Source organism: Hakea prostrata, chromosome 1 (assembly GCF_041222555.1).
Source record: "Hakea prostrata isolate BN-2017 chromosome 1, UWA_Hpros_2, whole genome shotgun sequence".
NCBI lineage: Eukaryota > Viridiplantae > Streptophyta > Magnoliopsida > Proteales > Proteaceae > Hakea > Hakea prostrata.
Window position 1 is genome coordinate 53395907 of NC_142600.1, and position 288358 is coordinate 53684264.

General features: G+C 40.9%; 1 protein-coding gene and 1 non-coding gene across 5 annotated transcripts; one reads left to right on the top strand and one right to left on the bottom strand.

Moving 5' to 3' along the window:
* Window positions 1–49494: 49494 nt before the first annotated feature.
* LOC149029137 (MraZ) lies at window positions 49495–172329 on the top strand. 4 transcript variants are annotated; one of them, XM_089140534.1, is made up of 24 exons: window positions 49495–49905; window positions 53952–54009; window positions 54108–55001; window positions 72775–72890; window positions 98175–98383; window positions 123868–123987; window positions 125545–125673; window positions 125771–125896; window positions 128209–128264; window positions 128388–128487; window positions 132376–132493; window positions 132715–132924; window positions 133177–133501; window positions 144490–144583; window positions 144685–144793; window positions 144881–145149; window positions 145284–145411; window positions 145859–146093; window positions 146421–146609; window positions 146704–146990; window positions 152880–153087; window positions 153182–153421; window positions 156927–157012; window positions 170854–172328. In XM_089140534.1, the coding sequence occupies exons 3-24, from the start codon at window positions 54154–54156 to the stop codon at window positions 171011–171013; spliced, it is 4362 nt and encodes a 1453-aa protein (XP_088996660.1). In that variant the 5' UTR covers window positions 49495–49905; window positions 53952–54009; window positions 54108–54153; the 3' UTR covers window positions 171014–172328. The 4 variants fall into 4 exon arrangements, with proteins under 4 accessions (XP_088996660.1, XP_088996669.1, XP_088996677.1 ...); XM_089140543.1 differs by adding an exon at window positions 165105–165133 and having other exon boundaries at window positions 53952–55001; window positions 170854–170924; XM_089140551.1 differs by lacking the exon at window positions 170854–172328 and having other exon boundaries at window positions 53952–55001; window positions 153352–153421.
* A 110086-nt stretch (window positions 172330–282415) lies between these two features.
* LOC149029138 (small nucleolar RNA R71) lies at window positions 282416–282522 on the bottom strand. The gene has a single exon (XR_016171342.1). It is a non-coding gene; the product is annotated as a small nucleolar RNA R71 (small nucleolar RNA).
* Between the last annotated feature and the right edge of the window lie 5836 nt (window positions 282523–288358).

Here is a 288358-nt window from a genome sequence, read left to right on the forward strand (position 1 = left end):
TCACTCATTTCAACATCTGAGAACGTGGGAAAGCTCCTCTAAGCCTCCTCCTTGGCTTGGGTGATGATCTTCTACAAGAATCATTGTTTCTCTTCTCTAATCTCTTCTCCAAGGTATGTAATCTCTCACTCTCTCTCTAATCTACTTCTACCTCATCTTGTTCTTGCTACTGAGTTCGTGGAGAAGGTGCTGCAACCTTGCAACCACCTCTTCTACAAGCTCTCTTGGGTTGATTAAACCTCTCTTCATTCTTTCCATGCTATGATTCTCATACATGATGTTCTTGCTTTCTTATTTTGATTTTCCTCTTCTTTACAACATGAATCATCTCTTAATCTGATTTTCTCTTTCAGACTTGAAAAAATCTCTTATGTGATTAATGAAATTCAGTTTGTTTCACTTGTGTTATTGTACATTATGCATTTCTTTTGTTGCATTAGAAGTTGTAAATGTTTAGTTATGACTTATAACTCATGACAACTACTCACGACCATTACTCCCAATGACAACACCCGACTCAGACTCATACGACAACACACGGCTCAAACTCATATGACGACAACCCGACTCACAACTGAGACTCACTGGCAAGGATGACTCACGACGACAACTTTCAACTCAAGACTCGACTCACAACTTAACACACCTACACGACTGACAACTTAAGTCTAACCATGACTACAACCCAAGTATAAGTCATAAACTTTGATTATTGTGTATTATTCAAGCAAGATGTATTATGCTTCATTTATTCAAGTTTCTAATCCAAGTTTTCTATTATTCACTTCTAAGAAAGTTTGAGTCACTTCTGGATCTATGACTCAAAGATGCTTTCATTACTGTGTTCTATAGTTATGATCGTCCGAAAACTAGGGCTCTGATACCATCTGTCACATCCCGCCCTAAATCCACCCAGGGGGTACCCTATCTGGGTTACTCGGGAGTGATCCACAGCCCAACAGATCCAGTTTAGGAACGATCATATCCACTTATCACAATAATATAATCAAAAGCAATAACAATTCATAGTATTCAAGTAATCTAATAATAAAAGTTAAGAAATGATCACAGAAGGATCACAACGAACATCAGAGTGCGGAATAATAAGTACCAAATCAAAAGACAACTGTGCGGAAGGTAGATCGAAATAAGGTAAAGGTTACAACCAAATCTCCAAAGAAGGAAAATAAAAAGGTAAGCAACTAAGTTACAGTTTCTTCTAACTTATACAATGTCTCCTCAATAACATAATCATAAGAAACTAAGCCAGGCCAGATCTACTCCTGACAAATATGAGTCTTGAACCGATAGCCTTCACCGATGTAGTCACCGTAGCCAAAGTGGTATGAGTCACCAACTTAGTCCTCAAAGTGTTGACCGTCACAGTCAACAGTAGGAGTACCTGCAGAAAAGTCTAATAAAATATGTTGCAAAAAGGAGTGAGTTCAAAAGAACTCAGCGTTATTCCATAATACATAAGCCATATGATATCAATCATGAAATGATGCAGATGATATGAGACATAAGATGCAAATATGATTCTAACTCTAAGTATGCTGGTCTCTGTGGTAGACATGCTTTAAGTCATAGCACCATACTTCTTTAGGTAGTCTCGGTCCACATCACCGGGGGAAGTTGGGTCCTGCATCCCTCTCGGACAAATCCATGGTTGGGGGTTTCGGTCACCACTCTCTCACATCACCATTTGGTCTAAGTATTGGCGCATGTCAAAGTAAAGCCTAGCCCAATGCAAGTCATCTACTTAGTCATATCATGTCAGTTCCAGATACGTCCATTCCTCCCCTCTTGGGATCCTTTCCGGTATCCTTCACACTAGAGTCACGGATATTACTCACCGGACTCATCAACCCTATTGGTCATCCACAAATGGTAAACGGGAAGCTCTCACGTCCCCTCACGGATCATTTCACCGGTCTTGAGTGCCCGTGAGCCCAAGTCTAGCCATTTGCAACCCTACCAATAAATGGCCCCTTCCGGGTATCCGCAATGCAATTTATGTCCTCTCACGGAGTGGTTACCGGTCTTGAGCGCCCACAAATCCACACTACTACCACGGGTCGTTCGGTCTCAATGCCCTTCCGATTCTTGTCTGATATGACAGGGGCATCCTAGCCATACATCTAGACAAGTCCTATGTATGTCATCCAATGATCCAGGAAAATGTCGATGGGCATCTTCGGAGAACATCCCATACTATTCCCTCCGATGTCCAAGGACAGATGTACCAGTAGGGCACTCCCCAATCCCAAATCATACCTAAGCAATCACATGCTTATTTCCATCCATTACATATCAACAATACATTATCATATTGAAAACATGTCATAACATCTCATAATACAAGTATATAAATAAATGACAAGAATAAGTAAACATGATAAATCAAGTAATTAAGCATGGTGTTACTTGTCATAAGGTAACTACAGTAGTCATATGATGTCTAAAATCAATTAATAAGTTAAGTCTACTAAGTTACCAACAGCAGTGTAAAAGTCATACAGTCTATGTTATATGGCAATAACCATCCTTACCTCAAATTGTGAAGAATATGATCCGAAGTCACAAGAGAATGGTCCAACTATAGTCTTAAAACCCTAAACAAACATATATGAAGGATTAGAGAAGAAATCAAAACAATCGGAGATCGAACGGATCAAAAAGCTGGGCAAAAGTTTTCGATGACAACCTTGTTGGTTGATACATTGGGTTGATGGTATCGACCAATAGTATCGACCAACGAGTCTTGGACAGCAAAATGGGATTTTTGGGTTTTGGCTCAAAATGGGTCTTCCGGGTCTCGGATCGATATGAAACTTGGAAGGATGCTTAAGAACAGTAGCCGGAGACTACGTAGAAAGAATTAACATGATCCAATGGTCGGATTGAAAACCCCCAATTTGAGGTCCTAGGTTCAAACTTGCAAGACCCATGTTCTTCAATGAAAACCATTACAATTGCAAGAGAACTTAGGAATTTAATCAATAGAATGATGAGCAGCAGAATATAGAAAATTACTAACATATAATCAGACCTAATTGAAAGAGAAAATCAGATTAAGAGATGAATTCATGTTGTAAAGAAGAGGAAAATCAAAATAAGAAAGCAAGAACATCATGTATGAGAATCATAGCATGGAAAGAATGAAGAGAGGTTTAATCAACCCAAGAGAGCTTGTAGAAGAGGTGGTTGCAAGGTTGCAGCACCTTCTCCACGAACTCAGTAGCAAGAACAAGATGAGGTAGAAGTAGATTAGAGAGAGAGTGAGAGATTACATACCTTGGAGAAGAGATTAGAGAAGAGAAACAATGATTCTTGTAGAAGATCATCACCCAAGCCAAGGAGGAGGCTTAGAGGAGCTTTCCCACGTTCTCAGATGTTGAAATGAGTGAAATAATGATTTAGGTTCGAGGTTTCACTTAAAAGGACAAAGGAATATCCAAACAGCATCTTTTTCACGATTCTGGGCTTGTTTTGGTCGATACCTTTGGTTGATAGTATCGACCAATAGTATCGACCAACAGCAGTTTCAACTGAATTCTCAAGAATAGTTCAGCAACTTCGAACAGGGATTCGGAAGGCTATACAAGGTCAAATTGAGTGAGGTTTTCTCCTACAAGTCAATAAAGAAGTCTAGTTTCCAGAAATACCTTTGGATCAAGCATGGGAGTTTATTATGTGTACTTACTAAGCTCACCTTCTTCGATGCGCAAGCAGGATTTGCCAGACATAGTTCAGCAACTTCGGACAGGGATTTGGAGGGCTATATGGGGTCAAATTGGGTGGGGTTTTCTCCTAAAAGTCCATCAAGAAGTCTAGTTTCGGGAAATATTTTTGGATTGTGCACAGGTGTTCATTAGGTCTACCAACTAATTCACCCCTCTTCGGTGCGCAGATTCAAAACTAACACTGACAATGCTCTCAAGTGAGGGGCATCATCGTCAATGTCCATGGGCTTGGGCTCCGACACCAAATCATCAACCAAAAGGGTACACAAGGACTTTTCCCACCACTTTGGGTCATTGGATCAACAGACAATACAAATTCCGGGCCGGGTCAGGGTAAGGATAAGGCCGGATATGGCCTCCTAAGGCTTTCAAGGATAACAACATTGAAATCAAGGTCCAACTTCAAGGTCTAACATTAAACAAGTCTTTCTTTATCCCAAAACAAATAGGGTATCCCGGGCTAGGTTTGGGCTTGGTGTCACAATGATGATGATCATAGATCTCAAAGAAACGAAGGAGATCACGAAGGGATGGTTGCAAGGATGCACCGTCTACTTCCTGATCTCAATCAAGAACAAGATCGAAGAAAAGAAATTCGCAATGTTGAAGCGATTACTAACCTTGAATTGTAAGAACAGCGATGAGAGGCTTCAGATCTACAGAGGAGTCTTCGAAATCACCAGAGAGAGTTTCGGAGAGGTGTTCTCACCTTCACAAAGTGTTTAGGAGGCAGCCGTAACAAAGAAATACGAAGTAGGGTTTAAATAAAAGTGAAAAACCCTAAAAATACAAATTCTCAGATTTCACACCCCTTTGGTCGAGTGCTTGGTCGAGTGGCCCACTCGACCAAGGCAGACAGTAAGGAATAATCAAGGATTTGGAGGATCAAATGGGCTTTAAACCTTATGGGTTTTTGCATACACATCAAGTGACATGTCAAGTGTAAGGAAATAGCTCCAAACCAAGTCAGATAATACTCCAAGTCCTTCAACTAATCTCATCTTTAGACAGCTGCAGCTTCCTTTCCAAATCTACACTGACATCCAAGTATGGAACTCCATCAACAACATCTATGGGTTCAGAGTCAAACACCATGTCTTCTACTGAGATGGCCCATAGTTGGCTTCTTCCTTTACTCCGGGTCTTCGGACCTAAAAACAACCGGGTTACTGGGTCAAGGTCATCGAATGTTGAGAAGGTAGGCAAACGGAAGTTGCGGGGAAACGATATCCCGCAATTGGCTCAGCAAAAGGAGTCTTCCGAATGACTGAGTAAATATCCTCAGTTATTCTTCCCTTAGCCAATTGCCCTAATTTCTCATTGATGTTGGCCAATTCTTGACCAATCTGGGTCGGGTGATCTTCAGCAATATGATCACGACCTCGATTAACACGATCATCCCTTGCTACTCGATCATCACGAACAGCCCGTCCTTCCCGAGCATTCCTTTCGTCACGAACTGCTCGATCATCACGAACGGTTCTTCTGACAGTGGGTGAGTGAGTTCTTACCCCTGTATCCAACCTTGTGTTTGAATCAGTTGTACTCTCTTGCGGTCTGTCGAACCGATCGTCTCGCCTCGGTTGATCATCGATCCTCCGAAGTCCTCGGTCTCCTTCACGGAAATTCTGATCAACATTCCAGTCTTCAGCCATTCTCTGGTCACGTGGCAATGCACGTCTCCCCGAATCGCGTTGATCAGGCTCTTGTGGTAAAACCACTCATCTGGTGAGCATGCGGAGTGCTTGGCTCACCTCCAAGAGTTGAATCTTTACCCGATCCAATTGATCTTGGATTGTATCAGGAGGAGGATTACGTCCTCCCTGGCCATCATCCACTTCGATAGGATTTTGGCTTTCCTGGGGAATATCTGGATTATTCACCCCAGGTATCTGAACACCGGAATTGCGTTGTACAGCGGCTGCTGATCTAGTCACCATGGCTTTTCAAGTCGTTCCCACAGACGGCGCCAAATGATGCGTCCAAAATCTGCTCAGCCCTTGGATCTCCACGTGATGTCCTGCAAAACGAAAGCGTCAGATGTGGCCCGACCGCTGGGGTCGGGAGTCCACCTCCGAAGGCTAAGTCAATTGATGAACTTAATCACAAACGGCTCTGCTAGAAGCGCAGAGCTAAGGAATGAAGAACTGGGAAAGGTGATCTAGATAGCAGATCGCAGATAGTTTAGGTCTATCAGTATGTATCTGAACCTGAGTCTCAGATAGTATTCTTCTTGATCGATTGATCCGTCCCTCACCTTGTATGGTAGTGAGGTTTATATAGAGTGTACCTTCGAATCTCCTTCGTTGGATGCACTTGAGCCTTCTTCGGGTAGTCGTTGGATCTTATCAGTTAGATCCGTTGAGCGATAGACTTCTACTAGTTTGGGCTAGTAGAGGACTCCTGAGATAACCTTTAGGTTATGCGATAGTTATCCCTTCGATAATGATTATCCGCAGCAGTCAGTTTGAGTCTGCCATCATCAGGTTGATTACCCTAATCCATAAGTAAGATTAGGGCACGCTTGTAGCCGAATAAGCTTTCTTCTTCAGCAAGCCATCTTCCGGATCCGGTTCGCTCGGGAGCGATTCGGTTTTCTCCTTCCCGACCGGGGTCGAGGGTCGGACCAGGTATGAACCCGGTCGGATCATAAACTCTCCATATCACGAGCCCCCCAGACCAAGCGTTCGGTCGATCCCGAGGGCTTGGTTTTTAACTAGGTTCGTCGTCAGGTGATGATCTCTGCGTGCTTCATTAAATGTCATATCACATTTAATGCGGTGGTCACTTTTCCTCGAGCGTTGTGAGTGTAAGGCCACATATCTCGTTGCAGTTGATCTGTCGTGGCTCATGTCATCCAAGCGGCGGTTTCCGAACGCCTATTTCGGATTCGTGAGTTCAAACTTTCAAAACGTCTTCCAATCTTGGTCGTTGATTTTGAATCAATCTCGATCTTTCAGATTCCCGAACACTCATGCGGGAGTTTTAAAAGCGGTTCGTTGTCTTCGTAGGTTTCATTCTTCCTGTCTGGAATTTGAACCTTTGTTGTCTGCTTCGCGCCTTCCTGCCCTCAAGCTTCCGTCTCCATTGAATCAGTAAGTTTCTTGGTCTTTTTCCTTTTGTAGTTTCATGAAACGAGTAATGGCGGACGATAGGGCTTCTTTAGTACCCCATGTTGGTGATAGCGATGATGCTTTTGCTTCTCCTGCTCCCGAACGATCGGATAGTGATAACAAAACCCTAACCGTCCTCTCGGCGGGAGTTCGCTGAAGTTTCTCAAAAAGGTTTTGAAAGAAAAACCGAAACTTCTCCTGTCCTTCTCGAGTCTGGATCTTCCAAGATTGTCGAGTCTTCTAGGTAGCCTCAAACCTCCGGGTCCAATGGTGGACCTGGCTCTGTTCCCTGCATTTACAATGAGGAAACCCTTCTTTCAGCTGTCCAAGATTTTAATCTTCCTTCCTCATATCAGGTTAGGGCTCCCCACCCTGATGAGAGGGTTGATTCATCCCTGTCGGGTGAATTTTCTCTGTATATAGATGCACTGGAAAGCGGGGTTCGCTTTCCCTTTTTTAATCCTTTGTTCTCCGCAGTTTTGAATCACTGGAACATTTGTCCCGGAATGCTCCTCCCCAATAGCTAGCGTCTCATCGTCGGCTTCTTGGGTTTGTGTTTTGAGCTTGGCATTACGCCATCTCTTTCTCTTTTTGTACATTTTCATGTTCTTTCTATCTCCCATCCTCCCGAATGGGTCTTTCTTTCCAAACGCAATAAGGCTGATCTTGATTGGAGGGGCAGCATCCTTGTCAAAGGAACTTGCCCTTCTAACCACAAAAGATGGCGCGAACGATACTTTTTCTGTCGAGCGCCTCCATCAGATCTTAACTTCCCAACCGACTGGAGGAGGTTTACTTTTTCGTCCGAGAGTAACCGGGGCCTTCCCTTATCCAGAGAAGACGAGGCGGCCATCAGGAAGATCAAATCCATTCTGTGGTATCAAGAGATACATTGATATGAAGTGGAGTATAACTCCATCCTTCAGTATTGGGGCTTGGCTCATTGTGAGCTTCTAACCATCATCCTTTGATTTGACTGAAGTGATATGTTTTGAATTCTGACTCTTGTCCTTCTTCCTTGCAGTGCCTCCCAGAATGAACCCTGAAAGCCTGCGGGTGAAGGCCGCTAGGGCCGTTGTGACAGCCGAATAACGATCGCCCAGGGTCTTGACCGTAGATCAAGAGGCTTCTCTTCCCTCTCCCGACTCCTCTTATAGGGGTATTAGGAATATCAGGCCTGTAGCTGATGCTTCGGGTAAAGGGAAGAAACCAATGGTGGAGAGGGCTAATGTCTCTTCCTCCGCCCGAACCAAGAGGAGGCATGACACAATTGATGCTCCCTCCAATAAAAAATCCAAAGCTTCGACGGATGGTGAGGAGGTCTTCATCCCCCAGTGGACCCTGAAGATGACCGACAGGGTTACTCGGGATCCCGAGAAAGCTGCAGAATGGAGCTCCCTCAGTCTTGCTCCTTCTGATCGCCAGGAGTTTGAAGCCCTGGATGACACCTCCCTTGTTAGTCAATCTACAAGGTACCGGTCTTCTTGATTACTTATGTTTTCATAATTTCTTATGACTTCTTCTCGATATCTTCCGTCTTCCCGGGGAATGCTTGTGTTGAGCTTTTATCAACACATGGAAGCATTGAGCCGGGTTGGTCGCACCAGCTCCTTGCTGCAAACTTGTGAAGAGAAATTGGCCAAAGCCAATTCTGAAATAGACCAGCTGACTGCAGCTACCGTGGAGCTGCAGAAAAAGCATGAGGAAGAAGTGATCTCCCTCAAGGAAGCGCTCGAAGCTTCAAAAATTCGTGTCGCTGCTGCCGAGCGTGAGGCCAGGAAGCAAAAGGCAGCTGCCACGTTGTTTGGTGACAGCCTTGAAATCAAAAGTAGGGAGCTCGAAGAACATCTGAAGTTGGCGATCCCTAGCAAGCCTGAGCATATAAAGCCAGAGTTTCGGAAGGAGTGCATTCGGAAATACCTGAACAGCGTACCTTTCTCCGAGTTGCTAGGTCTCTACAACATTCAAGCTTATCGCATGGGTCAGAACGACGTTTGGGAGCAAATCCTTGGAACGATCCCTGACTTCGACACTGCTCCTTTTCGTGAGGTATGCCACCAAGAGGTCTTCGGGAAAGTTGGTATGGATCTCCCGGACTGAGCTCAGGAAGAAGATGATCCTTTTCCAGCTGACCCTCAATATGAGGCATACCTGAATGACTAGCCGGCTCTTCCAGAGGAGAAATCACAAGCTGAGTCTCAAGTTGTTGCTGTAGAGGACTCAGCCGATGCCACTCTTGAGGAAGGCTCTTCTCATGGTCCTGAGAAAAGTCCTCCCGACCAGGGTCCCTCGGGCAACAATGAAGAAAAGGCTTAGGGAGTTGTCCTTTTGTAAAGATTTACCCTCAATTTAATGAATAGACATTTCTTTTTTCATGTTGGCCTCTAAATTTCCCCGTCTCCTGCCGAAATCTTGCCTTGAATATCAAAGTATTAATGATAAAACTTATCACTTAACTTTTCATTCCTCGCCGAATAATAATCTTGTAGAAATATTGTGAAGATGCGTTTCGGGAAGATGCATTAATCTTCCCCACTACTTCATTTATTGCAAAGTCCGCACGTTTCCCTTCTGCGAAGTTCAAACGTTTTCCTGCTTTTGTATACCATTCTTGTTTCCAATGAATTGGAAATACATCCGTTATTTTAATGGCGGTGCGACGATTGGAGGTATCTCTGCATCAGGTGCTTGCTTCCACATGTTTCCATGTGGCATCCCTTCGACCGTTGATCTTGCTTTTTGCGGATTTCGAAGCGTCATTTCGATCTGGGTCGTCGGTTGTCCTCAGCCTTCAACCGTCGTCTTATACCTGAGGCTATTTAAAGCCTTCGTGGGTACTCTCCATCCATCCTGACTTCTGCAAGTTAGATTTGCTAAAGTGCCAAAGCGACCTTTCGTCCTTCGGCCTGCCTCCGTATTCCTCGTACTCCAACAACGGCTCTATCCACTTCGAACAAGTGAGTTTTTTTATTACTCATCTCTTTCCCCACTTCCCCCCGAGTAAAGCTGCACAGTAGTTATACTTGGGGTTTAGTTTGTTGGTTTGTCGAAGCTGTAGAAAACTAGGGTTTCCCCCTTTGTTGTCTTGTCGTTTATTTCGTCTCGATACGGCTGGTTTTTTTTTTTTTTTTTTTTTTTTTTTTGCATAGTGGCTCCCAAGATCAACCCGAACTTTATCAGAGCCAAATCGTGCAAGAAAATCGTTCCGTCGGTGGTGGTTGGGGCCAGTGCGGTGGTTTCAGCTAGTGAATCCTCCAAGCGTAAGGCGACTGCTGGTGGTGAATCTTCAAGTCGATTCCCGCAGTTTCTATTGATGCCGTCCCTGCGCCTCCTTTGCCCGAAGTGATCGCTCGTCTTTCCCGGGAAGATCTTGATCACTCCGTTGCCGATGGTGCTGCCGGCGCTCCCGCTAGTGAGCTTTGTTGGTGAGCTGTTGGTGCACCCCGAAGGAGACTCTTCGGGCATCCGAGGCAACTATGTTGACGTCGATGAAGGTGTGGTCCCAGCAGGTGTGGTCCCAGCAGGTGCTGCTCCTATTTCTAACTCTAGTGCCTGTTTGGCATCCTCCTCCTCTCCTTCTGAGTTGGAGGATTTTTCCACTAGGAAGCGCCGTCGGGTGACAAGTGATGAAGCTCATCCTTGTCTTGGTGTAGTTCATCCTTCTCATCCATCGCTTGAATTAGTGTCAAACGAGTTTTGACGAGCGTTGGAATGGTGTCTGCTCTTGCTCGAATGACTTCGAGAGCGCAGTTCTTTCCAAACTTCCAGATGAAGTCATTACGAAGTCACTTGGTGATGTAAGTCTTTCTTCATTATCCTCTGATTTTGAAAAATTACTTTTCTGCTCCTTGCTAACTCGGAAGTTGTTTGCAGGAGTCTTGCTGGTAACTTCCACAACCAAGTGGAAGCAATTACTAGACTCAGTAGGTTGAGCAATGAAGTTTCTAGGCTTCGGGAAATCTCTGAAGCTAAAGATGTTGAGATTGCTCGCCTTCGGAATCTAGCTTGGGAGGTGGCGGAGAGAAAAAATTTGATGATTGGTCGTCTTCGGTCGGACTTGGATGATGCCAGGGAGAAGATCCGGCGATCGGAGCGAACAGTTGGAAAGTCGGGAGCCAAAGGATCCGAAACGTTACCCGAAAGGCAAGCTGTTGTTCCTTTGCCCGAATCCCTTCCAACTGATGTTCGCAGAGCCTGCGTCTTCAAATATTTACACAGTAAGCCCTTTGTTGATATGCTGAATGCTTATAACTTGCAGGCGTACCGGGATGGTGAGAACAAAGTATGGGAATCAATATTAAGGAAGGATCCTCATTTTGATACGACTCCCTACAGTGTTGTTTGCCATCCTGAAGTATTTACCGACCTGGGTATTCCTCCTCCCGACTGGACCAAGGATAAGATTGATCCTCCACCTTCCGATCCAGATATTATGCAATATCTGGAAGATTCTCCTGTTTATTCTCCGCTAGAAGAAGTCAATTATGACGAATGCGAATTTGGTCGAGGACCATTCTTCTCCTGGACAAGCTGGACAAAGAGTATGAAATTGCGGAGGATTTTATGCATACCGAAATATTTTTGTAATCCTCGTTTCTTCTCTTCTTTTCCTTGTATCCCCACCAATGGTTGACTCATATGTTTGTTCTAGCAAAGTCGCATCGATCTTGTATAACTTGTTAACAGTCACCTGTAATGACTTTCTTCTTTGATCAGAGATTGTATCCAGCTCTTGTAATTGTTTTGATACTGGCCTCTTTGGATCTTTTGAAGAAATAAGAAATTACTTTATCTTGAACTTTGCTAGCCACTTGAATCACCGTTGTATTAGGTCTTAGTTGTCTGAAACAATGCCTTTACTTAAGGATTTCCGGCGAAATACAATAAGTCTGAGAAGGAACTCACTCGGGTTTTAAACTGATGCCTTTACTTAAGGATTTCCGGAGAAATACAATAAGTCTAAGAAGGAACTCACTCGGGTTTTAAACCGATGCCTTTACTTAAGGATTTCCGGAGAAATACAATAAGTCTGAGAAGGAACTCACTCGGGTTTTAAACCGATGCCTTTACTTAAGGATAATTCAAAAATTCAATAAGTCTCGAAGGAACTCACTTGGGTTTCAAACCGACGCCTTGCAAAAGGAACTCACTCGGATTTTCATCCGATGCCCCGACTTAAGAAAGTTCGAAACTTTCCATAAGTGTTGAAGTGTTGAAGGACCTATACGAATTTTCATCCGATGCCTTATAGTTGGATCTTGTTCCTGAATGTGGTGTATGATGCCCCCCAATCAAAAGATAGTTTGTTGAAAGCCAAAAATTGCATTGATTGAGTTGAAAATGATTACATCGCGAACAAAATTGAAATCATCCTCAAAAATAAAACTTTTTGAGATGCCTAGCATTCCACGAACGATCCAACTCTTTCTGGGACTCGATGTTCTTCACCCTGTAAGCTCCTGAACCGACCGGTTTCACAACCATATAAGGTCCTTCCCAGGAAAGGTCCAACTTTCTCTGGTGACGCGGGTCGGAAGCTAGGGTGTTTCTCAACACCAGATCTCCGGCTAAGTACTGACGATTCTTCACTCGAGTATTATAATGAGACGCTATCCTTCTTTGATAATGTTGAGTTCGTGCTATTGCCTTTGCCTGAACTTCGTCCAACAAATCAAGACTATCAAGCAGTCCTTGTTCATTTGCTTTTTCCTCGAACTCACGATCCCGTAACGTCCCCGCCATTATCTCCACAGGTGCCAATGCTTCGGATCCATATGCCAACCTGAATGGAGTTTCTCCTGTGGGTGTTCGAACCGTAGTTCTATAAGCCCACAGTACATTATGTAGTTCTTCGACCCAAGAAGCTTTGTCAGCTTCGAGTCTTCTCTTTATTCCTTCCAGTAGCGTTCTGTCACATCCTCCCAGCCGGTACCCTATCTGGCATACCCGAGAGTGTGATCCACAGCCCGAAGATCAGGTATCGAGTAATCAACCTCCCACATAAACAATAACATAATCATGAACAATAATAATAAAAGTGCGGAAGATAAATCATAGATCCAATAAGGAAAGAATGAATCATATATAAATCAGAGTACTAGATATAATCAGAGTATCAAAAACAGATAAATAAAGTGAGGCAAAATCCCACTCTACAACCAGCGGAAAAGTAGTTCTAAAAGAGAATAAGCTAGACAAAATCTAATCCCAGTAGCAAGTACAATGGGTAACTAAATTATTCTCCACTTTATAGACAACATCCCTATAAGTGTAAATCTCATAAACAGCACAAGGGCGCTTCCACTCAATGGTCGGACTAAGCATCGTACGGAGCATAACCACTCGCGGGATCTTCAGTGTAATTGTTGTAACCACAATCACCTTCCTGGAGATATGCCTCTTCGCCTTGCGCTTCTTCATAGGGACCGTCATAGTATTCAGTACCTGCAGAATAATCTAACAAACATTGTACAATAAAGGAATGAGTTTCAAAGAAACTCAGTAAGGCAGTTAAATCCATAATAACATAAATGGTAGGATTTCAGAACAAACATAAATGCAATATGGTATGAGACAAGCAATGAATGAATGATTCTAACTCTACATATGCTGGTCTCTATTGGCAGACATGCTTTAAGTCATAGCACCGTACTTCTTTAGGAAGGTCTCAATCACTCATCATCAGTTGGTAATGGGTCCGGCATCCCTCGGGACATTCCATGGCTGGGGGTTAAGTCACCACTCTCTCACATCACCATTGGTCTAAGTACCGGCGCATGTCAGGGTTAAGCCTAGCCAAATGCAAGTCTTCTACTTAGTTACATCAAGTCAGATCCAGATACGTCCATTCCTCGTCCCTGGCGATCCTTTCCGGTATCCTTCACACTAGAGTCCTCATAGTCCCTGACTACGGACTCATCAACCCTATTGATCATCCACATATGGTAAACGGGAAGCTCTCACGTCCTCTCACGGGTTGGTTACCGGTCTTGAGCGCCCGTGAGCCCAAGTCTAACCATATGCAACCCTACCAATAAATGGCCCCCACAATGTGATTCCTGTCCTCTCACGGGTTGGTTACCGGTCTTGAGCGCCCATGAATCCCCATTGCTACCACGGGTCGTTCGGTCTCAATACCCCTCCGATTAGGGTCTGACATAACAGGACATTCTAGCCAAACACTACTAGACAATCCTAGAAATGTCATCCAACAGTTTAGGAAGGTGTCCATAGGGCATCTCCGGAAACATCCCATAATATTCCCGTAGTAGTCCAAGGACAGAAGTGTCAAAAGGACACCTCTCCTTTCCAAACCATACTTAAGCATACACATGCATCAATTCATATCATCACATATATGGTAACTTCATATATGGAAAGAAATCAATAATTACAATCACTTTGTATATAATTGGTAAGTAAATCATACATGAGTCAATTCAATATGAATAAGTAATGCTACTGTAATCAAAGTTATGCAACAGTAGTATATCATTGTAAGAATCTGATTTAGGAAACAACTCAATGATATTCAAATATAGAAACTAGATTCATGCTATCTATGTAATTAAGGAAATAACCATCCTTACCTTTTATAACTCGCAAAGGAATCCTAAGAAATCAAGTAAGATCTTGGCAAACTTGAGAAGAAGGTCCTAAACAAGTGTATACAACATATTAGGAAAGATCCCTACCAGAAAAGATACCAAAACATCCAAAACAGACCAATTCTGGAGTTGCTGTACTCATTGGTCGAGTGGATTGGTCGACTGGTCCAGTCGACCAATCAGTCGACCAATGCAGACAGTAGCCTAAAAAAAACAGAGTTTTAAGATATAAAATCCGAATTTGGTGGTTCAAAAGGGTACTAATCAAGGGGTAAACTACATCAGTAGTATCCTAACATATAGGGGACCTCAAAACACTAATCCAATCAAGCCATCAAGATCCAAATTAGGAAACAAAAAGTTACCATAATTAGATCAACCATGGATCTTGAAGAATTCAAGATAGAAATCAAAGACAAGAACAATAGGAGGATGGATCATTGCTTCAGGTAAAGGTATCATGAAAAGCATACTTAGATCTTCAAGGAAATAGGCTTAAAAGCATAAATCTAAATAAGGAAACAAAACCTACCATATATGTAACCATCATGATTCATGAAGAGAACATGGTATGGTAGAAGAGAAACAACTAGAGATTGATAGATCATGGATCATGAAAAGAAAACACAGCAATTGGCTACTAACATGATCAATATAGAAGATCCAAGGAGATCAGAATTCAAATCAGAGGTTAAACAAAGACTAAATCATGGTTTGATCATGATTCCTTCAAAAGCTTGCAATGATCATGGTTAAGATCATTGTTCTAGCCATTAATCCTTAGGATGATCATGAGAGACAAGTCCAGAGATGTTTGCAACAGAGAATGCAGCATCTCCTCTACTGTCTTAACTCAAAAAGGAAAGAAAACAGAGATGGAGAAGAAGAAGAGAGTGTAGACATACCTTTTGATGCAAAACGAAGAGTTTCGACGAAGATCCGTCAAGAAAATCACCAAGGATGCAAGGGAGATGACTTGCAGAGGTCTTTGGTTTGTTCCAAACAGTTTGGAGGCAGCAAATACGAAGTAGACTCGAGATTGGACTTAAATAGAGCAAGCAAGACCTAATTGCCAAAGACAGCACTCATTGGTCGAGTGGATTGGTCGACTGGTCGATCGACCAATCAGTCGACCAATGCTGACAGCAATTCCAAAACAGGGAATTGAAGACCCAGATCAAATCCAATCCTAAAGGGGTTTTGCACACATAACAAGTGACTTACCTAATAGGTAGAAATGCCTTTAAACCATGATAGAGAGCACTCCAAGTCCATCAACTAATCCGATTTTCATCAAGATTCAGTTTCCATAAATAGAACTTCATCATCAACTCTCATGGATTCAAAGCCAGACACCAAGTCCTCCACTGGGATGGCCCAAAGCTGACTTCTTACTTTACTTCGGGTCACTGGACCTACAAATAACAAGGTTTCCGGGTCAAGGTTAGGGTTGGGTTTTACACGTTCGGTTAGTAACCTCTACCTGGCCATTGCTTTGGGGGTATGCCACTGAGGACATATGATGCTCGATCATATATGTTCCACAGAATTGCTCAAATTGTGGACAGTCGAACTGAGTACCATGGTCAGTGACAATAATCTTTGGAATCCCAAAGCGATATATGATTGATTCAAGCACAAATTTCTCCACTTTTTTCTCAGTAATTGTCGCCAGTGCACTGGATTCTACCCATTTTGTGAAGTAATCAATTGCTACTATCGAGATATTCCCGTCCGCTTTGATGCCTTGGTGAATTTGCCCATGATATCAATTCCCCACATTGCAAAGGGAATGGGATTTAGAATTGAAGTCATAGTTTCCGCCGGGCGCTTTGATACTTGTAGCATGAATTTGTGAGTTACTACATCGACGAACGTAGTCCATAGCAGCCTCTTGGATCTTAGGCCAATATAACCCAAGTCTTAGAATTTTGTGGGCCAGGGCTCGGCCACCCATGTGAGCTCCACAAATTCCTTCATGAACTTCAGCCAAAGCTGATTTTGCTCCTTCGGGGCCTATACATCTCATAAGGGGTCCAGCATAAGATCTTTTGTATAGTCTCCCATTCTGAATGACAAATCTAGCTGATCGAATCTTGATCATCCTTGCCTCCACTGGATCTTCGGGTAATTTGTCATCCCTTAGATATTCGATTATCGGATCCATCTAGCAACGTTCTGCTTCAATATAAGAAATTTCTTTCTCATGATAACTTGGAAAAGTTATCTCTTCAATGTAGACCGAAGGGTCTAGATTCTTTTCCTTGGCATTGGCTAGTCGGGATAGCTCATCTGCCACTGAATTTTCATTCCTTGAAATCTGAGATATCTTCAAATCCCGAAATTGGTTTTGAAATGCCTGCACTATCTCCCGATTATTTTTCAAGCGTGGTTCTTTAATGTCATACTCCCCCTGGACTTGGTTGACTATAAGCTGAGAGTCACTATAAATAGTAACATCTGTAATAGCTAATGCTTTTGACAACCGAAGTCCTGCTATCAGGGCCTCATATTCTGCTTCGTTATTACTTGCATCAAATGCGAATCTCAAAGCATATCGAATAATAAATCCTGCTGGACTTTTTAATAGAATTCCAGCGCCTGCTCCATCTTTATTACTCGAACCATCCACATATACCTCCCAAGTGGTTGGTATAATGGGATCTTCAATGGTGGGCTCCACTGGTGCAGTAGTTTCTACTACAAAGTCGGCTAATGCCTGAGCCTTGATTGCAGTTCTGGGCTTAAAGCTCTCTTGGAACTCGCTGAGCTCAACCGACCAGGACACCATCCTTCCAAGCAAATCAGGTTTGTTAAGAACTTTACTAAGAGGAAAAGTTGTAAATACCTCAATTGGATGAGCCTGAAAATATGGCCTTAGCTTCCTGGCGGCCATCATGACAGCCAGAGCTTGCTTCTCAATCTGCGAATATCGCATCTCCGCATCTAGCAACACGTGGCTTACATAGTAAATCGGCCACTGTTTTTTATCTTCCTCCCGAACAAGTACTGCACTGACCGCCGAAAGGGACGTCGCTAGATATAGCTGTAATATTTCCCCCTTCTCTGGCCTAGACAGGATCGGTGGTTTTCCAAGTGCTTCTTTTAATTCCTCGAAAGCTTTCGGCACTCCTCGGTCCACTTTGCTTCCTTATCGCCCTTCGGGTCTTTAAGTGCCTTGAAGAAAGGCAAACATTTTTCTCCGGACTTGAAGATAAATCGATTTAAAGCAAGCAACTCTCCCTGTCAAACATTGTACATCCCGAACGGTTTTGGGAGCCTCCATATCAATCAGAGCTTGTATTTTGGCAGGATTAACCTCAATTCCCCTTTGTGATACCATGAAACCCAAAAATTTGCCCGAGGAGACTCCAAATGCACATTTTTCTGGGTTTAACTTCATTTGATGTTTCCGCAGTACTGAGAAAACCTCAGTCAAATCTGCAATATGATTTGCTTTTGTAAAGCTTTTCACTAGCATGTTGTCAACATAAGCTTCAACATTCTTTCCAATCAGCTCTTTGAAAATCTTATTGACGGCCCTCTGATATGTTGCTCCTGCATTCTTCAGGCCAAAAGGCATGACCTTGTAATAATAGCTCTCACGATCAGTCATGAAAGCCGTATACTTCTCATCCTCCTTATTCATAAGGATCTGATTATACCCTGAGTAGGCATCCATGAAACTTAAAGTTTCATATCCTGCAGTCGCATCTATTAAGAGGTCAATCCGAGGCAACGGGTAGCAATCTTTCGGGCAAGCTTTGTTTAGATCTGTGTAGTCTGTACACATCCTCCACTTCCCATTCGCCTTTTTCACCATCACCACATTGGCCAACCAAGTTGGGCACTCGATTGGTTCTATGAAACCAGAATTCTTAAGTTTTTCAACTTCGCTTCGAACGGCTTCATATTTTTCAATAGAGAAATTTCTTCTTTTCTGTATCACTGGTTTCGCCTTAGGGTCTATCCAAAGTTTGTGCTTTGCAATGGCCCGATCGATCCCAGGCATGTCCTCAGCAAACCATGCGAATACATCCTTATTCCGTTGAAGAAATAACTTCAACTCATCTTTAAACTCTTCCAGCTGTTCAGACCCGATATAAGTAATCTTTTTCTCATCTTCGGTACACAGCTGGATTTGCTCCAGTTTCTCCACTGGTTCGGGCCTTTGCATCTCTGTCTCTTCCCGATCATCTCGAACTTCTATGGGGAGGGCAGTAACCTTCCTCGGACCCTCCTTTTCTTTTAAATAGGCAACATAACACTGCCGAGAGATCTTCTGGTCAGAGGAGACTTGACCAATTCCCATGTCAGTCGGGAATTTTATCTTCAGGTGTTTTGTCGAAACAATAGCACCTATCTTGGATAAAGATGGTCGCCCGAGAATCATATTATAGGCTGGTAGTTCTCGAACCACCAAAAAATTGATTCGGACAGTTGTTTCCTTAGGAAAACTTCCAATGGATAAATCCAACTGAACCGATCCTTCCGCTACTGCAGATGACCCTGCAAAGCCATATAGGTGTGTAGATGAAGGTTTCATCAAGTCCTAATCAACCTTCAATTTTTGATACACTTCGTAGGAAATTAGGTCAGCTGCAGACCCTGTATCAATCAATACACTATGCACTTCCCGCCGTGCAATCTCTACCTTGATGACTATAGCATCATCATGAGGTAAACATACATCTCTTTCATCTTCCTCGCTAAAGGTGACAGAATCTTCACCATTCAGCTTCTTCCGCTTCTGCGCCTCTCCGGCTCCAACAAATTTGGATTTTGTTTTCAGACTCCGAAATGATTCGGGCTCTGGTCCCCCAAAGATGGTAAGGATCGGTGACCGAGTAGCAGCTTCAATCACCTCCTTGCCTTTTTTAGACTTCGGGGCCTCCCTTGATCGTTCTGAACTAACCGAACGATCCCTCTTTGGAGCAGCCGCACGTGGCCCACGTGGCTCCTCCCTTCTCCGGCTAACAAAACTGGACAGATGTCCCTGAGATATCAATCTCTCAATATCTGCCTTCAGATGACGACAATCATTAGTGTAATGACCATAGTCCTTGTGGAATCGGCAATACTTTTCCCGATCCTGCTGCTCTCCGGGTTTCAAAAGAAGTTTAGGCGGCCACTTTAAAATATTTTTTCTTTTGAGGATATTCAAAATATCAGCCCGAGGAGCATTCAATGGAGTGTACTCACTTTTATCGGGGGATCTTTGACACCAAGGCTGGGATTTTCCAACCCGATCGCAAACATTTTTCTTTGGCTTCTGCTTCTGCTCAGGAGCCTTTTGTTCCCTATTAGAGACTTTATTATCTCCTTGGCACGCATCTAGAATCTCCATGACTTCAGCCTGCTTCTGGCATCTCTGTACCAACTCAGCATAAGTCGTAGGTATATCCTGTAGTAATAACTCCAGGAGTTTCCGATTAGTGAGTCCTGTGAATAGAGCGGTTCTGGCTACTTGTTCATCCAAGTTTTCTATCTCCATCGTCACTTTGTTAAATCTTTTCGTAAACTCTCCGATCGATTCGCTCTTTCCTTGTTTGACAAGAAACAAGGTTTCTTCCGTTTTCTTGACTCGTATCCCACTCTGGAATCGCCCTATGAATTGGAGCGCCAATTCGTCAAAGTTTACGATCCTTCCAGAGGGGAGGTTCGAAAACCACTTTTGTGCTGCTCCAGTTAAAGATGAACCAAAAACCCTGCATAAAATTTCATCAGAATTACTTGAAACTGCCATGATCTGTTGGTAATAGCCGATGTGAGCTGTTGGATCTCCGGAGCCATCGAATGTTTAGAAGGTAGGCAAACGGAAGTTATGGGGAAACCGATATCCCGCAATTGGCTCAGCAAAAGGAGTCTTCCGAATGACTGAGTAAATATCCTCAATTATTCTTCCCTTAGCCAACTGCCCTAATTTCTCATTGATGTTGGCCAATTCTTGACCAATCTGGGTCGGGTGATCTTCAGCAATATGATCACGACCTCGATTAACACGATCATCCCGTGCTACTCGATCATCACGAACAGCCCGTCCTTCCCGAGCATTCCTTTCGTCACGAACTGCTCGATCATCACGAACGGTTCTTCGACGGTGGGTGAGTGAGTTCTTACCCCTGTATCCAACCTTGTGTTTGAATCAGTTGTACTCTCTTGCGGTCTGTCGAACCGATAGTCTCGCCTCGGTTGATCATCAATCCTCCGAAGTCCTCGGTCTCCTTCACGGAAATTCTGATCAACATTTCGGTCTTCAGCCATTCTCCGGTCACGTGGCAATGCACGTCTCCCTGAATCGCGTTGATCGGGCTCTTGTGGTAAAACCACTCGTCCGGTGAGCATGCGGAGTGCTTGGCTCACCTCCAAGAGTTGAATCTTTACCCGATCCAATTGATCTTGGATTGTATCGGGGAGGAGGATTACGTCCTCCCGGCCATCATCCACTTCGATAGGATTTTGGCTTTCCTGGGGAATATCTGAATTATTCACCCCAGGTATCTGAACACCGGAATTGCGTTGTGCAACGGCTGCTGATCTAGTCACCATGGCTTTTCAAGTCGTTCCCACAGACGGCGCCAAATGATGCGTCCAAAATCTGCTCAGCCCTTGGATCTCCACGTGATGTCTCTCAAAACGAAAGCGTCGAGATGTGGCCCGACCGCCGGGGTCGGGAGTCCACCTCCGAAGGCTAAGTCAGTTGATGAACTTAATCACAAACGGCTCTGCTAGAAGCGCAGAGCTAAGGAATGAAGAACTGGGAAAGGTGATCTAGATAGCAGATCGCAGATAGTTTAGGTCTATCAGTATGTATCTGAACCTGAGTCTCAGATAGTATTCTTCTTGATCGATTGATCCGTCCCTCACCTTGTATGGTAGTGAGGTTTATATAGAGTGTACCTTCGAATCTCCTTCGTTGGATGCACTTGAGCCTTCTTCGGGTAGTCGTTGGATCTTATCAGTTAGATCCGTTGAGCGATAGACTTCTACTAGTTTGGGCTAGTAGAGGACTCCTGAGATAACCTTTAGGTTATGCGATAGTTATCCCTTCGATAATGATTATCCGCAGCCGTCAGTTTGAGTCTGCCATCATCAGGGTGATTACCCTAATCCATAAGTAAGATTAGGGCACGCTTGTAGCCGAATAAGCTTTCTTCTTCAGCAAGCCATCTTCCGGATCCGGTTCGCTCGGGAGCGATTCGGTTTTCTCCGTCCCGACCGGGGTCGAGGGTCGGACCAGGTATGAACCCGGTCGGATCATAAACTCTCCATATCACCCTAAAATTACAAATTCTCAGATTTCACACCCCTTTGGTCGAGTGCTTGGTCGAGTGGCCCACTCGACCAAGGCAGACAATAAGGAATAATCAGGGATGTGGAGGATCAAATGGGCTTTAAACCTTATGGGCTTTTGCATACACATCAAGTGACATGTCAAGTGTAAGGAAATACCTCCAAACCAAGTCAGATAATACTCCAAGTCCTTCAACTAATCTCATCTTCAGACAGCTGCAGCTTCCTTTCCAAATCTACGCAGATATCCAAGTATGGAACTCCATCAACAACATCCATGAGTTCAGAGTCAAACACCATGTTTTCTACTGAGATGGCCCATAGTTGGCTTCTTCCTTTACTCCAGGTCTTCGGACCTAAAAACAACCAGGTTACCGGGTCAAGGTCAGGGTCAGGTTAGGGATGGGTTTCACAATTAGATTATGATAATACTTGCTAGATAGTCTTCTTATATGGTTTCTAACAATCCCTCCAAGTTTTGGATCGATCCGAGCCCCGGAAGCTAGGATTCGGACAAAAAATCACTATTCAGTCCGTCACTGTTCATCTTTATCGACTGCTTGGTCGAATGAGTCAGTTGCCCAGTCAGTCGACCAGCTGAGAACAGAAATCTTGTGTTTGCTCAATTTGCTCTGTATTAACTCTGATTTGATTGTTTCCTTCTCTAATGCTACTCATATGTTGTCTAGGGTACAAGCACTGATTTGGGGACTATTCTAAGTGATACTTGGTATTATTTTCAATTCAATTAAAGTAAAGACGGTTATTGTCATAATTACATGATTTATGTGAATCTAGCCGCTATGTTAGAATTGTGGTAGATTTACATTCTTTGAAATATTTTAGACATCTTGTGACTGTTGTATACATTTCATAACAGTAGTACCATGTTATATATCATTTTGGATTACCATGCTTACTTATTTTGATAATGACATATGTGATCAATCGTGTTACATTGTATCTTTTTTTGTATGATGAAATGTCAATCATATATGATATGATGGAATTGAGCATGTGATTGATTAAGTATGATTTGGGATTGGGGAATGTCCTTCTGACATTTCTGTCCTTGGACATTTGAGGGAATAGTATGGGATGTTCTCCGAAGGTGCCCGTTGACACTTTCCTGAATTATTGGATGACATACATAGGACTTGTCTAGATGTGTTGGCTAGGATGTCCTTGTCGTATCAGACCCGAATCGGAAGGGTATTGAAACCGAACGACCCGTGGTAGTAGTGTGATTTGATGGGCGCTCAAGACCGGTAACCAACCCATGAGAGGACATAAATCATACTACGGATACCTGAAAGGGGCCATTTATTGGTAGGGTTGCAAATAGCTAGACTTGGGCTCACGGGCGCTCGAGACCGGTGAGTCATATCCGTGAGAGGACGTGAGAGCTTCCCGTCTACTATTTGTGGATGACCAATAGGGTTGATGTCTCCGGTGAGTAATATCCGTGACTCTAGTGTGAAGGATACCCAAAAGGATCCTGGGATGGAAGGAATGGACGAATCTAGATCTGACATGATATGACTGAGTAGATGACTTGCATTGAGCTAGGATTTACCATGATATGCGCCAATACTTAGACCAAATGGAGGTGTGAAAGTGTGGTGACTTAAACCCCATCCATGGATTTGTCCCGAGGGATGCAGGACCCAATTCCCACCAGCTTGAGTGATTGAGACCTACCCAAAAAAGTATGGTGCTATGACTTAAAGCATGTCTACCATAGAGACTAGCATATGTAGAGTTAGAATCATATTTGCATCATCTGTCTCATATCATTTCGCATCATGTCATGTTTTGTATTATGTGACTTGTATATTATGGAATAACTGCCTTGCTGAGTTCCTTTGAACTCACTCCTTTCTGTGCAATTGTTTTGTTAGATTTCTCTGCAGGTACCGAAGAAGCTGATGGCTCATACCTCGAGACAGACCAGGATCCCGCATACTACTATGAAGGTTACGTTGAAGATACTGAAGGTGGTTACATACCAAGATTAGCCCAACCTTAGATTGGGAAAGGCCATGCTTAGTTTCCTTTGTGTACACCTATAAGGATATATTGTATAAAACCGAGGAGACCTTAGCTTAGGCCTTTATACTGTTATTTTGGAACTTGGATCTGTAACTTTAACTTTCACTGATATACTCCTTCGAATTTTTGGATTTGTAACTTAACTTTGATTGACTACTTTCCGCTGACATTGAGGGAGTGACTTCCGCTCACTCTCTCTCTTTTTGGATTATATATACATTTGGTATCTTTTATTCCGCGCTCTGATTATCTTGCTTTTATCCTATTCATGATTATTTTATTATATGCTTTTTACCTTGATTATTATTGTTCATGATTGTGTTATCGCGTATGTGGGAGACATGGTTGCTCGATACTTGATCCTTGGGACTGTGGATCACATACCTGGGTATGCCTGGTAGGGTACCAGCTAGGTGGATGTGACAAGTATGGTGCTATGACTTAAAGCATGTCTACCATAGAGACTAGCATGTATAGAGTTAGAATCATATTATTATCATCTATTTCATATAATCTTGTATTATGTTATGATTTGTATCATGTGACTTATGTATTATGGAATAACTGCCTTGTTGAGTTCTCTCGAACTCATTCCTTTATGTGCAATTGTTTTGTTAGATTACTCTACAAGTGTTGAACAATCTGATGGCTCCTTCATCAAGACGGACCCCGATGCCACATACTACTCTCAAGGTCTTGGCTACTATAAAGATCACATTGAAGATCCCGAGGGTGGTTACACTCCATACCAGGATTAGCTCGACCTTTGTGTGGGAGAGGCCGTGTTTGGTTTCCTATGTTTATATATATGAGGACATTTTGTATAAGATGGAGGAGACCTTAGTTTAGACTTTTATACTATTATCTCTTTGAAACTTGGATCTGTAATCATATCTTTAATTGATCTACCTTCCGCTACTGCTGAGGGAGTGATTTCCGCTCACTCTCTCTCTTTTTGAATTATATGTATATGTTGGTATCTTTTATTCCACAGTCTGATTATCTTGTTCTTATCTTTATTCATGATTTTATTTTATTATAGGCTTTGACCTTGATTATTATTGTTCATGATTGTGTTATCGTATATGTGGGAGGCATGGTTTCTCGATACTTGATCTTCAGGGTTGTGGATCACATACCCGGGTATGCCAGGTAGGGTACTGGCTGGGTGGATGTGATAGACACTCTCGGGGAACTCCCTTTTGAGGAACTCCCTCTTCAGCAGTGGCGAAACTCTGCTGAGCCAACGATCTAATAGTGTTACGATTGAACTTGGGAGGCACTGCAAGATCAATAGAAGACCAGAGTTATCACAAGCGCAATAAAGAAATACGCAACAAAGAAAATTAAAGCTTCGGGCGCTCACCATGGCTCAGGCCCCAATAGCGGAGGATTGCTTCGTACTCCATGCCATACCCATGGATTTCCGAATGCCAAGAAATGGATTTGATGGCCTGAACCGCTTCTTTTTCACGATCGGAAAGAAAAGAAGGACGATTGATCTGAGTGAAGGAGTCCGGGGTGCTCCATTTCATCGGGAATTTCAGATTTGATTCGGGAACCCTACAGAAAACAAATTTGTCCCGCCATCCTTTATTATTGCAAGGGCGAAGATTCCTCCCTACCATTTTAAATCCGTTTTTGGGCGCTTGGAAAAGAATACCCCCCGGGAGGATTCGACTTGTTCAAAGTATAGAAATGATAAAAAAAACACCTAAGGAGGGGGTTAACTTGAGTTCATGACAGAGCCCCAGGTTACCAATGATATGCCTCCAACTGTTTGGGAGGAGCATACCAGGGCAAATATCCCAGTGGTCGAGAATTTCAGTAATAACAGGAGAGTAGAAAGGAAGTCGAACCCCACTCTCGAAGGAATTGAGGTAAATGGAAAACTCCCCTGGAGGATTGGAGTTGACCCTCTCATCTGAATCCGGGGCACGAAGGACTTAAGAACGTGGAATTGAATAATTAAAATAAAGACCCTTGAGGTCTACCGGGACGAACCTCGAAACATAGTCTGAGGGGCTAGTGGAAGGTCTTTTCGACGGTCGGAAACTCTCCGCCATCAGTTTCTTTGGAGCTTTCCTCTTCTTTGAGGAAGTCCTTCGGATTTCGGGGGCATTGCCAGGTGGATCTCTAGGGCTAGCAGGGGCAGATTGTAACCAGTGTTCGGTCACCCTATGGTCCCGATCACCGGAAAGTTCAACAAAAGCCGTAGGAGTTCTTGATTCGGTAGATTCCTCACCCTCAATCATACGATCGATAGAATCGTCCTCCGAAGTCCTACCACCACGACACCACCCATTTTCAGAGAGAAAGTAATGGACAGAGGGGGTTTGAAGCAGAAGATGAAAAAGACTAGCAGAGGCAGAGCAGATGGTTCAAATGCAAAAGAGAAAACAAGAAAGAAGATGTAACAAAAGAAAGGAGAGAAAACTTACTTGTGATCTCGGAAAAACTAGAAGAACGAAGCTTGAGTCGCACAGGCCGAAACTGGAAACTTGAAGAAATTGAAAGCAAGAGTGTTTTCTGAAACAGAAGTGCAAAGAAGTGAAACGAAGAAATGAAGCAAGAAGAGCCTTTTATAGATTCAAAATTCTAATGAACATACAAGATTGAATTTGATTAAAGGGCGAGATTGTGTGTCAATTTGAGTAAAATGAACAAACGACTCAAATAAAAGATCATCAACGGTCCTTAATAAGACGGTTCAAAAATCTTAGCCATGATGATAAAAGTCTGAGACACGACGGTTCAAACAACAAGACGCGATGTCCACACCTCCCCGATTGCCACGTGGAGCACTATGCACAAGGAGCGAGGCGTTAGAACAGCTCGACGGCACCTTGCTGGAAATAGATGTCAGGAGCATTACATGCGAAGATATCTTAACATGAAAATACTTCTCGTCTTCACTCACGTTCGGTAAAAAAGGCAAAACTAGACTAAGCATTCCACGGCATTGCTCAAACGCTCAGTCTGCAGGGCAAATGATACAAGGAAAATTGCACCGAACCCTTTGGACCAGGTTCACTTCCTTGACCCTATTTGAACCACGATCGGGACCCACCTTAACCTAATCGAAACAATCGAGAGGGCGCCGCACTCTAGCTATCCATCATGAACGACCTCTCAAATCTTACACCCCCGAATATCTAGGGTAAAACCCTATGATCGGACGGTCTTAAAGAGATCAAGAATCTACTCAACGGTCGAGAATCGAAGGTAAAATCTATATAAACAGGTGATCTAATCACCCCAAAGGTATCTGAATGGTTTCCCTACAATTTATATTCAGTTTAGACTCTGCATTTAGCCAAAACATGGTGATCAGTTCAGCGATTGACTTAAGCTTTAGAGGTGGCCTCCCGACCCCAGCGGTCGGACCACGTGTAACCTTGTTTTGCAGATTATCCTGACAGATCCAGAGGCTTAACATTTTCTAGACGCATCACCGGCATACGAGCCAGTCCGCATCTAACCTTTCTTGCATCGTCTCGATCTTGGGAAGGGGCTTTTAGTCAGAACCAGAACTATAACTGAGACACATCAATAAGTACTGCTTTAACCATATTCCAACAATTGATAATTAGTAGGACGATTGCTTGGTCAAATTCTGATCCCCATCCTTACTTCTCTTCTACTAATTGACGAACAATACGAGTCTTTCACATTCTCAATAAATTCAAACCTCAACCAAAAGGAGGAAAAACACAGTTGTTATAGGAGCTTAATTTTCATTGTTCTTTATTTAAGGTAGCATCTGGGGCAATATCGCTCCAGATTTGCTCTGGACCCCATTAAATCTGGGCGGCAGACTGTTCCCAAGCAAATACATTTGAGTAACTGAGAGTAATGTGTTTTTACATGTTCACTTCATGAAAATAATGTAAGTATTTTAAGACAAAACTAAGTTTACTTTCTTCATCCACCAGTGTTTAAAGTTGAAACAAGCCTTTCCAGCCATCCACCCCCAAGTTAGATTCAGAAGAATCTGAACTAGCAGAGAGAGAGAGATGAATACATGTTTGAGAAGAGCCAAACTATAAAACTGTGGCTGATGAAAGAAACTACTTGCGGGGACGGGTATCCTCAGGGTTGGCTACGCCGACGGTGACTTTGGCAACATCGACAGCGGTTGCATCGCGCTTCTTCTTGATGTACAAGGTAATATAAGCGATGCTTGTAAAGATAAGGAATCCGGCGACGGCCATCTTTGCAGGAGAATAAGGTATGCGGCGTTGCTGGTGCAGTACGTCTTTTGGACCTTCCCCAGGCGGCCTCTTCGACGCTGCCTCCTTCACGTCCTCGGGCCTCATCTTGTTATTGTCCACCGTCCCCTGTCCTGTCATGACTCTTTCACTGTCTCTATTACGCTTGTATTAAAGCAACCGGAGAAAGATTTAACAGGGAAAAAATCAGAGGAAGGAGAGAAGGTGTCATTGCCACGTTGAAGCCATGCAAGAGGCTGGGTACGTGGAAGTATTTAGGAGTTTATATGCGAGACAAGTGTCTTGTACGGGTTGGATTTACTTTAGGCCGGGTTGTGCCGATTTCAATCTATAAGATTTGAGTCGAGAAGCTCACCAATCTTTCGTTTTTCGTTTTTCGTTTTTCGTGTTGTTTGTAGAGGTACCGATCATTTTTGACCAAATAATCCTTAGATTGTGGCTCACTAATTGCTCTATATTAGATTATATAGTAAATATTACTGGCAACTCAAAATTGAGGTCTTAACTTTATGTTTAAAAAGCATAGAGACCTCAAAATTAAATTTTCATTGAATATATTTGTAAAATTTATACTGAAAACAGTTAAATCACTATTTATTTTAAAAAAAATATCTTTATAATAAATAGTGTCTGAAAGTTTTAAGTGACAAATTGGACAAATATATCCAATGAAAATCCAATTTTTGGGTTTCTATGCTTTATAAACATAAAGTAGGGTTTAGTATTTAGAAGCCTCCATTTTGGGGTGCCAGTGCAATTTGCTCTAGATTATAAGTCATGTGAATAAATTAGACCTACCAAGGTTGAGAGGATCAATCGAGCATAGGCTGGTTCGACCATGCAGTGATCGGATCATGAACAGACTAAGAAATAGACGTTTTGATTCCCAAGAAGTTAGGAGGTAGCATCCTGATCAAACTACTCCTAGAGTTTTGGTTGAATTTAACTATCCTTGTATGAATGAAATACATATTCCTTGTTAGGGATAAGGTTCGATCATAGAATCCAGGTCCAATTCAAGTACCGCATCACCAAGGTAATTTCAACTATAAATACTTATGTTCTAGCTAGGCAAGGGGTAAGTATTTTCTGTGAGAGGAATCACTTCAACTATTTGCTCACCGCTTGCTTTCTTCAATTGACTTGATCATCGGAGACATACCTCGACCAAGCCAGGTCGAGAATGTTTTTTGTTGCAGGTGCACTCTAGTGAATAGTCAAGCAAGGTTTTTGCAAGTTTACCAAAAAAAAAAAAACCCAAGGTTTTTGCAACAACAATGAGGTTCCTGCTCTTACCTAAAAAGAAAAGATTACAAGATTTTTTTTTTTTTTTTGGAAAAAGGTGCTTTGAATTAGAAACAGGAAAGAAAAGAGAGATTACATCCTCTGATAACGCTTCCCACGAGTGTCCTCTAAAACTAGTTTGAACAAGCCACGTGGGAGGTTACAGGGGTCCAAGACGGTTTCCGAAGAAATCATAGCAAAAGCAAGAAAATCAGCACACATGTTAGATTCACGGACATGATGGATGAACACAACCCTATGAAATCTCTGTTTGATCTCCTGAATATCATAAAAAATATCCTGCACCACCCAAGGAGTGCTTAGCGATTCCATAACGATACGAATGGCTATTTGGGAGTCCGATTGAATCTACAGCTTTGACACACCATGAAGATCAGCTTGAGTAAGGCCACAAAGAATTGCTTTTAATTCCATCTTCAGAACATTAGCTTCATCAGATCCACCTGCAGCAACAAATATTACCTGGCCAATTGAGCTTCTTCCAATCGCTCCATACCCACCTCGATTACCCCTTACAGAGCCGTCACAATTTACTGCTATCCAGTCATCAGGAGGCTTTACCCAATGATATAGAGTGCTTTGTTTATGTTCCATCTTCACTCTGATTCCCCATTTTTCAAAGAAACTCCGATTATTATAGTTGTCTTCGATAAATTCTTGAGAGTTAGCGAATCGTTGACAAGTGTCCGCGACGATGTGCGCAAGAACAGCCACTGCCGTAGAGTTATTTCCCTTGTGGATACGATTGTTTCTAGCATGCCAAATGCGATAAATAGTTGTTGTGCATGCAAAGCATTTCACCTTACTTTTGAGATTGGCTCCTGGCCAGTGAGGAGATCCAATTTAATTCATCAGTCCATGTGTTCAATGGAGAACGATGGTATCCACAGAGTGCAAGCACCTCTTGCCAAATAAACTTGGTAAAGGAACAATTGAAGTACAAATGATCCATGGATTCAGCTGCTTGATGACAAAAAACACATGTTGGATCGACTTGGATTCCCCATGACAACATGATGTCTTTAGTGGTCAGGCGTTTATGGCATGCAAGCCAAGAGATGACCATGATTCCAAACTAGCTTTGACCATGAGACTTCATCGTTGTGACGACGAAAGGCATTCCAGGCGAACTTAATAGTAAATTCACCATTCGCCACAGGGGTCCAAATGACCTTGTCTACTGCAAGACGGGGATGAAACCGAATAGGTGAGATTTGGTTCCAATAATTAAAAACAGCAATGTCGGTGATGTTTTCTCTCCAAATCCCAGGGCTTGAACATAATGATGCCACCTTGTCCGCAGGATCTTGACCCAGGGCTTCTACAATGAGCGTGTCATTCCGGTGAATAGCGTTGTCCTGTATCCAAGGATCATCCCACAAAAATGTGGAGGTCCCATCTTTCAACAAAATTTTAGAGTTGGGCAATACCTCTTTTCGAGCTTTAATAATGCATCGCAAAGTGTATGAGCATTGATTTAGTTGTTATAGGCCCCAAATCGATTGATTTGCCAACCATCTATGATGAATATAAGAGGTCCAACACCGGGTATGGTTAGTTGCTAAACTCCAAAAATGCTTCATGAGAAACGCATGGCTCCATTCACACAAATTTTTAAGACCAAGGCCCCCTCCTTTTTTGATCTACACACCATCTCCCAAGCAACTTTATAGCTACTAGATTCAGAGGCACCTTTCCACAAAATTTTAGCTAGGATGCCGTCCAGTTTTTGGATTATGCTAATTGGAATGTAAAAAGCATTAGCCCAGAAAGAAAAGTCCCCCATTAAGACAAACCATATCAGCGCCAATCTGCTCGCATAGGATAGTGCACAATTTCTCCGAGCATTGATGTGATTGTTCACCTTTTGAATGAGCAGATCATAATTCATATTGTTGGGCTTTGTTGCTATAATTGACACGCTTAGATACTTGAATGGGAAGGTACCAGTTGGAATATGCAAGGTATTTCAAAGGTCTCTAGAGTGGTGAGAGAGCAATTTCCATAGAGAATAGATGACTTCTCATGGTTAATGTAGAGACCAGTCTGAAGAGCAAGACCTTGGAGGGCATTACGGAGGTAATCTGCATTTTTGCAATTGGCAGCACCTAATACAAAAAGATCATCCGCAAAAGCTACTGTCGTGATTTGAGGGGCCTTGCAGTGAGGGTGATAATCAAAGTTACCCATGGTAGCAGCATAAGTGATATCATCAGTGAACACCTGAAGGATTATATTGAAAAGTAGCGGTGACAAGGGACATCCTTGACAAAGACCTCTATTAGCCGTGAATTTTGGCGAATCGGCACCATTGCAAAGGCCACATACCCTGGGTTAATGGTGCATTGATAATACCCAATTTATAAAAAGAGGTGGGAAATTAAGCTTACCCAGCAACTTGAAGAGGAAATTCCACTGGACTGAATCATAGGCCTTTCTAATATCGAGTTTGGCCATGAATCTGGGTGTACCCATATTATTCTGATATCCATAGAGAAGTTCTTGAACTAGAAGAATATTATCAAAGATTTGTCTTCCTTCGATAAATGCGCTTTGACTTAATGCCCACAAGTTTAGTGACCACCTTCTTTAGTCTGTTAGCTATGATTTTTGCAATAAACCGGTAGAGAAGAGGGGAGACTGCAATAGGTCTATATTTTGCAAATGAATTCTGTACACTAACCTTGGGAACTAGAGTGAGGCGAGAGAGATTTACTTGGTCAAGCAGCCAGGGTCTTCGAAAAAAATTCCCTAATCACAAAACAGAGATCCTTGCTAATAATGTCCCAACTGCTTTTATAAAAACCTGTGCCGAATCCATCAGGACCTGGAGCACTGTTGTCATCCATGCCAAAAATTACAGATATGATTTCTGAATCAGTAACAGGCTAAATTAACAAGGCTACTTCATCCGGTGGGAGTGACTGATCAATAGATATATTAAGATTTTCACAAATTATGGGGGGAGTGCCAGAGTAACAAGACTCAAAATACTTTCCAGCTTCACAACGAATGAGGTTAGGATCGGTTAGAATATTACCATGCGAGTTTGAGATGGAAGAGATCACATTTCGTCGCCGCCGATCCTGTATTGCTCTATGAAAGAACCCTGTATTATCGTCTCCTTCGGTCAGCTATTGAACTCTAGCATGCTGGCGGTACTCTGACTCCTTAGCAAAGTATAGGGATTTGAGAGCTTCAATCTCGAGTTTGTCCTTCTGAATGTCAGCAGAAGTAAATTGATTAAGAGCAATGTGATTATGAATTTTCTTTACTTCCTCCTGTCTCTCAATAATTTGTTGATCTAAGTTTGAAAATGTTCATCTGCTCCAAGATTTAAGACTCTTCTTAACCTCCTTGCACCTTAGAAGAAAAGCACATATTGGAGAGCCAGGCTGGTCATGGCTCCAAGCTTCCACAACCAATGGGAGGAAGTCAGGATGGGAAGCCCAGTGGTTGTAAAAGGAGAAGTGCTTTCTATGTGGGTTAGGCAGGAACCCAGTGTCAAGCACCATATGCAAGTGGTCGGAGACACCAGGGTTAGAGAATCTAACTGACAAGTAGGGGAAAATATGCTGCCAGACTGAGTTTGTTACCACACGGTCCAATTTGGAATCAATTCGTTGTTGCCCTTGATGTTTATTACTCCAAGTCTTTGAGTACCCTGTCCACCTTAGATCCTGAAGGTCACAATCAAACATGCATTGCCAAAGGGGTTGTATCTCCTAGCAAGAAAGGGTAAGACCACCCTGCTTGTCCCCAACATACATATATGCATTATAATCGTCAAGAGCACCCCATGGTTTGGTGATAGGGTTCACTTGACACAGGGATGACCATAATGCTTCATGATTCTCAGAGGTGTTATCTCCATATATAAAAGGTGCAAAGAAGCTTTGATTAGACTACTTCATGGAGACTTTGGTGTGTATAAGTTGTGGGGTGGAGATAATTACTTCCATATCAATGATAGACTCATCCTAGAGAACCCATATACGCCCATTAATGAGATCGTTGTGATTAGATATTACTTTCCACCTATTCTCAAACATACGAACACATGAATTGTAATTGCATGCTCTTACTCTTGTTTCAATGAAACTAAATATTGCCAAGTTCTGAGATTGTACCCAATTATATGTTGCTCTACGTTTACCTGGATTAGTTATCCCGCGAACGTTCCAAGCTCCTAGCTTCATTATAAACACTTGTCAGAGGGGTTGAGGCGTTGCCTAGGATTGCCCCTATCTGGACTGCGATCACAAATGCGACTATCTCCATTTGGTATAAGTATTGGCACATGTCATGGTAAAGCCTAGCCCAATACAAGTCATCTACTTAGTCGTATCAAGTCAGATCCAGATACTTCCCCTATTCCTACAACCAACTTGGTTCAAGATCCTTCACACTAGAGCCAGGTATCCTATGGCTACAACCAACTCGGACTACGGACTCATCAACCCTATTGGTCATCCATAAATAATAAACGGGAAGCTTTCACGTCCTCTCACGGATCATTTCTCCAGTCTCGAGCACCCGTGAGCCCAAGTCTAGCTATTTGTAACCCTACCAATAAATGGCCTTTAACAAGTATCCGCAATGTGAACTATGTCCCCTCACGGATTGGTTACCGGTCTTGAGCACCCATAAATCTACATTATCCATGGGTCGTTCGGTCTCAATACCCTTTCGATTCGGGTCTGATACATTAAGGACATCCTAGCCAACACCACTAGATAAGTCCTATGTATGACATCCAATAATCCGAGAAAGCGTCAATGGGCATCATCGGAAATATCCCATACTATTCCTCCGATGTCCAAGGACAAAAATGTCAAAAGGATATTCCCCGATCCCAAATCATACTTATCTGATCACATTCTCAATTCCATCATATCATATAGAAAGATATATTACCACATGATCAATCACATATGTAATTAACAAGAATGAATAATCATGATAATAAAAGAGTATATAAACATGGTACTACTGTCTTGAAGTACATACAACAGTCATATGGTGTTTAGAATACATCAAATGATGTAAATCTACTAAGTTTCCAACATAGCGGCAAGATTCACATAATCTATGTAATTATGATAATAACCGTCCTTACCTTAAATCGAATTGAAGATAATCCAAAGATCAACTAGAATGGTCCCAAGTTTAGTACTTGCACCCTAGACAATCATAGATGCAATATTAGAAGAAGAATCAAGCAAATTGGAGGTCAAACTGATCAAATTGGGCAAATGCAGCAAAGCTGTGTTCAGCTGGTCAACTGGCTAATTGACTAACTCAGTCGACCAAGCAATCAACCAAGTAAACAGTGTCGGGGCTGAATTGAGGTTTTTGGTCCGAAACCTATCTTCCAGGACTCGGATCACTCCGAAATTTGGGGGGAATGTTAGGAACAGTAAATGAAGACTATCTAGCAAAGATTTAGCATCAGTCAATGGTCTAATTAAGAATCCCCAATTTGAAACCCTAATTCTAAATGCTAACATCATGTTCTTCAATGAAATTAATTGCAAGTGCAAGGAACATTAGGGAATCAATTAAGGGAATGATAAGCAATAGATTAGAATCAATTACTACCATGAAATCAGACTTAGCATACTTTAGAAATCAGTTTAGGAGATGAAATCATGTTTCTATGAAGAGAATCAAGAGAATGCAAGGTTAAGAATCAAAATAGGGAGCATATAATTTATAGGATGAGAGGGGTTTATACAAATGCAAGGAGAGAACACATGAAGAGGTGTTTGTAAGGTTGCAACACCATCTTCATACTCTAAACAGCAAGAAAGAGAAGAGGTGAGAGTAAATTAGAGAGAGAGTGAGAGAGAATACATACCTTGGAGAAGAGATTAAAGTAGAGAGACAATGGTTATTGTAAGAATACTCCACCACTACCAAGGAGAGGTCTTAGGAGGCTCTTTCCACGTTCTCAGGAGGTCTCAGCAATAGAATAGGGTTCTAACTATGAGGTTCCTTTAAGTAGGCTTAAAATAATCAAGAAAATTAGCATTTTCGTATTTAATAATCTGCTGGTTGACTAGCCCACTCGACCATGCAAGGACAACAACTTAGATCAAGGAAATGGAAGGCCATATCAACTCAAATTCAATTGGGCTTTCTCCTACAACTCAATCAACTAGTCTAAGTCCGGAAGTGCATTAGGTACATCAACTAATCTCCCCCTCTTCCAGGTGCAGCTTCTTATCAAACACTAACAATGCATCCAAGTAAGGAGCACCATCGTCAATGTCCATGGGTTCGGAATCAAACACCATGTCTTCAACCGAGAGGGCCCACAGATCTCTCATTCCTCCACTTCGGGTCTTCAGACCTACAAACATCAAGGATTCTGGGTCCGGGTTAGGGTTATGCTAGCGCTGGATTTCACATTCTCCCCCCTTAAAGGAATTTTGTCCTCGAAATTGAAAGCGTACCTGGGCTTCCAAAAAGATGAGAAAACTTCTCCTTCATGTCTTCTTCCTTCTCCCATGAGGCTTTTTCAAGGGTGTGATTCTTCCACTGAATCTTTACCAAAGGAATGGTACGATTCCACAACTGTTTGTCGTTCTTGTCTAGGATTTCAGCTGGCTCTTCATCATAGGAGTGATCAGCACTAAGTCCTTCAGGTGCTTGTTGTAGTATGTGTTCCGGGATCTCTATGTACTTTTGAAGCATTGACACATGAAACACATTATGAACTCTAGCAAGAGATGGGGGTAAGGCCAAACGATATGCGATGGGTCCAACCTTCTCAAGAATCTTGAAAAGTCCAATGGAGCAAGGGCTAAGCTTTCATTTCACATTGAATCTCATCACACTCTTCATAGGTGATACCTTTAGGAAAACCTTATCTCCAATTTGAAATTCCAAATCGGTCCTTCTCTTATCTGCATAGGATTTCTGTCTAGACTAAGCAGACTTAATCCTTTCTCTAATCATATCAACCATCGCACTTGTAGCTTCAATCATTTCCAGACCCAAGACTTTTCTTTCACCGGTCTCAGTCCAATACAAAGTTGTCCTACAAGTGTTACCATACAAAGCCTTGAATGGAGCCATGCCTATTGTCGCTTGATAACTGTTGTTATAGGCAAACTCAATTAAAGCTAAGTGTTTATCCCAATTGCCACCCATATCCACAACACAAGATCTAAGCATGTCTTCCAAAATTTGAATTGTCCGCTCAGATTGTCCATCAGATTGTGGATGATGAGCTGTACTCAGATCCAACTGGGTTCCCAAGGCTTTTTGCAAACTATTCCAAAACCTTGAGGTGAACCTAGGATCATGATCAGAAACAATACTTACTGGCACTCTGTGCAGACGCACCACATTGTCCACATAAAGCCTAGTTAGCTTATCCAAAGTATGAGTGATCTTCATAGGAATGAAATGGGCTGATTTGATCAACCTATCAACGATTACCCATACAGTATCATTGCCTTTACTTGTCCGGGGCAAGCTAGTCACGAAGTCCATAGAAATGTCTTCCCACTTCCAAGAAGGAACATGAAGGGGCTGAAGTAATCTAGACGGAGGTTGACGAACGGCTTTCACACGCTGAAAAGTCTCACACTTGGCCACAAAATCTTCCACATCAACCTTCAAACCAATCCAAAAAAAATGTTCTTTTAAGTCCTTGTACATCTTGGTACTTCTTGGGTGTATGTGAAGATTGACTGGTGTGCTTCCTTCAATATTTCCTTCTTAATTTCTTCAACAGCCGGCACACAAAGTCTAACTCTAAACAATAAGGCACCATCCATAGACATACCAAAATTAGGGTCCAGCTCAGGATTCGAAAAAATCTTCTCAATCTTCTTCTTCAATTCCTGATCAGAACCTTACAGGGCAACAATTCTGTCTAAAGGTGGATCTTGCTGTCATGGTAGAGAGAACAAAATCTGAACCTTCAAGAACAACTTCTAAACCAAGACCTGCAATCGAATACAACAAAGGTTGACTCAAGTCATTCAAGTCCAACACTTTCTTCTGACTTTTCCTGCTAAGAGCATCGGCAACCACATTCGCCTTACTAGGGTGATACTGAATGTCAGTCATAATTACAGACCAATTCTCACCATCTTCTTTGTCTCATATTCAACTCCTTTTGGGTAAAGAAGTATTTCAAAGTTTTATGATCTGTGAAAATAGCGATTTTCTCACCATACAGGTAATGTCTCCAAATCTTCAAAGCAAAGACAACAGCGACGGCAAGTTCTAAATCATGAGTGGGGTAGTTCCGCTCATAATTCTTCAATTGCCAAAAAGCATAGCCCACCACCTTACCATGTTGCATCAACACACAACCCAAACCAATTTTTGAAGCACCAGTGTAGACTATCAAACCACCGGAGCTATCAGGTATAGTCAAAACTGGGGCACTTGTCAATCTAACTTTCAGCTCTTGGAAATTCTTCTCACATGCTTCGGTCCACACAAACTTCTCTTCCTTTCTAGTTAGCTTAGTCATAGGAGCAGTGAACCTAGAAAAGTTCTCAATAAACCTTCTGTAGTATCCCGCCAATCCTAGGAAATTTCTTATTTCCATCACTGTCTTCGGTCTTTCCCAATCGGCAACTGCTTGCACCTTTTCAAGATCAACACGAATACCTTCGGCTAAAACCACATGGCCAAGAAATACTACCCTTGAGAGCAAAAAGTCTCACTTGCTAAAGTTAGCATAGAGCTTCTTTTCTCTCAACCTTTGCAACATGAAATTTAGATGTTTCACATGCTCTTCTTCATTCTTCGAATAGATCAAGATGTCATCAATGAAGACGATCACAAACTTGTCAAGCACATCATGAAATACTCAGTTGATGAGATCCATGAACACAGCTGGAGCATTAGTTAACCCAAAAGGCATAACTCTAAACTCATAATGTTCATATCTTGTTCTAAACGATGTTTTGAAGATATCACTTGACTTCAAGTTCAATTGATGATATCCAAACCTTAAATCAATCTTCGAGAACACTGATGCACCTTTCAACTGATCGAAAAGATCATCAATCTGGGGCAGCGGATATCAATTCTTGACGGTCAACTTATTCAACTCCCGATAATCAATGCATAGACGCATACTACCGTCCTTCTTCTTCACAAACAAAACTGGAGCTCCCCAAGGTGATACACTAGGCTGTATAAAACCTCTAACTAAGAGCTCATTCAGCTGTGCTTGCAACTCTTCCAACTCGGTAGGTGACATTCTATACGGAGATTTAGATACCGGAGCAGCTACTGGAATCAAATCAATTGAAAACTCAACCTTTCTATCAGGGGGCAGTCCTGACAGATCATCGGGGAAAATATCCTCAAAGTCACTAACAACCTTGACTTCTTCAAGCTTCTTCCCTTCCTTGACCTTGCTTCCAGGTGATGCACTTTCCACCAATGCATGGACTTGCATCAATGTGGTCAAAGTCTTCTTACTAATTCTTCCATTTTCACCTTGGAATTCAAAAACTGAATTCCCACACATCTGGAACTGAATTATCTTCGAAGAAAAAAAATTACAGCATTGTGGGATGTCAGACAATCAATTCCCAGAATCACATCAAAATCTTTCATGTCAAAAAGCACTAAATTCGCCTTCAGATTCTTCTCACAAACCAAAACAAGAAAATCTTCTAACACTCTATCTAGTTTTACAAAAGATCCAATAGGAGTACTAATCATCAAACAAATGCAAATGAAATGAATGAATGAGATGCACCCATATCAAATAGAACAAATGTAGGTATGGAAGCGACTAACAATGTACCTGTTACTACATCATGATTCACATCCTGCTCAGCACTAGACATATTGAACACTCTTCCGAAAAGAGGGGCAGGGGCACTCTTTGCTGCAGGGGCAAACGGCTGAGCCAGTCTCTTAGGGCAATTGCGAGCAAAGTGACTAGTCTGCTTACAGTAGAAACAAGCAGGGTCTCTTGATCCAACCAGAGTCGCTACAGCAGGAGGTCTTTGATACAAGGGTGTAGGATTTACAATCCCAGACCGAGAAGGTTACACAACTCCTGCAGTTCTAACTCCACTAGACTGACTATGTTGGCCCACATGAGCAAAATCGGAACTTTGACCAACACTCCTTGGCTGAAAGGCAGGAGCAGGATAGGGTGTAGGTCTGACAAAACGACACTCAGTGCGGTCAACAAAGGCAGGGTTCCTCGGCTGCCAAGGCCTTTGAACACAGGCACTCTCTTTCTCGGTCTCCTCAAGCTTCTTCGAATTCTGCACAACCTGGGCATAGCTCTCAGGAGGGAGAACAGTGAGATAGATATGCCTTGATCGCAGGCCTCAGACCTTTAAATAACTTCTTCACCTTAGCATTATCAGGCTTGATAGAATCAGGGGCGAAGAAAAAGAGCTCTCTTCCAACTTCTGCTGGTAGTCTAGCACAGACATCGAACCTTGCACAAGTGCCATGAACTTAGCTTCCTTGGCGTCCTTCACTGCCTCGGGGAAATAGTTATTACAAAAGGCCTCCTTGAACAAATCCCATGAGACAACACCGTCATCCAGATCCTCAAGAATAGGCCGGGTGGAAGTCCACCATGCATCAACTTCGTGATGAAGCTTCTGCCTGGCAAATAGAACTTTTTTAGCATCCGAACATTGCAAATTCTTGAAGGCTTTCTCTAATTCCCGCAGCCATTTGTTGGGAAAAAGAGTATCCTTTGTGACACCAGTGAACGAAGGCACTTGCAACTTCAAGAAGCTTTCCATCAACCAAGTATGTGGAGTCTCAGTAAACCTATCCGCATATAGGGCTGCGGCATTAGGGTTCCCATGCGCGCCAGTGCGATTCTCATTATGGAGTGTCATGAAGCCAAACATCATTTGGTTAAACTGATTGGCCTGCTACTGCATCTTACTCATGACGTTGGCAATGTTTCGAAGCTTCTAATATTCTGGAGCACCAGGAATGTCATTGGTGGTATGACTATTCTCCTGAGTCTGCTGGTCAGAACCACTAGCAGGCACTTCTTCGTTGCCGGTGTTTTCGAAACTAACGAGACAATTTCTTACGACAACCATTTTGCAAAACCAAAAGATAACAACACTGAGATTCGAAGATTTGTCAACAACCGCTTGACCATAGGATTAGAATGCTTAAATCATACTTAGAATCATCAATATAGTAAGCAAACAATCAAACATTGGTCAAAAATCCAAAAATTCCACAAAAAACCAGCATTCTAGCTTCAATGTTCAGCTGGTTGACTAGTCAGTCGACCAAGCAACACAGCATACGAAGAATCAGCTTTTAACCTCAAATCCCACTTCATTTCTCATTTCTAACTCATTTCTCTTGAGAGAGGGCTCTGGAGAACAATCTTGCAAGGGTTTTCAAAGAGATTCCAAGTGGTTTAAAGCTTCAACAACATCAATACAACATACATTGAACATCAAAGCAAGGTAAATACTATTCATTTTCTTCTCAAGTTGGGTTCTTCATTTAGATTTCTTAAAATAACATGTTATACTTGTTGTTCTAGGTTAGAAACATGTTTTTGCATGCTTTGCAACATATTCCCATAGTTTCCTTGCAAAAACGAACCTTAAACATCAAGTGTAAACACCAACACATTTTTGCTTTCGCTAACGCAACTGAAAATCCCCAATTTAGTAAAAATTCGATACTCTCAAACCGCTAGGAATTTTAACACCAAATCAGTTGCTACATGATAGAAATGATATGCTAGATGTACTCATGCAATTTGTTTCAATCAATTCCAATATTTTCAAAAATCCAATTTTTGACCTAAATGCAAAAATCCCCCTTTCTAGCTTGCTGAATTTTTGGCTTTAGTCCGCAATTTCAATGGGTTTTCTTCAAATAAACATCATAAGCATGATATTCCAAGTATTATGCACATGCTAATATGTTTAAATCGAAATTCCGCCAAAATAAAAAATTTCCAAAAAATTACGAAATGCCCTTCTTGCTGAATTTGTTTGGTAATTCTCTAACATTTGACTTCTTTCATCTTCTCTACAGATATAGACACTATGCAGGGACGAGGATGAGGTTGGGGATGAGGTCGCCTAATAGGTGCTAGGAGAGATAGAGGTCAGGTTCCAGTGCAGCCACGAGCAGAGGTTATAGATCGACACCGCTTTGTTACACCACTGGCAGAGTTTCTTTATGAGGTATACTTTGGACATTACCGTATTGAGTACGGGCAGTTACTACAGTTACGAGAGTTGAGGACATTCAGGATTAGACAGAGATTTGACACGATGCGATGGACACTTATTTACAGAGGATCTACCAATGTATCTAGAGTTAGTACGACAATTCTACAGCAATCTGACATCGTTCGAGGAGGGTCTGGAAGGAGGTCAACTTCAGTTGGTGGTAGAGAGTTAGATTAGAGGGACACAGATCAGATTCACTACACGCACACTTGCGGAGATCTTCGGGGTACCTAATTACCCGCATGCATGTGTATGGATACCCGTAGGTGAGGGGTTAGGCAGACATCTACTTCCTTTTGAGCTTCGAGAGATTTGTGCTACACTTAGGAATGATGATCGTTGCTATCGTCCATGGATCAGTGGTGAAATGACTCCTTCGGCTAGGGTTATCGGCCGAATCGTGGGTAGGAACATTATACCGAGGGCAGGAAATCATCATAAGGTGTCAGTGATGGATGCCTTGGTCATTTATCGGATTTATATGGGATTCGAGATAGATTTGGCCTACATTATACAGAATGTCATGATCGAGATCGTCAAGCATCCAAGTACTAGGAATCTTTGCTTTGGGCAGCTACTGACACTCATCTTCAGGTACTTCGGGGTGAGACTGAATGACGAGGAGATGATGACTAGAGACATGGGGTATCCTATTGGCACGAGGACCATTGGACTGATGCAGCTAGATCGTGCTGAGAGATCACCAGGTCCAAAGTATGAGTCAGAGTCAAAGTACGAGGATGAGGCTGTCCCAGTGGATGAGGGGCAGGCTGATCCAGATACAAATGATCATGCTGAGGATGACACAGAGATGCGGGATGCTGGTCCGGATGATCATGGGATTCCTACACCACACTTCAAGGTCGGAGGTCCATCACATGCAGCTCCTGAGACACCAGAATTGTATGCTCAGATGCTTTCCATGACTTCCATGCTGGAGAGGATGGAGGTTAGGCAAGAGCAGATGTTCGGTATGCATGAGAGGATGGAGTTAAGACAGGTATAGATGCAGTCGAGACAGACTCATATTTCAAATGATGTCAGCGCACTTAGATATTAGAGACGATCTCCTAGATAGATAGATTGTACTAGGATTTCATTTTATGCTTTTCAGATGTAACTCGTTGTAAAACTTTCTTAACTTAATGAAGTTCACTTTGTTTCACTTTATTATTGTGTATTATGCACTTTCCTTTTATTGCATTAAGTGATGTTTGTTAAATCATAATTATGGTGTATTATCCAACAAACAACTTATGCTTCATTAATTAAGTTTCTAGTCTGAGTTATACATTATTCACATCTAAGAATACTTGAGTCACTTTTGGATATCTCTGATACCACTCTATCACATCCACCCAGTCGGTACCTTACCAGGCATACCCGGGTATGTGATCCACAGCCCCAAAGATCGAGTATCGAGGAACCATGCCTCCCACATACATGATAACATAATCATGAACAAATATAATCAATGTAATGTCATATAAACAATGAGATTAAAATAAGGATAAAAAGACAATATAATCAGAGTGCGAAAGTAAATGATACCCAATCATAAAAATAATCAGAGTGTAGAGACTGAGTGTAAATCACTCCCTGAATCGCAGCGGAAAGTAGTTCGAATCACAATTAAGGGGTTATAATCCAAGTCTCCTAAAGGGATAAATATCTAAACTAATGTTTCCTCAGTCTTATACAAAATATCCTCAAAGACATAAGCAAGAGACACTAGACATAGCTGAATCCGCTCCCGAGAAGATCTAGTCCTGGTATGAAGCATAATCCAATGAGGGATCTTCACCGTAGTCTTCGTGGTTGCCAGCACCTTGATGGTAGTGTGACTCATCAAAGGGCGCTTCATAGAATTGGCCATCCAGTTCTTCGGTGCCTATGCAATAGTCTAACAAAACATTTGCACAAAAATGAGTGAGCTCAAAAGAACTCAACAAGGCAAGTTATTCCACAATAACATAGATACATGATACAAAACATAACATGATGCAAGATGATATGAAACAGACGATGCATGTATGAATCTAACTCTATGTATGCTAGTCTCTATGGTAAACATGCTTTAAGTCATAGCACCATACTTTCTTGGGTAGGTCCAGTCACTAAACTCTGATTGGTAATGGGTCCTACATCCCTCGGGACAATCCATGACTGGGGTTTAAGTCACCGCTCTCTCACATCACCATTTGGTTAAGTAATGGCGCATGTCACGGTAAAGCCTAGCCCAATGCAAGTCATCTACTCAATCATATCAAGTCGATCACAGATACTTCCCCTATGGCTACAACCATCTCAGTTTTGTATCCTTCACAGTAGAGTCACGTATCCTATGGCTACAACCAACTCGGACTACGGACTCATCAACCCTATTGGTCATTCACAAATAATAGGCGGGAAGCTCTCACGTCCTCTCACGAATCATTTCACCGGTCTCAAGCACCCATGTGCCCAAGTCTAGCTATTTGCAACCCTACCAATAAATGGCCTCCAATGAGTATCTGCAATGTGATCTATGTCCCCTCACAGATTGGTTACTAGTCTTGAGCGCCCGCAAATCCGCATTACTACCACGGTTCGTTAGATCTCAATACCCTTCCGATTCGGGTCTGACACAACATGGACATTCTAGCCCAACACCACTAGACAAATCCTATGTATGAAATCCAATAATCCGAGAAAGCGTCAATGGGCATCATCAGAAACATCCCATACTATTCCCTCCGATGTCCAAGGTAAGAAATGTCAAAATGACATTCCCCAATTCCAAATCATACTTAAATGATATTTCATCATATAGAAAGATATATCACATATGTAATTAACAAGAATGAATAATCATGATAGCAAAAGAATATATAAACATGGTACTACTATCTTGAAGTACATGCAACAGTCATATGATGTTTAGAATACAACAAAAGATGTAAATCTACTAAGTTTTCAACATAGCGGCAAGATTCACATAATCTATGTAATTATGATAATAGCCGTCCTTACTTTAAATCGAATTGAAGATAATCCAAAGATCAATTAGAATGGTCCCAAGTTTAGTACTTGCACCCTAGACAATCATAGATGCAATATTAGAAGAAGAATCAAGCAAATCGGAGGTCAAACAGATCAAATTGGGCAAATGCAGCAAAATTGTGTTCAGCTGGTCGACTGGCTGCAAGTGAACAGTGTCGGGGCTGAATTGAGGTTTTTGGTTCGAAACCTATCTTCTGGGACTCGGATCACTCCGAAATTTGGAGGGAATGTTAGGAACAGTAAATGAAGACTATCGAGCAAAGATTTAGCATCAATCAATGGTCTAATTAAGAATCCCCAATTTGAAACCCTTATTCTAAATGCTAAACATCATGTTCTTCAATGAAATTAATTGCAATTGCAAGGTTCATTAGGGAATTAATTAAGGGAATGATAAGCAATAGATTAGAATCAATTACTAACATGAAATTAGACTTAGCATACTGTAGAAATCAGTTTAGGAGATGAAATCATGTTTCTATGAAGAGAATCAAGAGAATGTAAGGTTGAGAATCAAAATAGGGAGCATAGCATTGATAGGATGAGAGGGGTTTATACAAATGCAAGGAGAGAACACATAAAGGGGTGGTTGCAAGGTTGCAGCACCATTTTCATACTCTCAACAGCAAGAAAGAGAATAGGTGAGAGTAGATTAGAAAGAGAGTGAGAGAATACATACCTTGGAGAAGAGATTATAAGAGAGAGACAATGATTATTGCAAGAATACTTCACCACTACCAAGGAGAGGTCTTAGGAGGCTCTTTCCACGTTCTTAGGAAGTCTCAGCAATAGAATAGGGTTCTAATTACGAGGTTCCTGTAAGTAGGCATAGAATAATCAAGAAAATCAATATTTTCGTATTTAATAATTTGCTGGTCGACTGGCCTAGTCGACCAAGCAAGGATAGCAACTTAGATAAGGGAAATGGAAGGCCAGATCAACTGAAATTCAATTGGGCTTTCTCCTACAAATTAATCAACTAGTCTAAGTCAGAGAATTACCTTTGAACCATGTCCAGAAGTGCATTAGGTACGTCAACTAATCTCTCCCTCTTCCAGGTGCAGCTTCTTATCAAACACTGACAATGCATCCAAGTAAGGGGTAGCATCGTCAACGTCCATGGATTCAGAATCAAAAACCATGCCTTCAACCGAGAGGGTCCACAGATCTCTCCTTCCTCCACTTCGGGTCTTCGGACCTACAAACATCAAGGATTCCGGGTCCAGGTTAGGGTTAGGCTAGGGCTGGATTTCACATATGGTCTCCAGGGTTAGATCCAACACTTGGGCCAAAAACCGACTTAGGGAAAGGTTTGAATTGACTTTTTAGGGCCTTCTAAACCTATCCACACTGAAGTCTGGGTCCCACTTATAGGTCTAATATCCACAAGTCACTTCTTTATCCTAAAACAGACAAGGTGTCCAGGCTAGGTTTAGGGCTGGACTTCACATGTTTGTTAGACCCTGTTGCAGGTACAAATGACTTTGAAACCCAAGACTACAAAGCCATGGTGAGTGACCGGTATTGTGTGCAATGTGTTGGTGGTTACGAAGATAACGGTGAAGATTCCCTGTGTGACGATGGTGCATATCAGGATCAGTCATATTCTGGAGTTGGAGCGTCCGCATTTGGATATTGAAGTCTTTGAGTTCCATCATACTTTATTAGATTTTAAGGAGATTTGTGGTTAGGCATTTGATTCTTAGACTTCTTCATTTCTTTAGTTTATTCGGTTGTAATATATTAGATCTAATCTACCTTCCGCATTGATCTGTAAAGTTATTTTTCGCTATACTCTACAATTATTTCTTTGATTGGTATCATTTTATTCCGCACTCTGATATTATTTGAGAATTATTCTGAGAATATTCTTGCTTTATTTCATTAATAATAGTTAAACAGTGATTGTTCTTTGCTTTTGATTATATTATTGTGCTATATGGGTATATGATCGCCTTGAACTTGTCTTTAGGACTGTGGATCACACCTCTGGGTATCGCGGTTAGGGTACTGGCTGGAGGGATGTGACAATTCCCTCACCCCCCCCCCCACACTTAAGTAATGCAATGTCCTCAATGCATGCATGAAAAGAGAAAGAAAGAAAAAAAAAATGATGCAAAGGAGGGGTATACCTTTTAGTCAGGATGTGCTTATCATGAGAAGCTTTAGTCTTTTCTTTAGAAATCTTTTATATCAATGTAAGATGGGGAAGGCACTTTAAATAAGAAAAACCATGAATAGAAAAATCATCTCTAAAGACTTCAAAAAAAAAAAAAAAAAAAAAAAAAAAACCTTCACCATGTAAGAGAAAAATCCTCATCATACGATGAGGTTCTCTAGAAGGTTTAGCATCCTTCATAATATGAATATGATGTTGTACAATGTGTAATGAAACCTTTGTGAGACCTGGGAGTAATTTCTGTTTTGCGAGAACCTTCAACCCTTGCTCTGACATGTGGGTCAATTTTCGATGCCACACTTTTGTCATCTCTTCTGCAATACCGGTTGATGCAATTGATGCTTCTACCTCCAGACACGTTTCTCCCATTAGTTTGTACAAATTTGCAGCGCTTCTTTTAGCCTTCATTACAATTAGCGCTCCTTTTGACGATCCTCATCATTCCATTTTGGATGCGTGTCTTACACCTAATTTCATCTAATTGTCCCAAAGACACTATATTCTTCTTTAAGCCCTTCACATGTCGCACATTTTGAATAGTGTGTATCATACCATCGTTCATCTTCAACTTGATGGTGCCAACTCCAGCAATCTCCAAGGCATGATCATTTCTCATGTACACAGACCCTGTAGAGATAGGTTCCTGAGTGTGAAACCAATTTCTGAGAGAGGTCTTGTGCCATGTTGCTCCAGAATCCAAGATCCAAGCATTAGTGAGCACCAATCTATCCTTGGATACCGTTGCTGCTTCGCTGTAAAGAATCTCTCCTTCAGTAATGCACCCTTGAGATGTTTCTGCCTTATCTACACCCTTTTTGAATCAACACTCATTTTTGAAGTGTCTCCTTCTGCCATAAATATAGCACTTGAAATTCTTCTTACCCCTGGATTTTGACCTCCCTTGATTGTGACTCCCACTGGAATCACGTTCCGTTGACCTTCCTCAAGTCATAGACAGAGCTTCTGCTTGTTGTGAGCTTGCTTGTCTATCTTCCCTGCCTTTTCGTCTACTTTCTTCTTCAAGAATCGTAGCAGCGACATCATCAAATACTAGATAATCATAGAGGATATTACTGGTTAAATTGATAATGACTGGGTCATATGAATTTGGAAGACTTTGGAGTAGAATTTCAGCACGTTCCTGTGGTGAAACATTATGTCCCAACGTTGAAAGTTGAGAACATAATGAAATCAGAGTATGTAAGTGCTCTGTAACTGATGTAGATTCTGCCATCCGTAAGATATACAACTTTCTCTTCAAGAAGATTTTGTTGTGAAGTGATTTGGCTTCATACAATTTGATGATGTGATCCCAAACCTCCTTAGCAGTTTTCTTCTCTTCTATTCCTGCTAAAATATCATCAGATAATGCTAGATTCAAATTGGAAATGGCCATCTCATCTATTCTGTTCCACTTTTCGTTATCTGGTGAACTCGTCGGCTGAACGCTGATGGCTTCCAGGCAATTATCTTTTATCAATAATGCCTTCATCTTCATTTTCCATAATGAGAATTTCGTGCCGTCAAACTTGCCGATGTCGATCTTTGCTGCCATTGCTTTTATCACGAACTGTTTTTGACTACAGAATAACTCCCACTATTTCACGTGAAAAGTATCTCCTCAGGTTACCTCCAACTGGTATATTGTTGAACCAAAGTACACTAGGAAAATTTACAGGAAAGACTGGAGGGACACAACATGTCCGCTTAAATATCAGACTCCTTAGACAGAATTTTCCTACACATGCACTTAATCACCCAATATACCTTTCTAGGATACCAAAAAAGAAAATAAATACATGAATAGCGACTTCAAAAAATTTCTGCAGCACCTCTGTAGGATGAAAACAAAACCTTGCTCTGATACCACTATTGGGTTACGAAAAACCCACCGAATAGAACAATCAACAAATAAGAGAAAAGAAGAACACAAGAATTTACGTGGAAAACCCTTAAAAGGAAAAAACCACGGGCAAGAGAGAAAACTCCACTATAGATAAATAAATATACAAGAGGGAAGATTTTGTGATGAATTACATGTGGAGGGAGAGGCATCCTTTTATAGTCTCTCCCAATCCTATCTTCTCCCACATCTACTCGAACTGGGACTAAAATTCTCAACAAACTCACACTTCTTTTCGATGTGGGATAACAACTCCCACGTCTACTAGATGTGAGACTAAGACTATACAACATGAAGCACTTCCAAAACCCCTTGCCATCGTCGGAGACGAAGGAAAACTGCGTCAGGGTTTGTGAAAATGGTGGGTCATAAACTGGATGGGTTATTCACTCAAAAGAATAAACTAAATGGGTCTTAAAGTGGGTTTTTTCCATTTGAAATTGCCCTCTTAATCTCAGCCGTCCGCTTCCACGTGTCACAACGTAAGTGTGCACGACGATTTTTCCCCAAGAATAACATACTCCTGATGTTTTTAAACTACACAGTAAGAGGGGGTTCACATAAATCTATCGAATTTTCTCTAATTTTTTTTAATATTTAAGAGTGATTCACCACTATTGTGAGGTCGGAAATCGTTTAAAGGAAGCACATTGTTGTAACCCGACGGTGACATCTTCTTTTCTTCATTTTATATTTTCATATATATATTTTTTAATCATATCACTTCAATAAATATGCTAATCCTCAGCGGTCGAACGTTAATCTCATTTTTAGTTTTAAGATCGATCATTAACCACTAAATCAGTATATTGCAGAGATGATGTAATCATCACCGTAGGAAGTATATCAAGAGAAAAGCATTTTGGAGCGCCGGAGCAGAGACCAGCGAAGCAGTAGTTGGACTTATCGACACTTTCCGCATGAATGAAGGAAAACTAAAAGGCAAAAGCAGATCTAGAGAGAGAAGAGAAAGAGTGTGTGTGCGTAAGAGTGAAAGGGTTCAAACAGAAAGAACGAATATATGATAATAATAATATAAGAAAAGGAGAAAGGTGACTGTGTTGGGTGTTTTCGTCAGTTTGGACTGAAGAAGTGGAAGAATCATAATTAATAACAAAGGAAAAGAGGGTGATCGACAAAGAGCTTATCAGATTCAGGTGGACAATCTAAGCGGATTCCTGGAGATCTCGAAATTGAATTGTATGTTTTCTTCTTTTGTCCTATTTACTTTTCCGGTTTTTAATTTGAATTTCGTTGCGTTTCGTTGCATTTCGTCTTCAGATTTCTTGTCTGTAGCTTTTCTTGGAGACTTTATGAGTTTGATTATTTATCTTTGTGTTCCGATCCTGCGATGTTTGATTCTTGCTTTAAAAAGAACGTAAACTTGGAAGTGGATCTTGGGCTGTTCTTGTTGGGGAAAAAATGTGGATTTAATTGCATTCTTTTATTTTCGTGGTTGTTGGATGCATGCAAGTGTCGCATTTTTTTGAAACTTTTTAAATTTTAATACGTAAGAACTTGTATCGAAAATTTAAAATAATAAGGCTTTGCTGGATATAGGTAGTGTAGTCTCTTATTCTCATTGTTTAACTGCTGAGCCAAAAAGCTTAGAAGGAGCAGAGTCCAGTTGGTTACAACTTGCGGTGTTGCAATGAATGAATTATGGATTTATGGATAGCCAACAGCATTTAGGATTGGAGGAGGTCTATCTGTTTTATTTGGTATCCAACAATTGAGTTAGAGAGGCAGAAAATGTAGAGGTCCTAAAATACCATATGGTATAAACATCCTCTCTGAACTGTGCATGGTAGTCAACCTTGGATTCTTAAATTATAGATTCCCAGTTTACTTTGCACTTTTCTCTGTTCTAGGCTGCCTCAAGTTGGGCCATGGGATGATGTCCAAGACTATACGCATACAAAGTTGTCTAAAATCCTGGTTTAATGTATGCATTTTTCTCATCTTGTTCAACTGGAATACCTCTGTGAAACCCTAGTCTCTAAGATTAGAGGGGGGGGGGGGTGTTGAAGAGGCCTATATTTTCTCTGATGAAGAAGACAAGGTAGTTTCACTATATTGACTTCCAGACATAGTTTAAAGTGGTTTAGTTCTCAGATAGTTTGATCTTTTTGTGAACAATGATAATTCTAATTATAACCGATCAGATAGTAAAGTGTGTAAAAATTTAGGTGAGGTTCCTGGTTAAGAAACAGATCATATCAATGGTTTCAGCATCTGCTCAAGCTGTGGAGGGAGTTTTGTTTGCAGATTTGCTATCATGTGCATTATATCTGATTAGTAACTCACTAACTTCCTCTTCTTAGGTTCTTTCAAATATTTACAAGTTAACAAGCCACCCCAAATAAATAGGTCTTCTTTGAAGGTGTTTTGGACTATGTGCACTTAGAAGCTCTTAAGGCTACATTTGTTTGCAGGGTTAAAGTGGGGTGGGATTAAAGGGGTGGGAAAGTTGTACTGGATTACCACAAAATTCCAAAAATTTACCTGTTTGGTTGCCTGGGGTGGGAAACTCAGGCGACAACTTTGGCCACCGTGGAATCCCTGTCGGGACACATTTTTCCCACCCCAGGCCCTCTCAAAACCCCACGATTTTGATGGGGTTTTGAGGGAAAAATGAGGGAGAGTTGTGCAGACTGGCGGGGAGATCGCAACTTTGGCGGGAGCTTCGGTGAAGATAGAAGATGGTGGAGGAAGTGGCCGGCGGCAGAGACAGAGGCTGAGCAGAGAGAGAGGGAACGCAGAGCAGAGAGAAAGAGAGCGTAGAGGAGAGAGAGAAAGAGAGCGCAGAGCAGAGAGAGGAAGAGAGAAAGCGCAGAGGAGAGAGAGAAAGAGAGCGCATAGCAGAGAGAGGAAAGAGAGCGCATAGCAGAGAGAGGAAAGAGAGCGCATAGCAGAGAGAGGAAGAGAGAAAGCGCAGAGGAGAGAGAGAAACAGAGAGCGCAGAGCAGAGCAGAGAGAGAAATCGCAGAGGAGAGAGAGAGAGCGCGCAGAGGAGAAAGAGAGACCTTCACCTCTGGATATTCCGGTAGTCGCCGCCCCTTGCTCTTCCTTGAAACGTACCACAGTGACCTTCACCTTGATGCTCCGCCATCCTTCCTCCCAACTCCAGGGCTTCGTGGTCGTCGGGCACACCGAAGATCATGTTTATTGGAAGAAAAAAAAAAAAAAATAATGATAAATTACTTTTACAATCCCACCCCATCCAACCAAACAAGTATTGAAAATGGAAAAGTCCTCACCCCATCCAACCAAACAAGTATTGAAATTGGAAAAGTGTATTTATCCATTACTTTTCCACACTTTACTATCCTGTTTCCCACCCCACTAACATATGGGACCCACAAGTACAACTTTCCCACCCCTTTTTTTCCAGCAAACAAACGCAGCCTAACTGTTAAAGCTCCTAGGAGATTTGGGTTTTGTCACAAGTGACCCACCTGTGACTTACAAAAGAAAAAAGCACATTGGAAACTTCAGTCTCCACACTTCTCAATATTTGTCTTGCCAAATCCTCACCAGACACCTCAGTAGACTCATTCACTATTATGACTTGTGTGTCACTAACTTGCTCTCCTCAGGTTCTTTCAAATATTTACAAGTTAACAATCCACCCCAAATAAATAGGTCTTCTTTGAAGGTGTTTTGGACTATGTACACTTAGAAGCTCTTAACTGTTAAAGCTCCTAGGAGATTTGGGTTTTGTCAAAGTGATCCACCTGTGACTTACAAAAGAAAAAAGCACATTGGAAACTTCAGTCTTGATCGTGTCACTAACCAATCAAAAATAAAATCCTATATTAATCTAGCTAGCAGAAAGTATGGGGTCGAACTATGGGGAACTAAAATGCTAAGTTACTAAGATTGAATTCAACAAAACTAAATTTAAATTAAATCTATTAATTAATGCAAAAACTTTAACTATGAATACGTGAAGATCTTTGGGATTTCGAATCCCCAATGCTTTTCCCTAACCGATATAACTTTACACTTCAAAGCAAATTAAGGATGGTCTTCCTAGATATGCCCTATCTTCGCAAGACTATCGTCCTTCGCTGAAGCTTGGCACGCTTAGTTTGCTGAGCTATAGAACATCTTTGGCCAAACTCAAACACAATCAACTAGAAGATATAGACAATCAAATTAATGAAATAAGCATGGTTTATTTACATCCCAAAGAAATTGAACTAGCTACTCATTATCACAAAGTTCATAAAACAAATAAAGATGAAACATAGAGAGAGAGATGTGGTATTCTTCTTGAGCAATGAGAGAGATAAGAGCCAAGATCCGTGTTCGCCGTCTTCTCCTCTTCTCTGTGGCTGGCTTTTCTTTTATGTCTCCTGCACACAATGAATCCCCTCTCTTTACTCATCGATTTTCCACCTTTATTCGTCCGGATTTTGGAAAAACTCAAAACTAGAAAGTTGTAGATATTTTCGATATCGTTCCATAGCATCTTGAATCACAGCAATCCGAGCTTATACGAGAAAGATATGCCCAAAATACTGAAGGTGGGTCTGTTTACATGATTTTCAGATTTATGACCAATTTTGTTCCTTAGACCTCCACCTGTTTCCAATTTGGCTAAGATCTCACTTTTCATGATATCTTGGGCAGCAAGATTGAATGCCATGATTTAAAATCCACCAATATCTAATATATTTGCCAACTTTGATCCATATTATCTCTAACAACCAAAATCACATTTTCCCTAAAAAATACACAAAATAATCAATTAGCTCTTTTTTAATTAAATAAATATGGAAAATTAAATCAAATAAATAATGATAAATGCATGCTTATCAAGTCTCCACACTTCTCAATATTTGTCTTGCCAAATCCTCACCAGACACCTCAGTATACTCATTCACTTTCATGACTTGTTTGAAACATTTCCCCTCTTCATGCCTTGAATTAGCTGGTAGATACAACCCTTTGTCTGAGTACTATAAGAATGTTTTCTTTTTTCCATTTGTACATCAGGTTTTCATGGCTGGCTGATGTAAGGCCTCCTCTTGTTGTTTCCTTGATGAATAGTGTGGTTTGTCCAGTAATACCAAAAAATTGTGCATTAACTTTATTCTCACGTTTCGATGGTACAATAATTCACATGCCTTAGTGATCCCTTAGTTTTGCTGTTGCAGGTTTGGTACTTTGATCACATCATTTTTTTCCATTCCCTCTTGTTATTTTGTTATCAGCTCAAGTTGTGCTTTTGTATACAGACATTGTGGGAGAGGCAATGATTAGCAGAGCATCAAAGAGATTCTAGGAAGGAGGATGGTTTGAAGCTACTTAACTGTGTGGTATATACATGCTTGATACATAATTATCAAGTCACTGTGGCTTCTAATATCAGTATGTGTTCTATATGACTGCAGAAGAAATAGTTTGCTTTCTGGTATTTTGATGTTCCTTTGAACGGTGATGCATCGGACGCTGAACAATGGGTGCTTCTGTCAGTGCATTCTGTTGGCATTCTTTTTCATGTCATTTCTTTTTCTAAGTTCCAGGCATTGTTTGAGCAAGATTCTTGAATCAGGAACACAGTTCCAGAATCATTATGGGTCATTTCCATGGAATGAAGATGAAAGTAGCCGCTCTGGCTTGCTTATACCAGGAGATTCTCCTGCCTCATGGAATAATTTGGTATCCTGTAAGGACCTGAAAGGCATTGGCTCATTGAGAACTACATGCCTGTTAAATTCAGACTTGCATTTAGATGGTGATCTTAATGTAACTGGGACAGGAAATTTGGAAGTACTCCCTCATGTTTCAATTGTATGTCCTACCGAAGGCTGTTCAATCAGTTTCAATGTAAGTGGCTATATTAAAATTGGTCAGCATGCAGCTGTTATTGCTGGTTCTGTAATTGTATCTGCCACCAATTTGAGTCTTCATCACTGTTCGTCCATAAACACGACATCCTTGGGTGGACCACCACCTTCTCAAACTAGTGGTACACCAATTGGCCTTGATGGAGCTGGTGGAGGGCATGGGGGCCGAGGTGCTTCCTGCCTGAAAAATAATAAGAAAAATATTTGGGGTGGTGATGTTTATGGTTGGTCTTCTTTGTCTGAGCCATGGTATTATGGGAGTAAGGGTGGAAGTAAATCTGCTGAAGTACAATTTGGTGGGAATGGCGGAGGAAGAGTCATGCTTCAAGCAAAGGATGTACTTGATCTTAATGGATATGTGATTGCAGAAGGAGGTGAAGGAGGACTACAAGGGGGAGGTGGATCAGGTGGAAGTATCATGGTCTATGCTCCAAAGCTGTGAGTATGCCACTATCTGCATGGAGATGTGCTGTTTCCCTTATTTTCTCTGTTAATATTATCCATTTCTTGGTTATTCTGCTACATATTAAATAATGCAAATGCTCTAGCCTTTTTGCAGTTCTCTGGGTTCCCCCCTAAGCATGCGCATACCTGTGTAATGGAGAAAGGATATCAGGATTCTCTGCTTTTAGTTGCTGGATTAAGCTGATATATATATCTTTTTTGGTTGCTTTAATTAGGCAATTGATTTCTGTTATTGTAAGAGAGTTGTATAGCTCAGGTAAGAGGAGTAAATGTATAGGTAAAAAAAAGGAAAGCATCAACAGTCATAGACCCCACAATCCCCAACCAGTTAGAAACTGAGAGATTGAACTATCGGCAAAGAGCTTGAAGAAGAAGATGAAGAGAGCAGAGGATAGAAGAGAAGCTGTCTAGTTGGAGAGAAAATCATGAATCGACTGAGTGCCTCATTTACTTATTTAATTCAACTTAGAAATCTTAGAATTACATAAGGCTTCCTTGGGGAGTGATCAGCAAACAGGTTCCCAACAAAAGCTGCAAGAGGGCCCAGCGGACCTAGGGGTATTTTTGTACTTGTCTTCTAGTTTTATTTGTTTATTTCTTTAGTTGGATTCTTAATTTAAGAATCCTGATTGCGCTTTAATTTCAGTTAGTTGGTGTAGAGACTAATTAGGAGTCCAAGAATAACCCATAGATTTGGGTCTCCTAGATTGAGTCTTATTTGGAGTTTTTATGTAATGGCTATAAATTCAAAGCTCACTGCTGTAACAAGTCAGCTTTGATCAATATAAATATCCGAGAATTTTTACAGCTAATGAGGTATTGAATAGGTTCCTTTTGAGGGGGAACCCTGTGGTTGTCCAAGAAGCTCTTTCTTGAAGCTTACATTCTGTCCTGTGATTCCAGCAAGTGATCCCAGCTTTCTTTCACAGCAAGAACCAGTGGACAAGTAGGTTAAACCCCTCTCCAAGCCCCAGCTCTAATCCTTCTTCCTTCGCCTCATCTCCATCCACCCTGCAGCACTCTCTCTTTTCAATTTCTGTGCAAGAAACCTCCAAGAATCCTGCTGTCCCAATCCGCAGTCCAAGGATACAGCTTCTAGACCTCTTTTAAGTTACTTAGACCCTTCGGCCAATAGTTCCAGCCCCCTTCCCTCTTCGAAATTCAAGAAACAGCCACCTCCCATCTTGCACAACCAAGAGAAGAAAGAAAGAAAGAAAACAGAGAAAAGAATAAAGACAGGAAATCAAGAAAGTGAGCAAGATTGATCAAGAACCTCATCTCCCTCTAGCTGCAAGTTTTCCACAGCCCAAATCCCCAAAATTTGAACCTTTTCCCAGTCCTAATCCATTTTTGTTAAAACCTTAACTTTATTTCCTTCTCAATGCATCTAGGTTTTTGTTAACCCAAACTTCCCCTAAACCATAGACATCCCAAAACTAGCCCATTTGCTGCGGGTGAAAGAATTGTTAAAGCCCTAGAATTATTGCTGTGGGTAAAAGAATGAACCATGAGCTATTCCATCCTCCTTGGTTACATCAGGGAGGTAAAAGAAAAGAACAATGAAAATAAATTACAACTTAGCATCACTCTAATACAGACATGTCACTAAAATTGATGTGAACAAGGAGCCACCCGTGGGCCGAAGGCCACTCCAAGGTGGTGCACCTAGGGCTGGCCAAAGCCCTAAAAGGGGCATAATGTTCATTTTTAGCCCTAATTACCTGCTGAATCTTAATTTCAGAATTTTAGTTATAGTTTTCAAAGTCTTGTTTTGTTTTAAAGTCTTAGTTTGAACTAATAGTTGAGTTGTTGTGTCTTAAGGAGTCTTTCTTTTATGTAAGACTCTTTAGAGATAATTAGATCTTTTATTTGAAGAAGAGTTTTTTTATTCTATGTGGTTGTTACTTAGTCGTAAAGGGTATCCTAACATATGAAGGAAACCTTGGTCGAGTTATTTTCTTAAGTCCCTACTCCCTAGCTGAGTCTTAGTCTAGTTCCCAGTTTGGGTCAAGTTCTTTCTTGATGTTAGGCTATAAGTAGGCCATTCTTTCATTGTAAAGGTGGATTGAGTTGAATGAATTGAAGCTGATTTTAGTAAAAGGTTGGATCCTGGCCTTGTGAGAGGGCCACAAAGGTTGTCAAGGTTTCTAGCTTTCAAGAATTCAATCGAGACTTCAACTTCTGGCATCTTCTTCCAATCTCCAGCATTCTTTCACTAATACAGCAGCAATGAACCCTAAACAAGTGAGTACAGAAATCAAGAACCCCTCTCCATCTTCCCTCCTTGCGCAAGCCTCACTAGCCCCTTCTGAACCCTGCAGCCGCATCCCTTGCTGCCTCCCACCCCCTACGATCCCTCCTGGACCCCTCCCCTACCCCTGCGATAGCACCCAACCCTCCCCTAACCCTTGCAGCACCCCTTCCCCCCTTCTTTTCTCCCTCGGCCCCCTTTCATTCCCTTTCTAAGTCTTGCGGCAGATCTGAAAAGAAATAAAAGAAAAGAAAAGAAAGAAGAAGAAAGAAAAGAAAAGAAAAGAAAAGAAAGAAGAAGATAGAAAAGTGAAGAAAGAAAAGAAAAGAGAAGAAAGAAAAGTGAAGAAAGAAAAGAAAAGAAAAGAAAATAAAATAAAAGAAAAGAAAAGAAAAGAAAAGAAAAGAAAAGAAAAGAAAAGAGAAGAAAGAAGAAAGAAAGAAAAGAAAGAAAATGAAAGAAAGAGAAAGACCAAGAAAGATTGCCCAAGAACTTACCAAGAAACTATCCCTGCCCCTTATTCATCCCTTTCTCATCAGCCCTAAACCCTCCCATACCCAACTATAGGCTTCCTAGTAATCCTTAACACATCCTATATTTCTCTGTTACAACCCATACTGATTTTGGGTTTCTCAAGATCATCCCACGAGGATATGTTAAAACCCTAATCCTTTCCATACCAACCTTTTTAGTTTTGTTGAACCAAATCTTTTCCAGAACCCTAAGATCTCGTTTATCATTGTTTCATCCAAGAATTACCCCAACCCATGTGATTTGCGATAATTTAGCTTTTCATATTAATTTTAGATCGATCCTTTTCACCCCATATTAATTTGAAATAATTCTTACCCTACCATGATGATCCAAAGTATCCCATGGGAATTTAGTATAACCCTAACCTTTTTCCAATCTTCCCATAATCTTGCCCCTGGGTTTCCAAGTTACCTTAAAATCATCTAGTAGTCTTTGGATCTTACTTGCTGGTTTGGTTGAAAGATTCTGGGCAAACCCTCAATTTTAGTGAATTCATCCAAGAAACCCTAACCCTAAGATCGGGTTACATCAAAAGTACCCTTGATACATAACAGCTAACACTTCTAACACTCCCCTACAAAATGGGGGGAGTGTTGAACTGACTTGGCAGGAGACCTTTGGGAAGTTATTTGCTACTTGATCACCCATCTTCAGAATTAGAGTGTGAATGTCAATACAGTTCAACTCCTCTTTAATAAAATGTCTAGCACTTCAATATGCTTTGTTTGATCATTTTGGATTAGGTTGTGAGGAATACTGATGGCAGCCTTGTTGTCACAATAAAGTCTTATAGCCACCTCAATATCAAATCCTGACTCTTGTGCAAGTCTCTCTAACCACAGCGGTTCACTTCATGTGCCTTGGCCTGAAACTCAGCTTCAGCACAAGATCTAGCCACCTCAATTTGTTCCTTACTCCTTCAAGTATGCCCCAAATGTACAGTAGCTTGATTTAGATTCTGTCTGAAACTGGACCAGCCAAGCCTGCATCTTTATACCCTTTTCTCCTCAAATGATTGTGTCATGTAGGAGAACTTTTCCTGAAAAAAAAAATCAAGTATTTAATGATTCGGTATACAAAATCAAGATCATGTCCATACTTGGGGGCACACATAAATGGGTTCACTCTCTCAACTGTGTGGGTAATGTCTGGCTGAATTTAAAAAAGGTAGATCAGTTTATCAACCAGTTTCGATATTTCCTTGTTCTATAAGGGAGTCCTACAGACTTCACTAAGCTTGTGATTTAGATCAATTGGTGAACTTGCAAGTTTGCATCCTCCTGTTTCTTTCAACAGGTCAAGTACAAACTTTATTTGGCATACACTGTTCCCTTTTTAGGATCTTGATACCTCAATTCCGAGGAAATACTTCAAAAGTCCCAAGGTATTTAATTCCAAAATGTTGGGCCAAGTATGATTTTAGCAGAGTTAATATTTATTTGTGGGTATGACCTATTTATGAATAATCTACAATAATTGTTTGATTACTACTGGACATAACATATATATAATAAAAAGTAGTTTTGGTATGATTTAGTGAATAGTATATTATGTATTATCAGTTTGGCTTTGGGTTGGTTTCAGTTTATCATATAAATATTTTTTGAAGCATGAAGATCACTATTTTATGTTCTTTTCAAGGTTTTAGTACTTTGCTGGTTTAGGTTTGGTTTTGACTTTTGATTACAATATCTCTATCTGAAACATGATCCAAAAAGTTCATATTGGTTTGGTTTTGATGTTTTACCCCATTTTGGCTGGTTCACATCAGTTTTTGGTCGATTTGGTTTGATTTTATTGGTTCTGACTAACTTGATACCTCTTAAGTATGAGATAAAAGAAGAGTCTGGAGAATGGTGGAGGTCGTAAGAGAGAAAAGTAAACCTATGTTCCAATTTTTGTTAATTTTATTTTTACCATTTTACCCCTACTTGAGTATCAATTTTGCATATGTTCATCAATGGTACCCACATAAACCAAAAAGTGATAATTTATGGTGATAAATCATAATGAACCCTTGAGCTATTTATGGATTTATGCTTAGATCAGTTTAATGAGAAATAGGAGTCATAAATCATACCAAACACATCTATTTCCAAGGTGGCACACCTAGGGCTGGTCAAACCCCCTAGAGGGGTAGTTTGGTCCATCCCAGCCCTAATTAGTTACTGATTTTATACTCCAGAATTCTCTTTTTATTTTTCAGAGTAGTCTTGATCAGTTAGGACTTGGGAGTCTTGTTTGAGTTGCAAATAAGTTCTTGAGTCTTTGGGATTCTTCTTTAAAGATAGTCTCTTATCAGTTTATTTTCAAGAAGAGTTCCTTTAGTATTTGAGTCTTAGGGGGAATCTAGTTTCAAGGAGATTCCATTAGGTCTTTAATTATTTATTTAAATGGTTGAGATTAAGTGTAAGGGGATCTTAATCTATAAATGAAACCTACTTTTTACCAAAAAAAAAAAAAAAAAATGAAACCTACTTAGGTTTAGGGTCTTTTCGTAGGCTATAAATATGCCTTTTCTTTGTTTTAAGTTTCTTAAGTATGATTATTTGAACAAGGTTAATTGAGTTGAGGACTGTGGTTCTTGGTGAGGGGGCCACGGCAGATTTTAGGTCAAGTTTCTTTTTCAAAGATCAGCAACAACGATCTGTCTAGCACTCTTCTTCGAGGAATTCTAGCAAGGTTCCAAGTAAGTAAACAAGCCCCCACCCCATTCCCCTGTCTCCCCTACCATCACAGACCTCTCCCACCCCTTCCCCTTCAATTGCAGCAACCCCTAACCCCCTTCACCAACCTTCCCCAACCATGCAAGCCCCTCCCCTGCCCTCCCCTGTTCTGTGCGGCTCTAAAACCCCTTGCCTACTCTGCCGCACCTTGGCAGCAGCTCCCATAGGATCTCATGACACCCTAACCCCCCCCCCACCCCTACCCCTACCCCTACCCCTACCCCCACCCCTACCCCTACCCCCACCACTACCCCTACCCCTACCCCCACCCCTACCCCTACCCCTTATAACTCCCTTTAGGCCCTCCCCACCCTTCCCCTTTTCTACGACACCCCTCCCTCTAATCCTCTCGGCCCCTGTCTCTTTCTCTTCTTCTTGGCGGCAAACCAGAAAAAAGAAGAAAGGAAAGAAAAGAAAAATAAAGAGAAGAAGAAAAGAAAGAAAGAAAAGAAAGAAAGAAAAGAAAGAAAGCGTTCTAGAAAGATTTGCCCAAAGATCCATTCTCAATCCAATTCTATTTTGAAACCCTAAATTTCCCGACAAAACTTTTGATTTTCTGCTACCCAAATCCCACAACCCATTGCCATCCCAAACTCATCGTAGACCTTTCGATACCCAACCCTAGGATTCCTAGGCATCTTTGGTACATCCCATATTTCTATGTTGAACCAAATTCTTCAACCCAAATTTAAGCATACTGTCCATTTGATTGCTGGAAGATTTTGGGCAAACCCTCAATTTTAGGGAATCATATCAAGAAACCCTAACCCTAAAATTGGGTTTTATATCATCGTAATGACTACATTGTCATCAACATGACAATGAGAGCAGTTAAAGTTGCATTGTGATAAGAACCCATGAATCGAATGCAAAACTGATTTTATTTAATTGATAAAATAACGATGAACAATGATAAACTGGTTACAATGGTGCCAGTCACCCCCACAACACATTGCTGCCCCTCAGCCTACGGCTGCCCAAACACTCACATAAATAATCCTTTTTTTTTTGGTTTGCCAACCCCGATTTCCAAGGCTTTGCCCTGACTAATCTGGTGTTCGACCCGGGTCGCACACCTGGCTATGGTGGGTGAGTCTCCCAGGAGGGATTTTTTGCATCCACAAGGTTTCGATACTGGAACCTTGCTTAAGCGGACCAAGCTACTTACCACTTGGACCAACCCCCGTTGGTAATAATCCTTTTCTACTACTCACATCTTACCCCTATTTATAACCCTTAATCAACCTTAATCTCCCCAAATCTCTCTCATTCAGTAATAAATATTATGCAATATTCTGCCTGTCCCCAAATCTCTTTTATTCAGTAATAAATATTCTACAATATTCTGCAAATCATTCTTTATTCAGCAACCTCCTTCTTAGGACCAGATCTGATTTCTTTCTCTAACTGTTGTTCACCAGATATTTAACAAATCATTCCTCTCCCAATATAGCATAATATTGTGATCCCAAGGCTCTATCACTACTGGCCCCTCGAAAATCACCTTGTCCTCAAGGTGATGGAAAATTGGAAGCTTGGTCTTTACATGTTTGCCACACAACCATGCTAGTTCAACATTCTGCACAACATACCTCCTTGAGAACCAATAACCACATAACTCCAAGCAACCCAAATGAAGAAAAACGTTGGAAATTTCAGCTGAATTAAAGAGTAAACTAGGAATAGCCATTGGAACCGACTTCAGCTGAACAACAATAACATATGGATCCATATAAAGCACAACTCCTACTCCCTTGAGTTTCATGTCAATATATGAATTAAGGACTTGTAGCAGATTAGCAGCACTGGTTGCCATATCATCATTTGCAGCAATTTCCCCTTTGGCCTCTTTTTCACCCTCTTTTAAAATCTCTACCAATGCTTCATCGCCATGGTTACTAATTGCAATACCGTCACCCTTTGTCTGGATGGCTCAGAAATTTTTCAAAGCATTCTCTGTGAAATTAGCCTTTGCTGCTTTTAATTTGTTCCTTTATTGATGGTTCATACAATGTGATGCCATTAACTTGCTCAAACTGGTATTTTCTGCTTCTCCCGCTCCTTCGGTTGCTTGCTCAACACTGAAATCCAATTTCAGGGCTTCCTTGAAGGTTGACCAACTGAAGTTCGACCAATTCTTCTGGTAAAGCCATGCTAATGCCTCTCCTTTTAAATGTTGCAGTGCCACTCCTAATTTATGTTCATCATCGATTTGGTGTTCCCAACAAAATAACAAAACTTCAAGAAGCCAATCCTGCACATCCCCTTCCCCGTAAAACATGGGTAATTCAGTTTCCATTGCTTCTCGCGGATCAATACGTGCTCTGATACCAATTTGATAAGAACCCACGAATCGAATGCAAAATTGATATTATTTAATTGATAAAATAACGATGAACAATGATAAACTGGTTACAATGGTGCCAGTCACCCCCACGACACATTGCTGCCCCTCAGCCTATAGCTGCTCAAACACTCACATAAATAATCCTTTTCTACTACTCACATCTTACCCCTATTTATAACCCTAATCAACCTTAATCTCCCCAAATCTCTCTTATTCAGTAGTAAATATTCTGCAATATTCGGCTTGTCCCCAAATCTCTCTTATTCAGTAGTAAATATTCTGCAAATCATTCACAGTATTTTGCCTGTCCCCAAATCTCTTTTATTCAGTAATAAATATTCTGCAATATTCTGCAAATCATTCTTTATTCAGCAACCTCCTTCTTAGGACCAGATTTGATTTCTTTCCCTAACTGTTGTTCGCCAGATATTCAGCAAATCATTCCTCTCCCAATAGAGCATAATACTGTGATCCTAGGGCTCTATCACATTCCCTCTCTTGATGAACAAAATATGGTCAACTTGACTTTGGTAGTATCCATTCTTCAGAACGGCTTGTCTAAACCTTTTTAACCAAGTTCTTAGAGATTGTTTCAGGCCATATAAGGCCTCATTGAGAAAGCAAACCTTCCTTAGCTAGAAAGGGGCTGCTTACACACTTCTTCCTCAAGGTCAACTTGGAGGGATGCATTCTTCACATCTTGTTGATACAAGGGTCAGTCCTTGTTGGCTTCTATTGATAGAAGCACTCTAATCAAATTATGTTTGCGCACAGTTGCAAAGGTCTCTTGGTAACCATTGCCATACACTTGGCTGTTCCCCTTGGTTACCAATTGAGACTCATACCTTCCCACAAAACCTTCATTGGTACTTAATTATATAAACCTACTTGTATCCCACTAAAACTATACTCCTGAGAAGGTCAACCAAACTCCCAAGTCCCAAATCCCCCTTTTTTCAAGTGTCATAATTTCCTTAGCTATACTTGTTTTCACTTCCGGCTAAACATTACTTAAGAGAGAATTTTGGGAATGGAAGCTGAGAGACAACAACAATAAGGCAACACCTATAGGGGAGAGAACAACATAGGTGACAAACTCAAAGACGGGTTACACAGGCTCTCTTTCCTGCTAGACATCAATGGGAAGGCTTAACTTTGACAAAAAGAATTAGTTCTATTACCTGATAGAAGGGTAGGAAGTTCAGAATGTGGAAATGAAGCTGGCTTTTTCTTGTTAAAAGGGTGTTTGGGAAGAAGGCTTCCCTCTTGAGACTAGCGCTAGCGCTGGATTTTAAGAGGGAGTTTTCCTCTCCCATTTCACTCAGGATTCAATGGTTTGAGTTGGTTTTGGTTGGTACAGGAAGTCATATTCAGTTTAGACTGTTTTTCCTTTTTATTTTCAAACTTGTATTTCTTTTCCTACTCAGAGTAGGTTACCCATTGATTACAACAACAACAAAAAGAAGCCTTGTCCCAACTAAATGGGGTCCGCTACATGGGTTCTTGCCTTTCAATCAGCTCTGTTTGAGGCCATGCTAGATACAAGGCCCAAGCTATGCATATCCTTTCTCACCCATTCTCTTAAGGTTACCTTAGGTCTGCCCCCTAGCTCTTTTAATTCCTTCAATCTAGATTATAGCACTTCTCCATACCATGGCATTTTACAGCCTCTGCTGAATGTGGCTGTGTAAACTCAAACGACTTCCTCCTATCTTGTCACTTGTCAGAGCTACTCTTATACTAGCTCTAATATGGTCATTCCTTATCTTATCCTTCATAGTTTTGCCACTCATCCATCTTAGCATCCTCATTTCTACTACATTGAGTTTATCTATGTGATGCTTTCTAATAGAGGAACGACGCTCCTATAGAATTTAAAGGAATATGTCGATCACACAAGACTTTGGACGCACTTCTCCACTGCATCCACCATATTTTAATTATTTGGGAAACATCATCCTCTATATCACTTTTTTTTATTTATGATTGAACCAACGTACCTGAAACAATCGCTTTAGGTTACTCACTGATTATAAAGTATAAATACTCCATGGGGGCTGTGGATAAAGCACAATTTTCTGTGAGTAATAGTTCTTCAGCTTACAACATCTTCAAGCCCTAATTGCAGGCTAGTCCCTTTAAACTTTGCAGCTGCCTGGTTCTTCTCAAATTGTGTTGAAGATTGGAACAATTCACAAAGTATGTTGCTGTCTTTTTTTCAGCAAAACCCCTAGCCGCAGCCTTGTTTCACCCTATTGAGGCAGCATTAAGGGAATTCGATGGGCCAAACTGCTGCCCTCCCTCTTCCTCTCTCTTGAACTAAAAAGATAGAAAAATCCAAAGTCGGATTCTACCCTGAACATGTTCTCCTTTTGTACCTGAAGATTTTCGTTAAACAATCTTCTTCTTCGGAGACCTATCCTTGTGGCGGGTCTGGGCCTTTTCTTCTTGCTGTATATTTAGCAGTTATACCCCTTTACAATCAATTTTTAGTGCTGTAGTTAGTAACAGTTCAAAATTTTTTGATTGTAATTTTCCTTTTCTTCCCCCCCCCCCCCCAAAAAAAAAACCGTTTTGGGGCTGTATTCTGAATTGCTATTAGTAACAGTTCAATTTTTTGAAGGTTGTAATTTTCCTCCTCTTTTGCCCTGGTTGTACCCAAAAACTGGTTGTAATTTTTGCCCTAGTTACCCACATACCACTGGTCTGTAACCTTAAATCTGGTCTTGTAAATTTTGATCAAAGAGGAGATGACTACATCAGAATCTACTGCAACAGCTGAACCTCCCACTACAGCTGAAAATCCTGACAAACATGACTACCTGGCTGTTGGTTCTCCACCTACAATCTTGGATGGGTCAAACTACGAAATGTGGTGAGGATTTGCCTGCATTACTATTACTGTCTTGAGGACTTGACTGGCACTACTGTGAAATCGAGAAAGCTTATAGTGGCATAGGATCAATGGCTTGTACATGACTCTTTGGCATGGTAAAAACTCTCAGTTTCGAGGCTGGTCTCAACCAGCCAAAAATCAAGATCTGGCTCAGATCTCGTGGAGATCGGTCAAAACTAGGGAATTTCCCCCATCCATTTTGACATGTGGTTACGACACCTAATTCATGGTTTTTCATTTGAATTTTGGCATACACACCATTTGAAGGCTTCTATGGATGAGCTATTTTCTTAAAAAATCATTGCAGATGATTGATATGATTCTTGACTCAAGTCACCATTATTTGCTGGAATTTAGACTACTAGTTACCAATTTAGAAACATACAATGCCAAATACAAGGAGTTCTTATGTACTTCAATACGACAGTATCAGAAGATGGTTACAGTTACCTTTCTTATTTGGTGGTCTAGTCTTCCTCCAAACTAGTTTATTTGAGATAATGATTCATTAAAAGTAGAAGAAATCCTTGGTTTTTGGAAAAACATCAATTAAAATCATCAAAATGGGCAGGTGTATTTTGAAACCATATTTCAATTTCTGGTCAAGAAGAGCGATTCTAAGTCACGCTATACCAGGTCTTGTTTCCACCATGTTTTGTCTCAGTTTCTTAGAGAACTGAGTTTATCAAGTTCTCGGTCAATTTTGACTGAAATTTGAACCATGCTCTCTGGTGATAGCCTTCTTAATTCAGTCTATGAAACCAGAACTACATCAAACTTTTTTTTTTTTTTTTTGGTAAACTACATCAAACTTCTTTACCATTGGACATTGTTGCTAATATTCTGACTATTGCTCAGAAGATATGGTAGTTGGAAACAGGGCTCAAGTCTATGAACTCCACAAGCAAGTTCATGCAAAAAAATAGGAGATATCACTCTCAATACTAGAACATTATTAGTGCATGGCAGAGGATTGATCACTACACCACCTTTCAGCCAAACAATGCTGATGAGATTGCAGCCTACAATCATCCTTGGTGTATGATTTCTTAGCTGGACTTAATTACGAATATGATCCCATTTGACTTCAAATTCTCAGCTGAGATCCTCGTCTCCCTTTAGAGGAAACATATGCCTTTGTACCCACAGAAGATTGTCATTGTTAGAACTTAGAATACAAGCTTTAAATAATAATAACAGCAGCTGATCTTGAACAGAGGAAAGAGAAAAGAAGAAGAAGAGAAGAGAGATTAAGAAGCAACAGAAGAGGCCTACGATTCTAGCTAAAGAGTCTAGAATCGCAGAGCCCTTTTATTTATAGCTTCTAATGAATCTAATACAACTTGAGAGACAAGTAACTACCCTCTATAAAAAAAGATACAAAAAATTACAGCTTTAGTAACTTTCTAGCTCCTACAATGTAAAGTTCTGAAAATAAAACTATCACCAAAATAGAAACTATGATTTCTAGAGTCCCAAAACTTATGTAGTAAGACTCCTACGTTAGAAATAGAAAGTAGAGTAGAATCACTAGAAAATACTGTTCATGTGAACAAGTAAAACAGCCTTTACTGTTCACATGAACAGTAACAGCCCAAACTTGCATATACTTCAACACACCCCCTTAAGTTGAAGCATACAAATCTCCTATGCCTAGCTTGCAACAGATAGACTGAAAACTTGGTATGAACAGAGCTTTGGTGACAAATCAGCTAGTTGGTCAGTAGAGTTCACAAAAGGAGTCATTATAAGCTTTTTCTTGATTGCATCATGCACAAAGTGACAGTCTACCCCTATATGCTTCATCCTCTCATGGAACACTAGATTACTAGCAATGTAAGTGGCTACCTGATTATCACAAAATATTTTCATAGGGGTAGAAACGGGAAATCCCATTTCCTCTAACAATGAAAGAAGCCACATCAATTCAGTAGTGGTGTGGGCCATGGCCCTATACTTAGCTTTAACACAAGATCAGACAATGGTGACTGTTTCTTACTCTTCTAAGTTATGAGATTTCCACCAAGAAAAGTACAATAACCTATAGTTGACTGGCGATCAACGACGGATCTGGCCCAATCTGCATTAGAAAAAGAAACTTCTTCATAAAGATCACCATATAAGAATGCATTTTTGATGTCAAGTTGAAAAAGAGGCCAATTATAATTCACAGCTAAAAAGATCAAAACATGAACATAATTAAGTCTAGACAGGAGAAAAAGTCCCAAAATAATCCACACCATACATTTGTGTATAGCTTTTAGCCACCAAGTGGGCCTTGAGCCTTTCAACCGTACCATTAGAGTGGTACTTAACAGTATACACCCACCAACAGCGAACAACATTTTTCTTAGGAGGTTCTAGTTAGGAATTTTAAGAGCCTCAATATGATGGGTTGGAATATGAATGGCAAACATAGACAAAGCAAGGCAACAAAAGTTAGGAGGGAGAGGAGAGACAGTGACAAAATTGGAAACATGAAAAACAATGTTAGAGCGTAAAGTACAAGTACGAGTACCTTTCCTCAAAGCAATTGGTAAGTCATCTGAAGGCGGAGTGGGATCTCCACTAAAAGAATTTGCTGGTGGAGAGGATGAAAAAGGAACATCCGTAGGGCTAGCTTCAGGCTCCACTAAAGGGGAGCTGCTAGTGTTCTTAAGAGGAACTGTACTATCCACAATATGTTCTGCCAACTTATGTCTTCGCTGATAAACCTGTAGAGGAACACTGCTAGTGGAAGGAACTAAAGAGGGAATAGGAGGAGTATCATCCAAAATACAGTTTTTAATAGACACAGATTGACTGGGATAATAAGGAGGGTCTTCAAAAAAGGTCACATCCACATTTATAAATTGTTTGTGAAGAACTGGATCATAACAGCGAAAACCTTTTTGAGTACGTGAGTACCCAAGAAAAATACACTTACAGAATAAGGGGAAAAGTTTATCCAAAGGATGTGGAATGTGAACAAAACACACAAATCCAAAAATTTTGGGTGGAACTAAAAATGGTTCTTTATTGGGAAAAATAACCGAAAAAGGAGATTTTCCAGAAAGCAAAGTCATAGGCATTCGGTTAATTAAATGACTTGAAATCAAAACCGCATTACACTAGTAACTCTTGGGAACATTCATCTAAATCAAAATAGCGCGTGCAATCTCCTAGAGGTGACGATTTTTGCGTTCAGCCACTCCATTTTGTTGGGGAGTGAATGAACAATTGGTTTGATGAATCATTCCAAGAGAATCACAAATGTTAGATATATCATGTTGCACATATTCTAAAGCATTATTAGATCGAAAAATTTTAATAGGAAGAGAAAATTGAGTTAGAATTTCATGAATAAAACTTTTATGTAGTTAAGAATTTGTTCGATCCTTTAAAAGATATGCCTATTACTAATTTTGCAAGGACCCCAAATATCGAAATGAACAAGAGAAAACAAGGACTCACTACGAGGGATGAAGCGTGGAGGATAAGTGGCACGATGATGCTTCCCTAACTCACACGCTTCACAATTTAATCTAAACACTGACTTAAAAGAAGGAAATACAAATTTTAATCTGGGTAAAAATAAATGGCCTAAATGACTGTGCCATTGAAGAGTATCTACACCATTAGAGAGAGCCGTAATTGGGGCAGCATAGTCCAAATAGTAGAGTCCGTTCCTTTCACCCTCCACCAATCGTCTTCCTTTTGTGAAGGTCTTGGAAAACACAAGAAGTGGGAGTAAAAGTCACAGAGCAGTTTAGTGCTATAGTTAACTGACTAACAAATAATAAGTTAAAAGGAAAGTTAGCAACACGAAGTACAGATGACGAAGTAAGAGAAGGTGTAGGAGTAACACTTCTAGAGCTTAGAGTAGGTATGGAAGTCCCATTAGCTATGACAACATAATTTTTAGTGGTAGATTTAAAAAAAGAACTAAAAAGTTATTACTTACTAGTCATGTGCGAAGAGGCCCCTGAATCGATGATCCAAGGGGTGGGAGTAGAAGTGAGAAGTGCTGTATTACCTGCATGAGAAAGTGTGGCAGCAGAAGTGTTGGGAAATGCCATGTCAACATTGCCACATAAGCCTCCATTAGTTTTAATGATAACAAACATGAATTACTAATGGCTATACTGAGTTGTGTTTGTCTAGTTTAATATGAGAGCGAGTGGACCAAATCTAACTTAATGCTAAATGCCTAAGCCCAAGTTAATGCCAAGACCAAACCAAGATGGACATGAAGTCTAAGTCAAGATGAGCATGAAGAATGGATTACAAGAATACTTAAAGAACATCAATGATCATCAACTCAAGCTCAAGCAAGAAGACTTAGCAAATTATGACTTAAGTCACTTCATGTACACTTATATGTAATTGCACTCAATTATACACATCATGTCATTAGACTGACCTAAGACATGTTAGAAGAGTGTATGAGGCTTAGGATTGGCTAGAAATCCCTAAAACCCCTTAAGTCCATGTATTTCCCTATAGTAGGCTTTTTGTGTGTCAGACGGAGCTCCGTCTATAATAGTCCATGTGTTTCTGCCTGTGGTTGGCTATTTGTGGATTTTTCTGCTTTGTGGCTACCCTTTGTGTTTAACTGGTTATTATTATTGGAACCCTTTTCATTTTGCTGTGATTGCCCTAATCCACCTCAAGGTCCTTATTACATTTTACTTGCTGGTGTATGGTGTAACACGTTGCTTATCCTGTCAGGGAACACCTTATTTTAACAATTGTAATATTGCAAAATCCAAGTAAAAGGGTAGGTTAATATTTTCCCTCCGCCTTTCTGGTGATGGCTGCCAACTTGTCGCACGGACCCTTGTTTTTTATCCGTGCTTGGAATAGGTAGCAAACACTTACAGAGTTGTACTATCTATTTAATAATGTATTTAATTTCAATATGAGGGATAGGAAGAGTAGAGATCTTGAACATGTTAGATGTATTAAAAATGGAGATGGTAAAGTTTTAGTTTGTGAGGAGGACATTAAGAAAAGATGGAAAACCTATTTCTCTAGTTTACTAAATGAGCATTCTTCAAGCACTTATGTTTTGGACGATTACACCTTTCACCAAGGCACCAATGTCCGAACTTATATACGTAGAATTTCGATGTCCGAACTTATATACGTAGAATTTCGATGTCCGAACTTATATACGTAGAATTTCGATGTCCGAAGTAAAAGAAGCTTTGAGGAGGGTGAAACTCGGCAAGACACAAGGACCTGATGAAATCCCAATTGAAGTATGGAAGAGCTTAGGAACCCATGGACTAGTTTGGTTGACTAAGTTGTTTAATAAGATTATGAGCACAGGGAAAATGCCAGATGAATGGAGGAGAAGTGTCGTGGTTCCAATTTACAAAAATAAAGGAGATATTCAAAGTTGTAATAACTATAGGGGCAATAAATTGATGAGCCATACGATGAAATTATGGGAGAGAATAATTGAAACCCGTTTGAGACACTTAACTACAGTTACGAAGAATCAATTTGGGTTTATGCCGGGAAGATCTACAACGTAGGCTATTTACCTAATTAGGAGACTTATGGAAAGGTATAGAGAATGTAGTAAATACCTTCATATGGTATTTATTGACCTAGAAAAAGCTTATGATAGAGTCCTTAGAGCGTTAATTTGGCAAGTATTAGAGAAAAGAAGTGTTGCAAGTAAATATGTAGATATAGTTAAGGATATGTATGATGGTTCGGTGACTAGTGTTAGAATAGTGGGGGGACAAAGTAATGAATTCCCGACAACAGTTGGGCTACATCAAGGGTCAACTTTAAACCCATATCTATTTGCACTAGTAATGGATGAATTAACCAAAGACATTCAAGATGAGGTCCCCTGGTGTATGCTTTTTGCGGATGATATTGTGTTGATTGATGAGACCCAAGTGGGGATTAATACCAAATTAGAATCATGGAGAGTAGCTTTGGAATAAAAAAGCTTTAAACTTAGTAGACCGAAGACAAAATATCTAGTTTGTAACTTTAGCCATGATCGGGCAGATGATGAGGTGGTGATACTTGACGATAAAGAGATTCCTGAGAGTGATTGTTTTAGGTACCTAGGTTCAATTATAAGTAAAAGAGGTGATTTAGAGGATGAGGTTTCCCAGAGAATTAAAATAGGGTGGATGAAGTGGAGAGGTGCGTCCGGGGTCTTATGTGATCGGCGTATTCCATTAAAGCTTAAAGAAAAATTTTATAGGACTGTTGTTCGGCCAACTATGATGTACTGTGCAGAGTGTTGGGCTGTTAAAAAGAATCATATAGATAAACTTAGTGTAGCAGAAATGAGGATGCTAAGATGGATGAGTGGCAAAACTAGGATGGATAAGATAAGAAATGATCATATTATAGTTGGTCTGGGAGTTGCTCCCATAAGTGATAAGCTTCGAGAAAGTCGTTTGAGGTGGCACGACAACGTTCAACGGAGACCTATAAATGCCCATGTACAGAGAAGTGATATAATCCATATTGAAGGAACTAGAAGAGCTAGGGGTAGACCTAAGATAACCTTAGGAGAAGTGGTGAGAAAGGATATGTATAGCTTAGGCCTTGTATCTAGCATGGCCTTGAACAGAACTGATTGGAGGGCAAGAATACATGTAGCCAACCCCATTTAGTTTGGACAAGGCTTATTGTTGTTGTTGTATTTAATTTCAATCTGCTTCTGCCATGTTCCATCTGTTGCCATGTTCCTCTTCCTGATAGCTGCTTGTGTTCAGAACTTCAGTCCATTCATTTTTTTCCCGCTCTCCATCTATCTTTGATAATGAAATCTGTTGACCCCAGAAAAACAATGTATTTACGCTGTTCTACTTTGCCTACTTTGGAGCAGTGAAACTTTGAACTGAACTTTTTCTGTTATTAGGCAACTATGTACGTTGATTATTTGAATGTATTGACCCAATAGCTGTCTAACAAGTATACTTGAATCCTGCTTATTGATCATATCTAACTTTGGCGTCATTTCAAATGGTTAGGAAAGGAAACGGTACCATAAGTGCATCAGGAGGGAGAGGATGGGGTGGAGGTGGAGGTGGAAGAATATCTCTGGACTGTTACAGCATTCAAGAAGATATAAAAATTTTTGTGCATGGTTTGTACTTCTGTATTATTATTATTATTTTGAACTTCTTGTTAGAAGCTGCAATATCTTAGTGATGAAACTCAACCCCTCCCTTTTCCTGATATGCCTTTAAGCTCAACATGAAATTACAAAATAAGCAGTAAATGAAAGACTAGATACATGCATTTTTTTTGGGGTTAAGACTAGATACATGTATGATCCCTTAGATAACTGAAATCTCTCGTATTTGGCATATAAAATTTGCTCATGAGTCATGACAAATGACAATATTAAACACAAACATACTATGCCTATGGCCTATGTAACCCACTGGACATTCAAATCAAGCATAGTAGTCCATTCTTCATCCAGTTTGATAACCTGTTTTGCTGCTGGCTCTTTCTTTTTGGGTGAATTTTACTTCATCTTAAATTTCAAATTTTTTTTGGGGGGGGGGGGGGGGGGGGCTTTGATTTATTGTTTTGAGCCTTTGAATTTTTGTCTGGACATATGTTGATCTCATCTTTGTTAATTGGTTCTGTTTGGTTTTTAGCGGTTTGGGAGTACATATGCTAAGGAGGAAGAATCAGCACCAATGGAGTTTGTAGTTGTTATTGGTGGATTTTCTGTTTTTTTTGGGGGGGGGGGGGGTTGAAAGAGGCATTTGTGAGAAAAGTTGAGGTGCACTTCTTGCTCATCAATTGAGCTGAGTTAGGAGAGTGTCAATAGCAAGGTTCAATATCCTAGTTTCAACCACCTAGAAACTAAGATATGGCTGAGATGGGTTGAAAATTGGTTGAAACCAGGGAATTTTTTCTCCCAGTCATCTCAAATGGCAGTTTGGAGGCCTAAGTGTTGTTTTTTTCCATCTGATTATTGGGGGACATGCCATTTTTACCTTTACACACAGTAAGTGACTTTCTTTAGAAAATTTTACATTAGGGTCTCTTTAGTACAACCGGGGATTGGATTAGACAAATGGACAGGTACTTTGATTTTTATAATATGTCGGAAGAGGTTCGCTTTAGGTTTGCTAAGATTAAGCTTACCGGGCTGCCCAAGGATTTTGGACAGAATTAGAGTACCAAGAGAACAATCTAGGACTTGAGCCAGTGACCACTTGGGTTGAGATGCAAGAAAGGCTTAAAAGGGAGTTCTTACCTATCACTTATAGGCTGAACTTGTTGAATGAAATGAACACCCTAAAGCAAGGGAAATTAACTGTGACTGAGTACATGGCCAAATTCAATGAACTTAAGATTAGAAGCCGTACTCGTGAGGATGTTGAGCAGACACTTTCTAGATTTATTACTGGACTTAACTCTGATATCCGGTCATGACTTGCACCCCACTTAGTGCGAGATGTCCCTCAAGCCTTTAGGATTGCTCTAGAACTTGAGATGTCCATGAAGACTTTTCCTCAAAAGAATAGCTATCAGCCCAGAGAATCTAGTTTTTGAAGATCTACCCCTAACACTACCAATTTCCAAAGACCCCCTGTTAATCCACAACACCCAATTGATAACAAGGGTAAAGGCATTTTGGGAACTCCCCCCATGAAAGCTGGCCAGCTCTAGTGTTTCAAATGCCAAGGATTTGGACACGTTGCTAGGGAATGCCCCAATAGAAACCTTTATGTTGGAGGGCAAGACCATGTGGATTTAGATTAGGATGACGATCAGAAGCCTGAGTATGATGACCATAGACTAGATGAGGACATATCTGATGAGGATCTTGATATGGTATATGGGTCTAAGCTTGGAGTTGTGCGTTGTATGGTATCACAACCCAAAGATATTGATGATTGGCGATGGACTAATATTTTTATTACCTACACTTGCCATCAAGGTAAGAACTGTTGAGTCGCCATAGATAGTGGTAGTTGCATGAATGTAATTGCTCAAAGTGTTGTTTCCAGAATGGGGCTCAAACCAGAGGCTCACCCCAAATCGTACAAGGTTGTGTGGGTCGATCAGTCTACTATCCCTATAACCCTTAGGTGTTTAGTTTCCCTACATTTTGCTGGTTATGAGGATAGAGTGTGGTGTGATGTCCTAGAGATGGATGTTGCTCACTTCATTCTAGGGAGACCATGGTTATATGATAGGGATGTCACTACCTATGGGAAATCTAACATATGTATCTTTGAATATAAAGGGAAAAAGATCCGATTGACCCCTAGCGCCCCAAAAGAGCTTAAAGTTGTGGAGCATAAAGGCAGCACCATAAAACAAACTTGCTCTAAAACACTTGGCATACTAAATCAACAAGAATTTGAAGTTGAATGTAAATAGTCAGGAGTTGTTTATGCTCTAGTTGCCTCGCAAAGTAATCCAGATACACTTCACACATCAGACAAATTTGTTAATAGAAGTCTAGGGAACTTGTTGCGTTGTCTTATAGGAGCGTACCTTACCAGTTGGGACCAGGTCCTTACCCAAGCCGAGTTTGCCTATAATAACTCTAAGAATCGAACCACTGATCTGTCACCTTTTGAGGTTTGTCTAGGATACCAGTCCAAGGCTCCTATAGACCTTATTCTAGCTGTGTCTACCTCTAGGACTTCCCCATCAGCCGAGTCTTTTGCACAGCACATATCTGATTTACATGCAAGTATAAGACAACGAATAACACTGAGTAATGATCAATATAAGTCCAAAGCTGATGTGCATCGACGACTGCAAGAGTTTCAAGAAGGAGATATGGTGATGGTTAGGATCAGACCGCAGCGTTTCACTAAAGGTAAAGCGAGCAAGCTACATGCTTGTAGTGCAAGACCATTCGAGATTCTGAAGAAAAAAGGAGCTAATGCCTATGTTCTTAATCTGCCAACTAACATGGGAATCAACAATATTTTCAATGTGAAGGACCTTGTCCCCTTCCATGGCACTCCGACTACTACATCTTTCTATCTAGATGACCTTGACACCCTTCCCTTTGTTTTTGATGACCCTGTTGGTAAGACCCTTTCACTGCCTACTACTTCAGTACCACCTATGCCTAAATTTCACAATAGAGTTGAGACAGTTGAAGAGATCCTTGATGAGAGAGTTACAATTACAAAAGAGGGAGGTTACAAAGAATTTTTAGTTAAGTGGCGGGGACATCCTGAGATCAATAGCACTTGGATCACGATGGTGGAGCTACAACGACTTGACCCAGACATGCTAGAGTACTACTAGAGCCTTCATTCACCGGAGGTGAATTCTTCAAAGTCGGGGAGAGTTGATGAGGACATCAGTGAGTAGTTCCGAGTTTACCGGCGACGCCGACGTAGAGATCATCCCACGACAGCATCTATGTGGATGGATGATGAGTTCGGAGGTTATCAGATTTCTAGGATCCTATGGTTCGACGAGAAACACTGCTTATAGGCAGTTTGTCATGTTATTTTCCTTAGTCTTAGTGGGTTGGGTATTAGTTTACTATTGAAATATTTTAATTTCATGTTTGAGTCTCTATGGGCTGGGCCTAGAGTATATTTTGGCCCAATTATGATTATTTTGAGTTTGGTTATATTTACAACTTAAGTTGGGGTTATTTTGGGAATTAAACATGTAGGGTTGTGAGGAATCAAACTTTTTTATTTAAAGCTTGTATTGAATTCGTTTTTGGAAATTAATGAATGAAAGAAAAGAATTAGAAAAAACTCACGCTGCTCTCTCTCTCTCTCTCTCTCTCTCTCCTGGCGGTACTGGTTCTTTCCCCTCTCTCCAGGTAAGCTCTCTCTCCTCCTTTCACCCTTGTTTCCCACTAGAAAACTTCCCCTTGCTCTCCTCTACAAAGATCTACTCTTTTTTTTCTCAAAAAATACCTAGTTTCTTTCCTGGAAATCTTCTTCTTCTTCCCAAACCCCATGGTTCTGTTTTTTTTGCAGAAAAAAAAAACCTTCTTTTCTTTTCTTCCCTCTTTGTTAGTCTAGTTGTCTTTGGTTAGTCTCCCTTCCTTTCTCTTTGTTTCTTTTCTTTCTCTCCCTCTCTCTTATCACCTATTCTCTTTCCTAGGATACACCATTACTTCAAAATATTATTTTCTCCTTTCCTAGGATTCCCCACTACTTCAAAATATTTTCTCTCTCTTATTTCTGTTCCTAGATGCTTTCTAACCCCTATTTTGCAGCCAGGATCAGCAGGTAACATTTTCTCTCCCAAAATATTTCTCATTTATTCTTTGGCAGTGGTTTTGTTTAAAACAAAAACTTCCCAAGACTCCCTTTACATGTTAGATGTTGAATTCCTTGTTAGAAATCTGATATTGACTAGGACAGCTCTATTTTTCTTTAAGTTTCTTAATACCCTTGCATTCAATTTAGTGTTATGGTGCCAAGATCCCCATCCCCTTGTTTCCCTATTGATTCTTGTTTAGTTGTGCTTACCAGTAAGACTTATTGTGTTTATTTCTCTACTTTAGCTGTCTTACATGCATGATTAATCAGATTTCAAGTGCTGCAAATTCCTTTCTTTACTATCTGTCAAGAATAGGTGTTTAATTCTAAGAGTCTAGTAGCCCACTTTGTAGGTCCCCTAGTTTCTAGGGTTTCTCCTACATCACTTGTCCTAACTAAATGGGGTTGGCTACATAGATTCTTGCCCTCCAATTAGTTCTGTTCGAGGCCATGCTAGATACAAGGCCTAAGCTATACATATTCTTTCTCACCACTTCTCCTAAGGTTATCTTAGGTCTACCCCTAGCTCTTCTAGTTCCTACAATATGGATTATATCACTTCTCCGTACATGGGCATTTATAGGTTTCCGTTGAACGTGGCCGTGCCACCTCAAACGACTTTCTCGAAGCTTATCACTTATGGGAGCAACTCCCAGACCAACTCTAATATGATCATTTCTTATCTTATTCATCCTAGTTTTGCCACTCATCCATCTTAGCATCCTCATTTCTGCTACACTGAGTTTATCTATATGATTCTTGTTGAAGTATACATAAATTAAGAATTTTACTGTTCACGTTACTGTTCACGTAAACAGTGTTTTTACTATTCACGTGAACAGTATTTTGCTGTTGTTTTGATTATATTTTTTATTTCTAATGTGGGAATCTTGCTACATAAGTTTTGGGAGTTTTTTAGAAAGCATATTTTCTATTTTGGTGGTAGTTTCTATTTTCAGAACTTTCTATTTAGAAGTTAGGAAGTTACTAAAGCTGTAATATTTTGTTTCCTTCTTCTAGAGGACAATTACTTGTCTCTCAAGTTGTATTAGATTCATTAGAAGCTATAAATAAAAGTGCTCTGTGATTCTAGACTCTTTAGCTAAAAATCACAGGTCTTTTCTACTAATTCTTCATCTCTCTTCTCTTCTTCTTCTTCTCTCTTTTCTCTGTTCAAGTTCAACTGCTATTTTGATTGTTTAAAGCTTGTTTTTTAACATGGCATCAGAGCTTTTTTGAATTAAAATAGTGTTGTTCTCAATATTCTCTTCTGAAATTCTTTTTTTTCTTCTTCTGTTTCCTTGGTGTGCAGCCACCTAATGCTGTATATTATGGACTGTTAGATCGGATATTCATGTGAACTGATCTTCTCTACCTATTACTTTACTCTTACACGTTTCAGAACTTGAATACCTTTGTTACCTCTTTTTTTTCTCCTATTCTGTCCTAACGTTGCAGAATTTTTTTTTTTGTGTTCTTTCTACTTCAAGTTTTGGAAAACTTATTTGAGTGATATCTACCTCAGTTTAATGTCTTCACTTACATGTGACTCAATCATGAGTACGGCTGAATCAAAAGGATCTCAAGGAGATCATGTAAACGTTCAAATTACATCTATCAAGCTCAAAGGTAGTTCTAATTACTTGTTGTGGTCACAAGCGGTTTGGGTGTACATACTTGCAAAAGGTAAGCTTAAGTTCATTGAGGATGAACCTCCTGCTGAGACTGACAAATCTTATTTTAGTTGGATCCAAGATGATGCAATCATCAAAATTTGGATGTGGAATAGTATGGAACCGGATATTGCAGCGAATGTTATGTTCCATAAAACAGCAAAGGGAATATGGGATGATTTGCAAGAGACTTATTCCCAAGCTAAAAATATGACTCGGATTTTTAGTATTTATAAAAAGCTATTTCAATTTCAGCAAGCTGACAAGTCTCTGCAGAATTATTACAACTCCTTTAAAGGCATGATGGAGGAGTTGAATGTCTTTCAACCTCTCACCACTGATATAGAGAAGCTTAAGGCCCAACGGAATGAATTTTTTGTGTCTAAGTTTCTTGCAGGATTGAACCCTGAACTGAAATTTGTCAAAGGACATCTTCTTGCTGGTGAGCATGTCCCTAATCTTAGTGAAGCATATTCTAGACTTCAACGTATTGCCTTGCCTGAAGGGAGTTCTCCAAAAAAAAGTTCTAAAGGAGAAAATTCAGCCTTCACTACCTCTTATGGAAGGGGACGTGGTCGTGGTCGTGGTTGGGGGAGTTAGTAGGTCTTCCCGGAGGTCGTGGTGTTCAACTGTCTGATAAGACATCTTGACTTTGTACTCATTGCGGCAAAACAGGGCACTTAGTGGAAGCTTGTTGGGCCAAACATGGAAAACCAGAGTGGGCCAAGCACCTTGCTAATCATGCCGTTTCTGATGGTGGTACTAATACTGTAGCAAACAACGATAGTGGTTCTGGATCTTCTTCAGGGGACTTGTCTAAGACTCTAAAAGATGATGTAAGCCAAATCCTTCGCCGATTGCAAAATATTGAAACTGGCGCTTCCACATCCACTAGTACTTCTGCTGCCACACTTTCTCATGCAGGTAACACAGCACTTCTCACTTCTACTCCCACCCCTTGAATCATCGATTCAGGGGCCTCTTCCCATATGACTGGTAAGTCATCAATTTTTAGCTCTTTTTCTAAAGCTACCACTAAAAATTCTGTTGTCATAGCTAATGGGACTTACACACCTATTCTAGGCTCTGGAAGTGTTTCTCCTACACCTTTTCTTACTTTATCATCCGTACTTCATGTTGCTAACTTTCCTTTTAACTTATTATCTGTTAGTCAATTAACTAAAGCACTAAACTGCTCTGTGACTTTTACTCCCACTTAATGTGTTTTCCAGGACCTTCACACGAGGAAGACGATTGGTGGAGGGTGTGAAAGGAACGGACTCTACTATCTGGACTATGCTACACCTATTGCGGCTCTTTGTGATGATTGTGTAGATGCTTTTCAGTGGCACTGTCATTTAGGCCATCTGTCTTTACCTAGATTAAAAATTTTATTTCCTTCTTTTAAATCAGTGTCTAGATTAAATTGTGAAGCGTGTGAGTTAGGGAAGCATCATCGTGCCACCTATCCTCCATGCTCTATCTCTCGTAGTGAGTCATTATTTTCTTTTGTTCATTCCGATATTTGGGGCCCTTGTAGAATTAGTAATAGGCATGGTTTTCGATATTTTGTTACTTTTGTGGACGATTTCTCCCGTCTTACATGGTTGTATCTTTTAAAGGATCGGACAGAGTTCTTAACTACATTTAAAAGTTTTATTCATGAAAGTCGGACTCAATTTTCTCTTCCTATTAAAATTTTTCAGTCTGATAATGCTTTAGAATATGTGCAACATGATATATCTAACTTGTGTGATTCTCTTGGAATGATTCATCAAACCAGTTGTTCATTCACTCCCCAACAAAATGGAGTGGCTCAACGCAAAAATCGTCACCTCTTGGAGGTTGCATGTGCTATTTTGATTCAAATGAATGTTCCAAAGAGTTACTGGTGTGATGCAATTTTGACTGCTGGTCATTTAATTACCGCATGCCTATGCCTTTGCTTTCTGAAAAATCTCCTTTTTCAATTGTTTTTCCTAATAGAGAACCGTTTTCAGTTCCACCCAAAATTTTTGGTTGTGTGTGTTTTGTTCATATACCACATCCTTTGGATAAACTTTCCCCCCGTTCTATTAAGTGTATTTTTCTTAGGTACTCACGCACTCAAAAAGGTTTTCGCTGTTATGATCCGGTTCTTCGCAAACAATTTACAAGTGCGGATGTGACCTTTTTTGAAGACACTCCTTATTATCTAAGTCAATCGTGTTCCGTTGAAAATGTTTTGGATGATACTCCTCCTATTCCCTCTTTAGTTCCTTCCATTAGCAATGTTCCTCTACAGGTTTATCAGCGAAGACATAAGTTGCTAGAACATATTGTGGATAGTAGAGTTCCTCCTAACAATATTAGCGGCTCTCCTTTAGGGGAGCCTGAAGCTGGCCCTACGGATGTTCCTTCTTCATCCTCTCCACCGGCGGATTCTTCTAGTGGAGATCCCACTCTGCCTTCAGATGACTTACCAATTGTTTTAAGGAAAGGTACTCGTACTTGCACTTTACACTCTAACATTGTTTATCCTGTTTCCAATTTTGTTTCTACCTCTCATCTCCCTCCTAGCTTTCGTTGCCTTGCTTTGTCTATGTCTGCCGTTCATATTCCAACCCATTATACCAAAGCTCTTAAAATTCCTGGCTGGAAAGCCGCTATGGATGTGGAAATGGATGCTTTACATTCTTGTCATACATGGTCTTTAGTCAACTTGCCTCCTGGGAAAGATGTGGTCCGCTGTCGGTGGGTGTATACAATTAAGTACCATTCTGACGGTACGGTTGAAAGGCTTAAGGCCCGCTTGGTGGCTAAGGGCTATACACAAACATATGGTGTAGATTATTTTGAGACTTTTTCTCTTGTGGCAAGACTTAATTCTGTCCGTGTCTTGATATCTTTGGCTGTGAATTATGATTGGACTCTTTTTCAACTTGACATAAAAAATGCAGTCTTATATGGTGATCTTTATGAAGAAGTTTACATGGAGCAACCTCTAGGGTATGTTGCTCAGGGGGAGGACAGTGTTCATGTTTGCAGGCTTCATAAAGCGATTTATGGACTCAAACAGTCTCCACGGGCTTGGTTTGAGAAATTTAGCAAGACTGTGGAGTCTTTTGGTTTTGTACAGTGTTCTGATCACTCTATGTTTGTTAGACGGCATGGTGATTGTGTTGTCATTATGGCAGTTTATGTTGATGATATTGTCCTTTTAGGCAATGATGTTGATGCAATCCATACAGTTAAGGCACACTTACAAAAATCTTTCCAAACCAAAGATTTAGGTGATCTACAATATTTCTTGGGAATTGAAGTGATCCGCAGTAAAAAAGGAGTAAGTTTGTCACAAAGAAAGTATGTGTTAGATCTTTTGACTGAGACTGGCATGCTTGCTTCTAAACCTAGCGACATTCCCATGGATCCTCAGTTGAAGTTAGGACGTGATGATGGTGACTTGTTGGATGATGTCCATCGTTATAGGAGTCTTATTGGGAAACTTATTTATCTTACTGTTACTCGTCCTGATATTTCTTATTCTGTTGGTGTGTTAAGTCAGTTTATGCAGTCTCCTAGGAAGGCTCATTGGGATGCAGCGATGAGAGTGCTTCGGTACCTCAAGAGTGCACCTGGAAAAGGGCTCATCTATCGACCAAATCGGAGTATGGACTTGGTTGCCTTTTCTGATGCAGATTGGGCTGGATCCGTCATTGATCGCCGGTCAACCACAGTTTATTGTACTTTTCTTGGTGGAAATCTTGTGACTTAGAAGAGTAAGAAACAGTCCACCATTGCTCGATCTAGTGCTGAAGCTGAGTATAGGGCTATGGCCCACACCGCTGCTGAATTGACGTGGCTTCGTTCATTGTTAGAGGAAATAGGATTTCCAGTTTCTGCCCCTATGAAAATTTTTTGTGATAATCAGGCAGCCACTTACATTGTTAGTAATCCAGTGTTCCATGAGAGAACGAAGCATATAGAGGTAGATTGTCACTTTGTGCGTGATGCAGTGAAGAAGAAGCTTATAACAACTCCTTTTGTGAGCTCTACTGACCAACTAGCTGATTTGTTCACCAAAGCTCTGTTCAGACCAAGTTTTCAGTCTATTTGTTGCAAGCTTGGCATGGGAGATTTGTATGCTCCAGCTTGAGGGGGAGTGTTGAAGTATACATAAATTAAGAATTTTACTGTTCACGTGAACAGTGTTTTTACTGTTCACGTGAACAGTATTTTGCTGTTGTTTTGATTATATTTTCTATTTCTAATGTGGGAATCTTGCTACATAAGTTTTGGGAGTTTTTTAGAAAGCATAGTTTCTATTTTGGTGGTAGTTTCTATTTTTAGAACTTTCTATTTAGAAGTTAGGAAGTTACTAAAGTTGTAATATTTTGTTTCCTTCTTCTAGAGGACAATTACTTGTTTCTCAAGTTGTATTAGATTCATTAGAAGCTATAAATAATAGTGCTCTGTGATTCTAGACTCTTTAGCTCTGTTCAAGTTCAACTGCTATTTTGATTGTTTAAAGCTTGTTTTTTAACAGCCCAACACTCTGCACCATACATCATAGTTGGTCGGACAACGGTCCTATAAAATTTTTCAATAAGCTTTAATGGAATACGCCGATCACATAAAATCCGGACGCACCTCTCCACTTCATCCACCCTATTTTAATTCTTTGGGAAACCTCATCCTCTAAATCACCTCTTTTACTTATGATTGAACCTAGGTACCTAAAACAATCACTCTCAGGAATCTCTTTATCGTCAAGTATCACCACCTCATTATCTGCCCGATCATGACTAAAGTTACAAACTAGATATTCTGTCTTCGATCTACTAAGTTTAAAGCTTTTTCATTCCAAAGCAACTCTCTATGATTCTAATTTGGTATTAATCCCCACTTGGGTCTTATCAATCAACACAATATAATCTGCAAAAAGCATACACCAGGGGACCTCATCTTGAATGTCTTTGGTTAATTCATCCATTATCAATGCAAATAGATATGGGCTTAAAGTTGACCCTTGATGTAGCCCAATTGTTATTGGGAATTCATTACTTTGTCCCCCCATTGTTCTAACACTAGTCACCAAACCATCATAGATATCCTTAACTATATCTACATATTTACTTGCAACACTTCTTTTCTCTAGTACTTTTCAAATTAACGCTCTAGGGACTCTATCATAAGTTTTTTCTAGGTCAATAAATACCATATGAAGGTCTTTCCTACATTCTCTATACCTTTCCATAAGTCTCCTAATTAATAAATAGCCTCCGTTGTAGATCTTCCCGGCATAAACCCAAATTGATTCTCCGTAACTGTAGTTAAGTGTCTCAACCGGGTTTCAATTATTCTCTCCCATAATTTCATCGTATGGCTTATCAATTTAATGCCCCTATAGTTATTTCAACTTTGAATATCTCCTTTATTTTTGAAAATTGGAACCACGATGCTTCTCCTCCATTCATCTGGCATTTTTCCTGTGCTCATAATCTTATTAAACAACTTAGTCAACCAAACTAGTCCATGGGTTCCTAAGCTCTTCCATACTTCAATTGGGATTTCATCAGGACCTTGTGTCTTGCCGAGTTTCATCTTCCTTAAAGCTTCTTTTACTTCGGACATCGAAATTCTACGTATATAAGTTCGAACATTGGTGCCTTGGTGAAAGGTGTAATTGTCCAAGACTCCGAGTCATAAGTGGTTGAAGAATAGAGATTATAGTTATAGAGTTAGAGTCTTAGAGAGTCAGAGACAACATGTAATGTAATTATGTAAAGATATCAAGTAATTCAAGACTTCAAGTTAATGAGTTATCATTTGTCAACCATCAAGTATCAAATACAAATATACAAATACAATAACATTACACATCAAGTATTCAAGTCAACAAGTGATCAAAGTTCAAACTTCAAACTATCAAAGATTCAAAGTAATAAATTGTTAAATGTCTTCAAAATTCTACAACCATAAGAATTAAGAAGATTACAACTTACAACTTACAACTTACAAGACTAAGAGTATCACTCAACATTCCGCATCAATTGATTTTGAACGGTGGCCACATATGACTCCCAAGTCAATTGATCACTAAAGTATGTCACATATCGGTTTATATGATCATTATATGTTTGCATGTCAGAATATTGGAGGAATAGCAGTCTGGGATAACCGTCAATCGTGGGTGGGTGAAAAAGAGCCATTGTTGTTGTTGTTGTTCATATAGTTTTTGAGTATTTGGGTACGGGTTTCTAAACCACTCATTTAACAACCCACCTTCACTCCCATATGTGTACTCTTCAGGTGAAGGGTCTTGAGGAATAGTATGACCTCCATAAGAAGAACCCACTGTAATCTGACCCGGTGTTGTGATCCCCGTATTGGTACCTCGATGACAGGCTCTGCTGTTGTGAATCACTCTGATCTAGGCTCATGCTTCCCATGTTCAATTCAAGATCATGCATGCTCGCATCATCATTCAATTGCCCCTGCCCCTGCTTTGATCTGCTCTTCCTACTCCTACTATAAATCCGAGAGATAGGGGAACTGTGGCTCACATGTGTCGGATGACTCGGACCTGGTGGAGGTGAGTCAGGTGACTCCTTTTGTTGACGCTGACTTCCACTAGAAACACGACCAGCCTGACTGCCTCCATGACTCGAACTCGATGTCTGACTTGGGCCACTTGGCCGTCTGGTATCATCGGCATCATCTGAATCCCCACTACTAATTGTCACCTTAGTTGTTTCAAGTTGACCAGGTGGCTCCACAAATGGTACAATTGATCCTTCTGATGCTGCTACAGCAGCCTGACCCTCATCAGAAGATAGGTGCTCAGCCACAACATCTGGGCCCATAGCAGCAGGAATGGTAGGATCAGGCTGCCCTTCTGGCCCATCTAGCACTGGGCCACCTCGATCCCTAACCCACTGATATATGACATCATCTTCCTCATCTTCTGCGGGGGGCTTGTGGAATATATCAATTAACTCAATCGGTTCACGATTGTTGTCATCTATATTATCTTGTATGTGCCCTACTTTCAATCTCATGTTGTAATGCACATACACTAAGTCCTCGAGCCTCTTACTCCCCAATCTGTTCCGTACCTTACTATGGATGAGCGAGAAGGTGCTCCAGTTCCTCTCGCAACTAGGGGATGAGCAAGTCTGTGAGAGTACTTTAATTGCTATGTCCCTGAGATTTGGCGCACTAGTTCTATATAGAAATCACCAGTTAGCTGCATAACCAAAAATAAGAATGCATTAGGCAAGTAAATCTTTATATTTATATAACTTATCAGTCATCATTTATAGAGTTAAAGTCTATAGACTTATAGACTTATAGACTTAATGACTTATAAAGTAGTGAATATTTACTAGGATCAGTTTTTTTCCTAATTGCAACTGCAGAAGGCTTTCCAAAACTCTCAGAGGCATCCTTGAACTCCATGATCTGTACACCAATTCTTCAATTATTATATTATGTATATGCTTAATGCACTAATGCAAGAAGTTGAAGAAACAATTGAATAAGTTCTCACCTCTCCATTAATTGTCCCTTGCATGACGGGATTTGACACAAGCTTCTCCACCACCTCTTGCACCGCAGTCATCAACTTTACATCAAGCCCTAGATCATTCTTGTAATGGTACTTTGGGTTGAGGTAGTAAGCTTGCATTGTGGAAATAAAAAATTTGGTTAGTGACTTAGTGATTTGGTTGTTTACTTGTTTATAAATTATAAGTTATAAGTTATAACAATTAAAGAATGTAAATTAAAGTATACAACAAAAACTTAAAGACTTAAAAGTGACTCACCAGCCAAGTGTAAAGGATGCATCAAGTGCATCTCCCATTTATTAGCGATGATCCTTCTAGCCCTCTCAACCACAGTATTGATTGACTTTCTTTTCCCCAAGTCCTTCAACATAAAATCAATCGAATGAGCAGCACATGGTGTCCAAAAGAGGTGGATCCTGCTGCTCTTCTTCCTCATCAACATTTCACCAGCTTTTTTGAAGTTAGCACCATTATCTGTGACAATTTGGACAACATTCTTTGGCCCTACCTCGAGGACCACCTCCCTAAGAAGCTTGTAAAGGTAGTCAGCATCTTTGATCTTATCTGAGGCATTCACTGACTTTAGGAAGGATGTCTTTCCATTGCAGCTCACCATGAAATTAATGATGGACTGTCTAGTAGGACCAGTCCATCCATCAGCCATCACAGTAACACCATATGTACTCCATTTTTCCTTTAATGAACCAATGTATTCATCCACCTTCTGCTTTACCTTGGGTAAATATTTATTCATTACTTCCCAAGCTGTTGGGCCTTTAACCCCTACACCTGCCCTAGCAACTGCATTGATCATCCCCTGATAGTATGGTGTCTTGGCTACATTGGGTGCAATGTTGTTATAGAGCATAAATTTGCTGATTGATAACCTAGCTTCCTCCTCCCTACTGCCTTCTTTACCTCCAGCAAACGTATAGGGAATGCTTCTTTGATAGATGTCTTGTTGGTTGAAGAGGGAGGGGTCTTGGTCAAATGTGGAATCATAATGTCTAGTTTTCCTCCTCCTCCTTTCAGTCCTCTCAGTCTCAGTTCCCTGAAAACTATGTCTAGGTGGCATGGATGCCCCTGACCCGAACAACCTGCTCCCCTTGTTTGTTCATATTGCCTCACACTCTCAGCATGTAAGGACTGTTTGCTAGCTTCCATTGCAGCCTTCATCTGTCTCCATTCGGCTCGTGATTCAACACCCATAACCCTCCTCCTCTCTTCATCATCGCTTGACTCCTTATCAACATCAAGAGTAGGTCTAGATAGCACTGTATCCTCAAATTCCCTTTGCTTTTGTGCCATCTCTTCCTTTTTTTGTTTCCCTCCCCTTAAAGTTGTTGCAATTGCTTTTTGCCCTTCAAAAGGAACCCTGGGACACTTGGCAACATCTTTATAACCACCAGCCAAATGTTGCTTTAATTTGGTTGAACCACTAGAATTCAAAATCTTGAGGCAATACTTGCATCGGGATTTCTTCTTGTCAGCAGTCAGTGGATCCCCATGTTGCCAAGCAATGTCCTGAGTCCCACTACCAGTGCCGCCACTCCCACTAGTTGCATTTAAGATTCAAGTGTACAACATTGAAAGTTTGAAATACATACATGAATCATGAATATTCCCAAATAATCATTAGAAGAATTTTTAGATACATAAAAACATGTAAAAACAATTTATAAAACAACAAAACACACACTTTGTTCTAAGATAACATATATACACTGCTCAAACAAACATGTTAGTATTTTTAAAATAAACTACATAATACGAGCATCATTTAAAAAAAAAAACAGATAAATTTTTAATAACATATTATTTTTTATAATTATTTTATGTAAAAATAACTTATAAACAACAAAACACACACTTTGTTTTAAGATAACATATATACAATGCTCAATAAGACATGTTTTTATTTTTAAAATAAATTACATAATATAAGCATCATTAAAAAAAAAAGAATTTTTTAAAAAATATTATTTTTCATAATTATTTTATTTAATTATTTAAATAAAAAAATAAAAAAATACAGCAAGCATGATAATCAAAATATTAATCCATGAGATTGTAGCCCTTTAAATGTAGTTTAACATAAATAATAATCTCATTCATATCATAAGTATTTATTTATAATCTTTAATTTTAATTTTTTAGATAATATATATTTTAAATACAAAAATTCAAAAAAAAAATTAATAACAGAAAATTAAATTTTTTCCCATGAAAGTGTAGATTAAAACTTGACCGTCAACATATATTTATATCACACTCATACAATCATTGTAGAACCTTGTATTTGAAAAAAATCAAATTTGGGGGAAAATCTTACATTTCTTGAAGATCCCTTGAAATAGGCTTGAATCACTACAAATATGCTTGAATTTGTTGTTGTAAATGAGTTGCTGATTGCTATGTTGAATCCCCAACAAATTCTGGCCAAATTCTGGCCAAAAATGGAGTTTTGCGGCCAATTTTGGTGATCCAGCGAGATAGAGGAGAGAGAGAGGCGAGATATGCCTCTCTCGAGTGAGACAGGGGCTTTAAAAAGCCCTTAAAGCAGCCAAAATAGTCCCGTTAGCAAGATCTCGCTGAGATATTGGCGAGATCTCGCGAGATGGGCAAGATCTGCCAGAGATCTCGTCTCGCCTCTCTAAAAAGGCGAGATCTCGCGAGATCTCCCATCATGTTTATAATAAATAGATCAAAAGCAGTAGCAAAATCTAAAATTGAAATTCCCTCCTCATTCCTTTCTCCAAAACCATATCCTCCATGTACACTCTCATATCCTCTTTGATCTTTTTCAATATGTCCATTTAAATCACCTCTTATGATAATCTTTTCTCCTTGACGAATTCCTTGCACTAATCCATCCATATTTTCCCAAAATTCTAGCTTTAGACTTTCATCTAATCCTACTTTAGGTGCATATGCACAAATTATATTTACGAACTCTTTCTCCATTATAAGCTTGATAGCAATTATCCTATCACCCAATCTTTTAACATCCACCACATCATTTTTTAAATCTTTATCCACTATTATACCCACTCCATTTTTATTTGTTTTATCCCCATTATACCAAAGTTTAAAGTCATCCAACTTTTTGGCTTTTTTACCCTTCCATCTAGTCTCTTGAATGCAAGCTACATTAATCCTTCTTCTCCTCATAACATCTATCAATTCTAAGCTCTTACCAGTTAAAGATCGTATGTTCTAAGATGCCAATCTAATCCTACGTTTATGGACTAGCTTCTTTACCCGCACTCGTCCATGGCGCTGGAACCCTTGCCTACTTATCATCGCATCTGGGCGCCGATGCGACGCATCGCTTAGGGGATGCCCTTTAGTGGGAAAACTTATCTCTGGGTCTAGAGGTTCTTAACATCGTTTAAGAGGTACTAACTTTATTCCTGAGATAACCAAAATACCCCCACCCCCATCCTGCCACACCTAGTCACCCTGCTAGAAATCACCACCCCTGGCCCCACCCTGACAAAAATCATACATCACCGGTCCTAGAGCTTTTAGTCCTCTCGATCAGTTCCTTCTCTTTGGTAGGGTAAACATCGATATTGATTTCAATGAATTTAAATCTTTTCCCTCTGAAGAACGATTGAATTGCTGTACTCGATCTGGAAAAGAAGCTAATTTTACCTTTGATTTCTTTGTTCTCATCATTTTTCATTTGGACAACCAGCTTCACCCTGTAAGATGGATTTCAGTCAAAAGGGAATTGTTGTAACTAGCTTTTCATATTTTTGTATCTGTTGTGAATATATCACCCTAGACCTGGTTCGTACTGGACCAACCGGTCTTAACTAATGGTTTGAACCAGATTTGGGGTAAACCCGAAACCCTTACAAAGATCTAATCCTTACCATCAATTCTAAAGCACTCAATCAATGGCTAAGAGAGGATCGAGTAAAACAGAAGAATCATAAATAGAGTTGAAGCGTATACAGAAGGTAAGACACTCTGATTCACTCAAGGACTACCTGCACTTTCCCGCCTTAAAGCATTCAAATATTTCCTGAGCTTTGAGAAGCTCTGCAACTTTAGTCCTTTAACACTCATTGACTTAACTGTCGGAGACGGAGCACCGATCCAGCTGATCGGCTCCGTTTCTAACAATTCTTCTTCAACCTTGCAGGTAAGAGTGAATTCAAGTCCAGATCGAACCAGATCTGAGGAGTTTGGTGTGATTCGTGGTTCATAAACCTTGGCGAATTCTGCACCAACAGTATCCTGGAAGAAGGATTTCAGTCATAGAGGAATTGTTCAATTTCTTAAAGCCGCATTGGTCCTTACCTTTCGTTACTTTTCTCAAACCCGAGTTTATTTAAGTTTAGAGGACTAATTATGCCACAATTTCTTATTATTTGCAGATCATTGTGATTTATAGCAGAGCCACCCTTTTTGTGGGATTACCATTCTTTTTTCTTTACTCTTCATGTTTGATTAATGTAGCTGAGCTTTTGTAAATTTCAGATTGTGGAATCATCTTTGTCATCACTATAGGAATTTGGTTGATGAACTCGTGGGAAGCTTGTTATACAACAACAATGCTGGGTGCTTTACCAATTTTACCTCTTTCTGCACGTCCATTTGATAAGAATCTCGGCACCTTACCCCCTTCTCAAGTGCCCGAGAAGCCATCAGACTACCTTGGTGGCCACTCACAAAATAACTATTGGAATCATACACCATGGTTGTCAAGGCGACAAGGCAATAAAGGGCGATGAAAACCAAGGCGACACCAAGCAAGACGAGTAGGCATTGGCTAGGTGACAAGGTGACACTAGGTTGCCTTGACCCCAAAATGGGCCTAGGCACCTAGGCGGACACTTTGACAACCATGTCATACACCTACCTCCTGATATCCGAACGATCGTGGACAAAACTGCACAATTTGTGGCCAAGAATGGGCTTGATTTCAAGGATTGGTGTTGAACGGCGCGGGGTTTTCTTGAGTGAATTTATGGTTTATCAGATTGGGGCAGTGGTGGGTGATTGTCGGCGGTGAAGGTGGGTTAGTGCTGGTCGTTCCTTTTATTTTATTTTTACTTTTTTATTTTGTGGTGGGTGATTTCCGATAGGGAGGGGCCGGTGGTGGATCATTTTCGGCAAGGTGGTTGGGTGTGTTGGGGGGTATTTTGGTCATCTCAGGAAGAAAGTTAACACCTCTCAAACAGTGTTAAAAACTTCTGGACCCAGATGTAAGCTTTTCCGCTAAAGGGACCCGGTTTTAGTCTTCACTAAAGTGACCCTAACATAAAATGTTCTTTTCTTTAAAGAACCACTTAGAATAGTAGTTTTGAATTCATCTAGGGGTAAAACACTGTTTTGGTGTGGGCTGTGAGAGCAGTATCAAATCGAGGCAAACTTTAAATACTGGATATGAGCCCCCAAAAAGAAGGCGTCAAGGTCGGTCAGTGAGATGATGTGTGATAAGCTTCACCGTTGAGAGGGAAACAGCCCGGATCACCATGGCCCTCTAATTTTTACTAGAATTTTGGATACATGGTGATATAACCAGATGGACCCCTGAAGTGAGCCCTTTTCTTGTGGTCCCTCCAAGAAGGCTGAATCTATCTGGGGCAAATTGGTCATTTTGCCTTCCATTTTTGGAGTCTTAGTGAGTCTTGTTAGGTTCAGCATAATTTTAGGAGTCTAAATCTATTTTTACTTTGTTATTTTAGTCCTTCTTTGCTTAGTTATGACCAACGTTCGAAATCTCAATTTTGAAACTGGCCTCGAAACCAAGATATAGTCGAAACTACCGAAATTCTGGCTGAAACCTAGGACTTTTCCTAGTTAGTTTTGACAGTAGGTTTCGACCATTTTGTATGGTTTTCTCATCTGATTTCTTGCCTACTACCCATTTAAAGCATAATAAACACATGTAACTAGTATTTTGCTAAAAAAGCCATTGCAAAGTTTTCATTCAAGTATACTAAATTACTAACACAAGAGAGGTTCTGAGAAATACAAACTTTGTAATATACTAAATTACTAACATATGAGAGGTTCTGAGAAATACAAACTTTGTAAAATTGAACAGATTGTATTTTATACATGAATTATTTGATACAAAAGTACATATAGAAAAAAAAAATACAATAACCAAAAACGAACTCCCAGGCTCTAGTATGCCTTTCTACAAGTGGGATCATCAACAAATGTAGATAACCCCTTCTTGGGCAATGTGTCATAAGGGTAGTTAGTCTCATAACCTGCTCTTGGATCTGGGTGTGATGGTACTGATGTAACTCCGAGGATGGAGTCCACAAATGAAAATGATCCACTTGCATCACCAGACATACTGTTGCCATCATCAGTAGAATAAGTAGATGACCACCCAATTCCACCATTTGCTCTTCCATATCCATGTCCATTGCAATAAGCCCCATATGTTGCATATCCGACACTCTCCATGCCACTATCCTTGGTCTAGGAATTAGTGAATGGTGATGGTATCCAGCATCGAGATCCTCTAGGCTCATCCAACCTCATGGGTCACATAGAGCCTGCCAAGCTGGCCATATCCATTTGAGAATTGTCATCCTGATGCCCACGGTTATGTTTGCCATGGCTACATGTATGTGCATCATGTTGTAAATCCTGTGTTGCATGCTCACACTAAGTCTCCCCTGTGGACCTTGGTGTCGGTGGTGGTACCTCCTCACGCTGAGAACTCCCTTCATGGCTGGACTCATCTGGTACTTGGCCACCACTATGACCATCATCATCATCATCAGATCCCTGGGCCTCGGTAGGTGGCTGAGTGGCATCATAGTTGGTGTGAGAAAACTGTATGTCATCTTTAGTGTTCGTTGATGCACTGGGGGATGGCATGAATGGATGGGCGGGCTATGTATGCACTCTCCCCTTTGTAGCCAATAAGTCATCCACATCAGCCCCTATCTCCTGTGCAGTATGCTTACTGGGATGACCTCCTTCATCCATTAGACCCACTTAAATAAGGGGTTCTCATCATCATCTTCCACCTGAAATATGTCGGCCAACTCGATTAGGGCAATATCACAATTCATCCCCTGTCAATATGATCCTCTCTTAGTCTCATATTGTAGTGCACATAGACAAGGTCTTCTAGCAGCTTTGCACCCAATTGGTTGTGCCTTTTTGAGTGAATGAGGTTGAATTGCTCCAGTTTTGCTCACATTTAGTGATAGAGCATGTTTATGAGAGCACTTTATATGCAATCAATGACATATTGGGTGAGTTGGTCCATATTACAGCCACCACTTAGATGCAACAAACATATGGAATTTCAATTACTAAGGTCGTACATAAAAGTAATAAGTATGGGAAAAAAAAAACTAAAAGATAGGATATACAAAGATTTGGACCATACCCCAATGGTGATTTCATGTGCTGATATTGTTACAGAGAGACCCAATGGCATCCCTGAAGGACTTTGTCTAAAATTAACAGTAACTGGGTCAGTATGCAACTAAATAATAACCTAAGTCACTAACTACTAGTGTTCTCATAATCTCACCTCCAAGTTGATGATTGCTTGTCAAAGAGGATTTGGTTCCATCCTCTCCAGTACAATGTGGACTAAACTTATCAAATGATTCAAATCTTGTCTCGTCCTAAGTATAAACTTATAATGGTACTTGGGATTTAATATACTAACAAGGATTAAGAACAAATAGTGAGAAACATAACAACATAATAATAATAATTAAAAATTAAATGTACTGACTATTAAGTATAAACTTAGTAGCCTTATCTGGTGGATGCCACAACTGGCCCCCCATCTATCTTGGATGATGTCAAGGTACGTTCGTTGCCTCTTGGGTAGACTAACTGAACCTATTGCTTTATCATGTCAACTGCAACCCATATGCGTGGTAGAGTCGGTTTTCTTTGTTGAGTTACCAACTTTTGTACGGTCACAATAGGTCCAAGGATCTTTATTACAATCTTTAGACTATCCCATAAGCCCTCACTAGAAAATGGTGGTTTATGCTAGCCTCCCTTTTGGGGTTGAAGAACTCAGTCTTCTAATGTGAACATGGACCTCAAGCCAGTCTTCTTGCTCTTAAACCTTTGTAAGCAATCCAATTGGTTGTAGAACTAGTAATCCCTGGCCTCACCAAGTCGCCCGCACACTGCTCCCTCATCAATTATAGTGTAAACGCATGGCTATAGAGGAAGGTGTTGACTTGTCGTGCTCAGTGCACCTCTTGTTTCACAATCTTCACTTGACCTATGTCCTTTAGGACCAGGTCAATGTAGTGTGCAGCACAAGGAGTCCAGAAGAGCTTGCCGTAGGATTCTTGTTGCTTGTGTATAAAAATGCTATGCAAGTGCACATGTTGCAATCAAGTAGTAAAAATTAAGTAGAGTATCGATCCCACGGAGAATATTATCATTGAATCTCAATGTAAAAGAGATACTAATCTAAACATGATTGACAAAATTACTTTGATTAATTAACTAATTAAATGAAGGACAAATGAATTAAATAAGAGATCCTAATTTGGAAAGCACTCAATGGAAAGAACTATAATAAGTGGTATGAATGTTGGGAATCAATTTGCCTCCCTTGAATTGGGTTGTGAATGCTACAGCAAAGCTGCAGCACAAGGGATATCGGAGAACCTGGAATGAAATCGCACACGAGTATCTTCTAATCCACATATGGATTAACATCCTACTATAAAACCATCATATTCCTGTGAGGAATTGAACTGAGGATGCGAATTATGCCTGAGGTCCAATGGCAATTATGTGAGGTAGGTGAGTATCCCTACCGTACCCACTAATTAGCTAAACCCACATAAGGATCAAGCTAACTCACGTTATTCAACATTGATCTAGGTCCAATTAACTAAAACCAGAACATTCACTAAAGGATGGTCAATTGATAAATGAAATTACTCAAAAACATGCATGTTGAACACACCAATAATAAAGTGTGCTACAACAAAGTTATAGAAAACTAAATAATCATAGCTCAAATCACAGATTAGATACTCTTATCATCCTAACAAAATAAGAAACTAGCTCATATTAAGGTTCAAATACAGAGAAATAAATGCAGCCATTAAAAGAGTTCAACTAGAATATAAAGAAGTAGAAAATTTAAAACCTAATAGAGAACTAGGAAAATGCTTTAGAATGCTCTAGCTCCCGATCTCCAGCGGCTCTTCCTCTTGCCCGAACTCCTTTCTCTCCATATCCGGTTCTTCCTCCTTTCTTTTGGTGGCTCCTTTGCCTCTCTATTACACCCAAACTTTCTCAAGGTGATAGGGTAAAAATGGATTGTAGGATTATAACTTTCTCTTATGAGATCAATGGCTAAGATCCCTCATGTGGTGACAAGAAGAATATCTAATCAGCTAGCCCTTTTTAGTGATTTCACTAGATAATGCCACGTATGTTCAATTTGGAAAAATCATGTTACCACAATGCTGCAGCATCTCTACAGCAAACTGAGTAGACTTGTTTTTTGTTCCTCTTCTATGCCTCATATCATTTCTTCATTCATTATAAGTCTTCTCTTATAATGCCAAGAAAAAGAGGACTGATCAATTCCATATTTAATTAAAGGAAAATTTATGCATAAATGACATAAAAGACCTTTACAAGATTTAAAACACTAAGATTCACTAAACCACAATTTATTGAGTATTAACACTAAAACAAAGAGAAATCACTCTTAAATCAAGCTATCTCAAGTATAAAATCACTAGAATTAACTCTATTTCATAGAGTTATCAATTCTCCATCATCTTCATCCTAGCTTTTTGGAAGTTAGACCCATTATGTGTGATAATTTGGACCACATGATCCATCACATCCTTTAACAAAATATAAATATACTTTGCATCCTTCTTCTCCTGACTTGAGGAACACCGTCTTGCCATCACAGTTCAACATGAAGTTGATGATGGATTGTATAGTGGGAGCATTCCAACCATCACACATAAATGTAACCCCATAATGAGCCCACATAGATTCAAACCCTTGAGGTATGTCTTTAGATCTTCCTTATGCTTTGGCTGGTCTGCATTGTAGACCTAATGTGTAGTTGGCTTCTATGCTCCACTCCTAGCCTTGTAGTAGGGCCCTTGGGCTGCATTTGCTGGAATGTTGTGGTAGAAAAGCCCATTTGGAGAAATCAAATGGACTTTCTCCTCCACATTCCCCCCACATATGGTTCAACTTTTTTTGTCTGTTCTTTGGCCTGTTAAATAGGGTAGGATCTGGCTTCTCATTTGTTGGGATCTCTATCTCTCTGAAACACTGGCTCTTTAGAGGATCCTGCTCCCTTAGCCCTCTAATGCTTCCTTAGCTCATTGAGCCTCTGCTGCTCTCTACTCATCTCCATGTCTTTTATCATCATTGATGTCTTTGCTGACTTAAATAGCCCATACTCCCTTGGCTCCTTTCGATCGAAGTCCTTCTCTCTTAGATCTGGGAGGTTGACTAAGGGGAATTTTGTGCTTACATCACATAGTCCCTTGAAGCCCATTGGTTTGCATCAAATGTCACATCCCTCTCCATGCTTTCATGGTTTAGAGAACCTTAAACCAATGCTTTTTCGCCTAATAATTTCCTCATCCATCGTCACGTGCTCGCTAACCACAATTGTGTCCTTAATTGGAGTGGTTCGGAGATGTGGATCACCTATTTTTCTCTTGTCCCTTCTCCTAACCCATTTGAGAGAAGGTTGTTTCCTACATCTGACCCCATAGACGCTTATGGCTTTGCTTGGGAATGGTTATGCCTCATGAGATCCTTGTCTGGCTACTCCATTTGTGATCTTACTGGAAAGTTGGTGTTTGCCGTAGTTTCACACTTATGGTGGGAGTGCAGCCTAATGGACCTCGGAGCCTAGGTCTTTGAACTTGATTTGGAAAGCCATCTCCTTTGATGTCTCCTTGAAGTCTAGGCTTCAGATGCTTTCACACCCCTTATTTTGTATTCCCCAAGGAGCAAGCATATTGTTGTTTCTTGGGGTCTTGCTTCTCCTTTGTAGTTTCCTCCTAGTAGGCTGTAGGCTTCTCCCCCACCCCTTCATTGAATATTCCCCTCCTTGTTCCTTTTGCTCTGGGGCTTTGGTGATGATTTATTCATCTAATTTTCCTCCAAGGCCAAAAAAGGGGGCTGTAACATTGTTCACGTAAATAGTGTTTTAGCCACTTATGGCTCTTCTAGTAGACCAGTTGCACTGATTTGACCGGATCTAGTGTCTCCAACTGAGGGCCGTTCGGTTCTGCCCTGGTTCTACAAAAAACACAAAATGTTTTTAGATGCACCAAAGATGGTAGAAAGTAGAAGAAATCTATGTTTTTTTTGTTTCTTTTCGCAACACCCACCTCCTAGTGTTGAAACTTGGGAGAATGGACAAATCCTCTAATTCTGTCAAAGATGCCATTGAGACTAGTGACTTAAGTCACTGGTTCAAATGTCTGAACAAGTTTTGACCCATCCCAATTGAGACCGCCTAATTTTGGTCCAGCTAACACATTTGGGTCAAGACAAGGGAGTTTGAAAACCCCACATAAAGGTTTCTTGTGAAGACAGGATATTATTGAAATTTAGGTTTTCGACCCATCTTGGTTGAAATTTGTACGATATTCAATAGTGGAATGTGTTACCACATGGAAGTTCTACAAAGAATTTAGAGAGTAAAAGATTCTAAATTTGTATCAAGGGTGGATTTTCTTACATTGTTAAAGTCAAGCCCTATGTCATGTCCTTGATTTGACCTTGATATTTTGTCTTTAGATTTGAGAAATCATATCTCATTGCTCTAATTACCATAAAAGTTTCTCTTCCTTTAAGATCAAACTTCAGTCTGTTGAAGACATCTTTCAAATTTATGTTAATTCTGACTTTTGTATGCTTTTATCATGAAGATTTTTTTTTCTAAATTGTTCAGGTGGGGAGAGTATTGGATGTCCTGGAAATTCTGGTGCGGCTGGTACTTCTTTTGATGCTACCTTGATGAGTCTTAGGGTTAGCAACAGTAACGTCACAACACAGACTGAAACACCTTTGCTAGACTTCCCCACTGGCCCTCTTTGGTCAAATGTTTTTGTTGAAAACAATGCAAAAGTGTTGGTTCCTTTGCTATGGACTAGAATTCAGGTATTTATGATATATTTTCTTCATTTTGTTCATACTTTATCATGAGCTAATTAAACATGCTTGTTCTCTTGAATTGCCTTACAAATGCTATGCCAAGATGGTTCTCTAACATTCTGTAATTTTATGATCCTACATGTTTATTTGCCTAATGGAATGTTGTGCCAGGTTGAAACACATTTAATGTTCACAATGTGTGCATGATATAAAATATTTCTTTCTTCCTTTAGTAAATGCAAATGTGCACTCAATTTTGGTGGTTGGCTTTGTGAGTTTGTGTAGGAAAGCTTATTTTGATTTCCTAATTTGTTTGAATAGTAATTTCCTTTTATATGTAGTGAAAATATTTATTCTAAACATGATTAAAATGCTTTTCGGTGTTGTGACTGGTTGAGTGATGTAGGCTCAAATGAGTGAGGCCAAGCTGCCAAGATCTGTAGCGCTGGTTTGATTCCAGGCCCAAATAAATGGCTAGGGCAATTTTGGTTGGGGGTGGTGTATATGAATGACCCCTGTCACGTTGGAAGTGGGTGCTTTTAATTCTGTGGATGTGATTGAATCATTCCGATGGGTATGTATGTTGGTTGGGTGCAGCTGAAAAGAGTTAATTCTTGAGATGACTGAAAACCCTACTACCCTTTGTTACCTGGTCGAAAGCAGTCAGAACTGGGTGAAACTTGGATTTAGTTTATGTTTTCTACCTAGGTTATTCTCTGCAAGTTTGGAAGTTGGATGGGAGGATAGAAAGTTATGAAGTTTCTTGATTTTGGGATTTCAAGAAGGGGTTTCAATTCAAGTACTGGAATAACATGGGAGTTGTTGGTCAGTTTATGCTCCAGCTGGGTTCGACGGTGTGAGCATGATGGGGATGTTATGGCTTTAGTTTGGTATAACTTGCTTGGGAGATGTTGGTGTTCTTGATTATGGAGGGAGAGAATGGATCAAATCTGGGGAAGGGGTTTAAAATACAAAATAATGGGAGAAGGGGAACGGGAGTGGGGGGTGATTTGAACCGAATTCAGGGTTTAACATGTTGAAATATTCCCCTAGAATTAGGCTTACTCCAGGATCCTCCCTCTGACAGTAGTCTTCTAGGGCTGTTGATGCTTTAATTGAAGTTTTTTTTTAGGAATTAGGTTTACAAAAGTTAGGGTTACTCCTAGAAGGTTTCAGTCAGGCTTTGGGTTAAATGATCTTGGGTTTTGTAGTCAATACTATGCTGTAATTGTGGTTGCAGGTCTGGGATTGAGTTTAAGTTTAGGTTTTAGGGGTTTGGATGAAGGGTATTAGGGTTTGGCTGCTGCTGCTTGTTAATTTCAGATTAGCGTTTATAGGCTTGGGCTTAGAAAATAGGGTATTGGGTTTTGGTTGGGCTAGGCAGGAGACTATTATTGTTATTTCTATATTTTTCAGGCTAGTCCTTATTGGTTTGGGTTTGGTTTGAAGTATCCTACTTGGCTCAACTAGGGTTAAGGAGAGGTGGAATGGGAATGGGAGTTGACAATGCTAAAAGGGTTTGAAGTGAGGTTTAGGAATTTGGAGTTAAGGTTTTTAGTAAAACTAGGATTCAGGGTTTCTAGTGGTTGAGGATGAAGTGCAGGAAATTCTAAAACCTAATGGAGGGTCTAAGGGTAGGGATAGGGTAAGGGGAGGGGTGCAATCCAACTTGAAGGGAGAGGGTGTGGGTTGGGGATCTAAGAGTTTGAAAGGGAGGGGGTTACCTGTTGTGCAAGGAAGAGGGACTGATCTAACCAGCCCCAGACATCCCAAAAGAGTCAGAAGAGGACTCCTAAGTAGGAAGCCAAACCAAGGGCGGCGGACCAGACATTCCCTGGTTCAAACTGTATTTGGTAAGGTCAAGTCCAGCTTTTATTCTGGATTTTAATTCTGTTTTCTTTTATTATGTTTTGAGTCCAAGTTGGTGAGTAAATTCAGTGCTTGTTTGTTTGTCATTGAGTTGTTTGTTGGTTAGGATTAGGGTTCCTTATCTTAAGGAACCTTATCTTAAAGGTGGTTTTAAGCTGGTTTTATTAGTGGTTGAGACCTATTTTAGTAAGTATTTGTTACTGACGAGTCAAGTTGGATCCCTATTAGTCAGGGAGTCCTTATTAAAGTCTACTTGGGTTTTTGAGGCTATAAATAGCCTAATCATCTGATGTAAGGGACAATCTTGATTACTGAATGAAAGTGAATTGAGATTTGGCTTAAGAAAAGTCGTGGGACCTCTAGGGTGACCTGTGGTTGGGTTGTGTGCACTTGCTCTTCAATTTCGAGATCTTCATCTTCTTCTCCAAAGTCTTCAACTACAAGTTCCAGCAAATTCTCTCAGTTACAGGTAAGTTAAGAGGCCTCCTAACCCCTCCCCCTGCAGTTTCAGACCTACCCTACCCCTCTCTAACTACCGTGGCCTTCACCCTCTTCTTCCCTTCGTCACCGCCTACCTCCCTCCCCTGTCTTACCTTAATCCCCAGCCCCTTTAGACCCTCTTGACCCTCCCCTAGCATCGCCCTAAGCCCTAAAGTCCTTTCCTATAAGCAATTTCCCATTCAGCCCTAGTTACACAATTCTGGAAAATTTCTGCAGCTCATCTTCTTCAACAGAGTTCTGCAGAATTTTTCAAAACCCTAGATTAACCTAATTCAGACCCAAATCCCAACTCCAGCCATCATTTGGACCTTAGAACTACCCCAAAATCCTTCGGTTCATCATTCCCCTTTGCTGGACTTTCCTGGTTTAACCATAAGTCTAGGGAGTTTACCTAATTAACCCTGAACCTAGACCCAGGTTACATTAGGGAAGGGCTGGAGGTGTACTGTACTTGGAAATGAAGGAGGTCTGCCAGACTTGAAGGTTTACTGCTGTACTCGAAGAAAGCTTGCTGAAACACTCTTTAATGGTGGCTGCTGGCCCGACTTCTGTTACGTCCAAACTCGAACTCGATTTTATTATTCAAATTCTTCTTTTTTAATTACAGAGTGGAGGCTTTATTTTTAGCTTAAAAAAGAAACAGATTACTACTGAGACTTGGAAACCTTCTTGACTTTAGACTAACTCTCTAATGCTAAGTATGACTCTAACTTACTAAGCATATCTTACTCTAGAGAGATCCAATTTGGATTATTAGAGTAGATATAAAGTTCTAACAAAAAGTTGACTGAAACTTTATGGGGTTCGGACACAAACTAGAAACCACTCCTAGATAGGGACTCTTTAATAAGACACAAAACTTTGACTCAAATGAGAAAATCAAAATAGGTCTAGGGTCTTGACAACTAGGTGGACTCAGTGGGACCCTTACCTAGGACTCTATGAAAATGAGCAAAATACCCCTGGATCAATTAGGACCGTAGGGTTTGAGGAAGTAACCCTAGGCCCTACAACCCCTGGAATTGATTTGCATCAATTCTCCCCCTCTTGAAAGCATTAATGTTCGATGAATGGGGCATCATCGTTTGAACTTTGAACTTTATGCCTTCCTAGGGTTTGGCTTCTGTACCTCTTGCTGGACTTCTTTGTTTGTAGCTTCACTGTATTGAACCAGAAGGACTTGCTCATTTGGTCCTTAGGGCTTATCTCTGGCCTTTATGCTCAGAGACACATTTGTTCTCCCTCCATGTGATGGCGACATTTTTGTTGAACAACCAGCATGTTCCGAGGATAATATCAGAAAGCTTCATAGGTGTACTACATCTCAACAAATTTCATCGGCGTAGGAGTGAAGAGTCACTGGAACTAGGCATCTGAATGTTACCTCAAGTCGGGCACTATTAAGGAGGGAAAACTTGTATGGTTGGGGGTGCTTTTCTGTCTTAAGTCCTGCTCATTTAACAAAAGCATTTCAAAACTGCATTCACACTGCTGCCACTATCTAAAATAGTCTGCAAGTGGTCCTGCTCTAAGACTGGTATGGAAGATGCTACTTCTCCTCCTATTTTCTCCTTCTCGTGGTACAAGATCTCGCTCTCGAGGGAGATCTCGCCACCTTGAAAACCGAGATCTCGACCATCTTGGCGAGATATACAATTTTTTGGCATCAACTCGGTGGCCCATCTCGGTGGGTTTTAGGGTCCCAATTAGGTTGAAACTTGGTATTTAGCTTATTTAAGGCCTTTCGAACACATTCGTGGTCTTCGATTTGTTAGAAAACAACCCTAAGTATGATTTCTAAGTCTACCCATAGTGTGAAACCGAAATGTTGTAGGATTAGGGAATGCAAGGTTATACAACATGTAATGTAGAACCTTTAAGGCATACAAATGAAAAGAAAGTGTATCAAATGCATCAAGTAACCTAAATGTTATTAAAATTCCATCCATTTGAGTATCACAATCTCAATTTCAAGAATAGAATAAAAAATTATACAACCATTAGAAGTTCTTAAGTCATCAAATCATAAGTTCATAAAACAAGCAGAGAATGATTGATCTTCCTTCGATGTTGTAGATGTGCTAAGAGTAGTTGTAATGAAAATCCAGCCAAAATCCACAAAAAAAGGCAAAAATTGAGACTTCCAACAAGATTCAGAGCAAGATATGGCGAGATATGGCGAGATCTCGAGCGAGATATCCCAACTCTTTGCTCTCAACCTCCATCTTGTCTCGCCTATTTGAAAAAACGAGATATCTCACGAGATCTTGAGATCTCCCACCATGCTCCTTCTGACTCTGTAACGAGGATCTTTGACATCATGTTTAAGTATGATTTTGGATTTGGGCAATCCTCTAGATCCTTTGGCTTTGGCTCTAGCGGAGGGCAAACTACCTCCTCTTATGGATTCTGCTGGTTGGTGTCATAGACTGCTACTTCCCTTCTTTTAGGGCACTCTTTGGCAAAGTGCCCTCTTTCATGATCGTAGAAGCACTCTCATGGGTTGTTGTTGAAACTTGAATCTCTGTTCTAGCTGAATTCGGCACCTTAGGAGGGACTGTAGACTGTGGTAGATGTTGTATAAGTTTTGTTTGTGGTAGGGTCCCTCCTAAAGTCCTAATTGGGTTGCTCCTTTTGAGCTAGTAGAGTCTTTGCACGTGGGGCTTTGTCAACAAGTCTCTGAGGTCTTGTGTGTCTGTCACACCTAAGGTCACTTGTATCTCATACTTCAGATCAAGCCTGAATCGAATTTATGATTTGTTGTTTGCTTTTTCGAGTCCCTGTCTTGGAGGTTAGTAAGTGAAACTGCTCTATGTAATCGGCTGCTGACATGGTTCCCTGTTTTACAGTATGGAATTGCTCCTGGAGCCTGGTTTTTGTATTGTTCAGGTAGGTATTTCACAGTCAATTCTCTCCTCATCTGGTTCCCAGTGGTAAGCTCTCTACCCTCATAGTACAATTCCCTCTTCATAGTGTTCCACCAATTCCTGGCTGCCCTACAAGTTTGGTCTTTGCTAATCTCATCTTTCAATCTTCTGATAGCTCGTACCAGTCAAAGTAATCATCTAGGGCAGCTCTCTAATCATAGAAAACTTAGGGGGTCTACGGATCCATTGAACACTTTTAATTCTAATTTTACCTTGTGGTGGTCTGTTCCTCTTCTCTGTTCTTTGCTAATCTCATCTTCCAACTTCTGATAGCTCATACCAGTCAAAGTTATCATCTTCGGCAGCTCTCTAATCATAGAAAACTTAGGGGGTCTAGGGATCCATTGAACTCTTTTAATTCTAATTTTACATTGTGGTGGTCTGTACCTCTTCTCTGTTTTTGGGCCCCCAATAAAGTGTGATTGAATATGCTCCTCTGGGGTGGCTGGGGTTAGATTTATCTGCAGTGTGGCATCTCCTCTATTTCATATCTGTCAAACATAGGCTTGTCATACCTTGACTCTATAGTTTGGCCATTCCTCTCTCTCTCATCTTTGTAAGCCCTTGGGTAACAAGGCTTTCCTTGAGTTTCATCTTTGAATCTGTAGGCTCCAATAATCTCTCCACGATGAGGCACATAAATCTAGGAATTCAACCTTGGGGCTGGTGGTGGAGTCTATATGTGATCATCTCTGTTGACTCTGTTCTAAGATGGTAACCCTGATAGACAAGTCTTGCTCTTGAGTTGCCAGTCCCTGCCCTTGTGCTAGCATCTCATTCTGTGTCTTTTGGATGTTCTCCTGTTTCTTGGCAATTGCTGGTTCGTTCATAGCTCTGATACCAAATTGATGTGAACCAAATTCTAGGGTTTAACTTGTTGAAATATTGCCCCAGTATTGGGCTCACTCCAAGATCCTCTTTCTGAAAACCAGCACTCATCTAGGGCTGTAGATGCTTTGAATTGAAGATTTCTTGGAAGAATTAGAATTTACAATAGTTAGGGTTAGGCCTAGAAGGTGTTGGCCTGGCCTAGGGTTAAAGAAACTCTGGTGTTGGACTCAATTAGGATGGAGGATATTAGGGTTCTGCTGCTTCTGTGTTAATTTCAGGTTAGGGCCTAGAAAAAAGGCTATTGGGTCTCAGTTGGGCTAGGGAAGGGACTGTTATTGTTATTTTATATTTTATATTTTTCAGGTTAGTCCTAATTGTTCTGGGTTTGGTTTTAAGTATCCTACTTGGGTTAGGAGTCTTAGGGTTAAGGAGAGGTGGAATGGGAGTGGGAGTTGGTAATGCTGAAAGGGTTTGAAGTGAGGTAAGGAATTTGGTAGTTACAAGGTTTTCATTAAAACTAGGATTTAGGGTTTCTACTGGTTTAAGAAGTGCTGGAAATTCTGAAACCTAATGGAGGAATGTTTAATGGAGGTTCTATCGGTGGGGATAGGGTAAGGGGAGGGGTGCAATCAAACAACTAGAAGGGGGAGGGGGTGGGTTGGGGTTGGGGATCTAAGAGTTTGGAAGGGAGGGGGATAGCTCCTGCTGCAAGGAAGGGGGAAGGGCCGGGGGTGCTTGCATTGGGTTAGGGTAGAGGGAGATGGGGTTGGAAGGGGGTGGGGGTGTACTGTACTGGGGAATGAAGGGGGGCCACTGGACTTGAAGTTTTACTGCTGTACTCAAAGAAAGCTTGCTGAAAAACTATTTAATGGCAGCTGCAGGCCTCCACAAGGAAGCCCACGACTTCTAATACCTCTTAACTCAATCTTAATTTTATTATTCAAATTCAACTTTTGTAATGGTAGAGGTTGGAGGCTTTATTTATAGCGTAGAAAAGAATCAAACGAATTATAAGTATGACTCTAACTAGTGATGCCCACTCTAGAGAGATCCAATTTGTATTCTATGTATATATGGAGTCCTAATAAAAAGTAGACTGCAACTTGGGGATTCTAGCAAATACTAGAAATCACACGTAGAGAAGGATTCTTCAATAAAATACAAAATAATACTCAAATGAGAAAATAAAAATAGATCTTGGGTGCTGACAACTATCTGTATTCAATGGGACCTTGACCTAGGACTATAAAATTTGTAAAAATTACCAAAATACCCCTAAAACAATTAGGCTGTAAGGTTTGGGGAAGTAATACACAAATTTTTTTCTATTTCCTTTTCCGACTCAGAGTGGGACTTAACTAGATTGTAACTATAAATACCTTATTAGGGCTTATGAATCAATTATCTTGAGCAATATCTCTCCAAATTACAACATGGTACCAATCCATGTTAGACATGGGGTTCCAACACCCCCAGGTTTCAAAGAACTAGAATAGCTTCAGCCACCATCTCTCGCCTTTGTAACTCCACTCCTACCTCTATCAACACCTCCAACAGATCTTATTCACCCATAAACACCATCGTAGACCCCTGTACAACCATTCCAGCCGAATACTTTTTTTTTTAAACCCAGCGATTGACCCTAGAAGAGTCGCTGCAACTTTCTGACTCTTCTAGGGCCATTGCCTGCCTTTTTAGTTCCCAACCTACCCATTATCATTCCTATGAGTGTCGTCTGCTTCTTACGACTCTTCTAGGATGATAAGAATTCCAGAAACTAAAATAGAAATATTCTTTGTTTGTCCTTCAACTTGCGGTAGTGTTGGTTGAGTACTACTAGGAGTCGAACTCTATTAGAGATTTTATTCATGTAGTTTTTTATTTTCTTGTTACCCAGGTAAGGGTATTTATTTAATAGTGTTCTTTCTACTTTATTATAAATAGAGGGTTTGAGATCACATTGATCAATACAAACCATTCTACTAATATTGTGTTTCTCAACATGGCATCAGAGCCTAAGTTCTACTAGGGAAGGGGAAAAAAAAGAAAAACCCATTGCAGTTCTTCAAACCCATTGCATTTCTCAAATTTTTTTCAAAAACCCATTGCAATTCTTCAGTTCTGCCTTCTTTTCCAGCAGCTCTTCAGTTCCGCCTCGAGACGATTAGGGAAGTACAAGAACAGAAAAAAAAAGGGAAAGCAAAAGAGAAGAAGCAATCTGCCGCTGCACTAGCGCTTCTCCTGTCTTGCTGCACTAGCGCTGCTCCTGTCTTGCTGCACTAGCGCTGCTCCTGTCTTGCTGCACTACCGCTGCTCTGCAACACCACCTTCGATGCTGCAATACAGTGAGTTATTTCCTCTGCTTTCCTCTATTTTTCCGCCGCTGCACTACCACTGCTCTTGCCTTTAATTGAACCATACTCTGGTTTTTTTCCCCTCCTCCCTGGGATTTGAAGCAAAACAAACAATAATGATGTTTGAGGGGTTTAGTTTGTAAATTTACATTCTTTTAGGGATCTATTAGTAAATTTGCATATTTTCAGGGGCCTATATGTAAATGTGCATAGTTTCAGGGACTTATGTGTAAATTTGCATATTTTCATGGACCTATTTGTAAAATTGCATAGTTTCAGGGCCGTATGTGTAAATTATCATAGTTTTAGGGACCTAATTGCAAATTCGAATTTTCCAGTGGCTTATTTGTAATTTCCCATAGTTAAAAAGAAATTGTATTCTTTATAAGCATTTTTTGAATCCTATCATTTGTTTGGTTGGTTTGGCTATTGCATTCTGCGACGTTTCAGTTACTTTGAAAGGGTGAAGACTGAAGAACTGCAAACAATTTTTTTCAACATGGCGACTACCAATGGTACTACTGCTCCCACTAGATTCGAACATTACCCCACTCTTCATCCTCTTTCGGTAAGATTTGATGGAACAAATTATTTGATTTGGTCTAGATCTGCTTACCTGACTATTATGGGAAGAGGACTAGTTGGACACATTACATGCACCACTATCAAACCTACTACCACAGGTTTTTCACATGACAAATGGATCTCAAATGACTCTCTTATTATGTCATTCCTTTTGAATTCCATGCATCCAAATATTGCCCAGGGATACCTATTACTTGATACTGCATCCCAAATCTGGAAGGCTACTACTGAAACATATGGACAGTTAGAGAATGATGCACAGGTTTACGAGCTACGAAAGAAATTTCATAAGACTACCCAAATAGAACTGACTGTGGCCCAATATTATGCTTAGTTGCAATCTCTTTGGTAGGAGTTGGATCATTATGGGGATTATCACCCCACTAACCCAGATGATGTGACTACTTATAGGAAGCACGTTGATAAGATTTGGGTATGACTTCTTGGCAAGATTGAATGTGGAGTACGATCAGATCAGAATGAAAGTATTAAGTTGTTCTCCCTTTTCTAAACTATAACAATTTTATGCCCTTGTTTAGTGTGAGGAAAGCCGTCGATTAGCTATGCTTCATGCTCCTATTGTTAAGAAATCAACCTTACAGTCTGTTAGCATTAAAACTGATTTGGCTATGGAGATTATCAAGTGTGAGCACTGTCACAAACCATATTATACCAAAGGCCAATTGTTGGAAGCTTCATGGGAAACTTGTTGATTTTGAAAAAAGAGCACAAAAAAGGGAAAAACCGAAGGCTAATCTTTCTGAGACAGTTTCCACAACACCCCTTGTAGACATTGATTTTTCACAAGAGTTAGTTACTTTGTGATGTATTTTGGAGTCTTCCAACTGCTGGTACAACCTCTACTACTGCTTCCTCCACTACCCATTGGTACCTTGCTACTTCAGGTAAAACTCATATTGGCTACCATGTTTTTTTAGTTTTTGCTCCCTGGATCATTGATATAGGAGGCACAGATCATATAATATGTTCATCGTCCTTTTTCTTACATTATGTTCCAACTTCTCGAAAAAATAAAGTTCGCATTGTTAATGGCTCCTATTCTTCCATTGTTGGAAAATGGACAATTCAGCATTCTCCATCACTTTCTTTGTTTAAAGTTTTACACGTTCCCTCTTTCTCTACTAACTTGCTCTCTATCAGTAGTCTTATACATGACATGAATTGTAAAGTGATTTTTTCCCCATCTTACTGTGTCTTCCAAGATCTGGTAATTGGGAAGGAGATTGGATGTCGTAAACTAGACAATGGACTTTATCTGTTGGAGCCAATTGGATGATCTACTTCTGCTCTGACTGCATCTCCTAATTAGGTTTATTCTGTAATATCAGACCTTCAGCAATGGCACTGTAGGCTAGATCACCCCCCTCTAGGAACTCTTAAGATAGTATTTCCTGATTTAGTTTCTTCTTGTAATGAAGATGATTTTTTTTGTGAAGCCTGCATTTTTGCGAAGCAAACTCGTTCTTACTTATTTGCCTTCTCTTCATATTAGAAAAACTATTCATTTTTTGCTAATTCATACTGATGTGTGGGGCCCTTGCCGGCGTTTGTCTATTGCTGGCCATAGGTACTTTGTTACTTTTATTGATTGTCACACTCATTCTAGTTGGATTTATCTTTGAAAACAAAAAAAAGAGGGTTTTTATGTTTTTGTGATTTTCATAATATGATTAAAACTCAATTCAATGCCACTGTGAAGATCCTTCACAGTGCCAATAGCACATAGTATATTGATGGTGAATTTCAGAGATATCTCTCTGACTCTGGCATAATATACCAGACCAGTTGTATTGATACAGTTGCTCAAAATGGGGTTGCTGAAAGAAAGAATTGGAATCTTCTAGAGATAGCCCGTTCACTTATGATTGCTATGAATGTCCCTGACCAATGTTGGAGTGATGCTATACTTACTGCTTCTTATCTTATGAATAGGTTTCCAATAGGATAGTTGATTTTAAATGTCTTAATGAGCTTCTCCAGTGAACCACTTCTTTTGTTATTCCCTGAAAGGTTTTTGGATGTGTATGTTGTGCTAGAATCACAGCCTATCAAAGTAAGGTGGCTCCTCATGGCCTATGCTGCATTTTTCTAGGGTATTCAGTTGCTAAAAAAGCGTACAAATGTTATCATCCTTCTTCCAGGAAAACCATTGTCTCCATGGATGTAATTTTTAATAAGTCTTGCGCTTACTATACACCTCTCCAGGGGGACAGTCTTAGAGGAGAGGTGCTTTTTCCAACTCTAGACCTTTCTATCACACCACCACAACACAACTTAAGAGTTCAAGAAGTGTTTCCTGACCAGGGGGAAACTTCAGCCAGTATACCTGAGGACTTTAACTCTCCCCCTTCGTTTTCTGAACCATATGAAGAATCTGGTCAGGGGGAGACCACTCCTGTGAGGCACACTATTGAGGTCTTTCAAAACAAGATTGACCAAAATAAGGAGGTGCAGACTTATCAGAGGAAGAATTACAACCGGCTAAAGCAGGTGAAGAAAGGTGACACGTTACCACTTCGGTCTGCTACTCCAGAATCAGATTTTACTGTTCCCCTTGTCCCACATCAGGCCAGACATCACTTATGCTATGGGGATAGTGAGCCAATTCATGCATGATCCTTATTTAGCTCATATGAAGATTGTTACCATAATACTACAATAGTTGAAGGGAACTCCTGGAAAAGGAATACTTTTGTCACCCAGTGATAATCTATGAGTAGAAGCATACACTGATGCAAACTGGGTTGGATCTCCTGACAGGAAGTCAATTTCAGGTTACTGTACCTTTGTTGGAGGTAATTTAATTACTTAGAGAAGTAAAAACAGAATGTGATAGTTTTATCTAGTACTGAAGTTGAATATAGAGCTATGGTTCATAGAGTTTGTGAGCTACTATGGTTGAAAGGCTTGCTAGAAGATATTGGAGTCCAAGTTCCAAACCCTATAATGTTATATTGTGACAACAAGGCTACCATTAGTATTGCCAATAATCTTGTACAACATGATCGAACTAAGCAAATAAAATTGACAGTTTTTTTGTCAAAGGAAAGCTGGAACAAGGGCTCATCTGCATGCCTTTTGTGAGGTCTGGAGACCAAGTGGCAGACATTTTCACTAAGGGTTTGAAAGAAGGAGATTTCCTTCCTATTGTAGGCAAGTTGGGCATGACTAAGATCTATGCCTCAACTTGAGGGGGGAGTGTTGGTTGAGTACTACTAGGAGTCCAACTTTATTAGAGTTTTTATTCATGTAATTTTCTATTTTTTTGTTACCTAAGTAAGGGTATTTATGTAATAGTGTTCTTTGCATTTTATTATAAATAGCGGGCTTGAGATCACATTGATCAATATAAGCCATTCTACCAACATTGTGTTTCTCAACAGGTAGTGTTTAACAACTTTTTTTCAACCAAATAGCCTTCTAAACCCATCACCTTTCACATTCAAACCCATCAGATGTCTTTTGAGCCTTTAACGATTGTTAAGAATGGTTCTGGGTGCATCACAGGTAGCACCTAAAGTTTTTTGAGTTCGCAGGGGCCTATTTTGTAGATTTGAATAGTTCTAGGGGGCAATTGTAGCAAATTCAAATAGTTTTAGGGATCTTTTTGTAAGTTCATATATTACCAGGGACTTTTGTGCAAATTCAAATAGTTTTAGGGATCTATTTGTAAATTTAGATATTATTAGGGGTTTCTGTGTAAATTCAAGTAGTTTTAGGATCTATTGATAAATTTTAATGGTTCTAGGGAGCTGTTTGTAAATTTGAGTGAATTCTATTTTCGATGGCTGATTCCACATCTCCGTTATCTGATACATTTGAAGAGTCTCCATGTCTTCCATTCATAGGAATCGTGAGTTTTCTCTACTTCATATGACTACTGTGAAACTTAATGGGATAAATTATCTTAGATGGTCTCGTTCAGTTTCTTTTACTGTTTGTGCTCGTGGTTTATTGGCCATTTTGATGGGACTTCTACCAAACCTTCCACATCTGGTTTGCAAGTTTCCAAGTGGCACACAAATGAATGCTTGGTCATGGGTTTTCTCATTAGCTCCATTGAATCAAGCATAGTAGAGGGTTATCTCCTCCTTCCTGATGCGCAACTATTTGGAAAGTTGCTAAGGATACATACTCTAAAGTTGGTATTGATGCACAGTGCTTTGAAATTAGACAAAAGATGAATCAGTTGCAGTAGAAAGACCTTACTCTTTCTCAGTACTATAACACTCTTCGAGGATATTACTAGACTTTAGATTTCTTTGGAAGTTTACACCGAAGACTGCTGAAGATGCTATTGCCTATTAACAATGGGAAGATAAACAAAGAGTTTATGATTTTTTGACAGGATTGAATATAGAATTTGATAAAATTCACGCACAGATCCTTTCTGGAGAGCCTTTCCCTTTTCTTGCTCAAGCTTATGCCATGGTAGATACAGAGGACAGTTGATGGACAACTATGGTACACACTCAGACATCTAGTAGATTTCTATTAGTGGCTGGTTCTGGCAATAATAAATATGGTTTTAGTGATTTTCACCCTCCAATAAAGTGCGAGTATTGTGGATAAGAGCGTCATACAAAGAACAAGTGTTGGAAGTTGCACGGACGTCCAACAAATTCCCATGGAGGAGGGTAGGAATGAGAACAAGGCAGCAATCAAACATCTGGCAAATCAAGTCGGTTCGACACCTTGAGTACTCCAACACCTATTTCCTCAAATGAGCTCCAACACCTTCGCTAGTTGATGTCCAGACTTGACTCATCTTCTCTAATATCGATTGCCAGGGCGAGTGTAGCTTCTACCATTGTTCCCTCTGCTGATCCACAAATCCCTATAGGTATTTTTGGTTGTCACAGTGTGAATTTGGCTTATCCCTCCTGGATAATTAACAAGCTCGTCTACTCCATACTTATTCACTTGTTCCTTTTGCTCATGAACTTCAAATGGCTGATGGGTCTCTCTCGCCGATCTCTAGGAAGGGATCCATTATTTGTTCGTCTTCTCTTAACCTATCTAATGTCTTGCATGTTCCTAAAGGTTTCAGCTAATCTTTTATTTATTAGTAGTCTTACTCGTGATATGAACTGCAAAATAACTTTTTTTCCTTCTCATTGTGTGTTTTTGGACCTAGAGACGAGGAATACGATTTGCAGTGGTAGACAGAAAGGGGGGCTCTACTTGTTGGTTGGGTCCCCATCAACTCTTTCTACGGCCTCTAGTTCCACCTCTCCTGCACTCTTTACCTTATTACATTGGCATTGTCGTCTTGGCCACGTTCCTTTACCTATTTTGTTTAAGTTATATCCTAATTTGATTAAAAGATGTAATTTGAATGATTTTTATTGTGAGACCTGTATTTTGACCAAACAGATCAGGCATGTTTACCCTATTTCAGATCATCGTAGTAAAATTCCTTTTTCAGTCATTCACTTTGACGAGTGGGATCCTTTTTGGACCGTGTCTTTATCTGATCATAGATGGTTTGTCAGCATTATTAACTGTTGCACTAAGACCACTTCTCCTACATTTTTTACATTATTGCAGTGGCATCATCGTCTTGGCCACGTTCCTTTACCTATCTTGTCTAAGTTATTTCCTAATTTGATTAAAATATGTAATTTGAATGATTTTATTGTGAGGCTTGTATATTGGCCAAACAGTTTAGGCATGTTTACCTCATTTCAGATCATTGTAGTAAAATTCCTTTTTTAGTCATTCACTCTGATGTGTTCCTTCTTGAATCTTGTCTTTATTTGAACATAAATGGTTTGTTACCTTTATTGAATATTGTACTAGGACCACATGGGTTTACTTTACCAAAAAAGTGACATTTTCTTGTGCTTTCAAAATTTTCATAATATTGTTAGGACTCAGTTTGGGGTGACAGTCAAAAACCTTCGTACGGATAAAGGAACTAAGTAATTGGGTGGAACATTCCCTTCATACTTAGCAAACCATGGCATCATACAGTAGACTAGTTGCATTGACACTCCACCTCAAAATGGGGTTGCCAAACACAAGAATAGACATCTGCTTAAGGTAGCACGTTCCCTTATGTTTACTATGCATATGCCTCCTCGTTTTTGGGGTGACACAGTTCTTACTGCAACATATTTAGTTAATCAAATGCCTTCCTAAGTTTTAAACCAACGCTGTCTCCTTGAAGTTCTTCTGGGGACAACAACCTTTACTATGCCACCTAAGATTTTTGGATGTGTTGCCTTTGTCCGAAACCACCATGTTCATGGTAAGTTGGATCCTCGCGGGTTAAAGTTCATTTTCTTGGGTTATCTTCCTACACAGAAGGGTATAAGTGTTATCATCCTAGTTCTTGTTGTTTCTTCGTTTTTATGGATGTTGTGTTCTAGGAACAAATTCCTTATTTCCCCCCTACACCTCTTCAGGAGTGAGTCTTAGTGAAGAGGTTGTCGTGTTGATCCCTCCTTCCGATATTTCTCATGAGATTCCTGCAGATGATCCTCCTTTGGAAGATGGAGTGATTGGACAAGAACAGTTGGTGGATCATGTGCAGGGGGAGACTAGACCTCTGAAGTCCTATCAAAGGAAGCAACGAGTGACCCCTTCTGAACCAAGCCAATTAAAAGCTTCAGTTTCTGGCCTTGAATAATCCGTTCCTCTAGGTGAGTCTGTTTTGACCCTTCTTCTGATTCTACTTTGGACTTACCAATTGCATTAAGAAAGTAGCCTCGAACTTGCGCCAAACATCCTATTTCCATTATGTTTCATATCAGTCCCTATCCCTATAATCTTAACGTTTTATTTCCTTTTTGTCCTCTACTTTTGTTCTAGCACTTGGCAGGAAGGAAGCTATGGATGAGGAAATGCAAGCTCTGGAGAAAAACAAAACATGGGATTTAGTGACTTTGCCTAAAGGAAAGTGGACTATTGGGTGCAAACAGGTGTTCGTGATCAAACACAAAGCAGATGGGATTTGTTGAAAGGTACAAAGCAAGATTGGTGGCCAAAGGCTTTACTCAGACTTTTGGTATTGACTACTAGGAGACATTTGCTCCTATTGTCAAGATGAATATAGTACATACTATTCTTTCACGTGCAGTTAATAAAGGGTGGAGTTTACAACAGTTAGATGTGAAGAATGCCTTTTTGCGTGAAGAACTCCAAAAGGAGGTATACATGGATGTACCACTAGGGTATTCTATTGCTGAGACTCGTGGGAAAGTGTGCAAGCTAAAGTGGGCTTTATACGGTTTGAAGCAATCTCCAAGAGCATGGTTTGGAAGGTTCTATAAGGCAATGATATCTAATGGCTATATGCAGAGCAATGCTAACCACACTTTGTTCATTGAAAGAGATGGTTCCCCCATTGTTGCACTTTTAGTATATGTGAATGATATTGTGGTCACAGGCAGTAGCGAGGATGAGATTTCAGCATTGAAGACTTTTTTGGGAACCAAATTTGAGATCAAAGAATTGGGGAAACTAAGATATTTCCTAGGTTTGGAATTGACATATTCTGCTAGTGGTGTATCTCTATCTCAGAAGAAGTATACATTGGATCTTCTTGAGGAAACTGAGAGGCTAGGATGTAAGCTTGCTAAGACTCCTATTGAGCCTAACCTACACTTGAAGACAAAGGAAGGAGAACAAGATGACAAGACAAGGTATAAAAAATTAGTGGGTCAAAAATTTGTGGGAAGGTTGATCTATTTATCTCACACTAGGCCTGACATCACATTTGGTGTTAGTCTTGTTAGCTGGTATATGCATGATCCCTACTCCTCATACTTGGATGTAGGATAGCTGATTTTTAGGTACTTAATAGTCCACTCCAGGGAAGGGGTTTTTTAATTTCAGCTTATGGACATTTGAAGATTGAGGCATATACAGATGCAGACTGGGCAGGATGTCCAGCCGATAGTAGGTATACCTCTGGGTATTGTGTGTATGTGGGAGGTAACCTTGTGACTTGGAGAAACAAGAAACAGGTAGTGGTTGTGAGGTCGAGTGCTGAGGTTGAGTTTAGGGCATTTGTGAGGTACTTTGGCTGAAAGGGCTGCTTCAGGAGGTTTAGACGGATTTAGAGGTTTCTATCAGTTGTAGTCTGATAGTAAGTCAGCGATCAACATAGCTCACAACTTAGTACGGCATGACATGACTAAGCATGTTGAGATTAACAGACATTTCATCAAAAAGAAGGTTGAGGCTGGGTTGATCCATATCACCTTTGTTACTTCAAACAAGCAGCTGGCTGATGTGCTCTCAAAGAGCTTAAGCACGAGGTATTCAACAGTATTATTAGCAAGTTAGGCATGATAAATATCTATGCTCATTGCTCAACTAAGGGGGAGTGTTGAAAGTACAGATTGAGGTTTTCTAATTAGAATAGGATTGCGTTTCCTAGTAAATCTAGAGTTAGTTTTTCAGTTTTTTTTTCTATTTCCTTTTCCCACTCAGAGTGGGACTTGACTAGATTGTAACTATAAATACCCTATTGGGGTCTATGAATCAATTACCTTTTGAGCAATACCTCTCCAAATTACAACAAGATGCTTAGACTGAGTGGAGATGGAGTTGTAGAAAGCTGTCCTTTCAGCCATGGGAAGAGGCCAGGCTCGACTTTACCTTGGAACTTAGTGCTCTTCAATCTAGGACCTACTGTTCTAAATATAATCTATTGCAACAGAAAAGACTCAAAAAGGGTACTCGGATTCTGGACTTCATTAATTATCTCATGTGTTGCCTTCCATTGAACAAATAGGCTACTTTTAACAAGAAACCTGGATTCTAATGGGAATGGATTCCTAAGAAACAAATAAAGGAGTTCTAGTTGAACTGAAATTCCTAACTAATTCTAACTGACCTAGACCATTAAATCAGCCAACTAAGTAGGTCTTTCTAACTTGGATCTTTACATGGACCAGGACCCAAAAACATGGCCTTTTTGAAACTTAGAAGTGACTCAAATAAGACAAATACCCCTCTGATTGGGAAGAATTACTAAACTTCCAGTGTCCGTTTGAACTATGCTTAAATCATTAAAAAAAAAACTAATTATGTGCTGCTGGGCAGCAAACCTAGGGATCTTTCCTAGTCATGGCCTTCCATTTGGTATGTGAAGGCTTGGCTCCTACCTCATTGAGTTTCTGGTGTGTAGTTGGTGTCATGCACCACCTAGACCCAACGAACTCCGGTGTGACTGGATGTTCCACACATTCACTCAAGCACACATTCAATGCAATTTAACATAACCACATAACAGGTCACAAATCACTATAAGATCAAAATTGTATTTGAAGATAATCATAAATTACTTTATATCATTGTAAAAGGTACCTAATTGTTTCCTTAAACACATCCATTTTCTTCTTTACACTAAAAGATAACCATTTCAAGTAGTATTACAAATTATTCTTACAAAGTGTTTTCCAAGTACGATGGCTGATGTGAATGGGGATCTAGGGTATTGTTGCTGATCCGCTCTAGGATTCTTTTCCTGAGAATCAGCAGTCTTCTAGGGTCTGTAGTACCCTACAGTTGAAGGTAATTGACTTTTTATTTTTTATTTTTTTATGGGTTCCAGGGTTGGACAAGGGTTAGCGTTACATTCACCCAGGCTTTAGAGTCTAGGGTTTTGCAATTCAAGCTTGGAACTATGCTGTAGTGTTAAGTTCAGATCTGGAACTTCAAGTTTGGAGTTTTGGATTCTAGGGTTTTATGAGGATTAGGGTTTCTAGGGTTTGGATTGAGGCTAGGGATAGGTTGAGTTTTCAACAGGTGGTGTAGAAGCTTACTCTAAAAGGGTTTAGGATTTGCTTGATGGATTCATGAGCTTTAGGGTTTTGAAGTTTTTAGGGTTACGGTTTCCTAATAAAGACAAGTTGCAGAAAATTCTATGGTTTGGAGATGAAGAATGGGGCTGGAACTTTAGGTCGAAGGTAGCGATGGGGGAGGAAGGTCTAAATCCTAAAGGGGGTGGGTATAAGCCAAGGGGTTAGGGTGTGGCTTCAATTCCGAAATACTTTGAATGCTGGAACTTCCAGGGTTGCCGCAAGTTAGAGGAAGAAGAAGAAAAATAGAAAAGAGAGAGGGAAGGTCTGGAAATGTTATCCTAGGGCTGGGGAGGGAAGGGGGATTGGAGATTAGGGCTTGGGGAGGGCATATGATGATGCCTCAGTGTTTGGGAGGGGGGGGGGATGATTTTTGATGGGGGAAGGGGCTGTAATGGTATAACCTAGGGTTTCAGGGATTGGGAAATCCTGTGCATGAGGGAAGAAGAAGAGAGAGAGTTGGGTTTCGGTGTGGGGCTTGACTGCACTTACTTGAGGAAGAAGAAGGGGCCTTGAAGATCCATGTAGCTGCAGAATTCATCCTCTCCTCTCCTCCAACCCCCCCCCCCCAAAAAAAAAAAAAAAAAAAAAAAAAGAAAAAAAAGAAAAGAAAATAAACCCACCCACACAGCTGCAAGTTCTCTCTAAGGGAATCCATTACTCCTAACTTTTTGCTCCTTCAAATCTCAGCTCTATTTCATTAATCATAATCTGCCTTTACAATCTAAGAGGCTTATTTATAGATCCTTCTTATTCTCTGCTCCTTGAGATCTCAGCTTTATTTCATTAATCATAAGCTGCCTTTTACAATCTGAAGAGGCTAATTTATAGCCTTTAAGAAGGATGGGACAACTTCAGAAATGAAATCATACTAGGACTTTTAACATGCAATCAAACTAAAACTCGTAAGACTTCAACTCACACAAGGAACCTTCATTACTTTACTTTAGAGGAATCCAATTTGAATTCCAAGAGTGGATGTAGATTCCTTGCAAGGAGTAGGACAACTCTAGAAGACTGCTTCACATACTAGGAATCCAACTCTAATTAGGACTCTTTAGTAACTTGCAGAATAAAGACTCAAATTTGAAAATAAAAATAGATCTAGGGTCCCAAAAACATCCTTGGACTATTTAACCCTACTTGCACTCAACTGAAAACTGCAAAATTACAAAAATACCCCTGGGTTGGCTGAAATTCCCTGGGTTGCTGGTCGGGTGGTATTGGTAGACTTCCTGGGCCCTTTTTGGGGGGCTTGGATCTGGTTTACATCAATGCCCCAAAGCCTCCTAGGATGCATGTCTCTTGTATGGATGGAGTGATACTCCTTGAACTCCAGACTCCAAAGATCTTACCTAAGAATTGCCAAGGGGGTTGGGTCCTCACCAATTGGTGCATGTCATCTATTTTTGTATCAACAACTATAGTAGAGAGACCTCAATCTTAAGAGATGAGCTTGTGATTAGGTTTTTTATTTAGATTAAGTTTTTGATTTAGTAAGTTACAAGTAGGGGAAAACAATTCTTAATAGTATGTACAAAAAAAAAAAAAAAAAAGCAGCTGATTTAGTAGCATTGGCCACAATAAGTGCTCGGTGTCATTATGTTAATAAAAAATGGCTCAGTGATATGTCAACAATGTGATCCACTATAGAAACGAGACTTCATAAGTTCAGAGACCTTAGAGCGGAACAAAGGACAACAAGACTCAACTGTCTCCTGAAGAGAGATGCAGCAATGTTGAAAAGACAACTATCTCACTTGCAAGCATATTTGGGTGGAATCCAATATATGACGGGGTTGCCCAATATTGTAATCATTGTTGGTCAGCAAGAAGAATATACAGCTCTTCGAGAATGTGTGACTTCAGGAATTCCAACAATTTGTTTAATTGATACTAATTGTGACCCTGGATCTCGCAGATATTTCAATTGCAGCGGATGATGACGCTATTGCTTCAACGACTAATTCTTACAAATTAGCATCCACGATTTTTGAGGGCCATTCTAGCTATATAAGAAATTGTTGGTTAATAATAAGATAAATCAATTATTTCGGGAACTCCATAGATTTATTGAATCAGTTACTATTCCGGAATCTCAACAAAGAGATCAAAATCACTGGGGATATTATACTATATGATTCCTTGGTGTCCGAAACATACGATTCAAGCAACTGAATTGAGAAAGAGGTAGTTGAATCAAAATAATTCTATTATAGTTCCATTTCTGTTAAGAGGGCATGAGTGTTCTACCATGTTCAATCAACACACTAAAGGGTTATACGATATATCCAGTGTAGAAGTAGGCCAACATTACTATTGGCAAATAGGAAGTTTGCAAGTTCATGCCCAGGTACTTATTACTTCTTGGGTCGTAATTGCTATCTTATTAGGTTCAGCTGCTGTAGCAGTTCGAAATCCACAAACCATTCCATCTGACTGTCAGAATTTTATTGAATATGTCCTTGAATTCATTTGAGACTTGAGCAAAACTCAGATTGGAGAAGAATATGGTCCTTGGGTTCCCTTTATTGGAACTATGTACCTATTTATTTTTATTTCAAACTGGTTAGGGGCTCTTTTACCTTGGAAAATCATACGGTTACCTCATGGGAAGTTAGCCGCACCTACAAATGATATACATACTATAGTTGCTTTAGTGTTACACATGTTACTGCCATATTTCTACGCAGGTCTTACCAAAAAAGGATTGGGTTATTTTTTTTTGGGGGGGGGGGGGGGGGGGCTTGGATCTGGTTTACATCAATGCCCCAAAACCTCCTAAAATCTCTTGTATGGATGAAGTGATACTCCCTGAACTCCAGACTCCAAAGATCTTGCCTAAGAACTGCCATAGGGGTTGGGTCCTCACCCCTTGGTGCCCTGTTGTCTATTTCTGTATCAACAACTATAATAGAGACTTAGTAGAGAGACCTCAACCTTAAGAGATGAGTTTCAATGAACCTAATGAGAAGGATAACGTAGTCTATAAATGCATGAATTGCATTTCATTTTAATATATGTGCATGCTAGTAAAACAACGCCCAAGCCTCATGAGGTATATGTGCTACTACAAGTCTACAACTTAAGTTATGTGTCATATCTTAAAATTTTGCCCCGTCTCTATATCCCTGTAGGGTCGAGAGATGACTGAGATATGGTGATTTTAGCCAAAATCTCATCGAAACCTGGTACAAATTCTGCTAGGTTTCAGTGGGTTTTATGCATAGTTGGATCTGGTTCTTGTTGGACAGTCTATTTTAAGGCCTACAAATACATAGTTTTACTAAAACACAACCCACAAAGTCCTTTGGTTTTGCCATTCGCATTCTTACTTGGTTGTATGTGGTCAAATCTGGATGTATGTTCACATGTATAAACATGCTTGAAGTGTAAATGAAAGGAATTGTAAGCAATTTCAATTGATAATGAAGTGAAACATAAAACCTATATTAGAATATGCATAACAAATTACTCAAACATACTCATATATATCATCAGTAGTCAAATATAAAATACAACTCATTTGCAACTGTGTAATAGTTTAGAGTTTACATAACTTTTTTGATTCATAGGAAATAGAAAACCCAAAATTATTCTTCTAGAGTCTAGACTAATAAAAGTTGCTATGCTGGCCTGGGTCAATCACTCTGTAAGTTTGTCAGAATCGATGTGCATTGCACTTTGATTGTGTGGTGACATATAAATTCCATGTCATAGAGTCCAAGAAAAATTGAACATAATCTGACACCATAGCACCATTAGCATACTGAAGTCTAACCCATCCTAGGATGTGGGTCACCAAACTATGGTGTACTAGCACTAGTACCCACTAATCCACCATCATTTGAATCATAGGGTGGTGTTGGGAGCTTGTATGGGTATGGTAACTGGTGTTTAGGGGTAGGAGAACATCTCATTGGCCATTGTATTCAACATATGTTTATTCCATCACCATACAATACATTTATGATATATTTCTTTTACAAGTTGTTCTAGGAAAACGATTTGTTAAACCAGAAAAATAAAAAAATAACACGTATTGCGAAAAATTCCGACAATGCGTGTTTGTAGATCGGCCCATGGTTTTCAACATATGTTAATGTTAACATCGTCGAATAACTGTTTAACGTACATTTTCCAAAATAGTAGTTTGAAGAAAAATCAGTTACCTCAAACTGAAGAAACTGCTTCAACGTTGATGTTGGGAGCTTCAATTCACTACAATCATGAGTTTGCCGGTGTTTTTGTTATGGTTCAGGTATACTTTGTGCAAAAATCTTCAAATATGAGCTGTTGTGGTGCTCTCTAGTGAAACTAGATGAAGCTTAAGGCATGGTTGAAATCTTGGTTGAGATTTTGATCAAGACATAGTTATATTGCCTTCTTTTTTGACAATCAGCCCACTCAAAATACCAAAATCTCGAAACAGGACCAAAATATCTTTGGTCGGAACATTGTACAAAGTAGTTTTGATCCCCCATCTCGTCTTGTTGGGGCCAAAACATCCGAAGTTTCTTGCAGAATTACATACCATGTCCTTAAATGAGATTTTTGGGATTCCCTCAGTGATAAAAGCATTTTGGTGAAAGCCCCACTGTTCCAAAACTCTCCTAAAGACCTTTATGATCACCGCTACTACAAAACCTACCATTGAAGCCATCTTTGTTGTTCAAAGGTTGAACCAATAAAAAATAGTGTTTTACATGCAAACACCCCCCCCCCGGGTGGGGCGACTTTGCCATGAAACTCGTGACACCTCCCAACTGTGGAAACCTGACAAATAGATCCACTCTGTTAGGTACTGTTTAGAACCATTTCCAGATAATGATTGGAATTTAACATTTTTTTCCTTTCAATATGACCAAAATACCCTAAGGTGAAATTACTATTATACCCTTAATCCAATCAAACCCCCTCCTACCATACCAGCAAATTAAGGTTAAAGCTCAATAGGAAACTCAATTAGGTTAAAACACTAATAATTAAATGCCTAAAGCCCTAAACGACCAAGGAAACCACGATAGGGGATCCCCCCCTATTGCGTTACATCATGTTATCTCTCATTATCTCTAGCGCATTCCATAAAAAACCATCTTCACTAACGGACTTGATACAACACATATTCTAATGGAAATATGAAGGAAAACTCACAACCACAAGTCTAAGATCTTGCATTTAATCTTGTTCTGTCACACTTTTGAAGTTAAAAAAGAATCAAGGGGTTCTAGAATGTTATTGTTTGCATCCTGTCTCCATGGCTATAAACTATCACAACATGCAAGAAACCTCAACTTCTATATTAGTTTCAATTTGATGCACTTATTTTGTTTTTTCTTTAAAAAGTAAGGTTTGTATTAAAGAGAAAAATAGGAAGAACGTATCATCCTAGAAACCCTTTAGAAAGAGAGGGTAGTAGAATCCAGACAAGGAGGACATTCCCTCCTAACCAATGTCCCAAATAGGAAAATTTGCCAATTGAAAATTTTCCCAATTGCAGTCTGTAATAAACACCTTTGAATAAGGTCAACTCACTCTCTCAGTCTCTTGGGTATTGAATAGGCTCCCACCACCCTTGTTGCAGTCTGAGCTGGAACCCTATCGTGTAATCTGCTGGATGGTTATGTTCCCTCCACATATGCCTAAACTCCACCTCTTTAAACAAAGCAGTCTCTTGCAAAAATCTCCCTTTCATAGCTTGATGCTTCCAAGGCCCTTGTATAATCCCATTAAGAGTATCCACTGCCAATTTAGAATCAGATCTGATTGAGACCTCCGAATTCCCTTCTTCAATGCAGATTTGAATCCCTAAGTGTGGCTTGCAAATCAAATGCCAAAACCGGATTGCAAATCAAATGCCAAAATCATACTTAAGAGTATGGCTTGAAACTTGTTTGGCTATAAGCATTCTTTGTTTCAGTGTTTATGCATGATACCTGCTACATACTATTTATTTATAATTTTTTTTGGCCCAAAAGTGTATTTCCAGGTATACTTCACCCAATTCCATGGGTTTCTACAGTCTGTTATCTATCTCCAATATGATACTATATGACACGATACAGTATGACTCTTAAAATCACCCAGCTGCTATGATACTACCAATACTTAAACCTTGGATGTTGCTGTTATAAATTGTAAAATAATAGATTGTGCCCAAAGCTGAGTTGGTTACTTGGTTGTTGGGTATTAGCACTGGAGAAGGAATTAGCACGTGTTAATTTTGATTTCTAGTGAAGCAGAATATTTTTTTCCTTTGGTTTTGTATGGATATGATTAGTCTCTGGTTGCTAAGACGTAGAGCTTTTAAGGTGTATTAATTATTTCAAGTATAAACCAAAATGGTTATTCTATGCATTGGTGTCAGCCTGTTGAAGATTATGTATGAGATGGCATTATTTATATGCTTCAAGATATTCTCTTGATGTTTGGTTCCCATATTCTAGCACTTTAAGGAGAAAAACAACTCGTAAATTATAATTCATAGCTTATGTATTATTTTCTGTCTCCTGTATTTTTATTGTAGCATCATTCTTTCTTTGGAAGAATTGCTTTGTTGTAACTGTGTTAGCTCTTTGGTTGCAAAGGTGAGAGGTCAAATCAGTATACTTTGCGGGGGAAGCATCAGCTTTGGATTGTCCGACTATCCAGTTTCAGAGTTTGAGCTTGTCGCAGAGGAACTTTTGATGAGTGATTCCATCATAAAGGTTTTTAAATTTCTTGAGTTTAGCTTTTGTCCTCTCTAAGCTTTACTTCTGTTTTCTAGTGAGTAAAATAATCATTTATGTGGTATACTTCATTATCTTCTCATATGTTAAGAACTTTTGATTATTCAAGTTTTGAAATGATTTAAACAAAAAAATGTATTAATATCTATAAAAGATGTTGAATCACCTGGATACATTTGGTTGTTTTCTTCATGCCTGCTTAGAAACTATTACTGTTATAGTTTGCATCCCAGAATTATGCTGTGTATGAGCAAACTTGGGGTGATGCTTTTGGCACGATCTTGATCTCTTCTTAAAACACTTTCAGTTTGTATGAAGTGCAAGTGGCTACCTAGCTGAGTTTGTTTCAGCACAGCTACCAAGAAATGAATTAATTAAGTAGAAAAGACATCCTGCTTGATTCTTTTTGTTTTATTTATTTTGAAGGCACAATCAACACAAAACATCGGGAGTGTTCACCTCCATGTCATAAACAGATGACCCTGCAGAAGGAGAAGCTGGAACAGATACCAAGTGCTAAAACTACAAGATCAAGTTGTAACCAAACCCCAGCCAGGGAGAAATATCGTAGCAGTAAATCTGGGTTCAGTTGAGGCCAAATACCAGGTAGAGTAGGCGGAAGAAATAGAAAGCAAGCCCAGATCATGAGGGAAATCCAAGTGCTGAATGTTGAGAATTGATAAGTGCACAAAATAGAAACTTCAAATTTCAGAATTATTAATTATTTAAGATCCAATAACCTACTCATTGATCAACATCAAACTTGCTGCAATCAGGATATATCTGTCGATAGGAATGGACCTCAAAAACTTTTGACCACTTGATGGCTAGTTGCAGAGATATCTTCAATTCACGGGTGCAGCTATAGAGCCAAAAACCAGGGTAATCATAGTTGTAGGGAGCAGCACCAAGGAAGAAACATCGTTCACATGGATGATACATCCTTATAATAGGCAGCAACAGCCAGGAGATTCTACTTATCACACACTATTGACTAAGGTTTCAGAGAAAGCAGGAGCAACTGAAGTTTCGGTGAACCATAAAGAATAAGGCCTTGAGGCTTACGAGGACTCTGAGAATTTCTGAGCCAATACCCTGATACCATGTAGGGATACGAGACTGACTATCTATTGCTTCCGACCCAAGAAAAAAAGGCCAAACATAAATAGTAATAATAATAAATAAAAGGGAAAAAAAATCAGTGTATCATTACTTAATGATTTTTGTCTTTCTATTAGCGCTTCTTTGTCAGTGAAAGCTGTCAATCTCCATATGAAATTTTTTCAGCATTATTTTATATTATTAATTGGAGCTAGAACTTTGTTAATATTTTGCAATGTACACATAATTGTGTCACTGTTTGCGTTGATTTATTTATATCTGATTCGATACTTCATCTCATGCTCTCTTAAATCACCAAATCTTCTATTTGTTTGTTGTTGAACTTCTAAACTTACATCATTTGAAGTAACATCTAGTAAATGTATGGCAGTCATTATTGATTCATTGTATTTAATTGGTGTCTGGTGGATGAAGGTGTATGGTGCTTTTAGGATGGCCGTCAAAATGTTACTTATGTGGAACTCCAAAATACAAATAGATGGTGGTGTGAATACTGTTGTTGCTACTTCGTTTCTTGAAGTTAGAAACCTAGTTGTTCTCAGGGTATGTGAGTTTCAATCTAATTCCTACAACTGATCTGGACATCTACTTATGTTTCTGGTGGACAAGTTTTCTGAATTTATTGCATTCTCTTTAATAGGAAAATTCCATTGTGAGTTCAAATGCTGACTTGGGAGTTTATGGTCAAGGTCTTCTAAAATTAACTGGTCATGGTGATGCAATCAAAGGCCAGCGGCTTTCCCTGGCATTATTTTATCAGATTACTGTAAGTCATTATTACATGCATGTGCCTTCTCTACAGATGCAGTTGTTGGACAACATCTTATCTATTTATATTGTTCATACGATTAGCAACTTTATTATGTGTAAATGCTCCTTGGATGTATAGATGGACCTTCCCCCGCATGTGCAAGCTTTCTTAATCTTGGCATGTGACACGTACACGTGCCCACACATGACACCAAAGGGCAGTAATTGTGGAAAACTCTATTTTATTCTCCCCAGGAGTTGAAAACTTGACTTCCCAACTTTGATACCATGTTAAAATACTGTAGGTAAGGGCAACTTAAAGGTATACATCAACATCTGGTGAACCCATTCATTTGAGTTTCATAGGACCTTGAGTAGAGATAACTTATAGGATTAGGAGCTGCGTTTAGTTTATTCTTATTTTGCAACAAAATGCAGAAGACCTGAATCTGAGTCACTAACGAAACCAACAACTGCATGACAAGAATATAATGTCTTCAGAAGTATCATCTATGTAAAAGGGGGGCAAATTTTAAGAAAGTACAAACTAACATGTGACCATGAGAATACTGTTTCCTCTTTCAAGGTTAGGATAGATTATAGTTTCTTGGCGATGTGATCCCGATTGTAGGGTTTGGGTTTCTAGAATGATTTCCCTAAAATTAAGGGTTCACCCAAAATCTTCCAGCAAATAAACCTAAAATATTATGGGAAGGTTGGATGTTTGTGGATCTCTAAGGAATCTATAGGAAGATTCTAGAGAGAAGTTAGGATTGATATGGGTTGATCAGAAGCTCCAGGGATTGTTTGAGATATCCAATTAATATGGGATGAGAAGGATCAATATAAAATTATTGTGGGAAAGTTCAGTTAACAAAATCTAAATGGGTGAGGATCAATTGGGAAAAGGGTAAAAATAAGGTTTCATCAAATCCCTATGAGATGGTTTTGAGATATCAGCGAAAGAGATCAGAGGGGATCAATCTTGGGAAGAGTTGAGTGAGTGTGGGCTTGATCTCTGAGGAAGGAATAGTTCTCGTAAGATCTTGGGCAATCTCTCAAATTTATCTTTCTTTTCTTTTCTTTTCTTTTATTTTTTGTTTTCCTGTTTCTGGCTTGCTGCAAGGAAGAGGAGCCACAGAGAGGCCGAGAGGGTTAGGAAGGGAGGGGAGGTGTCATAGGGTAGGGGAAGGGGTAGAGGGAGTCGTAGAGAGCGGATCAGGGGTGTCGTTGGGGCCTACGGAGGCTGCTGCCAAGGTGCTGCAGCAAGGGGAGGGTCTGGCGATGCTTGCACAGAATGGGGAGAGGAGGGTAAGGGCTTGCGGGGGTTATGGGAGGTGAGGGAGGGGCAGGGGTTGGCTGCAATTGAAGGGGAAGGGGGGAGGGAAGCCTGCAATGGTAGGGAGGAGAGGGAAAGGTGCTGGGGTTGCTTTCCTTGGAAACTTGCTGGAATTTCTGAAGAAATGTGCTAGACAGAGTATGTTGCTGACTTGAAGAAGAAGCTTGCTTTAAATCTGCTGTGGCCCCCTCAAACAGGAACACTACTGGTCCTCAACTTCAACATTCTTATTCACTTAATCAGACTTGAGAATTAGAAAGAAAGAATAGGCTATTTATAGCATACTGAAATACACTCATCCTAATTTGGTTTCCTTTATAGATTAGTATCCCATTACAATTGTTCTCAACTGTACAAAAAGATAATAAAAAGATCCAATGGAATCTCCTTGAAAATACCCCTTAAGACTTAAATACTAAAGGAACTCTTCTTGTAAATGAAGACTTTTAAGAGTCTTATCTTAAAGAAGATTTCCAAGGACTCAAGAACTCATCTTTGACTTAAACTGGACTCCTAACTGACTAAGACTCTTCTGAAAAATAAAAGTAAATTTCTGAAAATTAGAATCAGCAGATAATCAGGGCTGGATTCACCAAAATACCCCTTCATGAGGGGTTCGGCCAGCCCTAGGTGCGCCACTTTGGAGTGGCCTTCCACTCCAAGGTTTCGGTAAGGGGCAGAATTTTTGTTCACATCCCTTGGTACTCTTCTTTTTTTTTTGGGAAGGGGGGGGGGGTGGTTGTGATTCATTTTGTAAATTAGGCAAATGCTTCCTATGATTTTTGGAATGGGAGCAACTAGGTTATTTTAGTCCTCTAAGTAATAGGAGTCCTGACACAGCTAATGAGAATGGTTTCAGCATGTTATCGACCCAGCACATCTTTCCAGTTTTTTAAGGTCTGATTCTGGAATTTGTGCCAATAAAGTCTCAGTTATTTGTTTTATTCATTTCTCTTCCACATAACTCTCTCTCTCTCTCTTTGTGACAGGTTGGTCCAGGTGCCATGCTTCAGGCTCCACTTGATGACGAAGCTGGTAAATGTTTGTAAGTATGGGTGGGCTGTTGGTTCAGATAGGCTGTTGTAGTTTGGACATCTTAACCTATTATGTATAAAAGCACCTTTCTATTCTTTACTTATCTCTAATTATTTGTAATGTGCTTCATTAGGGCAACTAAATCCCTTTGTGAGAGTCAGACATGCCCTTTCGATCTATTGAGTCCACCAGAAGATTGCCATGTGAATAGCACATTGTCCTTTTCACTCCAAGTAAGAGATTCTCCCTTCTTTTTTTTCACTCTTTTCTGGTACTTCTTCGTGTTAGTTTGTTCATATGTACATCATCAATACATGATTAACAATGTAATTTCTTACGTCTGTCTATGTTAGTTCATAAATACATTTATCCTAGACATTGAAATGACCCATTGGAGAGAGAACTGCCATTCTGAACCCTTGGGAAGAGATAGAACGGGCTTCGGATTGGCTATGAGTCGGGTTATGTGGTGATTTTATAACCTTTTAAGTAGATTGTAGTTCTTCTGATATTTGGCAAATCTTCTTCTCAAAAGCTTGACTAATAATTTTCCTGTTTAATTTACGACCAAGATATCATGGTTACTTAGTCAACTAGGATTAAACCTTAACAGAGTATAAGATAATTCCATGTTTCAATAGGTTGTGACTAGTTTCAACCAGTTTTGAGAATCTTTTAAAAAGTTAGAATGTATCGACCAACAATTGCCAGGTTTTGGCAAATTATAATTAATTTCAACCAATTTAGTTTGACGTACCCTCAGTTGAATGGGGGTTAATTCTTCCAAAATCTTTAAGGATAACCTTTTCAAATGGGATCAAGGATAATTAATGTAACCAGCATCAGCAAGCAATGGTTGTCAAGGCAACAAGGCGATGCTAGGTGATAGAGGGCAAAGAAAACCAAGGTGACACCAAATTGCCATGACCCAAAAATGGGCCAAGCCGATAAGGCGGCCGCCTATGCGGACGCTTTGACAACCTTGGCAAGCACGAGACCTTCATATTTTGATCCCAAAAGTAAGCCCCAAAACATGTGGCGCCTAGGGCTGGCCAAATCTGAGCAGGGGTAGTTTGGCCATTTTACCGCATCTTTTGGAACCCAGAAGGGTGGGTTAGATGCAAAATGCTGTTTGGAGTGTACATCTATTTGTATATCTAATTTTTGTCTTGTTTTGATTAAGTTGTTGTATAGTCCTTGTCTATGTAGGAATTTTAGTTGGAATCGAATTTTCAACTAGGATTCCTTCTAGAAGTTCTAGAAGTTGGTTCTTTAGTTTGCAACTTAACTTTGTTTGGGAGTTCTCTAGAAGCCTCCTTTTCTAATATTTTGTGAGTTCTTATATAAAAGTTGTTGAGTTGTAATTGGATTCCCTAAGTTGAGACAAAGTGGTTTTTTATAGAGAGTCCTGGGTATATTCCTTCAATGTAACGTGGCTATTAAAAGCCCGTCACACCTTGTAAACAATTCAAACTGGATTAGTAAATTTTGAAGAGTGATTTGAAGGATATTGGGAGTCGTGGGTTCCGAGGAGCTCCACAATTGTTAGTAGTTTCCTTCATTGGTATGACAGCCTTCAAACTTGTGTTCCTGCAAATTAATTATTTGTGATCTTAAAATGGTTCAAAACCAAGATTGAGACATGTATTAAATAGATCTTACAATTGTAGTATGTATTTCTCTATCAAACACGAATAAATGTTTAAAGGCCACGTGAATTGGTACGTCTAACTTGATTATGTTTGTTTGACCCAAAATGCTAAATTGCTTTCTATCCTTCCATATCTATCAAACCAGGCCATCGCACAATGGGCTGAGCTGCACAACTAGCCATCCGAACATATAACAAACTCCATATTCTGAATAAAACTGAAACCAAGATGTTGTGATCATTCCAACCCAAAAAAGGAACAAAAAGAAAGGTATTATGCTGAATTTCATCTCAACTCCATTGAGACGTTGAGACCATTGAACATGTACTTTGAAAGCCAAAAGGTAAGCCAGCCCTGTACAGAAGAGACAAACGAATTGAATTCAAATAAAGGAACGAAAAATTGGGATTTCAAAGACATCAATGGAGAAGGAGACCACATCACTTTAATGTCACATTACATTTAATACAACCATTGCAACATCACCTCAATCGTATAATGTGCAAACTGCAGCAAACTATGCAAACTCCAACAACGCAAATTAGAAGACAGAGAGCTTCAAATGGTATACAAACATTACAACCCAAAAAATAAGGCAATGAACCACGTGCAAATGCACATGTTAGTTTCCTAGTCAAAATAAAAGAAAATTTGAGGTGGACAACTGGACACACTTTTCACAAGAGAGAGAGAGATTTATTTTGGCTGCATCCTTACTTCTTTTGTTAAGATAGGTGATCAACTGGATGGCGTCTTTGCCAAGAAGCTCATTCTTAATCAGTTTAATTCCCTTCCATGCAAACTGAGAATGCCAATATTTATTCTCCAGCTAGAGGGGAGTCTTAGAGTTTAAGTTGTCAGTTTTAGGAATCCAGACCCAAAGACGAATACTGAAAGCAGAGATGATGGGGAGAAGATGAAGAGAATAAGAGATGAGGAGGGAGAGTTGCGTGGAATGCAGCTCCCCTTCACGTGGCTGCTTTATTAATAACTAAAAGAAATCCAGATCTAGGATACTCGCAAAATCTGGTTACACTCAATATATTAAGAAGTAGAAACTAATCTCCCTTAGTATTGCTTGATAGTTGATACTCAAACTAATAAGAAAAGGAAACAAATAAAATAGAAAGAATAGAAAAGACGTGAAAGACATATGTGGGTCAAAAGCTGGGTCAAAAACCGTGGGCCATAACCCATGTGCACATGCACACCCATGGCTGTGTACTCTTATTTGTTGAGTTATAAGGGTATTTAAGGAACATCATCTTGTTGCTTTAGTTGTAATTTTTCTGTTTACTTTTTATCTCCCTTGGGAGGTGTACGCAATTCCTTTTATTTATTTGTTTATTTTTAAATATTAGTGAAGTAATATAGGTTTGGAGCACATGATGCTCCAATACACAACATTCCACCATCATCTCCCTACTTCTCTTTCCATCTTCCTCTTCTTCAAATCTTTCTTCTTATCTTTTCCTCCAACTCTAGCTGGATGTTCAATTTATCAACCACGTGGCCACAAAGCGTGCAGTTGTCTTATAATTTATTAGCTCAGGCTCTCTTTGGAGTAATTTATATATATATGTTTATGACCTATTTATGAATAATCGTTTATCATAACAGATTTTGAGTGATAAATAATTTCTATTTGGTTACTACTAGACAATAGATTATATAACAAGAAATAGGTTTGGTATCATGAGGTGAATAATATATTATGTATCATCAGTTTCGTGTTGTGTCGGTGTGGGGTTACCTTGTAAAATACATGTTGGCTTTAGTTTTGGTTTTGGCATGTTTTCGTAGGTTTGGGTTAGTTTTGATATCTCTAAAATATTGTTAAAGAGGAGGTGGGAATAATGTGGAAGTTGAGAGTAATATGAGGTATTGTTCTAATTTTTTTTATTTTACCATTTACCCCTATTTAAGTAGTAATTCTGCACATGCTCATTGATGGTATCTGCATAAACAAATAGTAGTAATTCTGCTCATGTTCACTGATGGTACCTGCATAAACAAAAATTAACTGTTTATGGTGATAAATTATAAACAGCTTTTGATCTATTTTTGAATTTTTGTTTAATTGATTTATTTTAATGAGATATAAGGATCATAAATCGTACCAAATACATCCATTTATGTTTCTGAGTCAAATAATTATAAGCTTAAACTGTAGCAAAGAGAACCTTAGTCAATTCTAGAGTATATTATTTTATCGAAGAAACCTTGATCTCAACCGTAACTTGGGAATGTTTTTTGCTGCTGTACAGTTGTAAATTTGAATCTGAAATTTTGGCATTACTTGTTGGATTTATTGACAAAAAGATGCTTAAATTGAGAACTTGTAATTCTCTTTGTTCAACCTCGTACTTTGGGCCTCGGGCATCTAACTCAGATACATGTTTACTATGTAGTTTGAGCTCAATGCGTTGAACATACAACCTTATTGTTCTTTTGATAATCTTTTGGCAGATTTGTCGTGTTGAAGACCTTACGATTAATGGCCTTGTCAAGGGAAGTATTCTTCAAATACACCGGGCAAGAACTGTCACTATCAATACAACTGGCATAATAAGCGCATCAGAACTAGGTGATCCAGAGCATTCCAATCTCCCGTTTGTTCAAATGAAATATCCCATTTTCACTCCAGTGAGCTCTTTCTCATTTATGTTAGTTTCTCTCTTGCTTTGTTTCTATTCTTGCTTGGCATTATTCCCATATGGGAACAAAGGAGTGTTACAATCATTACAGTTGTATTGTTTTTTATATTATTCGTGAATTTATGATTTTACTTGTTGAACCTCTCTTCAGGTTGCAAAGAGGGTCCTGGCAAAGGGATTTATTCGAATGGAGCTGGAGGTGGTGCTGGACATGGGGGAAGAGGGGGCTTAGGATTTTATGACAGGGGGCAATGTGAAGGTGGTAAAGAATATGGCAGTGCTGATCTTCCTTGTGAACTGGGAAGTGGAACTGAAGGTCCAAATAAATCATATGGACATGTTGCTGGAGGAGGAATGATTGGTAAGCCTTTAGGGTCGCATGGCTTTTCATGGGTAGATGACCTGTTTGTATCTTCTACTTGAAAACTCCAGTGTAGTACCATATAGTTGTTGCTTACATTTTTATCACTCTCACCAAACAACTAATTTGTGTTTTGGACTGTTCAATTTTCTGGACTTCATTGTTTGATGCATTATTGAGTTTGTATGTCTACTGATGCTTTTTTCCTTTCTCTCTTTCTTTTCTTTTTTCCCCTTCTTCTTTAAAAACCAGTGATGGGTTCTATTCAGTGGCCGCTGTTGAAGCTTGATGTTTATGGATCTCTTAGGGCTGAAGGCCAGAGCTATAGTAAAGAAACAAAAAATCATAATGGAACTTTGGCTGGTGGACTTGGTGGTGGTTCTGGGGGTTCGATTCTTCTGTTTATTCAAACACTCACAATTAGTGAAAATTCAACTGTATCTGTTGCTGGGGGAAAAGGTGGCCCTGTTGGTGGTGGTGGTGGTGGTGGTGGAAGAATTCATTTTGATTGGTCTCAGATTGCCACTGGAGATGAATATGTACCTGTTGCAACCATTAATGGCACAATTGACAGTAGGTATGACCAATTTTATTATTTGACCTGAAAAAGTTACTTGATGCTGTTCACCAATTCAATTGAAAGTTTTTTTTCTTTATTTTTCTCTTTTTTCTTTTCTGAAGGGGAGGGCGGAAGGAGGGGTCTTGGGAGTGAAGGAGAAATTCATTACTGAAGAAGAAAAGAAACAATATACAAAAAGTAAAACCCAGCATATGCAGGGCAGAAAGTCTGTCTTTGGAGAAAGGAAGGGGAGACACCTTAGGATTTACGGTATATACTTGTAACAGACTAACAGCATATAAAGTCTTCAAAATTGCAGCAACTACTAAATGGCTCAGGTTAATAAGGCTTAAGCTCGAGTATCCTGAGTTGGTACAAGGGAAACAAATAGGCGCAATCAAGTGGCTTTCTTTAAGATTAGAAGAGACTCAAGAGACCCTGAGTTCCTATAGAGAACAGGTCGTAGATAAACACCAACTCAAGATTGAGTTCTGCAGAACAAAACTCAGACTTCAGAAAGGGTTTGAGATTCTTGCTTTGATCCTCTGATATGATCAGTGATCGTGTCGCTAACCAATCAAAATAAAATCCTATACTAATCTAGCAAGCAGAAAGTACGGGGTCGAACTATGGGGAACTAAAAAGGCTAAGTCACTAAGATTGAATTCAACAAAACTAAATTTAAACTAAATCTACTAATTAATGCAAAAACGTTAACTATAAATATGTGAAGATCTTTGGGATTTCGAATCCCCAATGCTTTTCCCTAGCCGATATAACTCTACACTTCAAAGCAAATTAGGGATGGTCTTCCTAGATATGCCCTATCTTTGCAAGACTATTGTCCTTCACGGAAGCTTGGCACGCTTAGTTTGTTGAGCTATAGAACATCTTTGGCCAAACTCAAACACAATCAACTAGAAGATATAGAACAATCAAATTAATGAAATAAGCATGGTTCATCTACATCCCAAAGAAAAGGAACTAGCTACTCATTATCACAAAGTTCATAAGAAAAATAAAGATGAAACATAGGGAGAGAGAGAGAGATGAGAGCCGCGCTCGCCGTCTTCCTCCCTTCTCTGTGGCTGGCTTCTCTTTTATGTCTCCCGCACTCAATGAATCCCCTCTCTTTACCCATCGATTTGACCTTTATTCGTTTGGATTTTGGAAAAATTCAAAACTAGAAAGTTGTAGATATTTTCAATATCGTTCCATAGCATCTTGAATCACTGCAATCCAAGCTCATACGAGAGAGATATGCCCAAAATACTGAAGGTAGGTTTGTTTATCCGATTTTCATATTTATTACCAATACTTACCCGCCCGAGCCCAATTACCACACCACTCCAAACCACTCCCATTTTAGTATCTCAACCTTGAATGATGGAGCTTCTCCTAACCTGCCCACTACCACCGATCCCCTTTCGCCTGGCTCTGGATCCTCTATAGACCCCAACATCTTTGAAACCCCCTCCCCTTGGAACTCCTCCATGCATGAGTCTCCCCCTCCCCCCTTTAGTGATGTTAATATGGTCCCATCGGATTCCCCGATCGATAGCCCCCTCTTGGTCCTTTTTCTTCAACTCCAGCCTCTCCCCTAATGGCCGTATTTGAATCCTATGGGAACCGTCCAAATTCTTCACCACTTTATTATCTTCTTCCCCCAATTCATGCACCATAGCCTTTCTCCTCCCGCAGGCCCCCTTTTTTCCTTACCATCATCTATGGTTTTAACCGTGCTCCGGATTGTGCCCCTCTTTGGGACGCTCTTTGATCCATCTCCTCCTCTACTATTGGGCTCCCCTGGGGCATTGGTGGTGATTTCAACTCCGTCGTTTCTTGCATGAGAGAGTTGCAGGCCGAGCCCCGAACCCAATGGCTATTGAAGCTTTCAACTCTTATATTGACGATGCAGGCCTCTCCGATCTTCATTGGTTTGGCCATCTCTTCACTTGGCAAAATCGTAGGACAACGATGCTCGTATTGCCTCTAAGTTGGATCGCTTCATAGCCAATGAGTCTTGGCTTACCCGCTTCTCCTCTTCCCATGCTTTCTTTGCCCTCCCCTTGACTCTTTCGAACCATTCCCCTTGCCACCTCCATATTCTTGATTCTCCTTCTTTTGGCCCCAAGCCCTTTAAATTCTTTGACATGTGGACCTCTGAAGCCTCCTTCTTCACTACTGCCAATCTGCTTGGCCCCAACCGGTCCATTGCCACTCTCTTCCCCTTGTAGCCTTCACTCGCAAGTTGAGAAATACCAAAATTTCCCTTTGTTCCTGGAACTCTTCTGTTGGGAATATTTCCTCAAGAGTCTCTAGCTGCCACTTCGAGCTCTCTAGGATCCAATCCCTTCTCCAAAGTGACACTCTCAACCCTTCGTTGGTTGAGGAGGAGAGCTCCCTCACTTTAGATCATCCATTCTCTCTCAAGAGAAGAGCTTCTTTCAGCAAAAATCTCGCGTCAAGTGGCTTGAGCTAGGTGACTACAATACGGCCTACTTTCACCAATCCTTCAAAGCTCACCGCAATTTCAACTCCTTTCCCTATCCGCTTGCTAGTAGTGACTCTTGGATTTGCGACCCACCTAGTATCAAAGCCAAAGTCATCTCTATCTTTTCTAATCTTCTCTCTCCTCCCTCTCCCTTCCTGCCTCGCCCCCCTCTCCCCCCTTCTATCCTCAATAAATTTGTTAATCCCACTCTTCATGGATCCCTCTGTTCCATCCCCACTTTTGAGGAAATCATTTCGGTTGTTCGATCTCACAAAACCAGCCGTGCCCCTGGCCCTAATGGATTCAGTATGGGCTTCTTCCTAGCCACTTGGAATTTCATCGAGGAGGATTTGGTTAGGGCCTTTCGCAGTTTTTTTCATTAATCCTTCCTAACTCTCTTCCATCAACCAAACTTTCATTTGTCTGATCTGGAGACTCTTCCCTCTTTGATTTTTGCCCCATCTCCCTGTGTAACCTTTTCTACAAATGCATCTCCAAGATCCTCACTAACCGGATCAAGCCGATCATGTCCTTGTTGATTAATGCTAACCAATCTGCTTTCATCTCTAGTCGTAGTATCTCGGATAACATTATCCTCTGTGCGGAGATTGTTAGAGGTTTCAACTGTGCCTCTCATTCCCCTGCAGCTCTCCTAAAGGTTGACCTCCACAAAGCCTTTGATTTTATCCACTGGGCCTTCATTAGTGAGGTTCTCCTCGCCATGGGCTTTCCCACTGCGTTCGTCCATTGGATCAAAATCTGCATCTCCACCCTTGTTTTCTCATGGCTCCCCTTCTGGCTTCTTTCCTTCCAAGGTGGGAATCCTCCAAGGTTGCCCTCTCTCCCCCTACCTCTTCTCTTTATCTCTAGAAGTCCTCTCCCACATCCTCCAAGCCAAAACTGATCAACTCCTTATCTCTCCCATCCCCAAATGCAAAGCCCTCAAGCTTACCCACATTACCTTTGTTGACGATCTTATGATTTTCTCTAAGGCAGATCACTCCTCTATCTCCTTTATCCACTCCTCCCTCTCCTCCTTCGAGTCCCTCTCTAGCCTTCGAGTTAACCTTGACCATCTTTCTCTCGAGTGTCTCTGATCCTATTCGATCCTCCCTCCTCCTGCTTTTTGGCTTCAAACCTGGATCCTTCCCCATTACCTATCTTGGTCTCCCTCTCATCCCTGGTAGTCTCACCTGCCACCACTGCTCCCCGATGCTGAACCACATCCAGAAAAAGCTCCAACTCTAGAAAGGAAAACTCCTCTCCTTTGTCGGTAGGGTGGTGCTTATTTGATCGGTTCTCCAATCCTCTTATCTCTACTTGTGTCTCCCTTCTTAAATCCTCTATCCATTCCATGGAATCCCTCTTTTGTGCCTTCCTTTGGAAAGGTCAAAAGTCCTCCCGTTTCCTCTACCTTATCAGTTGGTCCGATACCTACTGCCCAACCTCTGAAGGAGGCCTTGGCATCTGCCGCATCTTGGATGTCAACATAGCCTGCCTTCTGAAACTCACTTGGAAAATTTCCTTAAAAGCAAGACTCCATCTGGGTTTCTTGGGTCTACTCCTACCTTCTTAAATCGGACTCCATCTGGACTGCTTCTACCCCTTCTAACCCCTCCTGGGTCTAAAGAAAGCTCCTCTTTCGTCCTAGGGCCTTGCCAGCTATCTCTGTCCTAGTATCTTTAGGATCCTCCACCTCTTTCTAGCTTGATCCGTGGCATTCGATGGGCATGTTGCATTCTCTTCTCGGTCCCCGCTCAGTCTATGATACCCACATCCTTAAAGCCGCCCTCCTTTCTTCTTTCATCTCCCATGGTTCCTGGTCCCACTCCCCCCACCCAGACCTCTTGCATGTCTGGGATTCCCTCCCTCCCCCCTCACCCTCTACTTCTGACCTCACCATTTGGCTTCCTTCTCCCACCTAATCCTTCACTACCTCTTCTGCTAGGAAACTCATCTGATCCCCATCCCCTTGTGTCTCCTAGGCCCCTCTAGTCTAGTTCAAAGGCCACATCCCTCACCACTCCCTTTCCCTTTGAAGAGCTGTCAACTTAGCCGCCACATCTTGGTTTACCCTACCTGCATTTTCTATGGGAAAGGTTTAGAGAACTTAGATCATCTTTTTTTTTCTCTTGCTCTCTCCCGCTCACTTTGGTCTTTAGCCATCTCCTCTATTTGGCCTTGGTCGAGGCGTCCTCATGGTTTTGCTAGTGATTGGAATTGGATCTTGAGAATCTTTTTGGGTTCCTTTATTTGTGACCAAGTAGGTAAGCTAGTCCACCACTTGTGGTGGGAGCGTAACCTCAAGAGATGGACCTCCAAATCTCGCCCCTTAGACTTGATTTGGAAGGCCATCTATTTTGATGTTTCTTCTAGGCTCTCGTCCCCCCCCCCCCAGTGGCTGATTCCCCAAGGACTAGGCTTATTGTTAGATCCTGGGGGCTCTCTGCTTCATTTCGATCATCTTCTTGATTAGTTCCCCCCCCACCCCCTATTTCCTCTTTTTTGTATCCTTTTTCCGTCATTTAATATATTATTAATTCACCAAATTTTTTTTTTATCTCTCATTACCTCTAAAAGTCCCACTTTTTTCCACCTTCTTGTTTAAATGGGATCTCTACAATAGTCACAATTCAGAGATAAAACTGATCTGTTTGAGACAAGCCTAGATGAGATCTTCACTCCCTACCTTGAAACTCAAAAAGAGGGCAAATAGAGTCTTATTTATTCCCCACTGTTGTAATGTGAGGAATTGCTCCTCCAAAGTATATTATTCACAAGACCCCACTAGGGTATTTATAGTTACAACTTAGTTAAGTCTTATACTAAGTAGAAAAAGGAAATATAGAAATAAAACTCTAGACTTATAAGGAAACATAATCCTATTTTAATTAGGAAACCTCAGTTCATGTTTTCAACACTCCCCCTCAAGTTTGAGCATAGATATTTATCATGCCTAACATGCTCATAATGTAATTGAATATCTTCGTGCTCAAGCTCTTTGTGAGCACATCAGCCCGTTGCTCGTTTGAAGTAACAAAGGTGATATGGATTAGCCCAGCCTCAAGCTTCTCTTTGATGAAATGTCTGTCAATCTCCACATGCTTAGTCCTATCATGCTGTCATGGGTTATGAGCTATGCTGATTGCTGACTTACTATCTGAGTATAACTGTATAAGAACTTCCAAATCTGTCCCAACCTCTTGAAGCAGGCCTTTAAGCTATAGTACCTCACAAATGCCTTGAGCAATCGCCCTAAACTCGGCCTCAGCATTGGACCGCACAACTACAGCCTGTTTCTTGCTTCTCCAAGTCACAAGGTTACCTCCCACATATACACAATACCTAGAGGTAGACCTCCTATCATCTGGACATCTTGCCCAATCTGCATCTGTATATGCCTCAATCTTCAAATGTCCATGAACTGAAATTAAAATTCCTTTTCCTGGAGTAGTCTTCAAGTATCTCAAGATCCGATATACTGCATCCAAATGTGAGGAATAGGGATCATGCATATACTGACTAACAAGACTAACTGCAAATGTGATGTTAGGTCTAGTGTGAGATAGATAGATCAACTTTCTCACTAATTTTTGATACCTTATCTTGTCAACTGGTTCTCCTTCCTTTGCCTTCAAGTCTAGGTTAGGCTCAATAGGAGTCTCAGCAGGCTTACATCCTAGCATTCTAGTTTCCTCAAGAAGATCCAATGTATACTTCCTCTGGGATAGGGATACACCACTAGTAGAATATGCCAACTCTAAACCTAGGAAATATCTTAGTTTTCCCATATCTTTGATCTCAAATTCAGTTCCCAAAAAAGTCTTTAATGCTGAAATCTCATCTTCACTACTGACTGTGATCACAATATCATCCACATATAGCAAAAGTATAGTAGTGTGGCAACCATCTCTTTTAATAAACAAAGTGTGGTCTACATTGCTCTACTTATAGCCATTAGATATCATTGCTTTATGGAACCTTCCAAACCACGCTCTTGGAGATTGCTTCAGCCCATATAAAGCTCTCTTTAACTTGCACACTTTCCTATAAGCCTCTGTAGTAGAATACCCGAGTGGTATATCCATATATACCTCTTCTTAGAGCTCTCTATGCATTATTCACATCTAATTGTTGTAAACTCCACCCTTTATTAATTGGACATTAAATAATAGTACGAACTGTGTTCATCTTGGCAACATGGGCAAATGTCTCCTAGTAGTCAACTCCATAAGTCTGAGTGAAACCTTTGGCCACCAATCTTGCCTTGTACCTTTTAACAGTCCCATCTACCTTGTACTTGATATTAAACACCCATTTGCACCCAACAGTCTGCTTTCCTATCGGAAAAGTCACCAAGTCCCACGTTTTACTTTTTTCCAAAGCTTGCATTTCCTCATCCATAGCTTCTTTCTAGTTTGAGTGAGATAATGCCTCCTGCCAAGTGTTAGAAATAGAAGTAGAGGACAAAGAGGAAATGAAACTTTGAAATTCTGGAAATAGAGACAGATATGAAACATAATTGGAAATAGGATGTTTGGTGCAAGTTCGAGGCTGCTTTCTTAATGCAATTGGTAAGTCTAAAGTAGGATTAGAAGAAGGGTCAAAGATAGACTCACCTGGAGGAATGGATTGTTCAGGGCCAGGAACCAAAGCTTTTGACTGGCTTGGTTCAGAAGGGGTCACTTGTTGCTTTTTTTGATAGGTCTTCAGAGGTCTAGTCTCCCCCTGTATATCATCCACCAGCTGTTCCTATCCGGTTATTCCATCTTCCAAAGGAGGATCATCTGTAGGAATCTCAGGAGAAATATCGAAAGGAGGAATCAACATTAGAACCTTTTCACTAAAACTCTCGCCCTGAAGAGATGTAGGGGAAAAAAAGGGAATTTGTTCCTGGAACACACCATCCATAGAGACGAAAAAACGACGAGAACTAGGATGATAACACTTATACCCCTTCTGTGTAGGAGGATAACCTAAGAAAATGCACTTTAACCCATGAGGATCTAACTTTCCATGAACATGGTGGTTCCGGACAAAGGCAACACATCCAAAAACCTTAGGAGAGACTGTAAAGACTGTTGTACCTAAAAGAACCTCAAGGGGACAGCGTTGGTCTAAGACTCGGGAAGCATTCGGTTAATTAGATATGCCGCAGTAAGAATGGCTTCACCCCAAAACTTAGGAGGCACATGCATAGAAAACATGAGGGAACGTGCTACCTCAAGTAGATGTCTATTCTTGCGTTCGGCAACCCCATTTTGAGGTGGAGTGTCGACGCAACTAGTTTGGTGTATGATGCCATGGTTTGCTAAGTAGGAAGGGAATGCGCCACCCAAGTACTCAGTTTCGTTATCCATACGAAGTATTTTGATTGTTGCCCCAAACTGAGTCCTTATCATATTATGAAAATTTTGAAAGCACGAGAAAACGTCACTTTTTTGGTGAAGTAAACCCATGTGGTCATAGTACAACAGTCGATAAAGGTAACAAACCATCTATGACCAGATACAAACACGGTCCGAGAAGGACCCCACACATCAGAGTATTGACTGAAAAAGGAATTTTACTACGATTATTAAAAATAGGGTAAACATGCCTGGTCTGTTTGGCCAAAATACATGCCTCACAATGAAAATCATTTAAATTGCACCTTTTAATCAAGTCTGAAATAATTTGGACAAAATAGGTAAAGGAATGTGGCCAAGACGACTATGCCACTGTAATAAGGTAAAAAGTGCAGGGGAGGTGGAACTAGAGACCGTAGAAAGAGCTGATGGGGACCCATCCATTAAGTAGAGCCCCCCTTTCTGTCTACCACTGCCAATCGTAAGCCCTGTTTCCAGGTCCTGAAACACACAATGAGAAGGAAAGAAAGTTATTTTGCAATTCATATCACGAGTAAGGCTACTAATAGATAAAAGATTAGCCGAAAACTTAGGAACATGCATGCCATTAGATAAGGTAAGAGTAGGCGAATAGATAATAGATCCTTTCCCAGAGATAGGGGAGAGAGACCCATCAGCCGTTCGAACATCCTAAGCAATAGGGACAGATGAATAAGTATGAAACAAAGTAGATGAGCCTGTCATATGGTCGGTTGCCCTAGAGTTGATTACCCAGGAGGGACAAGTCAAATTGACATTGTGACAACCAAAAATACCTGTGGGGATTTGTGGATCAACAGAGGGATCAATGACATAGGCTATACTCGTACTGGAAGTCTCTGGAGAAGATAAGTCAAGTCTGGATATCAATTGGCAATGGTGTTGGAGCTCATCTGAGGAAAGAGGTGTTGGAGTACTCAGGGTGTCAGAACTGGCTTGATTTGCAGATGTTTGATTTCTGCCCTTGATTCCATTTCTACCTTCTCCACGGGAATTTGTTGGACGTCCATGCAACTTCCAACACTTGTCCTTTGTATGACACTCTTTTCCACAATACTCGCACTTTACTGGAGGGCGAAAATTACCAGATAAAGGAGATATTGGATCAGCCATAATTGCAAGGAGAAATTAAAAAAGTCCCTGAACTTTTTCAAAATTTACGAAAAAGTCCCCTAAAATTGTTGCAAATTGCAAAAAAATCCCTTCTTTTTTTAGAATTACGAAAAAGTCCCTGAAATATTTTCAAAATTACTCTCACTAATTCACGTGAAAAGTATCTCCTCAGGTTACCTCCAATTGGTATATTGTTGAATCAAAGTACACCAGGAAATTTCTAGGAAAGACTAGAGGGACACAACTGGTCCGCTTAAATACCAGACTCCTTAGACAAAATTTTCCTAGATATGCACTTAATCACCCAATATACAGTTTCAAGATACCCGAAAAGAAAACAAACACGTGAATAGCGACTTCAAAAAAAAAAAAAATTCTACAACACTTCGTAAGATGAGAACAAAACCTTGCTCTGATACCATGTTGTAATGTGAGGAATTGTTCCTCTAAAGTATATTATTCACAAGACCCCAATAGGGTATTTATAGTTACAACCTAGTTTAGTCCTATACTAAGTAGGAAAAGGAAATATAGAAATAAAACTCTAGACTTATGAGGAAACATAATCCTATTCTAATTAGGAAACCTCAATCCATGTTTTCAACACCCACACTACTTCCTTGCTTCCCAAAGAAAAAGTTCCCATGCTGATTGTCAAAACTCAAGTTTGACATTCAAGCATTGTAGTTAAAATACAGAGAAGTATGGCATTCAACTATGAAAGCACTTGAACATCTCCATGCTCCAAAACCATAGAAAATCTCCCTCACTCAGAACAAGCTGTAAAAATTACACTGCTGCATGCCTTTCCTTGTGGCTTCTCACCCTACCTTAATTTCTTAAAAACTGGAAAACCTGAACTTTTTTTTTGGGGGGGGGGGGGGTCCTTACTAAGTCATTGGTGGCCAGCTGTAGAGTGGGTCCCCCTTAGCACATTAACATCATTGGATTGAATATTGATGGTAGTTCTGTCAGAAATCCAGAGCGAGAAGGTTTAGGGATATTTCTTGAATTGTCAGATTCTATGATCGAAGTGCTTGAGGCAGCTATCCAAGGACTCGATAAAATTCTAACCTTGAGATGGCTTCGACCCATGACTGTTGATGTATGCTATATATTTAGTGTTATTGCTCTCTTTCATAATTGAAGCAACAGCAAGCAAATGAGCAATACAAAACAGGAAAACTAATGTTAGCACAAGAAGAAAAGGAGATAAAGAGGAAGAGACGAGAGAAGGAAAGCTACTAGTCTTGATCAGAGAACAGTCTGTTTGGGAAGAATATCAAACTGCAACTGCTATGCCGCATTATTTAACTTAATGAGTGAGCATATTAAAAGCACAACCACATACTATTAAAACCAGACCTATATTCTCAAAATAAGCCATGCGGTTGCACTACCATAATGGGAACATCTTAACTTCAATATCACATGTAGTTCATAACCAAAAATGAGTTTGATAACCTCAAGGGGTTGGTTCAGTTGGCAAAGAACAACACCTCATAAGGAATAGGTCAAGAGTTCAAATCTTCTAGGGACTGTTCTTCCCTATATAAGTTACCCTCTTTCCTATATATACAAGCTACAGTCCAAAAATAAAGAAAATGAATTTGGAACTAGTGCTTTTGGAAAATAATTAAATCTAGGTGAAATGTGTAATGGTTTTAGATCCCTTGCCCTTAGAAGTTTACACTCAAGTATCATAGGGAATGGGGTTGGGAGTTTTTGCATATGTGATCAGAGTTGGAGTTTGAGCTCAAACCTTTCAGTTTATTATTGTTAAGGGTTCTTTCCCATGATTCTTCGGCTTTTCTTATGGATAATTGCTTTCTATTTGATGTATTTTCATTGTGCTATTTTTTATAAATGCAAACAGATAAGCTCGCAACGCAGTCTTGCATCTTCTTTTTTCTCAAGAAAAAATTAACGTCTCAGATTCTAATGTAAAGAGGTTTACTGCTAGATTTTGAACTACATGCTTCTTTCCTTTTAATCATTTTTACCCCTAACAGTGGTGGACCTGGGGATAGACGTGGTCGCCAAGGAGGACGGGGCACAGTTACAGGAAAAAAATGCCCTGAAGGCCTTTATGGTACATTCTGCAAGGTATGTTTCCTTTTATTTTTTTTGATTTCTTGATTTTCTTGTTAGGACTTTCTCTTACTTAATTTGTTCTTGGTTGGAATTTTTTTCTTGTTTTTTTTCAGGAGTGTCCTGTTGGCACTTACAAAGATGTTTATGGGTCTGAAGCATTTCTTTGCACTTCATGCCCACTTGAATATCTTCCTCAACGTGCTCAGTTTATATATGTACGAGGTATTCGTATGACCTTTATATTCATATGTTCCTCTTCTTCTTCTCTGTGCGGTTATCTCATCTATGTGTGCTAACAATCCACTGCAGGAGGAGTTACCACACCACGTTGTCCATATAAATGTATATCTGACAAATATAGGATGCCAAACTGCTATACACCTCTTGAAGAGCTAATCTATACGTTTGGAGGCCCATGGTTTTTTGCGCCTATTCTTTCAGTAATTTTGGTGTTGCTAGCTCTTTTGCTAAGCACTTTGAGAATAAAGTTGGTCGGATCAGATTATTCATATCATACTGCCGATTCTATTGAGCATCGCAATCGTCATCACTTTCCACATCTCCTGTCACTTGCAGAGGTACCTTTTTTCCCCCTTACATTTCAACTAGCAATTAGACCTCTTTGCTTTTAGGTTCTGTTTTCATGAGATATGATAGCTTCTTGATGGATTAGTAGTACATAATGTTCGTTGTGTTTTTGACTCAAATATAGGTTAGAGGAAGCAGCAGAGCGGAAGAAACTCAAAGCCATGTGCACAGACTGTATTTTATGGGTCCCAATACTTTTAGAGAACCATGGCATCTTCCCTACTCGCCACCTGATGCAATTATTAAAATTGTGTAAGCAATCAACTCAAATTTAACTCAAATTTACCTGAAGCTGAATATATCTTCTCTGGGATTTACAAGGCTGCCTTAGTACTACAAGGGTCACAGGTCTGTAAATGAGTACATGCTGTTAAAAAGATGACGGACAGGGAACCTACAATCCTTTTTCAAATTGAGTCATATGTTGATCCTCACAGTGAACTTTTTTGGCTTTCAAAAATTGAAATAATCCTGTCATTAAACCTTTCAAGTTAGTTTAGGATGGTTGGGTCCAGGATGTTACCGTACGACTTTTGATAATCATGTACGCAATGTGGATAGCCTAAGAATACTTTAATGTTTTATAATATACTTGTGACATACTATTTTTGGGATGATTATATTATTGCAACATCCTGCTATTTCTATTTATCAATTCAACAATATTATCTTTAATATGCATACAAGTTCCATCTGCAGGTATGAGGATGCCTTCACCAGATTCATTGATGAGATCAATTCTGTTGCTGCATATGAGTGGTGGGAAGGGTCAGTGCACAGCATACTTTCAGTGCTTGCTTATCCTTGTGCATGGTCTTGGAAACAATGGCGCCGAAGGAATAAGATTCATCGCCTTCAGGAATATGTGAAATCAGAATATGATCATTCATGCCTGCGCTCTTGCAGATCACGAGCTCTTTACAAAGGGATGAAGGTTTGGATTAGGATGCTTTGACAAGAGAATTTGTACAGGTTTTTCATAATACCTGTGAGGCTGTGATGATTAAATAATGAGATGCCATGGATCCAGATTTGAGAATCAGATAGCTTCTAGCATAGACACCATTTCTCATTTTAACTTGTTCGATCCTTGACCAAAATTTAGAACCTAATCTGAACTCATCTATCATAAAATTACATATGAAAACTATATGTGTTTGTTGGGCCTTCAACCTGTCCCTAATGTACGTATGTGAATCCTTAGTTTGATGGAATATAAGAACTATATCATGCATCTTATTGGAGTTACTTTTGATATCAGGTAGGAGCGACACTGGATTTGATGGTTGCATACATTGATTTCTTCCTTGGTGGAGATGAGAAGCGGTTAGACATAGCTTCCACTATACAGCAAAGGTTCCCCATGTGCATCATATTTGGTGGCGACGGAAGCTATATGTCGCCTTACAATCTTCACAGTGATATGTTGCTGACTAATCTTCTTGGCCAGGTGTTAAAATCTTTCAGTTATATTTAATATGCAGTACTAGAGTCACCAATTAACTTCATGCTTTATGTGAATTCTAATTTCTTTTTTTTTTCAGCATGTTCCTCCAACAATCTGGAATCGATTGGTTGCTGGTTTGAATGCTCAATTACGGACAGTGAGGCAAGGGTCTATACGTAATGCACTTATTCCAGTTATTAGGTGGATAAATAGTCATGCAAACCCTCAACTTGAGTTTCATGGAGTGAGAATAGAGTTGGGTTGGTTTCAGGCCACAGCCTCTGGTTATTACCAACTGGGTATCTTGGTATCGACTGGTGATTATTCTTTTCACAGCACCCAACATTCTGATCCAGTGGAAACAAATCATTTTGAAAACCCAAGGTACATTTTCTGCGAGATTGCTTGTCATTTTGCTTAAAGTTAACAGCTGGTTATTATTATACAATTTCCATCAGCATCTTCTATTTTTGTAATCATTTCTCTCTTTTTTTCTTTTTTCTATGATTTAAACTTTCGGATGGTTTGCGATCATTTTTCACTTAATCACTGAGAAACACATTGTTAATTGATACCATAAACATTTATAAGCCAACCTTCCCCGAAGTGCCCCCCCCCCCCCCCCCCCCCAACCCCAAAAAAAAAATAAATAAATAAAATAAAAAGTAAAGTACTTCATGGTCAATTGATATGGCACTCTTTGAATGTTTCATATCAAACTCAGATATTGTGGTTATCTAATAGTTGACTCTTGATGGGGAAGAAACTAAACAAGTCATTTCACGTTTTTAATGTTGTACAACAGGGGGTTTAGCACTAATTCAAGGCTCTTTATTTTGTTTATTTATTTATTTTTTATTCTGCAGATTCATCAAATTATGTTTATAGATAAATCTGTATTGTTGCTTTACCATACAGCTTTTTATGAGAAGATGCATAGAAAAAGATTACATTTTTCAATCGAAAAATTGTTGATTTGCTTCTCTTTTTTCTACCCATCCAATTATCAACATCCCTCTATTTTTGCTTGATGACCTATAGGATCCAATCCTCTCAGTGCAATGAAAACAGATGCATTACTGTATCTGTACCCCATGCAACCAAGTAAATGGTTGGAGTAAAGGCAGGTGCCGTATTTGTTAAGGTTAGGTGTCTAGGCCCCCTCCAATGTTTCCACTGCCTAGACACCATGACAACTATGGATCATGCAAGCTGATCTACAACCAAAGATGCAAGGTTGCTCTATGATCACATTGTAAACCTACTACTGCATATGTTAGCATGCATCGACGTGGTAGCAGATTCTCTTGCTGGGTGTGACTCACATGAGAAGCTCTAGTTGTGCTTATTGAACTTCTATGGATTGTCTACTTCTTCACTTATGTTGTTGATGCCCTGAATTGTGCTGATGAGCACCTTCCTACAATGGGAAATCTTTTCCTTCTCAACTCTTCTATGAATTATCTTCTATGGGGCATCAGTGGGGACTTCAATGTGCAGATATTTAGTCATTAAAAGATTGGTGCTCACTCCCATAGTATTCCTGCCATCATTGCCTCTAGTGACTATCTTGACACCTTGCCATGAGTGACCAGAGATGGTTCACATCCCCTCTTAATTGCATTAACGGAGAGTTAAGATACTTAAAGAGTTGATCAATTGCTTCCAAGTTCAACCTTCCTTATCAACGAAGCCTAGTTGTCGCTTTTGCCCTCTTCTTTTGCCTCCTTCCTTTTTCGTAGTCTCTCTGGCCATTATCCGTGTTACCTCCACATTCAGCACATCTCATCCATTAGCCCAAAACCCTCCAAATTCTTAGACATATGGACCTCTCATCAATGCTTCCTCCCCTTGGTCTGCAATGCATAGGCTGAGCCAATCAAATATCCCTCCCTTCCTCTACTCGCTTTCTAAAAAACTTAAAAATACCAAGCTGGCTCTTAAAGCCCGGAATTCCTCTTCCTTTGGTGAAATCTACCCCCTGGTATCTTCTTGTTGGTTGAACCTCACTCGAGTCCAATCCCTGTTGCAGGATGACCTCCATAATTTTGCTCACTTGCTTGTAAGAAGAAAACTCTTTCCTCTAGGATGAGAATTCTTTCCAGTGAATTCCATGGTTAAGTGCCTTACTTCCAACTCTGCTTACTTCCACCACTCTCACAAAGCCAAATCTAATTACAACTCCATCTTGATGCTTTTGTTTAGTTATCTTGGTTGGATGATATCCTTGTTGCCATCACTTCCCATAAATCTAATTAGGCCCTGAACCTTGATGGTTTTATTATATGCTTCTTCTTCGCTTTCTGGGACGTTCTCAGAGTGTACCTTATTAAAGCCAGCAAGAATCTCTGCTTCAATCCATCTCAGCTTGCTTCTATCAATCAAACCTTTCTTTGTCTTGTCCCCGAAAAGGGTGGAGCTTTTTCCATCTCAGACTTTCGTGTGTTCTCTCTATACAATCTCCTCTCAATAAATTCATTGCTCAGGTCTTTGCTAGTTGTCTTAAACTGGTTATCCCATATTAGCCAAAACCAATTTGCCTTCGTGTCCAGCAGAATTTCTGCAGATAATGAACTTTTTTGTATTGAGGTTATGCATGGATTCGACGAAAATCCACTCCCCTGTGATTCTTATGAGATCTCCTTTCGTCTCGTTTCTTTCATTCAGCGACTGGGTACGCACTTCGCCATGAAAGATCTTGGTGATCCTCATTTCTTCTTGGGAATCGAAGCCAAACGTACATCGACTGCTCTAGTCTTGACTCAGACTAAATACACCTCGGATCCGCTTACTCGCACTCATATGCAAGACTCCAAGACATGTCCCACACCCAACTATAGCTCGTCTGGCTCAAAGCTCTCTGCATACGATGGTGCTCCTCTCTCTGATGCAAGAGGAGCTTCATAGAGCATTAAATTCTCTCTGCTGGAATTTCATATGCAATGTCTTGTGCCAAACTTCATCTCTTGGATCTATACGTGCATCTCCTCTTCTTTCTTCTCTCTTCTCTTTACAATGATTTAAATCCCTGTTGGTTTGGTTGCCCACTTACCCCTTCCTTTCTCTCGCCCTTGAGGTGCTTTGCAAGAACCTCCAATTGAAAGTAGACCAGTATCTCTCACCCATTTCCAAATGCAAACCCCTTAACCATACCCACCTTGCTTTTGTTGGTGATCTCATATTCTCATGATCTTTATTAAAGCTTCCCCCTCATCCATCTATTCCATTTTCTCCTCTTTCTAGTTGCCTGAGTCCTTGACTAGCTTGTGGCATCTTAAGTCCTATCAAGGCCAACCTTCTTCATCTCACGGGCCTCTCTGTGGGTTCCCCCTTAATTGTTTTGTGGCTCACCAACTACCATTGCACCCCATGCTGGACCATGGCCTACTTTACAAGAGGCTGCAACTCTAGAATGTTAAGCTCCTCTCCTTTTCTGAAACGTCTATCCTCAGTAAAGCAGTCCTCCAATTTTCTTACCTTTACTGATGTTGTAGCTTCTCCCTCCCTAAGGCCACTATCAAAGCGATGGAGAGTTTTTCTCTATTCTATCTAAAGGTAAGGAAACCTTCAGGTTTCTCCATCCCACTAGTTGGCCCTTTCTCTGTGAGATCTGAAGGGGGTTTCTAGATCCACATATTTACAAATTTAACATTGCCAGCTTGCTCAAGCTCATCTGAAAAATCACTTCCAAGCATGACTCTATTTGAGTCAACTAGGTCTATGCTTATCTCCTTAAATAGGAGTACTTCTGGACCCTCAGCAGCTTGCCTTTTGACCCTTCATGGGTCTAAGGAAACCTCCTCCTCCTCTCCCCCTTTACCTTATTGGCTACATCCTCGTTTATCTTTAGTTGATCTTGTATCTCTTTCTGGCTTGACTGTTGGCATCTAATAGGTATATTGTACAATAGCCATAGCCTTAGGGTGGTCTACCCTCCTATATTTCTAAGATCACCCCTCTCCTCCTCCATTGCGAATGCATCCTAGTCCCTCCCTCTCTTAGGTCTGCCCCTCCTTTTTCCCATCCACCTCCTCTTTGGATGAAATCACCTAGCTGCTCTCCCACCTCCCCCTTTCAATGGCTCCTTTTCCTCTTCCTCTGCTTGGAACTTCTCCCTCTCTGGAGTCCTACTGTGTACTGTCCCCGGCCACCCACCCAACATCTCCTTAGTCAGTGCCAATGTGCCATGTCTCCTGTAGCCCCACTTGTTCCATGTGTTGAATTAGAACTGAAGATGTCAACCACCTTTTCTTATCCTACCCTTTCTCCCTTTTATTTTGGGAGAAAGCCCTTGCCTCCATTTGGCATTGCCCCCATAGTTTTCCTTCTTTCTTTTGTGGGTTGTCATGGGTGATGAGAGATCCTTCTCTGCTAGCTCTATTTGTGAATAATTTTAGTGTTGCAAATTAGGACCAGGTACATCTTAGCCCAAGCTCATCTTGGGCCCAGGTGTGCGTAAAAGCAGCACAGTGCTTGATATTCTGCCCCCTCCCCCCCCCCTCTTTATGTTTCTCCTCCAAAGATTAAAAGAAGAAAAAAGAAAAAAGCAGTCCCACACTAGAAAGACTAATGCAGATCCCTCATCAAATTGGCCTATTTTCCTATGAAATCAGCCTAGGGCTGATAGATATAGGTGTTGAGGCCCTTTATTCCATAGGTTATGTGGTCACGGGCCTATTCTATGAGGCCAATAGTTATGTGTCTAGGCCAATTGTGAAATATGTTTATTAATTAGTTTAATTTCTCTAATTATGGAAATTCTACCCAAATTATGTTATTAGAGTAGAATGACTTGATGCATCACCCTCAAGATTTGATATATTTTTTCATGTTTTTGTTCAGGGAACTGCCCTAAGTTCTTGACATAGACAAAAAAATTAAATTCTTTTGGGAAAAAGTAGAATAGTCTTTTCTTATCTTTTGATTCAGTTTTAAGTGTCTAAGTCCAAGATAGTTCCAGTCCAACTAGAACTCTTTTTATTTGTTCTTAGGAGTCCATTCCTCATAGAACTCTTAAGTTCTTGACATAGACCAAAAACAAAAAAATTAATTCTTTCAAAAAAGAGAGTAGAATAGTCTTTTCATATGTTTTTATTTGGGTTTTAAGTGTCTTAAGTCCAAGTTAGGAGTTTCAGCCCAAATAGAACTCCTTTTATTTGTGTATAGAAGTCCATTCCTCATAGAACTCCTACCTTATTCTTATAAATAACCTATCCCACTGGATGAAAAGTTACCAATTCATGAGAAGGTCCAAGAATTGAGAATTCCCTAATGTCGGAGGAAAGGACAGCCTTCTACAACTCCATCTCCTTCTGATCAAAGCATCTAATTCCCCTCTGAGTATCTCCATCCCTTCTCTTGTCGCCTTTTTTTCTATTTTGAATTTGAGTTTGTTTGATTTCCCAAGACACCCAATATTCAAGGTTAGATCAGCACCAGTGTAGCTGTCACATATGTCCCAAACTTTGGGTGCATCATCCCTCAACCCTAGTGAACTCGAAGTCCAGTTTTACCCATTCTGACCATCGAGTTCTGTTTGTATTCCATAAAACTCCCAAAACAAGAACCCTCATATCTTCCAATTTACCATCCAAATGCTACCAAACTTGAAGGTCATATCCCTATATCATTACTTATATCCTCTCCAATTTTCAGCCCATTCTACACTATTGACCCTTGTTTTCAATTTCATGGAATTTATCCCATATCTTCCATGGCCAAGTATCCTTGATAACTTTGAAACCTAACCCTTGTCCCTTGAAGTTGACTTAAGCATCCCATATATACCTAATAGGCTAATACAACTTGTCTATCTCCCCCTACTTTCAGAGGTCACACGTTAAAACCTAGTTGAGGTCATAACAAATAATCCTCCCATATTTCACCCCCCCCCCCCAAAAAAAAAAAAAAGTTGGCCATCCCCATAAATCCTAACAAAAATTTCTAGAAACCCTTTTTTGGCCCCATTTGAGTTTCTTCTCTTAAAAGATCTTTGAAGAACTGACTCTCATTTAATTGGGGGCTGCATCAGTGAATGTGGGAGGTTCGAAGACCTAACAATAAGGTACTTTCTAGGTAAGTCAAGACATCTGAAGGGAAAAGTTGGAAGCTTGCTTTTGACATCAAAAGAGATAAAGTCCTAAATCTGTAGAAAAGACCTAGAGCTGAAAATCCATCTGATTTTATTTTATTTGGCCTCTGAATATAGTTTTTGCTATAATTTAATTTATGTTGGTTAATCGATTCTTTATTATGTTTTCATCAAAATATCAGGAAAAGTGCGATGATCACAGATAAGAGCATTAAGCAGCTGCAACAGAATCAATCTTACTTCAGCCATGCCTTGTCTCGTAAGAGGATAACTGGAGGAATGAATGGAGGGATTATAAATGAAGTAACCTTGAAATCCTTGGACTATAGAAGGGACTTTCTGTTCCCACTTTCTCTTTTTTTGCACAACACAGGACCTGTTGATCTTCAGGTAATCAGATAGTATTGCTTATTCTTCCTATATCCATTCTGTTTAATAGATTTTTAATTAATTAACTGAATATTTGGATATCAATTTCTTCCAGGGCACCCTACAGCTTTTGATCTGTGTCATGCTCTTAGGAGATGTTTCTGTCACTCTCCTTACATTAGTTCAATTCTACTGGATTTCTCTTGGGGCTTTCCTTGCTATTTTGCTTATTCTTCCATTGTCCTTACTTTCTACATTCCCTGCTGGTCTGAATGCTCTTTTCAGTCAAGGGCCAAGAAGAGCTGCACTTGCTCGTGTATATGCACTTTGGAATGCTACTTCTTTGTCTAATATTGTAAGTTGAAGCCTTTTGTCACCACTTCATTACTTCCTGGGCTGAACATGAGAAGTATCAAAACTCTTCTGTCTCTGGATGTTATATGTGTGTGTGTGTGTGTATATATATATTTGTTTGATGTCTGAGAAATCTCCTCAAAACTCTTCTGCTCCCCACCCTCCATAATTTGCATAGAACTTAGTACCTAAGGTGTCAAAAGTGGGGAAAATTCCCAACAAATGCTGATGGCTGTTTCCTAAGTCATAGGTGCTACTGTGCTACAACTCTAGGCTTTTCTGCTGTCAAAATGTAATCAAAGTCAGAATAGAAGGCAGTAGGAGAAAGGTCCTAGACCTTGGGAATGGTGGGAATGGAGATTTCCTCCAGTGACCTGCTTGGGAAATCGACAGATACTGGTTAGCAGCCGTTGTGGAGGGTGGCATCCTTGGTAACCAAGTGCAGAAGGTCCCTAGCCTTGCAACTCCAACTATAATATTTATGCATTCAATCAACTCGACTTTGCGCCTTTACTCTCCCAAGGAGGTCATAATTGGGCCAAAAGCCTTACAATCATAATAGTAAGGCATCATTTGTTTGCTAGATAAAAAAGGGTGGGAAAAAAATAAACATGTGAACGCCCGCACATAGGTTTTTTTTTTGGGGGGGGGGGGGGGGGGGGGAAGGAAAGGAAAGGGAAGGATTTTCTGGACTAATTATGGTCTAACTTTTATTAAATCCTTTACTTTCCCACAAAGTCCCAATAATTTAGTAGGACTTTAAAAGGGGATGGGGTGGGAAAAATGACCTCCCACATTAGAAGACAGGGTTTCTTAAATTAAAGAAGCTTGTCTGCTGACTTTTGCACGATGGAATTTTGTGGAAAATTTTACTTTTTCTACCCTTTTTTCCCACTGCACTTTAAATTCTTTCAAACGAATGATACCTAAAGGAATTAAATAATCCTATTCTAACTAGATTTTGTCTTAGCAATTGGTTAAGTAAAAAAAAAAAAAAAGGAAACACAACTTTCCCATCCATGCACCACATTTAAGTTGATGGAATATTTGTTGAAATCCTTGCATGTATCATTATGACACTGCAGACCTTTATTTATAAAAATAGAATGAAGTGAAGAATACAAGAATATCTAATGTGGGATTAAAAATAATAATATTCCTAACAAGAGAAAATGACTTACAACATTCCCCCTCAAGTTGGTGCAAAGATGTTTATTAAACCCAACTTGCTAATAATGCTACTGAATAACTTGACACTCAAGCTCTTCGTGAATATGTCAGTTCGTTGATTGCCAGATGTGACAAATGAAATCTGAATCAGCCCAGACTTGATCTTCTCCTTGATAAAATGCCTATCAATCTCTACATGTTTGGTCTTGTCATGCTGAACTGGGTTATGTGCTATACTTATGGTTGATTTGCTGTCAAAAACCAATCTTATAGGTCCTTCTAGATCTACCTCAAGTTCCTAGAGAAGGCCCTTCAACCATAATGCTTCACAAATGCCTTGAGCTCGAGATCTAAACTTGGCTTCAACACTAAATCAAGCAACTACTGCTTGTTTCTTACTTCTCTATGTCACAAGGTTACCCCTTACATAAACATAGTAACCAAACATGGTTCTTCTATCATCAGGACATCTTGCCCAATCTGCATCTGTATATGCTTCCACTCTAAAATGTCCATGAGAAGAAATCAAGATGCCCTTACCAAGAGAGGCATTTAAGTACCTCAAGACACGATGTACTGCACCTAGACGGTGAAGAGTAAGGACCATGCATGTATTGACTAAAAAGGCTAACAGCAAAGGTGATATCGGGTCTGGTATGTGACAAATAAATCAGCTTCCCAACCAGTTTTTGATAGCTGCTCTTATCAACCGGTTCTCTTCTTTTTTTTTACTCCAAATGTTGCTTCAGTTCTACTAGGGTCTCAACAGGTTTACACCCTAGCATCCCAGTCTCTTCTAGTAGGTCTAATGTGTAATTTTATGAGATAGAGAAACACCATTAGATGAATATGCTAGTTTCAATCAAAGAAAGTACCTAAGCTTGCCCATGTCTTTTATCTCAAACTCTGTCTCCTAAAATGCCTTCAAGTATGAGATTTCTTCTTCACTACTTCCTGTCATCATTATGTTAACCATATATACTAGAAGAACTGTAATATGAGAACCATCTCGTTTAACAAATAGGGTATGCTCTGCATTGCTCTGTTTGTAGCCATAGGAAACCATAGCCTTATGAAGCTTCCCAAACCAAACCTTGAGAGATTGCTTTAGTCCATACAATGTTTTCCTCAATTTGCACACTTTCCCATGTGTTTCAGGACCAAAATATCCAAGTGGCACATCCATTTATACCTCTTCTAGAAGCTCTCAATTTAGGAAAGCATTCTTAACATCCAACTGCTGAAGAGTCCACCTTGGTTCACAGCACATGAGAGAATGGTCCGAATTGTAGTCATCTTGACAACTAGAGAAAATGTCTCCTAGTAGTCAGGACCATAAGTCTGAGAATTCTATGAGCAACAAAATAGGAGGGAAAAGACCCACCCAAGTATTCAGTCCCATTATTAGTCCTAAGAATTTTCACAACAGCACCAAACTAGGTCCTAACCATATTATGGAAATTTTGAAAACAAGAAAAAACATCACTTTTCTGATGAAGACGGGTACGCCCAACTGCCCAAGTAGTCCTAGTGCAACAATCAATAAAAGGCACAAACCAATGATGACCAGAAACAAACACAGTCTGAGAAGGACCCCACACATCAAAATGAATAATAGAAAAATGCACTTTACTACGATTTTTAGAAATAGGGTAAACACATCTAGTTTGCTTGGTTAAAATGCAAGCATCAAAACAAAAGTCATTCAAATTACATCTTTTAACTAAGTCTAGAAATAATATAGTCATTCAAAAGACATGGGCCAGCTTAGGTACAAAGGGAAAGGTGGTGCTCAATGATGGGTCAGACCTTGCTCTGGTACCATGATGGAATATTTGCTGAAATCCTTGTATGTATCATTGTGACACTGCAGGCCTTTATTTATAATTATAGAATGAAGGGAAGAATACAAGAATACCCGATGTCGGACTAAAAATAACAAAACTCCTAACAAGAGAAAACTACCCTTCTTTTACTTACAACATAGGTCCATTTAGTTGGCCAGTTACATATTAAATCCATACAAAGAAGACCCCTATCTGTTCATATATCAATCCTAGATTGTTTTCTAGTGAAAAAAAACCTCTTTGGTGCTGTATTTGTGCATTAGCTGGGGGAGTGATGGTTGACAGAAGGGTATCAAAGAGAAGAGGGATGACGGTAGATGATGCGAGGTAGGGGGATTTCCCAGGATTAGAATGTATCAAAAGCCTTTTAAATTGGACATTTTGATATGAATATGTTTTGCAGTTTACTGTGCTTATACTTGCATCTGTTATTGATGAAATACTTCTGCATTTTGCATCTTTAATGAGATCATTGCATGGATCTTGCAGGCTGTCGCTTTCTTTTCTGGTATCTTGCATTATGGGTTTTTCTCTTCTCTCCCACCTGAAAAGATAAATGTCTGGAAGCTCATAAGGTCCACTCTCAACTTCTGCTTCAGCCACTCCATCTTATTATAATGCTGATATTTGTGAACAGGGGAAAACACTCACTTGAGTTTATCAATTCATTGCTTCACACCCAAAAGGAAATTATAGTTATGCTTATATGGTTTGAATTTAATGATTTTTATGAGAAACATAGATATGGGTATACAAACAAATATCTTGTCTCAATGCCATTTTGTACCCAAGCTTTCCTCTCTATTATTTAGTATTCACACATGCATCTGTGCATCTTTGTTGAGTGGGCAAAGGAAGCATAAGTAACTATGAGAACTAAAGGATTTTCAAAAGGGAATACTCCTTGTTCTTTGAGAAGCTGCAACCTAGTAGAGGGAAGTAGCACCTTAAATGTAGAGCTCATCAGCACTAGCCTTGCTTAACCAAATACTGTGTTCCAGGATAATGAAAATTGAAATTTCACCAATATTATCTCGTTTTAAGGATTTTGAAATTATGCATTTTCCTGCTTGCATGGTTCAAAATCTCGGTCTCGAGCCTGAACTGGGCCAGCCAGAAAACCGAGATCTCTTGGGATCTCCCGAGATCTCAGCTCAGATCAAGTAAAATAAATAAATAACTAAAGACGCCAACTCAAGTGACCTCGAGGGCCCATCTCGTTGGGTTTTAGGGTTAGGTTGGTTTGAAACTTGGTATTTAGCCTATTTTGGGCCTTCTAAACACAGTGATGGCAGATTTGTGAGAAAACAAGTGTATGTAAAGTTCCAAGTGGTCCCTAACTTTGTGATCGAAATGCTGAAGGAACAAACGCGCATGCAGTCTTATAAAACATAAATTACAAAACCATTAATTGATATAAATGGAAATTTAACGGTTTTAAGTGATAAAATACATCAAACATGTTAAATTGTTCATAATTCCACATTAATCAGTACTCAGTAGGACATTACAACATCACTAGAGTAGGGTACAAGCATCATGAGTAAAAGGGTAACGAAATCATTGAGACAATGACTATGTTACTAAGCGACTCCTCAACTAGCTCCACCAGCCCCAAGTCCTATAGGTCCTCTATGTTGTTCAGCCAACTCCATCAAGTTGTCAAAAATAGCATCCCTCACATGAGGAGGGGCAGCAGCGACTTGGGTGCATCCATATAGCATGCAGCAAAGTGTCTCTTGAACCTTCGTTTTACCTCCGTTCAGTACTTTACCGCAGTAGTGACATGTTATCCTCTGTCTTCCTGGATCAATGGGACTCAGTGTTGCCGAGCAATATCATCATCCACCATGGTTTAGCAACCTATGTATTGAATTAAAAACCATCATCATATTCAATGTTGAAGTGAAACAATTAAAATACTTGTAAATGTAATGTGTTATCAAACTATTAATGTGACAAAGTGAATGTGCTGTGCAAAGTTTAAACCTGGTAGTTGACTGACTGGTGTATCACTCAACCTGCTCCCACATCCTATTCTGAGTGTAGTGCGCGTAGCCTTCCCAAGTCAATGAGCTATTGTAATACCTCTTGTATGTGTCATAACATGAAAACTGGAGGAAGAACAACATGGTGAAACCTTCAATGCTACTTGGCTGATCATGTGGCTACTGAACAGGTGGGTATGGGTTCCTTAAGAGGTCACTCAACAACCTACCTTTATTGCCATAACTGAACTTTCCAGGGCTGGGGTTTTGAGGAATATGACGTCCTCCATAGATAGAGTAGCCACTACAATCAAAACCAATGGTGTGATGTGATTGGTCTATGTGTACTTAAAAGTCTACCATGGCTGATGGTAACTTCCAGTCTGACTGGTGTTAATGCTTATACTCCCCGTGCTCTCTACTAGATCATGTATGCTTAAATCACTTTGTGACTGTGAGCCATGGCCATGCCTTCTATAAGTCATGGGCCAGGCACTGTGGTCAACATCTTGTGTAGCATGGTAAACTGGGTCACACTAGTGAATCTGATCAGTGACATCCCCCCTTCAGCTTCCACTATGTTGGCCTTCTCCACCTCCACTTACACCACTATTAGCTGCTCCATCACCACCACTGCCTCCATTGCTCTGAGATTGAGTAGGGCATCATCATCTCCCACTGTTGAGTATCCACTCGAACTCTCAGCTATAGCAGGATGGCCAGTTGCCTCCTCAAATGGTAAAGCTAGTTGTGTAGTTGCTTGTGAATGCACTATTCCCTCATCTGAAGACACTTGGACCTCCACTTCAGATGGGTCCATGGCAGCAGCAATTGTAGGATCAGGCAGCCCCCTGTGACATAACAAGCCAGGATCAATCCAGGAAGGCTTGAAAGAGAGGCTAGGTCAGCAGCCCTTCTTGTGGCATCACCTAGGGGAGCCAAATCATACCTTGGGCGATTTGATTATTTTCCTACCCTCATTTTGACTCCTAGTCAGTTTTGCTAAGTCTAGAATATTTTAAGGGTCCATAATCGTTTTTGTTTTCATAAATGAAGTCCTATTTGTCAAGTTATAATAGTGTTTCAGTCCAAATGAAGTCCCTTCGTTGTTAGGTTGGGAAGTTTGTCAAGTCCAAGTAGAAGTCCTTTAGTTGTAAGTTGGGGACTCCTAAGTTTGTTGGGTTCTAGTTTCATTCCTTTGTGTTAGGCTATAGATTTAGCTCTAGTCTTGTGGATTAATGCAATTGAGAATAGAAAGTTGAAGCTAGAGAAGTGTGATGGGTGTCCTTCAAGATTTCTAAGCTTGAGGAAACCCTGCGGCACCTATTGCAGGTTATTTTCTTCAATATATTTCCATCTTGAGCAGTAATTCAGCAAGTAAGCATAGACCCTAACTCCTCCCAACCAAGATTGTCAAAGCATTGCCTATGCATCGCTTGGGCAACACCGCATCCTAACTCATTTTTGGAGCTAAGGAAACCTGGTGTCGCTTTATCGCCTAGGCAACGCCTTTCATAGTTGTCACGGCGACAGGGTGATGCGAGGCGGTTTAGGCCAGTTGAGGCAGTGTGGCAACAGGTGCCTACGAAGGCACTTCCTAGTCGGTCAAGGCATTTTAAATGACATTTTTAGTGTACATCCCATGCACTAGCTCATTGTAAATATATCTTATCTTATATAATAAAAGAACTAACATTAGGCTATCTTAAATCATTCAACATACCACAAACCATCCAAAGTAAATTACCAGTATCATACTCATTAACTATTGAATTCAAGAATCAAGATATCTGTAAAATTAGCACAGATGAGGAAGCGGCTATCATTTGAGAAGAAGAGGCATCATGCCTCAGTGATCAGCTTGAATTTTATATATATATATATATATATATATATATACCAAAAAAAAAAAAAAGGTGCCTTCTTTGGAGAAGATGACGATCTCGGGCCCTCGGCTGTCGTCGAATAGAACAGAGGCCTGAGAATAAGAGACACCAATCGCCTCAATGTATATCTTTTTTAAAAAACACTCGTAGGTGTTGGAACACATCATCATCAACAACAACAGCAACCCCAAAAAACAATAATAATAAATAAAAAGGTTAACAACTTGCATGGCCTAAGAAGAGAAGCTAGGGAAAGGAAGAACCACCAGAGGTTGCTGCTCCAACTTGGAGAGTCGAGTGTCGATACTACAGTTGCAACTCCAAACGTGAACTCAGAGCTTCAGGGTTTAGGAGCTTGAGGAAACCCTGCGGCACTTATTGTGGGTTATTTTCTTCAACAAATTTCAATATCTGGCAGTAATTCAGCAAGTAAGCATAGCCCCTAACCCCTCCGAACTCCTATCTCCTTAGTGTTCGACCTTAATTAGAGAACCAACCCTAAGACCAAAACCCTAGTTATAATCGCCCCGTGAATTTACAAACCCTAACCCATAAATCCATTTCTGGAAATCCGAAACTGAAAGTACAGAAGTAAAATCTCCTGAAATACAGCTTTAAGCTGAACCTATAATCCCTCCCAGCAAACATAGACTAACCCCTAAGCCCTAGCAACCCAACCGCAGGGTTTGGAAGGGTTTCTTCCCTAACTGCAGACCTCTAAACCCCCTATTTAGCTGCTGCCTTGTTGCAATTCACCCTAAAACCCTAGCTGCAGAATTTTTTGAACCCTAATTTGCTGCTGAAATCTAATGAGAAGATCTTGAAGACTGGCCCCTTGAGTTGAGGTTACATCACCCTGGCTGAACCATCATTGATCCACTTCAATCCCTAACCCACAAGTATATGACATCATCCTCTTCATCGTTTGCCTCATGGAAAATCTCCACCAATTCAATTGGTTCATGAGCAGAGACGTCCCCCATATCCTCATGTATGTGTTTTAATCTCAACCACATGTTGTGCACATACACCAACTACTTAAGTCTCCTACACCGCCATCTGTTGCACGTCTTCCTATGGATGAGAGAGAAGGTACTCTAGTTCCACTCACAAACATAGGATGAACATGTCTATGATAGCACCCGAATGACTATCCTCAAATTTGTGGTAGTTGTAAAAATACATTAGAGTCTTGGCAGGGAAATCATATAGTACTTGGTTGTATACTTAGTTGAACTATGTATATTTACCAAGGTCTCCCTTGTTCATAGGTACAGCCGTATCAACCTTTCCCAAAACTCCCAGCTGCATGAAAATCCTTGATATGTATACCCTTATTTCAGGTTTCATCTTTTAGTTAGTACAAATGTATGTACTATAGAAAGAATAAAGTCTAGAAACCATAAAATAATTTTTCTCACCTCTAAATAAAAGAGGTGATATAGAGGATGATGTTTCCCAAAGAATTAAAATAGGGTGGATGAAGTGGAGAGGTGCATCTAGGGTCTTGTGTGATCGACGTATTCCATTAAAGCTTAAAGGAAAATTTTGGAGGACCATCGTTCGGCCAGCAATAATGTACGGTGCAAAGTGTTGGGCTGTTAAAAAAAACCATATTAGATAAACTTAATGTAGCAGAAATAATAGTGCTAAGATGGATGAGTGGCAAAACTAGGAAGGATAAGATAAGGAATGATCATATTAGGGTTGGTTTGGGAGTTGCTTCATAAGTGATAAGCTTCAGGAAAGTTGTTTGAGGTGGCACGACCATGTTCAACGGAGACCTATAAACGCCCCTGTACGGAGAAGTGATATAATTCAGATTGAAGGAACTAGAAGAGCTAGGGGTAGACCTGAGATAAGCTTAAGAGAAAGGATATGCATAGCTTAGGCCTTTATCTAGCATGAAAAACAAAACTGATTGGAAGGCAAGAATCCGTGTAGACAACCCCATTTTAGTTGGGACAAGGCTTATTGTTGTTGTCGTTGGTTGGTGGGATTTGGCTCTAACTTCTCTACGACCTCTTCCTCCACATTCATCAAATCGACCTCAAGCCCAAGATTAAACTTGTACTTATACTTGGGGTTGAGATAGTATGTTGGTATTAAGAAAATTATTAACTTGGCTAGTGACTTAGTTGTTTTGAAAAAATGCAATCAACGATTCAACATTCTAAAGCATAAAGTGACTCGCCAGCTATGTGCAAAGGATGGCTCACATCTCTCATCTATGATCTTGAAGTCGGATTTTTGAGGCTCTAGCAGTAGCTAGTTTGACCATCTCCTTCATATGTTGGACGGTAGTGTGTATATGGACTAAGGTGGTCTTAATGTCTACCATCCTCAAGACAAACTCAATAGGCTTCAATTTACCCACTTTTCCATTAAGGTCCCTTTAGAAGGAACCATTAAAAATGCTTTCTTGGATGTTCTCCCTTCAAATGTGTTAGCTTTAAGCCACCCAAACTAATCCTCACTTGCAAACATAGATCGGAGACCCACCACTCTTTGTAAGTGTTGAAAGTATGGGCTGAGGTTTTTCTAAGTAGAATAGGATTCCATTTCCTAATAAATCTAGAGTTAGTTTATTATTTCTATTTGTTTTGTATTTCCTTTTCCTACTTAGAGTGGGACTCAACTAGATTGTAACTATAAATACTTTATTGGGGCCTTTGAATCAAATAACTTTGAGCAATATCTCTCCAAATTACATTATGGTATTAGAGCCATGTCTGATTTGAGACACCAACAACCCATCACAAGTCACAGCAGGCCATCGTTGGTTTCAAAGAACTAGAAAAGCTTCCGCAACCATCTCTCACCTCTGTAACTTCATTGCACCTCCTCAGTCACCCATAACAACCATCACCTACCCATGTAGAACCATTCCAGCCCCAATCAAAGTCTTGTACCCCTTATGTAAACCCAACAATTGATCTTAGAAGAGTCGCTGCAACTTTTTGACTCTTCTAGGGCCATCGCAAGCCTTTTTTCAGTCCCCAACCTAATCACGTTCACTCCTAGGAGTGTCACTGCTTCTTGCAACTCTCCTAAGATGATTTGAACTCAAAACAAAAATAAATAAAAAATTATGCTTGTTCTTAGTCTGCGATGGTGTTTAGTTTTTTTTCCACCCAAATAGCCTTCTAAACCCATCACCTACCAAATTCAAACCCTCCAGATGGCTCTAAAGTCTTCAATGATGCTTAAGAATGGTTCTCGGTGCATCACATGTAGCAACAAATGTTTTCTGAGTTCACAGGGGTTGTTTTGTAAATTTGAGAAGTTCTAGAGATCTTTTTGTTTTATGTAATTTTAAATAGTTATAGGGGTCTGTTGCAAATTCAAATAGCTATAAGAAACTTTTTGTAAATTTGAATAGTTTTAGGGAGCTAATTGTTTGTAATTTAAGTAATTTCATCCTACAATGGCTGATCCCACATCCTTGCTGGTACATCTGAAGAGTCTCCCATGTCTTCTATTCATAAGGATCGTGAGTTTTCTCCACTCCAGATGACCACTATGAAACTCAGTGGGACAAATTATCTTAGATGGTCTTGTTTAGTTTTCCTTGCTGTTGGTGCTCGTGGTCTTACTAACCATCTTAATAGGACTTCTACCAAACCTTCCACACCTAGTCTGCAACTTTCCAAGTGGTACACAGATGAATGCTTGGTCATGGGTTTTCTCATCAACTCCATTAAATCAAACATAGCAGAGAGTTATCTCCTCCTTCCTGATGCAACAACTATTCAGAAAGTTGTTAAGGATACATACTCGAGTAGGCAATGATGCACAATGCTTTGAAATTAGACGGAAGATCTATCAGTTGCAACAGAAAGACCTTACTCTTTCTCAGTAGTATAACATTCTTCGGTATTATCTGACTAGATTTCTCTGGGAATTATACACCGAAGAATGTTGAAGATGCTATTGCCTATCAATAATGGGAAGATAAATAGAGAGTTTGTGATTTTTTTGGCAAGATTGAATATAGATTTTGATCAAATTCATGCACAGATCATTTCTAAAGAGCCTTTTCCTTCTCTGGCTTAAGCCTGTGCCATAGTAGATGCAGAGGACAATCGAAGGACAACTATGGTACACCCTCAGACATCTGATAAATTTGTATTAGTCGATGGTTTTGGCAATAATGAATCTGATTCTGATGATTTTCGCCCCCCAATGAAGTCTGAATATTGTGGAAAAGAACGTCATACAAAAGATGAGGGTTGGAAGTTGCACGGACGTCCAGCAAATTCATGCAGATGAGGTAGGAATGGGAATAGGGGCAGCAATCAAGCATCTGCAAATCAAGCCAATTGTGACACCCTGAGTTCACCAACACCTCTTTCCTCAAATGAGCTCCAACACCTTCGCCGGTTGATGTCCAAACTTGACTCATCTTCTCCAATGTCGACTTCCAGTGTGAGTGTAGCTTCTGTCATTGTTTCCTCTGCTGATCCACAATTCCCTACAGGTATTTTTGGTTGTCACAATGTCAATTTGACTTATACCTCTAGGATAATTGATTATAGGACAACCGACCATATAACAATCTCGTCTACTTTGTTCCATATTTATTCACCTATACTTTTGCTCCGGAAGTTCAAATGGCTGATGGGTCTCTCTCGCCGATCTCTAGGAAGGGATCTATTATTTGTTCGCCTTCTCTTACCCTATCTAATGTTTTGCATGTTCTAAATTTTTTGCTAATCTTTTATCAATTAGTAGCCTTACTCGTGATATGAATTGCAAAATAACCTATTTTTCTTTCTCATTGTGTGTTTCAGGACCTAAAACGAGCACACGAATGGCAATGGTAAACAAAAAGGGGGGCCTTTACTTGTTAGATAGGTCCCCATCAGCTTTTTCTATGGCCTCTAGTTCCTCCTCCCCTGCACTTTTTACCTTATTGCAGTGGCATCGTCGTCTTAGCCACGTTCATTTACCTATTTTGTCTAAGTTATTTCCTGATCTGATTAAAAGATGTAATTTGAATGATTTCTATTGTGAGGCCTGTATTTTGGCCAAACAAACTAGGTATGTTTACCCTATTTCAGATCATCATAGTAAAATTCATTTTTCAATCATTCACTTTGATGTGTGGGGTTCTCGTCATTTCTTCGTCTTTATGGATGTTGTGCTCCAGGAACAGATTCCTTTTCTTTTCCCTGCACCTATTAAGGAGGAAAGTCTTAGTAAAGAGGTTCCATTGTTGATTCCTCCTTTCGATATTTCTCTTGAGATTCTTGCAAATGATCCTCCTTTGGAAGATGGAGTGACCGGACAAGAACAACTGGTGGATGATGTGCAGGGGGAGACTAGACCTCTGAAGACCTATCAAAGAAAGCAACGAGTGGCCCCTTCTGAACCAAGCCAGTTAAAAGCTTCATTTCCTGGCCCTAAACAATCCGTTCCTCTAAATGAGTTGTCTTTGACCCTTCTTCTGATCCTACTTTGGACTTACCAATTGCATTAAGAAAGAAGAAATCGAGCTTGCACCAAACATCCTATTTCCAATTATGTTTCATATCAATCCCTATCCCCAGAATTTCAATGTTTTATTTCCTCTTTGTCCTCTACTTCTGTTCCTAAAACTTGGTAGAAAGCATTATCTCACTCAAACTAGAAGGAATCTATGGATGAGGAAATGCAAGCTCTAGGAAAAAAAACAAAATATGGGACTTTCACTTTGTCTACAGGAAAGCGGACCGTTAGGTGCCAATGGGTGTTCGTGATCAAGCACAAAACAAATGGGATCATTAAGAGATACAAGGCAAGATTGGTGGCCAAAGGCTTCACTCAAACTAATAGCGTTGACTACCAAGAGACATTTGCCCATGTTGCCAAAATGAATACAGTTTGTACTATTATTTTATGTGCGGTTTAATAAAGGATGGAGTTTACAACATTTAAGTGTGAAGAATGCTTTTTTGCATGGAGAACTCCAAAAGGAGAGGTATACATGAACGTACCACCTGGGTATTCTACTGCCTAGACTCATGGGAAAGTGTGCAAGTTAAAGAAGGCTTTATATGGGTTAAAGCAATCTCCAAAAGAATGGTTTAGAAGGTTCTATTAGGAAATATTTGAGTTTTCTCATGTCTTTGATTTCAAAATCGGCTCCCAAAAAAGTCTTCAATGCTGAAATCTCATCCTTGCTACTGCCTGTGATCACAATATCATCCATATACACTAAAAGTATACATAGGATCTTCTTGAGGAATATGGGATGCTAGGACCTACACTTGAAGGCAAAGGAAGGAGAACCAGTTGACAAAACAAAGTATCAAAAATTAGTGGGAAAGTTGATTTACCCATCTCACATTAGGTGACATCACATTCGCAGTTAGACTTGTTAGGTAGTATGTGCATAATCCTTTCTCCTAACACATGGATGTAGTATATTGGATCTTGAGGTACTTGAAGGCCACTCCAGGAAAAGGGATTTTAATTTCATCTCATAGACATTTGAAGATTGAGGCATATACAAATGCAGACTGGGCAGGATGTCTAGATGATAAGAGGTCTACCTCTGGGTATTGGGTGTATGTGGGAGGTAACCTTGTGACTTGGAGAAGCAAGAAACAAGCTGTGGTTGCGAGGTCTAGTTTTGAGGTCGAGTTTAGGGCGATTGCTCAGGGCATTTGTAAGGTACTATGGCCGAAAGGGTTGCTTCAGGAGGTTGGTACAGATTTGGAGGTTCCTATACAGTTGTACTCAGATAGTAAGTCAGCAATTAGCACAGCTCACAACCCAATACAGCATGATAGGACTAAGCATGTCGAGATTGACATAATTCATCAAAGAGAAGGTTGAGGCTAGGTTGGTCCATATCACCTTTGTTACTTCAAACGAGCAGCGAGCTAATATGCTGACAAAGAGCTTAAGCACGAAAGTATTCAATAGTATTATTGGCAAGTTAAGCATGATAAATATCTATGCTCAACTTAAGGGGAAGCGCTGAAAGTATAGGCTGAGGTTTTTCTAATTAGAATAGGATTCCGTTTCCTAATAACTCTAGAGTTAGTTTTTTATTTCTATTTGTTTTGTATTTCCTTTTCCTACTCAGAGTGGGACTCAACAAGTTTGTAGCTATAAATACCCTATTGGGGCCAATGAATCAAATAACTCTGAGCAATATCTCTCCAAATTACATCAGTAAGAAGCTTTTCAGTGCAATATAATTGGTGCCAAGTCTACCGATACGAGGCCTCACTTGGTAACCGCCACACTTGCTCTTTTTTAGTTACAAGGCACACCTATAGTTTTATATAAATGTAGTCACTTGTGTTGCACTTTCAACCACATTGTTGATAAACTTCTTCTTGCCCAAGTCCTTTAACATAAGAGCAATGGAATGAGTTGCATATGGTGTCCAAAAGAGATGAATCCTACTAGTCTTCTTTGTTATAAGCATCTCTACCACCTTCTTGAAGTTAGAACCATTATCCAAGACAACTTGGATAACTTTGCTTGCCCCGACCTCAAACACCACCTTCCTTAAGAGCTTGTAGATGTAATCAACATCCTTCACCTCCTAGTGCATCCACAAACTTCAAGAACACTATCATGCCATTACAATTATCCATAAAGTTATTAATGGACTATCTAGTAAGATCAGTCCATCCAACAGCCATCACAGTCACACTGCATGTCTCCCATCATGACTTTAGTGCCTCAATGTACTCCATCTACTTCAACGTTGGCAAGTAGACATTCATTAATTCCCATGGTGTGGGCCCTTTCATCCCTGGGCCTGTCCTAGCAATTGCATCAATCGTCCCCTGGTGATAGGGACCGGCTACATTAGGTGCAATGTTGTTGTAGAATATGAATTTGTTAATTGCATCCTTAGCCTAAAAGAGGATCTCAAACCAAGATCTTGAACATTTGTGGTTTTGAAAGGCAACTCATCTTGAGCTTTTGAGATCTCGTGAGAGCTTGAAAAAAGATTGGGCATTATTTTTCCTGGTGAATAAGAAAAAATATATTAAGCCCAAAAAGGAAATAGGGAAAAGAGGGGTGCCCCCTTGGAAAGGACAGCCAAAGCTAAGCTAGCTCAGTCGACAATAAAGAAGAGTCTAGGCCTCAGGTAACAACAATGTACTCATTCCTTGGTATATCAGCCAGAGCTTTCTACAAACACAAAGGAAACTTATATTAGTCATTCTTGCGACTGTCCTTCCAAAATTAGTCGGGAGATCAAAAATTTGTAGTCCATCTATGAAGATTGCACTCAAGCAAATGTGAGAAATACACGCACCAAAACCTACTTTTTCTAGCTTAAAGGATTGGGAGCATGCTTGCTCCAAGACTAGATGGAGGCTATGGCTCGAAGCCAAAGGGATTTGGTGAAGCGGCAGGCAAAGAAAAGGTGTCGGTTATCCTCATTTATTGTGGTACAAAGTACATTGGTGGAAGTAATAAGAATGTGGAGGTGAAGGATAAAGAATTGAGTTGATCTGAGAGGGAGATCTCCATACTACAAAGGCTTGTCTAGGAAGAATGAAATTTGGTTGGCCCAGGGGACCATAAGCAAGGTGGTCCTGCTGTATTGCAAAGCAAAGGAGGTGGAGAAGTGTCCTTTTTTGGAGGGTAACCACAAGATTTTAGCAAGACGGTCGGTGGAGGGGAGACGAGGCAGAAGGGGCTACATATTGCTGATCTCAGACAGAAAATAAGTATCCTTTGGGATGCCAGGCAAGTAAATAGCTCTAGCTTCCACCACATGGTAGATATTGGATCCATTAACATTCTGAAAGGTGTGGTTGACTGTGGAAGTACTAAGCCTGTGGAGGCTTGAATGCATTGGGAAGGACAGTAAAACTCTAAATGGAGTCCTTACGGTGGTAAGAGTAAACACTTTTCAGCTAAATGTAGTTCTTTTTAGAGGAGATTTTCCAGACAAGCTTGAGGAGACCAGTGATGTTGCAATCTTGAATTATCTGAATACCTAACCTCCTCCTGATTTGGGTCTGCACATAGTGCTCCAGCTGATTTGTGGAGAAATTTAAAGGTTTTTTGAGCATACCAAAGGAAGCTACAAAAGAGGGTTACTTAGCATTAAAATTGGTCTTGGGAAGAGTGAAGGTGCCATGCCACACTAGTAGATGTACGATGATTGGGAGATAGGTTTGATCAAGATGAGTCTCCCTAATTTAGGAGAGGAGCTTAGGTTACTATGGCATCTCAAGTTGCCGAGGGAGGAAATCTTGCCGTGATTCTTATCTCTTCCACTCGTTCTCAATTTCTGGCTTTGTCCTTCTGAATGCTCTCTGGCTGTGCGATAAAGGTCCCCTTGTCCTCCTATCTCTGTGAGCTCCGGTGATTGAGAGGTCATCACAGGGTTTTCCCCTTCAGCAGGTAAGCTCTCAACTCTTTCCTGAATTCCGGGTTGGCTTTCTCTCCTCTTCCCACCTGCTGTGCAAGGGGCCCTTCTTTGGAATCCATTGCCAACATCTAGCCCTGCATCCTTTACAATACTCTCCAGATCATCTACCCTACTCTTCATTCAACTTTTTACCACTCCCCTAAAATTGAACTACTCTGATACCAACTTGTTAATCCCCCAAATTTAGCCTAACAATGGTTGTACCTCCTCCCCAGTTACACTCCACAGTTTCAGAAAATACAGCTAGCACAGAATGGAATTAGCTTAAGATTTAATTACTGAATTCAAGAATAGAACAAAACATAGCAAGTTGAGATAACAACCAAGAGTAGAATCTTCCCCCTACGGCTACCCGAGAGCAGCAGCTCTCCCTTGCAAGGCCTACATTGCAATTTCCTTGACAATAATCAATTCTACCTAGCTTACTACTAACCTTCCCCAATATAAATATAGATAACTTCCTAACTGGATTCTCCCTTACCCTTTATAATTCAGTCTTTTACAAGAACAGAAATATCTCTGATCTGATTTCTTCTTTTATCGCTGCAAGGAAGATCCCTTGCTTCTCTTTCTTCTTTTTTTTTGTGAGTGTACACTCGCAATACAAGGGGCCTATCAGGGTACAATAATAGGTGGGAAGTCCAATGCACGAGAAACTGCCAGTGATAGTATAAAAGTTTTCTTTATCAGGTTGCCTCAGCTGAAAAGATAGTGTATGATCATAGATTCACCAAAGGATATTTTAGGGTCATAATGAACCTGATCTGCTTCCTTTCTGCTGTCTTACCATCACCTCCTCCTAAGAGTCAAGTAAATTTGACTGTCTGGATAGTTGAGGAACAAATGGTATGGTTGCTAGGTACCAGGAGTTTCCCCGTTGAGCTTTTTCCTTTCACTGCCCCAGTAGAATTAACAAAGAAAGTTACCGAAATTTTAATTTTTTTATGTCATCTGTATTAATATCTTAAGGACCGCCCTTTTAACATGGGATAATAATTACCTTAATACTCTTATGCAGTTTTAATTGATGAAAAAGCTTGATTCCTGTAACAAGCTAGCACAAAAGATCGAGCTCTTTTAATTTTGTGTACTGTCTCTTAATTGTTGAATTGTTTTCACGTTTCTGGATTATTTCTGGTGATCAGGGAAGATGACAACTGGTGGATTCTTCCTAGCATCCTTCTCGTAATAAAGTCTTCACAAGCTCGCTTTGTTGACTGGCACATTGCAAACCTGGAGGTTCCTGATCCTTCTCTTTTCAGTCGAGATCCTGACAGTTTCTGGCTTCATGAGAATCCTTCATAGTTGGCAATTTTAAGTACTTTTCATGGTCATTCCCCCTTGCTTATTACAAAGATCAGAGGAAGTTCAAGGAATTTTTTGCTCCCCTAATGCTTCCTCAACCGACGAAAAGAGAATCATGCTGTGTATATTCTTTTTACATCTGTAAATTTGGCTTTATTCGTTTGTAGGAGTATTAGCATGAAGCTCCGTTGTGAATAGCAAGAGAGCTTACCATAATTTCTATTGATCTTTCACATTGTGATTGATAAATTTGTGAGGTATGTAATATTTTTGCCTCTTAGATCTTTATTCCAGTTGCATCATGTACATAATCTGGGACTTCACCAGCTAGATGAAGTATAACCTGCACTGAAGACCAAGTTGTGATACTTCTCCAGCGAAAATATATTGTGCGCAAACTCTGCAATTTCATTCACTCAGCTCAATAGGAACCAAGTTTATGAAATTCTAAGTTTTGATGATTTATTGTCACTTGGGAATTTAACTGGTAAAGGATTCTGATGGACATTGTTTGAGTTGGATTTTGGGCAAGGGTGTTAATAAAACCTTTTCGGCCCTAATTGGCTCAAGCCCTCTCTGTATCTGGGTCGCTGCTAGCCCCTTTTTTGACCCAAAGACCCGGTTTGGTTACAAATTAACTAGTCCTCGCAAGTTCGGGAAGGATTCAGTCAGATCAACTTGGCATGGTTTTAGTTCAACATGTGCTCATTTAATTAATGTTTTTTTAGTAGAGTTCATTTATAGAGCAGGTTAGGAATTTTTGAGTCTAGAGGCTGCTTGCACTTGAATTTGAATAATTGAAATAACCAATCTTTCTATCCTTTTGAACCAAGAGAGAATAGAATAGAGCAGGTTAGGAATTTTTTGTTTATGAGAAAACCGAATATTTTACCATGAAAGATTGAAAGGTAATCCAAGAGAGTTTGTACAAAAACATCTAGATACATGGGCTCGTGCACAAAGTAAAACAGGCTGCTGATTCGCAGCAAGGACAAAAGAGAGTCCGACCTAGTGTCAAAACTCAAAAGCTTTGTGGTTCGATTTGCATCCTAAGCCATTTGTATTTTATCGTCCGACCCAAAATATCATTTGTGAATATGTGATATCTGTGAGGCGATTGCATTTGGTGAATCTTCTAAACGTAAGGACACTGCTGTTGGTGAATCTTCAGATCAGATTCCCACACTTTCTGCTGATGTTTCTCCTACGCTCCCTCTGCTTGAAGAAACCGTTTGGTCTTCCAAGGAGGATGTGGCTCCCTCCATCGTTGCTTATACTGTTGATGTCCTTGCTGGAGAAATCGTTCGGGATCCCTTGATGAAAACCCTTCAGACATCTGAGGCAACTATGTTGGCATCTGATGAAGGTGCGGTCTCTGCAGGTGCTTCTTCTATTTCCAACTCTAAGAATTGTTTGGCATCCTCCTCCCCTTCTCTGGAGCTGGAGGATTTTGCCACCAGGAAGCGCCCTAGGTTGGCGGATGATGTAGTTCATCCTTCTCTTGATGTAGCTCATCCTACTTGTTCTTCAAGGAAGTCTGACTTGGTGTCAATCGAGTTTGACAAGGCACTGGAGTGGTGACCTTGTTCAAATGCCTTGCCAAGAGCAGAGTCCTCTCCACCATTCCAGACAGTGACTTTATGAAGTCACTGGTAATGTAAGTTTTTCTTCATTTCCTTTTTGTTCTGAAGATTTTCTTTTGCTCATGACTAACTCGAAAGTTATTGCAGGAGTCTCACTGGTAACTTCCACAACCAAGTGGAAGCAGCCTCTAGACTTAGTAGACTAAGTGATGAAGTTTCTAAGCTTCAGGAAGACTCCAAAGCCAAAGACGCAGAAATTGCTCGTCTTGGAAACTTAGCTTGGGAGGTTGCAAGGGAGAAGAATTCCGTGATCGAACGTCTCCGTTCGGATTTGGATGATGCCAGGGAGAAGATTCGGCGGCTCGAACGAGAAGCAGGATGGTCAGGGGCGAAAGGATCTGAAGCGTTACCCCAAAGGCAAGCTGTTATTCCTTTGCCCGAATCCCTTCCAACTGATGTTCGTAGAGCTTGCATCTTCAAGTATTTGCACAGTAAGCCTTTTGTTGACATGCTGAACGCTTATAACTTGCAGGCATACCGGGATGGCGAAAACAAAGTATGGGAATCAATATTAAGGAGAGGTCCTTATTTCAACACAACTCCCTACAGCGCCAATTGTCATCCTGAAGTGTTTGCAAAGCTTGGTCTTCCTCTTCCTGACTGGACCAAAGATACGATCGACCTTTCATCTCCAAATCCGGACATCATGCATTATCTCGATGATTCCCCTCCTTATGCTCCTCTCCAAGGATTCAGTTATGAAGAGCTTGCCTTGAATGCAGGTTTGATCTAAGACCAGGCTTCTTTCGGTCAAACTGGATAACGAGTATGGAATTGCAGAGGATTTTGTACTTGTAGAATGCTTCGCAATCCTTAAGAGGAAGAAAACAAATGATAATATATGTTTTCCCGACCCCGATCTTCTTCTTCTTCTTCCTGAATTCGTGTTGCTTCTTGACTCTGTGTTACTTCTGGCAAAGCTCCTTCGATCTTGTTTAGCTTCTTAATGATGTCTTTCTTTATTGACCGACCGAAAATTGTACCCCAACACTTGTTGTCTCATATGTATGCTTGATGTAAAGGTTGGCCTCTTCTGGTCGTTTAAAGAAATAAAGAATTAAACTTCATCTTTGAACTTTGTCAATCACTTGAGTCATTGTTGCAGTAGGTCTTACAATGCCTTTACTTAGAGATTTCCGTAGAAATTCAATAAGTCTGAGAAGGAACTCACTCAGGTTTTAAGCCGATGCCTTGTAAAAGGACCCACACGGGTTTTAAACCGATGCCTTTACTTAAGGATTTCCGGAGAAATTCAATAAGTTTGAGAAGGAACTCACTCGGGTTTTAAACCGATGCCTTGTAGAAGGACCCACACGAGTTTTAAACCGATGCCTTTACTTAAGGATTTCTGGAGAAATTCAATAAGTCTGAGAAGGAACTCACTTGGGTTTTAAACCGATGCCTTTTGATTTTGTCGTTGGATCTGTTCCTCGAATGTGTTGTATGATGCCCCCAATCAAAAGACAAAATGTTGAAAACTGAAAATTGTATTGATTGAGTTTGAAATTTGTTACATCGTGAACGAAAATGATAATCTTCAGGGATAATATTTCATCAAATGCATGGCATTCCACGAACGATCCAACTCTTTCTGGGTTGTCAAGTTCTTCAGTTTGTAAGCCCCCGAACCAACTGGTTTGACAACCATTTATGGTCCTTCCCATGAAGGGTCCAATTTCCTCTGATGACCTGGATCTGAAGCTAAGGTATTTCTTAATACCATTTCTCTTGTTGAATATCGACGGTTCTTTACTCGGGAATTATAATGTGACGCTATCCTCCTTTGATAATGTTGAGTTCGTGTTATTGCTTTTGCACGAACCTCATCCAATAAATCAAGGCTATCAAGCAGTCCTTGTTCATTCGCTTTTTCTTCGAATTCTCTGTCCCGTAGTGTTCCAGCCATTACTTCCACAGGTGCCAATGCTTCAGATCCGTATGCCAGTTTAAAAGGAGATTCTCCTGTAGGTGTCTGAACCGTAGTTCGGTAGGCCCACAGGACATTCTGCAATTCTTTGACCCATAAGGCTTTATCAGCTTCGAGTCTTCTCTTTATTCCTTCAAGTAGTGTTCGGTTTGTAACCTCTACCTGACCATTGCTTTGGGGGTATGCCACTGATGACATACGATGCTCGATCAAATAAGTTCCATAGAATTGTTCAAATTGTGGACAGTCGAATTGAGTTCCATGATCGGTAACGATTATTTTTTGCATTCCGAACCGGTATATAATTGACTCGAGCACGAATTTCTCCACCTTTTTTTCTGTGATGGTTGCCAAGGCACTAGCCTCGACCCATTTGGTGAAGTAATCGATTGCTACTATAAGATACTCTCTTCCGCTCGACGCCTTGGTAAATTTGCCCATGATATCGATTCCCCACATTGTGAAAGGGATGGGATCCAAAATCGAAGTCATGGTTTCAGCTAGGCGTTTAGATACCATAGCATGGATTTGACAGTTGCTACATCGGCGAACGTATTCCATAGCAGCCTGTTGGAGCTTAGGCCAATATAATCCAAGCCTTAGAATTTTGTGTGCCAAGGCCCGACCACCCATGTGAGCACCACAAATTCCTTCATGCACCTCAACCAAGGCTGACTCCGATCCCTCGGGACCCAAACATCTCAGGAGGGGTCTAGAGTAAGATCTTCTGTACAGCCTCCCATTCTGCATAATGAATCGTGCTGATCGTAATTTGATTAATCTCGCCTCTTTCAGATCCTTTGGTAATTTATCATCTCTCAGATATTCAACTATTGGATCCATCCAGCAACGCTCCGCTTCAATGTAGGAAATTTCCTTCTCGTGATAACTTGGAAATGTTATCTCTTCGATGTAGACCGAAGGGTCTAAACTCTTTTCTTTGGCATTGGCTAATCGGGATAGCTCATCTGCCATTGTATTTTCTTTTCTTGGAATCTGACATACTTTCAGATTCCTAAACTCTTTCTGCAATACTTGCACAATCTCTTGATATTTCTGTAACCAGGATTCCTTAACACCATATTCCCCCTGTACTTGCTGAGAGTCACTATAAATAGTTATGTTTGCTATTGCCAAAGCTTTTGACAATCTAAGTCCAGCATTAGGGCTTCGTACTCCGCCTCATTATTACTTGCTTCGAATGCAAATCTTAGTGCATATCGAATAATAAATTCTGCTGGACACTTCAGGAGAATTCCAGCTCCTGCTCCATCTTTGTTACTAGAACCATCCACATATACCTCCCACACTGTCGGGATAGTGGGCTCGGTAACTTCTTCCATGGGTGCAATAGTCTCTACTACAAAGTCGGGCTAGTGCTTGAGCTTTGATTGTCAAGCCGGCCCTCTTCCAAATTTCTTGCCACCTGAAAATATTCAATTCTAGTGAGATACACATATTAACTATTAGTTAAACCAACATAACTTTGCTAAAGATGTTTAATCTCTTACCTTTAGACCCTAAACTTGAAGATGGAGCAGAGAACTCACTGTCACTCATGTTTGGCAACAACCTGCATGAAGTGGAATTCAGAGGGAAAATAAGCATAACCAATGCACTTCCAACAGAAGTGATTCATGCCAATTGCAAAAAGAAGTGAAATAACAACTAAACAAGCAGAGAAAAATTAAACAAGAAAACCTGCATTTCCTAAAGTAGAACTTTATTTTTCAGTTAAATCTTAAAGCAGAACTAACAAATAAACATAAACTCCAAAAAACGCATTGACATGCTGACAGAGAATTTGTCCATAGGCAAGATAATTTTAGGGTGTGTTATACATGCCCAAAAGAAGTAGATAAAAGCTAATCTGTTAGAAAATTAGCCAATCTAGAAGATACTTTCAAGAGTTGTATCACATTAAAGTTATCATGGTGATACGGAGGAAATATGATCGAACCTGGTTCGTACTTGGTTTGACCCTTGATCCCGGTCGAGACGGAGGGAATTGACTCGCTTCCGAGCGAGCCGGGTCCAGAAGATAGCTTGCTGAGGAAGAAAACTAAATCGGCAAGAGGCACGCCCTAATCCGACTTATGGATTAGGTTAATTACCCTAATGACGGCAAACACAACTTGGCGGCTGTCACTTATCATTATTGAAGGGATAATCATTGAATAACCGTGAGGTTATCTCAAGAGTCCTCTACTAGTTCAAACTAGTAGAAGTCTATCACTGAACGGATCTAATTGTTAGGATCCAACGACTATCCAAAGAAGGCTCAAATGCATCCAACGAAGAAGATTCGAAGGTACACTCTATATAAACCTTACTTACCTACGAGGTGAGGAGGACTCATATCCATATACACACTAGTAGACGTAAACTATCAGAGGCTTACGATCTAGATCACTTTCCCAGTTTTTCATTCCTTAGCTCTGTGCGTCTAACAGAGCCGTTTGTGATTAAGTTCATCAACTGACTGAGCCTTCGGAGGTGGACTCCCGACCCCAGCGGTCGGGCCACGTCTGACGCTTTTGTTCTGCAGGTCATCACAAGGAGATCTAAGGGCTGAGCAGATTTTGGACGCATCATTTGGTGCCGTCTGTGGGAACAGAAGAAACCTTGTTTACCATCAGACAAGGAAAGAGCGAATCGATCGAGAGTATCTGAAAAGATTCAATAGAGTAACAATGGAGATAGAGAATTTGGATGAGCAAGTAGCTAAAACTGCTCTATTCACTGGACTCACTAACCGAAGACTCCTGGAGCTATTACTACAGGATATGCCTACAACTTATGCTGAGTTGGTACATAGATGCCAAAAGCAGGCTGAAGTCATGGAGATCTTAGATGCGCGCCAAGGAGACAACAAAGCCTCCACTAAAAAACAGAAGGCTCCTGAGCAAAAGCAGAAGCCAAAGCAGAATGTTCGAGATCGGATTGGAAAGCCTCAGGCTTGGCGGCAGAGATCTCCCGGTAAAAGTGAGTATACTCCATTGAATGCTCCTCAGGCTGATATTCTGAATATCATTAAAAAGTGAAATATTTTGAAGTGGCCACCCAAAATTCCTTTGAAGCCTGAAGAGCAGCAGGATCGAGAAAAATATTGTCGTTTCCACAAGGATTATGGTCATTATACTAATGACTATCGTCATTTAAAAGCATATATTGAGAGATTAATATCTCAAGGACATTTGTCCAATTTTGTTAGCAGAAGAAGGGAGGAGCCACGTGAGTCTGCCCCTAAAAGGGATCGTTCGGTTAGTTCAGAACGACCGAAAGAGGCTCTAAAGTCTAAAAAAGGTAAGGAGGTGATTGATGTTACTCGTTCACCGATCCTTACAATTTTCGGAGGCCCAGAGCCCGAATCACTCCGGAGGTTAAAGACAAAATCTAAATTTGATGGAACCGGAGAGACGCAAAAGCGGAAGAGGCCAAATGGTGAAGATTCTATCACCTTTGGCTAGGAGGATGAAAGAGGCGTTTGTCTACCTCATGATGATGCCATAGTCATCAAGGTAGAGATTGCGCGCCGAGAGGTACATAGAGTTTTAGTTGATACAGGGTCTGCAGCTGACCTAATTTCTTATGAAGTGTATCAAAAGCTGAAGGTCGATGAGGATTTGATGGAACCGTCATCCACACATTTATATGGCTTTGCAGGATCGTCTGCAATAGCGGAAGGGTCTGTCCAGTTGGATTTATCTATTGGATGTTTTCCCAAGGAGACTACCGTCCGAATCAATTTTTTGGTAGTTCGGGAACTTCCAGCTTATAATGTTATCCTCGGACGACCATCTTTGTCCAAGATAGGTGCTATTGTTTCGACAAAACACTTGAAGATAAAATTCCAGATTGACATGGGAATTGGTCAAGTTTCCTCTGATCAGAGGATCTCTCGGCAATGTTATGTTGCCTACTTAAAGGACAAGGAGGGCCCAAAGAAGGTGACGGCCCTACCTATAGAAGTTCCAGATGATCAGGAAGAAGCAGAAATGCAAAGGCCCGAGCCAGTAGAAAAGCTGGAGCAAATCCAGCTGTGTACCGAGGATGAGAAAAAGATTACTTATATCGGGTCTGAGCAGCTGGAGGAGTTCAAGGAGGAGTTGAAGTTTTTTCTTCAACAAAATAGTGATGGTCTGCCGAAGACATGCCAGGAATTGATCGGGCTGTCGCAGAGCACAAACTCTGGATAGATCCAAAGGTGAAACCAGTTATCCAGAAAAGGAGAAATTTCTCCATTGAAAAATACGAGGCCGTTCGGGGAGAAGTCGAAAAACTGAAGAATTCTGGTTTCATAGAACCAATTGAATGCCCAACTTGTTAGCCAACGTGGTATTGGTCAAGAAGGCGAATGGGAAGTGGAGGATGTGTACAGACTACACAAACCTCGACAAGGCTTGCCCTAAAGATTGCTATCCGTTGCCACGGATTGATCTCTTGATAGATGCGACTGCAGGATATGAAACTCTGAGTTTCATGGATGCCTACTCAGGGTATAATCAGATCCTTATGAATAAGGAAGATGAGAAGTTCACTGCTTTCATGACTGATCGTGAAAGCTACTATTACAAAGTCATACCATTTGGCCTGAAAAATGCAAGAGCTACATATTAGAGGGCCGTCAACAAGATTTTCAAGGACTTAATTGGTAAGAATGTTGAAGCTTATGTTGACAATATGCTTGTGAAAAGCATTACAAGAACAGGTCATATCGTAGATTTAACAGAATTTTTCTCAGTACTGCGAAAATATCAAATGAAGCTGAATCCAGAAAAGTGCACCTTTGGAGTTTCTTCAGGCAAATTTTTGGGCTTCATGGTATCACAGAGGGGTATTGAGGCTAATCCAGCCAAAATACAAGCTCTAATTGACATGGAAGCTCCCAAAATTGTTTGTGATGTGCAGTGTTTAACAGGGAGAATTGCCGCTTTGAATCGTTTCATCTCCAAGTCTGGGGAGAAATGTTTACCATTCTTCAAAGCACTCAAAGATTTGAGGGGCAGCAAGGAAGCGAAGTGGACTGAAGAGTGCCAAAAGGCTTTTGAAGAATTGAAGGAACACTGGGACATCCACCACTTTTGTCCCAACCAGAGAAGGGGGAAATCTTACAGCTATATCTAGCGGCGTCCCTTTCGGCAGTCAGTGCAATACTTGTTCGTGAGAAAGATAAGAAACAGTAGCCAATTTACTATGTGAGTCACATGTTACTTGATGCGGAGACATGATTCGCAGATCAAGAAGCAAGCTTTAGCTCTCATGACAGCAGCCAGGAAGCTACGGCCATACTTTCAGGCTCATCCAATAGAGAAACTACTGCACCAGTGGAGACCACTATTGAAGATCCCATTATCCCAACCATTTGGGAAGTATATGTGGATGGCTCGAGTAATAAGGATGGAGCAGGAGCTGGAATTCTATTGAAAAGTCCGGCAGGATTTATCATTCGATATGCATTAAGATTTGCATTCGAAGCTAGTAATAACAAGGCAGAATATGAAGCCCTGATAGCTGGACTTAGGTTGTCAAAAGCATTGGCCATAGCAGATGTTACTATTTATAGTGACTCTCAACTTATAGTCAACCAAGTCCAGGGGGAGTATGGTATTAAAGAGCCTCGCTTGCAGAAGTATCAAGAGATTGTGCAGGCATTTCAAAAAGAATTCAGGAGTTTGAAAGTATGTTAAATTTCGAGGACAGAAAGCACAGTGGCAGATAAGCTATCCCGATTAGCCAATGCCAAAGAAAAAAAATCTAGACCCTTCGGTCTACATTGAAGAGATAACATTTCCAAGTTATCATGAGAAAGAAATTTTTTATATTGAAGCAGAGCGTTGCTGGATGGATCCGATAGTTGAATATCTGAGAGATGACAAACTACCTGAGGATCCGAAAGAGGCAAGATTGATCAAGATACGATCAACAAGATTTGTCACGCAGAATGGGGGATTATACAAAAGATCTTATTTTGGACCCCTTCTGAGATGTTTAGGTCCCGAAGGGGTGGACTCGACTCTGGCCGAAGTTCATGAAGGAATTTGTGGAGCTCACATGGATGGACGAGCCCTGGCACACAAGATTCTAAGACTCGGGTTATATTGGCCTAAGATCCAAGAAGCTGCTATGGAGTATGTTCGTCGATGTAGCAATTGTCAAATTCATGCTACAGTATCAAAGCGCCCAGCGGAAACCATGACCTCGATTCTAGATCCCATCCCCTTCGCGATGTGGGGAATTGATATCATGGGCAAATTCACCAAGGCATCAGGCGGACGAGAATATCTGATAGTAGCAATTGATTACTTCACGAAATGGGTTGAAGCCAGTGCCCTGGCAACAATCACGAGAAAAAAAGTGGAGAAATTTGTGCTTGAGTCAATCATATATTGCTTTGGGATTCCAAAGATTCTCATCACTGACCATGGCACCCAATTCGACTGTCCACAATTCGAGCAATTTTGTGGAACATACATGATCGAGCATCGTATGTCCTCAGTGGCATACCCCCAGAGCAATGGACAGGTAGATGTTACTAACCAAACGCTGCTTGAGGGGATAAAGAGAAGACTTGAGGCTGACAAAGCCTTAGGGGTCGAAGAACTACATAATGTACTATGGGCTTATCGAACTACGGTTCGAACACCCACAGGAGAAACTCCATTTAGGTTAGCATATGGGTCTGAAGCGTTGGCACCTGTGGAGATAATGGCGGGAACATTATGGGACAGAGAGTGCGAAGAAAAAGCGAACGAGCAAGGACTGCTTGATAGTCTTGATTTGTTGGACGAAGTTCAGGCAAAGGCAATAGCACGAACTCAACAATTTCAAAGAAGGATAGCGTCACATTATAATACCTGAGTAAAGAATCGTCGGTACTTAGTAGGAGATTTGGTGTTGAGAAATACCTTAGCTTCAGATCCACGCCACCAAAGAAAACTGGACCCTTCTTGGGAAGGACCTTATATGGTTGTAAAACCATTCGGTTCAGGAGCTTACAAGCTGAAGAACATCAACACCCAAAAAGAGTTGGATCGTTTGTGGAATGCCAGGCATCTCAAAATTTTTTATCCTTGATGATGATTTCAATTTTGTTCGTGATGTAACCAATTTCAACTCAATCAATGCAATTATTGGTTTTCAACAAATTATCTTTTGATTGGGGGGCATCATACACCACATTCAAGAACAAGATCCAACTACAAGGCATCGGATGAAAATCCGTGTGGGTCCTTCAACACTTACTGAATTTTTTCGGAATTTCCTAAGTCAAGGCATCGGATGAAAATCCGAGTGAGTTCCTTCCGCAAGGCATCGGTTTGAAACCCGAGTAAGTCCCTTCAAGACTTATTGAATTTTCGAAATATCCTTAAGTAAAGGCATTGGTTTAAAACTCGAGTGAGTTCCTTCTACAAGGCATCGGTTTTAAACCCGAGTGAGTTCCTTCTCAGACTTATTGTATTTCTCCGGAAATCCTTAAGTAAAGGCATCGGTTTAAAACGCGAGTGAGTTCCTTCTCAGACTTATTGTATTTCTCCGGAAATCCTTAAGTAAAGGCATCGGTTTAAAACCCAAGTGAGTTCCTTCTCAGACTTATTGTATTTCTCCAGAAATCTTTAAGTAAAGGCATTGTGACTGGCAAAGTTCAAGATGAAGTTAATTTCTTATTTCTCCAAAAGACCAAAAGAGGCCAACCTTTATATCAAACATACACATGAGATTACAAGAGTTGGGATACAATCTTCGGTCAAAAAAGAAAGTCATCACCGGTGATCATTAAGAAATCATACAAGATTAGCACAGCTTTGCCAGAACAAACACAAGAGTCAAGCAGTAGCATGGATTCAATAAAAAGAAAAGGAGAAACGGGGATTACAAAAGCATTTCAGTATGTACAAAATCCTCTGCAATTTCATACTCTTTGTCCAGCTTGTCCAGAAGAAGTATGGTCCTCGACCAAACTGGCATTCAAGGCGAGCTCTTCATAATTGAATCCTTCCAAGGGAGAATAAACAGAAGAATCCTCCAGATAATGCATTATATCCGGATCAGAAGGTGGAGGATCAGTCTTATTTTTGGTCCAGTCAGGAGAAGGAAGACCCAGGTTGGTAAACACTTCAGGATGGCAAACAACGCTGTAGGGAGTCGTATCAAAATGAGGATCTTTCCTTAGTATTGATTCCCATACTTCGTTCTCACCATCCCGGTACGCCTGCAAGTTATAAGCATTCAGCATGTTAACAAAGGGCTTACTGTGTAAATACTTGAAGATGCAGGCTCTGCGAACGTCAGCTGGAAGGGATTCGGGCAAAGGAATGACAGCTTGCCTTTGAGGTAACGCTTTAGATCCTTTGGCTCCTGACTTTCCAACTTCTCGCTCCAGTTTCCGGATCTTCTCCCTGGCATCATCCAAGTCTGAACGAAGACGCTCGATCACCGAATTCTTTTCTCCTGCAACCTCCCAAGCTAGCTTCCTAAGGCGAGCAATTTCAGCATCCTTGGCTTTGGAGTCTTCCCGAAGCCTGGAAACCTCATTCCTCAGTCTCTTGAGCCTAGAGGGTACTTCCACTTGATTGTGAAAGTTACCAGTAAGACTCCTGCAAACAACTTCCGAGTTAAACAGGAGCAGAAGAGTAACCTTCAGAATCAAAAGATAATGAAGAAAGACTTACATCACCATTGATTTCGTAAAGTCCTTGTCTGGAAGTTTGGAAAGAGCTATGCTCTCAGAAGTCATTCGAGCAGCAGTACACCATTCCAATGCTTTGTCAAACTCGTTTGACACTAATTCAGGTGAAGGATGAGCTGCATCACTTGCCAACCGACAACGCTTCCTAGTGGCAAAATCCTCCAACTCCAAAGGAGAGGAAGAGGATGCCAAACAAGCATTAGAGTTGGAAATAGAAACAGCACCTGCTGGGACCGCACCTTCATCAGATGCCAACATAGTTGCCTCAGATGTCCGAAGGGTCTCCTTCGGGGATGCATGAACAGTCTCTACAGCAGGGGCATCAGCAGCGCCATCAACAACGCCATCGCAAACGGAGTGATCAAGATCTTCCTGGGAAGAACGAGCGATCTCTTCAATCGCCTTACGCTTAGAGGATTCACCAGATGAAACCACCTCGCTGGCCCCAACCGCCGCTGATACTGGAACAATTTTCTTACAGGATTTCGCCCTAATAAAGTTCGGATCGATTTTGGGAGCCACTGTGTACATAGAAAAAGCCGTATCAGTACAAAAAAACCAACAACACAAGAAACAAAGGAAAACCCTAGTTCTTTGTCAGATATGAACTACTCTGAATACCCATTAAGTAAACCCCAAGTATTACTACTGTGGAGTTTACTCAGGGGGAAGGAGAAGAGATTGGTGATAGCAAAAAGCTCACTTGTTCAGAGGCTGATAGGAGCTATTGTTGGAGTACGAGGAATACGGATGCAAAAGACGGAATGTCCTTTTTGCAAATCTAACTTGCAGATAACAGGATAGATGGAGAGTACCCTCGAAGGATTTAAATAGCCTCAGGTATTAAGACGACGGTTGAGAGCCAAAGGCGACCAATGGCCCAGATCGAAAAAACGCTTCGAAATCCTCAACAAGCAAGATCAACGGTCATAAGGAGGCCACATGGAAATAGGCACCTGATATGAGAATACCTTCCACCGTCCCACCACCATTTAAATAAGGTTGTATTACCAATTCATTGAAAATAGTGAATGGTGTACCAAGGCAAAAAAACGTTTGGACTTCGCAACAAATGAAGGGAAACGTGTGGACTTTGCAATAAATGAAGGAGTAAGGAAGAATAAAGGCTAAGGCATCTTTCCAAAACATCTCTTCATGGTATCTTTACAAGATTATCATTCGTCGAGGAATACGAAGTTAAGTGATAAGGATTATCATTTATATTTTGATTTTCAAGACAAGCTTTCGATAGGAGACGAGGAAATATTAAGGCAAACATGAAAGAAGTATCTATTCATTAATGAGGAGGATCAACCTTTACAAAAAAAAAAAAAGAGAGGTAACTCCCTAAGCTTCTTCCTCATTGTTGCCCGAAGAGTCTTGCACAGGAAAGCCTTTCTCAGGGTCCTGAGAAGAGCCTTCCTCAAGATTGTCATTATCAGAATCCTCTTCCACGGCAGCCTGTGACTTTTCCTCTTGGAGGGGCTGTTCGTCAGCAAGATATTCCTCATATTTTGGGTCGGCTGGAAAAGGATCATCCTCTTCCCGAGCCCAGTCAGGGAGATCCATTTTTAACTTCCCGAAGACCTCTCTGTGACACACCTCACGAAAGGGAGTTGTATTGAAGGAAGGGATAGATTCAAGAATCTTTTTCAAAATGTCATTCTGCCCCAAGCGGTAAGCTTGGATTTTGAAGTCACCTAGTAGTTTGGAGAAAGGTACGCTGTTCAGGTACTTCCGAACACAATCCTTTCGAAGCTCCGGCTTGATATGCTCGGGTTTGCTAGGAACCGCCAGCTTCAAAATATCTTCGTTCTTTGCGCACTTAAGCTCAAGTCTGTCACCGAACAATGTGGCAGCTGCTTTCTCCTTCTTAGCCTCGCGCTCAGCAGCAACAGCGCGAGGCTTTGAAGAGTCGAGGGCCTTTTTTAAGGAGTTCATCTCCTCATCATGCTTTATCTGTAGCTCCTTAGCAACTGCCGTCAGCCGGTCTATCTCAGAATTGGCCTTGGCCAAATTCTCTTCGCAGGTCTGCAGTAAGGAGCCGTTGCGACCAACCCGGCTCAATGCTTCCATGTGCTGATAAAAATTCAACACATCATTCCTGGGGAAGAGGAGATTAACAGAAGAAGTCATAAGAGATTATGAAAAAGTTAATGAAAAATCAGGAAGGTCGATACCTTGTGGACTGACTAACAAGGGAATCATCGTTCAAGGCTTCAAAATCCTGACGATCGGAGGGCAGAAGACTAAGGGAGCTCCATTCTGCAGCTTTCTCAGGGTCTTGTGTCACCTTATCAGTCTGCTTTAATGTCCATTGAGGTATGAAGAGCTCCTCACAGTCCTAGGTATTTTTGGATTTTTTGTGGGAAGAAGCATCAACTGTATCGTGCTTCCTTTTGGTCCGAGCGGAGGAGGAGATATTTGACCTCTCCACCATTGGCTTCTTCCCTTTACCCGAAGTGTCAACCACGGGCTTGATGTTCCTAATACCCTTGTAAGAAGGGTCGGGAGAGGGAACAAAAGCCTCTTGATCAGCAGTTAGGGCTCGGGGCGACCGTTGCTCAGCTGTCACAACAGCCCTAGCAGCCTTCGCCCGAAGATTCTTAGGGTTCACTCTTGGAGGCACTACAAAGAAGAACAAGAATCAGAATTACGAAAAGACATATCACTCTTGTAAATTTGAAGGATGATGGTTAAGAAGCTCACAATGAGCCAAGCCCCAATACTGAAGGATGGAGTTGTACTCCACCTCAAGACCATGTATCTCCTGATACCATGGAATGGATTTGATCGTCTTGACAGCCGTCTCGCCTTCTTTGGATAAAGGAAGGACTCGGTTACTTTAAGAGTATGAGTATACTGTTTCCAGACGATCAGGAAGTTGAGATATGACTGAGGCGCATGACAGAAAAAGTATCGTTCGCGCCATCCTTTGTGATTAGAAGGGCAAGTTCCTTTGCAAGAATGCTGCCCCTCCAGTCAAGTTCAGTCTTATTACGCTTGGAGAGTACAACCCAGCCGAGAGGATGGGAGATAGAAAGAAGATGAAAGAGCAAGAGATGGCGTAAGGCCAAGTTCAAAACACAAACCCAAGAAGCCGACGATGAGACGCCAGCTATTGGGAAGGAACATTCCATGGCAAGTCCCAGTGATCAGAATGGCTGAGAACAAAGGATTGAAAAAAGGAAAGCGGGGTTAGCGAACCCCGCTTTCCAGTGCATCTATGTATAGGGAAAATTCACCCGGAAGGGTCGAATCAACCCTCTCATCAGGATTGGGAGCCCTAATATGATAAGAAGAAGGAAAATCAAAACCCTGGATTGCCGAAAGAAGGGTTTCCTCCTTGTAAGAGGAGGGAACAGAACCAGGTCCGCCATTGGACCTGAAAGTTTCTCAAGAAAGGCAGAAGGAGTTTCGGCCTTTCTTTCTAAACTTTTATGGGAAACTTCTGCGAATTCACGCCAGAGGGCAGTTAGGGTTTTATTATCACTATCCGACTGCTCGGAAGGAAGGGAAGCAAAAGCTTCGTTACCACTACTATAACTGACACTAGGTACCAAGGAAGAAGAAACCCTATTATCCTCCATTACTAGTTTCAGTAAGGTACAAAAAAAAAAATTAGAGACAGGAAGTTTAAACTTTGCAAAAGGATCAGTAAACTTACTGATTCAGTGAAGCAAAGGCTTTAGAGTGAGAAGGCGCGAAGCAGACGATGAAGGTTCAAATTCCAGACAAGAAGAATGAAACCTACGAAGACAATGAACCGCTTTTAAGCACCCGCACGAGCGTTCGAGGACCTGAACGATCGAGATTGATTCAGCATCAACGGTCGAGATTTGAAGACGGTTTGAAAGTTTGAACTCACGAATCCAAAACTGGCGTTCGGAAACCGGTTCTTGGTTACATGAGCCACGATAGATCAACTGCAAAGAGACGCGTGGCATTGCCCTCACAAAGCTTGAGGAAAATTGACCACCGCATTAAATGTGATATGACATTTAGTGGGATATGCAGAGACTATTGCCTAACGAAGAACCCAGTTAAAAGCCAAGCCCTCGGGATCGACCGAACGCTTGGTCTCGGGGGCTCGTGATACAGAGGAAATATGATAGAACCTGGTTCGTACTCGGTTTGACCCTCGACCCCGGTCGAGACGGAGGGAATCGACTCACTTCCGAGCGAGCCGGGTCCAGAAGATAGCTTGCTGAGGAAGAAAACTAAATCGGCAAGAGGCATGCCCTAATCCGACTCATGGATTAGGTTAATTACCCTAATGACGGCAGACACAACTTGGCGGCTGTCACTTATTATTATTGAAGGGATAATCATTGAATAACCGTGAGGTTATCTCAGGAGTCCTCTACTAGTTCAAACTAGTAGAAGTCTATCGCTGAACGGATCTAATTGTTAGGATCCAACGACTATCCGAAGAAGGCTCAAATGCATCCAACGAAGAAGATTCAAAGGTATACTCTATATAAACCTTACTTACCTACGAGGTGAGGAGGACTCGGATCCATATACACACTAGTAGAGGTAAACTATCAGAGGCTTATGATCTAGATCACTTTCCCAGTTTTTCATTCCTTAGCTCTGTGCGTCTAACAGAGCCGTTTGTGATTAAGTTCATCAACTGACTTAACCTTCGGAGGTGGACTCCCGACCCCAGCAGTTGGGCCACGTCTGACGCTTTCTTTTTGCAGGTCATCACAAGGAGATCTAAGGGCTGAGCAGATTTTGGACGCATCACATGGCAAAAGAAAAGATCAAGCAATGCCAAAAACAACCACTAGATCATTGTAGAAGTGACAAAAGCACTCATACCAAATACAATAGGTCAGCAATCACCAACCAACCAATGGATAATATATCTTCACATTCTTTGTCCCTTCCCCACAAAACTCAGTTTCTACTATTTAGGACACCAATACTTGCTTCCTAGTCCCAAAGGAAAGCAACTACACTTTAACCATTCAGAAAACCAGAGGTACTGGTCATGCGTGTCAGAATGCTTCCAAGAATTATAGTGAGCAACATTCCAAGTTCTGTAAGAAGCTTCAGTTCGTCATGACCCTGGACTAAAAAATATGGCACAAGATCCTATTTTATTGAACCAATCACAAGGAGGAAATTCATATTTGACAATGCACCACATTTCGTTACTGAAGGGATAAATTAACTAACAATCCAACCACTTTGCACACACACTTAATAGTGTCACTAGAAACTAAACGAACAACAAAGAAACATAAAATTAAAAAAATTAAAAAAAAATAAAAAAACAAAGCTGAAGGTGATGATTGGTAGTACCTTCGATAGCGTGTCTAGAAGTCTAAAACCCCAAACTGATGCTTTTAAAGTAATGGTTTCCACCTTTGCCAGGTCTTTTACCCTTGCCGGACTTCTTGGAGCTACAATGATTGCAACCATTATAGTAAGTATTAGAAAAGCAGCTATTAGGGTTGTTGGAATCTATTAATATAATTATTAAATTAAATGCCCAAGGGAAATATTGGAAACTCACTATTAGGGTGGTTACAAAATATAGGGTTATATATTTTGGTAACCACCGCATAAGTGAGTGAGTGATTGCATTACGTAAGTTTTTCCAAAAACGGTGGCTCCCATCTCTCTCTCCCTCTCTCCTAGAAATGCAGGAAAGAGTTCTTTGCTTTAGATCACTCTGCCATCCTTTCCACACGGCATTTGGGTTGTGGAAATTATTCCCTTTCCTAGTGATTGTGGAATCACCCTGGTAGAGCTTTGGTGGTGGAACGAGAACATGGATCCAGATTTACTTCCGCTGCGTATACTTCATATTTGGGAAAGCAAATCCAGGTGAGGATCTTTCCCTTGTCAATTAATTGAATTGAAATATTTGGAGTATTACCTACATTGGCATCAGAGCCGTGGTTCCCAAGATTCTCGGTTCCTTCCCATTGTTTATTTTCATTGTATGGATCCAATGGGAGGATCAAGGGCTTATAATAACCCATGGAGAATCCAGGGTTTAATATGAAACCCATGGAAAATTGATAGGGTTTTTGGAAACCCTTATGTTTTGGGTTCGGATCCGAGTGGGAGGATCCTCGTGAATTTCTCTAATGAAGTTTTGCATGAATTGATAATCCATGATAATTATTTTGTTTAAGATTTATTGCTGGATTTTTTTTTCATGTGTTTTTGGATGATTTTTGAGGAAAAAAAAAAATGTGTTTTACCGTTTTTTGAAAAAAAATTCGTTCAAGAAAAATCTGAAAGACGTTGTTTTTTGGTCACTGTGGATCAGACGGACTACCATCTGACCATATTGGTTTGACAGAACACAGTGACCTAGACGGATTTTCCATCTGGAAGACAGTCATCCGTCTGTACCAAACGGACGACCGTCTGGTTGCAGAAATTCAGACGGATTCCCAGACGGAGAGCCGTCTCAGAATCCGACTGGTTTTTTGTCCAGTTTTGAATGTGTTTCTATTTACTGGACATCAATGGCTCACAATCTATGTGATGTTTGAGCATTGAGGGCCTAATGGGGCCTAGTGGGAGCTAATGAGGTAGAAGTGTTTTGTGTGAACCACCTCATAGCATTAACATGATTGCATGTTTTATTTTATTAAATCTGTTTTTAATAATGGGTCTATCAATCATGTTTCTTGCACAGAATAAAACTAGTGTATAAGTCTATGTGGGTTTGCATGAGAATTTGATTGAATGTTTGTTAGCATCTCTTTTGGTTTAAATGCTTACCCCATAGGTTGACTATGCTAGTGTGATTTTTTGTTGCTTGTGTTGTGTTATATGCTAGAATAGTTGAACTCATCCTAGTATATAATGTCTCTAGGAAAAATGACTGACCAAGAGCATTGTTGCTGACTTTGTGAAAGGAGATAAACTGAATGAGAGGAATTATGACCTCTGGCACAGAAAGGTGCAGTATCTCCTAGAAGAACAGAACATGCTAGAAACCATAAACTAGACCATGTCCCCACCTGAGGAAGGTACCATTGCACAGTATCGCAGGGACCTTGAGACATACAATGCTTGGAAGAGGAAAACCCGGGTAGCTAGGATTACAATCCTGAGATCCATGAGGGATGACCTGATGCTTCCATTTGAGAAGCATAGGACTGCAAAGTCTTTGTGGGAGGCTGTGAAGTTTCAGTACGGAGGGACTTCCACCGCAAGAGGCCGCCAGCTCGGACTCACCTTTGACGGTAATAAAATGCGTCAGGGTCACACCATGAAGCAGCATATAACCATCATGTCTAACATGATTAGTGAGTTGAGCGCATGTGGGCGCCAAAAAACTGATGAGGAGCAAGTCTCCACAGTCATCAGGTCATTGCCTAAGACTTGGGAGCATATGAAGATCTTCTTGACTCATGCTGATGAGGTCAAGACTTTTGATTAGGCTGCCAAGCACCTTGAGCTAGAGGAGGATCGGATGTTGGCCGATGCCCCTCAAACTAAAGTACTTGTTGTTGAAGCTAGCACTAGTAAGGGTGCAGGCTTCAAGCACAAGAAGGAGAGAGCTCAACCTTAGTGGTCCAGGCAAAGTAACATAGGTGGGAACAAAAACAAGAGTGGTTTATGATACATGGTTTTAGAGTTGTATTTGAAAACAATTCTTTGGTTTTGTATCTAAGTGATACAGTTTATGGTTATGGTTTTCTTCAGAATGGTTTCATTGTATTGGATACAATTGATTATTCATTTAATTCTAGTAGTGCTTTTGTTTGCCAAAATATTGTGTGTATTGTATCGAATTTGTGGCATGCTAGACTAGGACATATTGGCTTGGATAGGATGAACAGGTTGGCAAGAGATGGTCTCTTAGGCCAAGGTTCACTATCTGATTTGCAAACCTATGAGTCATGTCTAGTAGGAAAAGCAACTAGAAAACCATTTAAAAAGGCTTTGAGAGCCTCTCTTCCTTTAGAACTTATCCATTCAGATGTGTGTGGACCCATGAATGTGCATACTAGAAAAGACAGGCTTATTTCATCACATTCATAGATGACTATACACGGTATGGGCACATTTATCTAATTTCTCATAAGTCAGAAGCTCTAGAATGTTTTAAGAAATTCATGAGTTTAGTTGAGAATTAGTTAGATAAAAGGATTAAAACTCTTAGAACCGATAGAGGTAGAGAGTATCTCTCCGATATGTTCAAAGGGTTGTGTGATGAAAAGGGGATATCTAGACAACTTACTATTCCAAGGACTTCACAGAAAAATGGGGTTGCTGAGAGAAGGAATAAAACCTTGCTAGACATGGTGAGATCCATAATGGCGCAGGCAAATCTACCCATCTCTTATTGGGGAGATGCTTTGCTGACTTCGGCCTATATCCTCAACAGAGTTCCAACCAAATCGGTTCCTTCCACACCATATGAGTTGTGGATCGGAAGGAAGCCAAATTTGAGTTACTTGTGCCCATGGGGATGTGCAACATATGTTCACTCTACTTCTCACCAATATGGAAAGCTTGGACCAGGAGGAAGAAAGTGTATCTTTGTGAGATATTCTGAACCGTCAAAGGGCCATGTCTTCATTGGACTAGATGAGAGTGAGAGGAGAACGGAACTTGAGTCTAAGGATGCAACATTCTTGGAGAATGATTTTCCATCTCTTTCAAGAGTTAACAAAGAATCATCAAAATTCTTTGAGATGCAAGATAGTGGTCTTCTCACTCCAGGGATTCAGATTTTGGATAATGAACTTGTGGTTCATCCAGAAGATCCTAGTGGGAGTGGGAGCACATATGTGATAGCTACCTCAGACGGTGAGCAATCTGACATGCACTTGTGCCGTAATGGGTGTGGGCTAGTTCCTCATCGACGTTTCGACATAGAGGATGAAGCCTACATGGTAACTCCTGAAGAGATCGACTGTGAGATGACTTCAATCGATGAGCATGAACCGAAGAGCGTGTAGGAAGCTCTTGCGAGGTCAAGCTCAAAGGAATGGTTGAAAGCAATAGAGAAAGAGTTGGAGTCGATGAAAGTTAATCATGTCTGGGACTTGGTTGACTTGCCACTGGGCTGAAAGGCAATTGGGAACAAGTGGGTTCTCAAAATCAAAAGAAAGGCGGATGGATCTAAAGAGAGATTCAAGGCTCATTTTGTCACATCCATCCAGCCGGTACCCTATCTGGCATATCCGGGTATGTGATCCACAGTCCAAGGATCAAGCATCAAGGGACCATGCCTCCCACATACGCGATACCACAATCATGAACAATAATATTCAAGGTAAAAGCGATAAATAACAGATATCATGAATAAGATATGAACAGATAATCAGAGTGCGGAAATAAATGATACCAAGTATATAAGTATGATTATAAGAAAGAGAAAATGAGCGGAAGTCACTCTCTCAGTGGCAGCGGAAAAGTAGTAAAATCAAGTTAAGTTACAATCCAACATTTAAAGAGTAACTCAGTGAAAGTTAATTACATATCCCAAATGTTTAACAAAAATCCAGGGAAATGGGGCACTAAGCAAGGGTTTCTTCTATCTTAATGATTATATCTTCATAAGTATGGATGAAGAAAGCCCAGCACGACCTCTCCCTCACCACAATGGGGCTAACCCTGGTACGCAGTGTAATCCTCCTCGGCACCATAACCCTGATCTTCATGGTAGCTACCACCCGGAGGGTAGTATGTGGAATCATAGTCTGTCTCGTAGGGTGCACCATCGGAGTCTTCAATACCTGCGGGAAAATCTAACAACATTTGCACAAAAGGAATGAGTTCAAAAGAACTCAACAAGGCAGTTATTCCATAATTCATAGCCATATAAGTACAAATCATAACATGATGCAATATGATATGAAACATATGATGCAAGTATGATTTTAACTCTATGAATGCTAGTCTCTATGGTAGACATGCTTTAAGTCATAGCACCATTCTTCTTTAGGTAAGTCTCAGTCACTCAATACCGGGGGGAATTGGGTCCTGCATCCCTCTCAGACAAATCCATGGTTGGGGTTTCGGTCACCGCTCTCTCACATCACCATTTGGCCTAAGTATTGGCTCATGTCAAGGTAAAGCCTAGCCCAATGCAAGTCATCTACTCAGTTGTATCAAGTCAGATCCGAATACTTCCATTCCTCCCATCCCGGGATCCTTTTCGGTATCCTTCACACTAGAGTCACGGATATTACCCACCGGAGGTCATCCACAAATAGTAGACGGGAAGCTCTCACATCCTCTCATGGATATGACTCACCGATCTTTGAGCGCCCATGAGCCCAAGTCTAGCTATTTGCAACCCTACCAATAAATGGCCCCTTTCGGGTATCCGTAGCATGGTTTATGTCCTTGCACGGGTTGGTTATTGGTCTTGAGCGTCCATCTAACCATACACTACCACGGGTCGTTCGGTCTCAATGCCCTTCCGATTTGGGTCTAACACGACAAGGACATCCTAGCCATACAACTAGACAATCCTATAAATGTCATCCAATAACCCAGGAAAGTGTCGATAGGCACCTTCGGAGAACATCCCATACTATTCCCTCCGATGCCCAAGGACAGAAGCGTCAATAGGACACTCCAATCCCAAGTTATACCTAAGCAATCACATACTCAAGTCCATCACATCGCATACATTTGATACATCATCATGATAGAAGTTAAATCATAACATCGAAATGATCCATCATATATACAAGTATCAAAAATAATAAATCATTCTAACAAGAGTATATGAAATCACAATACTACTGTTCTAAGACATGTATAGCAGTCCTATGATATTCAAAAGCAATTAAGAGGCTATGTTCACTAAGTTATGAGCATCAAGACATAAGTACATAGCCTATGTATTTATGGCGATAACCATCCTTACCTTAAGTTGAGTTGATGACGATTCAAGAGTCACAAAGGAATGATCCAATAATAGCGTTAAGACCCTAAACAAACATAAATAAGAGACTAGAGAAGAAATCAGGAAGATCAAAGGTCGAATGGGTCAAAACTGGTTGAAGTTGCAGACAGCAGCATGTTTGGTTGATGCTCTTGGTCGATGCCATCGACCAAAGTTTCCCAAACTCGAAGTTAATGATTCTTTGGAATATTCCCTATCCTATTTAGGCTAGCCTCGTGTTTTGAACCCTATTCTAATCATTATCACTCCTAAGAATGTGGGGAGAGCTTCCCAAAGCACCTCCTTGGCATTGGTGAAGAAGATTCCACCCAAATCATTGTCAATCATTGTTCATTTTCTCCATCAACAACTACAAGGCATGATTCATCACTCTCACTCTCTATTCTATTCTTTTCTATTCTTTTCTATTCCTCTTATTGCTGTTGAAGCCTTGGATTTGATGCTGCAACCTTGCAACCATAACTCCAAGTGTTCACTCTTGCTTAACCTATAATCATCTCCCTTGCCCATTAATGTTATGCTCTCATTTCAAGCCTTGCATATGCATTCCTTGATTTTCTTCTTAATTTCATGCTTTCTTATCTAAAACTGAGGTTATAGTGTGCTATGTATATGTTTATCACTAGCATGTGATCCTAATCAAATTCCTATAAGTTCCCCTAGCTAATTCATGCCTTTCCAATGCAATTGATTTCAATCCATGCTATGATTCTTGTCTATTGAACTTAGTAGTTCAATTTGGGGCTTTCTATTTAGACCATTAGATTGTGTTAATTTCTTGATTTGTAGTGTTCTTATACTGTTCTTATACTATATAGTTTGGGAAACTTTGGTCGATGGCATCGACCAAGGAGGATCGACCAAGACAGGTTTCAATAGAAAATCCAGAATTAGTTCAAAAACTTCGGACAGGGATTTGGAGGGCTATACAGGGTCAAATTGAGTGGGGTTTTCTTCTACAAGTCAATCAAGGAAGTCTAGTTTCGGGAAATACTTTCGGATTGTGCACGAGAGTCCATTAGGTACTTCAACTAATTCACTCTTCTACGATGCGCAGATTCTCACTAAACACCGACAATGTACTCAAGTAAGGGGTATCATCGTCAATGTCCATGGGCTCGGACTCTGACTCAAAATTATCAATCAAAATGGTCCACAAGTTTCTTCTACCACCGCTTCGGGTCTTCGGACCTATAAACAACAATGTATCTGGGTTAGGGTCAGGGTTAGGATAGGGCTGGATTTTACACGTTTAGTGGCTAAGGGCTACACCCAACGAGAGGGCGTTGATTATGAGGAAACTTTTTCCGCTGTGGTTAGGTTTGCCTCAATTCGCCTCATACTAGCCATTGTTGCTTAGTTGGACTTGGAGCTTTATTAGATGGATGTAAAAACTACTTTTCTTAATGGAGAACTTGAGGAAGAGATCTATATGGATCAACCTCAAGGCTTTGAAGCTAATGGAGTTGAGCGCAAAGTGTGCAAGCTTAAGAAGTCCATATATGGCTTAAAGCAAGCATCTAGACAGTGGAATGTGCGCTTCCACCAAGCTATGATGGAAAATGGGTTCTCCATGCTTGAGGAAGACCACTGTGTTTACACCAAGAGATCTGATGGTAATTATGTCATTCTGACACTGTACGTAGATGACATACTTATGGCTAGCAGTAGCAAGGAGCTATTGGAAACCATTAAGAAATGGTTGTCCTCCGTATTTGATATGAAGGACATGGGTGAAGCAAGCTATGTGCTTGGTGTCAAGATTGTCAGAAATAGGCAAAAGAGATTACTGGGTTTATCTCAGGAGACCTATATTGACAATGTCTTGACGAGATACCAAATGCACAACTGCAAACCAATTGATACTCTAGTGGGGAAGGGTTTGCATTTGAACCTTGATATGGGTCCTAAGACTCCAGAGGAGAAAACCAAGATGGAAAGAGTTCCATATTCCAGTGCAGTGGGTAGCCTTATGTACGCTATGATGTGTACTAGGCCGGATATTTGTTATGCAATGGATTTGATTAGTCGGTACCAATCAAACCCAGGCATAGAGCACTGGAAAGCAGTCAAGAGGATATTGAGATATCTTAGAGGAACGAGTAACTACATGCTGTGTTACCAAGGATTGGATTTGCGCTTAGTTGGCTATAGTGATGCCGACTGGGCTGGAGACATCGATGAGCGCAAATCAACCTCTGCATATGCTTTCTTGTTGAATGGCAGAGCCATTTCGTGTTGTAGCAAGAAGCAGACTTGTATATCCCTCTCAACCATGGAAGTAATGTGGCATGCTCAGCTGCGTTTCAAGAGGCTGTTTGGTTGAGGAGATTACTTCGACATACTGGAATTGTGATGACATCCAAAGAGGCTGCCCTTGTCTACTATGATAGTACGGCATCTCTTAGCTATGTCAAGGACCCCAAGTATCATGGGAAGATCAAACACATACAGTTGAGATATCACTTTGTTAGAGACATTATATCAAGGAAGAAAGTTGTACTTAAGCACATATCTACTAGTCAGATGGTAGCTGACCCTCTTACCAAACCTATAGCCAAGGATGTTTTTATTTCTCATGTAAAATCCATGGGCTTGTGTAGATTGTGACTTACTTTTGTACTGAAACTTTCTTATTATTGAGTAATATGAGTTCATTCCAGCATTTATTTTATTCACTTTTTGTGTGATTGTGTTTCTTCGAGCATAAAACAAGATATGTCAATAGGCAAGAGAATGGCTCACTCACACGAGCATTCGACTCTAACGCCTTGGAGGCGAGCAGAGATGAGACGGATTGTGAATGTCTTTGTGTAGGACAGTTCATAATCATGATGTCGCCTCGATTTGGAATCAAGATGAGTTTCTCTATTGTGAAGAGAATCGACATGAATGTTCCCACTATTCATGTTGCCTATAGGAGTCAGGTGCGAGTACTTTATGTGGCGCTAGGGTGGCGACAATAAAGAAACTCGGGTTAGGCGCAAGAGGTTGCGACTAGACTAAGACCTGTATGGTGTTGAGATGGACATACGTTCTATTGTATATAGAATGCTCCACCATAGCACATATATCATACTATGTGTGCTTAGCGATCATTGGAAATGAGAGGATGAATCCCTGCTCCTCTCATTGTGTTAGTCCTGGACCTTATGGTCAGTGTTTTTAGTGACTTTTGATGACATCATGAAATGAAGGGTTGATGTGGCTACTTTGGGTGTTACCTATGGTCATGATAAATTCGACCTAAAGGGGCATTACCGGGAAAGGAGTCAATCCTAAGTGTAATGATGGTCTGGGGTGAAAGGAAAGGTTTGATTCAACAGTACCCTAAAAAGTGTTTGCTGGCGCCAACTGTATGTGTTACAGTAGTGAACATTTTAAGGACAAGAAGGTGATCTCTCCAAGGGATCGAGATACCTTTAGTCTAATGAGTTTGAATAAACCTAGGACACTGTGGTATACTAATGGTTGTTTGATTTGTTTCTTTGAGTGAAGTGCCATTCTGGCCTTTTGGGAAGGTTTCTAGTTTGGGGCTCACGCATGCAGGTATATCACCGGTCGCACAACCCATTTTGCTAGTATGACTTGTGGATGTTAGTGTCTGGGACACAGGTGGTCTATGTATTTGGGATACATAGGGAAGAGATCAATATAAATGTATATCTGGGATATACATGTGTGTCTGGGACACAAGAGGTCTATGTATCTGGGATACATACTAGAGAGATTGAATGTGTATATCTGGGATATATATGTGTGTCTGGGACACATTGAGAGATTAACACTTGCCATTGTGCAAGTGGGAGATGTTGGAATTTATTAATATAATTAATAAATTAAATTCCCAAGGGCAATATTGGAAACTCACTATTAGGGTGGTTACAAAATATACGGTTATATATTTTGGTAACCACCGCATAAGTGAATGAGTGATTGCATTACGTAAGTTTTTCCAGAAACGGCGGCTCCCATCTCTCTCTCCCTCTCTCCTAGAAACACAAGAAAGAGTTCCTTGCTTTAGATCACTCTGCCATCCTTTCCACACGACATTTGGGTTGTGGAAATTATTCCCTTTCCTAGTGATTGTGGAATCACCCCGGTAGAGCTTTGGTGGTGGAATGAGAACGTGGATCCAGATTTACTTCCGCTGCGTATACTTCATATTTGGGAAAGCGAATCCAGGTAAGGATCTTTCCCTTGTCAATTAATTGAATTGAAATATTTGGAGTATTACCTGCAAGGGTAGATAAGATGGAATACGAAATAGCTATCATAAATATTTCTGCACTTAGACGCATAATTTCAATTGCCAGCAAACCGAAAGCGAAAAGCATTTCTAGAAGATTTCTGCACTTGACGCATACCTTAATGATCTCAAACAATAGTTACAGATGAGAACAACAGAAAATATCGAGTATAAAATTGATCTGATAAGAGAAAGGACGAATGAGAGAGAGGCTTTCTTACCTAGCGTGATTTCTTCTCTTTGGGGTTTTGCAAAATTGCAACAAACGAACTGAAGGAGAGAAAAACGGTGTGAATCCTTGGATGAAAAACAAAAACCTAGCTTGGTTTCCTTCTCAGATCACCAACGAGCTAGAAATCTCAGATCGCGTGTGATTTGAGTGGTTCTCCATTGCAATCACCGATGGAAGACGATCGAGCACCACGACTAACCGCTGGTTCTCCTATGCAATCACCAATGGAAGACGATTGAGCACCACGACCTAACCGCTGGCTCTCCGCTGCAATCACCAATGGAAGACGACAAGCTTCTCAGATCTGCAATTTGAGAAGATATTTAACAGCAATCAGTTATACTCAGCTTCGCGCGCTTCTCAGAGATTGAAGGTCAAGGGTTTTATCAGCTTTCGCGCAAGACTAAGTGGAAGGCGCGAAAAATGATATTTACAGTATATCTATTTGCCACGGTAAAAATATACGGTAGCGTATAGTCTATGAGATTACCATTTACCCAATCTATTTGCTACGGTAATTACCGTAGCATTTACTGTATTTATTGCTATGGTCTTTTGTTTCCGTAATATATATCCTTTTTTGCCATGGTTATTACTTACCGTGCATATACTCTAATAAATAGACTCTTCGTTATGCTAACCTATGCATGCCTCAAACTATTGCTACGGCAACTACCTACCGTAACTTATATTCTCAATGCTAAACTATTTGCTACGGGAGCCTCTTACCGTAGCATCTAATCTAAATGCCGATATTTAATATTTTCATTCTAATATATGAAACTTTTGTCATGGTAATATAGAGCCGTGGCAAATGGTCTAAGTGTTATAGGGTAAAATATTGTAGCGTATAGAGTTGGATTATCATATAGACCTAAATGCTCAACTATACATGCTCCAAACTATTGCTACGGTAAGTACCTACCATGGCTTCTATTAATATAAATGCTTAATACTTAGCAGTGGAATTGGAACTGACTATTTGCCACGGTAACTTACTACCGTGGCAAACAATCTAAGTGCATTTAGACCTTAATCTATTTCGTCAAATGGTTCAAGTGTTATCGATTTAGTTAATCTATTTGCCACAGTAATTTATTACCGTGGCAAATGGTATGTGTATTACCAACAATCTATTTGCCACGGTAATTTACCACTGTGGCAAATGGTTAAATTATTATACCGGCCCAACAAGATTTTGAAATTGACTATTTGCTACGGTAATTCTAGCATTTAGTCAATCTATTTGCTATGGTAATTACCGTAGTATTTAGTTGATCTATTATTACGGTAGGTTTTTACCGTCGTATATATCAAGTTGTTGCCATAATTATTACATGGCCGTTTGCGCAAGAAAACTTTTCCCGTGGCAAAAGCTCCGTGGCTACAAAAACCATGTGTTGCTTATGTCTATTGCTAGAAATCATGTTTAGGAACACTTAGAAACATGTTCCATGAGTTTTTAACACAATGCCATGCTTAGACAACTAGTTCTAACACAATCTTGCACTATCACATCGCTTTCGTAACCGAAATTGCCTATCTTTAGAAAATTTTCTATTTCTCACAAGCTGCTTGGAGTTTTCGCACGAAATCAATTGCTACATGCTTAAAATGATGTTGTGGATGTGTACATGTAGTTTGATTCAACCAATTTCAAAAATCCAATTTTGACCTAAATCTCAAAAATCCCCAATTTCTTCTTACTGAATTTTTGACTTTAAACCAAGATTTTAATCGATTTTCTTCAAATAAACTTCATAATCATGCTATTCCAAGTATTTTGCACATGCTAGTATGTTCAATTTGTATTTTTCTAAATTTTCAAATTTGGGGAAAAAAAAAAAAAAACGAAAATGCCCTTGTAACTGAATTTTTGAAATAACTCTAACAAGCAATGTCCTTTGTCTTTTCCACAAACATTCATCATGCAGAGAGGAGGACGAGGTCGATGCCATCTAGTTGGAGCTCGGAGGGGTAGAGGTCGAGTTCCAGCTCAGCTGAGAGCGGAGGTAATTTGGCTTGATCGATTCGGTACGCCACAGGCAGAGTTCCTGTATGAGGCGTTTTTCGAGTACTGCCACATCGAGTATAGGCGACTGCTTCACCTACGACAGTTGAGGGTGTTCAGGATCCAACAAAGATTTGACACCTTAGGGTGGACCCATCTCTTCACGGCGGACTTGCCCGTCTACCCAAAGCTAGTGAGGTTGTTCTTCAGTAACCTCACGTCAATCGAGGAGGCCAGAGGACAAGGCCGTCCTTTCAGATTGATCATTGAGAGCAGGGTCATGGAGACACAGATCCGTTTCTCTACTAGGACACTAGCACAGATTCTTCAGGTGCCTCACTATCCACAACAGCGCTTATGGATACCCTCAGGAGCTAAGGTGGACCGATACTTGTTGCCCTATGAGCTTCATGAGATATGTGCCACTCTTTGGGATAACTCAAAGTGTTATCTTCCATGGAACAACGGGCAAATGACGGATTCGGCTAGGATTATCGGTCGCATTGTGGGTCGAAACATCATGCCGAAAGCCGGACATCATCACAGGGTCACAGTGATGGAGGTCGTAGTCATCTACCGTATCTATACGGGATTCCAGATCAACTTGTCCTATATCATTCAGAATGTCATGATAGACTGGTGGGGCATCCGAGTATGAGGAACCTATGCTTTGGGAGATTACTGACATTAGTCTTCCAGCACTTCGGGGTGTGTCTAGAGGGCGCAGATGTAGTCACTAGAGCACTGGGGTATACGATCGGGACGAGGACCATCAGACAGATGCGGCTTACTCAGACTGTGAGATCTCCAGGTCCAGAGGGTGAGGATGATGATGATACTGAGGAGGATGAGGATGAGGTTCTAGCTGATGAGGGTATGTTGGTCCAGATTCTGATGATCAAGCAGAGGAGGATACTGAGATGCATGAGGCCGATCCAGAGCATCATGAAATTCTCAGATCATCGCATTTTGAGACTGGAGGTCCTTCACACACAGTTCCAGAGACTTCGGATCTGGGTGCACAGATGAGATCGATGGCTTCCATGCTAGAGAGGATGGAGGTCAGATAGGAGCAGATGTATAGTACTATGGAGTCACGGCAGGAGCGTATAGAGTCTCTGCTTACACAAATGGCCGAGGACTTTCGAGCATTCAGAGATCAGAGTAGAGCATCTAGATAGATTGTACTTAGGATTTTCTCTTTATGTTTTATCAGATATAACCGTTGTAAACTTTTCTTACAATTAATGAAGTTCATTTTGTTTTTCTTTATTATTGTGTATTATGCACTTTCCTTTTATTGCATTATATGACATATGTTAAAAATATAATTATTGTGTATTATTCAAAAGATTCAGTTATGCTTCATTAAGTAAGTTTTTAATCCAAGTGTTCTATTATTCACTTCTAAGAATAGTTGAGTCATTTTTGATCTATGACTCAGGAACGTTCTGTTAATGTTTTTTGTGGTTAGGATTTCCTTGAACTTTGGGCTCTGATACCACTCTGTCACATCCACCCAGCCGGTACCCTATCTGGCATACCCGGGTGTGTGATCCACAGCCCCAAAGATCAAGTATCAAGGAAATCATCCTCCCACATAAGCAATAATATAATCGTGAACATAAATAATCAATGTGTAACAATATAAACAAGAGATCCAAATAAGGAAAGAGTAAGATTATATACTATCAGAGTGCAAAAGATAATAGATAAGCATCTAATCAAAAGAAGTAAAGTGAAGCGAAATCTCACTCCATAAGTGCAGAGGAAAGTAGCTCAAAAGAAAAGAAAGAAAGTACAAATGTTTTTCAAAAAGGAAGTAAACAAAACTAAACTAAAGAGTTTCCAACTTTATAAAGAATATATTTATAAGTGTAGACTTCTGAAATCAGGCACGGACGCTTCCACTCCACGGTGGGGCTAATCATAGTACGAAGCATGATCACACGAGGGATCTTCACCGTAATCGTCGTAACTGCTATTACCTTGTGTGAAACCCAGCCCTAACCTTGACCCGGAAACCTTGTTATTTGTAGGTCCGGTGACCCGAAGTAAAGTAAGAAGTCAGCTTTGGGCCATCCCAGTGGAGGACTTGGTGTCTGGCATTGAATCCATGAGAGTTGATGATGAGGTTCTATTTATGGAAACTGAATCTTGATGAAGATCGGATTAGTTGATGGACTTGGAGTGCTCTCTATCATGGTTTGAAGGCATTTCTACCTATTAGGTAAGTCACTTGATATGTGTGCAAAACCCCTTTAGGATTGGATTTGATCTGGGTCTTCAATTCCCTCGTTTAGGAGTTCGTTGAACCGATTGGTCGATCGTACCAGTCGACCAATCCACTCGACCAATGGGTTCTGTCTTTGGCAATTAGGTCTTGCTTGCTCTATTTAAGTCCAATCTCGAGTCTACTTCGTATTTTCTGCCTCCAAACTCTTTGGAACGAACCAAAGACCTCTGCAAGTCATCTCCCTTGCATCCTTGGTGTTTATTTTGACGGATCTTCGTCAAAACTCTTCCTCTTGCATCAAAGGTATGTCTACACTCTCTTCTTCTTGTCCATCTCTGTTTTTCTTTCCTTTTTGAGTTGAGACAGAGAGGAGATGCTGCATTCTCTGTTGCAAACATCTCTGGACTTGTCTCTCATGATCTTCCTAAGGATTGATGGCTAATGCAATGATCTTAACCATGATCATTGCAAGCTTTTGAAAAAAATCATGATCAAATCATGATCTTGTCTTTGTTCATCTTTTGATTTAAATTCTGATCTTCTTAGATCTACTATACTGATCATGTTAGTAGTCAATTGCTGTGTTTTCTTTACATGATCCATGATCTATCAATCTCTAGTTGTTTCTCTTCCACCATACCATGCTTTCTTCATGAATCATGATAGTTACATCTATGGTAGGTTTTGTTTCCTTATTTAGATTTATGCTCTTAGGTCTATTTTCTTGAAGATCTAAGTGTGCCTTCCATGATATCTTTATCTGAATCAATGATTCATTCTCCTATTTTTCTTGTCTATGATTTCTATCTTGAATTCTTCAAGAACCATGATTGATCTAATTATGGTAACTTTTTGTTTCCTAATTTGTATCTTGAAGACTTGATTCGATTAGTGTTTTGAGGTCCCCTATATGTTAGGATACTACTAATGTAGTTTACCCCTTGTTTAGTACCCTTTTGAACCACCAAATTCGGATCTTATATCTTAAAACTCTGATTTTGTAGGCTACTGTCTTCATTGGTCGACTGATTGGTCGACTGGGGTAGTAGACCAATCCAATCGACCAATGAGTACAACAACTCCAGATTTGGTCTGTTTTGGATGTTTTGATATCTTTTCTGTTAGGGATCTTTCCTAATATGTTGTATACACTTGCTTAGGACCTTCTTCTCAAGTTTGTCAAGATCTTACTTGATTTCTTAGGATTCCTTTGCAAGTTATAAAAGGTAAGGATGGTTACTTCTTTAAGAACATAAATTGCATATCTTAGTTTCTATATTTGAATCTTGTTAATTTATTTCTTTAATTAGATTCTTATAATGTCATACTTCTGTGGTACTGTCTTGACATCAGTAGCATTACTTATTTATATTGAACTGACTCATGTATGATTTACTTACCAGTTATATACAAGTTGATTGTAATTATTGATTTCTTTCCATATATGAAGTTACCATATATGTGATGTTATGAATTGATGCTTGTGTATGCTTAAGTATGGTTTGGAAAGGAGAGGTGTCCTTTTGACACTTCTCGTCCTTGGACTACTACGGGAATATTATGGGATGTTTCCGGAGATGCCCTCTCGGACACCTTCCTAAACCGTTGGATGACATATTTAGGACTGTCTAGTAGTGTTTGGCTAGGATGTCCCGTTATGTCAGACCCTAATCGGAGGGGTATTGAGACCGAACGACCCGTGGTAGCAATGGGGATTCATGGGCGCTCAAGACCGGTAACCAACCCGTGAGAGGGCAGGAATCACATTGTGGGGGCGATTTATTGGTAGGGTTGCATATGGATAGACTTGGGCTCACGGGCGCTCAAGACCGGTAACCAACCCGTGAGAGGACGTGAGAGCTTCCCGTTTACCATATGTGGATAACCAATAGGGTTGATGAGTTCGTAGTCAGGGACTATGAGGACTCTAGTGTGAAGGATACCGGAAAGGATCGTCAGGGACGAGGAATGGACGTATCTGGATCTGACTTGATGTAACTAAGTAGAAGACTTGCATTTGGCTAGGTTTTACCCCCGACATGCGCCGGTACTTAGACCAATGGTGATGTGAGAGAGTGGTGACCTATACCCCCAGCCATGGAATGTCCCGAGGGATGCCGGACCCATTACCAACTGATGATGAGTGATTGAGACTTTCCTAAAGAAGTACGGTGCTATGACTTAAAGCATGTCTGCCAATAGAGACCAGCATATATAGAGTTAGATTCATACATTCATTGTTTGTCTCATACCATATTGCATTTGTGTTTGTTTTGTAATCCTACCATTTATGTTATTATGGATTTAACTGCCTTACTGAGTTTCTTTGAAACTCATTCCTTTATTGTACAATGTTTGTTAGACTATTCTACAGGTTCGAATATCATGACTGCTCGTATGAAGAAGCGCAAGGAGAAGAGGCATATCTCCAGGAAGGTGATTGCGGTTACGACAATTACACTGAAGATCCCACGAGTGGTTATGCTCCGTACGTTGCTTAGTCCGACCATAGAGTGGAAGCGCCCTTGTGCCATTTATGAGATTTATACTTATAGGGATATTGTCTATAAGATTGAGAACAATTTAGTTACCTATTGTACCTACTATTGGGATTAGATTCTATCCTGGTTATTCTCTTTTAGAGCTACTTTTCCGCTGGTTGTAGAGTTGGATTTTGCCTCACTTTACTTATCTGTTTTGACACTCTGATTATATCTAGTACTCTGATTTATTTATGATTCATTCTTTCCTTATTGGATTTATGGTTTATCTTCCGCACTTTTATTATGATTGTTCATGATTATGTTATTGTTTATGTGGGAGGTTGATTACTCGATACCTGATCTTCGGGCTGTGGATCACACTCTCGGGTATGCCAGATAGGGTACCGGGCCGGGAGGATGTGACAGATTGGTATCGAGCCCAAGGTTCGAGGAAATCCTAACCACAAAAGACGATAATCGAACATTCCCGAGTCATTGATCTGAAATGACTCTTCTACTCTTAGAAGTGAATAATAGAACACTTGGATTAGAAACTTAACCTATGAAGCATAACAGAACATTTCTGAATAACATACCATAATTATACTTAAGCAAATGTCACTAATGCAAGAAAAGAAAGGTGCATAATATACAATAATTAAGAGAAACAAAACGAACTTCATTAATTTCAAAAGTTTTTACAACGATTACATCTGAAATGCATAAATGGAAATCCTAGGGTACAGTCTATCTAGGTGATCTTCTCTCGATCTCTCGTATGCTCGAACTCCTCCGCTAGCCGAGTCACCCGATGCTCTATCCTATCCCGTCGTGACTCCATCCTCTCATACATCTGCTCCTCGTCCGACCTCCATCCTCTCTAGCATGGAAGTCATTGATCTCATCTGTGCCCCAAGATCTGAAGTCTCTGGAACTTCATGAGAAGGGCCACCTGCCTCGAAGTGTGATGAAGGAAACTCGTGATGCACTGGCCCAGCCTCGTGCATCTTTGTATCGTCTCCGGCCTTATCATCACTATCAGGACCGATATCCTCTCCTCCATCCTCTGACTCCTGATCCTTATCCTCTGTCTCCTCATCATCCTCACCCTCCGGACCAGGAGATCTCTCAGACTGCTGCAGTCTCATCTGACGAATGGTCCGAGTCCCAATGATATATCCCTGTGAACCAGTGTCCACTGGTGTATCCTCGAAACTCACCCCGAAATGCCTGAAGATCAAGGTTCCGCATGCAAGGCCGCAGAACCAAGTCCAGCATGACCTGCTGAATGATGTAGGAGAGATCGATCTCGAAGCCCATGTAAATGCGGTAGATGACTAAGGCCTCCATCACTGTGACCCGATGGTGATGTCCGGCCTTCGGCATAATGTTTCGGCCAACTATGCGACCGATAATCCGTGCAGAATCCGTCATCCGTCCGCTGGTCCATGGAGTGAAGCATCGACGACTATCCCATAGTGTGGAGCACATCTCGCGTAGCTCGTACGGCATCAGATAGCTGTCCAAATCTGCTCCTCGCGGTATCCACACACACCGCCGTGGATAGTAAGGAACCCGCAAGATCTCAGCCCGGTGCTCGGGTGGAAAAGCGAATCTCGAGTCCGGAAGACCCCGGTCCCGAGGACAAGTCTAAGTGGATGTCCTTGACCTCGAGCCTCCTCTCGTGTAAGTAAGGTTGCCGAAGAACAACCTCACTAGCTCCGGTATACCGGCGGATCCTCGGTGAAGAGATGTTTCCACCGCAACGTGTCGAATCTCTCGCCGAATCCTAAAGACTACGAGCTGGCGTAGGTGAAGTAGACGTCCCAACTCGATGTTACAGTAACTGAAGTAGGCCTCGTACCAAAACTCGGCCCGAGGTGTGTCGAACATGTCCGGTCTCCGAACCTCCCGTCTAGGCTCCGAAGGAACCCGACCTCCGCCCCTAAGTGCCCCTACAATACGACCACGACCTCTACCTCGTCCTCGCCCTCCCCTCTCGCATAGTGTGTATCCGTGAAAGAGACAAGAGACATTTCCAGTTAGTGCTACTTTAAGATTTGAGCCAAAAGGGTATTTTCGTAATTTTTCGAAAAATTTCAAATTTGGGGGAAATTTGATTTGAACATACTAGCATGTGCGCAATACTTGGAATTTCATGTCTATGAAGTTGGTTTGAAGAAAATCGATCGAAAACTTGAATTAAAGCGAAAAATTCAGCAAGAAGGAAAATTTGGGGATTTTGCAATTTAGGTCAAAATTGGATTTTTGAAAAGTTGAAATTGGTTAAATCAAATTTTATGGACCTATCTACAATATCATCTTGAGCATGTAGCATTTGATTTCGTGCGGAAATTTCAAGCGGTTTGTGAGAAAATGAAAATTTTCTAAAGTTAACAATTTCGGTATGAAAACGTTGCGAAATGAACACCAATATGTTAGAACTTGTTGTCTATGCATGGCATTGTGTTTGAAACCTAAGGAATATGTTTCTAAGCATTCCTAAGCATGATTTCTAGCATTTGATACAAGCAAAGCATGGTTTTGATTAAAATGCAAGCATGAGAAGATGAAAATGGAAGAAAGAATGAAAGATTTACCTTGTTTGTGATGGTTGTGTGTTGAAGTGTTGTTGTTGAAGCACCAAAACACCTCAAGAGCACTTGGAAGAACCTTTAGAGACTTTCCCTAGAGCTCTCTCACCTTTGAGAGAGGATTAAATGAAGTTGGAATGTGGAAATGAGGCTTATAATGCGAATTTTCGCATTCTGTCTTGATTGGTCGACTCATTGGTCGACTGGGTCAGTCGACCAATCACTCTACCAATGGTCACAGAGACCTCATTTTCTGTTGAATTTTTGGAAAATGTGATTTTTGCCTTATGGATTATTGTTTGATGACTATATGGATATATTTAAGCATGATTTAAGTTTTCAAATCATTTGGACTTGTGGATAATGTTGAAACTTCGAAATTCGGTATTTTGATGTTCTCAGTTTTTGCAGAATGGTTACTTCGAGAAGTGGGCGTGGTGAATCCAGTGGTCAAGGAGGTGGTGAAATACCTCAGGGAGATGGTGAAATACCTCATGGAGGTGGTGAGATACCTAATGTTGATCAGGGTACCCATAAGATACCCGGTGCCCCGAATGTTGGAAGCTTCCGTGATATTGCCAATATTATGGGCAATATGATGCAACAGCAAGCATCTCAGTTCAACCAGATGTTGGTGGGTTTCATGACTCTACATAATGAGACTCGAACTGGTGCTAATGTGAATCCTCATGCCGCAGTCCTGAATGCGGGAGGTTTAGCTGGAACTCCTCATACTCGACTGATGGAGAGTTTTTTGAAGATGCAAGTACCCACTTTCACTGGAGTTACCAAGGATCCCTTGTTTCCTAACAAGTGGCTTTGTGAGTTGGAGAAGGCTTTCCGACATCTGCAATGCTCGGAAGCTCGAAGATTCTCGTTTCTTTGAACGAAGTTGCAACAAGAAGCTGATGCATGGTGGACCTCCACTCGGCCTATTTTGGAAGGTTTGCATGCAGGAGTTGTAACTTGGGAGTTGTTCAAAGAAGCTTTTTGCTTGAATTATTTCCCCGAGGCGGTGAAAGATGCGAAGGAAGCTGAGTTTATGGTTCTCACACAAGGATCTTTGTTTGTGTTGGAGTACCAACAGAAGTTTGAGGAGCTTCATTTCTTTGCTCCAGATTCTTTGAAGGTCGATCTCGCCAAAGCGAAGAAGTTCTTCAAAGGACTGCGCCCGCCATTAAAGCTTACCTCACGATCCAGGCCTATAGTGAGCTATGCTCAAGTGGTGCAGAACTGGAAGAAGTTGGAAGAAATAGAGAAGGAGAGTGCACGTATGCAAAGACCCTGGCAGCCAAGGAACCCTGGGTTGGTGGATCGTAATGATCGGCGTTTTGTGAGACCTACACCCTACCTCACTCCTACTTTTCAGCCTAGGAGTGTAGGTCAGTTATCGGGTTTTCAGCAGCCCGGCCAGTTTAGGCAGTATGGCGGAAACCGACCACCAGTGAGTGCAAGTGCTAGGCCTGTGAATGCGAATCCTAGGCCTTTTGTTCGAAGCCCCCGTTGTAGCTACCTCGGTTGGACCCCAGCAATCCTGTTTGCTTTTACCGCAAGCAAGCTGGTCATTTCGCTCGTGCTCGTCCGAAGCGGCCTCGTCCAAGCAGCCTCGCTCCGGTGGTGAAGAGTGCTCCTACTCCTCCCTCTGGTAGAGTGTTCAGTATTTCCAGTGCTGAGCAGGATCCAAGCCATGAAGTGATTACAGGTACATTGTTAGTTGCTTCTATATCTGCATTTGTCTTATTTGATAGGGTGCATCTCATTCGTTCATGTCATCTGCATTCATCAAGAAGACTGACCTAATCCCTGAGAAGTTGTCTAGTTGTTTATTGATTAGTACACCTACTGGTCTGTTGTGAAACTAGATAAGGGGTTATCTAAATGTCCTGTGTTGATTGGTGAGAAGAACTTGGAAGCCAATTTTGTACTTCTTGATATGAAGGGCTTCGATGTTATTTTGGGAATTGATTGGTTAACAGCCCACAAAGCTGTGTTTCTTTGTTCCTCAAAGAAGATTCAGTTCCATATTTGTGGAAGTCCGGTCTTAGAATTTCATGGTGGGAAAAGAAGGGTTTGTAAGAAGGTGCTGTTTGCACTGATGCAAGTCTATGCCCTAGTGGATGATGCTTCATCTGAAGGCAAGGGTAAAGTGGAGAAAAGATTCGATGAAGTCAGTGTTGTCTGTGACTTTGTTGATATCTTCCCTGATGATCTATCGGGAGTGCCTCCAGACAGGGATGTCGAGTTTTCTATTGATCTCGTCCCCGGTGCCGCTCCGGTATCTAAAGCTCCGTATAGGATGGCTCCTACTGAGTTGAAAGAGTTGCAAAACCAGTTGAATGAGCTCATTGATAGAGGTTTCGTACAACCTAGTGTATCACCTTGGGGAGCTCCGGTCTTGTTTGTCAAGAAGAAAGACGGTAGTATGCGCCTGTGCATCGACTACCGTGAGTTGAATAAGTTGACTATCAAGAATAGATACCCGCTGCCCAGAATAGATGATCTCTTCAATCAGTTAAAGGGTGCAGTTGTGTTCTCAAAGATTGACTTAAGATCTGGATATCACCAATTGAAAGTGAAGTCTAGTGATATCTTTAAGACAACTTTCCGAACACGGTATGGCCACTACGAGTTTAGGGTCATGCCTTTCGGATTGACCAATGCTCCTGCGGTGTTCATGGACCTCATGAACCGAGTATTTCACGATGTGCTTGATAAGTTTGTGATTGTGTTCATCGACGACATCTTGATCTATTCGAAGAGCGAAGAAGAGCATGCGAGCCATCTAAGTTTCACTTTGCAAAGATTGCGAGAAAAGAAGTTGTACGCCAAGTTTAGCAAGTGTGATTTCTGGCTTAAGAGAGTAGTATTCCTTGGCCATGTGGTTTCAGCCGAAGGTATTCGTGTCGATCCTGAAAAAGTCCAAGCTGTGGCTGATTGGGAAAGACCGAAGTCGGTAACGGAAATAAGAAGTTTTCTTGGATTGGCGGGTTACTACAGAAGGTTTATTGAGAACTTTTCTCGGTTGGCTGCTCCTATGACTAAGTTGACCAGGAAAGAAGAGAAGTTTGTTTGGTCTGACGCCTGTGAGAAAAATTTCCAAGAGTTGAAAGATAGATTGACAAGTGCCCCGGTTTTGACTATACCTGATAGTTCCGGTGGTATGACAGTTTATACCGATGCGTCAAAGATTGGATTGGGTTGCGTACTGATGCAACATGGCAAGGTCGTAGCCTATGCTTCTCAGCAATTGAAAGATTATGAGCGGAATTACCCCACTCACGATCTAGAACTTGCCGCTGTTGTCTTTGCTTTGAAGATTTGGAGACATTACCTCTACGGTGAGAAGATTGCCATTTTCACGGATCATAAGAGTTTGAAATACTTCTTTACCCAAAAGGAGTTGAACATGAGACAAAGGAGATGGTTGGAGCTAGTCTCTGATTATGATTGTGATATTCAGTATCACCCTAGGAAGGCAAACGTTGTTGCTGATGCTCTTAGTAGGAAGAACCAGAAGAAGACTTTGGATTTGAATGCTTTGAGTTTACCATTGTGATCTTCTATTGAGAGCTTTGATTTGGAAATTGTCCCTGAGAATTCTGATTTTATTCTTTCTGCCATGACGGCAAGATCTGGCCTTAGAGATAAGATTGTTGCTCACAGAGTTCCGATCAAGAACTTTTGATCAAAGTTGAGAAGATTTCTTCGAATCCGAGTCGGACCCCGACTTTGGTATATCCATGGATGGTGCTTTATTGTTTAGAGGAAGACTGTGCGTGCTCGCAAACGAAGAAATTAAAAAGGAAATATTGAAGGAAGCACATCAGTCAGTCTTTACTATACACCCAGGAAGCACCAAGATGTACAAGAACTTGAAGGAACGTTTTTGGTGGATTGGTTTGAAGGCTGATGTTGATGATTTTGTTGCCAAGTGTGAGACTTGCCAACGTGTGAAAGCCGTTCGACAACCCCCATATGGATTACTTCAACCTCTTCCTATTCCTAGTTGGAAGTGGGAGGATATCTCTATGGACTTTGTGACTAGCTTGCCTCGGACAAGTAAAGGCAATGACACCGTGTGGGTGATTGTTGATAGGTTGACCAAATCAGCCCACTTCATTCCTATGAAGATCACTCATACTCGGATAAGCTAGCAAGGCTTTACGTGGATAATGTGGTCCCGTTTGCATGGTGTGCCATTGAGTATTGTTTCGATCGTGATCCTAGGTTCACCTCAAGGTTTTGGGATAGTTTGCGAGAAGGCCTTGGGAACCCAATTGAACTTGAGTACAGCTCATCATCCACAGTCTAATGGACAATGCGAGCGGACAATTCGGACATTGGAAGACATGCTCGGATCTTGTGTGGTGGATATGGGTGGTAATTGGGATGAACACCTAGCTTTGGTTGAGTTTGCCTATAACAACGGTTATCAAGCAACAATAGGCATGGCTCCATTCAAGGCTTTGTATGGAAGTGCTTGTAGGACACCTTTGTACTTGGATCGAGACAGGTGAAAGAAAAGTCTTAGGTCCCGAGATGATTGAAGCTACGAGTGCTATGGTTGATATGATAAGAGAAAGGATTAAGTCTGCTCAGTCAAGACAGAAATCTTATGCTGATAAGAGGAGGACCGATTTGGAATTTCAAGTTGGAGAGAAAGTTTTCTTGAAGGTCTCACCAATGAAGGGTGTGATGAGATTCAATGTTAAGGGAAAGCTTAGCCCTCATTTCATTGGACCTTTCGAGATTTTGGAAAAGGTTGGACCTGTTGCGTATCGATTAGCATTACCTCCGCCTCTTGCTGGTGTTCACAATGTGTTTCACATTTCAATGCTCCGGAAATACATAGAGAATCCGGAACACATTTTACAGCAAGCACCTGAAGGACTTAGTGCTGATTTGACCTACGATGAAGAGCCGGCCGAAATCTTAGATAAGAAGGACAAGCAGTTGCGGAATCGCACCATCCCTTTGGTGAAGATTCGGTGGAAGAACCATACCCCTGAAGAAGCTTCTTGGGAGAAGGAAGAAGATATGAAGGAGAAGTTTCCTTACCTCTTTGGAAGCACAGGTACGCTTTCAATTTCGAGGACGAAATTTCTTTAAGGGGGGGACAATGTGAAACCCAGCCCTAACCTTGACCCGGAAACCTTGTTATTTGTAGGTCCGGTGACCCGAAGTAAAGTAAGAAGTCAGCTTTGGGCCATCCCAGTGGAGGACTTGGTGTTTGGCTTTGAATCCATGAGAGTTGATGATGAGGTTCTATTTATGGAAACTGAATCTTGATGAAGATCGGATTTGTTGATGGACTTGGAGTGCTCTTTATCATGGTTTGAAGGCATTTCTACCTATTAGGTAAGTCACTTGATATGTGTGCAAAACCCCTTTAGGATTGGATTTGATCTGGGTCTTCAATTCCCTGTTTAGGAGTTGCTGAACTGATTGGTCGTGATTGATTGGTCGATTGGACCATCGACCAATCCACTCGACCAATGGGTTTCTGTCTTTGGCAATTAGGTCTTGCTTGCTCTATTTAAGTCCAATCTCGAGTCTACTTCGTATTTTCTGCCTCCAAACTCTTTGGAACGAACCAAAGACCTCTGCAAGTCATCTCCCTTGCATCCTTGGTGTTTATTTTGACGGATCTTCGTCAAAACTCTTCCTCTTGCATCAAAGGTATGTCTACACTCTCTTCTTCTTGTCCATCTCTGTTTTTCTTTCCTTTTTGAGTTGAGACAGTAGAGGAGATGCTGCATTCTCTGTTGCAAACATCTCTGGACTTGTCTCTCATGATCTTCCTAAGGATTGATGGCTAATGCAATGATCTTAACCATGATCATTGCAAGCTTTTGAAAAAATCATGATCAAATCATGATCTTGTCTTTGTTCATCTTTTGATTTAAATTCTGATCTTCTTAGATCTACTATACTGATCATGTTAGTAGTCAATTGCTGTGTTTTCTTTACATGATCCATGATCTATCAATCTCTAGTTGTTTCTCTTCCACCATACCATGCTTTCTTCATGAATCATGATAGTTACATCTATGGTAGGTTTTGTTTCCTTATTTAGATTTATGCTCTTAGGTCTATTTTCTTGAAGATCTAAGTGTGCCTTCCATGATATCTTTATCTGAATCAATGATTCATTCTCCTATTTTTCTTGTCTATGATTTCTATCTTGAATTCTTCAAGAACCATGATTGATCTAATTATGGTAACTTTTTGTTTCCTAATTTGTATCTTGAAGACTTGATTCGATTAGTGTTTTGAGGTCCCCTATATGTTAGGATACTACTAATGTAGTTTACCCCTTGTTTAGTACCCTTTTGAACCACCAAATTCGGATCTTATATCTTAAAACTCTGATTTTGTAGGCTACTGTCTTCATTGGTCGACTGGGGTAGTAGACCAATCCAATCGACCAATGAGTACAACAACTCCAGATTTGGTCTGTTTTGGATGTTTTGATATCTTTTCTGTTAGGGATCTTTCCTAATATGTTGTATACACTTGCTTAGGACCTTCTTCTCAAGTTTGTCAAGATCTTACTTGATTTCTTAGGATTCCTTTGCAAGTTATAAAAGGTAAGGATGGTTACTTCTTTAAGAACATAAATTGCATATCTTAGTTTCTATATTTGAATCTTGTTAATTTATTTCTTTACTTAGATTCTTATAATGTCATACTTCTGTGGTCTGTCTTGACATCAGTAGCATTACTTATTTATATTGAACTGACTCATGTATGATTTACTTACCAGTTATATACAAGTTGATTGTAATTATTGATTTCTTTCCATATATGAAGTTACCATATATGTGATGTTATGAATTGATGCTTGTGTATGCTTAAGTATGGTTTGGAAAGGAGAGGTGTCCTTTTGACACTTCTGTCCTTGGACTACTACGGGAATATTATGGGATGTTTCCGGAGATGCCCTCTGGACACCTTCCTAAACTGTTGGATGACATATTTAGAACTGTCTAGTAGTGTTTGGCTAGGATGTCCCGTTATGTCAGACCCTAATCGGAGGGGTATTGAGACCGAACGACCCGTGGTAGCAATGGGGATTCATGGGCGCTCAAGACCGGTAACCAACCCGTGAGAGGGCAGGAATCACATTGTGGGGGCCATTTATTGGTAGGGTTGCATATGGATAGACTTGGGCTCACGGGCGCTCAAGACCGGTAACCAACCCGTGAGAGGACGTGAGAGCTTCCCGTTTACCATATGTGGATAACCAATAGGGTTGATGAGTTCGTAGTCAGGGACTATGAGGACTCTAGTGTGAAGGATACCGGAAAGGATCGTCAGGGACGAGGAATGGACGTATCTGGATCTGACTTGATGTAACTAAGTAGAAGACTTGCATTTGGCTAGGTTTTACCTTGACATGCGCCGGTACTTAGACCAATGGTGATGTGAGAGAGTGGTGACCTATACCCCCAGCCATGGAATGTCCCGAGGGATGCCGGACCCATTACCAACTGATGATGAGTGATTGAGACTTTCCTAATGTAAAACCCAGCCCTAACCTTGACCCGGAAACCTTGTTATTTGTAGGTCCGATGACCCGAAGTAAAGTAAGAAGTCAGCTTTGGGCCATCCCAGTAGAGGACTTGGTGTCTGGCTTTGAATCCATGAAAGTTGATGATGAGGTTCTATTTATGGAAACTGAATCCTGATGAAGATCTGATTAGTTGATGGACTTGGAGTGCTCTCTATCTTGGTTTGAAGGCATTTCTACCTATTAGGTAAGTCACTTGACTTGTGTGCAAAACCCCTTTAGGATTGGATTTGATCTGGACCTTCAATTCCCTGTTTTGGTCTTCTTTGTCGGCATTGGTCGATTGATTGGTCGACCGGGCCGATCGACCAATCCACTCGACCAATGAGTCTTGTCTTTGGCAATTAGGTTGTTCTTGCTCTATTTAAGTCCAATCTCGAGTCCACTTCGTATTTGCTGCCTCCAAACCCTCTGGAACGAACCAAAGACCTCTGCAAGTCATCTCTCTTGCATCCTTGGTGTTTTCTTGACGGATCTTCGTTGAAACTCTTCTTTTTGCATCAAAAGGTATGTCTACTCTCTCTTCTTCTCCTCCATCTTTGTTTTTCTTTCCTTTTTGAGTTGAGACAGTAAAAGAGATGCTGCATTCTCTGTTGCAAACATCTCTGAACATGTTCTCATGATCATCCTAAGGATTTGAGGCTAGAACAATGATCTTAACCATGATCATTGCAAGCTTTTGAAGGAATCATGATCAAACCATGATCTAATCTTTGTTAAACTTCTAATCTGAATCCTGATCTCTTTGGATCTTCTATGTTGATCATGTTAGTAGTTAATTACTGTGTTTTCCTTCCATGATCCATAATCTATCAATTTCTAGTTGTTCTCTTCTACCATACTATGTGTTCTTCATGATGCATGGTAGATACATATATGGTAGGTTTTATTTCCTTATTTAGATTTATGCTTCTAAGCCTTATTCCATGAAGATCTATGTATGTTTTCATGATACCATTACCTGAAGCAAAGATCCATCCTCCTATTGTTCTTGTCTTTGTTTTCTATTTCAAATTCATCAAGATCCATGGTTGATTTAATTATGGTAACTTTTTGTTTCCTAATTTGGATCTTGATATCTTGATTGGATTAGTGTTTTGAGGTCCCCTATATGTTAGAATACTACTGATGTAGTCTACCCCTTGATTAGTACCCTTTTGAACCACCAAATTCGGATTTCATATCTTAAAACTCTCTTGTTTTTTTAGGCTCTTTATCTGCATTGGTCGATTGATTGGTCGTTGGACCGATCGACCAATCCACTCGACCAATGAGTACAGCAACTCTAGAATTGGTCTATGTTGGATGTTTTGGTATCTTTTCTGTTAGGGATCTTTCCTAATATGTTGTATATACTTGTTTAGGACCTTCTTCTCAAGTTTGCCGAGATCTTACTTGATTTCTTAGGATTCCTTTGCGAGTTATAAAAGGTAAGGATGGTTATTTCCTTAATTACATAGATAGCATGAATCTAGTTTCTATATTTGAATATCATAGATATGATTCCTAAATTAGATTCTTACAATGATATACTACTATTGCATAACTTTGATTACAGTAGCATTACTTATTCATATTAAATTGATTCATGTATGACTTACTTACCAATGTTATAAAAGTGATTGTAATTATTGATTTCTTTCCATATATGAAGTTACCATATATGTGATGATATGAATTGATGCATGTGTATGCTTAAGTATGGTTTGGAAAGGAGAGGTGTCCTTTTGACACTTCTGTTCTTGGACTACTACGGGAATATTATGGGATGTTTCCGGAGATGCCCTCTGGACACCTTCCTAAACTGTTGGATGACATATCTAGGATTGTCTAGTAGTGTTTGGCTAGGATGTCCTGTTATGTGAGACCCTAATCGGAGGGGTATTGAGACCGAACGACCCGTGGTAGCAATGGGGATTCATGGGCGCTCAAGACCGGTAACCAACCCGTGAGAGGACAGGGAATCACATTGTGGGGGCCATTTATTGGTAGGGTTGCATATGGTTAGACTTGGGCTCATGGGCGCTTAAGACCGGTAACCAACCCGTGAGAGGACGTGAGAGCTTCCCGTTTACCATATGTGGATGATCAATAGGGTTGGTGAGTCCGTAGTCAGGGACTATGAGGACTCTAGTGTGAAGGATACCGGAAAGGATCGTCGGGGACGAGGAATGGAAGTATCTGGATCGACTTGATGTAACTAAGTAGAAGACTTGCATTTGGCTAGGTTTTACCACGACATGCGCCAGTACTTATACCAAATGGTTGTGAGAGAGTGTGTTGACTTAACCCCCTGCCAAGGTTTGTCTGAGGGATGAAGGACCCATTACCAATCGGCTGCTCAAGACCGGTGAAATGATCCGTGAGAGAATCCAAGATATCTTAAATGGTTGAGGATGTGAGTGGACTTTCCTAAAGAAGTACGGTGCTATGACTTAAAGCATGTACGCCAATAGAGACCAGCATACATAGAGTTAGATTCATTCATTCATTGCTTGTCTCATATCATATTGCATTTATGTTTGTTACGGAATCCTGCCATTTATGTTATTATGGATTTTTAAGCGCCTTCTTGAGTTTCTTTGAAACTCATTCCTTTATTGTACAATGTTGTTAGACTATCCTGCAGTCTTGAGTACTATGACGGTCCCTATGAAGAAGCGCAAGGCGAAGAGGCATATCTCCGGGAAGGTGATTGCGGTTACCACAATTACTCGAAGATCCCGCAGTGGTTATGCTCCGTACGATGCTTAGTCCGACCATTGAGTGGAAGCGTCCTTGTGCCATTTATGAGATTTACACTTACAAGGATGTTGTCTATAAAGTGGAGAACAATTTAGTTACCCAATGTACTTGCTACTTGGGATTAGGTTTTGTCTAGTTTATTCTTTAGAGCTACTTTTCCGCTGGTTGTAAAGTGGGATTTTTGCCTCACTTTACTTATCATTTGATACTACGATTATATCTATTATTCGATTCATTTATGATTCATTCTTTCTTTATTGGATCTATGATTTATCTTCCGCACTTTTATTATGATTGTTCATGATTATGTTATTGTTTATGTGGGAGGTTGATCACTCGATCACGATCTTCGGGCTGTGGATCACACTCTCGGGTATGCCGGATAGGGTACCGGCTGGGAGGGCGTGATGATTGGTATCGAGCCCAAGGTTCGAGGAGATCCTAACCACAAAAGACAACAACTGAACATTCCTGAGTCATTGATCTGAAATGACTCTTCTACTCTTAGAAGTGAATAATAGAACAACTTGAATTAGAAACTTGACCTTTGAAGCGTAATGAGAACATTTCCGAATAACATACCATAATTATACTTGAACAAATGTCACTAATGCAAGGAAAAGAAAGGTGCATAACATACAATAATTAAAGAGAAACAAAATGAACTTCATTAATTTCAAAAGTTTTTACAACGATTACATCTGAAATGCATAAATGGAAATCCTAAGGTACGGTCTATCTAGGTGATCTGCTCGATCTCTGTATGCTCTGAACTCCTCTGCTAGCTGAGTCACACGATGCTCTATCCTATCTGTCGTGACTCCATCCTCTCGTACATCTGCTCTGTCGACCTCCATTCTCTCTAGCATGGAAGTCATCGATCTCATCTGTGCTCCAAGATCCGAAGTCTCCGGGCTGCATGTGAAGGGCCACCTACCTCGAAGTGTGATGAAGGAAACTCGTGATGCACGGGCTCAGCCTCGCGCATATCTGCATCATCTCCGGCCTGATCATCACTATCGGGACCGATATCCTCTCCTCCATCCTGCGATCCCCTGATCCTCATCCTCGATTCATCATCATCCTCACCCTCCGGACCCGGGAGATCTCTCGGCTTGCTGTAGTCTCATCGACGAATGGTCCGAGTCCCAATAGGGTATCCCTGTGATCTAGTGTCCTTTGGTGTATCCTCGAAACTCACCCCGAAATGCCTGAAGATCAAGGTCGGTAGCCTCCCATAGCAAAGGTTCCGCATGCTAGGCCGCGAGAACTAAGTCCCAGCATGACCTGCTGAATGATGTAGGAGAGATCGATCTCGAAGCCCATGTAGATGCGGTAGATGACTAAGGCCTCCATCATTGTGACCCGATGGTGATGTCCGGCTTTCGGCATGATGTTTCGGCCGACTATGCGACCGATAATCCGTGCGAGAACCCGTCATCCGTCCGCTAGTCCACGGTGTGAAGCATCGACGGCTATCCCATAGCGTAGAGCATATCTCGTGAAGCTCGTACGGCATCGGATGGCTGTCCAGATCTGCTCCTGCAGGTATCCACACACACTGCTTGTGGATAGTAAGGAACCTGCAAGATCTCAGCCGGTGTCCGGGTAGAGAAGCGAATCTGAGTGCTGGAAGACCCTGCTCCACGAGGACAAGTCTAAGTGGATGTCCTTGGCCTCGAGCCTCCTCTGTGTAAGTAAGGTTCTTTGAAGAACAACCTCACTAGTTCCGGGTATACCGGTAGATCCTCGGTGAAGAGATGAGTCCTTTGCAATGTGTCGAACCTCTGCCGAATCCTAAAGGCTACGAGCTGGCGTAAGTGAAGTAGACGTCCCATCTCGATATTGCGATGGCCGAAGTAGGCCTCGTACGGGGAACTCGGCTTGAGGTGTGTCAAACATGTCTGGTCTCCTAACCTCCTGTCTAGGCTCGGAAGGAACACGACCTCTGCCCCTAAGAGCACCTACGATGCGACCACGACCTCTACCTCGTCCTCGCCCTCCCCTTTGCATAGTGTATACGTGAAAGAGACAAGAGACAATTCCAATTAGTGCTATTTTAAGATTTGAGCCAAAAGGGTATTTTCGTAATTTTTCGGAAAATTTCAAATTTGGGGGAAATTTGATTTGAACATACTAGCATGTGCGCAATACTTGGAATTTCATGTCTATGAAGTTTGTTTGATGAAAATCGATCGAAAACTTGGATTAAAGCGAAAAATTCAGCAAGAAGGGAATTTGGGGATTTTGCAATTTAGGTCAAAATTGGATTTTTGAAAAGTTGAAATTGGTTAAATCAAATTGTATGGACCTATCTACAATGTCATCTTGAGCATGTAGCATTTGATCTCGTGCGAAAATTTCAAGCGATTTGAGAGAAAACGAAATTTTTCTAAAGATATCGATTTCGGTATAAAACTTTGCGAGATGAGCACCAATGTGTTAAAACTTGTTGTCTATGCATGGCATTGTGTTTAAAACCTAAGGAATATGTTTCTAAGCATTCCTAAGCATGATTTCTAGCATTGGATACAAGTAAAGCATGGTTTTATTGAAATGCAAGCATGAGAAGATGAAAATGGAAGGAAGATTAAGAGGTTTACCTTGTTTGTGAAGATGGTGTGTTGTGGTGTTGTTGTTGAAGCACTAAATCACCTCAAGAACACTTGTGGGAACTCTTGGAGATTTTCCCTAGAGCTCTCTCACCTTTGGAAGAAGTTAGAATGAGGTTGGAATGTGGAAATGAGGCTTATAATGCGAATTTTCGCATTACATGCTGCATTGGTCGACTCATTGGTCGGTTGGGTCACTCGACCAATCACTCGACCAATGGTCACGAGAGACCTCATTTGCTGTTGAATTTTTGGAAAATGTGATTTTTGCCTTATGGAATATTGTTTGATGACTATATGGATATATTTGAGCATGATTTAAGTTTTCAAATCATTTGGACTTGTGGTTTATGTTGAATCTTCGAAATTCGGTATTTTGATGTTCTCGGTTTTGCGAGAATGGTTACTACGAGAAGTGGGCGTGGTGAATCCGGTGGTCATGGAGGTGGTGAAGTACCTCGGGGAGGTGGTGAAGTACCTCATGGAGGTGGTGGGATACCAAATGTTGATCGGGGTACCCATGAGATCCCTGGTGCCCCGAATGTTGGAAGTTTGAGAGATATTGCCAATATTATGGGCAATATGATGCGGCAACAAGCGGCTCGGTTCAACCAGATGTTGGTGGGTTTCATGACTGCATAATGAGACCCGGGCTGGTGCTAATGTGAATCCTCATGCCGCGATCCTGAATGCGGGAGGTTTTAGTTGGAACTCCTCATACTACTTTGATGGAGAGTTTTACGAAGATGCAAGTACCCACTTTTCTTGGAGTTACCAAGGACCCCTTGTTTCCTAACAAGTGGCTTCGTGAGTTGGAGAAGGCTTTCCGACATCTGCAATGCTCGGAAGCTCGAGAAGATTTTGTTTCTTTGAGCAGAAGTTGCAACAAGAAGCTGATGCATGGTGGATCTCCACTCGTCTTGTTTTGGAAGGTTTGCATGCGGGAGTTGTAACTTGGGAGTTATTCAAAGAGGCTTTTTGTATGAACTACTTTCCCGAGGCGGTGAAGGATGCGAAGGAAGCTGAGTTTATGATTCGACTCAAGGAACTGTCTGTGTTGGAGTACCAACGGAAGTTCGAGGAGCTTCATTTCTTTGCTCAGATTCTTTGAAGGAAGACCTCGCCAAAGCAAAGAAGTTCTTCAAAGGACTGCGTCCTGCCATTAAAGCTTACCTCACGAGTCCAGCCTATAGTGAGCTATGCTCAAGTGGTGCGAGAACTCGAAGAAGTTGGAAGAAACGAGAGAAGGAAAGTGCTCGTGTGCAAAAGCCTTGGCGGTCAAGGAATTCTGGTTTGGTGGATCGTAATGACCGTCGTTTTGTGAGACCTACACCCTACCCCACTCCTACCTTTCGGGCTAAGAGTGTGAGGTCGAGAACACGGGTTTTCAGCAGCCCGGCCGGTTTAGACGGTATGGCGGAAACCGACCACCAGCAAGTGCAAGTGCAAGTGCAAGTGCAAGTGCAAGGCCTTTTGTTCGGAAGCCCTCTGTTGCAGCCACCCCTGTTGGATCCGGCAATCTGTTTGCTTCTCTGCAAGCAAGCTGGTCATTTTGCTCGTGCTGTCCCGAAGCGGCACCTTGACAGCCTGCCCGAGTGGTGAAGAGTGCTCCTGCTCCTCCCTACGGTAGAGGGTTTCGGTATTTCAGTCTTTGAAGCGGGATCCAAGCCATGATGTGATTACGGGTACATTGTTAGTCGCTTCTATTTCTGCATTTGTCTTATTTGATACGGGTGCATCTCATTCGTTCATGTCATCTGCATTCATCAAGAAGACTAACCTAAGCCACGAGAAGTTGTCTAGTTGTTTATTGATTAGTACACCTACTGGTCTGTTGTGAAACTAGATAAGGGGTTATCTAAATGTCTGTGTTGATTGGTGAGAAGAACTTGGAAGCCAATTTTGTGATTCTTGACATGAAGGACTTCGATGTTATTTTGGGAATTGATTGGTTGTGACCCACAAAGCTGTGTTCCTTTGTTCCTCAAAGAAGATTCAGTTCCATATTTGTGGAAGTCCGGTCTTTGAATTTCGGGGTGAAAAGAGAAGGGTTTGTAAGAAGGTCTTTATCTGCTTGATGCAAGTCTATGCCCTAGTGGATGATGCTTCATGCGAAGGCAAGGGTATAGTGGAGAAAAGAGTCGATGAAGTCGAGTTGTCTGCGACTTTGTTGATGTCTTCCTTGATGATCTATCGGGAGTGCCTCCGGACGAGAGATGTCGAATTCTCTATTGATCTCGTCCCTGGTGCTGCTCCGGTATCTAAAGCTCCGTATAGGATGGCTCCTCTTGAGTTGAAAGAGTTGCAAAATCGGTTGAATGAGCTCATAGATAGAGGTTTCGTGCAGCCTAGTGTGTCACCTTGGGGAGCTCCGGTCTTGTTCGTCAAGAAGAAAGACGGTAGTATGCGCTTGTGCATCGACTACCGTGAGTTGAATAAGTTGACTATCAAGAATAGATATCCGCTGCCCGAGAATCGATGATCTCTTCGATCGGTTGAAGGGTGCGGTTGTGTTCTCAAAGATTGACTTAAGGTCCGGATATCACCAATTGAAAGTGAAGTCTAGTGATATCTTCAAGACAGCTTTCCGAACGCGGTATGGTCACTACGAGTTTAGAGTCATGCCCTTCGGATTGACCAATGCTCCTGCGGTGTTCATGGACCTCATGAACCGAGTATTTCATGATGTGCTTGATAGGTTTGTGATTGTTTTCATTGATGACATCTTGATCTATTCGAAGAGCGAAGAAGAGCATGCGAGTCATCTAAGTTTCACCTTGCAAAGGTTGCGAGAAAAGAAGTTGTTCGCTAAGTTTAGCAAGTGTGATTTACGGCTTAAGAGAGTGGTATTCCTTGGTCATGTAGTTTCAGCCGAAGGTATTCGTGTCGATCTGAAAAGGTCAAGCTGTGGCTGATTGGGAAAGACCGAAGTCGATAACGGAAATAAGAAGTTTTCTTGGATTGGCGGGTTACTACCGAAGGTTTATTGAGAACTTTTCTCGGTTGGCTGCTCCTATGACTAAGTTGACCGGGGAAAGAAGAGAAGTTTGTTTGGTGCGGCGCTTTGTGAGAAGAATTTCCAAGAGTTGAAAGATAGATTGACAAGTGCCCCGGTTTTGACTATACGATAGTTCCGGTGGTATGACGGTTTATACCGATGCGTCAAAGATTGGTTTGGGTTGTGTCTTGATGCAACATGGCAAGGTCGTAGCCTATGCTTCTCGGCAATTGAAGGATTATGAGCGGAATTACCCCACTCACGATCTAGAACTTGCCGCCGTTGTCTTTGCTTTGAAGATTTGGAGACATTATCTTTACGGTGAGAAGATTGCCATTTTCACGGATCATAAGAGTTTGAAATACTTCTTTGCCCAAAAGGAGTTGAACATGAGACAAAGGAGATGGTTGGAACTAGTCTCGATTATGATTGTGATATTCGGTATCATCTGGGAAAGCAAATGTTGTTGCTGATGCTCTTAGTAGGAAGAACCAGAAGAAGACTTTGGATTTGAATGCTTTGAGTTTACCATTGTGGTCTTCTATTGAGAGTTTTGATTTGGAAATCGTTCTGAGAATTCTGAATTTATTCTTTCTCCGCCATGACGGCAAGATCTGGTCTTAGAGATAAGATTGTTGCTCTGCGGAGTTCGATCAAGAGTTTTTGATCAAAGTTGAGAAGATTTCTTCGAATCTGAGTCGGACCCCGACTTTGGTATATCCATGGATGGTGCTTTGTTGTTTAGAGGAAGGCTGTGTGTGCCTGCAAAGCGAGGAAGTTAAGAAAGAAATATTGAAGGAAGCACACCGGTCGGTCTTTCTTGTACACCGGGAAGCACCAAGATGTACAAGGACTTGAAGGAACATTTTTGGTGGATTGGTCTAAAGGCGGATGTTGATGATTTTGTTGCCAAGTGTGAGACTTGCCAACGTGTGAAAGCCGTTCGACAACCTCCATCTGGATTACTTCAGCCTCTTCCTATTCCTAGTTGGAAGTGGGAGGATATCTCCATGGACTTTGTGACTAGCTTGCCTCGGACAAGTAAAGGCAATGACACTTGGTGTGGGTGATTGTTGATAGGTTGACCAAATCAGCCCATTTCATTCCTATGAAGATCACTCATACTCTGGATAAGCTAGCAAGGCTTTATGTGGATAATGTGGTTCGTGCATGGTGTGCCATTGAGTATTGTTTCGGATCGTGATCCTAGGTTCACCTCAAGGTTTTGGAATAGTTTGCGGAAGGCCTTGGGAACCCAATTGAACTTGAGTACAGCTCATCATCCACGGTCGATGGACAATGCGAGCGGACAATTCGGACATTGGAAGACATGCTCGAGATCTTGTGTGGTGGATATGGGTGGTAATTGGGATGAACACCTAGCTTTGGTTGAGTTTGCCTATAACAACGGTTATCAAGCAACAATAGGCATGGCTCCATTCAAGGCTTTGTATGGGCGTACTTGTAGGACACCTTTGTCTTGGGTGAGGCAGGTGAAAGAAAAGTCTTAGGTCTGAGATGATTGAAGCTACAAGTGCTATGGTAGATATGATAAGAGAAAGGATTAAGTCTGCCTTGATCGAGACGAGAAATCTTATCTTGATAAGAGAAGGACCGATTTGGAATTTCAAGTTGGAGAGAAAGTCTTTAGAAGGTCTCACCAATGAAGGGTGTGATGAGATTCAATGTTAAGGGAAAGCTTAGCCCTCGTTACATTGGACCTTTCGAGATTTTGGAAAAGGTTGGACCTGTTGCGTATCGATTAGCATTACCTCCGCCTCTTGCTGGTGTGCACAATGTGTTTCATATTTCGATGCTCCGAAAATACATAGAGAATCCGGAACACATTTTGCGGCAAGCACTGAAGGACTTAGTGCTGATTTGACCTATGATGAAGAACCGGCCGAAATCTTGGATAGGAAGGACAAGCAGCTGCGGAATCGCACCATTCCTTTGGTGAAGATTCGGTGGAAGAACCATACCCCTGAAGAAGCTTCTTGGGAGAAGGAAGAAGATATGAAGGAGAAGTTTCCTTACCTCTTTGGAAGCACGAGTGCGCTTTCAATTTCGGGGACGAAATTTCTTTAAGGGGGGAGAATGTAAAACCCAGCCCTAACCTTGACCCGGAAACCTTGTTATTTGTAGGTCCGATGACCCGAAGTAAAGTAAGAAGTCAGCTTTGGGCCATCCCAGTAGAGGACTTGGTGTCGGCTTTGAATCCATGAAAGTTGATGATGAGGTTCTATTTATGGAAGCTGAATCCTGATGAAGATCTGATTAGTTGATGGACTTGGAGTGCTCTCTATCTTGGTTTGAAGGCATTTCTACCTATTAGGTAAGTCACTTGACTTGTGTGCAAAACCCCTTTAGGATTGGATTTGATCTGGACCTTCAATTCCTGTTTTTGGTCTTCTTTGTCGGCATTGGTCGTTGATTGATTGGTCTTGGGCCGATCGACCAATCCACTCGACCAATGAGTCTTGTCTTTGGCAATTAGGTTGTTCTTGCTCTATTTAAGTCCAATCTCGAGTCCACTTCGTATTTGCTGCCTCCAAACTCTTTGGAGCAGACCAAAGACCTCTGCAAGTCATCTCTCTTGCATCCTTGGTGTTTTCTTGACGGATCTTCGTCGAAACTCTTCTTTTTGCATCAAAAGGTATGTCTACTCTCTCTTCTTCTCCTCCATCTTTGTTTTTCTTTCCTTTTTGAGTTGAGACAGTAGAAGAGATGCTGCATTCTCTGTTGCAAACATCTCTGAACATGTTCTCATGATCATCCTAAGGATTTGAGGCTAGAACAATGATCTTAACCATGATCATTGCAAGCTTTTGAAGGAATCATGATCAAACCATGATCTAATCTTTGTTAAACTTCTAATCTGAATTCTGATCTCTTTGGATCTTCTATGTTGATCATGTTAGTAGTTAATTCTTGTGTTTTCCTTCCATGATCCATAATCTATCAATTTCTAGTTGTTCTCTTCTACCATACTATGTGTTCTTCATGATGCATGGTAGTTACATATATGGTAGGTTTTATTTCCTTATTTAGATTTATGCTTCTAAGCCTTATTCCATGAAGATCTATGTATGTTTTCATGATACCATTACCTGAAGCAAAGATCCATCCTCCTATTGTTCTTGTCTTTGTTTTCTATTTCAAATTCATCAAGATCCATGGTTGATTTAATTATGGTAACTTTTTGTTTCCTAATTTGGATCTTGATATCTTGATTGGATTAGTGTTTTGAGGTCCCCTATATGTTAGAATACTACTGATGTAGTCTACCCCTTGATTAGTACCCTTTTGAACCACCAAATTCGGATTTCATATCTTAAAACTCTGTTTTTTTGGCTACTTTCTGCATTGGTCGATTGATTGGTCGATTGGACCGATCGACCAATCCACTCGACCAATGAGTACAGCAACTCCAGAATTGGTCTATGTTGGATGTTTTGGTATCTTTTTCTGTTAGGGATCTTTCCTAATATGTTGTATATACTTGTTTAGGACCTTCTTCTCAAGTTTGCCGAGATCTTACTTGATTTCTTAGGATTCCTTTGCGAGTTATAAAAGGTAAGGATGGTTATTTCCTTAATTACATAGATAGCATGAATCTAGTTTCTATATTTGAATATCATAGATATGATTCCTAAATTAGATTCTTACAATGATATACTACTGTTGCATAACTTTGATTACAGTAGCATTACTTATTCATATTAAATTGATTCATGTATGACTTACTTACCAATGTTATAAAAGTGATTGTAATTATTGATTTCTTTCCATATATGAAGTTACCATATATGTGATGATATGAATTGATGCATGTGTATGCTTAAGTATGGTTTGGAAAGGAGAGGTGTCCTTTTGACACTACGTTCTTGGACTACTACGGGAATATTATGGGATGTTTCCGGAGATGCCCTCTGGACACCTTCCTAAACTGTTGGATGACATATCTAGGATTGTCTAGTAGTGTTTGGCTAGGATGTCCTGTTATGTCGAGACCCTAATCGGAGGGGTATTGAGACCGAACGACCCGTGGTAGCAATGGGGATTCATGGGCGCTCAAGACCGGTAACCAACCCGTGAGAGGACAGGAATCACATTGTGGGGGCCATTTATTGGTAGGGTTGCATATGGTTAGACTTGGGCTCATGGGCACTTAAGACCGGTAACCAACCCGTGAGAGGACGTGAGAGCTTCCCGTTTACCATATGTGGATGATCAATAGGGTTGGTGAGTCCGTAGTCAGGGACTATGAGGACTCTAGTGTGAAGGATACCGGAAAGGATCGTCGGGGACGAGGAATGGAAGTATCCTGGATCTGACTTGATGTAACTAAGTAGAAGACTTGCATTTGGGTAGGTTTTACCACGACATGCGCCGATACTTATACCAAATGGTTGTGAGAGAGTGTGTTGACTTAACCCCCTGCCAAGGTTTGTCACGAGGGATGAAGGACCCATTACCAATCGGCTGCTCAAGACCGGTGAAATGATCCGTGAGAGAATCCAAGATATCTTAAATGGTTGAGGATGTGAGTGGACTTTCCTAAAGAAGTACGGTGCTATGACTTAAAGCATGTCTGCCAATAGAGACCAGCATACATAGAGTTAGATTCATTCATTCATTGCTTGTCTCATATCATATTGCATTTATGTTTGTTACGGAATCCTGCCATTTATGTTATTATGGATTTTTAAGCGCCTTCTTGAGTTTCTTTGAAACTCATTCCTTTATTGTACAATGTTGTTAGACTATCCTGCAGTCTTGAGTATTATGACGGTCCCTATGAAGAAGCGCAAGGCGAAGAGACATATCTCCGGGGAAGGTGATTGCGGTTACCACAATTACTCACGAAGATCCCGCGAGTGGTTATGCTCCGTACGATGCTTAGTCCGACCATTGAGTGGAAGCGTCCTTGTGCCATTTATGAGATTTACACTTATAAGGATGTTGTCTATAAAGTGGAGAACAATTTAGTTACCCAATGTACTTGCTACTGGGATTAGGTTTTGTCTAGTTTATTCTTTAGAGCTACTTTTCCGCTGGTTGTAAAGTGGGATTTTTGCCTCACTTTACTTATACGTGTTTGATACTCTGATTATATCTATTATTCTGATTCATTTATGATTCATTCTTTCTTTATTGGATCTATGATTTATCTTCCGCACTTTTATTATGATTGTTCATGATTATGTTATTGTTTATGTGGGAGGTTGATCACTCGATACCTGATCTTCGGGCTGTGGATCACACTCTCGGGTATGCCAGATAGGGTACCGGCTGGGAGGGCGTGACACCTAAAGAAGTACGGTGCTATGACTTAAAGCATGTCTGCCAATAGAGACCAGCATATATAGAGTTAGATTCATACATTCATTGTTTGTCTCATACCATATTGCATTTGTGTTTGTTTTGTAATCCTGCCATTTATGTTATTATGGATTTAACTGCCTTACTGAGTTTCTTTGAAACTCATTCCTTTATTGTACAATGTTTGTTAGACTATTCTACAGGTTCTGAATATCATGACTGCTCGTATGAAGAAGCGCAAGGAGAAGAGGCATATCTCCAGGAAGGTGATTGCGGTTACGACAATTACACTGAAGATCCCGCGAGTGGTTATGCTCCGTACGATGCTTAGTCCGACCATAGAGTGGAAGCGCCCTTGTGCCATTTATGAGATTTATACTTATAGGGATATTGTCTATAAGATTGAGAACAATTTAGTTACCTATTGTACCTGCTATTGGGATTAGATTCTATCCTGTTTATTCTCTTTTAGAACTACTTTTCCGCTGGTTGTAGAGTGGGATTTCGCCTCACTTTACTTATCTGATTTAGACACTCTAATTATATTTAGTACTCTGATTTATATATGATTCATTCTTTCCTTATTTGGATCTATGGTTTATCTTTCGCACATCGATTATTATTGTTCATGATTATGTTATTGTTTATGTGGGAGGTTGATTACTCGATACCTGATCTTCGGGCTGTGGATCACACTCTCGGGTATGCCAGTTAGGGTACTGGCTGGGAGGATGTGACACCTTGCGTGAAGTATACTTCTTCACCTTGCGCTTCCTCATATGGACCGTCATAGTATTCAGAACCTGTAGAGAAGTCTAACAAAAGATATTGTACAAAAAGAGTGAGTTTCAAAGAAACTCAGTAAGGCAAGTTAAATCCACAATAACATACATGGCATGTTTACAGAACATAACATGATGCAATAGGATATGAAACAGACAATGTATGCATGAATCTAACTCTATGTATGCTGGTCTCTATTGGTAGACATGCTTTCAGTCATAGCACCATTCTTCTTTGGGAAGGTCTCATCACACAACACTGTTTGGTAGTGGGTCCGGCATCCCTCGGGACATTCCATGGCTGGGGTTTAGGTCACCGCTCTCTCACATCACCATTGTCTAAGTATTGGAGCATGTCAGGGTTAAGCCTAGCCAAATGCAAGTCTTCTACTTAGTTATAGCAACTTAGATCCAGATACGTCCATTCCTCGCCCCTGGCAATCCTTTCCGGTATCCTTCACACTAGAGTCAGCATAGTCCCTGACTACGGACTCATCAACCCTATTGGTCATCCACATATAGTAAACGGGAAGCTCTCATGTCCCCTCACGGGTTGGTTACGGGTCTTGAGCGCCCATGAGCCCAAGTCTATCCATATGCAACCCTACCAATAAATGGCCTCTCACGAGTATCCACAATGTGATTCCTGTCCTCTCACGGATTGGTTACCGGTCTTGAGTGCCCATGAATCCCCATTGCTACCACAGGTCGTTCGGTCTCAATACCTTTCCGATTTGGGTTTGATATAATGGGGACATCCTAGCCAAACACTGCTAGACAACCCTAGGTATGACAACCAATAGTTCAGGAAAGTGTCAATGGGCAACCCCGGAAACATCCCATACTATTTCCGTTGATGTCCAAGGACAAAAGTGTCAAAATGACACCTCTCAATCCCAAACCATACCTAATCTATCACATTCTCAATTCAGTCATACCATACACAATTCAGTAACTTATCATATAGAAAGTATACAATGACATGATCAATCTCATATACAACTGGCAATACAAGATATCCTTAAACAAAAGAATACGTATGTGTAATGCTATTGTAATTGAAGTACTTGCATCAGTAGTATAACAACAAAAGAATACATTTATGGTAAAGAATCTAAATAAAGAAACTAGATTCACGCAATCTATGTAATTATAGAAGTAATTGTCCTTACCTTACATAGCTTTGAAGAATATCCCAAGAATCAAGGAGAATGGTTCCAAACTTAGTAAGAAGATCCTAGACAATCATAGATTCCTTATTAGGAAAGGGGTCTAAAAGATAGAAGGCCAAACCATTCAAAACAGACCAAACACAGAGCTACTAACTTGCTTGGTCGATTGGTTGGTCTACTGACCCAGTTGACCAAGCAGTTGACCAACTGAGTCAGTAAGAGGCATAATTGATGTTTCTGATCCGAAACTTGATTTTCATGATCCGAAACATCACCAATCATGGAGGAGATTACTACAACAGTATTCTAACACTAAAGGGTAAGTCTAAACACTAACATTGATCAAAACATAAAGGTACTAAATAGGAAACAAAACTTTCCATAAAAGTAACAATTAGGGTTTTTGATGAAAACATAGTATGATCATGAAAGGAGATCCAGAGATGAAGGGATTCTCATTCTAGTAAAGAAATAACAGAGATCATACACTAATCTTCCAAGAAAACAGATCTAAATATGATAAGAATCGAATCCAATAATGAATCATGGCGAAGATCATTATGAAATCATGAAACAAAAGAACACAAGGAGATATTTAGAAGGAATGGTTGCAAGAATGCAACATCCACTTCATAATCCCCATCAATAAGAGATGAAAACAGAAACAGTAGATTACAAGAGAGACTACAAACCTTAGATGGAGGAATAGGAGATGGAATGCTTGAATCTTCACAAAGATCTTCACCAAAATGCAGAGGAGAGGCTTGAGAGAGAGCCTTCACACGTCTCAAAGGGTTTGGGAGGCAGAGGAGACGAAATAAACTCTTAGACATCAATATATAGAGCAACCAAGACCTAAACAGCAGAACAGATCTGATTGGTCGATTGGCCCAATTGACCAATCAATTGACCAAGCATGACAGCAAGGCCAAAACAGGGAATTGAAGGTCCAAACCAAAACCAAACTTATGGAGCTTCTCTACACACCTCATATGACTTACCTAATATATAGAAATGCCTTCGACCCAAGTCAAATTATACTCAAAGTCCATCAACTAAACTCATCTTCAACTAGGTGCAGTTTCCTTTTCAGTTCTGAACAAGTTTCCATATATGGAATACCATCATCAACTTCCATGGATTCTAGGTCAAACACCAAGTCTTCCACTAAGATGGCCCATAGTTGACTTCTTCCTTTACTTCGGGTCATCGGACCTACAAACAACAGGGTTTCCGGGTCAAGGTCAGGGTTAGGATAGGGCTGGATTTCACATGGTCGCTCTGATCGACCAAGGCAGTTCTGTATGGACATAACCTCTACGTTTTATTCCGAAACTCGACTTCCGGGATTCGAAACACTCCAAAAATTTTAAGGGAAATTCTAAAATAGTAAACTAAGATTATCTAGCATAGTCTAAGCATCAATAATGGTCAAAGGAGTAGAATTCTAATTTAATCATAGACTAGGCTTCTATCGAAATCAATCCGTGGATTCTACAGAGAGAATGCTAGGTAAGACTCTTGGTTGAGTTGGGAAAAGCCCCCTTTGAAATTTTGGTTTTTGGACTTCCAAAACCTGATTTTTGGCCTCTTTGGGACTGTTGGTCAATCACCCTTGGTAGATCAGATCAACCAACCCAAACTGACCAAAGGTGCCAGGGACTGTTTTGTCAATCCCTGTGTTTTTAGGTTTTTGAAGCTCCATATAGTATAACTTCGTGTTAAACTACCCCATAATGTTCTAAAGTCTCAAGAGAACGTGGGAAGCCTCTCTTAGCACTCTCTTTGGAGCTTTGGAAGATCCTCAACCATTCACCAAAATTCTTCGACAAATCTTCTTCCTTAAGGTTGGTAATCACTCTTACTCTCTCATTGATCTACTCTCTTATTGGTTTCTTCTTGTCTCTGTGATTAAGAGGAAGGTCTTATGTCATTAGCATGGCCTCTTCTTCAACCTCTATAGTTTAGAGTGAATCTCCATTCACTCTATTACTTTGTGAATCAACACATGATGATTTTGAAGGGAAATCAAGGGTGATCTTCATGAATGAATATTCATTCTAAGTTTTTCATTTCTAAAGCATGTTAGATTCATTCCTATGATAGTTTTTTGACTATGATCTACTGTTCTTTCTTTCGTACAGTGAGTTCTCATTCTCTCTAGTATAATAATAATAAATGCAAGTATAGATAAATCAAGAGCACGAGCAAGTTCAAATAATTAATCAAAGGATTACAAGAGTCCAAATACTCCAATAAAAGAATGAAAAAAAGAATCAATAATCAAAGAAATAACGAGTTCAGCGGAAGCAATCAAAATAAACTAAATGAGTTTCTTTCCATTTTCTTTCTCTAAGGCTAAGAACTGATTCTCTAAATTAGCAAGCAGAGCAGTTCTCCAGTTCTTCTCCATATGATCCTCAAAATATTAGGCAATTTGCCTCCTTCAGCCATCAATGGGTGCTATAAGCGCATTCTAAGCATCGGTAGGGGGTTTTGTGCATGTTATCTCCATCTCCCACTGACGGTGCCACACTTTTTTATATGAGAGGGTTTGATCATACGAATTGTCTCCAATTTCCAAGGACGTGTAACCATCTGTATAGTTAGTAGAACATACAAAGAAAGGAATGAATTCTAACGAACTCAGTAAGGATAACACATTTCTCATCCATACGTCAACACAATCGGCAATGCATATATGATATGAATGATATGCAATAGTATGAATGCTACTAAGATCTAACTATGCAAGTCTCTAGATAGTTGACATGCTTTAAGATATAACACCAGCCCTCCTCTGGGTAGGTCTAGTCACGCTGATCCCTCACGGGCTGATTACTTCAATTGGGATCCTGGGTAAAGGGGTAAAGTCCTCATTAGGCATCCATAGCTGGGGTTTAAGTCAACATTCTCTTACCACGACCATTGGCAATGAGTACTGGCGCATGTCGGGGTTTCTAATCCAATGCAAGGTCATATTGATAACACACTATATGGAGTCCAAATACTTCCCCTATGGCACCAACCAACTCGGTTCTGTAACCTTCGCAACCTAGGAATGAGAACCCACACAGACTGGCTACCGCTGTTGGACTCCACTCCCTAACCCTATGGTAATCCACATATTATTGGGGCGGAAAGCTCTCATGACTCCTCACAACACCCGGGCCACTCCTTGTGTCACATCCACCCTATAATCCACCAAGGGGGTACCCTATCTGGATTAGCTGGGGAGTGATTCACGGTCTCGTCGATCAAGTTTAGGAACGATCATAGCCACTTAGCACAATAATATAATCAAAAGCAATAACAGATCTTTGTATTCAATAACTTTAATAGTAAAAGTCAAGAAAGGATCTCAGAAGGATCACAAAAGAACATCAAAGTGCGGAAAAGATACCAATAAAATACATAGTCAACATGCGGAATTGAGGTGGAAATTCCCTCTACAACATTAGCGAAGGTAGATCAAATAAAAATAAGGGTTACAACCGGTTCCCAACTAAAAGGGGAACAACTAAACTACAGTCTCAACGAATCAGATAAAAGGTCAAAAGAGAATAGGATGATATCCCATCGCTGTCACACAAGTGTAAAAGCTGGACTACTCCAGATAAGTACCAATCTCGTATTGATAGTCTTCATCAACTTAGTCACCATAACCAATATTGTGTGAGTCACCAACTTGGTCTTCAGAGTGTTGACCATCATAGTCAACAGTAGTACCTGCAGGAAGAGCTAACAAAATGTATTGCCAAAAGGAGTGAGTTCAAAAGAACTCAGCAAGGCAGTTATTCCATAAAACATAAGCCATATGATACAAGACATAACATGATGCAAACACCAAATTCTAAAAATTGCCTTGCCCAGTCGACCCAAGCAGTCTACAATGTTTGACAGCAAACACCAAATTGGTCATAACTTCTTCGTTTGAAGTTCGATTGATCCGAAATTCGAAGGGGAACCTCACACAAACATACTAAGATTATCTAGCATGGATTAAACACCATCTATGATAAAAAAAAAAAAATCATACCTACAACAATACTTACTAATTTGGAAACATGACTTTCTAATTTGGAAACAACATGGTTTTCATTGCAAACACACCATGGATTCAAAGGAGGGATTAGAGTGAACAAGGTTTCACTCTAATAAAACATTAGCAATAGATCAGAGATGAATACTAACATGAGAATGGATCTAACATGCTAGAGAATTAAGATTAAACATGCATGCATGAAGATATCAATGATCTCTTTTAGAAAATCAGATATGGAGATCATAGCATCGTTGGAATGAATGGAGATTCATTCAAAGAGGAAAATGTACAGTAGATCACGCTTAGAAATTGATAAGAAACAAGTCTACAATAGGTTAGGACAGCAACTTACAAGGATGATGAATCATGTTAACAAAACCAATCAAAAGCATGGAGAGTTGCCATATGGCTTCAAGGAATGCATAGAGTGATTGGGGATTCACTCTAAGACACAAGGAGATCAGAGAATAGGTAGTTACAGTAGTGTAACATCTTCTCCACAATCAAAACATTAAGCTAGAATAGTAGAAGAGAAGAGATTAGAGAAGAAAGAGGTAGAATACCAACCTTGTTGAAGAAGAATCAAAATAGAAACTTGGAGGCAAAGCTTGGGGATCTTCCTTGGCTTGAGGAGAAGGCTCTAGGGTGCTTCCCACGTTCTCCAAAGGCTTAGGAACATAATGGGGCTGATTACCACGAAATTCCAATATATAGAGCACCAAAAACCTTTAAAAAAACAGAGTTTTACGCATAAGCCCCTCACCAGGCAGCCTGGTTGGGTTGATTGGCCTAGTCTACCCAGCCAATCGACCTAGGCTGACAGCAAGCCCAAAAATAGGGATTTCAAGTTCCAAACCTCAATATTTTTGATGGGGATTCTCCCAACTCAACAAGCAACTTACCAAGCATTGAGGGACCTTCCAAAACATGTCCAACTAGGCCTCAAATCCATCAACCAAGCTCTTACACATCAAGGTGCATTTCATCTCCAAATCAGACAATGTCACATCCACCAGCCGGTACCCTATCTGGCATACCCGAGAATGTGAACCACAGTCCAAGGATCAAGAATCGAGGGACCATGCCTCCCACATACACGATAACACAATCATGAACAAAAATAATCATGGTAAAAGCAACAGATAATAGATATCATGAATAAGATAAGATTCAATTAATCAGAGTGCGGAAATAGATAATATCAATGTATAAGTGTAATCATAAGGATGAGAGAATAAGTGAAAATCACTCTCTCAAAGCAGCGGAAATGTAGTAATAATCTAGTTAATTACAATCCCAAGTTAAAAAAAAGTAATCCAGAGAAGGTTAATTACATATCCAAAAGTTCCATAATAAACCAAGGAAATGGGGCACTAGACAAGGGTTTCTTCTATCCTAATGATCGTCTCTTCATAAGTGTGGACGAAGAAGGCCCAGCTCTGCCGCTCCCGCACAATAGTGGGGCTAACCTTGGTACGAAGAGTAATCCTCTTCAGCACCAAAACACTGATTTTCACTGAAGCTACCACCTAGAGGGTAGTATGAGGAATCAAAGTCCGTCTTGTAGAATGTGCCATCAGAGTCTTCAGTACTTGCAGGATAATCTAACAACATTTGCACAAAAGGAATGAGTTCAAAGAACTCAGCAAGGTAGTTATTCCATAATTTAACATCATACAAATACAGATCATAACATAATGCAATGTGATATGAGACATATGATGCAAATCTGATTCTAACTCTATGAATGCTAGTCTCTATGGTAGACATGCTTTAAGTCATAGCACCATACTTCTTTGGGTTGTCAGTCACTCTCCCTCAACCCGTTCCGTATCTTGGGACTGCCGCGGTAATTGGGTAAAGTCCTCTCAAACCATGGTAGGGGAATTTGTCACCACTCTCTCACATCACCATTTGGTATAAGTATTGGTGCATGTCACAGTAAAGCCTAGCCCAATGCAAGTCATCTACTCAGTCGTATCAAGTCAGATCCAGATACGTCCATTCCTCGCCCCTGGCGATCCTTTCCGGTATCCTTCACACTAGAGTCAGCGTAATCCCAGATTATGGACTCATCAACCCTATTGGTCATCCACAAATAGTAAACGGGAAGCTCTCACATCCTCTCACGGGTTGGCTACCGGTTTTGAGCGCCCGTGAGCCCAAGTCTAACTATTTGCAACCCTACCAATAAATGGCCCATTTCGGGTATCCGTAGCATGGTTTATGTCCTCTCCCAGGTTGGTTACCGATCTTGAGCACCCATCAAACCATACACTATCACGGGTCGTTTGGTCTCAATGCCCTTCCGATTCGGGTCTGACATGACAAGGACAATCCTAGCCACACAACTAGACAATCCTTTGTATGTCATCCAATAACCCGGGAAAGTGTCGATAGGCACCTTCGGAGAACATCCCATACTATTCCCTCCGATGCCCAAGGACAGAAGCGTCAATAGGACACTCTCCAATCCCAAGTTATACTTAGGCAATCACATATTCAAGTCCATCATTTCTCATACATTCAATACATCTTCATGATAAGAGTTAAATCATAATATCAAATTGATCCATCATGAATATAAATAACAAGAGTAATAAACCATTCTAACAAGAGTATAAGAAATCACAATACTACTGTTCTAAAATATGTATAATAGTCCTATAATAATCAAAAGCAATTAAGAGACTATGTTCTTTAAGTATAAGCACCAAACATATGTTTATGGCCTATATGTTTATGGAGATAACCATCCTTACCTTAGGTTGAGTTGATGATGAATCGAGAATTACCAAGAAATGGTCCAAAAGTAATGTTAAGACCCTAAACAAACATAAATAAGAAGTTAGAGAAGAAATCGGGAAGATCGGATGTCGAATGGGTAAAAACTGGCTAAGGTTGCTGTTAGCAATAACTTTGGTCGATGGTCTTTGGTCAATGGCATCGATCAAAGAGGATCGACCAAAATGTCTTCGGGACAGAATAGTGGGTTTTGGGGATTTTGGTCCGAAATTGGTCTTCCGGGGTTCAGATCAATCCGGAACTTGAAGGAATGCTTAAGAACAGTACGAGTACAAATCAAGGAATTAACATAATCCAATGGCCTAAATAGAAAGCCCCAAACTGAGCTACTAAGTTCAAGAGACAAGCATCATAGCATGGATTGAAATTGATTGCATTGGCATTAAAAAGGCATGCATTAGCTAAAAGAACTTATAGAAATTCGATTAGGATCATATGCTAGTGATAAACATGTACATAGCATACTATATACCTCAGTTTTGTACAAGGAGGCTTGATGTTAAGAAGAAAATCAAGGAATGTATATGCTAGGCTTGAAATGGGGGCATAGCATCAATAGATAGGTGAGAGGATTATAGGTTAAACAAGAGTGGACACTCGGATTGATGGTTGCAAGGTTGCAACACCATCCCCAAGGTCTCAACAGCAAGAGAGGGATAGAAAAGAATAGAAAAAGATAGAATAGAGAGTGGAAGTGATGAATCATACCTTGTAGTTGTAGATGGAGACAAGAAACAATGATTAACAATGAGTTTTGGTGGAGTCTTCTTCACAAATGCCTAGGAGTTGCTTTGGGAAGCTCCCCCCACGTTCTCAGGAGTGAAAATGATTGCAATAGGGCTCAAAACACGAGGCTAGTATAAATAGAATAGGGAATATTCCAAGAATCATTAACTTGTCTGACTGGGAAACTTTGGTCGATGGTCCTTGGTCGATGGCATCGACCAAAGAGGACCGACCAAAATGTTTTTCAGCAGAAAATCAGGTTTAGTTCAGCAACTTCAAACAGGGATTTGGAGGGCTATACAAGGTCAAATTGAATGGGGTTTTCTTTTACAATTTAATCAAGAAGTCTAGTTTCGGGGAATACCTTCAGATTGTGCACGGGAGTTCATTAGGTACTTCAACTAAATCATTCTTCTCCGATGCACAAACTTTCATTAAACACCGACAATGTACTCAAGTAAGGGGTATCATCGTCAATGTCCATGGGCTCGGTCTCTGACTCATAATTATCAATCAAAAGGGTCCATAAGTCTCTTCTACCACCGCTTCAGGTCTTCGGACCTAAAAACAATAGTGGATCCGGGTTAGGGTTAGGGTTAGAATAGGGCTGGATTTTACAGACAAGGTTTTCAAATAGGGAATTCCATCATCAATTTTCTATGGGTTTGGGTTCAAACACCATGTCTTCAACTGAGATGGCCTACAAGCCTTCTTCCTTCATTTCGGGTCTTCAGATCTACACTAAAGGAGAGGTCCGCCTGACTTCCTAGGACCTTCCAAGGATATCAACATTGCACTTAAGGTCCAACTTCAAGGTCAAACATCAAACAAACTCTTCTTCATCCAAAACAAATAGGGTGTCTATGTTAGGGTTTGGGCTGGATTTCACACCACGAGAGTTCTAGCTTGTATTCTTGGCGTACCACACTACCCAGGTTCTTGCTGATGGATCTCGGTAGGCATCAACCTTACAAAGACACTACTCCCACATGAGCTTCATGAGAATTGCTAGACGCTTTGGATGACCTTCATTGTTATAGTCCGAGGAGCGGCACTGAGATGATTCCTTCGGCTCAAGTCATCGCTCGCATCATCGAGTGAAACATTATTCAGAAGGTCGGTCATCACAATAGGGTTACAATGATGGAGGCACTCGTCATCTACAACATTTACATTGGGCATCACATTGACTTAGCCATCATCATGCAGCACGTCATTGATTGATTGAGTCGAGTATCCTGGGGTCAAGAACTTGGCAGTCGGTCAACTATTGACACTCATCTTCCAACTCTTCGATGTTAGTCTCGAGGATGCAAAGGAGCTTTGTTGAGACTTAGGAGAGGTTTTTGAGTCCAGACTAGTGAAATCCCACCTAACCCAAATCCGGAAGTCCATAGTATAGATCCTAAGACTCTGTTTGTTTTGGATGAAGAAGTGACTTGAATGAAGTTTGACTTGGAAGTTTGACCTTGAGTACAGTGTTGACAACTTTGGAAGGTCCTGGAAGTCAGGGAAGACCCTTCCTTAAGTTGGTTGAGGACCCAAGTGTTGTTTTGGCCTTTGAGATCCAAAATTCAGCAATTTTCAAAGGGAGGACCCTTTGGTCGATCCTCCTTGGTTGATACCATCGACCAAGCCCCATCGACCAAAGCAGTCTTGGGCAGAATTGTTCCAATTTTGGAAGTTTAAGGTTTTGGATCTTTATATATATGTAACCTCGGTCTAAACCTAAACACGTTGCCTCTTAACTTTTGGAGAACTTGAGAAGAACCCTAGAGGCTCCTCTTCAAGCCCAAGGTTGATTCCAAGCATCCAAGCAAGGTTCCTTCATTAATCTTCTTCTACAAGGTTGGTATTCAATCTTATACTTCATTAATCTATTCTCTTTACTAAATTTGCTATTTGTTTTGATCGTGAGGAGGATATTACACTACTGTAATGACCCAACCTCTGATCTTCTAAGTCTTAGAGTGAATCTCCATTCACTCTATGTTTTTCATGAAGCCATATGGTGTTTTTCTATGTTTTGATCTAGCATGAGACCATGATTTACTCTTATTGTAGTTTTTTATTCTAATCCATGTTAGATTCATTCCTAAGTTTTTTTATATGCATGATCTACTATTTCTTATCTTTAGAATGAATCCCTATTCATTCTAGCCTTTCCGTGAGAATCCGCAGTTTAAGCCTAATAGGTGATTTGTTGGAATTCTATTCCAATGGCCTTATTAGATGTTTAGACCATCATAGATAGTCTTAGTATGTTGTTTTAGAATTTCCTATTAATTTCGGAGTGTTCCAATGTATTTCGAAGAGTTTTCGACAAAAGTTGGGAGTTTCTGTCCATACACGGAATGCTTGGTCGATACCATCAACCAAGGGTGTTGCTGATAGCAACTTACCTCTATTTTGCCTCTGTTTAGTCTCCGATCATTAGAGTTTGTTCCTTACGTTCTATACATGTTTGTTTAGGATTGTTTAGGTGATTTTGGACTTGCTCTTTGATCTCTTACTTGTAGGTTACAAAGTTGGATACAAGGTGAGTACTTTCACTCACAATTTACATAATTGCATTCTATACTTGTTAGATTGTGTTTGCATATGTTAACTACTGTTTAAAACTCTTTTCTATAATGTTTTACTTTTGCAATTACAGTAGGCTACTCATGATTCGATTTACATATTGTTATTGATTATGAATGCTAAGAATGTGAATTGGATTATATTGTGATATGTATGGAATCATGATGTGATGTGTTTGCCTAGGTTGTGGTTGTGGAATGGGGAATGCCCTTTTGGCGTTTCTATCATTGGACACTAGTGGAGGTGGTATGGGAAGCTTTCCTATGGTATCCCTTAGCGCTTTCCCATACTACTGGTTGACATACCTAGGTTTGGTCTAGAAATGTTTGGCTAAGGACACCCTGTCATATCTGACCCTATCGCAATGGGGATTTGTGGGTGCTTAAGACCGGTAACCAACTCATGAGAGGACATAAATCAATTTTTGTGGGGGCCATTCATTGGTAGGGTTGCATGTAATAGACTTGGGCTCGTGGGCGCTCAAGAGTGTGGGAAGCATGAGAGGACACGAGAGCTTCTCATTTATTATGTGTGGATGACTAACAGGGTTAAGAGTCTACGTAGCCAAGAAGGAGACGGTGATTAGGGGGAAAGGTACCGGAAAGGATAGCGGGAAGCGAGGAATGGACGTATCTGACCCTAAAGTAGATGTGACTCAATAGATGACTTGCATTGGGCTAAGTTTAACCCTGACACGTACCAATACTCATGCCCATGGTGGTGAGCGATAGTGTTGACTTAAACCCCAGCCATGAAATGTCCGAGAATGATGCCTTGACTCAATTACCGCGGAGAACCCTAAAAGACAGGGAAGGTTGAGGGAAGAGTGATTTGAGACCTCCCATAGGAGTATGGTGATTTATCTTAATGTGTGTTTGCCAATAGAGACTAGCATATATAGAGTTAGAAGTATACCTGCATTCATTGTCTCATATCATTGCATTTATGTTTGCTTGGAATGTTTGTAGATGTTTATTGATTGAACTACTTGCTAAGTTCTTTTGAGCTTACCCTTCGGGGAATATGTTTTAGATGCCCTTGCAGGTACCGAAGAAGTCTCGTGCACCAGTACGACCCTTCCCTATATGGTACAGCTACAAATATCATTGGAGGAGATTATGACCAGTGGTGCAACCAGTACACTGGTGTGGACCACACTAAGGGCTCTTATTGATAGTAGCAGGAATCGTCTCATTCGCTGGTGGGATCGTGAATTAGAAGCTGATCCAAAATTGCAAGAGCATAATCCTAAGGTGAAGAAGATGAAGACTAAAGAAGAAGAAGAGCCCATGGAAGAATTTGATTAGTTTTACTCTTTGTTCTTCTAGACTTTACTTTTAATTGTAATAGCTTTAGACTACGCTATAGAGATTCGATCTACCTTCTGCTTTGTTTGTAGGGTATATTTCCGCTATACTCTACAGTTATCTTTTTTATTTGGTATCTTTCATTCCGCACTCTGATATACTTTTGTAATCTTTCTAAGATCCATACTTGATTGTTTCTTAACTTACTTTAATACAATGATTTATCATTGCTTTTGATTATGTTATTGTGCTATATGGATATGATCACCCTAAACTTGATCTTCAAGGCTGTGGATCACACACTCGGGTATGCTAGATAGGGTACCATCTGGGTGGATGTGACAAGAATGATCAGGAAGATGCATGAGGCAGAGAGGTCTGAGGGTGAGGACGATGATAAGGATGATGTTGAGGTTCTAGCTCAGGCTCCATCTCATGGTCAGGATGGTGTTGGAGATGAGGGTCATCAAGGAGATGAGGAGGATACTGTTCCACCTCGACACTTTGAGGTTGGAGGTCCTTCATATTCGACTTCCGAGGCTTCGAGTGTGGCTTCTCAGTTGTCAGCGATCACCTCCCCACTTGAGAGGACAGAGACATAAATATACACTATGGGAGAGAGGTTGACACGATTAGAAGAGGAGTCTCGAGCTATAAGAGATCAACTCGATTCACAGAGACGATCATGTAGATAGGGAGTTATAGGATTTTTCCATTTATGTTATCACTGATGTATTTACTTCCCAGTCTTGTAATTTTTTTTTAAGAATTAATGAAATTCATTTTTTTCCACTTTCTTATTGTACATTATGCATTTCCTTTATTGCCTTAATGAGTATGTTTATTTAAAATTTATAACCATGGTTATTGTGCATTATTCATACTTGATGTATTATGCTTTACTAATACTTGTTTCTATTCAGATGTTTTCTATTATTCACTTCTAAGAATATTGGAGTCACTTTTAGATCTATGACTCAAGGATGCTCCATTACTGTGTTATGATTGTCCGAAAACTTTGGGTTCTGATGCCACTCTATCATATCCCCCCAGCCAATACCCTAATTGCTATACCCATAGGTGTGATCCACAAGTCCCATGGTCAAGTTTAGGCTGATCATATACCCACATTGCACAATAACACAATCATGAGCAAAGAAATAATCAATGTTTAACTTTATTAAGAAACAAATTAAAGAAATAATCTTGAAGTATAATCAGAGTGTGGAATAAAATGATACCAATAATGAAAACTATAGAGTATAGCTGAAAATAACTCTATAGGTCAATGCAGAGAGTAGATCAAAACTCTAAAGTAATTCTAAAGTTATTACAATCAAAATAAAAGTCTAGAAGAAATAAAGACTAAGACTATTCTAAATCTTTCATAGGCTCTTCGTCTTCTTCTTCTTCTTCAATCTTCATCTTCTTCGCCAAGGGTTTATGCACCTGCATCTTCATATCAGCATCTAACTCACGATCCCAAAGGAGAACAAGGCGGTGTCTATTGCTATCAGAGGAGCCATCAAAGTGGTCCATACCGGTGTACTGGTCAAACCACTGGTCACTAGCTCTCCCAATGAGTTTGCAGCTGCATCAAATAAGGGTCCTCCATACTGGTGCACGGGATCTCTTCCAAACCTACAAAGTCATCTAAAAACATATCCCCTGAAGGGTGAGCTCAATAGAACCCAGTAAGTAGTTCAATCACAATAAACAACTACAAGCAGTTCAAAACAAGCATGATGCAATGATATGAAACAATGAATACAAGTATGCTTCTAACTCTAAGTATGTTGGTCTCTAGTAGCAAACACGCATTAAGATAAAACACCATACTCCTCTGGGTAGCCTTTGGGTAGGTCTCACTCACTCTTCCCTCACGGCTTTGAAGCACGTCTTTTGGGTTCTCCGTGGTAATTGGGTCTTGCATACATCTCGGACAATCCATGGCTGGGGTTCAAGTCAACACTATCACTCACCACCATTGGCATGATTATTGGCATGTGTCAGAGTTATACCTAGCCCAATGCAAGTCATCTACTGAGTCACATCTACTCAGAGTCGGATACCTCCCTTCCGTGCACTAGATAGTTTGTTCTGGTATGATAGCCTCCCTTCTGTGCCTAGGCAGTCCATTCTGGTGTCTCCCTCCCTAGAGTAACCATCTCCCTCTTGGATACTTAGAATCTTTACGCTATTGGGTTGTCACATCCACCCAGCCAGTATCCTATTTGGCATACCTGGGAATGTGATCCACAGCCCGAGGACCAAGGATCGAGCAGCCATGCCTCCCACATACACAATAACATAATCACGAACAATATAATCAATGTTTAAAGCATGTAATAATCAAATCAAGTGAATAAGAAAAGATAATCAATCAGAGTGCGGAAATTATCAAGTATCAATTACATATTAAAGTAATCTCAAAAGAGAAAGAATGATCAGGAGCCACTCCTTCAATAACTGCGGAAAGTGGTTAATCAAATTTAGTTACAACCAGTATCAAGAATAAATCCATAAGAGTTAATACAACATATCCAAGTGTTTAAGAGTAATCCAGGGAAATGGGGCACCAAGCAAGGGTTTCTTCTATTTTAATGATTATTTCTTCATAAGTGTGGACGAAGTGAACCCAGCACGGTCGCTCCCTCACCACGGTGGGGCTAACCCTGGTACGAACCTAATCTTCTTCGGCACAATAACCCTGACTCTCATCGTAGCTATCACCCGAAGGGTAGTATGCGGGATCATAGCTCGTCTCGTAGAGTGCGCCATCAGGGTCTTCTACACCTGCAGGATAATCTAACAACATTTGCACAAAAGGAATGAGTTCAAAAGAACTCAACAAGGCAAGTCGTTTCATAATACACAAATCATACGATACAAGTCACGATATGATGCAAGATGATATGTGATACGGATAAAATTTGATCGAACTTGGTTCATTCTTGGTTCGACCCTCGACTCCGATCGGGACGAAAGGAATTGACTCTTTTCCAAGCGAGCCGGGTCCATGAGACAGCTTGCTAAGGAAGAAAACTTACTCAATCACAAGCACGCCTGATATGAGGAAAATTGCACCAAACGTTTCAAACCGGGTTCATAATCTATGTTCCGGTTGAACCGTGACGAGGACTTACTCAAACCCTAATTTAATGATCATAAGGGCACCGCACATCAATTAATAGTCTGGTACGACTTCCCGAATATTATGGTAGGAAAAGCTAACTTTCAGGAGGTGACTATCATGAAGCGGAGAGGAAATCGTGCCAGGAAAAATATCTACTTACGACCCCGAATATCTAGGGAAAAACCCTAGGATCGAACGGTCATTAAAGGAGATCAAGAAGCCATCTCAACGGTTGAAGATTAGAAGTAAAATCTATATAAACCAAGGACGAACAACCCATCAGGTATCTGAATCGTTTCCTAATTACGTATTCATTATTCCTATGCTCTGCGATTAGCTAGAGCTTTTTGTGATCAGTCCAGTTATTGACTTAAGCTTCGGAGGTGGCCTCCCGACCTCTGTGGTTGGGCCACGTCTAACATCATTTTTGCAGGTCATCTTCACGGATCTATAGGCTTAACAATTTACGGACACATCATTTGGCGCCGTCTGTGGGAAATGCTTTGAAAAATCATGGTGACTAGATCAGCAGCAGCAGCAGCGGCTTTACGAGAAATTAACACTCGCTCTCAGATGGAGGTTCCGGTCATTAGACCCGAAGGAAGCAGACTTCCAAAAGTTCAGGAGGATGGAAGGGAAGAAAATTAGGACCCTCCCCATCCTCTCCAGGAACAAATGGAGCAGTTACAAACTCAACTTTTCGAAATGCAACAAACGCTCCATTTATTAACCAGACAGGTAGTTGCACCGCAAGCACCTGACCAAGTATAGGCAAGAGAACGCGCACAAGAAGCAATTTTGGCTCCACCAATAGCCCCGGCACCGGCACCTGTCACATCAAGTAGATAAACGACAGGGCGAAGGCCAGAATTACGGCCAAAACTGTCAAGGGAACCGTCAGGATCTAGTCCAAGAAGTCAGAGTCGGCGAACCTCTCGGGAGAGATGAGCCGCATGATAGGCCGCAGGCGAGCTGAACGGGAACAACCGTGAGGAGATGAAGGGGAGTCCATACCCATTCATCGACCTCAAGACGCTCTGGAAGGGAAACTGTTCGGACGGAGGATGGACAGTCACTTCATATTGGCCAAGAACTTGCCAACATAAATCAAAGATTGGGGCAACTGTCTCGAGGTAGAAAGGCTGATGATATTTATTCAATCATCTGAAAGACTCCTTTCACCGATGCTATTGCTCTATTCGAATTTCCACATAACTTTAGGCTTCCAGCGTTTACGGCTTTTGATGGATCAGGGGACCCCACGGCCCATATTAGTTATTATCAACAAACAATGGCTGTGGCTGGAAACTCCACTTTGTTTTTTTACTCTTAGGTAAATCGAAGTGTTTAAAAAATATATATATATTCAAAGATATTACTCTTAACTTGAGTAGAAACAAAAACATATAGATATGGAGAACATATGACCGAACTAGGTTCATTCTTGGTTTGACCCTCGACTCCGATCGGGACGAAAGGAATTGACTCGCATCCGAGCGAACCGGGTCCAGGAGATAGCTTGCTGAGGAAGAAAACTAACTCTGTCACAAGCACGCCCTAATCCGATATGCTCAGATTAGGTTAATCAACCTAATGACGGCTAGCAGTTTTCGGCGGCTGTCACTCATCGCTACCATACGGATAACCACCAAATAATAATCATGTTATCCTAGGAGTCATCTACTAGTCCAAACTAGTAGAAGTCTATCACTCAACGGATCTATCTGTTAAGATCCAACGACTACCCGAAGAAGGCTCGAATACATCCAACGACGGAGATTCAAAGGTACACTCTATATAATACATCACCTACCCACAAGGTAGGGACAGACGAAAACACACAGATACATACAATCTGAATCATATTCTCATTATTCATTCCTTAGCTCTGTGTTCTAGCAAAGTCGTTTTTGATGAAGAGGTGGACTCCCGATCCCAGCGGTCGGGCCACATCTGACGCTTTATTTTGCAGGTCACTCTCAAGAGATCTAAGGGCTGAGCAGATTTTGGACGCATCATTTGGCGCCGTCTGTGGGAAACATTTCAGAAAGTCATGGTGACTAGATCAGCGACAGCAGCAGCAGCAGCTGCTGCGGCCCAGCGAGAAGCTGGCATCCAAATTCCCGGAGTAAACAATCCAGATATTCCACAGAGAAGTCGACCACTTGAAGTAGATGGTGGTTAGGGGGGTAATAATCCTCCAGATCCACTCCAGTATCAACTGGATCAACTAAAACTCCAAATGTTGGAGATAAGTCAGGCACTCCGTTTTCTGACCAGACAAGTGGTGATACCACAAGCACCTGATCAACGTGATGCAGAAAGACGTGCATTACAGCGGGATCAAAGATTGATCAATGAGCAAAATGTCGGTTAGAATTTCCGGGAAGGTGACCGGTTGCGCGAAAGAGAACCTAGGAGAACTGAAGATCTTCTTAGGCGAGATGATCGGTTCGACGAACCGCAAGGAAGTGCGACTGATTCAAATACAAGATTGGTAGTAGGAGTACGAACCCACTCACCAACTATTAGACGCGTTGCTCGAGAGAACGATCGTGTTGCTCGAGGTAATGATCGGGTCGTGAGAGATCGGTCAACACATATTGGTCAAGAATTGGCCAATATCAATCAAAAGCTCGGACAACTGGCGAGAGGAAGGATAACTGATGATATCTATTCGGTTATCCAAAAAACTCCATTTGCTGGGCCCATAGCCGGATTTCAGTTTCCCCATAATTTCCGTTTGCCGACTTTTTCCACATTCGATGGTTTGGGAGATCCCACTGCCCACATCAGTTATTATCAGCAAACTATGGCAGTTGCATGTAATTCTGATGAAATCCTTTGCAGGGTATTCGGTTCGTCCTTGACCGGAGCAGCACAAAAATGGTTCTCGAATCTCCCTTCGGGAAAGATCGTGGATTTTGACGAGTTGGCACGCAAATTCATAGGACGATTCCAGAGTGGAATCCAAATCAAAAAGACCGAGGAGACCTTGTTTACTATTAGACAAGGGAAGAACGAATCGATTCGGAAATACCTAAAAAGATTCAACAGGGTTACAATGGAGATAAAGAATTTAGATGAGCAAGTAGCTAAAACTGCTTTGTTCACTGGACTCACTAACTGAGGACTCTTGGAGTTATTACTTCAAGATATGCCTACTACTTATGCTGAACTGGTACATAGATGCCAAAAGCAAGCAAAAGTCACGGAGATCCTAGATGCACGCCAGGGGGACAATAAAGTTCCTGTGAAAGAGCAGAAGGCTCCTGAGAACAAGCAGAAGCCAAAGCAGAATGTTCGTGATCGAGTCGGAAAGCCTCATCAAGCGTGGCGCCAGAGATCTCCCGGTAAAAGTGAGTATACTCCACTAAACACTCCTTGGGCTGATATTCTTAATATTATCAAAAGACAGAATATCTTGAAATGGCCTCCAAAGCTTCCTACAAAGCCTGGGGAGCAAGATCGAGAAAGGTATTGACATTTCCACAAGGATTACGGTTATTATACCAATGATTGCAGACATCTAAAGGCAGATATTGAGAGATTAATATCTCAGGGACATTTGTCCAATTTTTTCAGAAGAAGATGAGAGGAACTGCGAGACACAGGTAACAAAAGGGACCGTTCGGTTAGCCCAGACCAACCGGCGGAGGCTCCTAAGTCAAAGAAAGGTAAGGAGGTGATCGATGCTACTCGATCACGAATCCTAACAATTTTTGGAGGTCCCGAACCTGAGTCACTCCGGAGGCTGAAAGCAAAATCCAAGTTCATTGGGACCGGAGAAACGCAGAAGCGTAAAAGGCCGAATGGTGAGGGTTCGATCACCTTCGGTGAAGAAGATGAAAGAGGTGTCTATTTACCTCACGATGATGCCATAGTCATCAAGGTAGAGATTGCGCGCCATGAAGTACACAGGGTTTTGGTTGACATCGGGTCTGCTGCAGACCTTTTATCTTATGAAGCTTATCAAAAGCTTAAAGTGGATGAAGACTTGATGGAGCCGTCATCCACTCAGCTATATGGCTTTGTAGGATCGTCTGCAATAGCTGAAGGATCTATACAGTTGGACCTGTCAACTGGAAGCTTCCCCAAGGAGGCTACCATTCGGGTAAATTTCTTGGTGGTTCGAGAGCTCCCGGCTTATAACATCATCCTCGGGAGACCATCTTTGTCAAAGTTAGGTGCTATCGTTTCAACAAAGCACCTGAAAAAAAATTCTCGACGAAGATGGGTATCGGTCAAGTTTCATCTGACCAGAGAATTTCTCGGCAATGTTATGTTGCCTATTTAAAAGATAAGGAGGGCCCAAGAAAGGTGATAGCGCTACCAATTGAGGTACAAGATGATCGGGACGAAGCAGAAATGCAAAGGCCTGAGCCAGTAGAGAAACTGGAGCAAATCCAGTTGTATCCAGATGATGAAAAAAGAGTCACTTATATCGGATCTGAGCAACTGGAGGAATTCAAAGAAGAGTTGAAGTCTTTTCTTCAACAAAATAGTGATGTGTTCGCGTGGTCTGCAGATGACATGCCGGGAATTGATTGGCAAGTTGCAGAGCACAAACTTTGGATAGATCCAAAGGTGAAACCAGCTATTCAGAAGAGGAGAAATTTCTCCATAGAAAAGTACGAAGCTGTTCGGGGCGAAGTTGAAAAATTGAAGAACTTTGGTTTCATTGAACCCATTGAATGCCCAATCTGGTTGGCCAACGTAGTAATGGTCAAAAAGGCAAATGGGAAGTGGAGGATGTGTACAGATTACACAGATCTTAACAAGGCTTGCCCTAAAGACTGTTACCCATTGCCCAAGATTGATTTGTTGATAGATGCAACAGTAGGATATGAAACATTGAGTTTCATGGATGCCTACTCAGGATATAACCAAATCCTCATGAACCAGGAGGATGAAAAATTTACGACTTTCATGACTGATCGTGAGAGCTTTTATTATAAAGTCATGCCGTTCGGCCTGAAGAATGCAGGGGCTACCTATCAAAGAGCCGTCAACAAAATCTGTAAAGATCTGATCAAGAAGAATGTGGAAGCTTATGTTGACGATATGCTGGTAAAAAGCACTGCGAGGACAAAGCATATTGAAGATTTAACAGTGGTATTTTCAGTACTGCGAAAATACCAAATGAAGCTGAATCCGGAGAAGTGTGCCTTCGGAGTCTCGTTAGGCAAATTCTTGGGCTTCATGGTATTGAGGCTAACCCGGCCAAAAAACAAGCTTTGGTGAATATGGAAGCCCCCAAAACTGTTCGGGATGTGCAATGCTTAACGGGGAGAGTAGCCGCGTTGAACCGTTTCATCTCACAGTCAGGAGAAAAGTGCCTACCTTTTTTCAAGGCGCTCAAAGATTTGAGGGATAGTGTCACACCCCACCCAGCCAGATCCGGTCATTATCCGAATGCCCGGGGGGTGATACACCGCAAGATCTAGGTTCAGTGACAAATCCATACAAAACATGATATAGCATAATTAAATGGACAAGAATTAATCAAGTTTATCATACTAAGTTATCAAAACCGAAATAATGGTTACAATCATCCATTTCTTCAAAATAAAAGGTATAACATCAGAGTTTTGAAAAGAAAACAGAGTAGTTTTATTCGCAGCGGAAAAATAAATTAAACTAGTTCTCTAATGGAATCCCACCCAAAAGAATAGTCTTAACACTTGCATGAAGCTCCATGTACATCCACTTCTTCTTTGGTCACTCCTTCAAGAAGATATACTAGCAACGAATCCTCCATTTGAAAATTTTCATAACCTGCAGTATAATCTAATAGAAAAAGACATATAAAAGGAATGAGTTCAACAGAACTCAGTGAGGTCAACTCAACATCATATCATGCATTCATTTACAAGATTCCACACCACACATACAACATGAATATCGATAATGTAATTAATGACAATGATATGATATATGAATGATTATGCTCCTAACTCTATCATGAAGTCTCTATGGTAGACACGCATTAAGTCACACACCAGTCTTCTTTGGGCGGTCTCATCACTCTTCCCTCACGGCTCTGATGCACGTCTGTTGGGTTCTCCGCAGTTGTTGTGTAAAGTCCTGTCAAGCCATGGTTGGGGATTAGGTCACCACTCTCTCACATCACCATTAGTATAAGATCTGGCGCGTGTCAAGGATAATCCTAGGCCAATGCAAAGTCATACAGTCTCGTACTACATGTGGTATAGATACTTCCCCTATGGCACCAACCAACTCAGTTCAATATCCAATATCTCCGCTCATGCCTAATACCCTGTTGGTTCGATACTTTCCCACCTAGAGTCAACGTATCCTATGGCACCAACCAACTCAGACTACGTTGACCCCTAACCCTATGGTCATCCACATATAATGGACAGGATGCTCTCCATGTCCTCTCACGGGTCATTTCACCAGTCTTGAGTGCCCATGAGCCCTTGTCTATTATATGCAACCCTACCATCTTATGATGACAGTGGGCCTGCTTGACACACAGGACCCAGCCACTAACATCACGGGTTAACCGGCTTCAATACCCCTGCCGAAAGGGTAGTAGTACTCATGAGGTCACCTAACCAAACACTTCTAGACATGCCCTGAATATGTAAATCAGTAATCGGGAAAGAGCCAAGGGCACCTTAGGAATGCGTCCCATACCGCCTCCTCTAGTATCCTATGGCAGAAATGCCGAAAGGGCATTCCCCATTCTCAACCACAATATAAGCAATCATATAATATCACTAGGGCAATGGGTGAACCCACAACCCTAGTAGAAAATACAAGGTAGAGGAAATAATAATATTTCTCCTCTCATACAATCATATTCCATTTCATAACAACAACAATAGATTTCAAAGCAAGGAGCAACATCAGAAGTAATAATAAACATAAATTATAGGAATTCATATTTAATAAAAGACATAAAATAACCACAAGATAATACTAAAGCAATACAAGATATCAATAATGAAAAGTAACTAACATCATTACACATGTAATATAAAGTTAAGTATATTCCTCACATTTTACTTTGTTCTTCCTTCAAATCCAAGAATCCACTCCCACAAATTAGTGATTAATGATATATTAACCTATTTATGAAAAAGAAATAATTATCACGAATTAGAGCCAATTTGGGTTTCAAAGGATATCCTAAAATCTTCCCATGAAAACCCAAATCTGAAAAACTAGGTTAAAAAGGGTAGTTCTCAACCTCACTAGTGAATGATCACTAATTTGCCACCAATTCGAAGTCTAAACGAAATGAAATTTTGGTGAAAGCTAATTGACAACAAAAGGATCCTACGGGTACCTTCAATTTTATCCAATTTGACCAAAATCAAAATGCCCAAAATTGGCTCTAATAAATCACCCGTGGGTAACCTAGAGAGTCAAATTCTAAAATCTTTTGCAAGCGGATAAACCATTTGATGCATCCAAAATCTGCTCAGCCCTTGGATCTCCACGTGATGTCCTGCAAAACGAAAGCGTCAGATGTGGCCCGACCGCTGGGGTCGGGAGTCCACCTCCGAAGGCTAAGTCACTTGATGAACTTAATCACAAACGGCTCTGCTAGAAGCACAGAGCTAATGAATGAAGAAACGGGAAAGGTGATCTATATAGCAGGATGCTGATAGTTTGGATCTATCAGTATGTATCTGAGCCTGAGTCTCAGATAGTATTCTTTTTGATCGATTGATCCGTCCCTCACCTTGTATGGTAGTGAGGTTTATATAGAGTGTACCTTCGAATCTCCTTCGTTGGATGCACTCGAGCCTTCTTCGGGTAGTCGTTGGATCTTATCAATGAGATCCGTTGAGCGATAGACTTCTACTAGTTTGGGCTAGTAGAGGACTCCTGAGATAACCGTTAGGTTATGCGATAGTTATCCCTTTGATGATGATTATCCGCAGCCGTCAGTTTGAGTCTGCTGTCATCAGGGTGATTACCCTAATCCATAAGTAAGATTAGGGCACGCTTGCAGCCGAATAATCTTTCTTCTTCAGCAAGCCATCTTCCGGATCCGGTTCGCTCGGGAGCGATTCGGTTTTCTCCGTCTCGACCGGGGTCGAGGGTCGGACCAAGTATGAACCCGGTCTGATCATAAACTCCCCATATCACGAGCCCCCCAGACCAAGCATTCGGTCGATCCCGAGGGCTTGGTTTTTAACTGGGTTCGTCGTCAGGTGATGATCTCTGCGTGCTTCATTAAATGTCATATCACATTTAATGCGGTGGTCACTTTTCCTCGAGCGTTGTGAGTGTAAGGCCACGTATCTCCAATGTAGTTGATCTGTCGTGGCTCACGTCATCCAAGCGACGGTTTCCGAACGCCTATTTTGGATTCGTGAGTTCAAACTTTCAAAACGTCTTTCAATCTTGATCGTTGATTTTGAATCAATCTCGATCGTTCAGATTCCCGAACACTCGTGCGGGAGTTTTAAAAGCGGTTCGTTGTCTTCGTAGGTTTCATTCTTCCTGTCTGGAATTTGAACCTTTGTTGTGCGCTTCGCGCCTTCTTGCTCTCAAGCTTCCGTCTCCTTGAATCGGTAAGTTTCTTGGTCTTTTCTTTTTGTAGTTTCTTGAAACGAGTAATGGCGGACGATAGGGCTTCTTTAGTACCCCATGTTGGTGATAGCAGTGATGCTTTTGCTTCTCCTGCTCCCGAACAGTCGGATAGTGATAACAAAACCCTAACCGTCCTCTAGCAGGAGTTCGCTGAAGTTTCTCAAAAAGGTTTTGAAAGAAAAACCGAAACTTCTCCTGTCCTTCTCGAGTCTGGATCTTCCTAGATCGTCGATTCTTCTAGGCAGCCTCAAACCTCCGGGTCCAATGGTGGACCTAGCTCTGTTCCTTCCATTTATAATGCAGAAACCCTTCTTTCAGCTGTCCAAGATTTTGACCTTCCTTCCTCTTATCAGGTTAGGGCTCCCCACCTTGATGAGAGGGTTGATTCATCCCTTTCGGGTGAATTTTCTCTGTACATAGATGCACTGGAAAGCGGGGTTCGCTTTCCCTTTTTTAATCCTTTATTCTCCATGAGTTTTGAATCACTTGGAACATTTGTCCCGGAATGCTCCTCCCCAATAGCTGGCGTCTCATCGTCGGCTTCTTGGGTTTGTGTTTTGAGCTTGGCATTACGCCATCTCTTTCTCTTTTTGTACATTTTCATGTTCTTTCTATCTCCCATCCTCCCGGATGGGTCTTTCTTTCCAAACGCAATAAGGCTGAACTTGATTGGAGGGGCAGCATCCTTGTCAAAGGAACTTGCCCTTCTAACCACAAAAGATGGCGCGAACAATACTTTTTCTGTCGAGCGCCTCCATCAGATCTTAACTTCCCGACCACCTGGAGGGGTTTACTTCTTCGTCCGAAAGTAACCGGGGCCTTCCCTTATCCAGAGAAGACGAGGCGGCCATCAGGAAGATCAAATCCATTCCGTGGTATCAAGAGATACATGGATATGAAGTGGAGTATAACTCCATCCTTCAGATCTTGGGGCTTGGCTCATTATGAGCTTCTAACCATCATCCTTTGATTTGATCGAAGTGATATGTCTTGAATTCCGATTCTTGTCCTTCTTCTTTGCGGTGCCTCCCGAACGAACCCCGAAAGCCTGCGGGTGAAGGCCGCTAGGGCCGTTGTGACAGCCGAGCAACGATCGCCCGGGGTCTTGACTGCAGATCAAGAGGCTTCTCCTCCCTCTCCCGACCCCTCTTACGGGGGTATCGGGAATATCGGGCCTGTAGCCGATGCTTCGGGTAAAGGGAAGAAACCAATGGTGGAGAGGGCTAACGTCTCTTGCTCCGTCCGAACCAAGAGGAGGCATGACACAATTGATGCTCCCTCCAACAAAAAATCCAAAGCTTCGACGGATGGTGAGGAGGTCTTCATCCCCAGTGGACCCCGAAGATGACCGACGGGGTCACTCGGGATCCTGAGAAAGCTGCAGAGTGGAGCTCCCTCGGTCTTGCTCCTTCGATCACCGGGAGTTTGAAACCCTGGATGACACCTCCCTTGTTAGTCAATCTACAAGGTAACGGTCTTCTTGCTTACTTATGTTTTCATAATTTCTTATGACTTCTTCGATATCTTCCGTCTTCCCGGGAATGCTTTGTGTTGAGCTTTTATCAACACATGGAAGCATTGAGCCGGGTTGGTCGCACCAGCTCCTTCTTTCGCAAACTTGTGAAGAGAAATTGGCCAAGGCCAATTCCGAAATAGACCAGGTGACTGCAGCTACCGTGGAGCTGCGAGAAAAAGCATGAGGAAGAAGTGATCTCCCTCAAGGAAGCCCTTGAAGCTTCGAAAATTCGTGTCTCTGCTGCCGAGTGCGAGGCCAGGAAGCAAAAGGCAGCTGCCACGTTGTTTGGTGACAGCCTTGAAATCAAAAGTAGGGATCTCGAAGAACATCGAAGTTGGCGATCCCTAGCAAGCCCGAGCATATAAAGCCGGACCTTCGGAAGGAGTGCATTCGGAAATACCGGAACAGCGTACCTTTCTCCGAATTGCTAGGTTTCTACAACATTCAGGGCTTATCGCATGGGGCAAAACGACGTTTGGGAGCAGATCCTTGGAACGATCCACGACTTCGACACTTGCTCCTTTTCGCGAGGTATGCCACCCCGGAGGTCTTCGGGAAAGTTGGTATGGATCTCCCGGGACCGGGCTCGGGGAGAAGATGATCCTTTTCCAGCTGACCCTCAATATGAGGCATATCCGAATGACGAGCCGGCACTTCCAGAGGAGAAATCACAAGCCGAGTCTCAAGTTGTTGCTGTAGAGGATTCAGCCGATGCCACTCTTGAGGAAGGCTCTTCTCATGGTCCTAAGAAAAGTCATCCCGACCAGGGTCCCTCGGGCAACAATGAAGAAAAGGCTTAGGGAGTTGTTCTTTTGTAAAGATGTACTCTCAATTTAATGAATAGACATTTCTTTATTCCTGTTGGCCTCAAAATTTCCCCGTCTCCTGCCGAAGTCTTGCCTTGAATATCAAAGTATTAATGATAAAACTTATCACTTAACTTTTCATTCCTCGCCGAATAATGATCTTATAGAAATACTGTGAAGATGCGTTTCGGGAAGATGCGTTAATCTTCCCCACTACTTCATTTATTGCAAAGTCCGCACGTTTCCCTTCTGCGAAGTTCAAACGTTTTCTGCTTTTGTATACCATTCCATTGTTTCCAATGAATTGGAAATACATCCATTATTTTAATGGCAGTGCGATGTGGCATCCCTTCGACCGTTGATCTTGCTTTTTGCGGATTTCGAAGCATCATTTCGATCTGGGTCGTCGGTTGTCCTTAGCCTTCAACCATCGTCTTATACCTTAGGCTATTTAAAGCCTTCGTGGGTACTCTCCATCTATCCCGACTTCGCAAGATAAATTTGCTAAAGTGCCAAAGCAACCTTTCGTCCTTCGGCACGCTTCCGTATTCCTCGTACTCCAACGATGACTCTATCCATTTCCGAACAAGTGAGTTTTTTGATTTCTCATCTCTTTCCCCACTTCCCCCGAAGTAAACTGCATAGTAGTTATACTTGGGGTTTAGGTTGTTGGTTTGTCGAAGCTTTAGAAAACTAGGGTTTCCCCATTGTTGCTTGTCGTTTATTTCGTATCGATACGGCTGTTTTTTTTGTTGTTTTGCATAGTGGCTCCCAAGATCAACCCGAACTTTATCAGAGCAAAATCTTGCAAGAAAAGGGTTGCGTCGGTGGTGGTTGGGGCCAGTGCGGTGGTTTCAGCTAGTGAATATTCCAAGCGTAAGGCGGCTGGCTGGCGGTGAATCTTCAAGTCGATTCCTGCAGCTTACGTTGATGCCGTCCCTACGCCTCCTTTGCCCGAAGTGATTGCTCGTCTTTCCCCGGAAGATCTTGATCACTCCGTTGCCGATGGTGCTGCCGGAACTCCTGTTGGTGAGCTGTTGGTGCACCCCCGAAGAAGACTCTTCGGGCATCCGAGGCAACTATGTTGGCGTCGATGAAGGTGTGGTCCCAGCAGGTGCTGCTCCTATTTCTAACTCTAGTGCTTGTTTGGCATCCTCCTCCTCTCCTTCGAGTTGGAGGATTTTGCCACCAGGAAGCGCCGTCGGGTGACAAGTGATGAAGCTCAGCCTTTGCTTGATGTAGTTCATCCTTCTCATCCTTCGCTTGAATTAGTGTCAAACGAGTTTGACAAAGCGTTGGAATGGTGTCTTGCTGCTCGAATGACTTCGAGAGCGCGCAGTTCTTTCCAAACTTCCGGATGAAGTCTTTACGAAGTCACTTGGTGATGTAAGTCTTTCTTCATTATCCTCGATTCTGAAAAATTACTTTTTCTGCTCCTCGCTAACTCGAAAGTTGTTTGCGGGAGTCTTCTTGGTAACTTCCACAACCAAGTGGAAGCAGTTACTAGACTCGATAGGTTAAGCAATGAAGTTTCTAGGCTTCGGGAAATCTCTGAAGCTAAAGATGTTGAGATTGCTCGCCTTCGGAATCTAGCTTGGGAGGTGGCAGGAGAAAAGAATTCGATGATTGGTCATCTTCGGTCGGACTTGGATGATGCTAGGGAGAAGATCCGGCGACTGGAGCGAACAGTTGGAAAGTCAGGAGCTAAAGGATTTGAAACATTAACCGAAAGGCAAGCTGTCGTTCCTTTGCCCGAATCCCTTCCAATCGATGTTCGCAGAGCTGCGTCTTCAAGTATTTACACGGTAAGCCTTTTGTTGATATGCTTGAATGCTTATAACTTGCAAAGGCGTACCGGGATGGTGAGAACGAAGTATGGGAATCAATATTAAGGAAAGATCCTCATTTTGATACGACTCCCTACGATCGTTGTTTGCCATCCTGAAGTATTTACCGACACGGGTATTCCTCCTCCCGATTGGACCAAGGATAAGATTGATCCTCCACCTTCCGATCCAGATATTATGCAATATCTGGAAGATTCTCTGTTTATTCTCCGCTGGAAGAAGTCAATTATGACGAGCTTGTGCCGAATGCGAGTTTGGTCGAGGACCATTCTCCTCCTGGACAAGCTGGACGAAGAGTATGAAATTGCGGAGGATTTTCTGAATATCGAAATATTTTTGTAATCCTCATTTCTTCTCTTCTTTTCCTTGACTCCCCACCAATGGTTGACTCATATGTTTGTTCTAGCAAAGTCGCGTCGATCTTGTATAACTTGTTAATGATCCTGTAATGACTTTCTTCTTTGATCAAAGATTGTATCCAGCTCTTGTAATTGTTTTGATCTGGCCTCTTTGGATCTCTCCGAAGAAATAAGAAATTACTTTATCTTGAACTTTGCTAGCCACTTGAATCGCCGTTGCATTAGGTCTTAGTTGTCCCGAAACAATGCCTTTACTTAAGGATTTCCGGAGAAATACAATAAGTCCGAGAAGGAACTCACTCGGGTTTTAAACCGATGCCTTATACTTAAGGATTTCCGGAGAAATACAATAAGTCTGAGAAGGAACTCACTCGGGTTTTAAACCGATGCCTTATACTTAAGGATAATTCAAAAATTCAATAAGTCTCGAAGGAACTCACTCGGGTTTCAAACCGACGCCTTGCAAAAGGAACTCACTCGGATTTTCATCCGATGCCCCGACTTAAGAAAGTTCGAAAGATTTTCCATAAGCGTTGAAGTGTTGAAGGACCCACACGAATTTTCATCCGATGCCTTATAGTTGGATCTTGTTCTTGAATGTGGTGTATGATGCCCCCCAATCAAAAGATAGTTTGTTGAAAGCCAAAAATTGCATTGATTGAGTTGAAAATGATTACATCACGAACAAAATTGAAATCATCCTCAAGGATAAAACTTTTTGAGATGCCTAGCATTCCACGAACGATCCAACTCTTTCGGGAATCGATGTTCTTCAGCTTTGTAAGCTCCTGAATCGACCGGTTTCACAACCATATAAGGTCCTTCCCGGGAAGGGTCCAACTTTCTTTGGTGACGCGGGTCGGAAGCTAGGGTGTTTCTCAACACCAAATCTCCGGCTAAGTACCGACGATTCTTCACTCGAGTATTATAATGAGACGCTATCCTTCTTTGATAATGTTGAGTTCGTGCTATTGCCTTTGCCCGAACTTCGTCCAACAAATCAAGACTATCAAGCAGTCCTTGTTCATTTGCTTTTTTTCCTCGCCATTATCTCCACAGGTGCCAATGCTTCGGATCCATATGCCAACCTGAATGGAGTTTCTCCTGTAGGTGTTCGAACCGTAGTTCTATAAGCCCACAAGTACATTATGTAGTTCTTCGACCCGAGAAGCTTTGTCGGCTTCGAGTCTTCTCTTTATTCCTTCCGGTAGCGTTCGGTTAGTAACCTCTACCTGGCCATTGCTTTGGGGGTATGCCACCGAGGACATACGATGCTCAATCATATATGTTCCACAGAATTGCTCAAATTGTGGACGATCGAACCGAGTACCATGGTCGGTGACAATTATCTTTGGAATCCCAAAGCGATATATGATTGATTCAAGCACAAATTTCTCCACTTTTTTCTCGGTAATTGTCGCCGATTGCACTGGCTTCTACCCATTTTGTGAAGTAATCAATTGCTACTATAAGATATTCCCGTCCGCTTTGATGCCTTGGTGAATTTGCCCATGATATCAATTCCCCACATTGCAAAGGGAATGGGATTTAGAATTGAAGTCATAATTTTCCGCCGGGCGCTTCGATCTTTGTAGCATGAATTTGACGGTTACTACATCGACAAACGTAGTCCATAGCAGCCTCTTGGATCTTAGGCCAATATAACCCAAGTCTTAGAATTTTGTGGGCCGGGGCTCTGCCACCCATGTGAGCACCACAAATTCCTTCATGAACCTCGGCCAAAGCTGATTTTGCTCCTTCGGGGCCTATACATCTCATAAGGGGTCCAGGATAAGATCTTTTGTATAGTCTCCCATTCCGAATGACAAATCTAGCTGATCGAATCTTGATCAACCTTGCCTCTCTTTGGATCCTCGGGTAACTTGTCATTTCTTAGATATTCGATTATTGGATCCATCCAGCAACGTTCGCTTCAATATAAGAAATTTCTTTCTCATGATAACTTGGAAAAGTTACCTCTTCAATGTAGACCGAAGGGTCTAGATTCTTTTCCTTGGCATTGGCTAGTCGGGATAGCTCATCTGGCACTGAATTTTCATTCCTCGAAATCTTAGATATCTTCAAATTCCGAAATTGGTTTTGAAATGCCTGCACTATCTCCCGATATTTTTGCAAGCGTCGTTCTTTAATGCCATACTCCCCCTGGACTTGGTTGACTATAAGCTGAGAGTCACTATAAATAGTAACATCTGCAATAGCTAATGCCTTTGACAACCGAAGTCCTGCTATCAAGGCCTCATATTCCGCTTCATTATTACTTGCATCAAATGCGAATCTCAAAGCATATCGAATAATAAATCCTGCTGGACTTTTTAATAGAATTCCAGCGCCTGCTCCGTCTTTATTACTCGAACCATCCACATATACCTCCCAAGTGGTTGGTATAATGGGATCCTCAATGGTGGGTTCCACTGGTGCAGTAGTTTCTACTACAAAGTCGGCTAATGCCCGAGCCTTGATTGCGGTTCCGGGCTTAAAGCTCACTTGGAACTCACTTAGCTCAACCGACCAGGATACCATCCTTCCAAACAAATCGGGTTTGTTAAGAACTTTACTAAGAGGAAAAGTTGTAAATACCTCAATTGGATGAGCCTGAAAATATGGCCTTAGCTTCCTGGCGGCCATCATGAGAGCAGAGCACTGCTTCTCAATCTGCGAATATCTCGTCTCCGCATCTAGCAACACGTGGCTTACATAGTAAATCGGCCACTGTTTCTTATCTTTCTCCCGAACAAGTATTGCACTGACCGCCGAAAGGGATGTCGCTAGATATAGCTGTAATATTTCCCCCTTCTTCGGTCTGGACAGGATCGATGGTTGTCCAAGTGCTTCTTTTAATTCCTCGAAAGCTTTTCGGCACTCTTGAGTCCACTTTGCTTCCCTTACGCCCTTCGGGTCTTTAAGTGCCTTGAAAAAAGGCAAACATTTTTCTCCGGACTTGGAGATAAATCGATTTAAGGCAGACAACTCTCCTGTCAAACATTGTACATCCCGAACGGTTTTGGGAGCCTCCATATCAATCGAGCTTGTATTTTGGCGGGATTAGCCTCAATTCCCCTCTGTGATACCATGAAACCCAAGAATTTGCCCGAGGAGACTCCAAAGGCACATTTTTCTGGGTTTAATTTCATTTGATGCTTCCTCAATACTGAGAAAACCTCAGTCAAATCTGCAATGTGATTTGCTTTTGTAAAGCTTTTCACCAGCATATCGTCAACATATGCTTCAACATTCTTTCCTATCAACTCTTTGAAAATCTTGTTGACGGCCCTCTGATATGTTGCTCCTGCATTCTTCAGGCCAAAAGGCATGACCTTCAATAATAGCTTTCACGATCAGTCATGAAAGCCGTATACTTCTCATCCTCCTTATTCATAAGGATCTGATTATACTACTGAGTAGGCATCCATGAAACTTAAAGTTTCATATCCTGCGATAGCATCTATCAAGAGGTCAATCCGAGGCAACGGGTAGCAATCTTTTGGGCAAGCTTTGTTTAGATCCGTGTAGTCTGTACACATCCTCCACTTCCCATTCGCCTTTTTCACCATCACCACGTTGGCCAACCAAGTTGGGCACTCGATTGGTTCTATGAAACCAGAATTCTTAAGTTTTTCAACTTCGTTCCGAACGGCTTCATATTTTTCAATAGAGAAATTTCTTCTTTTATCGTATCCTTGGTTTTGCCTTAGGGTCTATTCGAGTTTGTGCTCTGCAATGGCCCGATCGATCCCGGCATGTCCTCGGCGAGACCATGCGAATACATCTTTATTCCGTTGAAGAAATAACTTCAACTCATCTTTAAACTCTTCCATTTGCTCGGACCCGATATAAGTAATCTTTTTCTCATCCTCGGTACACAGCTGGATTTGCTTCAGTTTCTCCACTAGTTCGGGCCTTTGCATCTCCGTCTCTTCCCGATCATCTCGAACTTCTATGGGGAGGGCAGTAACCTTCTTCGGACCCTCCTTGTCTTTTAAATAGGCAACATAACACTGCCGAGAGATCTTCCGGTCGAGAGGAGACTTGACCGATTCCCATATCGATCGGGAATTTTATCTTCAAGTGCTTTGTCGAAACAATAGCACCTATCTTGGATAAAGATGGTCGCCCGAGAATCATATTATAGGCTGGTAGTTCTCGAACCACCAAAAAATTGATTCGGACAGTTGTTTCTTTAGGAAAACTTCCAATGGAAAGATCCAACTGAACCGATCCTTCCGCTACTGCAGATGACCCTGCAAAGCCATATAGGTGTGTAGATGAAGGTTTCATCAAGTCCTGATCCACCTTCAATTTTTGATACACTTCGTAGGAAATTAGGTCAGTCAGCTGAGACCTGTATCAATCAATACTCTATGCACTTCCCGCCGTGCAATCTCTACCTTGATGACTATAGCATCATCATGAGGTAAACAAACGTCTCTTTCGTCTTCTTCGCTAAATGTGATAGAATCTTCACCATTCAGCTTCTTCCGCTTCTGCGCCTCTCCGGCTCCAACAAATTTGGATTTGGTTTTTAGACTCCGGAATGATTCGGGCTCTGGACCCCCGAAGATGGTAAGAATCGGTGACCGAGTAGCAGCTTCAATCACCTCCTTGCCTTTTTTAGACTTCGGGGCCTCCCTCGATCGTTGTGAACTAACCGAACGATCCCTTTTAGGGGCAGCCGCACGTGGCCCACGTGGCTCCTCCCTTCTCCTGCTAACAAAACTAGACAGATGTCCCTGAGATATCAATCTTTCAATATCTGCCTTCAGATGACGACAGTCATTAGTGTAATGACCATAGTCCTTGTGGAATCGGCAATACTTTTCCCGATCCTGCTGCTCTCTGGGTTTCAAAAGAATTTTAGGCGGCCACTTCAAAATATTTTTTCTTTTGAGGATATTCAAAATATCGGCCCGAGGAGCATTCAATGGAGTGTACTCACTTCTACCGGGGGATCTTTGGCGCCAAGGTTGGGATCTTCCAACCCGATCGCGAACAATCTTTTTTGGCTTCTACCTTACGCTCGGGGAGCCTTTTGTTCCTTATTGGAGACTTTATTATCTCCTTGGCGCGCATCTAGAATCTCCATGACTTCAGCACTGCTTCGGCATCTCTGTACCAACTCAGCATAAGTCGTGGGTATATCCTGTAGTAATAACTCCGGGGAGTTTCCGATTTGTGAGTCCTGTGAATAGAGCGGTTACGGCTACTTGTTCATCCAAGTTTTCTATCTCCTTCGTCACTTTGTTGAATCTTTTCGAAACTCTCGATGGACTCGTTCTTTCCTTGTTTGACAGTAAACAAGGTTTCTTCCGTTTTCTTGACCTGTATCCCACTCTGGAATCGCCCTATGAATTGGCGTGCCAATTCGTCAAAGTTTACGATCCTTCCCGAGGGGAGGTTAGAAAACCACTTTTGTGCCACTCCGAGTTAGAGATGAACCGAAAACCGCATAAAATTTCATTAGAATTACAGCGCTGCCATGGTGTCCGTTGGTAATAGCCGATGTGAGCTGTTGGATCTCCGGAGCCATCGAATGTTGAGAAGGTAGGCAAACGAAAGTTATGGGGAAACCGATATCCCGCAATTGGCTCGGCAAAAGGAGTCTTCCGAATGAGCGAGTAAATATCCTCGGTTATTCTTCCCTTAGCCAACTGCCCTAACTTCTCATTGATGTTGGCCAATTCTTGACCAATCTGGGTCGGGTGATCTTCAGCAATACGATCACGACCACGATTAACACGATCATCACGTGCTACTCGATCATCACGAACAGCCCGTCCTTCACGAACATTTCTCTCGTCACTGCTGCTCGATCATCACGAACGGTTCTTCGACGGTGGGTGAGTGAGTTCTTACCCCTGTATCCAACCTTGTATTTGAATCAGTTGTACTCTCTTGCGGTCTGTCGAACCGATCGCCTCGCCTTGGTTGATCATCAATCCTCCGAAGTCCTCGGTCTCCTTCACGGAAATTCTGATCAACATTCCGGTCTTCAGCCATTCTTTGGTCACGTGGCAATGCACGTCTCCCTGAATCGTGTTGATCGGGTTCTTGTGGTAAAACCACTCGTGCGGTGAGCACGCGGAGTGCTTGGCTCACCTCCAAGAGTTGAATCTTTACCTGATCCAATTGATCTTGGATTGTATCGGGGAGGAAGATTACGTCCTCCCCGGCCATCATCCACCTCGATAGGATTTTGGCTTTCCTGGGGAATATCTGGATTATTCACCCCGGGTATCCGAACACCGGAATTGCGTTGTGCAGCGGCTGCTGCGGTTGCTGATCTAGTCACCATGGCTTTTTCAAGTCTTTCCCACAGACGGCGCCAAATGATGCGTCCAAAATCTGCTCAGCCCTTGGATCTCCACGTGATGTCCTACAAAACGAAAGCGTCAGATGTGGCCCGACCGCTGGGGTCGGGAGTCCACCTCCGAAGGCTAAGTCACTTGATGAACTTAATCACAAACGGCTCTGCTAGAAGCACGAGCTAATGAATGAAGAAACGGGAAAGGTGATCTAGATAGCGGGACGCCGATAGTTTGGATCTATCGGTATGTATCCGAACTTGAGTCTCAGATAGTATTCTTTTTGATCGATTGATCCGTCCCTCACCTTGTATGGTAGTGAGGTTTATATAGAGTGTACCTTCGAATCTCCTTCGTTGGATGCACTCGAGCCTTCTTCGGGTAGTCGTTGGATCTTATCAATGAGATTCGTTGAGCGATAGACTTCTACTAGTTTGGGCTAGTAGAGGACTCCTGAGATAACCGTTAGGTTATGCGATAGTTATCCCTTTGATGATGATTATCCGCAGCCGTCAGTTTGAGTCTGCTGTCATCAGGGTGATTACCCTAATCCATAAGTAAGATTAGGGCACGCTTGCAGCGAATAATCTTTCTTCTTCAGCAAGCCATCTTCCGGATCCGGTTCACTCGGGAGCGATTCGGTTTTCTCCGTCTCGACCGGGGTCGAGGGTCGGACCAGGTATGAACCCGGTCTGATCATAAACTCCCCATATCACCATTACTCCCAAACTCAGGGGAACCTTAATATAAGAAAAGAGGATCATCCAATATACCAAACATGCATTTCTTTAAGATCTCTCAAAAGGAAAGAAGAGAAATTGCTCCCAAAACCATGTATAAGAGAAGGATTAAAGAAAACTAACCTTTCATAAAATTCCCGCAATGATTCGAGTTGCAGAACACCTTTGATTGGATGAGAAATACTCTTCTCCTTCCTTTCTCCTCTTCCCAAAGCCTCTGCCTCTTTCTAGCCTCCAAAAATGCGTTTATGGATGAGATAAAACATAAATAGGGTTTAAAAATCCGAATTTCCAATTTTGCCCCTAAATAGAAAATGGGGTGGGGGTTGGTTCACCCAAACGGCCCAAACTGCTAGTCCATGGTTGGACCCCCAAACGAACTCCGATTTTGATGATTTTTTGCTCGTTGGAAAGGTCTTTCGACGATCTTCAATTTGATACCTTATTTGCATCAATCAAATTCTCCATCACTGATCTACATATATTCCAAAATTACCCTTTTTACACTATCGAGACTAATCTTCTCTCTTCACTTAAACTCTAGGGGAGTTTTTGAGTCATTATAAGGGTCATCTACCAACATTGGTTCAATTTCCAATCCTTCGGGCTTGATTTGAATGGTCCACGATTATTGTCGAATCAAGGCCCAGATTCTCGGTCTTAAAACCATGGGTTAAAGGGGTAGAAATCTGCGGGATTTCACATTTAGTAAGGAGGCAAAGTGGACTGAGGAATGTCAGAAAGCTTTCGAAGACCTAAAGGAGACATTGGGAAGACCACCGCTATTGTCTCGACCCGAGAAGGGAGAAATCTTACAGCTATATTTAGCAGCGTCCCCTTCGGCAGTCAACGCAGTACTCGTTCAGGAAAAAGACAAGAAACAGTGGCCAATCTATTATGTCAGCCACGTACTACTTGATGCGGAGACACGGTATTCTTAGATCGAGAAGCAGGCTCTGGTTCTGATGACAGCAGCTAGAAAATTACGACCATGCTTTCAGGCTCATCCAATCGAGGTATTTACTACTTTTCCCCTTTGTAAAGTTCTTCGTAAGCCTGATTTATCTGGAAGAATGGTAGCCTGGACGGTTGAACTCAGTGAGTTCCAAGTAAGCTTTAAGCCTCGAACAGCGATTAAAGCTCAAGCATTGGCCAACTTCGTAGTAGAAACTACTACGCCTATGGAGGAAATTGCCGAACCCACTATTCCAACCGTATGGGAGGTATATGTGGATGGTTGGAGTAACAAGCAAGGAGCAGGGGCTGGAATTCTCTTGAAGAGTCCGGCAGGATTTATTATTCGATATGCATTAAGATTTGCATTCGAAGCAAGTAACAATGAGGCAAAGTACGAAGCCCTAATAGCTGGACTTCGATTGTCAAAAGCTTTGGCAATAGCAGACGTGACTATCTTTAGTGACTCACAGCTTATTGTCAATCAAGTACAAGGGGAGTATGGTGTTAAAGAGCCCCGGTTACAAAAATATCAAGAGATTGTGCAGGTATTGCAGAAAGAATTCAGGAATCTGAAAGTATGTTAGATCCCAAGAAAAGAAAATACAATGGCAGATGAGCTATCCAGATTAGCCAATGCCAAAGAAAAAGTTTAGACCCTTCGGTCTACATAGAAGAGATATAATTTCCAAGTTATCAGAAAAAGGAAATTTCCTATATTGAAGCGGAGCATTGCTGGATGGATCCAATAGTCGAATATCTGAGAGATGATAAACTACTAGAAGATCCGAAAGAGGCAAGATTAATCAAGGTGCGCGCGATTCATTATGCAGAGTGGAAGGCTATACAGAAGATCTTACTCCAGACCCCTTTTGAGATGCTTGGGTCCTGAAGGATCGGAATCAGCTCTAGTTGAGGTGCATGAAGGAATTTGTGGTGCTCACATGGGCGGTCGGGCCGTGGCACACAAAATTTTGAGGCTCGGGTTATATTGGCCTAAGCTCCAGCAGGCTGCTATGGAATATGTTCGTTGATGTAGCAATTGTCAAATCCATGCTACGGTATCTAAACGCCCCACTGAAACCATGACTTCGATTCTGGACCCCATCCCTTTCGCGATGTGGGGAATCGATATCATGGGGAAGTTCACCAAGGCGTCAGGTGGAAGAAAATATCTTATAGTAGCAATCGACTACTTCACCAAATGGGTCGAGGCTAGTGCCATGGCAACCATCACTGAAAGAAAGGTGGAAAAGTTCATGCTCGAGTCAATCATATATCGGTTTGGGATGCCAAAAATAATCGTCACCGATCATGGTACTCAATTCGATAACCCGCAATTCAAACAATTTTGTGGGACTTACTTAATCGAGCATCGTATGTCATCAGTGGCATACCCCTAAAGCAATGGCCAAGTAGAGGTTACAAACCGAACGTTACTTGAGGGAATAAAGAGAAGACCCGAAGCTGATAAAGCCTTGTGGGTCGAAGAATTGCACAATGTACTGTGAGCTTATCGAACTACAGTTCAGACACCCATAGGAGAAACTCCTTTTAAATTGGCTTACGGATCTGAAGCGTTGGCACCTATCAAAGTAATGGCTGGAACACTACAGGAAAGAGAGTTCGAAGAAAAAGCGAACGAACAAGGACTGCTAGATAGCCTTGATTTGTTGGATGAAGTTCGTACAAAAGCAATAGCGCGAACTCAACATTATCAACAAAGGATAGCGTCACATTATAATTCCCGAGTGAAGAATCGTCGGTACATAGTAGGAGACTTGGTATTGAGAAATACCTTAGCTTTAGATCCACGCCATCAAAGGAAATTGGACCCTTCATGGGAAGGACCATATATGGTTATTAAACCAGTCAGTTCAGGAGCTTATAAGCTAAAGAACATGACAACCCAGAAAGAGTTGGATCGTTCGTGGAATGCTAGGCATCTGAAGAAATATTATCCTTGAGAAGATTGTCATTTTCATTCATGATGTAACAAATTTCAACTCAATCAATACAATTATTAGTTTTCAACATGTTGTCTTTTGATTGGGAGCATCATACAACACTCAAGAACAGATCCAGTGACAAAATCAAAAGGCATCGGTTTAAAACCCGTGTGGAACCTTCTACAAGGCATCGGTTTAAAACCCGAGTGAGTTCCTTCTCAAACTTATTGAATTTCTCCGGAAATTCTTAAGTAAAGACATCGGTTTAAAACCTGTGTGGGACCTTCTACAAGGCATCGGTTTAAAACCCGAGTGAGTTCCTTCTACAAGGCATCGGTTTAAAACCCGAGTGAGTTCCTTCTCAAACTTATTGAATTTCTCTGGAAATTCTTAAGTAAAGGCATCGGTTTAAAACCCGTGTGGGACCTTCTACAAGGCGTCGGTTTAACACCCGAGTGAGTTCCTTCTCAAAACTTATTGAAACAACTAAGACCTACTGTAACAATGACTCAAGTGGCTGGCAAAAGTTCACAGATGAAGTTAATTCTTTATTCCCTTAAATGACCAGAAGGGGCCAACCTTTACATCAAATATACATATGAGATAACAAGTGTTGAGATACAATCTTCGTTCGGTCAAAAAGGAAACTCATCATCGGTGATCGTCAAGAATTTAAGTAACTTTGTCAGAGGCAACACAGAGTCAAAAAGCAACACAGATTCAAGAAGAAGAAGAACAGAGTCGGGAAAACATATGTTATCATTTTTTTGTCTCCCTCGGGGATTGCGAAGCATTCTGCAAGTACAAAATCCTCCGCAATTCCATACTCTTTGAATCCTTTCAAAGGAGAATAGGGAAGAGAATCGTCGAGATGATGCATTATATCCGGGTCTGGAGGTGGAAGGTCTGTTGCATCCTTGCACTAGGAAGGAAGAGGAAGTCCCAGCTTTGCAAACACTTCAGGATGACAATTGGCGTGGTGGGGAGTCGTATTGAAAGGATTTCTCCTTAGTATCGATTCCCATACTTCGTTTTCGCCATCCCGGTATGCCTGCAAGTTATAAGCGTTCAACATATCAACAAAAGGCTTACTGTGAAAATATTTGAAGATGCAAGCCCTGCGAACATCAGTTGGAAGGGACTCGGGCAAAGGGGTAACAGCTTGCCTTTGGGATACAACTTCAGACCCTTTCGCCCCTAGCTTCCCGACTTCCAGCTCCAGCCGACTGATCTTCTCCCTGGCATCATCCAAATCCGAATGAAGACACTCGTTCTCGGAATTCCTCTCTCGGGCAATCTCCCAAGCTTGGTTTCCAAGACGAGCAATCTCAGCATCTTTGGCTTTGGAGTCTTCCCGAAGCCTGGAAACTTCATCACTCTGTCTACTGAGTCTAAAGGTTGCTTCCACTTGATTGTGGAAGTTACCAGTGAGACTTTAAAATCCAACCCTATTCTAACCCTGACCCTAACCCAGATCCACTGTTGTTTTTAGGTCCGAAGACCCGAAGTGGTGGTAGAAGGGACTTATGGACCCTTTTGATTGATAATTATGAGTCGGAGACCGAGCCCATGGACATTGAAGATGATACCCCTTACTTGAGTACATTGTCGATGTTTAATGAAAGTTTGCGCATCGTAGAAGAATGATTTAGTTGAAGTATCTAATGGACTCCCGTGCACAATCCGAAGGTATTCCCCGAAACTAGACTTCTTGATTGAATTCTAGAAGAAAACCCCATTCAATTTGACCTTGTATAGCCCTCCAAGTCCCTGTCTGAAGTTGCTGAACTAAACCTGATTTTCTGCTGAAAAACATTTTGGTCGATCCTCTTTGGTCGATGCCATTGACCAAGGACCATCGACCAAAGTTTCCCAGTCAGACAAGTTAATGATTCTTGGAATATTCCCTATTCTATTTATACTAGCCTCGTGTTTTGAGCCCTATTGCAATCATTTTCAATCCTGAGAACGAGGGGGGAGCTTCCCAAAGCAACTCCTAGGCATTTGTGAAGAGGACTCCACCAAAACTCATTGTTAATCATTGTTTCTTGTCTCCATCTACAACTACAAGGTATGATTCATCACTTCCACTCTCTATTCTATCTTTTTCTATTCTTTTCTATCCCTCTCTTGATGTTGAGACCTTGGAGATGGTGCTGCAACCTTGCAACCATCACTCCAAGTGTCCACTCTTACTTAACCTATGATCCTCTTAGCTATCTATTGATGTTATGCCCCCATTTCAAGCCTAGCATATACATTCTTTGATTTTCTTCTTAACATCATGCCATCTTGTACAAAACTGAGGTATATAGTATGCTATGTACATGTTTATCACTAGCATATGATCCTAATCGAATTTCTATAAGTTCCCTTAGCTAATGCATGCCTTTTCAATGTCAATGCAATCAATTTCAATCCATGCTATGATGCTTGTCTCTTGAACTTAGTAACTCAATTTGGGGCTTTCTATTTAGACCATTGGATTATGTTAATTCCTTGATTTGTAGCGTCCTCATATTGTTCTTAAGCATTCCTCCAAGTTCCGGATCGATCCGAACCCCGGAAGACCAATTTCGGACCAAAATCCCCAAAACCCACTATTTTGTCCCGAAGACATTTTGGTCGATCCTCTTTGGTCAATGCCATCGACCAAAGTTATTGTTGACAGCAACCTTAGCCAGTCTTGACCCGTTTAACATCCAATCTTCCCGATTTCTTTTCTAACTTATTATTGATGTTTGTTTAGGGTCTTAAAATTACTTTTGGACCATTTCATGGTAATTCTTGATTTATCATCAACTCAACCTAAGGTAAGGATGATTATCTCCATAAACATATAGGCCATAAACATATGTTTGGTGCTTATACTTAAAGAACATAGTCTCTTAATTGCTTTTAATTATTATAGGACTGTTATACATGTTTTAGAACAGTAGTATTATGATTTCTTATACTCTTGTTAGAATGGTTTATTACTCTTGTTATCTATATTCATGATGGATCAATTCAATATTATGATTTAACTTTTATCATGAAGATGTATTGAATGTATGAGAAATGATGGACTTGAATATGTGATTGCCTAAGTATAACTTGGGATTGGGGAGTGTCCTATTGACGCTTTTGTCCTTGGGCATCAGAGGGAATAGTATGGGATGTTCTCCGAAGGTGTCTATCGACACTTTCCCGGGTTATTGGATGACATACATAGGATTGTCTAGTTGTGGGGCTAGGATTGTCCTTGTCATGTCAGACCCAAATTGGAAGGACATTGAGACCGAACGACCCGTGGTAGTGTATGGATTGATGGGCGCTCAAGATCGGTAACCAACCTGGGAGAGGACATAAACCATGCTACAGATACCCAAAAGGGGCCATTTATTGGTAGGGTTGCAAATAGCTAGACTTCGGCTCACGGGCGCTCGAGACCGGTAACCAACCCGTGAGAGGATGTGAGAGCTTCCAGTTTACTATTTGTGGATGACCAATAGGGTTGATGAGTCCGTAATCTGGGATTACGCTGACTCTAGTGTGAAGGATACCGGAAAGGATCGCTAGGGGCAAGGAATGGACGTATCTGGATCTGACTTGATACGACTGAGTAGATGACTTGCATTGGGATAGGCTTTACTGTGACATGCGCCAATACTTATACCAAATGGTGATGTGAGAGAGTGGTGACAAATTCCCCTACCATGGTTTGAGAGGACTTTACCCAATTACCATGGCAGTCCCAAGATACAGAATGGGTTGAGGGAGAGTGATTGACGACCCAAAGAAGTATGGTGCTAGACTTAAAACATGTCTACCATAGAGACTAGCATTCATAGAGTTAGAATCATATTTGCATCATATGTCTCATATCACATTGCATTATGTTATAATCTGTATATGTATGATGTTAAATTATGGAATAACTGCCTTGCTGAGTTCTTCAAACTCATTCCTTTTGTGCAAATGTTTTTAGATTATCCTGTAGGTATTGAAGACGCTGATGGCACACTCTACGAGATGTACTTTGATTGCTCATACTACCCTCCGGGTGGTAGCTTCAGTGAAGATCAGAGTTTTGGTGCCGAAGAGGATTACTCTTCGTACCAGGGTTAGCCCCACTTTTGTGCGGGAGCGGCAGAGCTGGGCCTTCTTTGTCCTCACCTATGAGGAGACGATCATTAGGATAGAAGAAACCCTTGTCTAGTGCCCCATTTCCCTGGTTTATCTCTAGATTACTTCTTTAAAACATGGGATTGTAATTAACTAGATTATTACTACATTTCCGCTGCTTTGAGAGAGTGATTTTCACTTATTCTCTCATCCTTATGATTACACTTATACATTGATATTATATATTTCCGCACTCTGATTAATTGAATCTTATCTTATTCATGATATCTATTATCTATTGCTTTTACCTTGATTATTATTGTTCATGATTGTGTTATCGTGTATGTGGGAGGCATGGTCCCTCGATTCTCGATCCTTGGACTGTGGATCACATTCCCGGGTATTTCAGATAGGGTACCGGCTTGGTGGATGTGACAGAGACTCTTGCAATAACTTTAGAGTTAGCCAAGAGCAAAAGAAAAATCTTCAGAACAAAAGGTAATGATGAAAAACTTACATCACCAGTGATTTCATAAAATCCCTGTCTAGAATTGTGGAGAGGAATCTGCTCTCGGCTGGCATTTGAACAGCAACACGCCATTCTAGTGCCTTGTCAAAATCACCTATCACCAAGTCAGACCTCTTTAGCAACCAAGAAGGATGGAACAGGTCATCGGCCAACTGAGGGCGCTTCCTAGTGGCAAAATCCTCCAGCTCCAGGGAAGGAGTGGAGGAGGATGCCAAACAAGCACTAGAGTTGGAAATAGGAGCGGCACCTGCAGGGACAACATCTTCCTCAGATGCCCGAAGGGTCTTCATCATGGAAGAAAACTCCAGCGTAGTGCCCACAGGGACGTCAACAGTACAAGCAACGACGAAGGGAGCCACGCCCTCCTTGTAAGACCGAACGGTCTCTTCAGGCAGAGGGAGCGTGGGAGAAACATTAGCAGAAACTGTGGGAATCTGATCTGAAGATTCACCAACAGCATTGTCCTCATGTTTAGAAGATTCACTAGCAGCAATCACCTTAGAGGGAGCAACCTTCGTCGCGTACTGGGGCAGTCTTCTTGCAGGAATTCGCCCTAATAAAGTCCAAGTTAATCCTTGGAGGTACTGCAAATGCAAAAAGTAGTATCAGTAAGAGAATCCAACAACTTATAAGCAGAAAAGGGAAAACCCTAGATTTCTGTTGAACAGATAAAGTAACGAACACCACCCAGAACTTTCGAAATGAGTAAACCCCAAGTATGAATACTGTGGAGATTACTCAGGGAGCAAAAGAAATTAGTGGCATAGACAGAAAAGAAGACTTACTTGTTCAGGTTCTAATCGAGGATACTGTTGGAGGACGAGAGTACAGAGACAGCAAAGGAAGATAGGATATTGCTTTGCAAATCTATCAGACAGAAGTAACTTGCAGATAGCGAGATAAGGATGAATTATCCTTGAGGAGCTTAAATAGCCTCAAGGAGAGATGTGACGATTGAAAGCCCAAGTTAATCAAGGGACAGGATGGAAGAGACGCTTCCAATTCCTAAAAATGCAGGACAATGGTCAGGGGATAACAACGCTTCAAATTCGAAACTTGAAGGCTGAACTAGGTTTCCACGTGGAACACTGTGCACCTGATATGAGGATACTGCCAAATACCAACCGTCGCACCAATATTAAATAATAAAGTATCTCCAATTCCTTGGGAAGAGCAATTGGTATACTAATACAAGAAACGTTTGGGCTTCGTCATAAAAGAAGGAGCAGTTGGGAGATAAAAGTTCAGGTATCACAAAAGGTTCGGAAGAATCAAATTGACCGAACGCATCTCTCCCAAACACATCTCCCTAATGTCCCGAATGTTGTCTCCAGTTAAGGTACAAGTTAATCTACGTGATGACTTATATCATTCTTATATCATTCTCAAATATCTCTTGTGAGAGGGAATAGATAATTCCCTGGGAATGATATGAGGAAGCATTAAGGCAATCATTGGAAGAGTTCGAGAAAAAGAAGACAGATTTCTATTTCATTAAGACTGTAGAGGGCCAACCCTTACCAAAAAAAAAGAAAAAAAAGAAAGAAAGAAAGAAGAAAAGAAGAAGATGGTTTCCTATGTTTCTTTCTCACTGTCGGCCAAAGAGTCTTTGTTAGAGTCTTTATCTAAAGCAGACTTCTGAGGTTCTTCAAGAGGCGGCGAATCAGCAAGATATCGCTCAATGTCTGGATCCGCTGGAATAAGATCCACTTCTTCCAAAACCCAGTCGGGGAAAGGCAGTTTAAGCTTCTCAAAGATTTCTTTGTGACACACCTCCCGAAAGGGAGTTGAGTCGAAAGAAGGATTAGATTCAAGAATCTTTTTCCAAACATCATTCTACCCCTCTTGATAAGCTTGAATGTTGAACGAGCCCAACAAGTCATTAAAGGGAACGCTATTCAGATATTTCCGAATGCAATCCCTCCGAAGATCTGGTCTAAGATGTTCGGGCTTGCTAGGAACTGCCATCTTCAACAGGCGTTCGTTCTCTAGGGCCTTAAGCTCGAGGCTCTCACCAAATGCAGTAGCCTCATTCTTATGTTTTTTGGCCTCACGTTCGGCAGCAACAGCACGAATAGTTGACGAGTCAAGTTCTATCCTCAAAGAAGTCATCTCCTCATCGTGCTTCTCCTTCAACTCTTCAGCTACTTTCTTCAGCCGGTCCACCTCAGAATTGGCCTTCGCCAAATTCTCTTCACAGGTCTGAAGCAAGGAGCCACTACGACCAACTCGACCCAATGCCTCCATGTGTTGATAGAAGCTCAACACAACATTCCTGGAAAGACAGGGAGATTATTAGAAAATCTCAGGGGAGATTACAAAGCAAGTGGCGAAAGCTCAAGAAAAATAATACCTTGTGGAATGACGGACGAGAACGTCGTCCTCCAAGGTCTCAAAGGCCTGATGATCGGTAGGCATGAGGCCAAGAGAGCTCCACTCAGCAGCCTTTTCAGGATCCTATGTTGCTCGATCAGTCCGCGTCAGGGTCCATTAAGGGACGAAGATCTCCTCAGAATCTTTGTTCTTCTTGGATTTCTTCGAGGCAGAAGCATCGGCTGAGTCGTGCTTCCTTTTGGTTCGAATGGGAGAAGGGATGTCAACCTCTTCCACCATTAGTTTTTTTCCTCTCCCCAATGCCTCAACCACTGGCTTCAAATTTCTAATACCCTTGTAAGAAGGGTCTGGAGGTGGCACTGAAGCTACCTGTTCTGGAGTCAAGGCTCGAGGGGACCGTTGTTCTGCAGTCACAACATCCTTGGCAGCCCTCACCCGAAGACTCTCGAGATTCATTCTTGGAGGCACTACAAAGAAAGACGAAAGTCAGAAAGTTGAAAAAATTCGCAGTACATTCAAGAAAGTGAAACGTGGCAGTTAGAAAGCTCACGTTGAGCCAACCCCCCGTATTGAAGGATGGAGTTGTATTCCATCTCATATCCATGCATCTCTTGATACCATGGAATTGACTTGATCTTCCCGACGGCCGCTCTGTCTTCTTTGGATAATGGAAGGACCCGGTTACCCTCAGAGTATGAAGTGTACTGCTTCCAGGCGGTCGGGAAGTTAAGATCTGATTGAGGCGCTCGGCAGAAAAAATACCGCTTGCGCCACCCTTTATGATTAGAAGGGCAAGTTCCTTTGGCAAGAATGATGCCCGTCCAGTCAAGCTCAACTTTGTTGCGCTTAGAAAGCACAACCCAACCAGGAGGATGGGAAATAGAAAGAACATGAAAATGTACAAAAAGAGGAAGAGAAGGTGTGATGCCAAGTTCAAAGCATAAGCCCAAGAAGCCGACGATGAGACACCAACTATTGGGAAGAAACTTTCCGAGACAATGTCCCAATTATTCAGAATGGCCGAAAACAAAGTATTAAAAAAGGGAAAGCGAACTCCGCTTTCCAGTGTATCTATATATAGGGAAAATTCGCCCGGAAGGATCAAATCAACCCTCTCATCAGGATTGGGAGCCCTAAGATGGTACGAAGAAGGAAAGTCAAAACCTTTGACGGCTAAAGGAAGATTTTCCTCTGTATAGGAGGAAGCAACAGAACCAGGTCCACCGGCAGATCTAGTAGGTTGTTTTGACTACTCAGAGGATTTGGCAGTCACCTTCGGAGTCGTGGATGGTCCAGACTCAGGAAGGGCAAAAGAAGTCTCTACTTTTTCTTCAACTTTTCTCTTTTGGCTAACTTCTGTGAGGTCACGCCAGAGAGCAGTTAGGGTTTTCTTGTCACTATCCGACTGCTCAGAGGGGACAGAAACAAAGGCCTCATCACCACTATCGCCTTTACCGGTGCTATGCACAGGGGAAATTTCAGAAGAAACCCTACCACCTTCCATTACTGCAAAGTCTGGTTGTGGTTTCTAGAGAAAAATGAAACCTAGAGACGAAAGTAAACTGTGCAAAAGAGTCAGTAAACTTACTGAATCACTGAGGCAGAAAGCTCGAGAATGAGAGGATCATGAAGGCGCGAAGAAGATGACGAGGTTTCAAAATTCCAGGCAAGGAGAATGAAACCTACAAAGACAGCGAACCACTTTTAAGCACCCGCACGAGTGTTCGAGGATGTGTCCGGTCTCCTAACCTCCTCTCTAGGCTCGAAAGGAACCTGACCTCTGCCCCTAAGAGCACCTACGATGCGACCACGACCTCTACCTCCTCCTCGCCCTCCCCTCTGCATGGTGTATCTTTGAAAGAGACAAGAGACAATTCCAATTAGTGCTATTTTAAGATTTGAGCCAAAAGGGTATTTTCGTAATTTTTCGGAAAATTTCAAATTTGGGGGAAATTTGATTTGAACATACTAGCATGTGCGCAATACTTGGAATTTCATGTCTATGAAGTTGTTTTGATGAAAATCGATCGAAAACTTGGATTAAAGCGAAAAATTCAGCAAGAAGAAATTTGGGGATTTTGCAATTTAGGTCAAAATTGGATTTTTGAAAAGTTGAAATTGGTTAAATCAAATTGTATGGACCTATCTACAATGTCATCTTGAGCATGTAGCATTTGATCTCGTGCGAAAATTTCAAGCGGTTTGAGAGAAAACGAAATTTTTTCTAAAGATATCGATTTCGGTATAAAACTTTGCGAGATGAGCACCAATGTGTTAAAACTTGTTGTCTATGCATGGCATTGTGTTTAAAACCTAGGGAATATGTTTCTAAGCATTCCTAAGCATGATTTCTAGCATTGGATACAAGTAAAGCATGGTTTTATTGAAATGCAAGCATGAGAAGATGAAAATAGAAGAAAGAATGAGAGATTTACCTTGTTTGTGAAGATGGTGTGTTGTGGTGTTGTTGTTGAAGCACTAAATCACCTCAAGAACACTTGTGGGAACTCTTGGAGATTTTCCCTAGAGCTCTCTCACCTTTGGAAGAAGTTAGAATGAGGTTGGAATGTGGAAATGAGGCTTATAATGCGAATTTTCGCATTCTGTCTTCATTGGTCGACTCATTGGTCGACTGGGTCACTCGACCAATCACTCGACCAATGGTCACAGTGACCTCATTTGCTGTTGAATTTTTGGAAAATGTGATTTTTGCCTTATGGAATATTGTTTGATGACTATATGGATATATTTGAGCATGATTTAAGTTTTCAAATCATTTGGACTTGTGGTTTATGTTGAATCTTCGAAATTCGGTATTTTGATGTTCTCGGTTTTTGCGAATGGTTACTCCGAGAAGTGGGCGTGGTGAATCCAGTGGTCATGGAGGTGGTGAAGTACCTCGGGGAGGTGGTGAAGTACCTCATGGAGGTGGTGAGATACCAAATGTTGATCGGGGTACTCATGAGATCCCCGGTGCCCCGAATGTTGGAAGTTTCGGAGATATTGCCAATATTATGGGCAATATGATGCAGCGACAAGCAGCTCAGTTCAACCAGATGTTGGTGGGTTTCATGACTCGCATAATGAGACCCGGGCTGGTGCTAATGTGAATCCTCATGCCGCAGTCCTGAATGCGGGAGGTTTAGCTGGAACTCCTCATACTACTTTGATGGAGAGTTTTCTGAAGATGCAAGTACCCACTTTTCTTGGAGTTACCAAGGACCCCTTGTTTCCTAACAAGTGGCTTCGTGAGTTGGAGAAGGCTTTCCGACATCTGCAATGCTCGGAAGCTCAGAAGATTTTGTTTGCTGAGCAGAAGTTGCAACAAGAGGTTGATGCATGGTGGATCTCCACTCGTCCTGTTTTGGAAGGTTTGCATGCAGGAGTTGTAACTTGGGAGTTATTCAAAGAGGCTTTTTGTATGAACTACTTTCCCGAGGCGGTGAAGGATGCGAAGGAAGCTGAGTTTATGATTCTGACTCAAGGAACTCTGGCTGTGTTGGAGTACCAACAGAAGTTCGAGGAGCTTCATTTCTTTGCTCCAGATTCTTTGAAGGAAGCACACCAGTCAGTCTTTACTGTACACCCGGGAAGCACCAAGATGTACAAGGACTTGAAGGAACATTTTTGGTGGATTGGTCTAAAGGCGGATGTTGATGATTTTGTTGCCAAGTGTGAGACTTGCCAACGTGTGAAAGCCGTTCGACAACCTCCATCTGGATTACTTCAGCCTCTTCCTATTCCTAGTTGGAAGTGGGAGGATATCTCCATGGACTTTGTGACTAGCTTGCCTCGGACAAGTAAAGGCAATGACACTGTGTGGGTGATTGTTGATAGGTTGACCAAATCAGCCCATTTCATTCCTATGAAGATCACTCATACTCTGGATAAGCTAGCAAGGCTTTATGTGGATAATGTGGTTCGTCTGCATGGTGTGCCATTGAGTATTGTTTCGGATCGTGATCCTAGGTTCACCTCAAGGTTTTGGAATAGTTTGCAGAAGGCCTTGGGAACCCAATTGAACTTGAGTACAGCTCATCATCCACGGTCGATGGACAATCCGAGCGGACAATTCGGACATTGGAAGACATGCTCAGATCTTGTGTGGTGGATATGGGTGGTAATTGGGATGAACACCTAGCTTTGGTTGAGTTTGCCTATAACAACAGTTATCAAGCCACAATAGGCATGGCTCCATTCAAGGCTTTGTATGGTAGTACTTGTAGGACACCTTTGTACTGGACTGAGACAGGTGAAAGAAAAGTCTTAGGTCCTGAGATGATTGAAGCTACAAGTGCTATGGTAGATATGATAAGAGAAAGGATTAAGTCTGCCCAGTCGAGAGAATCCAAGATATCTTAAAAGGTTGAGGATGTGAGTGGACTTTCCTAAAGAAGTACGGTGCTATGACTTAAAGCATGTCTGCCAATAGAGACCAGCATACATAGAGTTAGATTCATTCATTCATTGTTTGTCTCATATCATATTGCATTTATGAGTGTTCTGGAATCCTGCCATTTATGTTATTATGGATTTTTAACTGCCTTACTGAGTTTCTTTGAAACTCATTCCTTTATTGTACAATGTTGTTAGACTATCCTGCAGTCTCGAGTACTATGACGGTCCCTATGAAGAAGCGCAAGGCGAAGAGGCATATCTCCAGGAAGGTGATTGCGGTTACCACAATTACTCTGAAGATCCCGCGAGTGGTTATGCTCCGTACGATGCTTAGTCCGACCATTGAGTGGAAGCGTCCTTGTGCTATTTATGAGATTTACACTTACAAGGATGTTGTCTATAAAGTGGAGAATAATTTAGTTACCCAATGTACTTGTTATTGGGATTAGATTTTGTCTAGTTTATTCTTTTAGAGCTACTTTTCCGCTGGATGTAAAGTGGGATTTTTGCTTCACTTTACTTATCTGTTTGATACTCTGATTATATCTATTATTCTGATTCAGTTATGATTCATTCTTTCTTTATTGAATCTATGATTTATCTTCCGCACTCATGTTATGATTGTTCATGATTATGTTATTGTTTATGTGGGAGGTTGATCACTCGATACCTGATCTTCGGGCTGTGGATCACACTCTCGGGTATGCCAGATAGGGTACCGGCTGGGAGGGCGTGACATAATGGGTGGAGGATTATGCAAGACTATTGTTCGACGAAGAACCCAGTTAAAAACCAAGCCCTCGGGATCGACCACGCTTGGTCTGGGGGGCTTGTGATATGGAGAACATATGACTGAACTAGGTTCATTCTTGGTTCGACCCTCGACTCCGGTCGGGATGAAAGGAATTGACTCGCTTCCGAGCAAACGGGTCTAGCAAATAGCTTGCTGAGGAAGAAAACTAACTCAGTCACAAGCACGCCCTAATTCGATACGCTCGGATTAGGTTAGTCAACCTAATGACGGCTAGCAGTTTTCGGTGGCTGTCACTCATCGCTATCATACTGATAACCACCAAATAACAATCGGGTTATCCTAGGAGTCATCTACTAGTCCAAACTAGTAGAAGTCTATCACTCAACGGATCTATCTGTTAAGATCCAACGACTACCTGAAGAAGGCTCGAATACATCCAACGAAGGAGATTCAAAGGTACACTCTATATAAGACATCACCTACCCACAAGGTAGGGATGGACGAAAACACACAGATACATACAATCTGAATCGTATTCTCGTTATTCATTCCTTAGCTTTGTGTTCTAGCAGAGACGTTTGTGATTAAGTTCATCAACTGACTTAGCCTTCGGAGGTGGACTCCCGATCCCAGCGGTCGGGCGACATCTGACGCTTTATTTTGCAGGTCACTCTTAGGAGATCTAAGGCTGAGCAGATTTTGGACACATCACGTATAGTAGTCCCCACTCTACTGCAGAATCCCCAGGATTCGATTGTAGTTGGCTCCGAAGACTATACGGATTCCCTTGCTGTCAAACCTATACAGCGCTCAGCTATACGGCAACCTTACAGCTTTGGAATCATTGCTTCAATCTTTGTGGTGGAAAATTCACTACTTTTCCTTTTGTTTTTGTTATTTTGTTTTCTTCTTTAGGTATTTTATTATAAAAAATTTAAAAAAAAAAATTCATTCTTTCATAAGAGCCATTAATTGCATTAGGTGGTTAGTGCATGTGTGTCTGGACTCATGATTCCACAAATCGAATTGTCCGAGTGTCTACCTTGACCATGGAAGGTCTACCTCCACCACCTCCACCCAAGAGTCTTAGAGATAGATTTTATCCAACCAGATCTACACAACCCTCCTGTATACATTTACTTGATGTAAGGGGTAATAATTTTGAACTTAAATCTCATTATCTATCTATGATACCCCAATTTCATTGGTTACCTTATCAAGATGCATATTTGTTCCTTAGGGAGTTTGAGGAGGTTTGTGTCCTTATGAAGGTACAACAACTCACTGATGATGCTGTAAGACTACGGTTCATTACATTTGCATTAAAGGACCAAGCCAAAAAGTGGCTTTATAGCTTACCTAGGGATAGCATTACCACATGGGAACAATTTACTGTCCTATTTTTGAAGAAATTCTTTCCTTTCTCTAAGACGAACAAAATAAGAAATGATATTCTTCAATTTCGTCAGAAACCCAATGAGTCATTTGCTAAGGTAATGGAGAAGTTCCAAAGCCTTCTCCAAGAATGCCCTCACCATGGTATAGAATTATGGCATTTATGCCAAATAATTTATGAGGGTATCGATTATCAAACAAAGCAACTTTTGGAATCTATGTGCCCCACAGGATTTACATCATTCACTGATGATTCCAAAGCTTGGGAATTTCTTTTAGACCTAGCAAATAGAACTAGAGAATGGGAGTCAACCCAAGAATCTAAAAGGACTAGTAGGGGATATTTTGTTGATAGTCAAGTTCATAAGGAAGCACAAATAGATAATCTTTTGAAGAAGTTAGAGACTTTAGTAGTTAAAGCTGCACCACCACCACCACCACAAAGTCAAGCACATTTTATTGACAAATCTATTGCTATGTGTGCATGGTGTCGTCCCTATTATATTAGACCCAATCGGAAGGGAATTGAGACCGAGCAACCCGTGATAGCAATGGGGATTTGTGTGGCACTTTAGATATCGGGTTACATCTGTTAAGGACATGAATCACATTGCGGATACTCGTGAGAGACCATTCATTGATACAATTGCAGATGTGGAACATGGGCCCCTGAAATCAAGACCAGTAACCAACCCGTGAGAGGAAACGGGAACTTCCTGTTAATGTGATGTAACTGGCCAATAGGGTTGATAAAGATGCGATGACTCTAGGGTGAAGGATACCAAAAAGGATCCCGGGATGAGAGGATTGGGCGTTTCTGGATCTAAGTTGATATAACTAAGTAGAAGACTTGCATTTGGTTAGGCTTAACCCTGACATGCGCCAATACTTGACCAATGGTGATGTGAGAGAGTGATGACCTAAACCCCAGCCACGGAATGTCCGAGATGGATGCCTTAACCCAATTACCATGGTAGACCCAAGATATCTTAAATGGTTGAGGGGGAGTGATTGATGACCCAAAGAAGTATGGTACTATGACTTAAAGCATGTCTACCAATAGAGACCAGCATACATAGAGTTAGAAGCATATCTGCATTATCTTTTTCATATCATGTTGCATTTTGTGTGGTTTGCTTTCATGTGTTATGATGGATTGAAATGTCTTGCTGAGTTCTTTTGAACTCACTCCTTTTTGCAATATCTCCTGTTAGACATCTCTACATGTAATACTACTATTATTGACTATCATGGTCAATACTTTGAAGACCAAGTTGATGATTATTTTAGTACTTAAGGTACTAACTATGGTAACTACGTCGGTGAAGACTATTAGTACGAGACTGATGCTTATCAGGAGTAGTTCGGCTTTAGCATTTTAGTGCTAGTGATGGGATATCGTTCCATCCCCTTTTTGGACTTTATTAGTTTCGTTGAGACTTTAGTTGTCTATTCCCCTTTTTATGTTGAGAACTGGTTGTAATATACCTTTTGATCTACTTTCCGCATATGTCTGTGGAGTGATTTTTCCACCTCACTCTACATTTGATTGGTATCATTTTCCGCACTCTGATTGTATTCTTGAACCGTATCTTGATTAATAAAGTTAAACATTCAATTTGTTCTTGCTTTTGATTACAAGGTATCGACCAACAAGGTTGCTGTCAGAAACTTTTGCCCAGTTTTGATCCATTCGATCTCCGATTGTTTTGATTTCTTCTCTAATGCTTCATGTATGTTTGTTTAGGGCTTTAAGACTATAATTGGACCATTCTCTTGTGACTTCGGATCATCTTCTTCACAATTTGAGGTAAGGACAGTTATTGCCATATAACATAGACTGTATGACTTTTACACTGTTGTTGGTAACTTAGTAGACTTAACTTATTAGTTGATTTTAGACAGCATATGACTACTGTAGTTACCTTATGACAGTAGCACCATGCTTAATTACTTGGTTTATCTGTTTACTTATTCTTGTCATTTATTTATACACTGTATTATGAGATGTTATGACATGTTTTCAATAGTTAATGTATTGTTGATATGTAATGGATGGAAATAAGCATGTGATTGCTTAGGTATGATTTGGGATTGGGGAGTGCCCTACTGGTACTTCTGTCCTTGGACATCGGAGGGAATAGTATGGGATGTTCTCCGAAGATGCCCATCGATGCTTTCCTGAATCATTGGATGACATACATAGGACTTGTCTAGATGTATGGCTAGGATGTCCCTGTCATATCAGACCCGAATCGGAAGGGCATTGAGACCAAATGACCCATGGTATTAGTGTGGATTTGTGGGCGCTCAAGACCGGTAACCATTCCGTGAGAGGACATAAATTGCATTGCGGATACCCAAAAGGGTCCATTTATTGGTAGGGTTGCAAATGGCTAGACTTGGGCTCACGAGCACTCAAGACCGGTGAAATGATCCAAGAGGGGACGTGAGAGCTTCCCGTCTACTATTTGTGGATGACCAATAGGGTTGATGAGTCCGGTGGGTAATATTTGTGACTCTAGTGTGAAGGATACCGGAAAGGATCCCGAGAGGGGAGGAATGGACGTATTTGGAACTGACATGATATGACTAAGTAGATGACTTGCATTGGGCTAGGCTTTACCTTGACATGCGCCAATACTTAGACCAAATGGTGATGTGAGAGAGTGGTGACCGAAACCCCCAACCATGGATTTGTCCGAGAGGGATGCAAGACCCAATTCCCCCCGGTGATGAGTGACTAAGACTACCTAAAGAAGTATGGTGCTACGACTTCAAGCATGTCTACCCTAGAGACTAGCATACTTAGGGTTAGAATCATATATCATCATTGTCTCATATCATATTGCATCATGCTATGCTGTGCATCATATGATTTATGTTATTATGGGATAACTTTCCTTGCTGAGTTCTTTTGAACTCACTCCTTTTTGCAACATATTTTGTTAGACTTTTCTGCAAGTACTACTACTGTTGACTGTGACGGTCAACACTTTGAGGACTAAGTTGGTGACTCATACCACTTTGGCTACGGTGACTACATCGGTGAAGGCTATCAGTTCAAGACTCATATTTGTCAGGAGTAGATCCGGCCTGACTTAGTTTCTTATGATTATGTTATTGAGGAGACATTGTATAAGTTAGAAGAAACTGTAACTTAGTTGCTTACCTTTTTATTTCCCTTCTTTGGAGATCTGGTTGTAACCTTTACCTTATTTCGATCTACCTTCCACACACTTTTGTAGAGTATATTTCCACTATAATCTATAGTTGTCTTTTGATTTGGTACTTGATATTCCGCACTCTGATGTTCTTTGTGATCATTCTGTGATCATTTCTTAACTTTTATTATTAGATTACGTGAATACCATAATTTTTTCTTGCTTTTGATTATATTATTGTGCTAAATGGATATGATCGTTCCTAAACTGGATCTATTGGGCTATGGATCACTCCCTAGTAACCCAGATAGGGTACCCCCTGGGTGGATTTGGGGCGGGATGTGACAGCAGATGTATGAGAGGATGGAGTTGAGACAGACACAGATAGAGTTGAGACAGGAGCCGATGCAGTCTCAGCTCACTCAGATTTCGGATGATGTCAGGGCACTTAGAGATTAGAGGTGGTCTCCTAGATAGATAGATTGTACTAGGATTTCAGTTTATGGTTTTCATATGTAACTTGTTGTAAAACTTTCTTAACTTAATGAAGTTCACTTTGTTTCACTTTATTATTGTGTATTATGCACTTTCTTCTTATTTCATTAAGTGATGCTTGTTAAATCATAATTATGGTATATTATTCAACAAACAACTTATGTTTCATTAATTAAGTTTCTAGTCCGAGTTATCTATTACTCACTCTAAGAATACAGGAGTCACTTCTGGATCTATGACTCGGGAATGTTCCATTATCGTTTTTGTGGTTGGGGTTTCACTTGAACTTGGGCTCTAATACCACTCTGTCCAATCCACCCAGCCAGTACCCTACCTGGCATATCTGAGTATGTGATCCACAGTCCCGAAGATCAAGTATCGAGCAACCATGCCTCTCACATATGCGATAACACAATCATGAACAATAATATAATCAAAGTCATAGCATACAAACAATGAATTCACGATAAGGATAAGAAACAATATAATCAGAACGTGGAGATAAAAGAGATACCAATGTATATAATCAAAAAAGAAGAGCGTGAGCGGAAATCACTCCCTCAGTAGTAGCGGAAAGTAGATCAAATCATAGTTAAAGTTACAAATCCAAATCTCAAAGGGGAAATAACAAGATGAAAATCTAAACAATCGTTTCCTCAGTCTTATAAAAAATGTCTTCATAAGTATAAACATAAGAGACTAAGCACGGCCACTCCCACACTAGAGTCGAACTAATCTTGGAACGAATCACCCTCGGGATCTAATCCTCGTGGTAGCCAATACCTGGAGGGTAGTATGCCTCATCGGGGGCCGTCTCGAAGTAGGTGCCATCAAATCCTTCAATACTTGTGGAGTAATCTAACAAAACATTTGCACAGAAAGGAATGAGTTCGAAAGAACTCAGCAAGGCAGTTATTCCATAATAACGCAGATACATGATTCAAAACATAACATGATGCAAGATGATATGAAACAGATGATGAAAATATGATTCTAACTCTATATATGCTAGTCTCTATGGTAGACATGCTTTAAGTCATAGCACCATACTTCTTTGGGTAGGTCTCAAATCACTCTTCCCTCAACCATTCCGGTATCTTGGGTTCTCCGATGGTAATTGGGTCCTACATCCCTTGGGACAATCCATGACTAGGGTTTAAGTCACCGCTCTCTCACATCACCATTGGTATAAGTATTGGCGCATGTCACGGTAAAGCCTAGCCCAATGCAAGTCATCTACTCAGTCGTATCATGTCAGATCCGAATACTTCCCCTATGGCTACAACCAACTCGGTTCGGTATCCTTCACACTAGTGTCACATATCCTATGGCTACAACCAACTCAGACTAAAGACTCATCAACCCTATTGGTCATCCGCAAATAGTAGACGAGAAGCTCTCACATCCTCTCATGGGTTGGTTACCAGTCTTGAGCACCCGTGAGCCCAAGTCTACCTATTTGCAACCCTACCAATAAATGGCCTCAACGAGTATCCGTAATGCGATCTATGTCCTCTCACGGGTTTGTTACCGGTCTTAAGCGCCCATAAAACCACATTACTACCACGGGTCATTCGGTCTGAATACCCTTCCGATTCGGGTCTGATACAACAAGGACATCCTAGCCAACACCACTAGACAAGTCCTATATATGACATCCAATATTCCGAGAAAGCATCGATGGGCATCTTCGGAGAACATCCCATACTATTCCCTCCAATGTCCAATGACAGAAATGTCAATAGGACATTCCCCAATCCCAAATCGTATTTATCCAATTACATTCTCAATTTCACCATATCATACATAAATGATACTTCACCATATTGAAAGGTAAATCATAACATCGCATGATCAATCATACATGTAATTTATAAGAATGAACAATCATGATAATCAATAAGTATATAAACACGGTACTATTGTCTCAAGTACAAACAACAATCATGTGATGTTCAAATACAACAAAGAAGCTAAGCCTACTAAGTTGCCAACATCAATGTAAGATTCACATAGTCTATGCATTTATGGTGATAGCCGTCCTTACCTTGAGTCGAGATGAAGATAATCCAATGATCACAAGAGAATGATCCAAAGATAGTACTTAGACCCTAGACAAACATAGATGAAAGATTAGAAAAGAAATCGGGAAAATCGGAGGTTGAACGGGTCAAAACGGGCAAACACAATGCAACCATCAATTGGTTGACTGGCTTGGTCGATTGACCCAGTCGACCAAGTGAAAAGTGCGGGGTTGAATTGTGGATTTCGATCCGAAACTATCTTCTGGAGCTCGGATCACTCCGAAATTTGGAGGGATTGTTA

Bases quoted from the DNA above. Each gene is read 5' to 3' on its own strand.
- LOC149029137 (XM_089140534.1), top strand. From the start codon at position 54,154: ATGCATCGGACGCTGAACAATGGGTGCTTCTGTCAGTGCATTCTGTTG. The intron at 146,610-146,703 runs GTGTTAAAATCT...TTTTTTTTTCAG, and splicing joins TGACTAATCTTCTTGGCCAG to CATGTTCCTCCAACAATCTG. The intron at 153,088-153,181 runs GTAATCAGATAG...AATTTCTTCCAG, and splicing joins CAGGACCTGTTGATCTTCAG to GGCACCCTACAGCTTTTGAT.